At 40.3% G+C, this 224,868-nt stretch overlaps 4 protein-coding genes, 1 long non-coding RNA gene and 2 other non-coding genes across 17 annotated transcripts; 5 read left to right on the top strand and 2 right to left on the bottom strand.

Annotated features, from left to right (window-relative positions):
- Positions 1–23,113: 23,113 nt before the first annotated feature.
- SOX30 (SRY-box transcription factor 30) lies at positions 23,114–45,061 on the bottom strand. Of its 2 annotated transcripts, XM_036314696.1 has the most exons (5): positions 43,964–45,061; positions 42,152–42,391; positions 39,048–39,227; positions 35,978–36,470; positions 23,114–23,495 (listed from the first exon to the last, which is right to left on the bottom strand). In XM_036314696.1, the coding sequence occupies exons 1-5, from the start codon at positions 44,958–44,960 to the stop codon at positions 23,114–23,116; spliced, it is 2,292 nt and encodes a 763-aa protein (XP_036170589.1). In that variant the 5' UTR covers positions 44,961–45,061. The 2 variants fall into 2 exon arrangements, with proteins under 2 accessions (XP_036170589.1, XP_036170590.1); XM_036314697.1 differs by lacking the exon at positions 35,978–36,470 and having other exon boundaries at positions 23,377–23,495.
- Positions 45,062–55,378: 10,317 nt separating this feature from the next.
- THG1L (tRNA-histidine guanylyltransferase 1 like) lies at positions 55,379–63,597 on the top strand. Of its 3 annotated transcripts, XM_036314576.1 has the most exons (6): positions 55,380–55,659; positions 56,860–57,036; positions 58,114–58,283; positions 59,263–59,351; positions 60,585–60,692; positions 61,941–63,597. In XM_036314576.1, exons 1-6 carry the CDS (start codon positions 55,406–55,408, stop codon positions 62,100–62,102), a joined length of 960 nt encoding a protein of 319 aa, XP_036170469.1. In that variant the 5' UTR covers positions 55,380–55,405; the 3' UTR covers positions 62,103–63,597. The 3 variants fall into 3 exon arrangements, with proteins under 3 accessions (XP_036170470.1, XP_036170469.1, XP_036170471.1); XM_036314577.1 differs by lacking the exon at positions 60,585–60,692 and having other exon boundaries at positions 55,379–55,659; XM_036314578.1 differs by lacking the exon at positions 55,380–55,659 and having other exon boundaries at positions 56,970–57,036; positions 58,209–58,283.
- A 1,834-nt stretch (positions 63,598–65,431) lies between these two features.
- LSM11 (LSM11, U7 small nuclear RNA associated) lies at positions 65,432–93,188 on the top strand. Of its 5 annotated transcripts, XR_004968294.1 has the most exons (6): positions 65,434–65,930; positions 71,297–71,436; positions 73,316–73,399; positions 73,997–74,104; positions 90,339–90,504; positions 92,083–92,528. XR_004968294.1 is itself a non-coding variant. In XM_036313809.1 (5 exons), exons 1-5 carry the CDS (start codon positions 65,483–65,485, stop codon positions 92,932–92,934), a joined length of 789 nt encoding a protein of 262 aa, XP_036169702.1. In that variant the 5' UTR covers positions 65,434–65,482; the 3' UTR covers positions 92,935–93,188. The 5 variants fall into 5 exon arrangements, 4 of the variants coding, with proteins under 4 accessions (XP_036169700.1, XP_036169702.1, XP_036169701.1 ...); XM_036313809.1 differs by lacking the exons at positions 90,339–90,504; positions 92,083–92,528 and adding an exon at positions 92,926–93,188; XM_036313808.1 differs by lacking the exons at positions 90,339–90,504; positions 92,083–92,528 and adding an exon at positions 92,926–93,188 and having other exon boundaries at positions 65,435–65,930; positions 73,997–74,205.
- An 8,850-nt stretch (positions 93,189–102,038) lies between these two features.
- On the bottom strand, positions 102,039–156,256 carry CLINT1 (clathrin interactor 1). Of its 4 annotated transcripts, none has more exons than XM_036311919.1 (12): positions 156,064–156,256; positions 130,968–131,072; positions 130,367–130,463; positions 128,755–128,863; positions 127,624–127,788; positions 124,424–124,601; positions 120,819–121,065; positions 118,376–118,445; positions 111,673–111,747; positions 107,204–107,493; positions 104,838–105,042; positions 102,046–103,772 (listed from the first exon to the last, which is right to left on the bottom strand). In XM_036311919.1, exons 1-12 carry the CDS (start codon positions 156,102–156,104, stop codon positions 103,426–103,428), a joined length of 1,929 nt encoding a protein of 642 aa, XP_036167812.1. In that variant the 5' UTR covers positions 156,105–156,256; the 3' UTR covers positions 102,046–103,425. The 4 variants fall into 4 exon arrangements, with proteins under 4 accessions (XP_036167815.1, XP_036167812.1, XP_036167813.1 ...); XM_036311920.1 differs by having other exon boundaries at positions 104,838–104,988; XM_036311922.1 differs by lacking the exon at positions 156,064–156,256 and having other exon boundaries at positions 102,039–103,772; positions 130,367–130,483; positions 130,968–131,078.
- LOC118659443 lies at positions 120,172–120,235 on the top strand. Its single transcript, XR_004968561.1, has one exon. It is a non-coding gene; the product is annotated as a U7 small nuclear RNA (small nuclear RNA).
- On the top strand, positions 123,956–124,059 carry LOC118659409. The gene has a single exon (XR_004968540.1). It is a non-coding gene; the product is annotated as a U6 spliceosomal RNA (small nuclear RNA).
- Positions 156,257–156,261: 5 nt separating the features above from the next.
- LOC118657643 lies at positions 156,262–193,204 on the top strand. The gene is made up of 3 exons (XR_004968064.1): positions 156,262–156,399; positions 161,245–161,346; positions 191,563–193,204. It is a non-coding gene; the product is annotated as an uncharacterized LOC118657643 (long non-coding RNA).
- The last annotated feature ends 31,664 nt before the right edge of the window (positions 193,205–224,868 follow it).

The raw sequence follows: 224,868 nt of genomic DNA, 5'->3' as shown, positions 1-224,868 counted from the left end.
CTGGAAAATAGCTCAATTACTTGTAGGTCTCAGTTGCTGGTTTCAGGTTAATGGCTGCAAACTCCCTGCGAGATCGCTGAGTTCCTGTAGCTCATTGAGTAGTAAGTTGGACTAGAAACTAGACAAATAAGTCAACACCAGGTGGCCTTGCACGTATCACATCTGTGCTTGTGGTTTGGGTGGGGTGGATGGAGCCTTCTCTCCCACCCATGCACCCCCTCAGAGAGAGTCAAGGAAACATGACTTGGCCAAAGAACTCCATTCCCCTAACTGCTGTGTTTGGCTCAGGGATGAATATGTGGCCCTAAGACAGACAGATGAACATCCTCTCCAAGACTCTGACAGCCCTATCAAAAAGTTGCTTCCTTTTCTTAAGAGATGGTAAACAGTGAAAATTTGGGGCTGTGAATTGTCCTTTGGTACCATTGCAAGAAAGAACCTGTCTGAAAATGAAGTCAAATAGCGGCAAGAGATAAAAAGAGAGAGAGAGGGATCTAATACTGAGATCTGAGCCTGTCAATCCAGCCATGTCTGAAGTGAACCAATCACTTGAACTTCTCAATTACATGAGTCCCCAGTTTTTTTATTTTTAACTTTTTTGCTTAAGCTGGTCTGGATTAGGGATCTGTTTCTCGTCACTGAAAATTTCTCACTAACATAAAGGGCTTCTCCATCCTAGGCACTGTGCTAGGTGCTGGGATTACAGTAGTGGGCAAGACATATTTCACTCCTATCTTCATGGCACTTAGAGTTCAGTGCGGGGATGGCAATAAACAAGCAACTAACTCCACAAATAAATATAATAGTTAAGCATTGGGATTTGTAAATAAGAGGAGCTAAGAAAGAAAATAAGAAGAGGACTACTTTAGATGGTATGGTGGGGAAAGGCTCTCAGCTGAATGCCTTCTGAGAGTCAGCGGTATAAAGAACAGGAGGGTTCCAGGCAGAGCAAACAGAAACTGATCTTAGACTTGAAAGGGCCCGGTTCATTCAAGGAACTGAAAAAAGGTTTTCATTTATTCATCCATTCATCTATGAACCAAACGTCTATTAGGCAATGGCGTAGCCAGGCACAGGGAGACAAAGATAAATAAAAGCAGTCCTGACAAGTTGGCAAGATGTATCGAAAGCCATAAAATGTTCACAGCATTTGACTCAGCAATTCCTCTTCTAGGAATTTAGTCAAATGAAAAACAAAGAGGGATGTCTACAAAGATACAGCTACAAGGATGTTCACTGCAGCATTAATAGTATTTATATTTTCAACTTTGTATTGAAACCCAACATGCATTAACATGTAATGAGTGCATGTATCATAAGTACACAGTGCAACCATTTTCACAACCTGAATATACCAATATGACTGACACCCAGATCAAGAAAGAGAACATGACCAGCAGCCCAGAAGCTACCTTTTCCTCCTTCTGGTCATAAACCCCCCTCCCACCAAGGGTAACTCTTAGCCTGGCTTCTAACAGAATCGATTAATTTTGCCTCTTTTCGTACTTTGTATAAGTGAAATCACATACCGTATATGGTTTGTGGGGATTGGGACTGAGGGAGTTGAGATGTCTTGATTTCTTTTGCTTAATGTTATGGTTGTGAGATTTCACTATATTGTGCATGTCGTTATAGATTGATTATTCTGTAGGGTATTCTTTAAGTGGTATGTACCACAAGCTATTTATCTGTTCCGCAAATTATAGATGTTTAGATAGTTTCCAGACTATTATAAATAGTGCTGTTGTAAATATTCTTTGGGTTAACATATATCTGCATTTCTTTGGGGTATACCTAGAGATGGCATTGCTGGTCATAGACTGCTGGGTCATGGTATATGACCCACTTTAGCAGATATTGCTAAAAAATTTAACAAAATGTTTCCACCAATGACACCCCCACCAGCTTTCTAAGAGAGTTGTCTTTTCTTCACATCCTTGATAACACTTGGTATTTTCTGATTTTTAAAAATTTTAGACATCTGGTGGGTGTGTTGATAAAATTGTGCTTTAATTTTCATTTCCTTAATGATTGATGAGGTTGAAAACTTCTTTATGTGACTATTGGGCAATGGATGATCTCTTTTCTGAAGAATCTGTTCAAGTCTATTTCCCATTTTTTTTACTGATTAGTTTCTTTTGTTCTTATTGGTTTGTAGTTCTTTAAACATCCTGGCTACAGGCCCTTGGTCAGATACATGTATGCAAACATCTTCTTCCACTTTATGAAATGCTTTTTAACTCACTTTGATTAAAATAAATTCTTACTATAGTCAAATTTATCCATTTTTTAATGGTTAGTACTTTTTGAGTCCTATTCAAGAAATTGTGCCCTGCCCCAGGATCGGAAAAATGTTCTGTGTTTTTATCTAAAAGTTTTACTGTTTTCATTTTACATTTAGATGTACAAGCTGTCTGAATGGATTCTGTTTCTGATGTGAGGTGAGAAGGGCATCTGAGGAGGAGGGAGGAAGTAGTATGAATGACAGTGAAGGCAGATAGAGAGATAGAGACCAGAACGTGCACAAGTGGCTTCCATATCAGGCAAAGGTGGTTGAGCCTGTGCCCTGAGGGTAACAGGGAGGAGACCTAAAAGGATCAAAGGCCAGGACTGATGTACTAACCACCTTTGCTTCCCCTGAGAGGTACAGTCACCGAGGAGTACTCTTACGAGCAGGAATAGTAATAATATTTTCTGTCTCCTGAGCTGGATTCCACCAGCTCTCCAGTGGCTGTGAGGAGGATAGTTTAAGGAATCTTTCACAATAGCCTCCACAGTGTGTTGTCCATGTTTTTTTTTTTTACCAGGATCCTCAGTAAGAAATACCTTTTACAACGCATTTTGAGTAAATTGTGTTTTAAAACAACATGAACAACGAAACACTGTCCTTAGTCCATGATGGCAGTGACCATGACTATACAACTCATTTGATTATCACTATGGCCTCTATGTCTGACACAATGCTTGCTCCATTGTGGGCTCATAATATTACTATTATTACTAAGTATGTATTTGTGTGTGTGTGTGTTCTTTATTGATTAAGGTATTACGTATGTCCCTATCCCACCCCCCCTCCACTCATGCCCTCACCCCCTGGTGTCTGTGTCCATTGGTTAGGCTTATATGCATGCATACAAGTCCTTTGGTTGATCTCTCTCCCTTCCCTCCACCCTCCCCTACCTTCCCTCTGAGTTTTGAGGTTTGATCGATGCTTCTCTGTCTCTGAATCTGTTTTTGTATGTATTTACTGAATGCATGAATAGATGGATGGATTGACAAATGATTCAAAATGCCTTGCAAACTACGAAGAGTTACACAGATACAAACAAATGCCGTTAGCAACCAACTCAGAGCTATATTTATGCAACCATATGCTGACAGATCACCAGAGCAGGCAGCGGGAGTGGCTGCTGAGGGCAGAGTAGAGTTGGGATTTAATACCAATAGTGGATGGTGCCGGAAAACCACATTAGAATGGCTCACTGCTTCCTGGGGCAAGGTCTTTCTCCATAGCCCCACTTCCTCTTTTACAGACCATGAGTAAGTCCAGCAGTATACGGGGAGCACTAGAGACTGGAGATGACAGGGTTTTCCTTGATGGCCCAAAGATTACCCCTCAAAAAGAGTGCAACAAATGTGCAAGGTAACCTTTTTCTCTAAACAGGGACTGGGTTTGAAAAAGACACCTTTGTAGCGATCCTGATAGTGCATTTGGCCCTCCGGGAACAGGTAAGTGCATCATTTCCTCCCAGCCTCGGGTCAGTATCAATTGCAAAACCCCCTCCTACGAGTTCTAAGTAACCAAAATTCTCTAAGTGAAAAGCCAAGCCAAGGAACCAACTTTAAAAGGAGAAGTTTGCCCAAAGATTAGCAATGCTAACTAGGGCTGAGCAATAAAAACTTCCTCCTTGTGTCAATATTCCAAGGTTTAAGAATTAAGATCCCATTTGAAGAAAGGCTTTTCAGGAGAAATAATTGTGTTTTTTTTCAAAGAGCCAGAAACCTTGGTGATGGAGGAAATCGTCATGAAGGTCTTTAGTTCAGGACTGCACTAACAATCGAATAGTTTTAGGTTGACTGTGGGGAAATTTCCAATACCAATCACATGGAGCCTTTTCCATTCAGCAAGCAAGCCAAAGGTTAAGGTCAGGTCCTAGAGAAGCCTTAGGGTTCAAGATTAAGGGAATTGGGAACAGGCAGACCTGTATTGGATTCCAGTCTCCCCTCTTAGGGACTTTTTAGGTAATCACTTTGATCACGTTAAAGAACACGCCTCATCTATAAAATGTTAAAGGTGCTCTGAAGATTGAAAAAAATATATGGAAAAGAATTTAGCACTATACCTGGCATATCGTAAGTGTTGAATAAATAGTTGTGCTGGTGGTGGTGATGATGACAATCTTAGTTATTATTTTGTTCCAAATCAATATGAAGATTATGAGATCAGGTTCATACTCAGAATCCAGGTGGGAAGACAAGATAGATTCCCAAATAACCACAGTGTTAAGCAGTATTTGAAAATGACTAGCCCGTTCCTATCTCCTTGCCTCTCTGCAAAATGTTCCATCTACTGGAAAAGACCTTTCTTTTCACACCATGTTCACCTTTTCAAATTATAGCCAGACTTCATTTCAAATGTTGTTAATCTTTGAGGCTCTCCTTGATCACTCAAGTCAAGCAAACTCTCCGGTGAGGCGCAAGCCACCACCCCCACTCCACCATGTCCCCATCCTCTGTTTGTGTAAGTGCCCCTGCAGACTTTCAATAGATTGCTTTCTACCTGAGCTAATTTGAATGAGTTTCTGCTTCTTCTTTTTTTAAGTTTTTTTTTTTTTAATGTATTTTATTGATTTTTTACAGAGAGGAAGGGAGAGGGATAGAGAATTAGAAACATCGATCAGCTGCCTCCTGCACACCCCCTACTGGGGATGTGCCCACAACCAAGGTACATGCCCTTGACCAGAATCGCACCTGGAACCCTTCAGTCCACAGGCTGACACTCTATCCACTGAGCCAAACCGGTTAGGGTGAGTTCCTGCTTCTTGCAACCAAAACAGCTTTGATTCAGATATCTCCCACGAACATGCAATAAACATATCGAGTGCGAGGGTGTTGAAAACACGAGGGAAGATGGAAGCAGGCCAGACAGCGGGTAGGATGTGGGAGTCAGGGGCTGATCATCAATGCTGACCCAGAACCCATGAGGTCTCTGTGGAGGGAAAGAGAAATGAAACACTGGAAACATGACTAATTTCAAGAGAAACGTAGGTAAATTCTTGTCCCACGATCCGAAATCACACTACCATCAAGCACCTAGCATGTACGTGTGGCTGGGCACTATCTAGGTGTTGGGAGAGAATGCAAAGAAGGGTAAGACACAGCCCTGCACGCCAGGAAATTGCAGTGTTTACTGAGTACAGATGAAGTTTAAGGATGACTATCATGCTGCTCTTTCTGTCGGGGGTCTTAGAGCCTGAGATGGAATAGGATAAGATCACACCAAATAATATATTCTAAAGTATTTTGTAAATGGAAAATAGCTTTGTAAATATTATTGATGTATTCAGATCAGGAATAATAACAGTCCAGAGTTATGTAGGACCTACTGTGCTAAGCACAGTGACAAATCTTGTATATATTTATTTATTCACTGAGGAAAAAAAGTACCCTAGGAAGAAGTAGGTACTATTGTCCCATTTTACAGATAAAGAAATGAAGCCCCAGAGAGGCAAAATCTTGACCCCAGGTCATGAAGCTAGTGAGAAGTAGAACCAGAAATAAGCCCACATTTATGTTTAGCAGATTTTTGACAGAAGTGCTAATGTAATTCAATGGGAAAAAGGTGATCTTTTCAACAAGTGGCACTGGAACAACTGGATATCCACATGGAAAAAGGAATCTTGACCTTTACTTCAACTCATACGCAAAGCATTACCTGGAAATAAATCACAATAAAAGCTGAAACTATAAACTCTACTCCTAGAAGAAATCATTGGAGAAAACATTGACAACCTTGAGGTAAGCAAAGATTTCATCAACAGGACCTGAAAGCATAAACCACAGAGAGAGAAAAAACAGATGAATCAGATTTCATCAAAATAACCAAAAAAATTCTGCATTTTACAAGAAACCCAAACAGCAAGCCACATCTGGAAGGAAATCTTTGCAATGCAAATACCAGATAAGGGACTTTTAACTAGAGTATATAAGGAACTCTGAAAATTCAATAAAAAGAAGATAACTCAAATAAAATTGACCTAAGATTTGAACAAACCATTTAAAAAAGAGACATATAGCCAGGCAGGTGTGGTTCAGTGGTTGAGCATCAACCCATAAAACAGGAGGTCACAGTTCAATTCCTGGCCAGGGCACATGCATGGGTTTCAGGCTCGGTCCCCAGTGTGGAGCCTGCAGGAGGCAGTGGATCGATGATTCTCTCTCATCATTGATGCTTCTATCTCTCTCTCCCTCTACCTTCCTTTCTCTGAAATCAATAAAAACATATTTTAAAGAAAGATACATATAAATGACCAACAAGCACATGAAACGATGTTCAACATGATTAGCTGTCAGGAAAATGCAAATTAAAACCACTATGTAAAAAACAACACTATGATATACCACTTTACAGCACTAGAATGACCGAACTTAAAACGACTGACAATACCAGGTATTGGTGGGGATGGGAAAGAACTGCACTTTCAGATAATAATCTACTGTGGCCAACAGTTTGGCAGTTTCCTACTAAGTTAGACATACACTCACTATGACTCAACAATTCCACACCTAGGTATTTGCCCAAGAGAAATGAATGCATTGCCCACAAAAAGATTTTTACAGGAAAATGCACAGCAACTTGATTCATAATGATTAAAAAAAACCTGGCAAACTAAGAAAAACATAAGCTGACTAACAAGATAGGACCACAGTCAGGGAAGCATGAGACAGACTGACAGATCTCAGAGGGAAAGTGGGAAGGAAGGTGGGGAAGAGATTAACCAAAGGACTTATGAGCATATATGCATAGCCCGTGGACACAGACAATAGACAGGTGAAGGCCTGGGAGGGGGATATGGGTAGAGGCGGACAAAGGAGGGAAATGGGAAACATCTGTAATACTCTCAACAATAAAATAATTAAAAAAAAAAACACAAACTGGCAAACTCAAATGGCTAAACAGATTGTGGCACAACCATATAATAGTATATTACTCAGCAGTGAAAAAGAACTATTGAGAGATTTGACGATGGCAGCATAGGTAAACGCCTGTACTCGCTGCTTTCCACAGCCACATCAAAATTACAACTAAAATAGAGAACAATCATCATCCAGAATCACTAGAAAGCTGGCTGAATGGAAGTTCTACAACTAGAGAAGTAAAGAAGAAAGCACACTGAGACTGGTAGGAGGTACAGAGGCCCAGAATGGGCTGGTTCGGCACCCACATGTGCTGCTTTTTTAATGGGGAGGGAAAACAGGAGCAAGGGGTCCCAGTCCCACACCAGACCCCCAACCCAAGGTCCCAGAGCTGGGAAAAGAAGTAAGAACTAAAGACTGTAAAAACAAGTGTGGCTTGGGGCTCAGTGACACAGAGGCAGCTGGAGACCCAGCTGTTCCTCTTAGAAGGTCAACACCAGAAACTGAACTTACAAGGTCCCGCTTCCTCTGAGCTCTAGTGCCAGGGTGAGGCTCTGGGGAACACAGTCATATATGAGGAGGAACTGGATTGTGTAGCATCAGGGCAGGAACTCAGGGGAAACTTTCTCCCAGACGGAGGTACTCACAGGGATCATTGTTCCTATGCTGAGACCTCCCTGGTTGCAGGGCTTACTGGCAGCCATTTCTGTTTGCTCTGTCCTAATGATTCCCCAAGACCCTGCCTCATCCAATTTACAACCCCAACCAATCTGTGTGCAGCAGCTTTTGCATATAATGGCCTATCCTTGCTAAAGCTAAGATCTCAAACAATCTGCAGCTGGATCAGGGAGCCCCAAACCATCAATAAAAGGCTCAAGACCCAGCAACAGCACCAGCCTGCTTTGCTTCATAGCCGGGCCTCAGCCAGGCACTTCTAAACCTGATACAAAGAGGAGGAATCTGAAGATCTCTCTGTAGCTCCTGCTGAGTGGCCCCAGGCAGTGGCTGACTTTTCACCTCCCTGGAGAACCAAGAGCCAATGTACCCAGTGGTCAGTGTCAAACCATACCAGATTACAACTCTACATATCCATAGTGACACACTCAAGGGGCAGACTCAGTGAGCACCAAAGCCCCACTGAAGCAAGTCCTGCTCCCTAGGGGTGTCTCCTGCACAGCAGCTTTCCCACTGTAGTTGCAGCTTGTCCTCACAGCCAATTGACCTGGAGGTCAATTCCTCCCAGTAACATCAATAGCAATAAAGCCTTAACTACAACAAGACTGTGCTCACAGCCCACAAAAGGGTACACCTAGAGCTCCCAGCTCAGGTGACTGGGGAGGCTGATCCACTGGGCCCTACAGAACACCTACTACACAAGGCCACTCTACCAAGTCAAGGAGACATAGCAGCTCTACCCAGTATATAGAAACCAACACAATGAAGCAGCCAAAATGTGGAGATAAAGAAACATGACACCAATGAAAGAAATGGAAGAAAGCAAACTACTGGATATAGAGTTCAAAACCACAGTTATAAGGTTACTCAAGAATCTTCTAGAAACCTCCAAAAAAATGGAAAAGGATCAGTCAGAAATTAAGCATACACTGACTGAAATAAAGAATAATATACAGGGATTCAACAGTAGAATAGAGGATTCTGAGAATCAAATCAACGATTTGAAATATGGGGAAGCAAAAAACACCCAACCAGAAGAGCAAAAAGAAAAAAGAATAAAAAAATGTGAAGATAGTATAAGGAGCCTCTGGGACAACTTAAAGTATACCAACATTCACATTATGGGGGTGCCAGAAGAAGAGAGAGAGAGAGCAAGATTTTGAAAACCTACTTGAAATAATAATGACAGAAAATTTCCCCTACCTGGTGAAAGAAATAGACTTACAAGTCCAGGAAGCACAGAGAGTCCCAAACAAGAGGAACCCAAAGAGGGCCACACCAAGACACAACATAATTTAAATGCCAAGGGCTAAAGACAAAGAGAGAATCTTAAAAGCAGCAAGAGGAAAGCAGTTAGTTACCTACTGTAGGGAATGTCCATACAACTGTCAGCTGATTTTTCAACAGAAGCTAAGTAGTCCAGAAGGGAGTGACAAGAAATATCAAAGTGATGAATAGCAAGGACCTACAACCAAGATTACTCTACCCAGCAAAGCTATCATTTAGAATTGAAGGTCAGATAAAGAGCTTCACAGACAAGAAAGAGCTAAAGGAGTTCATCACCACCAAACCAGTATTATATGAAATGTTGTTGAAGGGTATTCTTTAAGAAGAGGAAGAAGAAGAAAAAGATAAAAAAATGAACAACAAAATGGCAACAAATACATACCTATCTACAATTGAATCTAAAAATCAAATTAAACAAATAAGAAATCTAATGAACAGAATAAACTGGTGAATAAAATGGAATCAGAGGCATGGAAATGGAAGAGACTGATGATTCTCAGAGGGAAGGGGGAATGGGGGAGGTGGGAAGAGGTTAAACAAAGATTTTATATGCATATATGCATTACCTATGGACACAGACAATAGGATGGAGAAGGCCTGGGGTGGGGCGGGAAGGGGGCTGAGCGGGCAATGGGGTGAAAAAGAGGGACATCTGTAATAATCTCAACAATAAAGATTAAAAAATATATTTTAAAAAAGAACTATTAAGCCCTAACTGGTTTGGCTCAATGGATAGAGCGTTGGCCTGTGGACTGAAAGGTCCCAGGTTCGATTCCGGTCAAGGGCATATACCTTGGTTGTGGGCACATCCCCAGTAGGAGGTGTGTAGGAGGCAGCTGATCGATGTTTCTCTCTCATCGATGGTTCTAACTCTCTATCCCTCTCACTTCTTCTCTGTAAAATATCAATAAAACATATTGTTTTAAAAAGAACTATTAATACACAACACTGATGAATCTCAAAAACATATTTGCTGAGTAAAGGAAGTCAGAAACAAAATACTACGTCCTTTATGATTCAATTTCTATGAAATTCTGGGAAAAGCAAAATTAAGCTGTGGTGACAAAAAGCAGATGGGTGGTGGCTGAGGAAGGGGGAGGGAGGGAGGAGGATTGGCCAGAAGGGGCAGGTAAGGATTTCTTGAGGTGATGAAAGTATTCTCAATCTTGAAAACACATTTGTCAGCACATTTGTATGTTCACTTAAAATGGGTGCATATTATTATGCCTCCAAAAAGTGATTTTTTACAAAAAGAGCCTTGGGACGTGGTGATTGTTCCCAGGCCCTGCGGCAGGGAGCAGCCTCCATGGGTACAATGTGGTGGAAGAATGGGGATAGGCAAGGCAAGAAACCTTCAGGGAACATATTCGTTTCTAAAATCACTCTCTGCTTTGGAGACAGGGCATGCTGGCCTGGCAGGAGCAGCGTTGCTGAAGGGAAACATGGAGAAAGCGTCCTGTTTTCTCCACTTAGCTCCTTGGAATCTAGGACAGATAAACTGGCTTATTTCTGAGTTCTTCAGAAACACCCTCACAGCGTCTCTCCTCCTTCGGTTTGCATGCCCACCTGGCTTCCTTAGGGGAATGTCTGTCTCTCTGGCTCCCACTCAGCGCCGGAGGGGGGGCCCTTCATCAGGTCCCTGGGCAGCACAGAGACTGTGATAGCCATCAACTCCCGAGCCTTCTGCCTTCCCCTTCAGGGCAGCCACAGGAAACACTGGGTAAAACCCAGTCACAGGCATCCATTCTCATAAGTGCTATTCTTTTAAAAAGCTGGAAAGTTGGGTTGAGGAGTTTGAGGCTATTATTAGCACCAAACACTATAAAAAGGAAATGCCACTGATAATCTTAGAGGGCTGTATTTTTGTATGGGATAATTCAAGCTTCCTTCTTAGAGCTCCCAGTCATAAGAAATACTTAATAAAAATACTACCTTGGGTCATACCCTCAAACCCAGCTTAACATTGCTGAAATCCATTGGGACAGTTTGAGTCAGGACTGACTGGGAGAACTCAGACTGCATTTTTAGCCCATTTTTATGGCTGCTCCCTTCTGGGTTGCTCAGGTCTGTCTTTCCTGAGGTAAACAAGCAATTATTCAAACTGTGTACAAATGTACATTTGTTGGGATGATGTGGAGGCGCCATGGCAAAGGGATGGGCATGCAGGCTCTTGTCAGACTTACCTAAGCTTGGTCCCTATGTGGCATCGGGCAAGTTGCTCAACCCTTCTGAGCTTCCCCTGCAAAAGGGTTGCTGTGAGGCTTAGGAGCTAATGCCTGATGTCTGGCACTTGGGACACTTCAGTAAGTGGTCATTCATTATTAGTTTGCTCTCCCCCTGGGGACTGCAAAAGTCTGGCTTTGCCTTTGGGAATTCTATGTTCCATTGTTATACATACAGACAAGGAAATAAAAGACAACAGAAATGATGAGATTTCAAGTTGATGAAATTGTGAAAAACCACGCACTTTAGTTTTCAGGCATGGATGGGTCCCTGCTTTGAGATTCATTGGAGAGCAATCTGTCAATATGTGTCAAAAGCCTTTAAAATGTGTTTGCCCTTAAGAAAACAATGAAACTTGTGAGCAAAGAGTTAACTTAGAGTAGTAAAAATTTGGTAACAGTCTAAATGTCTAACAGAAGTCAAATGCATACTTAGACATTATTATTGATGAACATTTACACAAAGCAGGTCACAAAACAATATGTACAATATGGGTCCATATTGAAGGTGCGACCTGAAGAATTTCTTGTGACCAGGAACTCTAAAAAGGAAGCTTGATTACTCCCTTATAAAAATACAGATACATATCAATACATATCAATATATTTATACCTATATATCTATATATCTATATCTATAGTGTATGGACCTTGGCTTAACGCAATGGTTTCATGTGTGGGTGGTGCTTTTAAGTGGATTTTTTGTTTCATTCATTTATATTTCTACGGAGATGTATTGCTTTTATATATGAAAAAAAATAGAAAAACGTTTGATCAATCTTGAAAACAGAGAGAACAAATATGTAAATAAGTAGTGACCTATTTTTTACTTGACATTTCTAAAAATTCTGGGCCCTTCCTTTCAGTTCCTACAAAGTCACTGATTCACTGCATGACTTTGATGGGTTCTTCCCCTCCCTGACCCTCAGTTTTCCATCTGTAAAATGCATGGGTTGGGCTACGTCAGGGATGCACTTTCATCTTGAGTGTCAACTCCATAGCATAGGTAGGGACTACCTGGACCACTTCTGTGATGGGAAGGAAGGTCTGAAAGAAAGCAAGAGCTCTGTGACTAGCTGTTCCCATGTGTAGACTAGATAACTCTGCGGTCGCTTAGAACTCAATGAGTCTGGGGCATCTTTAAGCAAAAATATTAACCTGAATTTGGGGAGGTATAGGAGTTGAGGGTACCTACCTCCACGTATTCATTTTGGTTAGGTTGTAGCAGATCACTAATTTTCCATCTTACTTCACAGAACTTAAGACATCACTTGGGATTTCCTGAAGGAGAAAATAGCCCTGCAGTTGTGTCTCCATTGTATTTTCACCCATCACCTCCCGTCCCAAGAACAAGGAGTAAATCTGCAGCTGTTACTCAAATTTCTTCCTTCTGAAACCATTCTAAACACCACAGCTGTTAGAGGCCTAAACCTGATTTCAGTTTTGTTCTTGGTCCATGTCTCATGTTTCATGGGAGTCTCTATAAACCACACTTCTGAGGTCAGAGTCAGAGAAAGCCACTTCTTCTAATCATCACGCTCCCAGAAAGCAGAAAGGCTGGGTGCCCATTCCCGTGGGGACTTTCCAGTATGAAGTAGAGTCCTTTCTATTCCTGATTCGATGGGACGAGGCCCCCGGAGAGGGGTGCTGACATTCCTAAAGTCATACGAGTTCAACTACCACCCAGCTTTGCCCACTGGCAAGCAGACAGGGATACTTTGGCAAACGCTTTGGCTCTAAGCAGCCTGGCTATTTGGAGGAAGGGGCAGTCTGGAGGGCTTTCCTGTATATCAAGTTCATCACCCTAATCTACCCCAGCTTCCACAGAGAACAGCAGACTGTATTCAGGGATCTCAGCAGCAGCTGTGCCTTCCAAATCAAGACGCTGTTCAGAAAGATGATCCGAATGTGGGCTGTGTGTTTCAGAGGGATTTGGTGGGACTTTCCTCCTTAAATGGCCCTTTGTGTGCCTCTAAAAGATGAGGCATTAACCTCACGCATGGCCAAAGCATGATGGATGACTTGGAGTTCTCAATTTACATTTGGCTGGTGCTCAGAACTGAACCGTCAAAAATGCCTGGGTATCTGACGGACAGTGCCCGGCTTGTTCAGACTTGTTTTTGATGGACTGGTGGAGTGGTGGCTTTAGCTCCATCCAGGGTTGATAAGCTAACCAAAGCTGGACTGTTACAAAGGCTGACTCCAGAGTTCCTCTCAGGGCAGCTGAATTGTGTCCTGAATCAGTAGCCTCTATTATCATCTTGTTTGGCATCTTTACCGACTTTCGGGTCTTCTCTGACATCTATCCATTTGTTACAAGGTGTGGCCCTGCCCAAGGCTGGGGCATCAGGAGCAGAGGTGGTGTGCTTACACTGCTTCTACCCAGCTCCATAAAGTCGCCTGCCTGTGCTGCTGCCTTCTCAGTAAGACACTGTACAAGTGCTTCTAGATTCATCAGTGCTTTGGACCATCTCCTCAGGCCAAAGGGAGTCTGTACCCCGTCTCTCACATAAAATACCAGATACAGTGGTACATAGTAGGTGCTCAATAAAGTGTAACTCCTATCTATTAGTTAATCCAACAAATATTATTAAGTATGTAACATATTACAGGCACAGTGCTAGGTGTTAAGGATAATGCATTGAGCGAGAAAGACAATGCTCTTACTCTCTGAGAGCTTCAAGCAGTGGGGGTTGGTGAGGAGAAAATAAACAAGGAAACAAACAAGATAATTACAGATGGTGATAAGTGCTTTGAAAAATAAAATTATTTCTGTGCTTATATTTATATTAGTGTAAAAAAACCTCCTATTCAAGCCCTCTTCACCCCTTTATCTATGTATTGGCAGCCACTTTCAAGTTAAAGAGAGTTTAACAGTTGAATTAAGTATGAGTTTGGAAAAGCTTTCAAATACTGGCTCTTAAAGTGATGTGGAAGAGAGAGGGAGAGGGAGAGGGAAAGAGAGAATGAGAATATGAATGTGGGGTGTTGGTGGGAAGAAAATCTTGGCCCTGTGCCATAGCTCCCAAATGCCATTTTGTGAATCATTGTCTGGTGGGCTTCATAATCACCTGGGGAGACTTAAAAGATGCAGACCCCCAGCTCCCATCCTTAAATATTTGACATCTGGAGGTCCAGAATGTTTTTGAAAGTTCCCTGGTAATTCTGATGGGCTACCAGACATGATAAGCACCGCTTGTCAGCCAGCCTCTGAATTCCACTGAGGCTGTTGATCACTGAGACTGAGACTGCAGGACTGTGCCTGTTATTCTACTGGTCGCCATATGTTTAGTTTTTTAGTTTCTAGGATATTTGCCCTAGCTGGCCCTCCAGAGACTTGGAATCTAGCAGGCGATACAAATGAAAATGATGTGGGAATATAAAGCAGGAACAACTAACTTAGTCTGAGTTTCAGAGAAAACTTTCTGGAGGGCAAGGATTCTGGATATGTTAGAATTTGATTCAGCTGCATGGAACAGAAAACACAAAATTGGTTTAAACCAGATAGAAATTAATCTTTCTCATATGAAGGCCTAACGAAACTAATCCATGCTGGTATTGTGCTCTAGATTCCTTTCTGGTTTTCTACCACCCTACCCATGGGCTTATGTGGTCCAAGGTGGTTGCTCAGATTCCGGCCATCACTCCCATATTCCTACCAGCTGGAAGGACAAAAGAGTGAAGGACACAATCTCTCCCTTAAAGGCCATTTCCTGGAAGTTGCACATGAATCTTCCCTTGACATCTTATAGTCTGGAACATAGGTTCCCTAGGCCACACCCTGCTTCAAATAAAGGACAGTTGAAAATATAGGGTTCTATCACTGAAAACAGAAAAGGAAAGCAGCCATTGGGAGACATCTGGCATAGCTCTAAGCCAGTGGTTCTCAACCTTGGCTTAGAGCTATGCCAAACAAAGAAACAGAATTTCCGGAGGTTGAGGCCCAGAAATCAGGATTTTAAGAAGATTCCCAGGTGATTCTAATGTGCAGCCAAGGTTGAGAACCACTGCTCTAAGCTGAGCTATGAAGAATGAGTAGCAATAGGGAAGGGAAGTTACAAAGCAAAGACTGTCCAGAAAGTGGGATTGGTGTCCCTTCCTGCTGAAGGGACTTTTCTTCCCACATGCTCAATTCCTCATTCTTCATATTGTGACCCAAAGTTCCATCTAGAATGGGCCTGCCTTCCTAGCCAATCAGTGCTCAGATCTAAAATGACCTCTCAAATGACATCAAAACTCATCATGTCTTGCCCTAGCTGGTTTGGCTCAGTGGATAGAGCGTCAGCCTGCAGACTGAAGGGTCCCAGGTTTGATTCTGGTCAAGGGCACATGCCTAGGTTACAGGCTTGATCCCCAGTAGGGGATGTACAGGAGGCAGCCAATCAGTGATTCTCTCTCATCATTGATGTTTCTCTCTTTCCCTCTCCCTTCCTCTCTGAAATTAAAGAAAAAAATGTTTAAAAAATTAAAAAAAAAAACAAACCTCGTCATGTCTCTCTTTCCCTGGTTTATAAAATAAAATATCACTAAAAGGTATCACTTTAATCTTTTTCTTTTAGTCACCCAAGTAAACATGAAGCTGATAAAAGCACCCTTGGTATTCACAGTTAACATATCTCCAGTTCTCATACAGCCCCATCCTGTAACATGCCCCATGCCTTTGTAATAGGCCTGACACAAATTCAGCTAAACTCTGCCTTTTTGAATGAAGCATGGCAATTTAAAACTCTACATCTGGATAGCACAACCTGTGCAAGCCAGCCCTCTGGATGACTTTACACTCATTTTATTCCTTGAATAAAGTGACTAGCTTATCTTAGTTTACCCGGGAGTTTCCCTGTTTCAGCACTGAACAGTCCCATGTCCCTGGACACCCTGCCCCTCAGTACTGGGCAAACTGGGGCAGCCTATGACTTATGTAATAACGTATAGCTTAGAAGAAAAGACATTCTCTAGAAACGGTTGTTAGCCTCCCAGACAGTGTCTCAGGGAACACAGGCAAACACTTGGCTTTTTGAAGATCTTCCTTTGAAAAAGAACATAATATAAGACGCTATTCATTATTTTTAGAAAACATTTCCCTGAAGTGGTTTCAGATAAGGGTCAGAGACACAAAGGTGTAGCAAATAAATAGCACTCTTCATCTTCCCATGTCTCCTACAAGCTTCCTCACTTAGTGAGAAGTTTACCAAGATTTGTGTGTGTTTCAACATCAGAAAGGAGACATGTAGGTTTGGACCAGGCAATTAGAAAGGAGAACGCAGAAATAAAGATTAAACCTGTCTAGAAGATATGGATTTTTTTCATCAAGTACAATTGTATAGAAAGTAACCCCCTTCTACATTTAATTTTAGTTTTGTTGTAAAGCCTTTGGAATTTTTCTAAAATCCTGAAAAGATGATTCAGAAAGCTAAAAAAGGATGTGCCTTCGCAGTCTATTCCAAAAAGTGGAACAAAATTTTGAGAATTACCCTGCCCACATTAAAATTATACTTCTTTAAAATATTGTAATTCAAATTCCCCAGAATTCCATTTCAAAATCAGTTCAATGTTCAAAAGTAGCTTATATTTTTGGCTCAGGAGTAATTGTACCAACAGCTGGTTTACACTGTGAAAAGTATGCTTGCATGGGAACTTAGCACATTTGCCCACTTGAAATCCGGGGTGCAATATCAACTTTCATGAAAAAGTCAATTTAGTAAACAATGATCATTTGCAACTATTCGTTTCAGCTCTCCATTTTTTTCATACTATCAGACGGTTAGTGCAAAAACCATTATATTTGGCCACCAGCTTCTCTTGGTAAAAGTTTTAAGAAGATCAATACACAAAACCATGTGTGAAGTTAACAGCTAAAAAGCAAAGCCACCAGATCTAATAGTAATCAGTATTTGCCAAAGTCGACTTGTGAGATGTTAGTAAACATTATGTTCAAAGTAAAAAAGGGGTCTCAAGGTAAGTAAGTTTGGGGAGTGCTGCGATATGCAGAGCTCGCCATGTTTTTCCAGCATGAGACTTTTGAGAACCTTTACAGAGATAACTGACACTATTCCAGATGGCCTGGCATGTGTTTCCTGAGCTTATTTGACCAAATATTGTCAGAATGCCTAAAAAGCTTTGGTTCCAACTAATACACTTAGAAAAACACTGCTCTCGTCTTTAAATTTGATAAGCCAGCTACTCTATGCAAAAGTTGGGACTGAATTTATTTCCAGTCTATTAGCAATGAAAACAGTTTTTATTTGCAAATAGCCAGAGCACAGATTAGTTTGACATTCTAAACATATTGACATTTAAACACACATTTAAAGGAGGCTATTCTTATTACAATCATTAGCTTCCAATTAGTAATAAGAACAAACAAGGCAGATCTTGAAGATGGTGGTGTAGGTAAACTCCTGTACTCGCCACCTCCCACAACCACATCAAAATTACAACTACAATACACAACAACCATCAACCAGACCACTAAAAAGCCGGCTGAAGGGAATTCCTACAACTAGAGAAGTAAAGAAAGCCCACTGAGACTGCTAGGAGGTGCAGAGGCGCAGAACAGGCTGGTCTGGCACCACATGTGCCGCTATTTTAATCAGATCATCATCTCTGCAGAGGTGGCCCAGAGGAGCAAAAGGTCCCAGACCCACACCAGATCCCCAGCCCAGGGTCCCAGAGCTCGGAAAAGAAGTAAGAAGTATGGGTTATAAAAACCAGTGTAGATTGGGGGCTCAGTGACACAGATGCTGCTGGAGACCCAGCTGTTCCTCTTAAAAGGCCGACACCAGGAACTGAACTTACAAGGTCCTGCTTCCTCTGAGTTCCAGCACCAGGGTGAGGCTCTAGGGGATACAGACACATACGAAGAGGAATTGCATCATTTGGCATCAGGGTAGGAACTTGGGGGCGACTTTCTCCCAGACAGAAGAGCTCACAGGGATCATTGTTCCTGTACTGAGACCTCACGGCTTACTAGCAGCCATTTCTGTTTTCTCCTCCCTGGTGATTCAGTAAGACCCTGCCTCTTCCAATTTACAACCCTAACCAAGCTGTGTGCAGAGGCTTTTGCAAATTAATGACCTGTCTTTGATCAGGCTTAAATCTCTCAAACAAGCTGCATCTGGGTCAGGGAGCTCCAAACCTATCAATAAAAGGCCCAAGACCCGGCAACAGCACCAGCCTGCTTTGCTTCATAGCTGAGCCTCATCTGGGCACTTCAAAACCTGATACAAAGAGGAGAAATCTGAAGATCTCTCTGTCACTCCTGCTGTGTGGTCCCAGGCAGTGGCTGACTTTGCACCTCCCTGAAGACCCAAGAGCCAGTGTACCCAGTGGTCAGTGTCAGACTATACCTGTTGAGTGTGTTTCCCTCCACGTTCTGCATGGTTCAGGGTTTGGGGTCTGGAAGAGGAGCCGCACACAAATGAAAGAAAAGAGACATGAGATAATTTGGAAATATTGGGGGACCAGGCAGGCAAGTCCAACTCAAGGAGAGGGACTTCCACTGGTGCTCAGGCCTCACCAAGCTTTTATTTGATCTGGGGTAGCCCTTAGGTGAGGAGGTTTCAATGACACACAGATTAGTTCATCAGCAGACAATTTCCAGTAATAAGCAGAATATCTAATCAACAAGGATTTACATGAGTATCTAAGGAATTAAGTGAATTAAGGTGGGGAGGATGCTTCAGCTACCATTATCTAGATTAACTTGGTGGAGCACAGCTCCGACCTTTGCTAGGGCTTCAAAGGTCACCAGACTTTGGGGGTCTCTACACTTCTCTGCTAGTGAAGACGATAGGTGGTCTCCGACACATACCAGATTACAACTCTACACATACATAAGTGACACACTCAAGGGGTAGACTCAGTGACCACCAAAGCCCCACTGAACCAAATCCTACTTCATAGGGGTGTCTCCTGCACAGCAGCTCTCCCACTGTAGTTGCAGCTGGTCCTCACAGCCAATTGGCCTGGAAGTCAATTCCTCCCAGTAACACCAACAGCAATCAAGCCTCAACTACAACAAGACTGTGCTCACAGCCCACAAGGGGTTTCACCTAGAGCTCCCAGCTCAGGTGACTGGGGAGGCTGAGCCACTGGGCCCTACAGAACACTACTACATAAGGCCACTCTATCAACTCAGGGAGACATAGCAGCTCTACCAATACATAGAAACAAATACAGTTTTAAGGTTATAAGATTACTCAAGAATCTTCTAGAAACCTCCAAAAAAATGGAAAAGGATCAGTCAGAAATTAAGCATACACTGACTGAAATATTAATATATAGGAATTCAACAGTAGAGGATTCTGAGAATCAAAACAATGATTTGAAATATGAGGAAGCAAAAAACACCCAACCAGAAGAGCAAAGAGAAAAAAGAATAAAAAAATATGGTAGTGTAAGGAGCCTCTGGGACAACTTCAAGTGTACCAACACTCACATTATGGGGGTGCCAGAAGAAGAGAGAGAGCAACATTTTGAAAACCTATTTGAAGAAATAATGACAAAAAACTTCCCCTACCTGGTGAAAGAAATAGACTTACAAGTCCAGGAAGCACAGAGAGTCCCAAACAAGAGGAACCCAAAGAGGGCAACACCAAGACACAACATAATTTAAATGCCAAGGGCTAAAGACAAAGAGAGAATCTTAAAAGCAGCAAGAGGAGCCCTGGCTGGTTTGGCTCAGTGGATGGAGCATCGGCCTGTGGACTGAAGGGTCCCAGGTTCGATTCTGGCCAGGGGCATGTACCTTGGTTGCGGGCACATCCCCAGTAGGAGGTGTGTAGGAGGCAGCTGATCGATGTTTCTCTCTCATTGATGTTTCTAACTCTCTATCCCTCTCTCTTCCTCTCTGTAAAAAATCAATGAAATATATATTTTTTTAAAAAAGAAAAGCAGCAAGAGGAAAGCAGTTAGTTACTTACTAGGGAATGTCCATACAACTGTCAGCTGATTTTTCAACAGAAGCGAAGTAGTCCAGAAGGGAGTGACAAGAAATATCAAAGTGATGAATAGCAAGGACCTACAACCAAGATTACTCTACCCAGCAAAGCTATCATTTAGAATTGAAGGTCAGATAAAGAGCTTCACAGATAAGAAAGAGCTAGAGTTCATCACCACCAAACCAGTATTATATGAAATGTTGTTGAAGGGTATTCTTTAAGAAGAGGAAGGAGAAGAAAAAGAAAAAGATATAAAATATAAACAAAATAGCAACAAATACATACTTATCAACAATTGAATCTAAAAATCAAAATAAACAAATAAGAAATCTAATGAATAGAATAAATTGGTGAATAAAATGGAATCAGAGGCATGGAAATAGAAGAGACATGATTCTCAGAGGGAAGGGGGTGGGGAGGTGGGAAGATGTTAAACAAAGATTTTATATGCATATATGCATTACCTATGGACACAGACAATAGGATGGCAAAGGCCTGGGGTGGGGTGGGAACTGGGTAGAGGGGGGCAATGGGGAGAAAAAAGAGGGACATCTGTAATAATCTCAGCAATTAAGATTTTTTTAAAACAATAAAAATTTAAAAAATAATTTAAAAAAAGAACAAACAAGGCAATGAAAGTGATTGTGGCCTTAAGGTTAAAGAATTTCACTTCGATGACTTGGAGAGGCAGATGAATTAGTGCTAATGAGGCAGGGCTTTGTTCCAGGGGTAGGCAAACTTTTTGACTCGAGGGCCACAATGGGTTCTTAAACTGGACCGGAGGGCAGGAACAAAAGCATGGATGGAGTGTTTGTGTGAACTAATATAAATTCAAAGTAAACATCATTACATAAAAGGGTACGGTCTTTTTTTTTTTTAGTTTTATTCATTTCAAACGGGCCGGATCCGGCCCGCAGGCCATAGTTTACCCATGGCTGGTTTAGACTGTGGACCTCTAGTCAGAGCCAACAGTGGTTTGAGGAACTATAGATGAGCAGATAGGGGCAGTTGTAGCTAGGCTTGCTGATCTGCAATGGGGTGCTTTTCAACCTAAGAGTTGCCCATATTTCCCAGCCCAAATTATACGGTGGGTCTGTAAACAATTGAAACTTCTGACTTCTGATCCCAGCACTGAGGAAGAGGAGGAGGATTAAAGAGTTGCCAAGCCATAAGAGACATTAAGAAAGCTGGGTTTGAAATTGGTGGCGCAGGGCTAGCCTGAAGACAAGTAGTTAGGAAACACTGAACCATGTTCTACAATATCATTTCTTATACAGGGATGCCCCTAACCAATTGTCTTAAGGTCTGTGATCAAAAGCCAATTTAGTCACTAAAGTGCTATTAAAATGAGATGGGGTCAAATTGTTGAATACATTTTTCCTTTATGGTGTAGACATCAAGTGTGAAGACAAACGTTGCTTTAGTTCCGATGCCAAGTTACATTTGCTCTCTATCAAAATATTCAAGTTTGCTCTTTAACCACATTGAAACAACATTGCATAAAGTAATTTAAGTATATAAGATATAAAAATAAAATTTTTTTTGAGAAGAGGAAATATTAGGTACAATTAAGTATAGGGCTGATGAAATGTATTACAATAATTTGCAAAGGAAGAAGTTAAAAGCTTAGAACAGGTTTCCATACACAATTTCCAAGCAGGTCTAAGTAACAAGATCCCAATTTGCATGTTATACAGATCATTGAGGGAAAAGCTATTGCTTTATGTTTATTTCTGGTCATCAATTCACTGTGCCATGTAGATGATCCCATCTCTGGTGATCTGATCTTCTAAAAAGGTTCTCTCCATCCATAAGTGGGCACTTACCAAGAAGTCACATTGCAAGTAGGATTTTTTTGCTCTTTGTGAGTTAAACAAATTCCAACGTGCTCCTACTTGAATGCCATGGTTTTAAAGACAGCTGCTTGAACCAAATCTGGAAGAGCCCTTCCACTTTGGGGAGTGCTTAAGTCACATCTATACGTGTATAAAGAGTTTGGAAGTGGCATTGGAATATGTGCACAGCATCTTTGTTAATAGAGTTTGGATCTCATGTGAGCTAATAGAATCTATAATTCTGGAGGCTATAAAGTAAAAGCAATTATCTATATGGTATGGGAACCATCCTCATTTGAAGAGTACTCATTTTGCTCAGTTCTATCCCCCAAACAGAAAACATCCAACAAGAACAATTTCATCTACATTTATTTAATTATAACAAAAGTAGAACAATGAATACCAAATGGAAAAAGATATCCAAAAAAGATGATGAAAATGTTTAGAAACAGAAATGACTAATTTAGCTGAAGGAATTACCCAGGTGACATTAAAACACATTTGAAAGTTATACTTGGTTATCAGTATAAATTAAATTTAGTAACAGTCCCAATTCACTAATAAAAGTTATCAAAATATTTTCAAAATGTTACATTAAAATTGACATCCATAAATATTACATAAAGACCAAACAAAGAATCATATAATAAAAATAAATAATGTATCCTGAAATAAAATACAAATCACGCTTGTCATGTCATACTCCTTTTTCCCTCACATATAATTGTGAAGATTTGGTATTTTGCACATTCCAAGATAAAGTGATGAAAATATATGTTGATGCAAATTTCTTCCATAAAAATAAACTATTTTGTATCTTAAATATTCATACGATGAAACATCAGGACTCCAGTTTCACTAATAAAAATGTTATGAAGGCATAAATTGCATTTGGTTTGACTCCTCAAATCATGGCTGAAAACTCTCAACACAGCATTCTAGGCTTTTTTCTCTCACACCAACTGACCCAGAATATATTTTAAGAAATGTTTATTTTCTGTGCATATTTGTTTTAAAATTATAAATTCCTAAGCACTTTTTCTTCTTTCTCCTCATCACTATCAGTGACATTGACTTGCTGGATGCTAGAGGGAGTTGATGTAGGAGCTGTTAAGACATTCTCCAAGACTCCAATGTCGAGCTGAGGCATGGGATTTAGGAATTCTTCCCCACTGTGACTGTGACTGTTATAGTAAGAGGTCCCATCCATGCTCTCACAACTCCGAGAATCTTCACTGTGTGTGCGTTCCTCTGGGTAGTCTCTGAAAGGATAGTCTCTATTTAAAGCTGAAAACATAGCCTCATGTTTTTGGTACCTGTCTTCATAATAACCAAGGCATTCTGGCATTGAACTTGGAAAATTTCCATAGCCAAAGGGAGGCCGACTATAGGGACACGTGCTGCGGCAGAAAGACAAAAAAGGAATTAGATCATGCCTTGCCCACATGTTGACTCGCATATAGACTAATTGATCAAGTTTAACTGCATCCTCTGGAAGGTTCCCAAGATAACTTTCTGCTACCAGGTCATGTATTCATTTGCTCTTTTACTACTGCTTAGCCCTGACAGAAAACAAATGGCAAAGTAATAAGCAGGTGACTCACTAGACCAGTGGTCGGCAAACTCATTAGTCAACAGAGCCAAATATCAACAGTACAACGATTGAAATTTCTTTTGAGAGCCAAATTTTTTAAACTTAAACTATATAGGTAGGTACATTGTTATTAACTTAATTAGGGTACTCCTAAGGCTTAGGAAGAGCCACACTCAAGGGGACAAAGAGCCGCATGTGGCTCGCAGTTTGCCTTGATAAAGAAAAATTACTTATCTGGTCCTTTCTCTCATGTTGCCTGACACCATGTAAGGTTTTGGAAATACAGGTATGTGCTGTGCTGTTTTAAAAACTGACACTTAGTAAGCAGTGCAATAATTGTTCTTATGAATATTTTTTAAAATTTATCTTTATTGTTGAAAGTATTACAGATGTCCCCTTTCTTCCCCCCCACCCGCATTGACCCTCTCCTCCCCGTTCCCATTTCCTCCCCAGGCCTTCCCCACACTATTGTCTGTCCATGGGCTACGTATATATTCATATAAGTTCTTTGGTTGATCACTTCCTGCCCCTCTCCCTTCCTTCTGAAATACATTAGTCTGTTGCAAGCTTCAATGTCTTATGAATATTTAAAACAAAGCTCAGTGGTTGAGCACCAAACTATGAACCAGAAAGTCATGATTCGATTCCCAGTCAGGGCACATGCCCGGGTTGTGGTCTCAATCCCTTGTGTGGGGCATGCAGAAGGCAGCGGATTAATGATTCTCTCTCATCATTGATGTTTCTGCCTCTCTCTCTCCCTCTCCCCTCCTCTCTGAAATCAATACAAATATATTTTTAAAAGAACAGTTAACACCAGAAATATTTAGAACTGATATTAAATTGTGGTTTTAAAGATCTTTTCAAAAAAAAAAAAATTGGAGGGCAAGAACATGAAGAATTGGAAAAAATTATTTTGATGATTTTTTAAAAGGCAAAACACTGATAATTTTTTAAAGGCAAATATAAAAATTCTACTATTCAATCCATTTGTCAAAAAAAATACTTTTTTAAAAAAGTATCTTTTCTCCCTTTCAAAGGCACAGAACAGGAATCCAGGAATTGCAGGAAGAGGTATATAGAAAAGTCCAACCAAGACTTCCCTGGGCTCATGGACTCCATCTAGTGACAGATAATGTAAACATAATGATCTCAGCAAAACCTATGACAAGGTGGGTGTTTTATTTCATGCTCCCACATTAAAAAAAAAAAAAAAACGTAAACTTTGTTTCCTTCCCTTTAAAATCATAAGTATGATCAACATACTAGACTATCATCTCAAACTCTTGAAAATATGGTTATATTCAGCAGTTTGGTGTCTCATGCCCCAAATCTCCAAGTACTAGGGACCTTGTTAAATACCACAAATATGAGGCCAAGTTTCTAAAATGCTTCAGGTTTCCATTCCTACTGCCACAATCTCATTCAGGCATTTTTAATTCAGTGCATATGTCCTGAACAATTGTGCTTCCAGCTACTATGACTTAGCTCCCGTACCCGTTCCACCTTAGGGTCACTCCATCCATGATACTTCAGGGGGTGCTCAAAGCTACCTCCTCCACCAAGCATTCACATCAATAGAAACAATTCAACCACTACTTTTTCCCTGGACTAAATATAGGCAAGATACTACGCAGGGCTTGATGGAGAATCCGTTTAAAATAGGCCTAAAATCTAGGTGTATATTAAGCATGTGCTGAAGTCTGAAATGCAAACAACACATGGCTATATTGGTATATTTTTTTTAAAAAGTTAGTGTTATATTCAAAGAATAAAAAATATTAAGACAAGGATAATTCTAGAAGGTTATATAGATGAAAATGATTAACTAGAAGCATCATGGTATAGTGAGAAAAGCATCAAACAGAATTATCAGAATAATAATAATAGTCAGCATCTAATAAGCATTTATTATGTTTCCTAAACAGTGGCTAAGGAGTATATATGTTATCTTAAATATTCCTTGGAACCACTCTATGATAGAGATACTGTAATATCTCCACTTTACAGATAAGGGAACGGAGTCTTAAAGAGATTAAGCAACTTTCTCAAAGTCATATAATTAGTAACCAGTAAAATAGAACCAGGCAGAACTTGTTATCCTAACCACCACAGCACACTACCTGGGCACTAGTTCTAGCTGTGCCACTTACATATCTAGTAATGTTAAATCTTAAGTTATCTGGGCCATAGGGTCTCCTTATATAAAATAGGGGTAATATTGCTTGTTTTGTCAATTTAAAAGGTCTATCATAAGGAACTTGGGAGCACTCAATGTATATTGAGTACTTTGGAAACCAGAAACACTTTCAATGTATGATTAGCTTTAAAAGAAGTTGTATTTAATAATGTATTGCTAAGTATACACATACATGCACATTTTGCTTTTATTTTCAAAAAGAAAGAATGTAAAGATAAAATAAAATCTAATTAAAATGGTCACCTATAGGAGGAGAGAAGAAAAAGGAAAGGAGACAAGAAGGGAAGCCAGACTTCTCAAAATGTACCTTGTATTATGGGGTTTAAAGGGCAAAAAAACCTGATTTTTTTTAAAGACAAATCTGAAAATTCTGATTTTGAAACTATGTAAATATTTTATATAATTTTAAACAATTTAGTTTAAAAAAAATAGTCCCTAAAAATTGAAAGCAAATATACAAAGTTTACATCAAGCTGTAGGTGTCTTAAATATACAGAGAAAAGATATTTCAAGATAATTTAAATCTGATATTTGCACTGTACCTTCCTGGTAAAATATAACCATGAAGAAAAAGAAACACAAATAAATCTTAAACTGCATTCAATAATTTTATTATGGTATCACTGCTTTGAAACTATTGATATTGTTTTGAAATATACTCTCTTCATGTATATATGTGTATGTATATCAGAAAAAACATGTTTGGCAGGATAAAGCAAATAAGTAATGGTTTTATTATCATTAGGAACCAAGATTTTCAGGGGGGAAAGATACTAGGCACATAAAATCAAAGAACTTCATGAGAAACTCTACAATATTACATTTATTCTGGAAATATCAATATAAACTCAAATTTTCTCACAAAAATACATATTTTTACTGAAAAGATCTAGATACCCTGTTAATTCAGTAGCAATAAGCATGCCTATTGCCCAAACTGATATTTTTAAATATCACTTTCAGTAAAAGAAACTTGGACACCTGGGTAAAATGGTTGATTCCAGGTCTGGTATAAATAAGGTACCACATAAGTCTTTGTGCCAGAGAGCAAAAAAGCTATCAAATCAAAGATCAAGGACACAGGAACAAAGCCAACTGGACAAAAAATGGGAAAATTTAAGCATCAAAAGATATAAATAAATAATGACTGCAAAGTCTTAAAACATGTCAAATATAGAAAATGTTCATAATGATATTCCCAAAACAAAACAAGCATCATTGATATGTGGCAAGAATCAAGAGTTGATCCTGCCCTTCCAAATTTCGAAGTAATCAAATAGTTGATGAGGGAAAGCTTTTCTTCATAAAAGAATTCCAGCTAATGAATGAAGGAGTATCAAATCAGAAAATCTCATGTGTCTAAGGTAACAATCGTCTTAGCTACTAAAATAATTATGCAGGTATTTCTCAACCTTAAGTGACCATTAGAATTACATAGAGAAACATTGAAAGAACACTGCTGCCCAGGTTCTTAACCCCCAAAGATTCTGATTTATTTGGTCTGAGACCTTCAAGTGATATTACTGTACAGAAGAGAATATTTGAAACACTGCTTTAGGTGGGGAAATTTATGATCAGGTTGACAGTACCCGAACCTACAGATCATTCTAGCATCACGAATAAAAACTTTATGTACCTCTTGATGTGATACAATACAAAGTACAAAGCACCACCTATGAGGTATCATTGCAAAAACAAACAAACAAACAAAAACACCAAAAAACTGAACCCAAATCTAATCCCGTTACAAGATATAACTATCATTTTATAGGAAAAATGGGTGATAGGGAAAGATGTTAAACAATACCCAAGGATGTAATAAGTCAAATTCAGAATGTGGGTAATTTCTTATTTCTTCAATAAACACATGGTATTAAAAAAAAAAGGTAAGTACTATTGTAGCATAAAAGAGGCTTAAGAGACATAATTACATCCCATGTGTATTCCTTGCTTGGATCTTGTTTTAGACAAACCAATTGTGAAAAGACAGTTCTGAGACAATGGAGGAAAATTAAATAAGAAATTATTAACTTTTTAGTTATCAAAATAGTAGGAGATCATTTTTTAAAATCCTTAACTACTAAATATACATACTGATATATTTACAGGTGAGATTATATGATGTATATAATTTGCTTTAAAATACTTAAGACACTTTCCCCAAAAGGTAGGGGGAAATAAATGAAGGAGCTAAAATGTTGGTAATTGTTGAAGTTGGATGATGGGTACATGGAGATTATTCCATCTGCTTTGCATATGAAAATTTCTATAACAAAACAGTAAATATGGCAAAAATGTTATTATTATTTATGGTTTCTCTGACTTAGTAATATGCATGTAAGGTTCCTCTATGTCTTTTCATGGCTTGACAGTTCATTTCTTTTTAGTGTTGAATAATATTCCATTGTTTAGATGCATCACAGTTTATCTACTCACCTTATGAATAAAGCTGGTATAAACATTTATATGCAAATTTTTATGTAGACATAAGTTTCCAATTCATTTGGATAAATACTAAGAAGTATGATTGCTGATCATATGGTAAAAGTATTTTTAGTTTTGTAAAAAACTGCCAAACTGTCTTCCAAAGTGGTTGTACATTTCCACCAGCAATGAATTAAGAGTTTCTTTTGCTCCATATCCTCACTAGCATTGTGTTGCCAGTGTTTGGGATTTTGGTAATGCTGATATATGTGTGTTTAAATTTGCAATTCCCTAATGATACATAATGATGTGGAGCACCTTTTCATATGCTTAAGTTTCCATCTGTATATCTTCTTTGATGAGGTGTCCACTCAGGTATTTTGTACATTTTAAATAAGATTGTTCATTTTCCTAAGAGTTCCTTGCATATTTTGGATAACAGTCCATGATCAGTTATATCTTTCACAGATATTTTCTCCCCGTCTGTAGCTTTGATACATTCTTTGATACCACATTGTTTGATACCATAGCTTTGTAGTAAATTTGAAATAAGTGCTCTAATTTTATTTTCCTTTTTCAAGGTTGTTTTAACTATTGTAGGTCACTTAAAATTCCATATGATTTAGGATCAACTTTTCCATTTCTGCAAAAAAGCCATTGGGATTTTAAGAGAGATTGTACTGATTCTGTAAATCACTTTGGGAAGTATTGTCACCTTAACAATATTAAGTCTTACAATGCATGAACACAGACATCTTTTCATTTATTTAAGTATTTTTTAATTTCTTTCAGCAATTTTTTTAAAAATATATTTTATTGGAGAACCAAGATGGCGGCATAGGTTAACGCTGGAGTTTGCTGCCTTGAACAACTACTTCAAAAGTGAAACTAAAAGACGGAAGGGACATCACCCAGAACCACAGGAACGCTGGCTGAGTGGAAGTCCTACAACTAGGAGGAAAGAGAAACGCATACGGACACTCAGAGGAGGCGCAGTGCTGAAGTCAAATTCTGAGGTGCGGAGTGCGCGGAGCGGGCTGGCAGCGGAGGGCGCGGTTGGCGTTTTCAATCGGGAGGGAGTCGCAGACTCTGAGCTCCAGATCCGGGCGAGTCTTTAGGGACCCAGACTCAAACGGGAGAAGCGGGACTGTCTGGCTTCGGTCAGAGCGAGTGCAGCTTTCTCTCCGAGCTTTGCAGCGGTCGCTGGGACTCAGAGAGGCAGAGCCCCTGGGGACAGGACTGAGAGCCGCCATAACTGCTCTCTCCGGCCCACCCTGTTGATCCTGTGCGACCCGCCCCGCCCAAGCCCTGCACACAGGCATTTGCCGGATAGCCTCAGGCAAAGGCTAGATTAGCACCTCCCTAGAGGACAGAAGTTCTCTCACTGCTGACACAGCTGATTCTCATAGCCACTTGGCCTGGAGGTCAAACCCTCCCTGGTATTAGCTACAACAAGGTTTAACTATAAGACTGCGAACAAAGACCACGAGGGGGTGCACCAAGGAAGCATAACAAAATGCGGAGAGAAAGAAACAGGACAAAATTGTCAATGGAAGATATAGAGTTCAGAACCACACTTTTAAGGTCTCTCAAGAACTGTTTAGAAGCCGCCGATAAACTTAATGAGATCTACAAGAAAACTAATGAGACCCTCGATCTTATATTGGGGAACCAACTAGAAATTGAGCATACACTGACTGAAATAAAGAATATTATACAGACTCCCGACAGCAGACCAGAGGAACGCAAGAATCAAGTCAATGATTTGAAATGCGAGGAAGCAAAAAACACCCAACCGGAAAAGCAAAATGAAAAAAGAATCCAAAAATGCGAGGATAGTGTAAGGAGCCTCTGGGACAGCTTCAAGCGTACCAACATCAGAATTATAGGGGTGCCAGAAGATGAGAGAGAGGAAGATATTGAAAACCTATTTGAAGAAATAATGACAGAAAACTTCCCCCACCTGGTGAAAGAAATGGACTTACAGGTCCAAGAAGCGCGGAGAACCCTAAACAAAAGGAATCCAAAGAGGACCACACCAAGACACATCATAATTAAAATGCCAAGAGCAAAAGATAAAGAGAGACTCTTAAAAACAGCAAGAGAAAGAAACTCAGTTACCTACAAGGGAATACCCATACGACTGTCAGCTGATTTCTCAACAGAAACTTTGCAGGCCAAAAGGGAGTGGCAAGAAATAGTCAAAGTGATGAATACCAAGAACCTACAACCAAGATTACTTTATCCAGCAAAGCTATCATTCAGAATTGAAGGTCAGATAAAGAGCTTCACAGATAAGGAAAAGCTAAAGGAGTTCATCACCACCAAACCAGGATTATATGAAATGCTGAAAGGTATCCTTTAAGAAGAGGAAGAGGAAGAAAAAGGTAAAGATACAAATTATGAACAACAAATATGCATCTATCAACAAGTGAATCTAAGAATTAAGTGAATAAATAATCTGATGAACAGAATGAACTGGTGATTATAATAGAATCAGGGACATAGAAAGGGAATGGACTGACTATTCTTGTGGGGGAAAGGGGTGTGGGAGATGCGGGAAGAGACTGGACAAAAATCGTGCACCTATGGATGAGGACAGTGGGTGGGGAGTGAGGGCGGAGGGTGGGACGGGAACTGGGAGGAGGGGAGTTATGGGGGGGAAAAAAGAGGAACAAATGTAATAATCTGAACAATAAAGATTTAATTAAAAAATAAATAAATAAATAAATAAATAATAAAAAAGATAAAAAAATAAAAATAAAAATATATTTTATTGATTATTTTACAGAGAGGAAGGGAGAGGGATAGAGAGTTAGAAACATCGATGAGAGAGAAACATTGACCAGCTGCCTCCTGCACACCCCCTACTGGGGATGTGCCCGCAACCAAGGTACATGCCCTTGACTGGAATCAAACCTGGGACCCTTCAGTCCACAAGCCGACGCTCTATCCACTGAGCCAAACCGGTTAGGGCTCAGCAATTTTTTATAGTTTTCAGTTTACAAGTCTTGCACCTCCTTGGTTAGATTTATTCCTAAGTATTTTATTCTTTTTGATGCTATTGCAAATGAAATTGTTTTCTTAATATCCTTTTTGGATTTTGCTAATTGCTCATTTCTAGCTTATAGAAACACAAGTGGGCATCCTTATCTTGTTCCCAATCATAGTCCTTCATCATTGAATATGAATTTAAGTGTGGGCTTTTGATAAATGTCCTTTATTATGTTGAGGAAGTTCCCTTATATTCCTAGTGTGCTGAATAAGTTTGAAATAAGGAACTGATTTTTGTCATAAAAAGGTGTTGGATTTTATCAAATGTTTTTTTCTGCATCAGTTGAAATGATCTGGTGGTTTTGTTCCTTCACTCTATTAATGAAGTCTGTTGTGATAAGTTATTTTCAAATGTTGAGCCACACATACATTCCTGGGGTAAGTCCCACTTGTTCCTGATTTTCAATCCTTTACTATGCTGCTAGATTCAAGGTGCTAGTATTTTTTAGTATATTTTACATCTATATTCATAGGATACATTGGTCTGTAATTTTCTTTCTTGTGAGATCTCTGGCTTTAGTAACAGAGTAATGTTGGCCTTAAAAGTGTTCCCTCTTAGACTTTTTATAAGAGTTTGAGAGCAATGATGTTAATTCCTCTTTAAATGTTTGGTAGAATTCACTAGTGAAGCAATCTAGTCCAGGGCTTTTCTTTGTTGGGAGGTTTTTGATTTCTGATTCAATATCTTGATACAGGTTTGATCAGATTTTCTGTTTCTTCTTAAGTCAGTTTTGGTAATTCATGTATTTGTCCATTTTATCTTTGTTGCCTAATTAGTTGATGTACAATTATTCACTGTATTCTTCTATAATCATTTTTATACCTGTAAGGTCAGAAGTAATGTAACCAATTTCATATCTGATTTTCATAATTTGTCTTCTTTCTTTTTAAACAATTTTTATTTATTAACTTTAAAGAGAGAGGAAGGAAGAGAGGGGAAGAGAGAGAAAGAGAGAGAGAGGGAGGAGAGAGGAGAAAGGAGAAAGAGAGAAAAATATCAATTTATTGTTCCACTTATTTATGCATTCATTGGTTGACCCCTGTATGTGCCCTGACCTGAGATCAAACCCACAATCTTGGCATAAAGGAATGACACTCTAACCAACTGAGCTACTTGGCCAGGGCTATATGTCTTCTTTCTTTATTTCTTAGTCTAGCGAAAGGTTTTGCCAATTTTATTGATCTTTTCAAAAGACCAACTTTTGTTGACTTTTATTCCTCTATTTCATGAAATTCTCTATTGTTTTTCTATCCGTTATTGCATTTATCTCAGATCATTATTATTCCCTTCCTTCTGCCAGCTTTGGGTTTTCTTTGCTCTTCTTTTTTCAGTTCCTTAAGGTGTAAAGTTAGGTTGTTGATTTGAGATCTTTTTTTAAAAAAAATATATGTTTTTATTGGTTTAAGAGAGAGAGAAAGAGAGACAGAGAGCGATAGAAACATCAATGATGAAAGAGAATCATTGATTGGCTGCCTCCTGCATGCCCTCCACCAGGGATTGAGCCCACTATCCAGGTATGTGCCCTGACTGGGAATCCAAGCGTGGCCTCCTGGTTCATAGGTGGAAGCTCAACCACTGAACTACACCGGTCAGGCGAGATCTTTCCTTTTAAATATAGGCCATTGCAGTTATAAACTTCTCTATCAGCACTGCTTTCACTATAAAATCCCTTCAGTTTTTGTATGTTGTATTTTCATTGTCATTCTTCTCAAAGTATTTTTTAAATTCCCTTCATGATGGCTTATTTGACCATTGGTTGTTTAAGAGTGTGTTGTTTAATTTCCATATACTTGTAAATTTTCCAGTTTTCTTTCTGTTATTGATTACTAGTTTTATTCCATCATAACTAAAGAAGAAACTATGTATGATTTCAATCTTTTAAAGTTTTTGAGACTTATCGTGTGATCTAGCATATGGTCTATCCTACAGAATATATCATATGCATTTGAGAAAAATATATATTTTGTTGTTGGATGAAGTATTTTATATGTATATATTTAGATGTATTGTACAGGCTTCTAGTTCCTTACTGATCTTCATCCCATTTTTGGATGTATAGTTTTCTATCCATTATTTAAAGTTAAGTATTCACAGATAACATTGAAAAGCTGAAACAAGACAAAGATACCCACTCTTGCCACTTTTTTCAACATAGTATTAGAAGTCATAGCAAGAGCAATTAGGCAAGAAAAAACCCATAAAACTATCTCTATTAGTAGATGACATTATATATAGAAACTCCTAAAGATTCCACCAAAAAAACCATTGGAACTAATCAATTAATTCAATAAATGTGCAGGATACAGAATCAATAAGCAAAAAACCAGTTGTGTTTCTATACACTAACAACAAAATCTCAGAAAATTTAAGAAAATAATCTCATCTATAAATGCATCAAAAAGGATAAAATACCTAAGAATAAATTTAACCAAGGAGGTAAAAGACCAAAACACTGAAAACTATGAGACACTAATGAAAGAGATTGAAGAAAACACAAATAAATGGGAAAATATTGCATGTTCATAGATCGGAATAAATAATATTGTTAAAATTTCCACACTATCCAACGCAATCTACAGATTCAATGTAATGACTATCAAACTTCCAATGGCATTTTTTAAAGATATAGAGCAAACAATTCCAAAATTTGTATGGAATCACAAAAGACCCTAAATAGCCAAAGCAAACTTGAGAAAGAGCAACAAATCTGGAGGCATTACATTCCCTGGTTTAAAATTATATTACAAAGCTACATAATCAAAACAGTATGCTATTGTCATTAAATAGACACATAGGTCAATGGAATAAAATAGAGAACCCAGATATAAGCCCACATATATATATGATCAGTTAACTTATGACAAAGGAGCCAAGAATATATGGGGAAAAATAATATCTTCAATAAATGGAAAACTAGATTGTCACATGCAAAAGAATGAAACTGGACCCCCTCTATTATATGATAATAATATACTATACTATAATATAGTTCTATTATATTATAACACAAAAATCAACTCAAAATGGATTAAAGACTTAAACATAAGAACATAAAACTCTAAGAAGAAAACATAGCTCCTTCACATTGGCCTTGGCGATGATATTTTGAATTTGACACCAAAAGCAAAAATAAGCACATGTCCCTACATCAAACTAAAAAACTTCCACACAGCAAAGGAAACGATAAGTTCAGCTGGGTATTAAGTTGTTAATATTTAAATTTCATATTTCTAGATAGTTACAGCAGAAGGTATTCCATGTTAGCTAAGTCTAACATATTTGTTTGAGGCCTTTAAGTTCCCTCTTCCATAAGATTTATGAAAAACATTGTATATGTCTGTAGATGTGCATTATTATGGGAAATGGTCCACAACTTCAATCAAATTCTTAAATAGGCTTATAACTCAAAGGTAAAGGATAATTTATTTTAACCTTGATATGTTGTTTTGAAATTTTACAGTTAAGATTCTATATATTCTCATAAACCTGGGAATTCTTTGGACTTACCTTCCCATACATATATATGTATGTATGTATGTGAATATGGTATATATGCATAAATATATATGATTATATTTTCTATATATTTTAAGCTAACAAATTCCCATTTGTCTTTTACATCCTTTCTATATACATACTTTCAATAAACTTTTAAATACACTTTACTCAATGGCCAATATGAAAATATCCTAGATATCTCTTTATAAAACTATAAATACTGCAAGGAGGAGAAAGAAGAGGTGAAAGGGATTAAAAAAAAGAACTCAACTAAGAAATTAATGTAGTACAGGAAGAGATTGTTTCAATAAGCACAATATGAAGATGGTTAAGATTTGAAGGGAGAGAGATGTTAGCTCTCAGAGCTAGGGATCAGTACTTCTGAGTCTATGTGTTTTATACAATAACTCCTTGGTTACACTGGCTAACCTCTTTGATTTTTACTTTAGATATATAGGTCAAAATAGACTTCTGGAAAATATTTATATTTGATATATATTAAATAGTTGATATGCATATCAAATGTCATTTCAAATATGGTATTGAAATGATTGAGTAATTCCACATATGAATGGATTAGATTAGGGGAGAATATTCTTTATAGAAGATTCTGTTATCAGTTGGGAGCAGAGACAATAAGAAAATTGAGGGGGGCTCAATTCAATTTGTTATTTAGCCAGCTGGATTTTACTGAAATATGCTATCTAAACAAGCATAAATAAGATTATCCATTTCCTTGGGGAAATTATCATCATATACATACAGGTAGAAGTTAGAAAAGCAAACAATATAATTTACAAGGCTGGTCTTCTCTTTTGGAAAACTATATGCAGTTTGTTTATAGCTGATGTACTGCTTTGACATTCTTAAATGAAATACACCAGACCTACCAACTCAGAATCTGCATTTTAACAAGATCACATGTGATTCATATATATATAACATTTGAGAAACACAGGTCTATACAGTAAGGGGGGTTGACTAAATAATCTCAAGGTCCCTTAGATTCCAAGCAGAAATGAGGAAGTCCCTTTTTCAGTAAAAAAGAGATTCCTTCAGAGGTGAAAATTCATTAGATGTATTTGTAGGTGAAAAGAAATAAAAGTTCCTTTACCTTGATGGGAAGTAGTGAGGTCCAGGCAGGAAGTAAGGATGATGAAAAGAGAATCGAGGTGGTGTCCCAAATAATGTGGCTGGATGGCCAAGGGGTGGGGTCTGGTAGACGTGTGAGTGTGGAAGAGGAGGAGCCTGGGGGATTGGAGCACCTCTGGGACAAGCGGAAACGCTTGGATACTCCTTGGGAGGTTGGATGGGCGAGGTTGCAAATCTGGCATGGGCAGTACTTGCACTAGTTGAAATCCTATTGGTGCTCTCCGGAGAGACAGGAGTAGGTCTCTTTACAGAGTGACTGGCTCCAGAATGCAGCTGATGAGTGTCCGTTTGGGAGGGCCCAGCAAAGCGCTGGGGTGAGAGTGCTGGGCGGAGGGGCAGATTTGGAGCCTGAACGGCCACCTGGGCAGTACTGGAGACGGCAGGCTGGAAAAGTGTGATGGGGCTTAGACGCTGGACTGCAGGTGTGGGCAACTGGATGGCAGGTGGGGCTTCACCTTCAAAAATAAAAAGAGCATAGGTCAAGCATTAATTGAGTCACTCCATGTTTTTCATGTTTCAGTTGAATTTAATAAACTCTTCAACCAGAAGCCTTTGTAACCACCTTACCTACTAGTAACAGAATCACCAATATCAATCCCCTCTATTGATTTCCTTCACAGCATTTTGAACAAACTGAAGTCATCTTGTTTACTTATTTTATACTAGAGGCCTGGTGCATGAATTCATGCATGGTGGGGTCCCTTGGTCTGGTCGGCTATCAGGCGCTGATCAGGGCCATCTCCCCCAGTCCTGATTGGGGCCGATCGCCGGGGGGAGGGACCACAGGAGGTTGGTCGGCTGTGGGAGGTTGGCTGTGGGAGCACACTCACCACCAGGGGGTAGCTCCTGCATTGAGTGTCTGCCCCCTGGTGGTCAGTGCGCATCATAGCTACCGTCTGGTCATCCAGTCATAACGGTCACTTAGGCTTTTATATATATATATAGATTGTTTGGTTTCTCTTTCTCACCTAGATTCTAAGTGCCATGAGAGGAGAGACCTTTTGTTTTGTTCACTGCTGTTATCTCCAGGGCTCTAAATTCTTCTTGACATTGAATAGATGCTCAACTATTTTTTTAATGAATACAATTATTGAGTGATGAAATACAAGACAAATACATGCAATATTAGTATGTATATATAAATGTTTCTAAAATAAATAATATGAAACCACTGACAGAGGTTACTTTTAAGGAGCGGATGTCTGGGAGGAGAGGCAGGGCAGTGAAGCAGAAGAAAAAGCCAGATTTTCATTTTATATTTGTCAATACTGTTTGAATTTTCTATTATCTAAACATATTAATTTATTTTTAACATTAATAGAGGTTTCCATGCAGTGGCATGCATAATTTCTATTTTATTTTGTATACTAAATTATGAATGACATTTAATTTTTTTAATTGAAAAAGCTAAAGAAACAATTAGTAAAATTATTTTACTGTATTGCATTCAGTGTGAATATAGTGGGAAATTCCCAAGTGAGAACAGGATTTGCCACAGGCCAATTTGTGGTAGATATGAAAGGAATCTTATTGCAGCAGGGCATGACAGATATGGCAGAATTTTTAAATACATGTAAAACAACTCTGTATTTAATCTTTCCTGGTAATTGTCTTTCCTCAGAATTGCATAAATATAGTCCACCCTTGTTATCCCATGAAGATTGGTTTCAGGACCCCCTCGAATACCAGAATCTGAAAATGCTCAAGTCTCCTATATAAAATAGAGTAGAACCATGAATACAGTTGGCCCTCTATAGCCATTGATCAAAAATAGTATTTATTTACTGTTGGTTGAATCACGGTTGCAGATCCGGCTGATACAGAGAGTCTACTGGATGTATTGGGGAAAATATCTGTGTATAAGTGGATGCATGCAGTTCAAACCCGTGTTGTTTAAAGGTCAACGGTATATTGTATAAAACTGTCAGCTGCCTCAAATAAGAACATTGATAAATTTGTCCCTGGGCAAATATACAGCATTTAATGGTGAGTAAAAGCAGATGGAAGGGGACGGTCTTAGAAAAAGAGATTAAGAAACAGATTGTGAAAACAGAAGCCATAAATAACGTAACAGACAAAACAAAGTAAGTTAACAAAAGCATAATTAAGCCTAGGTAGAAATACAGGCTTAAAGAGATCCTGACAATAGGAGAGGGTAAAAGTGCCTGACTGGGCTGGGAAAGAGCAAGGATATAAACTCAGTGCTTTCTGCATCTTTCTTTTCAGCCTAGACATCCTGAATGTGACTTCGTTGCTATCAACTGCTAAAATGTTATAGAAAAAAAGGTGAAAATGCATAAGATTCTAGTAAGTCAACTTTCAAGATATCTAAATCTCTCAGCACATAGAGGTGGCTTTATTACCAGAGGGTCTGAGCAGGTAGCTTTAGGTAGTGGATGTACCTAAGCTCTGCCTAATATGTGGTTAAAAGACGTTCTGGAAGAACAAACCAGTGATGGATAGCTCTATAACAAGTTTTGCTACTAGATTCTTAATTTGGGGTTCTTAAACGCAACAGACAAAAGTGTTGTAAAGAACTCATCAAAGAAGAGAAATTTAGGGAAAGACAATATAATGAGACAAATATTTGATAAAAAATAGATTACTTCCATTGCTTTTCTAGAGCAGCAAGAAAACAGTCTTAATGATTAGTCATCATTACTAAATTCCAGGACAGGGTGCCTCATACCCCATTAGTAAGGCGTTCTTTCATGCTGATCGTAAAAAGACACTCCTTTCCCACTGAGTGACCTCAGACATTTCCTGCATTACCTGCTATTCTATGGGCTCATCCTGATTTGCTTAAAAGGTCTGAGGCTTTGCACATGGTATCTTTGCCACTCTGGCAAACCAACTTCTTTGATGTCTACTGAAAATTTTCCTTCTCTGATTTAATGTTTTCACTTTCTCCATTTTCCCCCTTAATATTGTTTTTCTAAATTATTAAGCTAACAAAAGCAAAATTTCAACTTGAGGTAAAATTTGCACACAGCTATTTAAAAGATTCATAATCTACTATAAAACCAACTCACCAACTGGATGAATGATGGTGTTTTGTAGGCTGGGAATTACCACAGAGTAGGTAGGTGAGCGATAAGGATAAATTGTTGTAGGATTTGGAGAGGTGATATTCTGTGTGGTGCCAGAAAATACATTGGAAACACTTAGAGGGAAGCGTTTTCGCTTCCCTGGCCGAGGCTGATAAACCCAACCTATAGAAGAAAATAAACTATTTTTAATTTGAACATATGGACCCTATATAGCTTTTATTTTTTTAAAATGTGTATTTCTTTATTGATTTCAGAGAGAAAGGGAGAAGGAGAGAGAGAGAAACATCAATGATGAGAGAGAATCATTGATCGGCTGCCTCCTGCACACACCCCCACTGGGGATCGAGCCCACAACCCAGGCATGTGCCCTTGGCTGGAATCGAACCTGGGACCCTTCAGTCCGCAGGCTGACGCTTTATCCCTGAGCCAAGCCAGATAGGGCCCTATATAGCCTTTAAATAGTTCTTTACACATAGGCTGGGGCAAAAGTAGGTCTACAGTTATAAGTATGCAAAAGTTTATTCTTGTATTAGTATTTATTAATTATTGTATTATTTTCTATACCAAGTGAAAACCTAGACACTGATTTCTGCATTGTTAGCTAAGTTTTTAAAAAATAAGTTATTGTCTAAAGTATCTTTTCCAGCTCTATAATACTATTTCTATGCATTTTAGCATATATATCCATATAGCTTCTAAGTAGTGGCCAACATTGTGATAATTCAAAGAAAGTAAAGTCAAATGTCTGATATCCAAACACATGGAATCTTAGTAAAACAACATTAAAGGCATTAAGTCTGAATCCCAAAGCTTTTCCTCTACCTATAAAACAATGCCCCAGTAAGACAATATCTGTCTCCTTCTATTTTCTTTTTTTAAAAACATATTTATTTTTAGGGATTTCAGAGAGGAAGGGAGAGGGAGAGAGAGACATCCATGATGAGAGAGAATCATGGATCAGCTGCCTCCTGTCGCCCCCCACTGGGGATGGAGCCCGCCACCTGGGCATGTACCCTGACCGGAAATCGAACCCTGACCTCTGGTTCATAGGTCGAGGCTCAACCACTGAGCCACGCCAGCCGGGCTCCTATTTTCTTACTTTCTCTAAGATACAATTGCCTATATCTTACACTGAAATGGTCATAATGAGCAATCGCTATTGTTATGCCTCGTTTAGGAAGTCACTCACCTAGACTTGGCAGTCTCCAAGTTCAAATAACCACATTTCCTTCCAAAGTCAGAAGAGTGGCATTATGGCAGTTATAGCCACAGTATAACCAGAATTGCTGGTTCCCTATAATTGCTGCCTCTGGGATCTCTTTGCTCATACTTTAGAAAAAATACTCCCTCTGTCCCATAAAATAGTAGCAAGTGAATATTTAAACGGGAATTATTGGCAAATGCAGCTGTAAGTTATGTTGTAGCGCAAAATTGCGAAGCCTTCAATCAAAATCAATGTTTCATGACATCTGTCATTTGTTTTGACACATCTTTCAATTTTTAGGTTAATCTAATTATTACGAATTGTAACTATTTTTCTGATTTCATCCGCTGATCGAAATCAATTGTTTTATTTCAGTTGAGTATCAACCCATTGTAAAAATAAGATGAAAAAAAGAGAGTTTTCAAGCAAAGATAGAGTTGCGATTGTCCAGTTCTTGATGCATCAAAAGAAAAAGGAAAAGTTGCAGAAAGGTGCAATTACGTTAGCTGCAAAACAATTTAAGTGCAACAGAATGACCATATCAAGAATTTGGAAACGTGCTTCCGAAAATAATTGTCAAGGAGACTCTTATGCTAATGTTGATTCTTTGAAAAAACAAACTGTGGACATAAATGCAAAGATTATGGAGAAAAACTTGAAAAACTTAAGACATATTCCTCTTAGCAGAAGACGCACCATATTAGCCTTTGATAATATTTCTCCCGAAATACTGGATAATACATTTCTGTCACTTCAACAAGTTATGCTGGAAGCAATGAAGAACGACGGCTCCAATAACTTTAAGCTCACGCATACAGGGAAAGCAAAGCTTTGCAGCCAAGGGATCCTGCCTACAAGTTTAAAATGCAGTAACGAAATTATTGAAAAATCCAGAAACTATCTGAACACTCAAAATAAAAATTAGGAGTACTATTTTTAATTTATTGTTTAATTTAATCTAGTTTTTTTTTTTATAATAAATGTTGCGTTCTATATTTATTTTCTTTTGCTACTATTATTATGGGACAAATTACATTCATCAACTGCTACTATTATTATGGGACAGAGGGAGTAATTCTTTTTCTACCATGCATAGTTATGCTGGCTGCTATCCCAAGCTTAATCTATCTATCCATATATATATTATTGATTTCAGAGAGGAAGGGAGAGGAAGAGAGAGATAGAAACATCAATGATGAGAATCATTGATTGGCTGTCTCCTGCATGCCCCACACTGGGGATTGAGCCCACAACCCAGGCATGTACCCCGAGTAGGAACTGAACCATGACCTTCCTGGTTCATAGGTCGATGTTCAACCACTGAGCCATGCTGGCAGGGCCCAGACTTAATCTTAATGTCCCCACTGCTGGGGAAGAAATCAGAATTCATTTCAAATTACATCATGATGAGGATAAATCTATCAATCAAAAGGCAGGACTATGTTCTGATAATCATATAATATTAAAATAGAGCCTGGTGCAAATCCCTGTATTCTCATTGCCTTTAAGCATGCATGCTTTTTTTTTTCTATTGCTATAATTTTAAAACTTTTCTGGTATGCTTACAAAACTATAGCCTAGAATTCTGGAGCTTTTATCTTCAGAAGTTTATATCTATATATTTAATCAAAAACACAATAAAACTGTATGTCCCCTGGTTTGCATTAGTTAGCAAATAAGACTAGATAGCCCTCTAATTGGTTCTGTTTAATGAAACTTATGCACAGTATCAATCATTAGTATAATATTAGCCATTGTTCGTTATTGTATATATCAGATTAGAAAAAAGATTACACATTTTGTCTTTCAATCTCAGCCTAACCAAATCTTTACCTAAATAAATTTATTTAAAAGAAATTAGAAGCTTTGTTCATTTGATTACCAGGAAATTCCTCTCTGTGCTTTTCTTTAATCTTTTGTGCTTCATCATAATAAGGTTTCTTTTGTTCTTCACTAAGTTTGTTCCACTCTAACCCAAGCTGGACACTGATTTCTGCATTGTTAGCTGCTGGGTTAGCTTTGGCTAGTGCTGGCCGGTGGATCCTTGCCCAAACCATAAATGCATTCATGGGTCGCTTCACATGGCCATTTCTGTCCTTACTGAACGGAGTATCTGGTATTCCTACATTGACAAAAATTAAGAGACTAAATTAATGTGTTTCACACACACTCACACATACAATTTTAAAGTGAAATGCACCTCCATTTTTATTTTTTCACTATCTGGAGAAAATATACACTTGAATATAGCCAAAGAACTGCCAGTGTTCCAGAACTCATTACCCCTGAACTCAGCATTCTAAACTGTAGAATGACTCTTCTATTTCTCAAAATAATAATATTGTTTAAGTATCGTGGAATAATGTTGAAGACAATAAACCGCTGGATTATTACTTCTTTGAGCTTTATCAATACCTCTAACAATCATTACCATTTACTTCCCATTAAAAACTATTCTATTAATGGGGGACAAGAACTATGACTTAATTAATGACTATAATCCTAGCACTAGGTAGGTGCTCCCACAATGTTTCAAGGAACTCATTTACATGCCGTTGTAGTGTCCATTCAAGCAAAATATTTATAATATTATAATATTATATTAGTTATATTTCATTATGAAGGTGAAACTCCTACCATTATGGGTCAACAACGCTAGTCCCATGTCCTGGGAGAAAAATAAGAAAAGTGACTATTTAAGAATCACAGACCCAGTTGATATTACAATAAAGTAAGTTGACTAAATTCCTATCTCTTACATAATTCATCAAAAACATCTATAAACTTCTTATATTGTTTCTCTTTAGGTGACTTGACATAAAGGATGAAATAAGCATTATAAAGAAAGCTTTCTCTTTCCTTTAGAAAACGAAAACATTTAAAAAATACTGAAGTTAAAAATAAGAAGGCCAAGTGAGGAGAAAGAATCAGTAAAGAAAGTAACAAAAACAAAATATGAAAGTTAATGAAACATGAAGATTAGTATAACTTATGACATTCATTGGCATAGTGTTTTGTCTGAAACCTGAAATAAGAAATTTTCTAGCTATATATCTGGAAATAATGGATAGAATAAAATAACTACTTGTAGTTGTTACCACTATAACTACAGTCACTTCTTTGAAAACATTTTTAGCTTATTCTACAGTATTTTCATTTTCCAAATTTTTTAAGTCCTTAGCTTTTATAATTCTAAAATGTTACATTTAATCATGTACTGTTTTCTTCCAGAACAATGCCTACTGTTCCTTTTTAAAGAAGAAAAATCACCTCTAAATTATTTTATTTTAATAACCATTTTTTTTTCATTAAACACAATTTTTTTCTTCGGCTTCTTGATACATGCAAAAATATTGATCTACTATAATATTTTAAAATATTATCTGTAGCATATAAACCGAGGGCTTTGTATCATCTAGCAAAAATATTTCTATTTTTGTGTGTAAACAGTCACATCTAAATCTCAACTTCATTGGGCCTTAATTAAAAAAATGTTGGGTAATCTTGAACGTGTTAGTGTATTTTACTGGCATATGTACAAGTCAATCAGAAGTGATACCTGTGCAGACTTTGCCCTGAAAAGAATCAGTTCCATGATTTTATTTTTCTAGTTTAGGCTTCTGAACTGCTGACATGTCAGCTATGGGGCAACATAGACGAAATCTGAAAACCAGATTCCCCTGCCGTCTAATACCTGCGTCTGAGGGAAGCACGGTGAGCGGGACATCTTTGGTTTCAATTTTTACAGAAGGCTCCAGCAAGGACTGCATTTTAATAGGCACTGGTGTCAGGGGGACCTTGGTCAATCGTATCAGCTCTGAAGGTGGCGGTCCCTGAAACTGGATCTGGGCCCCAGGGGAGACCGTGTGGAGAGTCAAAGGGATCCGGAGGTCTTGCTGGTGCGGCCCGAAGGCGCTGGACGGCTGGGCCAGGATCACCTCCTTGCCGCCATGGACCAGCCCATTCGACGCGGGCTCCCTGTCGAGTCTGCAGTCCTCGTGCAGTCTCTCGGGCTCCTCGGTCTTGATGATTCTCTCTCTGATGGCCGTCAGGCTTTTGCCTTCCCCGCCTTTCTCCGCGGCCCGCATGACCTCCTCCACCTCCAACTTGCTCTTCTTCTGGTCCCCTCGGCGACTGTCCAGGGCCGGCCCGGGGCCTTCCACCTTGGCCGTCCTGGAGGCCCTGGGGCTCGCCTCGACAGCCCTCCGAGGCCCCGCGGAGGGATCCGAGCCGGGCCCCAGCTCCTGCTTCTCCGCCTTGACCTGCAGCACCCGGGGCGGCACCGGGTGCACCTCGGGCCTGCAGGGGGCGCCCTCGGGTGTGGGTGGCGGCGGCGGCGGCAGCAGCAGCAGCTCCGGCCTCAACTGCAGCAGCCGCGCCTGCGCGGGCGAGGCGGCGGCGTCTTCGTCCCTCGCCGGAGGCAGCGGTGGCCCTGGCGGCAGCAGCAACACCTGCTCCGGCTTCACCTGTAGCAGCCGCCGTACGGGGGGCTGTACGCCCGACGCCGGTACTTCCCCGCACGGCGAGGCCACGGTCGCGATGGCGGCCGCGCACGGGGCTGGGGGCGACGGAGGGCGAAAGGGGGTGCCCTCGACCGGCAGCTGGGGCGGAGCGGGGCGCAGTGGACGCGGCGGGGTCGCCCGCGGCAGTTGGCGTGGCTGAGGCAACGGCTCGGGCCTGGCTCTCTCCATGGACGTAGGGGAACGCCCCGGCCTGGTCCCAGACGGATTGTGATCTCAGCCGTTTGTTGGCGCCCTGCCCCCGCCCTCTTTCGGTTAAGACCCTTCCAAGGCCTTTGCTACCCAGAACCCTACGCGGTTCAAAAAAAAGCAGGCCTCTGTGAGGCCTCGCCCAATCACAGGCGGCCCAGGACCCCGGCGCCGCCAATCAGAGCGGCGCGCTCTCTGGCTCCGCCCGCCCTCCACTCTCGCCTTGTGCCGAGTCCTCGAATCACCCGTGATGGCGGGGGCCGCCGCACGTGCCGCCCATTTTCCCCTTTTCCCTCTGACTCGCCTTTTCTTCCCGCGTTCTCTTATGGCCGTTGTTCTTAGTTACCCCTCCCCCGCCCAGAGCGTGGACAATGGCGTTGCCCGGGAAACTGCATGGTTCTGTGCCACCGACCTCCGGGGGATAAAGTCGCAGGAGTCCCTTACACGGCCTGGAGGACCCAGCCCTGTACGCGGTTTGTTTGTGCTGCCAGGACACACCAGACCCTCGGGATCACGGGGGCCTTTGATTCTATCTATGCCGAGGAGAAAAGAGGTGGGAGGGGAGAGTTTGCAACTTCGCAATAACCCCATTAGTTGATTTCCTTGCTGGGAAGGGGGTTCAACTTGGTGCGACTGTGCTAGTTGAACTGTAATCACCAGTCCTGGAGGCCCGATCTGCACAATCCATCACGGATTCACCCACTTCTTTCGGTTCCCTTGCCTTTGCTGTGTTCCAAGGTTCTGTCTTTCACCTGGATAATGCGGTAGCCCTGTAAATAGTCTCCATGCTTTTTTTCACTCTGATCTCCTAGACTCCAGCTCCCAGGGATCTTACAAAAATACAAATCTAGCCCTAGCCGGTTTGGCTCTGGACAGAGTGTCGATCTGCGGACTAAAGGGTCCCAGGTTCGATTCCGGTCAAGGGCACATGCCCTGGTTTCGGGCTCCATCCCCAGTGGGGAGCGTGCAGAAGGCAGCCAATCAATGATTCTCTCTCATCATTGATGTTTCTATCTCTCTCTCCCTTTCCCTTCCTCTCTGAAATTAATAAAAATATATTTTTTAAAAAATACAAATCTAGTTCTGTCACATCCCCCTCTCCTACAATTTTCCATGGCTCCCCATTGGGCACCTGGTAAAGGTTTAATGTATTCGGCAAAGTCTATAAAGCCCCAAATAGTTTGGACTGTAGTGCTACTACTAGTCGCAATCGTGGCTCGGACCCTGTGGGCTTCTCATCATTCTCTCTCCTACCTCGAAGGCTTTCGGATGTGCCCCCAGCACTAGTTCTCCTTTAGCTCATCTTTCGTTTTGAGCTCAACTGGCACATCCTCAGAGAAGTATTCTCTTGATTCTGAAAATCAGGTCAGATCGCCTTCATGTAGTCATACCTTCATCACCTCTTTTAAAGCTCTTACCAAAACTCACCAAGGAAAAAGAAAAAAAATACCTTGTATTCACATTTGCTACATTTCTCAATGATGTCCTAACTAAAAGCTATACATTTATCTTGAAGCAGATTGTATTTTTAACCAAGACAGGTTACCTCTGAAAGAAGACCTGCCCCAATTCTATTTCTAACTCCTACACAAGGGCAGTGGTTCTCAAGCTTTTCTATCTCAAGAAACTTTATTCCCACAAAAAACGATTGAAGAGTACAAAGAGCTTTTATTTATGTGGCTTTATCAATATTTGCCATATAAATAAAAACTGAGGACTTTAAAAAATATTTAGTTGTCAAGTAGTTTAAGATATCAATATAAATTGTTTACATATTCACATAACATATTTTCTTTTTTTTTTTTTTTTTTTTTAAAATATATTTTATTGATTTTTTACAGAGAGGAAGGGAGAGAGATAGAGAGTTAGAAACATCGATGAGAGAGAAACATCGATCAGCTGCCTCCTGCACATCCCCCACCGGGGATGTGCCCGCAACCCAGGTACATGCCCTTGACCGGAATCGAACCCGGGACCTCTCAGTCCGCAGGCTGACGCTCTATCCACTGAGCCAAACCGGTTTCGGCTCACATAACATATTTTCATAGTAAAACTATATTTCCCCCCAAATTAGAAGAGTAGCATTGTGAATCTAATGTCTGGCCTAATTAAAAACAAACAAACAGTTGGATTCTCATGTCTGCTTCTGCTTCCAATCTATTGTGATGCACGGGTCATAAAGGCTCTAGAAAGCTTCATTGTATATTCATGAGAGATTATAGTAAAAAGGTAAATACTGTATTAGAATTATTATGAAAAGTGTATTAACCTAGCAGATTCTCTGATTCAGTCCCTGAACCACACTGTGAGAAGGGTCTAACTGGTAAAGCTAAGTATGGGCATAAACAAAGGCTGATAAAAGAGGCAGAGAAATAAATCAAGTTAGTGTTGATTTCATGCAGGACCAGTTAATCCAACCTGAATTAGTAATTCAAAGAAAGGGATATGACAGTCCTCTGTGACAGCAATGCAAACAGTATATGGAGAGTGTGTTTTCAGCAGAAAGCAATCTTTTTTATAAAAATTTTAAAAAGCTTTATTGAAATTTGATTTACATATCATAAGTATACAGTTAAATGTAAAATTCTGTGCCTTTGAATAAATTTATAAAGTTGTGTAACCATCATTATTATCCAGTTCTAGAACATTGTCTCTTTTTCTTGACAATGTTTTGAAATTACCAGTGAACAGTTCTACACTTCTTTTGTTAAATGTATTCCTAAATATTTTGTATGCTGTTGTGAATGTAATTGTTTTCTTCATCTCTAGTTGGCTGTGTATTGATTTTATATTCATCATTTTGTGCCTTATTGCACTGGATAGAAGCTCCAGTTCAATGTTGAATAGAAGTAGTGAGAGTGGACATCCTTGTTTTATACCCAATGTTAGGGGGAAAGCATTGTCTTTGATCTTTAAGTTTGATGATAGTTGTAGGTTTTATGTAGAAGTTTCCTTCTATTCCTAGTTTGTGGAGAGCTTGATCATGTATGATTTTTAGATTTTATCAAATGCTTTTTCTACATCTATTAAGATGATCATATAGCTTTCTACTTTATTCCAGGGGTCAGCAACATTTTCCAGAGGGGGTGATATTGTAAATATTTTTTGGTTTTGTGAGTTGTATGATCTCTCTTGCAACCAATCAACTCTATTGTAGCATTAAAACAATTATAGACAACTTGGGACATGATTATCCTTCAATAAAACTTACAAAACCAAAAGGCATGTCATATTTGGCCTATGGGGTATAGTTTGCTGAGCCCTGCTTTAGTCTCCTAATATGTTTATTACATCAATTTATATTCAGACTAGAGGCCCGGTGCACTACATTCATGCACGGGGGCAGGGGGGTGGGGTGTCCCTCAGCCCAGCCTGCACCCTCTCGCAATTTGCAGTCCGGGACCCCGAGGGGTCCTTAGCTCTGCTGTAGTGGTGGGAGAGGCTCTCCCCACCGCCACTGCACTCACCAGCTGTGAGCCCTGCTTGGCTGAGCGGCACTCCCACTGTGGGAGCGCACTGACTACCAGGGGGCAGCTCCTGCATTGAGCGTCTGCCCCCTGGTGGTCAGTGCACATCTTAGATACCTGTCATTCTGCTGTTCGGTCGATTTGCATATTAGGGCTTTATTAGATAGGATGTTAGCTAACCTGCATTCCTGGATAAACTCCACTTGGTTGTGATGTATAATCCTTTCTATACATTACTGGATCCAATTGCTATTCCTTTAAGAATTTTAGCATTTATAGTCATGAAGGGTATTGGTCTGTAGTTTCTTGTGCTAGCTTTGTCTACAGCTTTGGTATCAGGGTAAAATGAGTTTGAAAGTGGTCCTTTCTCTTTTTGAAAGGGTTTGTGTTTGATTAGTATTACTAATTCCTTAAATGTTGATAAATGTTGATAGAATTCACCAATAAAGAAGGTCATATGGGCATGGGCTTTCCTTTGTAGAAAGATTTTTTTAAATAGTTTTTTTTATTGATTTCAGAGAGGAAGGGAGAGGGAGAGAGAGAGATAGAAACATCAGTGATGAGAGGGAATTACTGATCGGCTGCCTCCTACATGCCCCCTACTGGGATCAAGCCCACAACCCTGGCATGTGCCCCTGACTGGAATCAAACCATGACCTCCTGGTTCATAGGTCAATGCTCAACCACTGAGCCATGCTGGCTGGGCTAGAAAGATTTTTAAATATCTAAATTAACTAAGTTAATGTCTTTATTTGATAAAGGTCAATTCAGATTTTATATTTCTCTTTGAGTCAGTTTTATCATTTATACAAATTTGCCCATTTCAACAAAGTTGTCAAATTGTTGGCATGAGGTTGTTCATAATATTTCTTTAGATTCCTTTTAATTTCAGTAGGCTTCAAATGTTTCCTCTTTCATTCTTAATTTTGGCAATTTGTATCTTTTTTTTTTTTCTTGGTCATTTTACTAAAATTTCATCAACTGTTTAGATCTTTTCAAAGAACCAACACTTCCATTTCCCAGATTTTCTTAATTGTTTTGCTGGTTTTGGTTTTAAAAAATTGACTTCTATGGTCGTTGAACTTGAGTTAGGAAATAATTCTTCCCAAGCAAATTTTTACTCAAAAATTACTAGATTTCCTTTTACCTTTAATTTCTATTGCTTAGAAATGAGTAACAATATAAGTTATATAGAAAATCAATTCGCATGCCAGATTTCACTTTTATGTGGACATGAAGGGGGAAAAAACGATTTCAAATTCCTTCTTTAATAAACCAGACCAGCCACTGGCGGAAAAAAAAAAAGGAAATATATCTGTCTATATAATTTAGCTACCAACTTATGGCCCATTCAGGGCCAAATTATTATGGGTGCTCAATATGTAGCCCTAGAAGTAACTCCTAGTTATTTGTGGTGAATGTGACTCTGTCTCTGTATCAATAATAACATCTACATTTTTTTAAAACCTCTTAATACCTTGCGCTTTCTAAAAAGGATTAAAGCGTTTTGTGATTTAGGACCTGAAAACATTTTATGGCTACCAAATTCTTTGTTTTTCTTTTTTCTTCGTCTGTCTCTTCCTTTTAATCACCACGGCATATCTGAAGTAGTGAAGTAGATTCTCAGCTGTCTAGCTGCCTCCACGTTTTCTTCGCTTTCAGTTACCCTTCACAGATTAATTTTCCATCCCTTTGTGGGTGTTCATATGTCCCTCAATATACCTTGCATATATTGCTCACATCCCTGAATTTATCCAAAATGTCAAGTTCATATCATCTATATGAATTGCTTTTTGATCCAACTCAAACCTGATACAAAAGATGTTGAGTGGGATTTTTCCTCGTGTTTTGAAATTATACCTAAGGCCCCAAACTGAGAACATAAGATGTGAAGTAGCCCACTTCTAAGTTCGAAGAGCCCCTACAAGTTTGGGTCAGCTGCCTCCTGAAAGACTTATTTAAAAAACCAGAACTGGATCTGCTATCTAAATCACCTTCCTACTCTGAGGAATAGGACTGAGGTGGAGAAAGGTGCCTGCATTGGGGGGAGCACAGTGTTCGTGACTAACATTTTGCTAACTGGGAAGTTATGGGTTCTGGCCAAGATTCTTTACTTTTTTCTTTTTTTTTTTTTATCCACATCTGAGGATATTTTTTTCCATTGATTTCCAAAGACAGTGGAAGAGAGAGGGAAAGACAGAGAAATATCGTTGTGAGAGAAACACATCGATTGGTTGCCTCCTGCACAAGCCCCAACCAGGGCCTGTGCTAGGGAGGAGCCTGCAACCAAGTACGTGCCCTTGACAGGAATCGAACCTTGGGCCCTACGGTCTGCAGGCCGATGCTCTATCCACTGAGCCAAACTGGCTAGAGCTGGCCAAGATTCTTTATGAACCTGTGGGTCGCGACCCCTTTGGGGGTCGAACGACCCTTTCACAGGGATCGCCTAAGTCTATCGGAAAACATATATAATTACATATTGTTTTTGTGATTAATCACTATGCTTTAATTATGTTCAATTTGTAACAATGAAATTGGGGGTCACCACAACATGAGGAACTGTATTAAAGGGTCGCGGCATTAGGAAGGTTGAGAACCACTGCTTTATGAGAATTGCTAACCAGCAAGAAAGGAGAACCTATGAGATAGCAGTTATGGAGAAAAATGAAGATATTATTTACTTTTACTCCAATGAATTGAGACTTCTAAAGACCCAGTTTCATAAACAAAAAAGGAATTTATTGTCAAAATCTCTCAAGTAATATTATTTGATTGCTCATTGTGCAAGGCACTGTTCTAGGCACAGGGGATACAACTTTGAAAAATATTAAGAGAGGTCCCTGCCCTCCTGGAACATTGTAGGAGTCCAGGAGTAGTGCTGGCTCCAGGCCAGTGCTCAATGTCATCAGAAATATTTTTCTGAATATCTCAGATTTTTTTCTTTGCATAGCCCAAATCTTCCCTCTTGAGGGCCAGGTGGCCACCAGTGTAGCAATTCTAACAGAAGAGAGACTGTTTTCCCAGTCTTGCAGAGTGCCAGACTATCTCATTGACCTGGCTTGGATCAGGTGCATATCTCTGAACTGGGCTGGCCAAGTCTCAGTTATTGGGAGGCCACCGTTGTTTGTGCAAGCTTCCAATGCAAAGAGGATAAAGCAGGGACTGAAATCCAATGCAGGGCATACTTACCAATTCTTTGGTGCATGACTTTGTCTGCGGGAGAGGGGGGCCTTTTTATAATTCACACTGAGACACACAGTGGTCTTGGCCATGTGCTCACCTTGGAGCAAAGGTGAGTTGAGTTTATCCCATATAAACTAAATGATCTGAGGGTGGGGAAAGGGTGGGGTGCCATTGCCAGAAGTCAGAAAAGGGATGCTGGGCAGGCAAAACTACAACTTCAAAACCATGCCAGAACTAGACAGTCCATTCCTGGAAGCAATGCTGTACATTACTTCCAGCCAGAAATTTGATTAGAGTGGTTTAGAGTGGGGAGGGAGATTTTAGAGTCAAATTATTCCCTCTTCTTATCCCTTCCACCATTAATTTCATTTACGTAATGCAGCTCTTAGTTCAAATGAAATGAGTCAGCATCAGGGCAAACTGAAATATGACTTCCATACCAAAGAAAGATACTTACTTTTCTTTCTGTCAGCCTCAGTGGGTAAGTGATCTCCTAAGTAATAGAAATTTTTAAAAACTAGAGGCCAATGTCCAGGTAGGTCATAAATATCTGTTGTATGTGGGGATCTTTTTATTTTTAATTATAAAATACATATAACATAATTTACTATCTTGACAATTTTAATTGTGCAGTTCAGTAGTGTAAAGTACATTCATATTGTTGTGCAACCAATCTCTAGAACTCTTCATCTTTTACAAAATTGAAATTCTGCAACCATTAAACAACAATTTACCCTTTCCCCACTACCCTTATCCACTAGCAACCATCATTCTACTTTATGAATTTGACTACTCTAAGCACTTCATTGAATATCCAGACTCATACACTATTTGTATTCTTGTGACAAGCATCGTTACTCCCTCCCTGGCCCCAGCACAGGCCAGGCTTATTACTAAAGGGACTTGGAGTGGGAGGCCCTGGGTCTGCTCTTTACTCTGCCTGGATTCCAACAACCTGGAATGGAGGTGGCAGACATGGTCTGGTTCTGAAGTCATCCCCTTCTTTTCAAGGCTTAATTCCTGTTCCATTGAGGGGTGGATGGGGGTGTAAGGAGGCAGTGTCCTCCTTATGTAATTGGCCTTCAACCTGGTGGTGGAACATCATCTCTCTTCCTGCTTTGGCATGGTGCATGATTGTGTTGAGGCCATTCTTAGCATCAGCTGATCCTCCTTGGATCCCTTGAAGAGGAGTAGCTCCTTTTGGCTCTTCCAGCTCTGTCTCAAAACCCTCTTCAGGAGGGGTGACTTTGTAGGCAGCTCTCGGCTTTTGCCTCTCCCTGTAACCTCTGAGCTCTTTTTTATGGGACTAATGGTGATGAGCTCTTCCAGGCCTCAAAGGCTGGGGAAAACTGCAGTGAGGTATCTCTGTCCTTTGCTCAGCACATCACATTGCTGCTCCTTCTCATCTACTGGCTTAGATTGCTCCAGAAACCTCCCAGTGTGATGTAGTCAGTGGTTTCTACCTTCACATACACCCCCACACTTGAAGGAAACAGGAGAGATGATGCCTATCAGGATCTTCCAGTGACTCTCTTTCCCTCCTACAGTGGCAGCACCAGGGAACTCTGCAGCTTCCCACCTGGCAAGTGAGGAAGCAGTCCTCCCTCCTTGCCTGCTCTAAAAGGCTCTCCCAACCTGTCATTACCTGTTCTGGGGGCAGAGTGGGTGCTGGAGGTGGTAGAAGACATATGGGAAGGGAAGGAAGTAATCCTGTTGCTTTGACATATACACTGAGTGGCCAGATTATTATGACCACCTGATGTCTGTAGGCAAATTAGCCGTACACTGCATCGTGTGGGATATGAAGCCGAAGGCCTGTTCAAACACCTTTGCTGTCTGCAGTTACCAAGATAAGACGTATCCAATTCACACAGGAACACAAGGATTGGACAGTTGAGCATTGGAAAAAAGTCATGTGGTCCAATGAATAACGTTTCCAGTTGCATCATGCAGATGGCAGAGTGAGAATTTGACAGAAACAGCATGAAAGCATGCACCCCACATGCATGAATACAACCCTTCAAGCTGGTGGGGGCAATGTTATAGTGTGGAGCATGTTTTCCTGGCATGATTTGGGCCCTTTAATTCATGTGGAACAACGTCTGAATAGCACAACATACTTAAGAATTATTGCTGATCAAGTTCATCCTATCATGTTGATAGGAGATGGCTTCTTCCAACAAGACAATGTGCCATGCCACGGTGCTCATATTGTGCAGGAGTGGTTTCAAGAACATGAGGGAGGCCATGACTCGTTTGGCTCAGTGGATAGAGCGTCGGCCTGCAGACTGAAGGTTCGCATTCCGGTCAAGGGCATGTACGTGGTTGCGGGCACATCCCCAGTAGGGGGTGTGCAGGAGGCAGCTGATTGATGTTTCTCTCTCATCGATGTTTCTAACTCCCTATCCCTCTCCCTTCCTCTCTGTAAAAAATCAATAAAATATATTTTTAATAAAATAAAAAGAACATGAGGGAGACTTTACCTTGCTTAGGTGGCCCCCACAATCACCAGATCTCAATCCAATTGAGCATTTGTGGGATGAAGTTAAAAGAGCCATCAGCTGGTTCCACAACCATCAAATCTCACAGAACTGGACAGTGCTATTCATCAGGCATGGTGTCAGATTCCTCACATCACCTTTCAACATCTTGTGGAGTCAATGCCCAGAAGAATCGCTGCAGTATTGAAGGCAAAAGGTGGCCCAACAAAGTACTGATGGGGTGGTCATAATAATCTGGCCACTCAGTGTATATACTAGAGGCCCCATGCATGAAATTCGTGCAAGGGGCTCAGTCCTTGAAGCCTCGGCTGATCCTTCAGCCCCGGCTTCATCCGTAAGGTCATCCGTAAGGACATCCAGGAGCTCATCTGGAAGGATGTCCGGAAGGTTGTTTGGCTGTCTGGTCTAATTAGCATATTATGCTTTTATTATTATAAATTTTATTTATATATAATATGTACTCATCTAGATCATCTATCTATATCTTTCCCTGGATGGATATACAAGAAACGTAAAAGTAATTGCCAAAAAGTAGGGAGTTAGGAATTAGCAAGAGACTTTTCACCATACTAGTATATCCTTTTATATTGTATGAATAATTTTCTTGAGGATAAAAACAATAATGTAAGTAATGAGTTCAAAAGAGCTATATAAATCAAAAAACAAAATACAAATAGTAGGGTTTCATTGTCATTATTTTTAAAAATATATTTTATTGATTTTTTACAGAGAGGAAGGGAGAGCGATAGTTAGAAACATCTATGAGAGAGAAACATCGACCAGCTGCCTCCTGTACACCCCCCACTGGGGTTGTGCCCGCAACCAAGGTACATGCCCTTGACTGGAATTGAACCTGGGACCCTTCAGTCCGCAGGCCGATGCTCTATCCACTGAGCCAAACCGGTCAGGGCTCATTGTCACTATTTTTAATTACAATTTTGTGTGTTCCCTGTGTAAACAAAGAGAAAATAGACTGAAAGGAAGTGCCACACTTTGACATGGGGAGGGAAGATAGAAAGTATTAATTTTCTTAATTATATTTTTCTCTATATTTTACATATTGTACAACAAATAAATGCTGTTTAGAAAGAAAAACACAAAACTTTAAACTTAGATGGAAATGTTTATAAACTTCGTCAGTGATTTGCTATAGGATGGGAGAAAAGCCCGCCACGCTGAAACCCTCCTTCCAGACCCGGAAGTGGTTTGAGGACTACAAGGAGAGGCGAGAAAGATGCCGACCTCCGCTAGGGCTAGAGCGGCCACAAAAAAAGACATGGGACTTCCGGGGCGGGGCTCTCTGGTTTTTCACCCTCCGCGTGGCGGGGTGGAGGCGGGAATGTGGGTCTCTCATAACGTGAAGGTTCGCGATTGCCTGGCTTCCACTTCCGTCACTCTGAAACGGTGCCTGAAATTGGGGGTGACCATGGCAAAGAGCAAGTTCGAGTACGTGCGGGACTTCGAGACTGACGACACCTGCCTGCCCCACTGCTGGGTGGTGGTGCGGCTGGACGGCAGGAATTTCCATCGGTGAGTGAGCTCAGCCCTGGGCCGCGGGCCCGTCGGCGCTTCCGGGTAAATCCTACGCTAGCGATCGCGGGCCCCTGCTCATTGTTACCGAGGTAACGCGGCAGCCAATGAGCTCGCGGCTTTGAGCATTGTTCTATGTGCGGGCTAAGGCGAGCTTGGAAGCAAGTTCTCAGGGTAGTTCAATGGGCCTGGGTGCTCCCGGATTAGAAGCCGGGCTGGGTTTTATGCGAGCATAGACCTGTTGGTAAGGACCTTGTGGGAAAAAAGTGACTCTCGGGCACAGTACTTTAGCTCTTCAGCCAATTGCCCAGCTATTTTGTTAAGAGTGCTGACTGTTCTGAGGCCCATTTAGGCCTTGCTGTGGGCAACTCTTACAATATGTTCTTTCACTGTCAGTAACAGGCCACATGGTCTGGGCTCAGGAGGAAATAAAGTCAGAAAAAAGGCAGAAATATAACAAGTCAATTTTTTAAATACTATTTTAGTAATGATTATTATAACTAACATTTATTGAACACTTCTAGGGAGCCAGGCATAATTACATTTGTTATCTTCCCCTAGTCATCAGGACAATTCTATTAAGTAAAGATATCCCCATCCTATATGATAAAAGCCTAATAAGTCGACCAAAGGTGGAACAACTGGTGGAACTACTGGTTGCTATGATGCGCACTGACCACCAGGGGGCAGACACACAACACAGGAGCTGCCCCCAGGCCCCAGGCTTGCCAAGGCAGGTGCCATGGATGGGTAGGTGGGGGGGGGGGGGGGGGGGGACAATCACCCTGCCAGTTGCCCCACAGAGGGAGGTGGCAGCGGCGGTGGCGGGGGCAGGGCTGGCAAGTGGGCAAGGCGGGTGCCAGTGGGGGGGGCCCCGATCACCCCAACAGTTGCCCCACGGATCGGCCCTGATCGCCAGCCAGGCCTAGGGACCCTACCCATGCTTGAATTTTGTGCACTGGGCCTCTAGTTTTATAGAAAAGGGAATTGAGGCTAGCAGTTATGTCCCCTTTTCTCCGTTGCTCGGGACAAGAAAAACCTGAAATCTAAGGGAATTAATTAGGTTGTGGCTAGTGGAATGTTTGGACTCACAGTACTATTTCAGTACCTTCCTCTTTGAACAGCCTCTTCAATCCGTAGTGTTAATGACAAGCTCTCTTACATTCATGTCCCTTTCCCTCTTCTCTTTCTTTTATGAAGGTTTTCTGAGAAGCACAGCTTTGCAAAACCTAATGACATCCGTGCTCTCCACCTAATGACCAAATGTGCCCAGACTGTAATGGAAGAACTGGAGGATATTGTGATTGCATATGGACAGAGTGATGAGTACAGCTTTGTGTTCAAGCGGAAAAGCAATTGGTTTAAAAGAAGAGCCAGGTAATTCCATAGCCCAGCTCCATCAGAACATTTCTTACCAGCATCTGGTTTCTGCTTTTCTTAAACACAGACTCGCAGACCACAATATGTCTGCAGTATTTGCAATTGCAGAATGTTTGTATATTTCTGTTTGGACTGTTGTATTTCATCTGATATCTGAGCATTCCATATCACTCTTCATCTGATTCTTTCCACTCCATTCCCCATCACTATCCTCTAGACCAGCGGTTCTCAACCTGTGGGTCAAGACCCCTTTGGGGGTCGAACAATCCTTTCACAGGGGTCGCCTAAGACCATCGGAAAACACATATATAATTACATATATATTGTAATTGTGATTAATTACTAGCTTTAATTATGTTCAATTTGTAACAATGAAAATACATCCTGCATATCAGACATTTACATTACGATTCATAACACTAGCAAAATTACAGTTATGAAGTAGCAACGAAAATAATTTTATGGTTGGGGGTCACCACAACATGAGGAACTGTATTAAAGGGTCGCGGCATTAGGAAGGTTGAGAACCACTGCTCTAGATTGAGTTGGCATTGATCATTTAAGACTAGAAAAATAGACCATGGAATATAATATTAGTGATTCATAGGCTGGCTTAGTCAGTGACAGACACTTATACAGGCATTGCAGTGTTGCTTAAACCATTAATGAAGAAGAATTTCAGTACAAAATAGACAAATCTCATATTTGAGTATTTTGATACTCTTACAGAAAACAAATCATATAATAAATTGGCATGTTTTTAAAACAATGGTTCCTCTCCTTTCAAGACTTAAAAAAACACCTCTTGAACCATAAATTCACATTACATCCTACAGAAAAAAAAAGTTGGTATTAGTAAATTACTTAAAGGACTAGGAGGAGAGGCAGGCTACATTTCAAATATGTAACTGAAATATTAAAATAGTTTTTCTTGTCCCAACATATTTTATCTCTAGGTTTGCTGGCCAGTTTGTGTAATCTCTCTGTTACACCCACAGGCCCTATCACAGTGTTGAGTTAACGACATGTCTTTTCTCTTTTCTTGCTCCACCCACCGTGCCTTACACTTGGAAGTAAGTTCATGACTCATGTGGCCTCCCAGTTCGCCTCCAGCTACGTGTTTTATTGGCGGGATTACTTTGAAGACCAGCCCCTTCTGTATCCCCCAGGCTTTGATGGAAGAGTTGTGGTGTATCCTAACAACCAGACCTTAAAGGACTACCTCAGCTGGCGACAAGCAGATTGTAAGTGAAAGGAATTAAGCAGATGTAATTAAACCACCAACTCCATACTTTAGAGGTGGCGGGCGATCTGGTACAGGTTTGGCTCACATGTATTTTGTTTGGAATGAAATATTTCAAAAAACGTTTTTTAGCATGTTTTTAATTGATTTTTTAGAGAGAGAGGAAGGTCCAGAGAGCAAGAGGGAGAGGGAGAGAAACATCAATCGGTTGCCTCCCATATGCACCCCGACCAGGGGCTGAACCCACAACCTGAGCATGTGCTCTGACAGGGAATCGAGCTGGTGACCTTTTGGTGCACAGGACAATGCTCAATCAACTGAGCCACACCAGCCAGGACTCAAAAAATTTTAAATTAGTTGAAAGTAATTGAAAAATTGGGTGATTTCATGTCAGTACCCCCAACTTCCAGCTTTTTTAAAATCAGAAGATCTGGCAGTACTAAGTCTGTATTCCCACACAGTAGTGGACAGAACCTGTGCAGGGCTGCCTTTACACACACACACACACACACACACACACACACACACCAGTGTGCCACAGTCTACCATTCCCTGTTCCCGAGGTAGGGAAGGGGTGACCTACTTAGTGGGTTTGAATTGTGACTCCTGCCTTACATGACTATGATGAGACTTTTTTTCATTTGGCGTATCTTGATTTTGTCAGAACTGGAAAAGAGGTAGGAATAATGTGAATCACATAACTTCGAAAGTATTCCTAAGCTTGGTGCACAAGTTAACAGATGTGTATAAAGCATAACTGAAATGACAGAATAAAAAACTGTTAAGAAATAAGTTTGTTTCTGGTTGCCTGCTTCCCCCCATGTTTCCCATGTATGGTTTTGGGCAGGTCACTACATATCTCTGAGATTTCTTTACGTTAAAGAGGAGAGAGGTGGGGTTCTAGTATTCTTTGAAGTTGAATACTGAATAAAGATTATGTATGTATAAATATAAACAGTGCTACTTTGTTCTCCTCACAGGTCATATCAATAATCTTTATAACACAGTTTTCTGGGCACTCGTACAGCAGTCTGGACTAACACCAGCACAAGCTCAAGAGAGATTACAGGTATAGAGATCTTACTGCATTAATGCCTAATGGGACAGTTTTCTGTAGGCTCTCCCATGATATTTTGCATTCTTCTCCAACTCTCTACAGCTCTGTTTTGAGAGCATATAAAAATCACATTAGTAGCAACTCTGCTGCTTGCTGGCTGGGGCTGTGACGCTGCTACTTCTCCCTGAGCCTTAGCGTCCTCAGCTAGAAAATGCGATCAGTGACATTGGGTCTGCATTCCCACATGGCAATGCTTGGCTGCAACTGAGTATTGGCTGCCCTCTCTCGACAGGGCATGTGCTCTTTTTCTGTCAGTCCCATCTGGCCTGTTGCCTCATTGCCATTCCCTGCTGGGCACCTGTAGTTTCTCAGGTAAAGAGTCTAGGCTTCAAGAGTCAAATAATCATACTTAGATCAGTCTTCTGTTTCATTTTATCCTCTCGGCCTAGTTTTTTACAGGTAAAATAGGGAAAGTGATAGTTCCTACCTCATAGGTTTACGTTGAGAATTCAGTGGCGTGACACATGTAAACCAGGATAACACAAAGCACATAGTAAGTACTTAATAAACACTGGCTTTTATTATTAGATGACCGTGCTACTTGTAGGATGATTAACTCTGAAATGAGATGATGTGTTATAACAACTCAATACAATGCCTAGTACTTTATAATTATTCAGTAAATGCTTGCCTTTACTAACAATGATGAAGATTTATATATAGCAGGAATAGGAATAGGAATAGGTCTCTCTACTTTGGAAGAGCCTACTTTAGGTTTTGGTTCTAAATAGATAAGAGCAAACTATAGTCTTGGGCAATTTATATAAACATTCTAAGCTTCAGAGTTCTCATCTCTAAAATGGAGATGGTTTTCAGGTCAAATAAGAATGTATACATACTAGTAAAGTATCTAGTACAGAAGAGGTGGTCTCACTATTAATTCCTGTCACCCCATCACACTCATGACTTGTGAAGTCGTTGTTTGCTGCAGAAGAGAATTCGTTTTTACATTCAATATTATTTGGTATTAGTTTCAGGGATATAGCATAGTGGTTAGCAGAAGAGAATTTTATGAATTTACACACCTAAAGATTTGAAATTGTGCAATATTTTTAGTATCATAATATGTTTGCTAAAACACTTCCACTTGATTTGTTTGTGGAAGTTTAGGTAGAGGGTGGACTGGTAAGGTTAGGGGAGAGATAAGACATACAAAGCTTTGTGTATCGGTTTTTATTTTCTCAGGGAACTCTTGCAGCAGACAAGAATGAGATTTTGTATTCTGAATTCAACATCAACTACAATAATGAGCCGCTGCTGTATAGGAAAGGGACTGTGTTGATATGGCAAAAGGTAATGCTGTTGTTTCCTAAGAAAAAATGGAGGTCAGGAAAGAAGAGAGTTTCTGCCCATCCCAAGTGTGTCTCGCCTGCTACCAGTATGCTGGTGTGACTGCAGTTGCTAACACGAGTTAGATCCTTTCCAAAACGAGATGCTATAGGTTTCTATTTCGATGCCTTTTTTTCTTTGTCAGTCCATGCTCCCTGTATCAGTTTGTCAGTGATTTTGACTCTCCCCTATAAGTAGAAACACAGAATTTTAGAGATGTTACACTTATTTTTCTGTGTCATAAGCTCTCCTGAAATAAAGTAAAACCCTGTTAAAGGGTGATAGTACAGGTATGAGGATTTTTGCATTCATAGAACATTTAAAAGAGTACGTTCTCCCAAACTGGATAAGACCATTAAATGATCCATCCATCCTGTGACAACTGCAATATGGGGCCCTAAGACAGTGGTTCTCAACCTTCTGGCCCTTTAAATACAGTTCCTCACGTTGTGACCCAACCATAAAATTATTTTCGTTGCTACTTCATAACTGTAATGTTGCTACTGTTATGAATCGTAATGTAAATATCTGATATGCAGGATGGTCTTAGGTGACCCCTGTGAAAGGGTCGTTTGACCGCCAAAGGGGTCGCGACCCACAGGTTGAGAACTGCTGCCCTAAGAGATGTTGATGTGAGGGTTCTGACACTTGTAGAATATTCATGAGATTCCCCAGACATTCATACCCCTTAATATTCTGTAATGAGTGTACACTTACCTAAGTCCTTAATTATACCAATATTTTCTCTCATACCAGCCCCTGGGCATAATGACTTCTCTAAGTTTATTTCCTTTCATCCAAAGTAGTTTTTCTGAAATGTTTTTAAGTATTAAGGGGAACCTTGAGAACGGGTCATTCCATTAGCAACTTCAGCTCTTTTATTAGTATTTTTAAAGAACATTTAAGCTTTGGCACAGACTTGGATATTTCCTAATGCAGATGGAAGAGAAAAAAATACCACTAATTCTATAGTTTTTGCTAACAAGGAACAAGAAATCTTTATTCCTAAGATGTTCTTTTAGAATATAGCAAAATGATTCTTTTTAAAAGTATTTTTAATTGTAAAGAAATTCACGTATGTTGAGCTATGTGTGTGTGGTCTGATAAATGTCTTAGTATATAAAGTAAAAAATAAACCTCCCTCACATCTCCCCCTTCTCTCCCAAATCCACTCTCAAGTTAACGATGTCAATATTTTTACTTAACCTGTAGGTGGATGAAGTTACGACAAAAGAAGTTAAACTGCCAGCAGAAATGGAAGGGAAAAAGATGGCAGTGACCCGAACCAGGACTAAGCCAGTGCCCTTGCACTGTGATATCATCGGGGATGCTTTCTGGAAGGAACACTCAGAGATCCTAGATGAAGACAGCTGACCCTTTGCTTTTGTGTCCTGCTGTGCTTAACTATGGAAGGCCCCCAAGTCTTCTGGCCTTAGGTGGCCCAAGCATTCCTACCACCCAGAACAGTGTCCCAGGGGTGACATGACTGGTTGGGAGGGGAACAGGGAAGGAAGGCATGGATGGGTGTGGTATCTTGTTCTGCTTTAAGTGGAACGCCTTTTTTGCAATGTTGGAACATGGTTCCTTTGGTAGAAGTGCATTTTAAAAAAAATTGTGATACTATTTTTATACAGTGAGATTTATTTTATGCCTTACAGAATGGATCATTTTTAGGTTGTGGCATTAAGTTTTACAAAACCTGCCAAACTCTTTTCATCTAAGATAGAAGATGAGCCCAAAGGTTATTTTTGCGCACCTATTCCTAACTAGAGAATCCAGTGACTTTAAATCTCACCTTTCCCACTCATCTACTTGCATTCATCTTTGGCAGACCTGGAGATAAATATAGCTTGATGCCTGCAGTATGATTCTGAATTGAAGAATTCCAGGGAAAGCTCAGGGCTCTGTGTCAGTCTCCAAGTTGGCAACCTTGTCTGAACAAATGAGTAGATTGGATGTTCTTCTTAAACATTTGTAGATTGATTTTGTAGAGTTAATTAGCATGATCATTCTCTTGCCAGGGGCATTATTTGCCAGACCAAGGATCTCTTTCTAAGAATCCTGTATAATAAAAGCCTGATATGCAAATGGTCCCCTCTACTGGGTGTTCAACTGGAGGTTGGACCAGAAGTTCAACCAGGGGGTGGGGCTTGCCAGCCAACCACCTGTGGCCCCTCCCCCTGAGTGGCGGCAGGCAGCTGCACGAATTTCATGCACTGGGCCTCTAGTTATGTGTATATTTGAGAGAGAGAAAATGTGTGAGAATGAGTGAACAAAGGAGAAACATTCACTCCACGTTCTTTAGATACTTAAAAGTCACCTTGTCACCAGTTGGACTATCTGAAAAAGATTATCAGGTAGCCTCTGTATAATCAGAACAATGACATTGGAGTTGGAGAGCAGAGGGGTCAACACTCTGGGGTTACAGGTGGCAGGTGTCAAAGGAATCCTAATAGCTCCACCTACTGATGGCCTGTAGAGATGGGTTGGGTGAGGTGCCCAGAGAGCTGCAGCAGTAATTTCATGTTGCCAAGCTCTTGGCCTCTGAAAAGGGGGAGGTAGTGCGGACAGGTGGTAGAAGTCACATTGCCTCTTGTCCTCATTTCATATTTTAGAGGAAAGTCATTTGGCTCTATTAAGAATTAAGAAGCAACCCACGTCTCAGTGCCTAGTCCCGCATTGCAGAATTTACAGCCAAGAAGAAAATGTATTTTTGAAAGTGACGGCTGGTCTCATCCCTCAGCAATTGATACCCCATCTGTCAACGCCATGTTTTCCCTTCCTGTTCTCCAGAGGAATAGGAGATGTTTAGTAATTGATAAAATCTTGTTGAGAAGAAAAATAAAGGTTTCAATTCTTTTGGCCTGAATTTTCATTTATTTTTCTCATACAAATGCAGTGTATGAATCCAAATTTTGTATGTGTTTGTATATCTACATAAGCCAGAATACACATACCTTTCATCATAGCAGTGGTTTACAGACTTAATGGATGCAAATATTTACTTGAAATGCTTGTTTAAAATGCCAATTCCATATTCCCTCCTTTCCCCTCCCCCCAAAAATTTGGGGTTCAGTAATCTGCTTTATAATCCCAAAAGCTTCTGGTGTCTGGTCATTGATATGCTGCATTTTGGGCCCCAGGTATACTGTGACAGGCCAAATGAAGCAGTAAGATAATGTAGCTCTTAGCTGGGAAATTTAAGTGGTAAATTTATAGCATTTCATACAAAATAAATATATAGGCATTAAAATACAAGTTTTAAAGACAAAACCATCTGAAGAAATGTGCTATGTAATACTACAAAGGCTATCACTTGATTTTGTTATAAGGTAAAGGAGACCAGCACTTGTTCCTTGAATTGCCAGCAGTTTGCAGATTTGAGATTTATTTTTTGGCACAAGGTTTCGAACAAATGAATATACTAGGTTTAAAACTCAGGCCCTAACTAAGTCTATAGTGCTATTACGTAGAAGCGCCATGCTTGATGGGTGTTGTATGCATTCCAATGTACATTGCAGTTTTATATTCGTTTTCATCTTGCTAAGAGAATAGTGTTCTCTTGGGCTTCCTTTCCAAAGCTAAAGAAACTTTAAGATATACACAAAAGCAGCTGGTACAGAGTTAATATTAACTGATAGTTTCAGGGACTAGTGGCAGATTTTTGTGGCCTGTAGGTAACTGGAATATCTTACCTCTACTGGATGAGGGAACGATTAATACCTGGGCCTTTGGTGCAGACTATCATTTTAATACCAAAAAAATGTTTTGCAGAGCTGGGGCTATAAAGTACAACCAATCTTGTAAATCCTCCATCCTGGTTTACAAGAGCTGGATCATTTCCTCCAGTTGCTTAGCAATGTTCAGAAAATCAGTGATATAATGAATTTTCTTTAATACTAAGGTTCCTGGTGTTAGTGCAAATTACTTTTTGAATAGGATGTAGGAAATGGAAGACTGGGATCTATCCACTCTAAATTATTTCACTGTGCACTTAACCAATATTAGCTAACATTCATAGAGCATTTATTATGCACTCCATATGCTCTATATCTTCATTCTTAGGACAATTCTAGGACGTAGGTACTATTTCTGTTATGTTTCAGATGAGAATGTAAAGATCCAGAAAAGCTAAGTCATTTGAGTGGTACTCAGCATGGAAAGCAAATTGGGACATTCCTTGCCCTCTACCCGCCAGCTCATGAGAGCAGAGAAACGCCTGGGGAGTGTGTTAACACGCTGGCCCGGGGAATTTGGAGTATTAACAAACATCCTAGATCAGTGGTTCTCAACCTTGGCTGCACATTAGAATCACCTGGGAATCTTTTTAAAATCCTGATTTCTGGGCCTCATCCTCCGGAAATTCTGTTTCTTTGTGATGGGGTGGGGGCCATAAAATTAGTAACAAACAGAATTTCCGGAGGATGAGGCCCAGAAATCAGGATTTTAAAAAGATTCCCAGATGATTCTAATGTGCAGCCAGGTTGAGAACCACTGCCCTAGATCATGACAGATGGGGAAACTGCATTAAAGCAGGCTAACCTGTCACCCGCCCGCTGAGGCCCCGAGGGGGCGGGGCCGGCCCTGGCGAGCCGCAGCCGCGCGCCACGCCCCCGGCGAAGCGGACCGCGGACGGGTGCGCCCTCCGGCGGCTGCGCCGGCGCAGTGCGACCCCGCCCCGCGGCTGCGCAGTGCCGCCCTCTGGCGGCCCCGCTCCTCCTTCCCATCGGCCTCCGCTTGCGGGCCTTTCAAACATGGAGGAGCGGGAGCGGAAGTGGGGGGCGAGGTCGCCCGGCGCCGGCAGCCCCCCGCGCCCGCCCAGCCCGCGCCTGGATGTCAACTCCGACCTCTTCGACCCGCTGCTGGCCCTGTACGCGCCGCGCCTGCCCCCCATCCCCTACCCCAATGCGCCCTGCTTCAACAACGTGGCCGCCTACGAGACCTTCCTCAGGACCGGCTGCCGGGGCGGGCGCGGGCGGGCGCGGGGCGCGGCCCCGGCCCCGGCCCCAGGGGCCCCGGCCGCCGCCGGACCCTCGAGCAGGACCCGCCGCCGCCGGGACGCCCCCGCCCCGGACCCCGAGCGCATCGAGCGCCTCCGCCGCCTCATGGTCAAGAAGGAAGGGGACGCGGGCGACGGGGAGAGCCGCCGCGCCCCGGGCCGGGGCCGGAGGGCGCCGCGCAACGTGCTCACGCGAATGCCCTGTGAGTCTGGCGGGCGGGGCCGAGGGGACGGCCGAGGGGGCCTTTGAGGGGTGATAGGGGCTACCTGTTAGGGGGAGGGTCTCGGGGCAGGTGTGCGGAGATGGCGACGGGGGGCGGACAGAGGGGGGGTTGTGCTGGAGTGACGTGGGAAATGGGGCGGTGGTCTGGAGGAATGGAGGGTCTGCATGAGCCGCGGGCAGTGGAAAAGGCTGTAGAGGCCCCGAGGAGCCGTGGGGAGGGTGGGCGTAGGGAACGGGTGTCGGTCTGCAGAGGCGGCTCAGTCCACGGAGGTAGCTCCGGGGAGAGGCGATGAGCCTGCCGAGAGGATCCGCAGGAGGGGCGGGGTCTGCAGGGGCGGTGGGGCCGGACCGCGTCGGGAGGGTTTGCTGGCGCGACGAGGGACCACGGACGGCGGAGGTGGTGCACAGCCAGTGCTGGGGAGGAGCGGTCGGTGGGAGGTGGGGATGGTGGGACGGCGTGTGGGGAGGTCTCTTCGGAGGGCACCTCAAGTAACGGCCCATTCTGGGCGCTCCCAGCAGGAGAAGGGTTTGCAGGGTCCGGACACTCACACGCTCGCGTTGCCAGTCGCACGTGCTGGAAGGCAGCAGGCACAGTGCCGCCGAGACACGCACCGTGTGACGGCCGCTCTGCGGGGCTGGGTGCAGGCTGTGTCTGTCAGGCGCTCTCATTACCGCGAGCGCAGGTTATTTTAAGTTCTGAAGGTGTAAGTGGCTCAGGGGAATTTCCTAATAGATCCCCAGAGGAACGCTGTAAACAGCAGAGGCTGCTCCTGTGCGAGGTAGGTCTCGTATAAGCAGAATAAAAACAGCCCAGGGTGATATATCTCTTGTCGCCTGGCAAGCCGTCCTGACATTTGCCCCGTGAATGCAGTGACCTACTTAGCCACTCGGAGCACCTGGACCCTGACAGCGAAACGGTGACATTATTAAGTCACTCGCTGCCTTTGGAACGGGGGATTGCGCTAAGCAGGGGTATATGTTGTTTTATTCCTAGAAATGTGTTTGTGAAGGGAGAGACATCCTGAAAATGGGTATGCTGTTAGGGGCGCCTTTGTCAGATGATGCACCGTGCGGAACATCCCTGCCCACGATCGGGGTTCACCCCAGCTTGCTTGTCCAGCAGCAGCACAAAGATGGAGTTTCATGTTCTTAAAATAAGGGCAGTTTGGAGACCCGATTTTGCCTCTACTTTTTGCCACATCAGACTGAGCGTGTAACATTCGTTTCCATTTTGCCAGTTAATTGCTTTGCTACCACGATTGTCAAGGAAAAGAAATATTTCTGTGTGGTGGGTGGCTTTACCTGTACCTACGGAGCACTTTGCTGTATTATTCTGACAGTGTGAAGACCAGCTTTGTCGACTTCCCACGATAAAATATATGCCTGGAGTCAAGGTCTCAGAGATTGTGCCCTAGGCACTGAAAATTTTAATCAGGCCCCTGGAAACAGTGGAGTGTACATGATAGAGGTGGGTGGGCATCACACAGGGTTGATGACCTTCAGAAAGCAAAAACAACATCAATAGAAGCAAACCACCCCCCCCTCCCCCCCAGCATGGGTGAGGATTAGATTTATTCAAGAAAGAGTTCCTATAAGAGGTAAGCTTTAGGTCTTGAAATTAAAGAGGGGCATGATTTCGGATTAACAGTAATTATTTGAAAATCAGGCTATTGAGGTATAATTTACATAGAGCAGAATACAACCTTTTAAAGTGAGTTTTGAAATCTCCACAATCATGATACAGAATAATTCCATCACCCCAAAAGTTTCCTCATGCCCCTTTGTAAGTAAGGTGATAATTTTAGTGTTGCTAATTATACTTACTGTTATTGAGCACATATGTGCTATACACTTTGCTAAGCCCTTTTGATCAGTGGCTCTCAACCTTGGCTGCACATTAGAATCATCTGGGAATCATTTTAAAATCCTGATTTCTGGGCCTCATCCTCTGGAAATTCTGTTTCTTTGTTATGGGGTGAGGCCACAAGATTAGTAACAATCTCAATTATTACCTGTTACTGCCTAGTGTCACATAACTGGTTTAGTTTGCAGCTGAGAACCCCGGGTTTGTCCAACTCCGGGTATGTGCTTACCCATTATGCTAGTCTCAGGAGAGGGAAGAGGAGAGTACGTTGTAATGCTTGCTTGTTGTTGGTGTGTGGAGGATGCTGCATATATGAGGCAGAGGATTTGTGTCCAAAGCACAGAGAATGGAATTTGGGTTCAGAGAGGGATTTGTTGCTAGAATGTGTTGAGCCAAACCAAAGATTTTTTTTTGTTCGACTTTGTGATGATAGAGAGTGGGAACCATGGTGTATTTTCTTAAGCAAAAGCACTTTTAGGGCAAATGTTTCTAGAAGTAAAGTTATTTGTGGGTAGAGTAGAACACAGTTTGATTGTCTACGTCTGAATACTGGCTCCACTTTCTAGCTGTTCTGGTTTAGGCAAGTTACTTAAACTCTTGAGGGCCTCAATTTCCTCATCTGGGAAATGAGTACAATGATAGAATCCACCTATTGTTGTGAGGTTTAAATTAGTTAACACATTTAAAGCATTTACAACAGTAATCTTCCTTAGCATATAGGGAAATTCTCAGTGAATGTTAAAAATCACTGTTAGTCATAATTAAAAGCTCTAGGTCAGGATGCATGTAACCTGACATTGAATGTTGGCTCAGCTGTTTACTAGGTAAGTAACTTTGAGCAAATTATTTAAACTTTTTTGAGCCTTGGTTTCCATATTTATAGAATGAGGGGAAATAAGAGTACCTATGTGTTAGTTGTGAGGATTAAGTAAAATAATGTACATAAAGTTAAACTTAGCACAGGGCATGGCCCTCACTGAGGGTTCAGTAAATGATGGTGACAGTGATGATAATGATGTGATTGGTTGTGGAAGGAGAAAGGTCTTAGTTACTGAGAATCTGTTGTCTGAGTTTTATGATTGCCGTGAGCAGAGAGAAGTAAGAGTGGAGTTAAAAAGGACCTGGACTTGGAAGGGTGTGGCCCAAGCATAGTGGCAATGGAAAGGGAGGAGGATTTGGAAGAAAAAAGTCCTGCAAAAATGAGGCTTTTTTTCTCTCCCTTTGGTCATATTAAGTTTTTATAAGCTTAGCTCATATCTATTTGGAATTTGTCACAGAGACTGCTGGAAAGAGATTCAGAATGTGCGTTCTGATTCAGAATGCAGAGCTCATTTTTGCCTTGACAGTTTGCTCCGATAGGTGGTGCTAGTGTTGCACCTTTGATCACAGAAAGAGAGAAATGCTTCCTGGAATTACACCTTATTAAATTTTTGAAAGAAAAAAAAATCAAGAGAATGACACAGATGTGAGTTGAAGACCCGAGCTTACCATTTGCCATTAGAATAAGAGACTGTTGTTAAGATACAAGCTTGTCTTGTTTTTTTGATTTGGGGGTGTGAGGGAAGTGGTATCCTATTTTTTTCCAAGTTAGAAAAAGAATGGTCTTCTCTTTGTGGAAACACATATGTGTATGGGGGTGGGGTGGGGGGGGCAGCGTATGTATATAGGCAAAGGGAGTCAATGCAGGCATTGTAATCACTTTCTAAGACATTGAATTATAGAGATTTATTCTGGAATCTAGAAGCTAACTAACCATCTAACTTCATTTTATAAATGAGGAAACTCAGACTTGTAGAGAGAAAGTTACTCACCAAGGTCACACAACTAGTGATGATGACCTAAATGTTGTTTACAGTGCTGGCTTTAACACAGTCTGTAACACATATCCAGATACATGTACACATACACATACCCCCTTAAATATGAAAAGTGCAAATAATTTTAGGATATTGCTAGAGGAAGGGTAGATGATGAAGGTCAGTCCAAGGTTCTCACGTTTCTTTCCAAGGCTGCTGTTTCTGTCACTCTGCTCCACCTGTGCCTTCTTGCTGAATCTTTAGACTGACATAAGCTCCTACTTCTTATCTGTTAAGTCACTTTCTTCCAAGAATATTTTCTTTTATTTATCACTGCCATCATTGATAAGCGCATCCATGAATGAAGAATAAGGAAGTCAAGAGTAACCAACCTAGCCCGGCCGGTATGGTTCAGTGGTTGAGAATTGACCTATGAACCAGGAGGTCACAGTTCGATTTCTGGTCAGGGCATATGCCTGGTTGCAGGCTTGATCTCCAGTAGGGGGCATGCAGGAGGCAGCTAATTGATGATTCTCTCTAATCATTGATGTTTTGATCTCTCTCAATCTCCCTTCCTCTCTAAAATCAATTAAAAAAATATTTTTAAATAAAGAGTGGTTAACTTAGTTATCCAAACTGAAGTGCAGGACTGTTCTATTTTATGCCACTAGAAATAAAACAGTGATTTTGTTTGTTTGTTTATTTACTATCAATGGCAATCTCCAAAGAATTTTGCCTTGCAAATTTGGGAGGGAGGGAAAAACAGAGACTCTATATGCATGAGTGTGAGAGAGTATGTGTATGTATATGATTTTTCTTTTGGAATTATATATATATAATATATATATCTCAGAATATTGTGAGGTTAACATAAAGCAATAAAAATAAAATTCATACCTGCTCCCAAGCTCCCAAGCTCTGAAAAACAGAATCCATCATAGTAAAGGCTGGCATTATAATCCCAGCATTCTTCTTATGAATTATCATGCTGCTCTTTTTAATGATGTTCATCAGCAGTCTCTCATAGGAACCAGATGCTCAGCCTTGCCTTTACCCCAGCAAGGCTTGGAATACAAGCAGGTGTCTGAGTGCCAGTGTGAAGGTGATGTCCACTGAAACACTAGTGACTCCAGAGAGCTCGTGTGTGTAGTAGCTGAGACTGGGGAGCCTAAAGGCCGTTCTCTCTTGGAGGGTTACATGTGTTTAAGGGCAGATGTGTTACACAATTTATTTTCTTTAAACATATGAGCAAGATTTTTGGTTCTTGAGGAGGCTTACGCTAGATACGTCGTTCATGAGAATTATCCTGAAAAAAAGTTGTCTTAAGACACAGAACTGAGAAGAATCTAGCTGCTATGTATATTTAATGTGGTATTTCTTTTTTGCCCAAAAAGTTTTAAATGATGATGCATCTGAGTCAATGGTTTAGGCCATGTGATATATAGAGGTGAAACTTTTAAATGATAGCCGTTCAGACGGTTTATCCACATTATGAATCTTGTCTCATTTCAGTGTGTATTGCCCATTGACAGCCATATTGCCCAGTGGGCCTTCCTGTTCCCACAGTGAGGTTGCCACTGCACCATGCTGCCTCGTATTGCTGGAGATGGATGGGTGGTCTTGGTTGTTACTTCTGGGAATGAGAGCATATGTTCATGTGATATAACTATTCTTCTCTCGTTTCAGTGCACGAAGGCAGCCCTCTGGGTGAACTCCATCGTTGTATCCGGGAGGGGGTGAAGGTGAATGTTCATATCCGCACTTTCAAGGGACTTCGGGGCGTCTGCACAGGCTTCCTCGTTGCATTTGACAAGTTCTGGAATATGGTAATTAAACCCTCCTTAGGGGGCTGGAGAACCTCTTGGGGATTAAATCTTCTATAAATCTAAAGATCCTGAGTAACCTTATTCAGTGAAACCTATAGAATAACTTCCCAGAAGAATTAGAATCTACACTTTCTTGAGAAATAACAAAAAAAAGTTTCTTTTATTGCTTCTTTTTCCTTAAGGCTGTGGCTTTCAGGAGGGGTGATTTTGCCTTTCTTTCCCTCGGGGGACATTTTTTTTATTATCACAACTGTGGGCTAGAGTGTTACGGGCATCTAGTGGGTAGAGGCCACGGATTCTGCTGCATGTCCTCCAATACATAGACACCCCCCAACAACAACAAATTATCCAGTGCAGAATGTTTTTAGCCAAGATTGAGACACCCAGCCTTAAGCAATAATTACTTATTTCATCTGTTTAGTAATTTTATATTGATTTCCTATTAAAAATATTTATGTTCCACTTTGGCTGGGCACAGTGCTAAGTACAGAAGTTTCAGAAAGAAACTTTCATGCTACTGTTTTTTGAAGATATACATGGATAGAAGGGGAACAGACATATTAATTAGCAAGATAATTTACATGGTATTTCCTTATGAAGGAGTGTACCACACACTCCTAGCCTCCTAGAGACTTACTGATTACTAGATATATGAAGAAAAGTAGGGATGTATTATAGCAATGTCAATCTCCAAAGAATTTTGCCTTGAAAATTTGGGAGGGAGGGAAAAGCAGAATTTTAACTGTGGGGCTGTTAAAATAGGAGCCATCAGGCTTTCTAGTGTTTCTTTTCCATATGGTCGTTCCTCTCCAACTTTTCCCTGTGCTTTATCTCCATCCATGCATTCCCCTGGATAATAATAATAGTTGCTAATGTGTACTAAACACTTGGTATGTGCCAGATACTATACTAAGAACTTTACATATATCATCTCAATGAATGAATTGTAGGTCTGTTCCATTTCACAAATGAAGGAATTGAGGCTACAGATTTTGGAAGATTAGTACAGATCACACTCCTAGTAAGTGGAAGTACCAGGATTTTAGTATATATCTTTCTGACATCAGAAACCCTGGTTTTAATCCTAGCTTTACCACTTGGTAACTGTGTGACTCTAGGCAAGGTAATTTCTCTGAGGCTCAGTTTTTTCACCCCTAAAATGTAAGAATTTTTTTTATTATTATACTTTTACCTTTGAAGCAAAAGGATTTAAGAGAACATATGTAGTGAAAGTGCTGGTAATAATAATACTGTCAGCTTATACTTGTATGGTGATTTACACTTTTCAAAGTAACTTCTCATACACGATCTCATTTCATCCTAACAGCTGTCCTGTGCAGTTGATCTCTCACTGGTGAGAATTCATCAGCAATTCAGTCTATAACTCTGGTCAGTCTCTGTTAATTGCTGTCACAAAACATAGAAACTGGAAAGGGAAAAGATGCAGTAGAGTGTTTCTCAAAACATGGCCTAAAGCTACCTGCACCAGAATCACCTGGGGTTTCTGGTTAAAACGGAAAGCTCCTGGGCTTCATCCCAGACCTATTGAATCTGAATCTCTAGGAGAGTAGTAGCCTAGGATTCACACTTTAATAAGCTTCCTGGATATTTATGAACAGTGACATTTAAGAACTTCTGTGCAGCCATAGAGGCCCCTTACCACAGAAGAAACTTGTCTTATGTGGTCATAGACCACTTGGAAATTTACTCAGAGGGGGCCAGGTATTACCTATTTTTTCCTGCCCAAGAGCTGCTTCACTTAAGTTTAATTCTATTGCAATTAGATGTTATTCTGTCTTAAAAAATTTTTTTCCTGAAAGCTATAAAGATAATATTTTTAACTCCACCTCATTTCCTCCCCTTTGGGCTGTTTCTCTAGGCACTTACTGATGTGGATGAGACCTACCGAAAGCCTGTTCTAGGCAAAGCATATGAGCGGGATTCTTCACTGACTCTCACGAGGGTAGGCAATTTCTCCTGACTTCTTGAGTACCCAGCATGCTTTCAGGCTTAGGAATTAAGATCACTGAGCCCACTGACCAGTGTTTCATAGTGGGAAAGCCCTGGTGCTGTCAACCAGGTATGCCTAGACCAGTGGTCGGCAAACTGCGGCCCCTTGAGTGTGGCTCTTCCACAAAATACCACATGTGGGCGTGCACATACAGTGCGATTGAAACTTCGTGGCAACACTGAAGGGGCCAAAGAGCCACAGTTTGCCGACCACTGGCCTAGACCAAGGTCTTCCTTAGTTTCTCTTCTCATGCATTCTTCTAATTTCAAATGAGTTTCTGCTTCAGACCTGCATATTATTTAAGCAACAGGTTACCTTTTATAAGGCTTAAAAGTCTTTCTGTTTTACCCAGTAGAAATAAGGTTCCTTTTCTCTTGAAACACTTACTGATTTATCTGAGTTATAGGTAGAAATAAAAAATTCATTACTAACTTTTTAAAAATTGTGAAGCAAGTTGTCCAAAGAGCATAACTTGGAATCTGTTCTTTTTCCCTTGTATATTGAAAGAGGGATGTTTAAGGCTAATATTTGTCTTTGCTTTCCTTATAGCTATTTGATCGACTAAAACTTCAAGATTCCTCCAAGAAAGAGGCAGATTCTAAGTCTGCAGTTGAAGACTCCACTCTGTCCAGATACTCCCAGACATCCACTTGGAAGGTAGCCTCAGTGTGGGGAAGAGAAGACACTGACCGGGGCTCACGCAAACATTCCCGCTCCGTCCCATCTTCCCTGCAGGCATCTACAAGGGAGGAGTCCAGGTCAGAGCTGTCAGGGAGGACTATTCGGACAGAAGGGTCTAGTGTGGGAGGTACCTTTTCCAGAGCTACTACCCTTTCTAGGGGCCAGTCCCGTAAGAAAAAGAGAAAGCCCAAAGTAGATTACCAACAGGTATTCACTAGACACATAAATCAGATTTTCATTCGAGGCGAGAATGTCCTGCTAGTTCATCTTGCACAGTGAGCAACTCTGCTTCACTTGAGCTTTAATATTTAGAAACAAAATGCATGAATTGCTGCTATGCTGTATCCTAGTATCCCAGTGAAACCCTGAGTTGGAATGATCCCCTCTGGTACTGCATGTGTTGAGGAGAGAACCAGGCTCAGGTTCTCTGGGAGATGAGCTCCCTGAAGGGGAGACAGGCCTTGGGAGGGTGGGTTGTTTGCATTAATATCAAAGCAGTAATAACAGGCTGCATATGAGTACACACATCTGATTTGGTATCATGCTCTACATCAGACACTCAGACCAAATATACGATCTTCCATTTGAATCAGGGGTTATAGTATGAATTAAATTGACTCTATGGACTCTTTAGTGTGGAGGAGAAAAACCGCAAAAAGAATGATCTCATTTTAAAGCTAGTACTCTGAATACTCACGAATTTGATTCTAAGAGTAGCAGTATAAATTGCCCTGGAACCCTACACCAACATCTTGTAACTGACTGTTGAATTTTGCTCTCCACCATTCTCTCTTAATCAAGAAATGTAATCTATTATCTTTGGGTATCTATAAGATCTAAGAAAGCTACCAATTTATGTAAGGGCAAAATTTGAAAAGTTGGTATGCTTAAAGCAGCAGCAATGAATGCCCTGTTTTTATCCCTCTCCTTATTATGGAAAGGAATGTGGGACCTCAGCAGTCTTCCCTTACCAGAGGTGACTTCTGCGAATGACATACCAGATGGAACTATAAGATGCTCGTGTGGTGGCTTCTTGTCTTTCTCTCTAACTTCTGTGGCATAGTGCTAGTGCATGTACCCTGTGTATTGCCTCTCTGTGACCTGTCCTATAAGCTTTATGACAAGAGACTGTGACCTTCAAGTCTGTCTTCAAAGAGTGCTGCATGAACTCTGTAATATACATGCACCATACAGCTGAGAATCCCTTTTCCAGGCAGGGCTGGTCTTATGTAGAATATCTTTCAGAATGGTTTTCATGAGACAGCAGCAGTAGTTTTATTCCCTGTGTCAGACCAAAGAGGTTCTTACAAACTAGAGTAGGTGTGTCTGTAAGGGACACTTTACTCACAGCCAGCTTCAGTAGCAGAAATACCATAGCACTCTCCAATACTACTTGAATCATGCTATATGCTTTCTCAGTCACCAGTGCAGAATAGGCTACAGACTGTTAGGTAACATTGAATTTTTTTGTTTTGTTTTGTTTTGTTAGTTTATGTTTTATTTTAGATAATTCATATTCAAATTACAAATAAGAAATAGCTAACTAGTTAAAATGCTTGAAAAGAAAAATTTCCCCTGCTGTATTTGTTGTGTAACTTAGATACCTGGTCCTTCTGCTAGATGGGTCACTGGCTTATCATATAATGAAAGGAGAGCCTCAGTGTTTGCCCATCAGACACCTACCTCACAGGAGCACTGAGACAAAGAATTTTAGGAAGGCATTTTAAAGTCTTTAAACATGTTTAGGAACCATGAGTCATTTTTACTAACTCTACTTCATGGTTTGGTTAGAATGCTTATGAGCAAGGCAGGTAATCTCTGTAGGTATCATAAGTATGATCTTGCTGTGATCAGAAGGCAGTGGTATCTTCAGGAACTATTTCCCATGTTCCATTCCTTTCTCCTAAAGGACAGTGGGAGTTTCAGAAGAATATCTTGAGTAAGATGAGAGTAACATTTCTTTGCTGCTCCTCTACATTCTAGCCCCTACCCTTTCTGATCATTTTTAGAAAGGATTCCCCTGAATTTCTCATCGGTTTGTATGATAATACCAAAGGGAGAATGAGCATCTAAAAATAACACATCCCTAAAAGGGAATTTGTAGAAATTGTTTTGTTTGTTTTTATTTTAAAATGCATTTTAAATATGTTTTTTAGAGCCACAGAAGATGTACTAAATATTTAGAGAGGTTCCAGATCACAAACTTGAACCATCATCTTTGGAATCTGCCAATCTAATCTCTTCTAAATAATGTATCTAAAAGTTCAGTTCCCCAATTAATAGTTGTCTTGTTTAATCATCAGGCACCCCTGCCTCTACCTCTTTACCAGTCTCCCTTGTTTGGCTGTCCTATCTGTCTGCCCTCTTGCTCCTTAGCTAGAAGCTGTAATGGATATTAGATTTTTCCAATAAAGTAGAAATTTGTAATCAAAAGGAATATAATCAATTTCTGTTTCAGTCTAGTGCCTGATTAAATCTAACCTAATTTATTTTACATAATGCTGGTTTTCATAATGTTTGTATATAATTTTTATATATTCATGTAAGGATTGATTTACTGCTTTTTTTCTACCCAACTTAATAATTCTGGCTCTGAAAATTTTAAAACTGTGATATGACTTAGATGCCCATTTATTTGTTTGGTTTGGACAGTGATCCTGGAATGAATGAACTATCTAGTATTGTGTTATTTTGTGCAAAGCATACTTTTTTAGAGAAGTCAGTTTTTAAAAATCATAGCCTTTTTCTTTATTATTGGAGAAATTTTTCATAAGGAAGAAAAAATAGGTCCTAACAATGTATATGTTGCTCAAAAAATGTGATCATCTAGGATATTATAGTAAGTTGCTATGGAAACAACTGATGTCTTCCTCAAGAGGAGAGAAAAGGAGGCAGTAACCACTAGCATGGTAGAGACCTGGGGGCCCCTCCACCTGAAGGGGGCTCTAAGCTGCTGTAGGTCAGCAAAACTGGTTTCTAGTATTCCCCAGAGATTTGGATTTGGGAAACTTGGTAGGAATAGTACTTATTTTTGAACATCCATTTTGGTTCTTCAAAGTGATCTCCAAACATGGGAATGTGTTTTCCAGACATTTCACAGGGCATACCTATCTGTGTACTTGTTGAGGTCCTCTCAGGAGTTTCCAGCTTTGTTAGATAAGAACAGGGATTGAGAAATTGAAGATATGCTATTACACCCAGAATAGTTTCGTGTGCCATTCTTTGTACAGAGAGATGATTCTACTGCTCTATCACAAGCGAACTTGCACTTTAGGTTGTTCATTTTAGTATCTGGGAAGCATTTATGCTTCCTTTCAGAGACCTCTTATGAAAGAGGTGGGCAGTTGGTGGGATGGTTAGCCAGAGTTAGCAGTGCTTAAGCAGTACCCTGCCTGCTCTCTGTGCCTGCCAAGCCAGAAAGCTTAGAAACCTTTAACACTAAAGTCTAGATAGGTGTCCTTGCTATGAGTTGTTAGTGAATCAAGAGGGGTTCATCTGTTTTCATGGTGAAATAGTCTAAAAGTACCTTTAGAGATTGTCAGGTCATGAGCCATGAGCTGCTCTTAATCCTCAGAAGCCTTATGGAAAGTAGGTGTACTGCTTCTATTCCTTGAGAAAAAATAGAATCTAACTTGATGAAGGGTAGATATTTATATTTATGTTTGCACTGTTCCTGTAGTAGCTGACATGGGTAAAATAATGAAATATAATAGGTTCTGTAAATTACTTGTTTAAATTTTGTCTAATTTTGCCTTTAGAAAAGAATTTAAATTATTCAAAGATAGCTAGCTATCCTAAAGTTTTCCAGTCCTTTGTGTATTTTTTTATGAATGAAATGATTTCTGTGGTTCAGGTCAAGGTTTATGTAAGTGTATCATGGTATAAATATAATGGTTTTCCAACTGTTTTAATTTCTCTTTTCCTGTGCCAGATACAGAATGCAGTCAACCCCTTTTCACTAACTTCTGTTCATCAGCCTGTGTTTTTCAGGGCAGCAGCTCCCAAAAGGGTTTTCTTAGTGATTATAAAGCAAGAAAATCTTATGTGGGCTTGTGTTGCAAAGGTGGGTGGTCTGTCATTGCTTTCTGACAAATTGAGTGATGGGTTTAAGATAAGCCTTTGGAGTTCCTGTCACAGTTTCCTGGGCTCCAAGGAAGGGTTGGGCCTTCTTTACTCTCAGTGTTTTTCAAATGTTTGTAAGTTCTCTTGCACTCCTCTAATAAAAATGAAAGCTCTCTGTCAAGAAATGGCTTTGGATGATTCGGAGATCGAGGGGGGCGAAAGTACACCTGAGACCTTCAGTTGGTCTTTTATTTATTTAGAATAAAGAGTAGTCTGATAAGCAGCCAGAGTTAGTGCTCCTTTAAAAATACTCTGAAAAGATGGGAACTCTCCCTCAGGAAAACTACAAAAGCTATTCCCAGTACATTGCAATTGCTTTTGATTTTTAGTCCTTTGAGCAAATGTCTGATGTTATGTTTTTGAGCTGTGGGGGAAATATATCTAAAAATTTTTAACAGATATTATTTAAACAATGATTATCTGACTGAATTCTGTGTGAGCTAGGCTCTAGGGCAGCTGCCCAGTTCTTTTTCTGTTTTCCTGGCAGTAAAACAGATAGTAAGTGATGTCTTAAAAAGTGATTTACTGACATCTAAAGACATAACCTTCTGGGCTACCCTGGGAATACCCCTCTGCAAATATTTACTGTTTTTTTAGACAAGGCTAAACCTGGATGACTCTATGAATTTATAGTTTTTCTACTCATATACCAGCTGCTAAATGAAAAACCATGATTTGTAATCTTCGTCTTGAAATTACTCCTAATTATTAAGCTCACCTAACCCCTTCCTGTTTAGGGAGGATTGCTGCTAGTAACGTCAGTTTGCAATGTTCTGCTTTAGATATGTGTCATATGGGAGTCTGGAAGCTGTAATAAATATGATTGTATTAATGTACTGGCTGCTTTGTCTGTTGATTTTGGGGGAAGGGAGAGGAGGCAGGAAAGTCTGCTACCAAGTGAAGACACTGACCTAGAAAGGTAAAATATTTCCAGCAATGTCATTGTTGTAACCTTGCGCCCTTCTATTTTCCTTCTTTTTTTAACCAAAGCACACACATCTAGATTTCTGTCCTGAGGTAGCTTTATTCTTCCAAGTTTATTTGACGTTCATGCTTAGAAAAGAAACTTGGCCCACATTGCAAATTATCTCTTCTAAGCCCCAAGCAATGGTAATTGCTCTGTGAATTCATTTCACATAATAGCTCACTGGCATTAATCCACTGTCTTCACGATCTACTGAGGTGTCACCATCGACTGCTCACCTCTGACTGTTTTGCCACATCTGATTAATCGATCCTCACTGCTTCCAGAAATGTCTGAATTTGCTACCAGCTTTTCTCTGAGCATGTACAGAAAGTTGAACTGCACAAAGATTTGCCACATTGATTACTTGATCTCCTCGGTGTGCTTCCAGAACTGAGTCAACTTGGAAAGATGGACAAACAAAAATCATCTCGATTCTTAGAGAGGGAAACTCAAGTTAACTATCAAGAACCAGTTCCCCACTTACTATGTTGGGCTCAGCTAACATATAGGAAATTTCTAACAACTGAAGATGTTAGAAATGCTCCAGTTCTGGCCTTGCTTGTTTGTTTTGTACCTCAAAGATTCCTGATTAAATAAGGATGTCCTCATTAATCAAAATAAAGGCAAGAGAATCAGCCAGCTTGACATTTAAAATATACAGTGACAGTTAAATATTGGCAGCAGAATGGAGGCCAGTGGAATGACATATATCACTCTTTCCCTATGCTTTCTAGGTAGGACTGTCAAGGAAAGAAAGTTTCTTGCCCAACTATGTTCTCTCCTTGGATGAAAGTAAAGCTTTTTTTTTTCAGTTGCTAAATTACCACTAGGTGGCAGTGGGTTAAAGAGAACGGCTTAACTAGAAACTAGAAGTCCCAGAAGGACCTGCCTTTCCAGATCTCCAATCACTGCAACAATTAATTGTTAAATGCTCACAAATCTGGACTGAGATAATCAAGGAAAACCAAGCTACAATAAACTCAAGTGACAATATAAATGTTTCTTACCAATATTGAATTTCCAAATGTGAAACTTAGGAAGCCTGACTGATGGCAGTCAGCCAGTGAATGTGCTTGGCAAAGAGTGTTTAAAAAAGAGATTGCCCAGTGTCCACTGTTTTAGGGAGTCTGTTGCTATTCTCATATCATGGGTTTCCTCATTTCATCTTGGAATACTGTCAACTCCACTCAGCCTCTTCCTATCTACTGGCCAAGGATCATCCTGTAAAGCTGTCTTGAAGTCCCTATTTCTCAGCGGCTGTTTGAATTTTGGAAACAATCCACCCAGTATGGATGCCTGAGAGCCCATTTGTGAGAAAGGTTGCAGCTCTCATGTGATCTCACAACCAGAATTGGGCCTCCAAAACTGCAAGCAAATATGCTGTCAAGTCAGAGGAAAATTTATAATAGACACAGAAAAGTCTGTAGTTTTAGGCTGGGCACCGGGGCAGAAGGAGGGGCTGGACAGTGCCAGGAAGTCTCAGCACTTCATGTCAACACCTTCAAAAGACCTTCCCCTCTCTACCTCAAGAAATAATTTCCCACCAGCCTCTGGTGAAGAGAAATACAGTATGTGAAGTAATAGATAGATACTATCTTCAAATGCATAAATTAAAAATAAGATTACAATAAAGAGCTTTGTCTCGTGCATTTTTGGACCTTGGTTGCTTGTACTACACTCAATCACGCTATGTGACAGGGAAGAGGACAGACAGAGCGTGCAATGAGAAATACTATAATTTTTTAGCATTTCAACCCTGTGCCAAACATGTTACATGCACGATTATCTTGTTTACATACAACCACTGTGAGGAAAATTTTTGTCCCTATTAATATATGGGAAGGAACTGAAACAGGTTAAATAACTTGCCAACATCTTTCTGCTAATAAGTGGTGAATTAGCAATTCTATCTAAATCTCTCTGACTCATAAGTTTGTTGTTAGTCAGTTGCACCTTAAAATACTATACTCCTTAGGTATTAACTAGCAAATTTAAGGGCACGCTCAGATATCCCCTTAGACTAATCAGATACCAGAGGGCTGAATTTAAAATATGGCTTGTTGGTTTGCTCAAGTGTCTAGTCCAGGGGTGGGCAAACTTTTTGACTCGAGGGCCACAATGGGCTCTTAAACTGGACCGGAGGGCCGGAACAAAAGCATGGATGGAGTGTTTGTGTGAACTAATATAAATTCAAAGTAAACATCATTACATAAAAGGGTACGGTCTTTTTTTTTTTTTTTAGTTTTATTCATTTCAAACGGGCCGGATTCGGCCCGTGGGCCGTAGTTTGCCCATGGCTGGTCTAGTCTCTTCTGATTTGCACTGTTCTTTGACAAGCGGTGGATGTACACTCAGGCCTTCATGGCTTCCAGAGAGGACCAGGGCAGCGGACGCTCCCAGGGCTGTGGACCAGTGGTGGCCCTGGAAAGGGTATTTTACCCACTAGTTAGTTTGGGCATTGAAGGGCTATCCATAGAATAGTCTTGTTAAAAAGACAGAGTGAGTCGTGGTTTTTTCCCAATTCTTCCCTGTGCATTTAGAAGGTCTGCCACCCCTTTCTTTCCATTGTGTTCCAGCACTTGGGCAGAATGCTTTCTCTTAGTCTTGACTATACACTTACCTGATTTACACAACTCTTCTCAAAGCTAAATTATGGATATGATAAGGCTACAGAAAAATAAAGAACCCAGAGTCTCCTGAGACCTAAAAGGGGTCAAAAGCAGAAAGGTTTGGTAAGTCTTGTAAAAGGGTTGTCTATCTTGTAAAATTCCCACCTACTTTATGATGTGTTAATTCCCAGAATATGTCAATCCTGGGAAGAGCCCACTATCCTAGGCTCTTTCACTAGTTACTTCAGAGTCTCAGTTTCTGGGTCTCTAAAACAGGGACAACACCACCTGCCTCATAGGGTTGGTGATGATACGTGCTTGGTCCAGACAGCAAAGACTGCCCTTCCTGCTGGGATGAGCTTGCTGTGTGATGTTCAGCAGCTTTCTTCACTTCCCTGTGCTTGTGTTTCATGTCCTGAGACCGGGCCTGGCAAACAAATGGACACAGCAGCACGTTGTCATCCTTTAGACTTACACACAGGTGTTTGAAAGATTGTTTCCAGGCTGCCTGAGTTCTCCTCGCTTCTTCAGTAGGCTCTCCCTGGGTTAAAACTTCAGAATATCATCAACTTCCCCACTGCTGGGAGAGCTGTGTGCTCCCCCAGGAATGACATTAGGCTCCACGGGACATTCATTAGTTGAGGTTACGAAAGGACCACAGGGCACTGGAATGGTAATTTCCTACATGGGACCCCAGTGACCCAGAGCGAGCTAGCTCAGCTGGTCTGAGCATGTGGCTAATGAGGGAAGGGTCATGGTTTCACTCCTGTGTGGGCCAATTAGTGTCACGTGGAAAAGACGCTCCTGGGCCATCAGACAGCAGCCTTACATGTGTGGCACTGCTCACCAGCACAGCTCAGTAGCTATCATCACTATCGGAAACCCAACCCAAAGCCTACATTTTCTTTCTTATTGCATAGGCTGTTGTTTCCAAAACTTGAGTCATTTTCGGAGCTCCTTCATGATTTTTTGCCTTATCACAAGTAGATCACTGCATTTTTATTCAGAATTTTTGTATAAATTCACTCACTTTTTAGCTTACACTTAAAAGTGTTGGTGCATCACTACCATCAATAGAAAATTGGGAAATTTACCCTAAATTTAAAGTATACATTAAAATAAACATACAATTATTGAAATTAAAATGTTAATCCTCATACCAACTGCAAACACCTCCTGAGCCACAAGTGATCAGTGTACTGTGTGTTAATAAATGTTGCAGGTGTATAAACTGCATGCGTTATATAATACCTTGTTCTGTAATAAAATGGTCACATCAGTAAAAACAGTATTATAAAGCAATTGCTTTAGTGGGAAGAGTTGGGAACAGTGACTGGGGAGTTTCACACTTGAAGCGATGAAATTATTGTAAGAATTTTAACACAGATGTCTTCCTAATAGCCATAAATATGTAGCTATAAAACCTAAACTGAACAAATCTAGGGTTTAATTTACATCTAGCTTTAGCTCAAAAGTTGTGGCTTTCATTTGCACTCTCTGCTGGTATTATCATTAACACTGTTTCTTACACATCCTTATCATTATCATCCATTTTATAGTAAACAAAGCACAAACATGAAAGCAGATGTGTAGTCTTCACAACACCTCGTTCCCCTCCAGTTATGAGCCAGTTTATGCTACTCTCCCCAGTTGGCCAGTTCCTTATGGAGATCAAGATACAACCAATAGTGGTGTTGGTAATAAAAATATATTCCCTAATAATTGAGCATGTTACATTCAGTCCATTTATGAAAATGTGCACTGGAGGACAAATATACATAAAAAGCAGACACACACACACACACACACACACCCCCCTCTTCAGGGTGGACAGAGGGTTCAACACATTAAAAATGAAGAAATGTCAAAGCAGTGTATATTTTATAAATTCAGGTTGAATGAGGGCAGCTTTCTATCCTCTGTGTACCTGGAGTGGGTGTTTAGCCTCATTTGGAGGTCTCGATGTGAGGTCTTTGTGAGTGTGAGGTCCAAAGGACCTCCCTCCCTGCCCCCAGGTCAGGAGATGAGCCTTGCCAGGAGCATTAACTTATATAGAGATCTGGGTTCAAATACACCATAAGGCAGAATGTGACATTTTAGCAATGTGGAAACAAAGTTGTCTGGGGTGTAGAACAGTGAGAAGATGAATAGATTTCACTTTTCTTCTTGTGTTCCCCTTACCTTGTGGATTCTTGCTGCAGTCACTCCCATTATTTCAGTGCTGCATGAGTTATCCCGCTTTAAAAAAAACACAAACTGTTTTTATTGATTTCAGAAAGAAAAGGAGAAGGAGAGAGAGAGAGAAACATCAATGATAACAGAGAATCATTGATTGGCTGCCCTCTGCAAGCCCCACATTGGGGATTGAGCCCACAACCTGGGCATGTGCCCTGACCAGGAATCGAACTGTGACCACCTGGTTCATAGTTCAATGCTCAACTGCTGAGCCACACCAGCTGGGCGAGTTATCCCACTTTTACAGCTTTCTCATCATCCTTAGAAAGTCATTAATTGGTAGCAAGAGGGCCAGACCATTTTATAAGTGCCAAAAGACTTACTTAGACCAGAAAAATCTAAATATTAACAGGCAGAAATGCAATTCTAGCTTTCTTCCATTGCATGTGTACCTGATGAGTACTTTAATGATTGGTCTCTCTCTCAGTCTCTCTCGCTCTCTTCCTCTCTTTCTCTCTCATACACAACACACACACACAGTACAGAGCAGGGAGAGGACTCTGTGCTCTTAACATCTACAGTGTCCTCATTGCACAATACTTACTGGAACAGTAAGATTATGTAATTGGTGAGTGTGATGTATGTATTTATAAAAAATAGTATACAATTTTTATTTACTTAAGAATGATCTATTAGGATTCTGTTTGTATGGCCTTGTTCTAAGACCAATATATATTTGTGATCTTTGCCTCTGAGGGCAGAAAGTGATTAGTTCATTTGATATTCTGTGTGAGAAATCTGAGGCTTGCATTACGGCCTCTTCCCTAACCTTGCCAAGTCCAATTATGCCTCAGCAAGGCTTCTCACCCCGTCCTCCCCTGTCCCCAGAGTTCATATGAGCACATCTGTTGCTCCATGAAAAGTTTTGGCAAAAGCTGCTTTCCCCTGTGCTGGGAGTCATCTGTCTTGACTGGCTTAGAACTGTTTTTACTGACTTTGTGTGTGTGTGTGTGTGTGTGTGTGTGTGGGTGGAGAGAGAGAGAGAGAGAGAGAGAGAGAGAGAGAGAGACAGATCTACTTTTACATATTAATATATAAGGTTTCCAAAAATATAGATGTACAATGTCTATAGATTCTAAGATGTATTTTAATAAACACTGCCTTTATAATTATTCAGTGTGTACACATTTTTTAGGATACCTTTTATATGGCATTTTAATAGAGATACCAACATTATGATATCAAACCAAGAGTGATACAGAGATTCCAGTTCCAAAATGGTTGGGAGAAACTGGTTTAAACCCTCATGTGCCAGAGGAAGAGGCCAGGATTCTGAATGTTTTCTTCCCACTCTGCCTTTCGGATCAGTCTTTCCCGGCTATAACCCTCAACTCTGGGCTCTCTTGTACTGAGTGGGTATTCAGAAGTTAATACCGACTCTTCATTTTGAAAGCTATTACCAATGACCTATTAGACTTACCTTTGGTCACAGAGATTTTATCAGAAGGTAACATATCTGGGAACTAACTTTGCACAGGACTGGTAAATGGTAAGACATGACATCTTGAATTATATAACTGATGCCTCAGTTCTTGGGGTAGCTGGAATCTCTGGGCCAGTCACCTCTAACTACAAGTATCAATGGCTTCCTCAGGGTCCCTTGGGGGTGGGCGAAATGGAACAAGCTAGGAAGGTGTGGCCCATGGTTATGGGAACATCAAACCTGACAAGCCTGATGACATCCAAAGTGTTTGCTCCATGTCCAGGAGCTGAGTACAGCAGCTAAGAAGTTGCTCGACATCTCAAAGCCTGGGCCCATCCTGTGCAAAGGCACAGGGTAGCTACCAAAGGAGTTTGTGTTCCAGGTGCTCCAGATGTCAGTACCGTATACGTAATTTGCAGGGCCCAGTGAAGAATGAAAATGCAGGGCCACTTGTTCAAAAACCATTTCAAGATGACAGCAGAGTATTGAACCAGGCATGGGGTCCTACTAAGTGTCCATGAAGCCAACCCTGCCCGAAGCACCAGGCCCAAGTGGAGCCAGTCGGAAGTTCAACAGGGCCGAGGATGGGGCAGGGGACTTCTTGGCAGGCACAGCGCCAAATCTGTCTTCACAACATACTGGATTCTTCCTTCTGTGACTAACATGCCCTTTCAGTGGCATCCAAGCTGGCTGTGCTTAGCCACTACTAACTATGCATGAGTAGTCTACGAATTAAAGCATTACCATTATTTTCAAATACTTTGAAGAAGTTCCGAAAGATTTGAAATCCATTCACACAATCTCAAAAAATGTCAACAGTGAAATTGTCAATGAAAGAAAAGGAAGAACTGTTACATTCTTTCAATATGACCATAATGTTGTCAAAATCAGAATGGTTTCAAAAATATGATTTTAAAAATATAATATATGTGAATAAAGCTTATAGTTAGTGATGACTATCAAGAATTTGAAAAATCTTGATTGGATTTAAAATTCTTCATTAGGAATTGTGATTTCAAGCATAAAATCTGATATTAAAAAGCTATATTCATAAAAGCAAATTTCTCATTAAAAATTAGATATTTTTTTTAGAATTTTTATACAAATTTAGTATAGTATTTAATATCTTCCCTAAATTTGAATTTTATTTCTTATAATTATATAATACTAGAGGCCCAGTGCACAAAAATTTGTGCACTCGGGGGCGGGGGGGGGGGCCCACAGCCCGGCCTGCGCCCATTCACAGTCTAGGACCCCTTGGGGGAATGTCCACCTGTTGACTTAGGCCCACTCCCCAGGGGATCAGGCCTAAGCTTGCAGTCAGACATCCTTCTGGTAGCCAGGGAGCCCTCGGGGGATGTCCGACTAAAGGCTTAGGCCCCCAAGGGATCGGGTCTAAACCGTTAGTTGGACATCCTTAGTGCTGCCATGGAGGTGGGAGAGGCTCCTGCCACCACCACTGCGCTGGCCAGCCATGAGCCAGCTTCTGGCTGAGTGGCACTCCCCATACAGAAGTGCACTGACCACCAGGGGGCAGCTCCTGCATTGAGCGTCTGCCCCCTGGTGGCCAGTGTGCATCATAGCAACCAGTCATTCTGACGTTTAGTCAGTGTGCATATTAGCCTTTTATTATTATTATATAGGATGTCCCTATTTCCCCCCTTTTGCCCCCTCTACCCAGCTCTTGCCCCCCACTTCTCTCTGGCCATCCCATACTGTTGTCAGTGTCCATGGGTTGTGCATATATTTTCTTTGGTTAATCCCTTCTTTAAATTCACTTCTTTAAATTTTTATTTTCAGATAAGTGCTTATAACTGCACTATTATATATTTTCTATTATATAATTTAGAATTAAGATATTTTTTAATTGAACCCTTGTAAATTTTAGCACAATTTAATAAATTATGCTAGAAGTAATTAGGAGATTTTTCATGTAATGCAGATACATTTCAATTAATATTTTATTAATTTTTAATTTTTTAATATTTTAATTTGAAATAATCTCATACATGTAAAAAAACTCTATAAAATACTACAGTATATTATATGTACCCTTCACCCAATTTCTTAGGTGTTAATAATTTAAACATAACCATTATACAACTAACAAAATTTGGAATATATTTTTCTTATAATCTCTTTAATGTTACTTAATCCATTTACTTTGTTTTTGTTAATCTTCACCCAAGGATACTTTTTCATTGAATTTTAGAGAGAGTGAAGGGAAAGGGAGAGACACATTGATTGGTTGCCTCCTGCACATGATTTGATAGGGATTGGGGATAAAGCCAGCAACTGAGGTATATGCCCTTGACTGGAATCGAACCTGGGACCCTTCAGTCCATGGACTAATGCTCTATCCACTGAGCAGAACAGGCTGCAGCTTAATTCATTTACTTTTAATCTATATGTGTCTTTATATTTAAAGTGGGTTTTGTTTTTGATTCACCCTCATAATCTGTCTTTTAATTGGTGCATTTATGCCACTGACTTTCAGAGTGCTTACTGATAGAGTTACTACCATCAGACGGCTTCTGGGGCTTCTGGGGCAGGGCTGCCTTGCTGCCCAGGACCCGCCGATTGGGTCCCCCGTGGCAAGGCGGGGCCGGCTCCTGGGGGCTCCTGGGGGTGGGCCTGCCCTGGATGGCGGTGCGCTGGTGGCTCACGCTGTCCCGCCCTGCCTGCAGTATACAAATTAGCCGCCATCTTTGTTGGTGGTTAATTTGCATATCATGCTGATTAGCCAATGGGAGGCATAGTGAAGGTATGGTCAATTACCATGTTTGTCTATTAGATAGGATAAAGAAAGGGTAATGAGGACTTTTTCTAAGTACCCTACAGTTTACCCCAGCGTGGATCTTAAACTATTACCATTTTTTATGTGTGTTACAAAGTGAAAAATCTTGGAAGCAGCAGGCTAGCCAGCAGCTTTCGGAAGGAATCTGAAATAACTCTTCTGCTTTTGCCCACTGGTGGTAGCAAAAACTATGTATTGAGATTTTTGACTTAGGAAATCAAGGCATGACTGAAACAGGATTCAAACGTGACAATTAATAGTACTTCATAGAGCTGTTGAAATGATTATGTGAGATACTGTATGTTAAATGCTCAGAAAAATGCCTGGAGTCTAGGAAATACTCAATGAATAGCAGTTACTATTACCTAACACCTTGGATAACCAATGAATTAACAAATTCTGTTGACTCTGTCTGCAATGCCTCTACTCTGTTCTTGACCTTACTTTTCATTCCTCCTATTCCACCCCATCATAATTTAGCATTTTATCGCTCTTCCTCTGACAGTTACATACGCCTTTTAATTTGTCTTTTCAGTGTCTATTTTCTGGTTCAATGAAGACATGTTAGGTGACAGAATATCCAACATAAATTTTATTTTTTCATACATTAAGACATTCGAAGTTTCCAGAGTTGGTTCAGCAATTCAGCAATATCAGGGCTTAGGTTCAGGGAGTGTGTGCTGTATTGTTTGTTTTGCCTTCCTCCTCTCCCCATGGTCTCAGTATGGCTGCTATAGCTACAAGTATCACCTCCACTCATGATGACATCTAAAAGCATGGTGAAAAGGTGTATTTTTTCTCTGTTTTTTCTGTTATCAGAGTAGAAAATTCTTCCAGAAAGCCTCTTAGAGTCCCTTAGAACACATCTACCTTTAACCAGTAATAGGCAAAGAGCAATGGAATCATAATAATTGGCTTAGATGTCTCAGCATTTACCCTTGGGCCTGGGCCTACATCCCCTGAGCATAGTACTAGTCCTATACCCAAACAGAATTAGGATTTTACTAGCTAGACAAGAGTGATAGCTGTTAGGTAAACAACCAACAATTTTAGCTAGTCCTTCGTACACACCACTGACAGATTCAGCAAGCATTTATCCCTTGAACAAGAATTCAGTTTACTGAGTCCCTTCACCTGGAATTAAGTGTTTAGTCCCTAATCTGACAGATGAAGTCAGATTCTGTGAGCAGAATCCTTTTGGAGCAGAATTCTATACTTTTGCTTCATAGCTCCTTATCACACTTTGTAATTATACATGAATTTAGAGAAGTACATGACTAATATCTCTACCCAACTAACTCCAGAATGTAAATTCTATTAGTATAGTGTCTGTTTCGTTCATCATTATAATCAACACCAAACACAGTAGGTATTCATAAATACTGGTTGAGCGACTGAATGTTTAAATCTATCAAAGGAAACAAGCAGAATTTCAACAGTTAGATATTTAATCTGGCAAAAGCAGGTTTCTGTGTAGCTAACAAAAAAGGTTGAAAGAATTTGGTACCTCAACATCACCAACATTTTGTTAAAGAACTAATTGCCAAGCCCTGTGTGCACATGGGACCATTAGTAATTCTGTAGCTATGCAAATTAAAACAGTGATGTATGATTTATAGCTTTAATAACATTCTGAAGGCTCTTAAATTTTAATCACTTGCAACATCCTTTTTAATATTCAATTACTTTATTAACTAATTAGGTCACTTGCTGAAAAAGCACATAAGGCTGGTGCTATTTTAATATCAGCTGAGCCTCACAAAATACCTTTGAAATGGTGCAAATGGTTTATTTATTTTAAACAGATCATTAAGATGCTATAATTAATAAACCAATTACAAAAAAAGGCCTGATAGTGATAGATGCACAAGTACAATAGCAGTGTCCGATGGATTCGTCATTTTTATACACATACATCAAGGGGCAAAACTTAAATGAAAACCCACTGTAAAAAGTGCTTTCCTCAATAATTTATTTGTGTAATGACTGATAACCCTATCACGGCAAACCTAACTTGAGGCTTGTTCATTATGCAAACCTGTAATATGTACTTTCAGTTCATCTAATGACACTCACGATGGAAAATCCACCGCACACTAAACTCAGCGCTCCTTGATGACTTACAAGAGCCTTAATTTGCAGACCGAGTTGGGCACTTCACGATGTATCAGTGCGTTAGAGTGAGCCGAGCCTCCCAGCGGAGAATCAGGAGACACATACCGGGTCAGCAGCAAGCCTTACTTATTGATTTCCCAGCGCTGTGTTCAGTTCTTCAAAGCAAACAAAGTGAACAAAGAAAGCTAAGGCCAAGTCTGTGGGGACTTTTCACCCCAAATCCTCAAAGGAGACTGTGGTTCATAGCATTAAGCCCACATTGCTAATACACAGAGATGTTGGGACTAGGGCTAAGGATGGGTAGGATGCAGTTCTTAGGCTTGGAATAGAGTTTTATTTTTAGGATCAGGGTGAGGTGAGAGGAACCAAATCATTTTGCTGGGCTGGGAAAGGACACCATCGAATCCTAGAGGCCAAGTAATTTTTCTGGCCAAAAATAATATAATAAAAACATAATAGCCCCATTTATTGAATGTTTACTACCACTAGACACTGTATCGACTGCCTGAGTTATCTTCTTGGGTAGTTCAAGGTATTTGTTTAGTTGGCATTTATTTACTGAGCACCTCTGAGACCAGGGACTATTCTAAGCACTGGAGACACTATGGGTGACAACACTAGACAGACAAGTTTCTTGCTCTCCTGGTGTTTATATTCTATTGGGGAAGACAACAAAATCATACATTGCATGGAAACAAAATAAAAGCAACAGCTGTTAGGCAATGCAAAGTGCCACGAAAAAATCCAAACAGGAGAATGGAAGACTGATGAATGATGACTAGGGCAGTTCTTTTTGATTTGTTGTCCTCAGAGAAGGCCTCTCCAAGGAAAGTAACAACATTTGCAAACGGACAGGAAGATTTTGAACAACATAGAGTTTGTTCTTCCCCCAGTGTCACCGGTTGTTTTCTGCTTTATGTCCTTTTGAAGTTAGTGGAGGTAAATGGGGAAGGTAACTAGAAAGAGGCAGAGAGGCGGGATGAGGGTGGGAGTAGTGGGTAAGGGAGAAACTGAGGGAAAATGGGAGGTGGCATCATTATGTTGCCATCTTTATTATTCTTTTGCAAGTGTGGTCACTTTTTGCAGTCAGACTCCAATACCAACTTGCGTGCATTTGGTTGTTCGTGTGTGCGGTGGTGGGTTCAGAACTGCAGGGAGCATTGCTTCTCATCCCTCCTGCTTCCTGCCACTGCCGTGTTCTGCAAGTGGTCACAGTGATGTTTTATGTATTTCCAGTCTGTTTTAGCACCTTCATGATGTGTTGATGAAACTTTAAAATATTTATAAATTTCCACATTGTCCCAGGGATGCTAAGTTTTTTGGGAAGAGCAACCTAGCACCAACAAGAAATCTGATGTGGGTGCTACTCAAATACGTGGAAAATAAATAACCTCTTGCCTAATGGAAAACATCAGAAAGGGCCCCCATTATCTCTGTCAATTGTGAAACAAACAGCGGTCCAGTGAAGTGTGTCCCTCCCAACTCCCACTCTTGGGTCCCACTATATCCCCAACTCCTAGCCCAAGCTGGATTATCTCTGAGAGTTGTGTTAACATTTTTTTCTTCAAGTGAGACAAGAAAAGGTTAAATATAAGCAGACACCTACATTAATGGATAACTACTTTGGTGGATGAAGTTCCATCAGAGCCAAGTGAATATTTGTCATTTCCCTCTTCACCAATCCAGAGTGAATCCCAGTCAAGAATGTAAGTGAAAGGAGTGCGCTAGTGGAACTCGGGCATTAAGGAAGAGAAGAGCTGTGAGTTTTGCAGTGAACTTGGACAAGAAAAAGCTAGTTCTGTGCATCTCTCACGTTCTCGAAGCGGACTAGAAGGTTTTTACAGTCTTCACAAGAGTTTCTCTTACTCATTCTTGTGGTTTTCTCTATCTAAATAAATTTCTCTAACAAAATAAATTATTCTTACTCAATTTTTGTTCCGTTTAATCACTAGCATTGTAACGGCATTGTAATCTGTAAATTGTCCTCGCACATGTCTGTTTCTGCCACACTGAGTATTAAGTAGATCTTTTCTAAGAAAATGAATTATTGTAAACCATTTTTCTAGAAAAATTAATCATGCTAAATTTTTGAATACAGTCTATTTGTGGCCTGGGTCTTCTTTCCTTTTTAAAATTTGGAACTGGAGCAAGATGGTTGGGTTTTAAGGTCTGCAAAGGACTGTAAACAACAACCGATGAACATTCACATGTAAGGGTGACCTCTGGGACACACATCTTTTATCAGGAGTGGATTCTTCAGGGATTCTGCCCTCTCTCAGGGATTGACAGGGTGAGAGAGAACAAGTATGCCCAGAGCAAATGGTCTGCAGACACACGGGTAGGGAAGTGCATGTCCTGGGACTTAATCACTCTTTTCTCACACCTGGTAGTAACCAAACCTTTTTCATTGAACATCCTATCCATAAAATGGGTGTTCAGTGTCCCACCACAAATATTTATATTTATAAAATATCTATTCCACTGTCATTCTGAATATTAATCAGTAAATTTTATTTTTCTATATTTTAGATAAAATAAATACAAATAGATATTCCATCCTTCTCATGCCGTGGCGGATCCTCTGGCATTCTTCCAGGGCCTGTGTGACGCAAACCATTGAAATCCCTGCTCAGAACAATCGAGGTAACCTGAGGTAAACTTGGTTTCTTGCAGAAACCTCTGTGTTGATGGGGAACAGATTTACTGCTAGGGGCACCTTAAGAGCATTTTGGGCGTTCCTTGTATAAGAATCTGGGTGGAAAATGCATTAAACAGAACATTCTGGCCTTTGACCTTCCGTGGAGCTTCTCTTGGGATCGCCGGTCCCAAGCTTTCACAGAGATGTGCAGTCATCTGAAACACCAGGCTTCCCCAAGTGCTGCCTTTACCATCATAATTTCTACCCTGTCAGAGGACAGTGGTATTGTTATTTAAGAAGTACTTTTCTTTAAGTTTTCTCATTTTCACTTAAATTCATGTAATTAAAAATGTTCTTTAAATCACTACCATAAATGGAATGCCAACATTACTTAATATAAATAGGAAGAAATTTTAAAAATTAAGTGCATAATTAGTAAATTAAAAGAAACACCACAGTGAGATATCACTTACACCTGTTAGAATGACTATCATCAAAAAAACGAGAGATAAGTGTTACTGAGGAAGGTATTGATAGAGAAAAGGGAGCCCCTGTGCACTGTTGGTGGGAATGTAACCTGGTGCAGCCATCTTTTCAAAAGGTTTGAAGTGCCTTTTTACCATTCATCAATGAGTTAAAAATCTTTTTCAAATATAAAATATGTAATTATGAAGCTACAACTAATAGGAATCTAAATAATGGCAACATTATTGAAGAATTTTATGAACTCAGCACTAATGACTGAATTCTGAGGATGTATCTCTTAAGAGAAGCCCATGGAAAAATCCCCAATGTGGGGCCTGGGACCCCCACCTGTACTTGCCATATAACAATAAAAATATAACATATAACCTTGACAGAGAAAAACACCATCATCTCAGAATGTACTTCCAATTCAAACTGACTGAACTTATCATCTTTCTCAGAGTTTTGTTAAGTAGTAAGGTGAAAGGGAAAAAAAGAATTGACTAACAAAAGAAAGTTGTTATAAGGGGTGAGTGAGTATTATTATTTACGTCACTTGAGTTTAAGTCACTTATTTTTGCTAGCATTTAAGATATGCAGGTGTATATACAAGATGCATAACAATTTAAGAAATTTTTCTTAAAAAAATTTTATTATACTTGTACTGGAAATGATACAAATATGATTGCATCTGCCTGATAGTGCCTGCCTGAGTATGGCATTGGAATCCCTTCAAATGTTTCCCCACACAATCAAGGTTAGAGTATGTTATTGCATATTCAAATATATGATTTCCTACTGGATTGCGGTATTCAATATTGTCATATTTACATGAACAATGCAACCTGTCCTTCCCTACAAAACCACTTCCTTTGTCACTGAGCCAACCCATCATTGGAAGTTTTTGGTTTTCATTCTGTGTTGTTAGGTGAAGTGGTAGTTGTGGTAATTTTTATATAGTTTTGGGGGAAGATGGATCTTACATCCCCACAAATAAGGTAATAATCTCTGTGTAAGAATTCAAGGTGATGTTTTATTTAATAATGGAGTCACACGAGTGAGATTACAGAGTTTTTCATATGTATTTGATGCTAAGTTTTCTTTCCAAAACAACCATAATTCTTAGCTTGTGATAGAACACCACATTTGTTTTAAAAAAATCATTTTCCTGTTGTGGGGAGTAGGTGGGACTTAGTTCCCATTAACAAACAAAACTTATTCCCATGGTGTGCATGGGAATATAACTAAAGGATAAAGTCTAAAGTCGGACACACAGACACACAGAAGTTTCTAAATATTTTCCCATTCACTGGAAATCCATCTTCTACCATTTTGATCCCGATATCTTCTGCCTTTCCCATCTACAAATGTCTCCTTTGTTTTAAAGAATCTTGGCAAACATAGGATTTAATGGAACAAAATGGAAGACATTTTGGAACACAGACATTGTAAGCCTCAAATCGGGCATCGAGAAGGAAGTTGTACATCAAAAACATGACCACCCGTTTGTAAAGAGCGTTAGCAGAAGTGTAGAGCTACAAAGACACAAGCAGATAACAGTTGATTGTTAACCACCCAAACTCGATTCAATGTGACAGTGACACTTCACAGCACATTGCATCCAATCTCATTTGAAGCTGACAAAGATTGTTTCTGCTTTACATCTATTGGTTTATTAATGGTCTACAGCCTCTTAAGCAGATGCATATTCATTAGGTAGCCAGCTGTTAGGAGGTTCCCAGATGTCGAATGTAACTCTGTCTTGGAACATTTTTTTTTTCCTTATCATGAAATGAAGTAATTGAGGCCTTATTAAAGAACCAGTTAATTACTAAAGCGGTACCTTATGGCACCCTTTTTATCATTTAAATCTCAGAACTCTTGGGACATCTAAAAATTTTGGTAAAGAGACAGTACTTAAGAGCCAATCTTTATTATGTATTTACATAGAGAGACACATAATGTTGGAGGAATTAAAAGTATGTGAAAAGTTCTTAACAACTGAAAAATTTTCAGCTACAATATACTTTCCTTGGCTTGTTATAGGAATTAGGTCTGAAGGATAACACTGATAAATCTAGTAAGTCAATTAAAAGTAAAAATACTTTAATATTTCTTTTATCTAATCTTATCACTTTCCTTTAAAAGATGGCTTGAAAAATGGTTCTTTGTGTAACTTATGCTTCAACTTCATCTTATATTTTTTCTCTATCAAAAAGATGATGGTTTAACTATGGCAGCGGTTCTCAACCTGTGAGTCGCGACCCCTTTGGCGGTCGAACGACCCTTTCATAGGGGTCGTCTAAGACCATCCTGCATATCAGATATTTACATTACAATTCATAACAGTAGCAACATTACAGTTATGAAGTAGCAATGAAAATAATTTTATGGTTGAGTCACAACATAAGGAACTGTATTTAAAGGGCAGAAGGTTGAGAACAACTGAATTATGGCAATCAAACTATGGTTTTCTAATTGCCAGGTATTTCTAAATGCCCTTTGAAATCCCATTCTAGATGTTAATTCAAACATTTCCTTGAGAATAACTTAAACCTAGAAATTTTATTTCTACTTTTGTTTGGTGGCTAGGTATCTCAAATCTATTTCTCATATGCAAGAATTACAGGATTAAATAAAAAGTTGCCAAAAGCACACAATCTTTAGAAAGCATTGCAGTGCATTTTTTAAAATGGGTTAAGCAAGCAATCCAAGGCCATCTACCTTTATGCGGCCCTTAACATGTCTGATCCCTGGAGGAGCCTTTGTGTTATACTATTCCAAATCTGCTGAAATTTTTTGCTTCTGAGATTTGGTTAGTGTCTTATTCTAAATTATATCGCCATTTCTACAAAACAAACAAAAGGTTTACTCTTCAGAAGAGATCCATTTTCATTTGCTCTGTGGCTCATCTCCTGTTGGTGACCGTTAGAAGATGCAAATAGAATTCATAAACATTCAGTGCTTACTTAAAGCATATTTAACAACCATTTACTAGCTGTCTACTATGTGTAGAGTGATACATGGCATCCGGAATGTGGTTAGAGATCAGGGATAAGTAAGAAAAAGCTGACAATTTATCTGAATGGCATGTACAATCTTTAAATAAAAGGTCTGAAATATTAACAGAGGGATAAAGATCGATGGTGGAATGAAACTGGATTCCTGTCCTAGGAGCCTTGGCTTCACTAACTACTTTGATCTTTTGGAGCCTGTTTCCTCATCTATAACAAAGGGATAGTAACTGTTCTATCTCCTTAGTTTAAGGCTATTGTGAAGATCTGGGAGGAAATGAGTGCGAATTCACTCTGTAAATGCATGTTATCACTCTTTGAAATACTCAATTTATATATGCCCCTTAGATAGAAAAATTTATATCTTTTAAATAACTATTAATGCATTTCAGTATTAATTATGACAGTTAAATAACTATTGTCATACCATTTTCCATCCAATTTTTTTAAAGTCTAAGTCAAAGGGAGTGCTGTGACAGCCATGGCAATAAAAGCAAATGGGGCCTTCGGAATGTACTCTCTCTGGTGGTCATAGTCCCCTCCGAGGAACTTTTGAGGAGAGTGAAGTAATTACTTATCTCAGTACCCTAGACACCAGTTGTTATCATCTTGTCTATGTCCTCAGTTCTACCCTTTTACATCGAGCTCCAACCACACGCACTACACTTCATAAGGTCTTTTCCATTTGGGTTCACATGGCTAGCTTTTCTTCATCCTTCTCCAGATCTCTACATAACAGCTCTCTTCTCAGAGAGGTCTTCTTGAGTCACCTGTTTAGATTAGGCCCCTCCTGTTCTTGTGTAACAGCACCTTGATTATCTCCTTCAGAACACTTACACATGCGCACATTTCCATGTGGTGGTCTTATGGGTTTCTGCTGCAGTTGCCGTGGTACATAACGAGGTAGTGCAGGCTGTAGGCACAAGTAACTATGAGTAAACACATGGAAGAAGTTTTGGATAGTGGTCCTCTGGTTTAGTGGCCCACTGCCATATGGCAGTCTCATTTCCGAGCTGGGAGGCTTTAGATTTTCTACATTTTTATCATGACTGTTTTAGTATTGTTGTCCTTGATTTAATTTTTTTGAAACATATTTTTTATTAATTTTAGATAGGAAGGGAGAAGGAGATATAGAAACATCAATGATGAGAGAGAATCACTCATCAGCTGTCTCCTACATGCCCCCCACTGGGATCGAGCTTGCAACCTGGGCATGTGCCCTTGGCTGGAATCAAACCTGAGACCCTTCAGTCTGCAGGCTGACACTCTTATCCACTGAGCCAAACCAACCAGGCTTGATTTAATTTTTGATGATTGACAAGTGAAAATATCATGAAAAAAAATCTAGAAATACCCAGTCCACAACCTAGTATTTTAGCTGGATTTTAGAAAATAGTTTAATAAAACTGGTATATAAATTACTAGACACAAAAGGTCAGATCTTCAGTGTCTCATTAATTAACAAAAGTTGATTCTGTGCCTTACATATGCACTAGTTTTTAAAACGAAGCTCTTCTAGGATGAGAGGGAATTCTGCCTAGGATTTCCTTCCTCTTTCCAAGTAAAAACTCTGTGAAACATTCTTACTTAAGGCTAACATCCGTGGTCAGTTACTGGAAATCAACAAAGTCTCTAGTTTGGGGACCCTGCACAACAATCTTTTCAAAGCCACTTTGGCTGTGTCATTTCTGACACACCTGTTCTATATCTACCAAAGGTCATTGTTCCATAGGCTCTGAGAATGAAGAGAGCAGAGGTATGGAAGGTGCCCAGCATAGCTGGCTTCTGCCTTTTCATGAAAGGATAGGAACCTTGCTGGATTCCTCCGGTCTGGGGATCAAATTTATCTAGGGTTTATAAGGAGCATTATCAATGTGGATGGACTCTTTCTATAGCCATATCCTCCGTGAAGTGTTTGCCAGAGAAAACAGTATACAGGGTTACCTGAGAGACCTTTAGGTTTGACTCATTTTACTCCCTCTTCTCAGAGGACAGAAAAGGAAGCTTACCAAGCACTCAACACCCAGTTTCTCAGTCTAAGATTTTCTAAAAAATCCAAGGTGGGTAAGACATTTACTTATTTACTAGTTTTAAATATGCACTATGTATCAGAATAATTTTAGAAACTGAGCAAAAGCTATGGTGTTACCAATTTTTAATATTCAGTATTCAGAGAGCAATTTCATGTGACAGGTCTTAGCTTGTGACTGAGGTGAAAGGGAAAACTAAGTTCTTTGTACATCAACTAGATCACTTTATAAGCAGAATAAATCAAACAAATGGATACATGGTTACTAGAAAATAATCTTACCTGTTAATTCTTGATAGTCACCATTTCCCAGGTGAGGCCTGAGGACCACTGGGGAGCCCGAAACCCATTCAGGGGACCTGCCAGGTTCCAACCATGTATCCCCAAGGCCGGACTTTGCTCATATACTAGAACTTGCACAAAACAACATAGCACAGTAGATTGAGTACAGAGGCTGATAAGAGAATCCAGGTATACTTTTTTTTTAATCCTTACCTGAAGATATTTTTCCAGAGAGAATGGAAGAGAGAGGGAAAGACAGAGAGAAACATCGATCTGAGAGAAACACATCAATTGGTTGCCTTTTGCACATGCCCTGACCAGGGCCTAGGCCAGAGAGGAGCATGCAACCGAGGTACATGCCCTTGACCAGAATTGAACCTAAGACCCTTTGGTCCGCAGGCCGACGCTCTATCCACTGAGCAAACCGGCTAGGGCCAGCAGTATTTTAAGTCAGGTAATAAAGACTCAAAAATGTAAAAGTAATGCCATGCTTTCCACAAATTTTTATTCTGGAAAATTTAATCTTTTATTAAATTGTAATTTGCTGGAAAAGAGATTATTACTGTAAAATCAATTAATATTTTTAAAGTTTCTCCATTATTTTGAATATCGACTGATATAACCCATATCGATAGATATGACCCATATAAACAAAAGCTCTTTGGGGTCCTTGATAATTTTTAAGGATGTAAAGATGGTTCTGAGCCCCCTTATCTCATTATAAAATGAAGAGTGTGCTTGGAGCCTTTAAAGAACACAGCTGCAAAATGTATGGTTAAGAAAAATCAAATGGGAAAAAGGTAGGGTTTCATAGTCCAGGACTCATTAAAAGTAAGAGTCACAAATGAAATCCGTTTGCCCATCAGGACTTTCAAATCCCTCCAGAATCCCTGGAAAGCTAAACATCTGAATTGGTTTCATGCCAATTCCCCCAAACCCCTCATAAGCAGCACAGGGTAAAGATGCTACTGATGCTGGCAGTATAAAAGAAGGAAGACACAGAATTAAAGTCATAATGATTTCAAAGTAAGCCAGAAATCCTTTCTTGGATAGATATTTTTGTCCAGTCTTTATATCTGATTGCTTATTGGGTATTAGAACAGCAAGATCTTAGTTAACAAAAGCCACTAGAAACATTGAGCTCTCTACTGCTTCTAAAAATTGAGGCCATTCTGAGGGTTATTTGGGTGGCAAATCTCACATTAGGAGCTCACTTTCATAGTTCTCTCCCTCACATCTGCACCAATGCAGTAAGTAGAAGTGAGTTCAATACATTCACAAAACAGCTCATTTACAATAATTCAGGCATATAGGAAAATCCTCAATTAGAAATCAACTTAGCAGAACAGTCTCTCAGGCTTTCTTCACTAAACACTGCTTTTAGGAATAAAACAGGAATATGAATTTGGGGTTTGCTGTGTAGATTAAATGACATGCACATGAAGTTTTTAGTTCAGTGACTGGCACACACAAAGTTTTTGATATGGAAGTGCGTTTAGATTTAAAAATGGGAGGCAGCCTTGGTCAGTTTGGCTTAGTGGATAGATCGTTGGCCTGGGGACTAAAGGGTCTCGGGTTTGATGTTGGTCAAGGGCACATGCCTGGGTTGCGGGCCCAATCCCCAGTAGGGGGTGTGCAGGAGGCAGCCAATCAATGATTCTCTCATCATTGTTTCAATCTCTCTCCCTTTCCCTTCCTCTCTGAAATCAATAAAAATATATTTAAAAAATATATAAATATAAATAAATCAATAAAAAATGAGAGGCAGAGAAACATTTAAGGCATATGTATGTCAGTGCTGGTCGATTTCACTCATCATTTAAATTAATTATACAACACTTCCAGATTCATAGAAAAAAAATGCATCAGTGCCCAAAGAAGTCAGGTAAATTGATCAGGTGTCACCAGACAGTGAGTGGTTGAAAGGGGATTAGACTGCCTGTTTCCAAGTCCCAGCTCTTTCCACACTGCAGTGCTGTCTCCCAGGAGAGCTGAAACACAAAGCCAGTTTATTTCAGAAGCCTATTTACCACAGGACAGCTTCATAAATATTTGAGAAAAAATTATTAACCCCTTCCCTCCAAATATAATTATAGGTCTCAACTTATTAGTGACTACCCTCAAACCAATAGTATTATGGGTATCCTTCAGGCAGTTTATATTAAATAATAAAGGAAACATTTAAAATACCTGAAGATTGCATCAGTGAAAAATGAATCTGGAGTGGCAGTGAGAACTCCTTATATGTAAATTGCTAGAACTGCAACTATTTCACCCTCCACCCTTCAAAATAATAGGCAGAATGAAAAATAGGTACAATAGAGAAGCTGCTGAAAAGGAAGAGGGGTATAGGATGGGCAAAAGGGAGACCAATAGATTATTAAAGAAAAGTATTTTCTTGCCAAATCCAAATGATTTGGGAGTATTAGAACTTTTCTTTGAAGTATCACTTAGTAACCCCTTCAGAGATGAATCATTAAATTGGATGGACCTTCAGTGAGGCAAGTCTTATGTTTTCTCTTTCATGGGTTCTAAAACAAAACATTCTGGTAAAATATCAAACTGTATGTTGAGGTGCAATAATAACTTGAGATGGGAGCTTACTTCTGTCCATAGACACAACATAGGAAGAAGGCATAGTACAGAAAATGCTTTACAAATAAATCTTAATTTTATTAGGAAAAAAATTTTAAACACAAAAGTTTAGAAACAAAATATTTCCTTCAAGAACCATATAAAGGTGATGCTATAACTCTCAATTTATAGAAAATTCATTTAAGATTATGAGTTTTAATTATCAGTGAAGATATTCTCCATACTGCCACCAGAGCCTGGCTTGAATGCTCTGAAGTAACACTTGAAAGCTCCTATTCTTTGAAACTAATCTAAACACACTAAATTGTTGAAAGATTAAAAACCACAGTCACCTAATTACACTCTCTCTCATCTCTTATTCAACAAATGAATCACTTTTCATTACCACTTAGCAGAAGTACATGAATTTCTGCTTAATTAGAAATGTTGTAGATGAAACATTAGCAAGAATGGAGGGGGTCAGGGTAGCTTTGCTGCTTCATTTTAAATTCCTAACAGTAGAGTTTGATAAGAAAAATAGAGAAGTCATTAAATAATTTTAAATTATTTATAAAAATTACTTTGCCCAAATTATACTTCCCCCAGTTTCAAATGTCTAACAGAATGAAAGAAAAAGCAGTTTGACATTGATTTTAATGAACATTTTAATGTTATTTATAACAGAACATTATGAATACAATGGAAACAAAGTTTTATCGATAAAAAAAATTTCAACACAAAGTGGGAGGTAATAATTTGATACCTATATTATAGTATTTATTTTTAAAAATATTCCCAAGTTTGAGGGTGAAACAATTTTGCATTCCAAACTCTGGAATCATGATTTCTCATGTGAGCTTAATGCAGAATTACAGCAGGAAAACAAAAACATTTTAATTAATTTCCTTTATTTGCCATTAAATCAATAAAATCTTTGACTGCTACAGGTCTCCTTTAATTTTATATATTTAACCTCTCTCTATTGGAACCACATTGCTAATGCCTTATTATACACACTTGAAACCAAAACAAAACAAATACTGTATAAAACCTAAAAGTTGACATTGCTGAGTTCTAACATTTATATTTAACTTAAGGTCTTAGTGGATTTTTATCTTTCCAATTTTTTGAAAAGAGACCAAAAAAATAAAAATAAATATTTTTCTCTTTTGACTGTTGCTGATAAATGGTGGCTACAGGGACAAACACGGAAGGAAGCCTTGCCAAGTTAACCACTGCAAATTGTAAATAATGACTGCTAAAACAAACAAAAATACTGGAGGTGGTTTTTTTCTTTTCTTTTCTTTTAAAGGAAACAATAGAGCAGTCCTGAAAAAAATACTTTTCCTAGTTCTGCACAGGATAATTATAGCAGAAGATATGGGAAAATTCCCATAGCTATCACCAATTACTTAAAGAAGTTTTGTTACAATAAAAATTTGGAGAGTATACTAGCAGTGTTGCTGGAACATTAGCAAAAGTATATACATTCCAGTTACCTTTGATTTAGCCATAATCACATATGTATGCCTTTTTTGGATAAAAATATATTTTTTTATAAAAAACTGATCATCCAACTTTAATGATTTAATATATGGGCTCAAGAGTGGTAGTAAAAGGAACAGATCCAATTATGATAAGGTGATTCAGGGACAGAAAAATCAAGTTCCTCAGGAAAAGAAAAGTATAAAATTAGAGATTCAAACATATTTATTCAGCCCTATTGCAGTCCTCCCGCAAATTATGATGTTAAAATGGGCTCTTCAATTTATCAAGGCTTTTTTTCAATGGTCTCACTACCCCATTGGTCAATTCTCACTGGGAAAATAGTTTGCCTCATCTGAACTGCCCTTGCCTGGCAATTTGAAATACTAGATATTTCACTATTATAAAACACCCTTTTTGGTTCTTTACATAGGTTTATTTTAATTAACTGATAAGAGGGGAATTGATTAGCATTTTCCATCCCAACATCACCTATCTGCACCACTAAAAATCCTTCATTCAATCTGCTCCTTTACAATCTCTTATTTGCTAAAGTTGGCGAAATTTGCAAAGGCATCTTGCTTGGGTTGCACAGTTCCAGAAGTCATGGCTAAGTTGGGCATGCCCATTCCCACTGTGCCCGTCAGTCCCATCCCAGCAGTTGACATCCCTATGTTCATGTTCATGCCCATCATGCTCGGGCTAATCATTGGAGTATTTCCAAGAGGGGCCATTCCCATGGTGCCAGTTATCACATTGGGCATGCTCATCGGCATGGGTCCCCCCATCAAAGGGCTAGTTTGGGGCCGGACAGGAAGCATGTTTGATGGAGAACTGAGGTTCACAGCTCCAAAACTTTGGGTCATCACATTCATAGGCTGCTGCATATCTACCAGAAGAAAAGAGACAAAAGAACTTTACCACACTGAATTCTTAGATTCATAGAGCAGAAAAATAATGCAATCTTCCTAACCATCATTATCTGTAAGCCACAATAAAATTCTTTTAGTGATTTTACAAGAGAAGTCAATTAACTTGCATTGTTTGCTCTTGAGAAATATTCAGTGGCTGTTAGCTTTGGTATCCCAAAGATGTGGAAACAGTAAGAATGGCCTGGGGGAAAACAGAAGGCACTTTAAAAATCATTTCCACAAAATCTATTGTGGAATCCAACCAAACAAGTTGTCAGGAGCTACTGTGTATCAAAAACCATAAAAAAGTTTAAATCCTGTGACTCACTGTATTTTTAGAATATTATATTAAGGAAAAAAAAATCACAAGCACAAATAATTATACAAACAAAATTATGGAGTTCTTTTAATAGCAAAAAGCTGGAAACAATAGAAATAACCAACAACAGTAACTGTACACTGATATGATAACTATAAAGATCTAAAATATAGTTTTCTTAATATTCAATACAGAAAAAAATGTTAATTATGTTGAATGAGAACTGCAAGAAACAAAATATAGACAGAATGATCTCAAGTATTAAAAATACAGGGGTGGTCAAAAGTAGGTTTACAGTTATGAGTATGCAAAACAGTTTATTCTTGTATCATTATAATCACAACCTTCATGTTTTTTCCATACAAACTGTAAACCTACTTTTGCCCAACTCTGCGATGGGCAAAAGTATGAATTGTGATTATCCATGGATTATGGACTGCAGATGATTTTTGTATCCTTGTTATATTTGCCTATACTAAAAAAATTTTCTACCACTATTTTTATTTTAGTGATAAGGCCCCCAACACTCACCACAATACAGTAAGTTTTATCATGTCAAGAGCAGAATACAAAGTAATTCAATGTGTCAGGAGGGATAACAAGTACTATTTGAAAATAATCTCAAGTGAACACACAGTCTGTTATTCATGGCTTGAAGCAATCCTGGCATCAAGGCAAAAGATTCCATGTACACAAAGAAATGGGAAGTCTTGAGGCAACTTACTCTGTTGTTGAATCATTGTATTGAGCGATGGCTGCTGGGGTTTGGAAGGCTGCATACCAGGGAGCAAGTTGTCTAGGCTGATGTTTACACTGGGGTCAGACCAAGTAGAGGGCAGGGTTTTGCTGACGGACTTCTGGACCATATCTGTATTCTGATTATAGAGAGGATTAGGCTTCTGCAGCACTGTGCTAACATTTTGCAAAGGCTGGAAAATAGAAAAATGCTCTAAAAATTAAGCATCCACTCTATAAAGATTAACAGATGGCAGTTTGATCACAGTAACTCCAAATATATACATAACTTTGTAATAAACTCTTGACACTAAAAAGAACCACAAATGTTCTATACTGTCTTCAATACCCTGAATCACTAACTTCCCCAAAAGTTAGAAGTCCAAATCATGTTTGGGGCAGAAACAAACAACATATTTACACTAATAATTATCTTCCCATTACCCAAAGTCTAAAAGCCACCATCCCAGGTTAGTATAGCTTTAAGGAAATATAATAGTACAAGTAGAATATTTATTCTTACAAAATGGAATTCAGGATATGATTTCTCATGTTATAAAAAGCAAAACAATCAAAACACCAAATTATATTTCATATATCCTGACTGATATTTCCCTGCTCCATGTCCATGTCCATTGACTAAAGTGAACAACACTAGTGGAGCTTGATATTTGTGGACCAATTCAGGAGAAAGAAGAAGTTTGGGAGAGAGAAGCAAAGTTCTCTGGTAGTTACTAAGGATAACTGTGAAAAGAACAGAAAAAGGGAAAGGAATAGCAATAGGAAGTATAATTTAAAAATGTACCATTGGAAAGAATCACAACACAGCTGCAACTAAAATTGCAAATAAGAAGATTGGCTTTATGCTTATATCATAAAAAAGAAACTCAAAAATAAACTGGCTTGGGCTTGTTCAGTGGTGCATAGTTCAATTTAATGGTATTAGTGTGGCTTTCATGTCCATTTTCTTAATGTTAGATCTAATTTCTGTTATAAAGAGCAGTCACCTTTTGCTTCTTTCTTCTCTTCCTTCATCCTAACACCCAAAAGAGGAGAATCCACACATTAAAATGAGTAATTAGCCCTGGCCAGTGTTACTCAGTGGTTAAGAGCATTGGCCCTCGGACCTAAAGGTCACAGGTTAGATTCCTGGGTTGCAGGTTCAATCCCCAGCAGGTGCGTGCAGAAGGCAACCTATCTATGTGTCCTTCTCACTTTGATGTTTCTCTCTCTACCTCTCCCCCTCCCTTCCACTTTCTTTAAAAACCAACAGAAAAAATATCCTTGGGTGAGCATTAACAACAACAACAACAACAACAAAGAGTAATTAACATCATACACAAATATTCTGAATAGGTTCAATCAAAAATAGTAAGTTCTTGGTACAACTTAAGACTATATATATATATATATATATATATATTCCAACTTTACACTTGTCCAAATTCTAAGTTAGTATTAGGTAAGTGAATTATAAAGCTCCCAATTTTAATTTTCCTTAATGAAAATGAGAGTTAAAAGAAGAGCCTATATAAACATTACATAATGTAGAGCGGGCCCAGAACATGGAACAACATTGATCCTTTTAGGGAATGATTTTCTTTATTAGCAATGGTTGTTTGCAACCAATAAGTGACACTTGAAGAACACGACCAGAGATTTTACTGAGCGAATGTTGGCCATGGGTGAAGCCAATACAGGTATACCTCTTTTTATTGCACTTTGCAGAGATCTTCTGTCAACAAAAAGATTACGACTTGTTGAATAAAGGCTCAGGCAATGGTTAGCATTTTTTAGCAATTAAGAATTTTTAAATTAAGGTGTATATATTTATGTGTATATATATATATATGTATATATATATATATATATATATATATATATATATATTTAGATATTAAGGTATTACACACTTAATAGACTACAATATAGCACAAACAGATTTTAAGTGCACTGAAAAGACAAAATTCATGTGACTTGCTTTATTGTGGTGGTATGGAACCAAGCCTGCAATATCTATGAGGTATGCTAGTCATTAATTCCTTCTCCTTAAAAACATTTTTTCAAAACTATTAAATACAATTTTTAAAATTAATTCAATAAATTTTCAGCAAGTGCCATCACTGTGCTAGGCACCATGCTTGGCTTTGCATGGACTACAGATGATCGAGAAGGCTTGCCCTCTAGAACTCAAAATGACTATACCAGGGAAAGGTGTGTGTAAGATAAATGCAATGTGCAAAAGCTATCTATACATTACTTGCTCATTTTTGTTTTATGCTAATCTACTATTAAATTAGTTAGAGCATCTCAAAGATTATGAATCACAATTTCCAAGGGAGGCAGACAACTCACCTGTGATCTTGACATGGGCAAACCCAGCCCTACAGTATTAGTGCTCATCATAGAGAAATTCATACTCTGAGAAGATGTCATGGTTGCCTGGGATGAGCCCATAAGATCAAATAGATCTGAAGAATTTGAGGCAGCTGGAGATGGACCTAAAGCTGGTTGTGAGCCACTGACAAGTTCTACAGCTGGCTGTGAGGCACTGCCAAAGAGCTCACCACTGGAAGCAACAGGGCCTGATGGGGCTTGGTTGAAGGCACTCCAATCACCAAACTCTCCATTCCCACTTGTAGTTACTGAGAAAGAGAGAACGGTAAGGGTAAGAAACTTTCTGAAGTGCACAGTACAAATATAACAATCTACAAACTGAAACAAATTAGAGATGATCTGTGTCCATCCAAATTAACATCTTCAGGTACCACCTCCATCTGGACATTATTCTTTCTCATGAATGTTCCATGAGTGTTAACAAGGTAACAAAGAAAAAGAGAAAACTCCTATGAAGTAAAATCTATCTCTTAGCAGGTCAGCAATGACACATCTATATATATAAAAGCCTAAGTGACTGTTTGACCATTCGACTGTTAGCTATGATGTGCACTGACCACTAGGGGGCAGACGTTCAATGCACAGGTATGGAAACATAGAACAGACTGGCAAATCTCAGAGGGAAGTGATTAACCAAAGATCTTATATGCATAGTAGAGGCCCGGTGCACGAATTTGTGCACGAGTGGGGTCCCTCAGCTTGGCTTGCGGGGATTGAGCTGAAACCGGGAGTCCGACATCCCCCGAGGGGTCCTGGATTGCGAGAGGGTGCAGGCAAGGCCAAGGGACCCCACCGGTGCACGGGGCCTCTAGTAGAAAGTATAGTCACAACTTCCCTTCCACCTGAGTTTGCAATATTAAATATGGTTTCAGCTAAACAAAAATGAACTAGCCTGAGGCCCCAAAAAGCAAAAAAACCCCTGCAAACTGGCTAAACTTTTTGCTGGGAGATCCAGAATCTTTATGCAAAGAGACACTCATTTCATTAATTTATTATTTTAAAAAGTTCAAAGAAAAATCAAACTACAATTTATACCATCTCATGTAAATAAAACCCAAATTCATGAGATTAAATTTATGAGACAAAAGCAAAATAGCATGGAGAGAAAAAAATAAAATTAAGAGTAGGGTTAGTAAATTTCTGTAAGAAGTTCTCACCCATTTAGCTATGCTCCATTGATAACACAAGGGCTGTAGGTAGCCATAATATATGTATCACCTCAGTACACTGCTTCAAATAGAACTGTAAAATCTATTTATTTAAATAAAATGTGGCTTATTGTCTTCAGAGGGAAACTCATGCTAATATTTTAAAAAAGAAAGGTAACTGTTACTACACTTCAAAGTATAACTACAAGTTTAAGATTTAATGCATTCAATAATATAAAACTTTGTAAGTTAAAAGACTGGTGTTTAAAAATATGGATTTTGTATCTTACTAGCTGTGAAACCCTGAGCAAGCTACTTAAACCTCTCTGTGCCTCACTTAAACAAACAAACACAACCCTAAGTTGTGAAGATTAAGAGGTTTGTTATATTTACTTTGGATTAATTGTGAAAAGACAAGGAAGAGCTAAGATATCATACTCTTTCCTTCAGGTATGCCATATAAAAGTGTAAGTCAAGACTTATAAATTCTTCATACATAATATTAACTATTTTGAACACAATGAATATAAAAACAAGCAATACTTTAAAAAGTTTTCAACCAGGTTACACAAACATCTAAGTAAATAAATCTTTCTTTAAGAAAGGGACAAATAGATAAATATGAATTAAATGGAAGTTGAAAAAGCAAAGTGAAGAAAGCTAAAAACAAAACAGAACCCAGAATCAACCAATGAATGCATCAATAAATGGAACAACAAATTTAAAAAAGTGACATATAAACTGTCATCTGAAAGCAAATAGTTTGTATTTCTAAGTTAATTAACATCATCTCTTTGTACTCCATGTTCACTTACAACTTGGAAATACACTGTTTAGGTGAAAAGGTAACCCAATCACTGCAATACTGTGTCTTATTATGCTATATATCAAGAGAACAACATTCAGTCTTTAATATTATATTATTTACTGGAGGCCCAGTACATGAAATTTGTGCACGAATAGGCTCCCTAGCCTACCCCCCATCCTCTGCACCCCTGCCCGGCTCCTCCTGCTGGCCCTTGGTCCCCTGTCTGCCAGCAGCGCTGCTCGCGCCGGCCCTGCTTGTACCCGCTGATGGCATGGAGCAATTAGAGCCAGCTCTGGCAGTGGGTGCAAGTAGGGGCTACTGCCCCGATCGCCCCTTAGGAGCAGTGGGAGGTGGAGAAGCCCTCAGGGGCAATTGGGGCCAGCAGCCGCCACTCACACCCACTGATGGAACTGAGCAATAAGGGCCAGCGCCAGCAGTGGGTGTGAGTGGGGCCGTGGTGCACGGGAGCAAAGAATCTTCAGTAACCATGAGGTTCGCCTCATGACAGCCACCGGCACCCTGCCTTGGTCTGGCGCCCCCCCTCACCTGCTCCACCATCCCGCAGCAGTCCATGCCCACCATGTTCCACACGCGCCCCCTGGTGGTCAGTGCACGTCATAGCTAATGGTTGAGCTGCTTTAGCATATCATTAGCATATTGTGCTTTAATTGGTTGTTCTGCCATTTGGTCTATTTGCATATTACCCTTTTATTATATAGGAGGAGGAGGATTATCATATTAAAAGGTAAGCACCCCAAAAGAAAGTAATTCACTTAGAAACCCTAAGCTCTACCAACAATTCAATACAAGAACTGGGCTAATATTCATTATATCAGGGTTTTACTAAAACATGTCTCTGATCTTCTTTACAAAAGAGACTGAATTAAGGGTTTACTATTAATTCTATATATTAAACAATTAAAACTAACTGAAGTAAGACTTGGATAAAGTATACTTTATGCTGATTTTCTATTTGCTTGATATATAAAACAGAAATAGAATAGAAACTGGGGCAAAATGTGTTGCCCCATCTGAAAACTTTATCTGAGATGATTAATCATGGGTGGAAGATATTTCTAGTGGGGCATATATTGTTCAGAAATGATTAATCATTGTTGCAACCATTTCAGCCCCTTGCGTAATGGTGATCAAGTTATATTAATCACATTCACATAGATGAAGAGATGTATCACTTAGTAACAGTAATATATTTGAATTATTTGCATAGTAGGCAACTTTATATATATAAGAACTTGAGAATTACACAGGCAGTCTGTAAAATTAGGGCAATGTTTATCTTCCACTTTGATTTGTCTAAAGCAAGATATGAACCCTTAGAAGGCATACCCACACTTCTAAAAGAAGCAGTTAAGTTACTCCATAATTCTGCTTTCTGGGAAATACCTGAAATTTACACAAGTAGGCTGTCAAAATAACCCCAAACCACATTAAAACTATGGCTCTTTCTTCCTAAATCCTTACAAACCTAAACCAGACATTACTAAATACAAATTTTAACCCACTTATTATAACAAAAGATAACTCTACTAGAAATGAGTAGTAAGACTAATTCAGTTAAATTACATCTTTCCTCCCTGCCTCCCCTAAGGGTTAAGATTTTTATAGCTAAAATATTTATGTCAATTATATTTCAATTTTTAAAAAGGCAAAACAAAAACAAAAAAGCCAACTCCCTAGAACATAGGCTTAAACATCAAGGATTAGGGTCTTTTTTCCCTTTTTAATTAATATTTTTATCTTTCTACCTCTGCCATATACTATGCTAACCATTTAACTTTGGGAAAGCCTTTGAGCCTCCAACTTTCTAAAATTGCAACTCATGCTTATATATCATTATATTTGTTTGAAGTATACAACATAATGATTCAATATTTGTATATACTGTGAAATGATCACCACAGTAAGTCTAGGGCATTTTTTTACTTTTGGCCTAACATGGAATAAGGAAATTTTTCCTGATATCCAATTGCTTACTATTTAAGGATTTTTCAAAATGAAGTTCAATTATCTTTCACAGAAATGCTCTTTGCTCTTAAGATATCCAGATTATAAAGAAATGAATTTTAGTAAGATAGTCTGCCCAAATCTAAGGTCCCTGAATTTCATTCATGAAAATCATAAGCTAAACATAAAGCACAATACCCTTGCTGCTAAAATGAGATTTATCCTTATTCACACTTCCTACCCCCCCCCAATAAAAAAATCATAAATTTTATTTATGAATAAAAACAATTTTATTTCAGTGTACCTGAACGGTTTGTGAGCAAATTAATTCCTTTGGCACAATTAAGACATTGGCCCAATAATATACTATTGAATAAATTCACTAGGAATTAGAAATATAACAGGGAAAGAAATGCCAAAAAGAAGCTGACGTGGGAGGGAGAGGGTTTTGTTTTCATAACCTTTTCACGGACCCTAGATTTCTGGCCAATCAAATTGGATCATACCTTGGGAAGGGAAATTGCCTGATGCAGCAGCTGAGCCAAAGTCAGCAAATCCACCAAATAAATCAGATGATGCTCCTAGAAATTTAGTATGAGGAAAGAGTTAAACTGTTAGAACCACAGAACAATTGATAGTAATTTCAGGAAGCCATTTTAGCACCACACTTAAAATATACCCACTATTAGAGGGCCTGGACCAGCCGTGGGCAAACTACGGCCCGTTTGAAATGAATAAAACTAAAAAAAAAAAAAAAAAAAAAAAAAAAAGACCGTACCCTTTTATGTAATGATGTTTACTTTGAATTTATATTAGTTCACACAAACACTCCATCCATGCTTTTGTTCCGGCCCTCCAGTCCAGTTTAAGAACCCATTGTGGCCCTCGAGTCAAAAAGTTTGCCCACCCCTGGCCCAGACCCATCATAAAAACTAGTTTGTTGATCTAGGTTTTCATGTCACCATGTTCTCTTTAAGCTACCACAGACTCTTACTTTCCTCAGTTCTGTGTCTAGTAGGATAATTGACCCTTCTCGCTTATATTTCATGAACATAATGTGGGCATGCAGTTTATCCAGCCAACTGTGGTATTTATAAGGATCTTCTATAGATGCTAAAACCTGGGTAAAATGTTGCTGGGAAATACGATAGTCACATAATCTCAAAATACCACCCCACTGATTATTTAGTAAATACCAAGGGGTGAAGAAGCTACTTTTACAATGGAGAAGTTGGATGGGTAACAACTGATGTGATCAAACTTAATAATGAGACAAAATAGTATTCATGGACTCATTACTGTAAGGAACTGAAAAGGCGATCATCACGCATGTAGAAAATTCCTGCTAAAAATATTAAATCTGAATCTAATGAGGAATGAATCAAATACAAATACAAATTGAGGACATTCTGTAAAACTACTCTTAAGACTTCAAAAAATGTCAACATCATAAAAGACAAAAAGGACTGGGACTGCGCTAAATTAAAAGAGCCTAAAGAAACATGACAAGTAAATGAAATGCATGATCCTTGATTGGACTCTGCATTTTTAAAAAAGGGCTATCCTGAAATGACATAATTGAGACACCAGAGAAATTTGAATATGGTCTGTATATTATTAGATACTAATAGTGTTTTAATGTTAAATTTCCCAAGTATGATAATTATATTGTGATTAAAAAGGAGAATTCCCTTGTTGTAAGAAGATACATGCTGAAATATTTTAGGGGCAAAAAGTCATGATGTTTGCAATTTTCCCTTGCATGGAACACAATAAAACAACAAGAGAACTAAGGAGAGAAAGAAAATATGGCAAATTTTATGTAGGTTTGAAATTTAAAAAAATAAAAGTTAGGGGAAAAAACTTTGTTCAGTTCATGAGCAAGCAAATATTTGCATTTTTATTACATGAAAAAGTAACCGCTTTTTGCTACTTCTAAACTGGTGTTTTTAAAGGGGTGAGATCCAAATCAATCTCTGTGCATAACATCACATTCTCATACAATGAGACACTACTTGTAAACACTACTTGGGTAAGAATATTTACTTTTATCTACAATTTGAACAGTAACATTAAATTAAATTTTAATATCCCATTTCTCTCCAATTATCACTTAAATAGCAACAGCCAAAGGATCTAAAACCTTAAATAGTTGTCCTTATTTTTGTTTGTCCTTAAAGATTTCACCTTTTAAGAGTCACAAACTTAGAAGTTTAGAGCGGCAGTTCAATTATGGTGCTTTTAGTGTTATGCGAACATTATACAGGTTACATCACAGCTGCTTAGCCTGCAGTGCTTAGAAACTAGCCAGGTGGGACTGGAACATCTGGGCTGCACTCAAACACCACCAGGGACAGCTTCCAACATCTGGTGCCATTTCTGAATTGTCTTATCGCTGCAAGACATTCTGCCCCATCTGCTACACTCAACTGGGTTAATTAAACTAGAACCATCTCCCCTTCTTAATAAATGGCCAGCAGTAATAAAAGGAACAAATCAATTTTGGATACACGTGTGTTTATTATTTCTTTTTAATGCACATTTATTGAAGTCAACTATCAGCAGGCATAACTAATTCTTCATTCTTTCACCTTATTACAGATGCACATATTCACACATATCCTCACTCAGCATAAACTAACTCCCATCCCACCAAGGCCAAGGTTCTCTACTTCTATCAACACTACAGCTCATACATCTACTTTTGCTTTGTCCAAAGGATATCACAGTGACTTGTTTTTCTCTTTATAGGTACATATGTCATTATAAAATGTGACAAGGGGCACAAAAGCTCAATGACCTATTATTTTTAAACTACTTAAACAGGCACATATATTAATAAAAAAAATAGCAGGGAAATGAATGTTGCAAACAGTTGCTGCTTAATATTCATAAGTTGTCTTCTGTAATGTTCCTTCATGTTCAAAATATTGATCAAAGTATACTTACTGTTAGGTAACAAAAGGATAGTTAATCATTTACTATAACATTAAGGGATTTGAAAATTGGGGATTATTTTAATTTGCTTCATCCAAGCAGTGAATAAGCATCAATATGTAATTTATTATGCCAAACAAGTGAGGAATCTTTAAATCCTATTCAGTCTGGGCTACAAAGAAAATTCATGTTGCAGATAAAAGCAGAGTACTGTAAATTACAACTTCAAATTGGGTAAGATATTTATTTTTGTCATATCCTGAATGTAATATTTTAGATAATTACCTACCTTGGTTATTCTACTGTTCTACCTTCTAACACCTAAATTAAAACTATACTATATTTATAGCATACCTCTAGCAAATATTACTCTTCTCCATCCATACTATAAAGGAATTTGTTTTCAACACGACTAATTTAAGAACACTGGGAGTGACGAATGGAAACATTCTGGGTAGCTAAACTGATTACAGAGTTGTACCAATACGCCAAGGTTGTGGGTTCAATCCCTGGTCAGGGCACATATAAAAACCAACCGATGAATGCATACATATGTGGAACAAGAAATTGATGTTTTTTCCTCTCTCCCTCCCTTCCTTTCTCTCTCTAAAATCAGTAAATAAAAAAATTTAAAAAAAGAATGGAAACATACACACTTAACTATTTTACAGACAGAAACCACCCTTCCTCGAAAAGAATTTATCTTTTATCTTCTGAAGTGCCAGAAATTATGATTCTACTTGTGTTTTTACACAATTTGATCTTCAACTCCGAAAATTACCTTAAAATTTAAAAATCTCTTTATTTTATTTAGGAAAAGTCTTCTCCTAGAAGGGACTATCCATACCTATATGCATGATGTTATTCATACCAATGCCTTAAATTCAACAGAAATTTTCTATACTTAAGCATTTCCCCAGATAACTTCTATCTAAGGGAATTTAAATCAAAGAGTCTATCAAAAAATGCTGCATGTGGAAGACTGCTAAATTTCACACCAAGAGCTATCCTTCAAGATTCCCACATGAGAGCTGTCATTATAAATGAACCATTTCCATCTGCCTTTTCAGAGTAGCAAGGAGGTTATTTACAGTCACCAGCTGGGAACATGTATTTTCTAAAGCAATACTGTGAGAACAGGAAAAATATAGCTGAACTACAAATGAAATTTCCTTCAACAAAAAAATTTAATGTAGATTGCATTAGGAAAACAAACTTCTGCATAAAGGATTCTAACACAAAATTTTTTAAAATGACAAAAAATGTAAATACAACAAATTTAAGAAATTCTTTAAAAAACCACTTAAGAATAAACACCCCAATTAAAAAAATGGACAAAAGATTTGCCACACAATAAATGCTAAGATATATTGACTGAATATATAGAAAATGTATTTTAAAAAGAGTATTCACTAAAATTAATAGTTAACTCTATGGTCAATCACTTGTTTTCCATCAAATTTCTAGCATTACTTTTATAGTGAAAAGAGAATATATTAAAATTTTTTACTTTTGTAAATTTGGCTTAAACTAGAGACAACTTCCAGGAAACTCTAATATATAAATTGATGTATTAAGGATGTAACAACGCGGTTCATATTTATGTAAATATCCTCAACAAACTTTAGAGATTATTAGATACAGGTAATAGGTTCAAATGTAAATGTAATGAACATTTGGATTTGATATACTTTAATCTTTAAAAAAAGTTAACTTAAAAAAAAAGAAATCAAAACATATGCAAATCATGTAATGTCTATCAGCTATGGTGTATTTTGTCTTCAACACCATTTATTGTACTAGAAATAACTTATTTAATAGTATGTTAACGATGACCTAAATTCCTTAATTACAAAGGGACAAAGAAGACAACATGAACTTTTAAAGTGAGATATACTTAAAAAATGAAATGGAATGGTTTTGGGTGTTCTATTTCTAATTGGCTTATTTTCTAAAAACTTTAAAATATTATTCATTTTAAAATGTTTACTTAGAAATGTCCTGTATATAAAAGCCACCAAAATATTATTTGAATACAGATTTTAAAAGAATATCACCACAGTGGGACATTTATCAAAATAGTCTCAAGTAAATCTTTAAAAAAATTTTTTTAAAAAAACATTTTTATTGATTTCAGAAAGGAAGGGAGAGGGAGATAGAAACATTAATGATGAAAGAAAAATCACTGATCGGATGCCTCCTGCATGCCCCCTACTGGGGATTGAGCCTGAAACCCAGGCATGTGCCCTGACCAGGAATTGAACCATGACTTCCTGGTTCATAGGTCGACACCTAACCACTGAGCAACACTGGCTGGGCTCAAGTAAATCTTGATGAATGGGTTTCACATGTATATTTCTAAACCTGGTAAATATCCTACAATGATTTTACCACATGGATATTTTTGAAGTTGTTAACAATAAGGATATAACATATAAAAAGAGAAAATCTAAACATTTTCTCAGAGATTTATCTGGTGAGCAGTACAGATGCCATATCTGCTTAGGTTTATAGTTTGTGTCCATTTTATGTGCATGATAGTAACATTATAAGCATAGGCACATCTGGTAAATGACACCCAATGGCATACCAAATAGCAATACTAACTAACATGGTAGATTCTTAGACTTCCTCATGTGTATGTAGGTGCTAAAGACTTAATGTCCAATTTTTTCACTGCTGAATTCAATTTCAAATATATTACTAAAATAGATATTTTGGGTAACAGAATTTATATATTGATTGGGAAAGTCTGCACAAACTGGTTAAACATACTGTTTCAAATAGGAGATGACTTCCCACACGCAATTGTGTGTGTGTTTTTAAGAGAATATTAAGCTAAACCTTCCAGATTTCATTTGTGTCAATTACTATATTAATATTAATTGCTATTTCCATTTAATTAATCAATCTACTGTTTGCACTGGAGAAGAAAAACCACACAAAGTGTTCCTGTCAAGCAAATAAGCATGTAGGTATTTAATAATTCTCTCTGTTCAAAGCAATCACGGAGGGAAAAAGTTACATCCACTCATCTGACCTTCTTAGTTATTTCTTCTCTGATTGCTCCATTAAAACTTTCCACAAATGCATGAAAGGGGCTCTTTAATATTTCATGCCATGAAGTCCAAAATAGTTGATATTCTATGACACTATGTCTTTATTATAGGACTTCATGCCAGCTGCCAGTTAATATACTTCAGTTAAAATCTTAAACATACAAAAAGCACATAAACTGTTAAGAAAACTAATGCAGTTGTTTGTAACCTTACGCATGACAGTTCAATAGAGTTTAAAGGATAATTTTAGAAACATTTTATAGTTACAGAAAAAAAGGAATGGGAATTAAAGAATTTCAGAAACTAGGTGGAACCAGACACACTATGAGTTCATTCCCAGTCCAAGACTGTTATGATAGTGGGCAAGGAGAAGAAAATCACAGGAGACTTCATATGAGTTATATGTACTGCACTATTAATGAAGTGACTTCCATCTGACTTCCACTTAGACACTAATGTCAATTTTAGTCCAGTTTTAGAAAATCATTACACACAACTAGGAACAATAAACTTATTTTTGCACATTACTTATATACCAATCTTGCCATCTACAATTTAATGTGAAATGAAATTTAAACAGGTTGGGGAAAATTGTTTTTAAAGAGAAATTTTATTAAGCTGTTTGACCTGTTGCACAGGAGTTTAAGTTTATTAGAACTCTATAATCACTGAATGCAATGTAAAATCTCAATTTTCTTTAAGCATGTTTGTAACTAAGTAACTACTTGTGACTCTTGATTAACAATTACTGCATTTCCACCACTTGACCTTCCCAAGAAGGCAAGAACTCTGTTTTACTAAGCATTATATTCCTCCAGCACCCAGACCTGTGTCTGGTTCAACAAATACTTGTTGAATAAATGAATGAACTCTAGGCATGGCTGATACTGAAAGCCAGAAGATTCAGCACAAGGTAGTAACACAAGCAGAGCAGTACATTTTGCTTATGAAGAAAGCAAAGGACCCCAAATAGTCAGTGGTAAAGACATTAAGGAAATACTAAATCATCGATAAAATATTTAAGCACCCTTCTTCCTTATTTCAGGCAACTAGACAATTCCCCCCAAGTAATGCTCAAGTCTCACTAATTTCATATTAAAAATAAATCCACAACAAAAAAATTTATTTTTCATTCCACCTTTTATTTGACATTTTAAAAAACTTCTCTTAAACCAAGGTTTCTAAAAAATAAAAAGCCAATGTGGAAGCTTACCTGTTGATTGGCTGGGGCCATCAAACAGATCAACAAGGTCACCGGATGACTTGCTACTAGGCATTGAAGTCTGAAAATACACAGACAATTAATAAGCTTAGAAAACTAATTTTTATTATATTTTCTGAATCTGCTGTACTCTAATTTCCAACTTAGACACAAATACCTGTAATTATCTTACTAGGGGTAGATTTAGTTTTCTTGAAAAAACAGATGTGACTCAGAAATCCTTATGGAGAGATCGTTTCTGTAACATCCACATTCCTCTTTTCCCTAACTCATTGTTTCTTATTACATTTCACTCTGGAACATATACTTTCTACTCAATCTTAATGCTATGTATCGGAATCATGAGAAGCATTAAGAAGTACATATGCCCAGCCTCATCTCAATATATTGAGTCATACTGCCCGGGTTGGAATCTTGGCCTGTACAGTCTTACAAAGCCCCCTTGATAATTCCAATGCTTCAGAATGTCTGAGATCCACTGGATTACAGGCCAACATTCTATCAAGCTCTAAAATTCTATGATTCTGTGAACTTTAGCAACACTTACTGTTTACATACTATGTAAGTCAGTACAATTCTATTTTATTTGATATACCTTGACATTAATTATTTCATATTTAGTTCCCAAACTAAATATTGGGGCTGGAGTGGTAATATGATTTTTCTCTTCCCCATAGTGCCAAGCACTATGAAGCATATGCTATACATTCAATACATACACACTACATGAGAACAGAATTGCTAGGCAATAGGGAAACACTGTGAGTTCCTAGGCTTGTTAATTTGAGCTTTGAAGATTAAAATATTGTATCATGGTTCAAAAAGGCCTTGAGATTGAAAGAGATCTGCAATAGTTGAGAAACTTTTCAAGAACTGACCTTCTGAACTTTTTTTGTAGTAAAAACAAAATAAAAAATATAAAATATTTATGGCAGAGTGACATATTCAGACTGTACTACAATTGATACTTAAAATCCTACAAAATATAAAAATCTTGATTTATTGTTTAGAAACTATGCAGTTGGGATAATTTTCTTCATGCAACCTTAAATGAATTCTCCACATAATAACCATCATGTATTTGGGTTTTAACTATTTACTAGATCCTGTACTGCCACCATCAGTAAAATAACTATATCCACAACAGGGGGAATCTAAGACCAGAAAGAAGTAACAGCCATATCCGCTCTTTAACTACAACTAAAGTTGAGTTGTAATTTTGAGGTTTTTATCAAAACTTGAAAAGAGCAAATGTGAGTGAAATTATATACTAGTAACTAGAAGGTATTCGGCAAAAGTTGACATAGTACTTGTTGTTCTTTTTGTTTTTTTAATACTCACCCGAGGATATTTTTTCCATTTACTTTTAGGGAGAGTGGAAGAGAGAGGGAAAGAAACATTGATGTGAGAGAAACACATTGACTGGTTGCCTACTGCATGAGCCCTGACCAGGACCCAGGCCTGGAGAGGAGCCTGCAACCAAGGTACATGCCCCTGACCAGAATAGAACCTGGGACTCTTTGGTCTGAAGGCCGAAGCTCTATCCACTAAGCCAAACCGGCTAGGGCATACATACTACTTGTTCTTGACAATAAGTAGGACAAGCTTTATTTTTAGTCATCTACTATTTGCAGGATGCATTAGAAAAATGTTTCCCCTAGTTTTTAGCTACTTCTGATGCAAAGATACAAGATGAGCAAACACTGGTAGGGGGAGTGACGAAACAATTTAGCTTTTTTGAGATAAATCTCCCTCTTTGGCACATTTCTGTCTAAAAGACTAGCTGTGAGTGCTTACAGCTCTTTTTTTAATTTGTCCAGCAGGTCTTCCGGTTTTTACCGGAAGCCCCCCCCCAAAATAAAAATAAATAAAATAAAGGACTAGCTGTGACCAGGTATCTAGTAGGTGAACATCCATTTCTGTAGTGAATAAAAAATAAATGAGGAAGGTACAAGAGTAAGAGCTACTATGGATCAGTAGTGTCCACCAAATAAATAAGCTTCCCACTTAAAGGCGCCATCTCTGTATTAAATGAGACCATTTCCCCTATACATCTACTTGGTCGTCTTTTGCCCTTTCTTACAACTTCCAAATATTCCCATGTTTTCTTTAGTGAATCTCGTTGTACTTGGTAACCAGAGGTGTAACTAGACGGAAACAGATGTACTATATTCTGATTCACAACCTTTCCCAAGTGAACCAAGAGTGTCATTTCTACTTTCATAGAAAGTGCAGACATTCATTCAGGAATTAGACAGATTTCTTTCCCCTAAGAGATTTCTTATTATTAATGAATGACTCTGAGTAATACATGCCAAATGATCTATAATTAATATGATTGTCTGGAAATGCCTAAGCCTACTAATGCAGTAATTCTAAAAGTAATTTATAAAAATAAAACTGTGTATAATGTGTAAATTTGTGCCATTCCCACCTTCACTGAAGACTGAGGCGTATGAGTTGAAGCATTCTGATCTGGACTTGCTTTGTCCCCTGTGTAATGTGCTGCCGCTCCAAGATCAATGGTTTTGGAAGGATTTGCTGTGCGCTTGTGCCTGGTTGTGGTGGTCTCTGTGGCTTGTGTGATATGGATATGCTTTGTCGTCACAGTCTCCTCTTCATCTTTGAATTCACCTTTGGGAGATCTGCCTCTTCTTGCTTTCTTTTCCTCATCACTATCGCTAAAAGATATTAAAAATAAAGCAAAATAATAAGACTAGGGATTATTTTAAAATGGAGTCCTCGGTGACTTGAGCTAGAGAATTTCAAATACAGTAACTCTAAAATTCCATACTTTGACTATTTGACAGGGATCAACAGAATATTATCTAAGCTATATGAATAATGACATGTGTGTGTTGGGGAGGGAAAGTGGGAACCCAACCAATTCCCTAGACAAGTCTAAAACACTGCTATAAAAATGTATTTACATAAATGTATACAAACAAAAAATATCTGAAATAAATGAAGTGCTTATTTATTATAGATTTAAATCTTAATTAAAAATTAACAGATTATCGTATCAGAATCAAAAGAGGAGACCCTAGGAGTTCCAACATCTGCATTTGATGACCATTTTTTTGAAATAGATTGTGTGGGACTATAGTTCCATTTATATAACTTAATTCTGTCATTGACTCTCATATACTAATGCAATACCTAAGAAAATATTTCAATTTCTATGGATATGTTTTAAATATTATCATATTTAAATTAAAATGATTAAACACTATAAATGCAGAGAAATATAAGGTAATACACTTTACAACAACTGTGCTCTTTTTTACTATAATATCAGTAGATCAAATACATTGCTTCACAGAAAACAAATCTTTAAAACAAATATTTACAATGTTTTGAAATGTTTTTTTCAGGCACATTCAAAAAGATTTTTTTAACAGTGTAGAAGAAAAAATACAAAATGAGTAAAAAAACCTAAGTTTTTCATATGCCATGAATTAAAAAATGCCAGCACTAGTCCATTTTTCAGTAATAAAGCATTGGGGTTTTTGTGGTTTTCTTTGGTGCAAGTAGAACACAGAAATTATCTAAAGTATACTCCATTACCTATATTAATTTTAGAGTAGGTGGTTTATAAATCTTAATTTTAAAATACCCTGAAATAAAATACTGAAAATTCTCTTTAAAACTATGACTATTATTACTAAATGTAATTTAACTCAGAATAATCTAACACAATTTCTACTTAAATATAAACACATTTGAATGGTTTCATTCCAAATCTGTATAAATCAAGGATCAAGAAGAATGGCTTCCTACACACAGCAAAGGGATTAAATGCATTTTTTTTTATCTATAAGCATTTTAGGGAATCTACAAATCCTGAGTAAGTGTTTAAAAGCCCTTATCACTTACTATATAATTTCTCAGCACAAATGACCTAAAGATCCCCATCATCAGTCCTGTAAGTAAAACAGAAATTTCATACCTTTCTGAGGTCCAATTTTATTTCAATACAAAGTAATTTCTTTACAATTTGATAACATACACCTGACTAGCACACAATGAAATGGAAGCCTCAGATCTGATCTATGTTCAAAAATTCCTGAATTTAATAATGAACTAAGAAGTTTAAAATTCTAGTAATAAGCCAGAGTAACATGCAACTTTGTCCAAAAATCTACTCTTTTCCTTACAAATACTCCAAGATGTAAAGTCCCTGGTGTGCCCTTTAATTACTAGGATAAAAAATACACACTGTATTTTCAATTTTAAACTTGGATACTCTATATAAGAGAGTTAGGAACTCTAGCAGATCCTGTCTTAGAGTCAACATAGAAAAAAAATCAAGGTAGAAAAAGAGAAAAAACAAGAATAAGACGACAAAAGCCCAGAAAGAAAAACTGAGAATGTGGGAATGGAAGGGCAAAGGAAAGTACTAACACCAGAATACATTGATGTCTAACCACCTTATCTACCTGATTCCCACACTTCTTCAGGAAACAGCAATATATTCTATTGTGTTTTCTAAACCAAAATAAAAATGTAAACACACAGGCCACAAGAACATTAATGAGAGAAAAATTGCACAGAATATTTGAAGTAGGCACCGTTTCCCAAAGTTTAGTATTTATTACCATATGTAACTATTTCAGTATTAAAGAGCTAGAAATGTAGTTATAAAATAGATATACATATTCAAAGCACTAAAAATAAATTCTAGCTCTTCAAAGATCATATCTAGAAACATTGTTGAAAAAGACAGGAATTCCAGGGATTTAATATATATGGAAACACTAAACAAATATTAAAAAATCCCTAGTTTCAAAATTATATTTCCTCTTTTGATGACCCCTAAATCTGAACTATTAATATGTTTTAAGGAAAAAAAGAGATAGTACTTAGTTATAAGAAGTCACTTGAAGGCTTCCATCACTAATTGTTATTTTAAGCAAGTTCCACACAGCCTTAATGGACCTCAGGTTTTACTTCTATACAGTAAAGGTAAAAACCCTTTCTTTAGCCTATCAGAAATACTATGGGGCACAAATGATTAAAAAATCTTATAAAACCTGCTTTGCAAGTGAAGTGCTCAACATACATTGCTCTTTTAACTAGAAGGAAAACTAGATTATAGCTATATTGGTAAGTAGAAAAAAAATTAATGCTATTCCAAGTATTGCTCTATATAAATCTAAATAAAAATGCCCTACCATTAGAAAATGTAGTTTGTGAAAATATAGGTCTATACTCAAAAACATTTAGTCCAAAAATCCATTTGGAATTTTTTTTTTCTGGTACACACTGGCACAGAATCATAATGAAATGTCACAGGAGGAGTCAAATTTCAAGCCCTAGTTTTAAATTTAATATAATAAACTTTGTTTTCCCTCAGCAATATCTTAGATTTCTGGATAATCTGATGCCCAAATGAAAAATAAGCTCTGAAAGTTCTTATTGGCAAAAAAGTAATTCCAATAAATAGCCTCAATAAAAACATATAGGAAATATGATAACTTTAGAAATAAATGGACACAGACAATATGGAAAGCGTGTTAATACAAATTTCAAATAATGTTTGACCTTGAATTTTAAAAACAGCTGCACAGCCAGTCATCAGCAACAAACATACTAGTATTGGAATAATACAGAGAAGGTTAGCATGATCCATGTGCAAGGATGACATGCAAATTCATAAATCATTCCATATTTTTGCAAGGGGCATTTTTAGGTCAGGGTAACTATTCTATATGGTTCTATAATGGTGGATATTATACATTTGTCAACCGTACAACACAGTGAACCTAATGCAAACAACAGAGTTAACAATTTATCAATATTGGTTATCAATTGTTAATAAATGAACCATATTAATATGAGATGTTAATGACAGTAGAAATTTTATGTGTGTTAATATGGCAACTTTGTACTTTATGCACAATTTTTCTGGGTACCTAAAACTTAAATATATTAGGGGGGAAAAGCTGAACCTCAAATAATAACACCCAAAACAAAACAAAAACAGCTGCATAACTTTAGCACCCTCTCCAAGTGACCCAGAATACAAAGTGTTAATACCTGCATCTTTCTGGAGAGTCTTCTCTATCTTTCCTCCGGAACTTGCTGATGGTGTCATCAATTGTGCTTCCAATTTTATCACTCAGTTCACCTAATTTATCACTGAATGGAAAAGCACTTTTGTTTTTATCCCACTCCTCATCCCATTTTGATTTGGGTTCAGGATCATATCTTTCACCTATATAAGCATTAAAAAGAGAAGCAACTCTAAGGATATTAAATTCAGAAGGTATCTACTGTTCTTATTTCTGAAGCTTTTCCTCATAATAAAATAGTTTTCAAAGGAAAACAGAAAGCTCCCACAGTGCTGAATCAACACAATTACAGCAAGGCACAGCATGTACTGCCAGTCATTAGGTGGCAGGAATGCAGATTCAAAAGCTTTTATTTATGAAAACTTGCATGACCTTAATGCATAGCACAGCATTGTCAGGAAGTTCTTAAAGGTTGCTGGAAGGAGTAGAGGGAAACACAAGAACCACAACAGGCTATATAAGCAAAGGAGAAATGGAAATCTTTCTGTTTTCACAAAAGTCACTTAATGAATTATATTTCATTCCTGTCTCTCAAGAATTTTTCAATTATTAGCAAAGTACTGGATGGCAAAGTCTCCTAAAGCACAAGATATAGGATGCTACATATCCCAATGTGCTGAAAAGACTCATAAATGTCATTCCTTAGTATCTAACTAGACATATAACTCAATGGACTTCATGACATGAGAAAGCATCTTTTAATTACAGTAACAAGAAAAAAATATTCTAACTACCAAAAGCTACACAGACTGGAATCATGAAGTATGCTCAAGCAGTTCAGAACAAACATATGCTGGGACTAGCAAAACCTATGGAGCCTCAGTGAATTTGAGCATGAAGGGAATAGATCATGGCAGTGAACAAAAACCCCCAAAATGTCAAGATCTGTTTTCATCCTTGACCTTGAGGTCCAAAGGAGAGAAAGGAATTATGAACATTAAAGGGAACTTTTCCATTTCCCTGTCCATATCCAAACTCAAACTTGAGGCAAGAATAGAAGGTACAGAGAAGCCATGAGGTTAAAGAGAAGAAAACATTGAAAATTAAGACAGGTTGGAGAAAAAGGGGAAGAGCAATGAGAAATAAAATAATACAAATGTGGCTAAGAGATCTTTTGTTTTGAACTTTGGTTAACAAGTTCTGATGGCATATATGTCCTTTGGAGATTGAATAAAACCATTTACTGAGTTGTCTGCTAAAACAACAAAGTCAAAATTTTCTGTAAGAGCTTGAGGATTTTAAAATATGTCTACTAATCTGAAAGTGACCACCAACTTGAACAAAACATGAATAAAGCTTATTAAATTTAAACCAGGATGGTTTTATTAAAATGGTGGTTTTTCTAATAACGTACATTTCAATGACAATGTGATAAACCAGACTGAAATTTTTTTTTTTACCAGAAAAATCAAAGTAGATGAAAACTAAACTGGTTATTGTGGTAGATGTCATACTAAATGTGTGCCAAAGATACTGGATATTGGCAGGATATTACCTGATGTCAAAATAAAAAACAAACAAACACACATATAAAATAGTTAAAGTTGATTAGTTAGGTCTCTGAAAATAATTTATAAAAGAATGTGATGCAATAGATAGGATGTACAACTCATCTCCACTGCAAATACTGTATATTAGTTCACTGTGACTGACTCTGAAAACTTATTCAATTTTCTAAATTTTTCTAATTCTACATTGTGCTGGTAAAAAGGAGGATTCTAAGCAAGTAGAATGAAGAAATAAGTTGCAAAGAGCAATTTCTACTAAAAAACACATTAAATTGCTATAGCTAGTTTGAAAAAGTTAAAGAACAAAAATTACTTAGGCAAATAATCTAAAAATGTCTTATTCCCCTAAACAAATAAAAACTCCAAAACATATTTATGTGATTTATTTAATATAAATATTTTTTCCCGATTCACAAATTCCCTTTTGATGCTGATACATAAAGAAATTTTTTTGCTGTTAGAAACATCCTCTAACAGCTAGTTAAGTGCAGTATTTTTTCTTGTGGGCAAGAAAGCAGAGTTGCAAAGGAGTGAAAATATTCTTTTATCCTAGTTGGTAATCATAAGACAAGAAATAGAAAGTTTTCACACAGTTCCAATGATGAGTTACAACTTGTCAGTATAATCCAAATATAAACAATTCAGATATGGGTGGGGAGAGTTGGAGAGCCCCAATATGCAGTTAAGTATACAGAGCACTGTGTCCACAAAATGACCAGGGGTGACCAGAGCTCCAGTAGAGCCGAGACCAAAGAGACATACTCTGATACTTTCTGTATGTTTCAAGCATCTAGTGATCTATTTTAGACAAACTATATGATTACATTAAAAATAAACACGGGAGCTCTGCTAGGTAGCTCAGTTGGTTGGAGTGTTGTCCCGTACACCAAAAGGTTGCGGGTTTGATTCCTGGTCAGGAAATATTCCCAGGTTGGTGGTTCAAACCTCAGTCAAGATGCATACAGGAGGCAACAGGGTGATGTTTCTCTCACATCAATGTTTCTCTTTCCCTCTCCTCCTCCCTCCCTCTTTCTCTAAAATCAATAAACATATCCCCGGTGAGGATAAAAATAATAATAATGATAATAATAAATAAAATAAACATAGGAGATGAATGTTCTAGCTGCTCTGAAATGTGTTAGGAACAATACAATGATAGGCCTGATGAAAACTGATGGTACTGCCAGTCACCTTTTTCTATGGCAAATTAATGCACTGCCTAATGAAGGGAAAAAACTGAGGCTGAACTAACTTATAGGAATATTAGTATCTATTTTTGGCCCAAAACAGCTAAATTGGTTTCAAATTAGAAAGATCATCTCTTGATCAAAATTCATATTTTTATGCGCTAAATGGTGAATTAGAGAAATCCTTTTTTTAAAGAATGATAATCCCAAGAGAGCAGGATATATAGTTTTATTGCAGTCATTTAACAATTAATGGTTAAAATCATATTCTTGAATCCACCAAAGTAAAAAATAAAGAGAAAGATTCCTAAAATTCATGTAACAGGAGCTGAAATGACTATTATGTATATTTCAGTATTCTATGTATTCCTAAAAAAATAGCATTTTGGTCTTTCCTATTTCAATGATTCTTAAAATATATCCCAGAAGCTAAATTGATATTTAGGTGCCAGTCTGTTTTTGATACTCACTGTATCTGAATCCTCCAACACTGTCTGAGGAAACCCCAACATATTTGTCTTTGTTCTTCTTTGCTTTCTTTCGCTCTTCACGAAGCCTGTCGTCATCCTGGGCAAATTCAACCAATTCTTTAACCTTCTGGCGAATATTTATACCTTGATCCTTGCCATGCTCATCTGTGAGGATGGTAAGGGAGAAACAAAACCTTAAGAATTTAGTTAATCTGTATCGAATTCTTTAACACAAAAAACAGGCATGAAAATTTCAACATAAAAAACTAACTTCAATATTTTAATAGAGGCAAAATGTGTTGTTAAAATTTGTCATTTCCTCATCAGCAAATTCTAAGGTTTGAGATGCAAATTTGGTTTGTTAAAAGCCTGTAAAGGTTAACTATAAAGGACCAGAGATAATAATGCTATGCAAGATCAATTAAAGATCCACTAAGAAGGATTACTAATAATGACCATATGAAATGGACTTATATCCATGAATGTTATTTTCTTTTTCGATAATATTTTAACAAAACAAAAAGCAAAACTCATTTCAGTCATTAAAATTCACAATTAATGACTGAAAAGTACCCACCCCCAATTCCTTGGTTTTCCCAATACAAGTTTAAAAACACTAATTACCAGAATTTAGTATAGCTGAAAAACTGAATTTTAAAGTGCTTTCAACTGGGGTACACTACAAAATGAAATGTGGTTCATTCTGTATCCTCTTTCACATTCAAAACACACTCTGGCCTTGCTGCCTTTGCACAGTAAATATTATTTGGTGGAGGAAAAGAATCCCCAGCTTCAAACAGATGTGTGTGTTTTGGAGCTCTAACCTTTTCTTCCCATCTGATTAAAGCTATTCCTTTATGGACACCACAGGGGACCAGTCTCCAGTGCATATTTTAATATAAACCCGAACACTCATGTTGTGTTGGTTCTGTTGTTATTAGCCAGTCTTTTCTGCAAGTTCTTGTCTTCACTAATTAATACTCTAGGGCCCCACGTCTTGGATTCTGCACTCGTCACACAACCAGCAACAGTCACATTCTAATTAGAGAGGAGAAGCTTCTAAGCTGGTTCAGGTGACTGACAACTCCAACTACTGTTTTAATTTGCTTATAAGGTTTTTCTATTGCTCACCTACAAAGTGGTAATTTTCCAGGGATCGCAAATCATAAATGTGTTCTCTGGCACTTGTAACAACACGCTCTGATCCATTCCTTATGAGGTAAGCTAGGAGCAGCAATGACTGTAAAAATAAAACGCACCAAATGATTTAACAAAATAAATACTGGTAAAGCTTTGGTAAATGGTTAAAAAAATAATCCCGGCATTAGCAAATAAATAATCTTCATGAGGGGAGAGGAAACTCTTTGCGTGTATTAAACTTTATACAGTCTAAAACTTATCAATTTGAAGTTCCCCTTATACCAAGCACTATCCACTGAATACCATGTGTCAGAAGATTAAAAATAAAATTCAGATGTTAAGAAATATTTGAATGTATGATATAAATGAATACTAAACTTTCAGAAAGCTGGCTCAGTTTTTACTTTTCATCTGGGCATTATGGAAGTGTGATTAGTTAGAACGTTAGTTTAAAGAGAACAACTATATAGTAATTATAAGATCCCACAGCATTTTCCACAGATAAAATTTAATTTTGGGGGTTAATAATATGGCTTTTGTTTCAAACACTTGCTGCCAACAAATAAAGAGGGGGAAAAAACGTTTATGAGGTTTCTTTTTGAGGTGATGAAAATGTTCTGGTATTAGATAGCGGTGAATACTGCACAGTTACATTAAAAGAACTATATTGTGCATTTTTTATCTTAACTTTGCTTGAAACAAACCTCACATAAAGGTAAGATGTATAAAAATTTAGCTAAGTTGGCAAAATTGAGTGGTAAAAGCCCTCCCTCTACCAGGAACTATTCTTGATTTATTTTTTTATTTTGTGTTTTTATTTATTTTTTCTTTATTGTTGAGAGTATTACAGATGTGTCCCCTAAAAAGTAGCTTACACAAGATTATTTTTAACTCTAATTTAAAAAATTTAATTTACAGAAATTTTAACTATTTTATCACAACTACTGTACAAGTTGAGGAAATGACAGTGAATGTTTTCAGAAACAAACAGCATACAAAACATGTAACTAAAACATTGTTTTCCAATCCTGAAAGCCAGAAATATTGTTTTCAAAATTTCAAAAATAAATATTATACACCATTTTCGAAAGCATATTAGAACTTATTCCAAGAAGCAAGAAAATTATGGTGGGAAAGGAAGAAGAGTTGACTATCTTGTCTTAATATTCTGGATTATATTAGGAGATCAAAACAGGTTCTCTAACTTTATTTTAAACTAACATTTTTGGTGCAGAATATAATAATACTGTTATAAGGCAAAATTTTATGTAGAGATGACAAACCATATTAAACTAAGGTTTTCATCTTAATTGCTCATACACTAAATATGCATACTACTATAGATTCATTACTTCTGAAATGCATAAATGTTTTTAGTTGGAAAAATTTTAACCTATAAAATAAAAAAATTCAACATTTAGAAGTAGTATTAATATTATTTTAAAACATTTTAAGAATAGTTGTTCATGGTAACTAGAAAACAGAACACAAATACCTGTTTTAGGATATTCTAGGATTTATTGTCACTTATGAATATACACCTTAAAATTTCAAGCATTCTTTTTAAACATGTTAAGTAATAAAAACAGACTAATGCCCATACCTTATAAACTCTTCTCCAATTTTTTTTGTTGTCTTTTAACATTCGTGACCAAAGCATATTCATAAGTTCTGGAAATTGTTCATACATAAATGTAGCCCTGAAAAGAGAATAATTTTCCTTGCAATATGTTAATTTTGACCGTAGATGGCAGGCTTGTTCTAAGTTACTATGTTTTCCTAAAGAGCCTTAAAAAAGGTAAGTTTAATTAAAAAAATTTAATGATATGCTTCCTTGAAAGTGTTTTTCCTATATTTTGTATAATATCTAGTACATTTATAAACCCCAATAATAAATATTATATTTTACAAGTCTTCAAATGTTCATAAGTTTATTTCAAGTTATTTTATACACATGTCAAACTTTTACATGGTAAGTTACAGTAAGTCTTTAAACTTCATTGACAAAATTTTTGCTTTACTTTTTTGAGCTAATTTTTAAAGAGAATGGATCCGGTGTAAAAAAACTTCCTCCATTAATATTTGAATGATTATGCAAAATTTCTATCTGGCAGCTAAACGACTTAAAACTGAAAGCAAATTTCACATTTCTATGTAAAGATACTTGCATTCTTTCTGCACTGCTGAGTCAAATTATAACTTACTTGGCAATCTCTCCCATGAGTTGCCCAGAAGGTCCCCAAGGATCATCATTCGTTGCTTCTCGAACCTTAGACTCGATCTCTGAATAATTCATAACCACATTGGTGCTGCAAAGGAAAAAAAATGCACGCACATACGCACAAAGATTAGCATCAAAATGTGAGAAACACATGAAAACTTAATAATGACACTACTGGGTGTCCTACAGGGTGGAAAAGAAAATACCTTCTATGCACCAGCTACCCTGAGGACACTATATAGCACATTTAAGTTATCTTTAAGAAGATTTTACTATTCCATTACTCTTCAAGGATACTGATAATAGATTATATTAGAACTGGCATAAGTCTAGTAAAAAATGGTTTGGGGTCAAATTAAAAAGAAAATTGAACATGATAGAGTTTATTATAAACTGAAGTTGTCAGTTTCCTGACTAGAACTGGTTTACATGCAGTCTGAAATTTCTGGCTTACAGAAGTTCTGGAAATTAATTGACAAAATTATATAACAGCTGAACATTATTTATATTTTTTTAAAAAAGCAATAACAAATAAAACACTCCAAAAAAATGTTTAGAACCACTTTGAACATTTAACTGTAAACACTTAATCTTTTTAACTTATATACATTTTGAACCTCACTATATAGTCACTGTAACCCACACTTTTAATGGCTATAGGATATTCCATCAGGAGATTGTATGATAATCATTTAACTTTCACTTAGACTTCATCAGTGGTCAAGAACATGGCTTCTAGGAGTCAGAAAAATCTCATTCCAATCACTTTGTAACCTTTGACAAAACTATTTTGATTCTTTCTAACTCAGCTTCTTCAAATGCAAAATTAGAATAAGATTACTAATTCAAAGGGAGCATGTCAAATGGTACTTAATTATTAGCACAGTGTCTGACATATAGGAAGTCCTTAATATGTTAGCTATTATGCTTTTATTCTTAAAGATAATAATCACCTATTAGAATTTTAAAATATTAAATATTTTTATAAAAAAATGATTAAAGAGTACCTTAAATTTAAAACATCAGATGGCAAAACTGCTTGATATTTAAAGCAATTTCACATACTTATACGGATTTAAGAATTCAAAGATATGCTGAGGAGTAAAGAAATACTCTGAAAATGTGACACACTATACCACCATTAATTTGACATCTAAAGTTCCAATTGTTACTAAACAATTGTTACAATAGATGACAATGAATATGGTAATTCAAATCTCCCACTTAAAATTAATTCTTAGAAATAATGAGAAATCAGAATTTGGTAACTATTACTTAAATAGATCCAACTTTTGCTATATAGTTTTTTAGCCATCAAACAATTTTACTTTTAAAATAAGAAAGGTTTGATTAAAATTGGCAACTGAATCTTTCTCGAACACAAAAAAAGATAAATTTCAGATTTACTGAAAACACTTCAATTTATTTTGAAGAAACAGACTAGTTATAAACAGTTTTGGGTCAAATTTTAAAAGAACCATTATGCATATAATTATGACTTGCCAAATCACAGAATAAACCCGACTTCTAGATTTACATCCAAAATACTATTCTACTAAGGAAGAAAAGCAAAACACTAATATTTTCTTTTAAATCTTGGAAAATATTAATTAGTATGATAAAATAAATACAAGTTATTTCCCTGGGGTTAAAATAAAACACAATCTCCACTGCCTCCTTTAAAATTTAATACTATTAATGAGTGAATTTACATAAAAATCCACTAATAATTCTATTGACAATAATTTTATGTATAAAGAGAATAATCATATTTTTTCCTAATTTTGTCAACAATGGAACCAAAATAAAATCAAGGCAGCCAAAATCAAGGCAGCCAATGACAGATTTGCAATTTAAGATGCCACAAAATGATTGATTTCAGAATGCTTTTGTTTGTCCTACTGGCTGAAGAATGTGTGGCGTAGGCAGTTAAAAGTGTCAAAATGCAGCTGTGGGAATGAACAATAGCAATTAGGATTATAGTTCATCCAAGCATTTCATTATCAAGAATGCACTTGCAATCTGTTTGCATTGTTTAATTTGAGAATAAGATGAAAGAAGTTAATCTCTCAGTCCATACTCTGAAATATTTCACGAGAGCCTTAAATGCTGTTGCTTTCAGAACACTGCTCTCCTTGTTCAAGCCACAAAAGCCCATGGGTCAAATGAGAAAGGTCCTGTTTCCGTAACCCTTCACAAAATTCTTAGCTGAAGGCCTGTGGGTTGGAATATTGTGTGTTTAGAAGGAGAGGTGGCAGAGAGCCAAGAATTTAAGAATCTCCTTATTTCCTTGGTTCCAAAAACAATGGGAACTATGCAAAATGACAACTTGCCATTAAAACAGACGTACAATATCGTTATAAGGTATATCCACAGAAAGATATGGCAACAATAACAACAAAAAAATAACAAAATGAGAACACTTCCATGAAGAGAAGCAGGCTCTATTTTAAAGTCATTTTCCAATAAAACTTGCTTCAGAAACTGGAAAGAATTCTCTTAAGATGAGATCTAATCACAAAGAATTTCAAAACAAAGTATTTTTAAGACTCATTCAATGCAGAAACAAATGTAAACTAAAACAAAACAACACTGTATAGTCTGGCCTTTTTCCAGGTCATTCAAAAATAACTATTTCTAAAAAGGTAGAGATGGCATTTTGATCTTTCCTTTCCCATGTTTTCTATTGCCCTCAATCCACACCCTACCCATAATTCCGGTGACCTTTTAAAAAAAGGAAAAACCCTCCCTCCCTCCAAAAAGAAAAGTTAAAAAAAATTATGTCCAGATGTGAAAGGGAAAAGCAGCTAATTTATTCCCTAAACTTCCCATGATTGACACAAATGTTTAAAAATGGATATTTCAGACACTAGAGGGGGCTCTCTCATCAGTTTTTTAAAACATAAAATTCAGACAAAGGTTTCTGATCTATTCTGCAAACAAAATTATAAGAAACTAGTGACCTGGTGCACTGATTCGTGCCCATTGAAAGGAAATTAATTAGAAGGTGGGTGAGATGGGCCGGACACGCCCTGGAGCCAACCTCCTGCAGTCCCTCCCCAGCATCTGTGAGTGAGCAGGGTCCCTCCAGCAGGTGGGGTCCCTCGGCCTGGCCGAAACTGGCTCTCCGACATCACCCAAGGAGTCCTAGAGTACGAGAGGGCATTCTGCAAAGTTGCTGTTGCACAGGTTGTGGAATGCAAACGCAAGTGTGCAGTAAACCAGATTCGGGGTCAACAGTGCCCCAGCAACAACATAACCCATGGCCGAAGGTGGAATCATGTGACCCTGTGAAGAATCAGGCTCCCTCCTCTCTGGTTTCAGGGTGTGTCACCCCAGAACCACAGCTGCCAAGTCACTGCAGCTCGGCAGCTCCTGCGTTGAGTGTCTGTCCCCTGGTGATCAGTGTGCATCATAGCAACTGGTCAGACGATAGGAGAGACACTTAGCATATTAGCCTTTTATATATATATATATATATATATATATATAAATATATATATATATTACCAAAGAATATAAGCTGATCATGTCCTGAAGATTTTACCTTTAAGCAATACTGAACAATTGTTTTTTCCAAGGATAAAATCCACAATTAAAATCATTATTTCTTATATTTGTAAAACTGCTAATTGCTTCCACAGTTCTTTTACAGTTTACTTTTGTTCCTCACAAACCCTAGTAAATACGTAGGACAAAATTAAGAGTCCCCAGTGAGTATACTTAACTCCAGACAACCCAGCACCTCTCACTCACTGGATCTTTAATGCCGACTGCTAAAACTTACTATCTGCAAGCTCTATACACATGCTTCATGGCTGCGTGAACATAGACAAAGTTCAATTAGTTGAGGGTTGATTCCTCAATCTGTAAATTATTAATGTTCACTTTAGCCTTCCTCTTTATTCCCCATTTTCTGCTTATTTCACCACTCACTAATGATAAAATATCAAGTTACTTTACTTGACAACAGTTTGAGTCCAGGTTTTAGAAGCAAAAATTGGTTGTAAGTAAAAGCTAAAATGGGCTTTTACTTACAAATGGTCAATGCTTCTAATCTACATTAAGAAAAATCAATAAAATGGTAAGAAAAATATTTGTATATCATTTATAGTTTTTCTGTCAAAAGTTCAAAAATAGGCTTTATTAAAACAAAACTATACACTACAGGAAAAGCAAAGTGTAATCCAGTACTAACTACTAACAAAGGAATAAGGAAATTAAAACGGAATGATGTAAGAAATATTTTTTCCAGCTTGCCTTTTGAATTTTACTTTTTTTAAAAATGGATTCAAATGTGTCTACATTTCTAATATAGTTTTTTCTTTTTATTTTAAACTTATTATAAATACTTCATTCACTCCAAGGTCAGGAAAATATTTAGCAGTATTTTCTTTTGGATCTTTAAACTTCTATTTTATCGTACACATGCATACTCCCATCCACACTTAAGACACAGAGGGTCAGAGAAACAGAAAACAGGCAGCAAAAGACAAAGACAGCTCAAAATAATGGTTTTAAATAATAGTATGTTTTTCTTACAACTTTGCTGAATTTTCCAAAATTACCCCATGAACATATTGTAATCAAAGGAAATTATTAAATATCATTAAAAATATAAATCAAATAATATATCATTAGCTACACTTTAACTCTGTAAAGGGAAATAAGCATCATGATAGACCACATGAGGGGAAGTATTATTTATACTTCTAATGTTTACTTTTACTAACTAAAATATATGTATATGTACTAAAATATATATACAAATCAAGTTCTATGTATGTAAAACTACAGGAAATAATTTAAGTACCTACTATTGGTATTAAAAATTATTTTTAAAAACTATATATTAGGGAAGAATGATTCCTGAAAATAAAGCCTTTATTTAAAAGTTACTTTTAAGCCCTGGTGGGTTTGGTTCAGTGGATGGAGCGTCGGCCTTCGGACTGGGGGGTCCCAGGTTTGGTTCCCGTCAAGGGCATGCACCTTGGTTGATGACACATCCCCAGTGGGGGGTGTGCGTGAGGCAGCTGATCGATGTTTCTCTCTCATCGATGTTTCTAACTCTCTATTCCTCTCCCTTCCTCTCTGTAAAAAATCAATAAAATATATTTTTTAAAAAAAGTTACTTTTAATCTCAATGCCACAGAGTCAGATGATACTTTTATGATTTAGGTAAAATTATTATGCTCCTTGTAAAGTATCAATCTTTAAAAAAAACCTTTTAAAAATAATAAAACATCTATAAAATGAATAATGAAGAAAGTTTTCTGAGTTAACAAATCATTCAAGCCAGGAAAATTTGTTATATAGGGTATCTCCCCAAAATGTATACACACTTTGAATAATTATAAAGGCAGTGTTTATTAAAATACATTTCATTTTCAAAATTGAGCCACTAGCTCTTAAAGTGTGTATGCATTTTGGGGGTAAACCCTTTATTTTTAAAATAATCTTTCTAGCAAAAACATTAGGGAAGTAGTTTTAAGAATACCCGCTCTAAAGGCTTGATAATGGACCCTGTGATATTCATTTTTCATCAGGAAAGGATTTTCACCATGTTATCCTTATTTGCAAGCTGAACATTTTATAGACTCAATACTCACATTTTAAAACCAAGTTATATGTTGTTATAGTTCTGTAAAGAACATCAAATTTATGGTCAATAATAAGAACTCCAGTACTCCCAAACTGAACAAACATAGTTTTTGTTGTTAGCAGAAAATGTGAGGCTGTACAGAAATGCTGTGAGGGAGGTAGAAAAGCTGATTCAACCTCTTGGCTGGATATTTGCTACCCATCAAAAAAAAAAAAAAAAGTATTTTCTTGATCTGAAAATGCAACACAAAACAATGGAAACTGTCTTAACACAAGCAGTGGTTCAATAGAAGAATCAATGCTACTGAAGCAAATGTTATCATATTTGATTATATAGTAGCTTAGTTATAAAACTGCCACCATGCTAAGACAAGAATAAAACTACAGCCCCTTCTTCTTAAAAAAAAAAAAAAAAATGAATGAGGAGAGAGGGAAAATATTATATTTATAACAACTCCTTAGTAAAGAAGTTAAGAAACTCACTCAGGATCACATGTTGGTAAGTGGCAATAGATGTTCAAACTTTGTTAGGTTTTCTAATTCCAAAGCCCATTTTCTATTGTGCCATTATGCCTTAAAATCAGAGAATTACTAATATAAGCCGACCTACATGAAAAGCCTACTAATTAATATATAAGATAATATCACAAACTGTGATACTAAAAGAACTAAATGCTGATTTAATATTTCAAAAGACCTAAAAAATACATTCTAAGTTATGGAAATTATATTTTCTTTGGCTTTAGTAAATATTAAATACAAACTATTCAACTGAAAAGGAGGAAACCAATGTACCCTCTTCCTCTTAAAAGTAGGGCAAAGAAAATGGGGAAAACTGAAATTAAAGATATCTAAAGTATGAGGCTGCCTTATCCATTCTCCTGCAGTAACACGACTTCAGAAAAGAGTAATCTGATAAGTTAAAAATCACATATCTTTTATGTGGGAAGCTCACGTGCATATTATTTATGACTTCACCTATTTACATAAAGGATTCTGCACCTTCTGTTTTCCTCTTCGCTTTTCAAAAGAGAACATTAAAATGCCAAATGCTGAAACATGAATTTGCACTGAAATATTATACCTCATCCTTTGGCTATCAGTCAAAAAACAAAACTAAATTAAATACAAATAAACACTGTAGAGCAGTTTACTTACTGACAGGTTTTGTTGAGGGAGGAGGGGAGTCCCATAGTCCTTTTTAAGGATCAAGAATAAGTCTAGATACTCAAAGAGCAAGTTAGACACAATGACTAGATACATAAAACATTTTAAAAACATGGTACAAACAGAAAAACTGCCTAAGTCAAACTTAAGCTGCCTGCCTACTAGTATATGACATTAAAACCACAGAAGATGTTGTGAAGATGTTGTATTAATGTTCAAAACACCATGTCAATTGTTCCCTCCCATAATGATATAAGACAACAGAAAACTACCCCTAGTTAATGTTAACTATTTTTGAAATACCCAATTGACTTAAGCTGTAAGAAAATGGAGGACTGCATACTCTTTTCTAAGCCAAAAGCCATTCTCACATTAAGTCTACTACCGAATTCTTTGATCCATTCAGACCAATGATAGGCTTCCACTTCAGTAATAATTCAGTCCAGTATTACCATGGGGGTGGAGAAGTAAACTACAGAATTTTAATCATTCTTGATGTTTTCCTATTACTGAACATTGTTGACTGTTACGGGACTCTCAGAAGTTTCAGATGTGTCTAGTTAGTTTGAGCCTGTGCAAACTGTTATTGAATTAGTACTGGAAGTTTTCCTGGAATGTTAGATGAACTCTTCTGTAAGCAAGGGTTATTCCTATAATCTTAACTCAAAATTTTAGACTGCACTTGTGTTACTTACAGATAAAGTAGAAAGATACATTCTATAAAACTCTTGTCTATAAAAGTACTTATTTTTCAGGGCTTTGGGGATGGGTGGGGAGCAAATTAAACACCAACACTACTCTGCAGGTAGAAAAAAAACTATAAAAATAAGCCCTAACATTCTTTTTTTTTTTTTTTTAAATATATTTTATTGATTTTTTACAGAGAGGAAAGGAGAGAGATAGAGAGTTAGAAACATCGATGAGAGAGAAACATCGATCAGCTGCCTCCTGCACATCTCCTACTAGGGATATGCCTGCAACCCAGGTACATGCCCTTGACCGGAATCGAACCTGGGACCTTTCAGTCCGCAGGCCGACGCTCTATCCACTGAGCCAAACCGGTTTCGGCAAGCCCTAACATTCTTGAAAGACTACCTTAACACCTTTGTGTATCTTCAAAGTTATGAAAATGAAAATGTTTGTACAGACTCCAATCTCCCAGATTCGAACAAGAGTTAAAGTATTCTGTGCGTACTAGACTTATTCAGCACAGGGAAACTAATATTTAAATTCACCAAGTTTTATTTTTCAGGTAAGAACTTTTGCATGGAGAGCACTTTTCATAAACTTTTTATTGAGTTTGTTTAGATTTGACTGTGTCATTAACCCAAGGTACCACCAAACCTGGTGCTCCTCTCTAAGTATATGCAAAGCTTCTATTTTCTATCTGTGAATCATCATTTTCTTAGGCTCTGCCAGGTTCACTACTAGTACTGGAGGTTGGCTTTCTTTGTTTTTCACAAAGAAGTTAAATTCTCATCACAGTCCTAGAACTGGAGCACAACAAAGCTGTGAGGTAGATGCCTATGACTAGCTTAGCTAGGTGGCCTGTTTCCACACATGCAAGTCAAATCTGGATCAAAACAAAGTTATATATTATTTTCTTTTATGAATTTTCTAGATGTTTTAAAAAGTTAAAACTTTGAACAGAAAAATCTATCAAGAATCTACTGTATTTTAGAAAGGTGAACAGTTTCATAGGAAATGTAACATGAAAAATTTAATCTAAAAACTTTTACAGTAACTAACATTAACCTACTAGTATTTATAACATACTTTCTCTTCTAATCTCTAAAAATAGTCACTGTAGATTATCTGTATTCCCAAATGATATCTTTATCTAAATATTTCAAGCTTAAAAACCAACATTCCAAATCCACACAATTTCAAATTGTGCATTAAAGAAATAAGTACTCAGTCCCTTGCTTACAGAAGAGTTCATCTAACATTCCAGGAAAACTTCCAGTACTAATTCATTATCAGTTTGCATGGGCCCAAACTAACTATACACATCTGAAACTTCTGAGAGTCACAAAAACTGATTATGTTCATCACTTAAGTACAAAATTGTTCTAAAATGTTAACAGAATAAATCCTATGAATTTACTAGAGGCCTGGTGCACGGATTCAGGCACAGGTGGGGTCCGGCCAGCCCACCCCATGGGGACCAATCAGGGCTGGGCTGGCTGAGGGGAGGGGCTGCGGGTGGTTGCCCAGCCGGCCACACCCCAATCAGGGATGGGGAGGCCAATCAGGGGCCAGGCTGGCCAGGGTAGGGGCCATAGGAGGTTGGGGGGCCGATCGGGGCCCCCATCAGGCAGTTGGCCACCGCAGTGTGCCTCATAGTGACCAGTCATTCCAGTCATTCCGCCGTTCCGGTTACTTGGTTTTTATATATATAGAGAGATTTCCCAAGAAAACACAGAAAATCATTATTTTATGGTTTATGTAGAATTCAAGGTCAAGAAGGATTACAGCCTGTTCAGCGTGGCTCAGTGATTGAACCAGGAGGTCACGGTTTGATTCCCAGTCACGGCACATGCCCGGGTTGCGGGCTCGATCCCCAGTTCAAGGCTTACAGGAGGCAGCCGATCGATAATTCCCTCTCCTCATTGATGTTTCTATCTCTCTCTCTCCCTCTCCCTTCCTCTCTGAAATCAATAAAAATATTTTTTTAAATAGTTATTAAGAAGTCAACAACCCAAATTTAGTTTCAAATGGCAAACTATGTACCACAGTAGAATGTATATGTAAATTGACCACTGAAAAGATAAAAACATATAGAAGCAGTAACTAAAATACCTCGTTTTACATAAAAGGTCATTAAATGTGTATAGTCTAACACGAAGTCTTTTGGGAAACACTAGGAACCACATATAATTATTTCAATGACTCAAAAAATATAAGAATTGATCTAAAACAAAACAAAACAAAAATTTAAACCAGGATGGTAGTTGGATTTCTGCCCCTCAAAGTCTGTCATTTAATTCTTTTTCCCAAAAGATACCGACCTCTTGATCACTATTAAGTGTGACTTAAACTGGCAACTTTTCAAGGAAATAAGTTTTATAGTTTATATAACAGATGTGCAAGGAAAACGATATGAATGAAATAAGCCAAGAAAAACATGCTGATGTACACAACTAAATCATGACCTGTGGGAAGAAGAAACGTTACAACTACCCCCCTTTCCTTACTACTTCAGTGGTTAGCAATACCAAGTAAAAGAACCCATTTTCAGAAATTAAAATGGGCCTTGACTCTAGGAACTGTTCTAAAATCCAAAGCCACGCCAGAGGAAAATATTGCACATTTATGTATTTGCATAATGGGCTTTATCTTTTATGGCTAATTTTCTGTAAAAGCAAGTTAATACTGATCAACAATTTATGAGGAAATTAATAGGACCCAGATATTGTCTCTGATCCCTGGACAAATCACCCACTCTGTGTCTCAGTTTCTTCTTCTGAAACGTAGTTCCTATGTATTTAGAGATGAAATGAAATGATATGTGTAAAACATTTAACACACATGGTTATTTTTCTGCCAGTAGGTTTTATTTTTAATTTGAAGATATTCTTTATATGACCCCTTAGACTGGCATAACACCCACATCTCATTCATTGTTGCAGAACTTTACAGTATTAGCAACCTATCTGACCCACAGAGTAGAAACTGAAATGAAGATTTTGAAGACATAAATATACAGAAAGGCAGAAATAACTTTATGACTAAGAAATGGCCATAGAGCTAGCAATGAGTTATCACTAAGAGACAGGACAAAGCATCTATTAATACAAGCCTCAGCACAGAACTGCTATTTTATGCTTAAAAGAGTTTGTATTTTAAACTTCACGCTCCTTAATCTTAGCATACCATAGACTGTGAGCTAGGTTTTTATTTTACATTAAGTAGCAATTTCTATTTTAGTGGTAATCTGATATCATCTGATAAAATGTATCTAACTTTTTTGGATTCACTAAACTAACTCACTGATATCAACCACCGGGGTCGTACATACCAAAGCAAATTATGCCAAAAACAAACACTGAAACTATTCTAATCAGAAGGGAAATTATCTAGCATGAATTTTGTATTTACAATTTAGGAATATCCAAAGGAGAATTCTGAACTTTCAAAATGCCAAAAATAAGGTCTATGTAACTCACTCCAGGCAGTCTCTAGCTAAACAAAAGGGTTTTGGAAGGGCCATGATACCCAATTTCTGTACTGTTTCATCTGCAAGAACACAAGTCATTATCCTAGGAAATGTCTGGATGTCCAAGGCCATGATGGTTTATGTGGAAGTCCTTCCACTCTCCTCTAGCACAGGTCCTGCTGCTATCATGACCTGGGCAGCAGATAACAGGCTCACAAGAAGCTATCCCAACATAAGCTAGTCCCATGATGCTAAGGAGTTATTTTTCAGAGGCACTTTGGTGGCAGGCAGTAAGATTGGGAGAGGGGACAAAGTGTTGTATGCCTGGCAAAAGAGAAGACCTGTATGGTTCAGGGAAGCAGGATGAAAGCTGCTTCCAAAATGAGGCAGGAATGGTGCTTGGAACATTGCAGCAAGTGAACAGGCAGAGGCAGCCATGACTAGGAAATGCTTTTCCTTTCATGGTCATATAAAAAGAGCTTTCACAACACAAAATTGTATGAATACTAACCACTATCAACCATCTAAAAACATATGTGTATATGGATGAAGCCTAAAAGGAATAAAAACCATAAAAACATTTATACAATGAAAAATTTTTTCCTTAAAAAAAAAAAAAAGGTAAGAAAAACAGCACTTGTGTATAAAACTCTTGACTTGCTAAGGAAATATCCTGTGGCTGGGCTGATTTAATTCTGCTGAGGATCAGCTTCTACTCCCTGGCTCAGCAGCCTGCGTGTTATATCAGTGCCCTGTCTGCACAGATAAAAGCTTTCTGAAAAGACAACTTTGGAGGGAGGGCCAGAAGGTAGAGTCAAATTGCTCTCTGCCCCTCGGCTAGCAGCAGAACAGGGCTGCCAGAACAGAAGACTATTCCCCAGGAATGCGAGTCCCAAGCCAAAACTGTTTTCTATTTCCAACTGATTTATTTCTATTTTCTGTCATGTATCTTGATAACTTTTAAGATTTTCATTTTTATTTTCTTCTAAAACAGTACTCTGTCCTTTTGTGAAAAATACTCTGGGAGATATTAACAGGTGTCATGTGAGAAAAGGAGTGTATGGTGAGTTTTGGGAAAGGTTACAGAAAAACAAAGGCAACTTTATTTCTGCAACAATTCTCAGAGACTTTACTATTCTAACGTGCATTGTGAGTCTCTAAAACTTTGGAGACAACACTTCTTTTCCCTGGAGCTTTTTGTAAGTGTCCCAGAAATCTGTTTCTATAGATGTACTATTTTTTGTCTTTTCAAACTTTGAAAAAGGTTAGTTTATACCTTTCATCTCAACATTTTATTTTTTAGTATACAGTACAGGAATGGGCAAAAGTAGGTCCACAGTTGCAATACAAATAAATAATACAAAAGTTAATAAATAGCAATCCTATATAATAAAAGCCTAATATGCAAAATGTCCCCTCGGGCAGTTGTTCGGCGGGAGACTATGACGTGCGCTGACCACCAGGGGACAGCGCAGAACATGGCAGGCAGTCAGCAATGCACTGCAACTTCTCACCGGCTACCTGGGGGCGGGAGTGATGGGGACAGAGGTGTGGTCAGAATGCCAAGTGTTCCCCGAGCTCACTCCCCCTGCTACCTTCCCTTGGGACACCAGGGCTCGTGTGTTGGGAAAGCCCCCACGCTCAGGTGCTGGGCACCCTTGAGGAGCCTGCCCCACACCCACGCGGCCTCTTCTGGGTGAGCTGGGCCACAGCTGCCGGGACCACAGGGGCCAGTCGGGCTCCCCATGGGTTTGCACAGGAGCCGGTCCGTGTGGTGCCGCTGGGCGGCCCAGAGGCCCACTCTGTGCCCTGGCCCACAGCATTCAGCCACGCTCACTGCATCTCTGCGTGGAGCCTCGAGCACCGTGACTCAGGCGGAGGGGGGCACGCAGGGGCCCAGATGCTGCCCAGGGCCCAGATGTCAGCTGGGACCTGCCCTTTCATACCAGATGCTCGTGCTTCGATCGCCAGCCAGGCCTAGGGACCACACCTGTGCACGAATTTCGTACACCAGGCCTCTAGTACAAGGATATAACTGTTTTGGGTATTCACAACTGTAAACCTACTTTTGCCTACCCCTGTACGTTTTTTCTTTTTTTATCTAATAGCTTTTCCTTTAATCTTTTATTTTTCTGTTGGCTGGCTTTCCGCTTTTTATTTTCCTTTACATCTCATTTATTTTTATCATATTTTTAAAAAATCTCTTTGATTGATCTTAACTGTTGATCTTCATTTTCTATCTTAAGTCTCATAGACTGTTTTACGTTTTGTACCCTTTCTCCCCTGGGGTTTAAAAAACTTTTAAACTTCATTCCATATTTGCGAATTTGCTTGCTCACTAAAATGTATTTGTAACTCCCAAATTAATATTCACAGTGCTTTCATGGTCACTGTAAACATGTATAGAGCAGCGAAAAATTTGAGTCGTCCCTCATACACATTCCCAGCTGAGGTGGGATCACAAAGGTGATGCTCTGCCTTCTTTCTGTTCTCATATTGTAAACAAGTGTCCCTTCCCTGGTCTATTCAGTGCTATGTTGTGCACTGTGCTTTTTCTTGGTGATTTCACTGTTTAATTATGGCCCCAACCCTAGTGCTGAAGTGCTGTCTAGTGTTTCTAAGCATAAGAAGGCTGTGCTGTGCCTTACCGAGAAAGTACCTGTTAGATAAACGTTGTTTAGACATGGGGAATCACCATCTGTACCTATTACAGTGAAAATCAGCTCAAGCAAGAAACAATAGATGTTTCTGGGGTTTGATTAGGAGAGGTCTCAGAATATCTCCCCACAGATTGCTTATCAGTTGCAATGAGAAAAACTGTAAGTGGAGGGACCATATAATAACTTGACTGAATATTCAAAATTGAAATGACTAAGAAGGGACATATAGACATTGTTTTCCTACAGAAAAGGGCACAAGATTACTTAATGTAATGTTCCAGCTCAGGATACACAAACTGAGAAACATCAGTTAAACCTAAATTGAGGAATATTCTATATAATAACTGGCCTGTGATCTTCAAAAATACCAGTGTTATGTAAGATTTTTTAAAAAAGTTAAGGAACGCTTCATTAAAGGAGACTAAATAATTATGACAATTAAATAGAATACATAACCCTGGAAAAAATCCTGTACTGTACAAGAGTGGAATAAATGACAAAATAAGAATATGGACTACAGAGATAAAATCATTGTTTCAATGTTAACTCTTCTAAATCTGATACTGTGGCTATGTTAAGGGAATAATCCTTGTTCTTAGTAAGTGCGCACAGAAGTCTTTGAGGCAAAGAAAGGAGTCTTGTAACCACAATTTTCAAATGGATCAGAAAAGTGTGTGTGGGTGTGAAGAGAGATAAAAAATAGAGAAGGAAAAGAGAGAATGACAAATATGGCAAAATCTTAAAAATTGGTGAATCTAGATATAGGGTATACAGGTGTTCTCTTTATTATTTTTAAAACTTTAATTTCAAATAAAAAGTTATTCAAAAATCTCACTGCAAAGTGAGACTCAATGCCACTCTATTCAATACTTTAAAATGATTAATTTTATGTTACATGACTCTTACCTAAATAAAAAAATTTTTTTATCTGCTTAAGAAATACATATAACTTGGAGCAAAGTTAATCTTCATAAAAAGGACTGATTAGTTTATTTTGTTTTCATTTTGAACTGTCATTTTCTTGACGTTACAATTTGGAGAACATTTATTTTAGTGTCAAATTAGGCAACAACTAGTTTTTTCAAGTGCAATCATTCCTCCATTAAAGCATCGAAGAGTTTAGATGCAGAGTGAACACTATGCTTTTACATACAGAATGCATACGTTTTGATTCAAAGTTTACCAAAGTTAAACAATTATGAAATTTAGGTTTACCTGATTTTTATAATTAATGTCATTTTATTTTACATTTAAGATATTATTAAAGAAACAATTAGTAATAAAGCAGTCCTCCTTATTCACAGCTTTGCTTTCTGCATTTTCAGTTACCTGTGGTCAACCATGGTCCAAAAATATTAAACGGAAAACTCCATAAACATTTCATAAGTTTTAAAGCGCACACTGTTCTGAGTAGCATGATGAAATCTTGCGCTGTCCAGCTCTGTCCAGCCTGGGATGTGAATCATCCTTTTGTCCAGCATCTCCACACTGTATACACCTCCCATCCATTAGTCATTTAGTAGCCATTTCAGTTATCCTGCGGTATTCAAGTAACCCTTATAGTAGCCTAATCCTACTTCACAATACCTACGTCATTCAGCTCACACCAACCATCTCATCACACAGGCATTGTATCATCAAAAGAAAAAGAAAACTGAGTACAGAAGAAAGTACTTTGTACTGTAGTTTGGACATAGTATATAAAAGTTGGGAACTATCCACGGTTTTAGGCATCCATTGAGGGTCTTGAAACATATACCCCACAGATAGGGGGGAACTACTGGATAAAAAATGCAAATCTTACTGTTTTGGGACACTAACCATCACCTCCCCCAAACTATGTTCACATGTCAAGCAGTCCTAAGTATTTATGAGTAAAAAAAATCATAAAAGTTAAACATTTTAGTCAATAGGCCAAAAACATCCTCAATGAAGCTCTTAGTATTATTCTATTATCAAGTTCTTATGTAACAAAGTAACATATTACCATATTTAATGACAAGTGAATAAAAGCTAGCAAAATGTTACATCCTATATAATAAAACCCCAATATGCAAATTGGCTGAATGGCAGAATGACTGGCAGCTATGATGTGCACTGAGTACCAGGGGGCAGATGCTCAACGCAGGAGCTGCCCCCTGGTGGTCAGGGCACTCCCACAGGGGGGAGCGCGGCTCAGCCAGAAGCTGGGCTCATGGCTGGTGAGCGCAGTGGTGGTGGCAGGAGCCTCTCCCACCTCCGTGGCAGCACTAAAGAGCAGCGAGCCGAGCAGTAAAGAGCAGCGAGCCGAGCAGTAAAGAGCAGCGAGCAGGCAGGCGGTACAGAGAGGGGTCCTGGACTGTGAGAGGGATGTCTGCCTGCCGGCTTAGGCCCGATCCCCAGCAGGCAGATATGCCCCGAGGGGTCCCAGACTGAGAGAGGGTGCAGGCCGGGCTGAGGGACCCCCTCCCAGTGCACCAATTTTGTGCACAAGGCCTCTAGTTTGGATATAATAGTAACAGCATACTTATTACTCTGCATAACTAGGACACCAATTGCCACTTGCTAGAAAAACTTTTAGCCAAATATTTAGCATAAAATATTTATTTAAAAGTTATTTTGCGCCTGGCCAATATGGCTCAGTGGTTGAGCCGACCCATGAACCAAACCAGGAGGTCACAGTTCAATTTTTGGTCAGGGAACATGCCCAGGACTGCTTGTGGGCTCAATCCCCAGAAGCAGGTGTGCAGGAGGCAGCCCATCAGTGATTCTCTCTCATCACTGATAATTCTATCCCTCTCTCCCTCTCCCTTCCTCTCTCCGAAATCAATTAAAAAAAAAAATTTTTAAAGTTGTTTTGAAAATTCCATTTACTACAAATTCAACTGTATATCATTATCAATTGAAGTGCAAGTTCCTCAAATACAATTTCTAATAAAATTTAAAAGCCTAAGCTCCCAAGGTCTATTTTTTTTTTTAAATGGGAACATTACTTCTATTCAACAACCCAAAACACTCTTACTCTGTACTTAAAGCAGCTTCAGACTCACATTGCTTTATATGTAAGTTTAATTGTGAAACAACCTTTCCTATTGCTGACAGTTGCGTAAGGCCACTTGCACAGGTTATTTACTTTTTTTAGTAAATCCATTTTTTTTAAAGAAAGGACAGTGTGATTTTTTTCTTGTCAAGAGGTATCCTATGTCAAACTGGCTCCACAAGCAGATTAAATAGCCAAGGGACAAGCAGATCAAATATCCAAGGTATTAAAAAGTGAGTATAGCATAAGTTTAATCTGCATCATAGATCCATCCCAATTCTAGTTTTTAAAGATATGATAAAATAGCTACTAAAATTAGAACTAATCTAAGGAATAACAGTCTTTGTTCAGCCACTGAGCCACACCGTCCAGACTGAGTGAAACGTTTTAAAAGCATGCATACACATTTACCACATAATGTTTTTGTATGGAAGTCATAAAAAACATGTTAGAATTAAAGACTCTAAGAATTTAGAAACAAAATTCATATACAAAAAGGAGACATTCTAAAATAATTGGCTAACTAGACTTTTCTTAATTATAAAACATGCCTATCTATTGATCTACAGTGACAAAATCATTCATATTTAATAACTTATTAGCTAAATCTATCCATAACTCATAAATAGCTATAAATTGGTTCCAACATGCCATGTTCTTTTACCTGTATTGAATTTTCAGGCTAAAGAGCTCTAGTAAGCCAAAAGAATTTCTTGCTGGTTAGAGAGATTGGGTTGAATAATTGGAAAGCCCTTTCTGCAAGGTGCTTTCTTTGCATATACTGCTCACCTATTGCCAGAGATCATGAATTTGATATATTTTAAAGGGTTCTTTTCTTGATATTGTTCAGTCTTTTTAAGGATAAATTGTCAACTTCAATTTCCCTTCAAAACCTAAATCTTTTTACATTTTAAAGATGCTTACATTAGCAGTATCTTTAAAATCTTGAGGAAATACAAAACAAACTGAACAAAAATGAACAGATGGAGCAATACGTCTTTCCAAAGACTTTATTCCTCAATATGTCTTTCAAAGGAGTAATTTCTGTAATATGCTTTACAGTGTTAAAGTAAAAGCATTTACAATTTGGTAAACACAAGCATAGGGCACACATAATAGAGATATTTAATGAGTTTTCCTATATGTAGGTTAAGTTGTCTACTCAAGTGAAGAGTACCCCCTGAAAATAATGATCTATGGATTAGGACATAGTTCTTACATACTTCTAGTAGTGTGCCATGTGTTTTACATGCATTTAATCCTCACAGAAACTCTGTAAAATAAATATCTCCTTTTTATAAATAAAGAAATTGAGAGATACTGTTCCAGTGCTGTTTCTTAGTGGACCTACTACTACTGGATGTGATACAATTTCAATCCAGTTCTGATCTCTGAATTACAAACCATTTCCCAGATCCATTAAATACACCTGGAGGTGCCTATGTATAGTAGGAGAGTATGTATGGCTAGGAAATTACCATAAAAATACGTAGATGGACAAACACATAATTAGGCTAAACAAGGAAAGCTCATATGAAGTAAAAAACAAGAAGTTTAAACAGTTAAATATGTTGTTGCAAATGTTAAGTAATGTCAGCTGAGGCTGAAAAAAGTTAACATTATATATAAGACTCATTACAAGTACTAAAAATATACTTTGAATCTATGAGGTAGTTTTGTTCTCCAAAAATTGGAACTTGAATTTGATCAAAATAACTAGAGACAATTACCAATTTATAGGAAATACCTAGGTTAGAGAAACATTTAAATAACCCCATGGAGGTCCCATTGGCAAAATGCAGACCAAGGGAAATGCAAATAACCACGTTTCTTCAACAAATAAACTTCGAGAGGGAAGAAAAGTAGAGGCTGAACCTACAGATCAAGAGAATCAAGAGATATATCCATTAGCTAGAAACATCACAAAAGGAATTATAAGGCAATTAAAAAATGAACACTGACTGAACATTTGATATCAAGTAATCATCATTTTCTAAAGATTTTATAATGGTACTAGACGCCCGGTGCACAAAAATTTGTGCACTGGGGGGGCGGTCCCTCAGCCTGGCCTGTGCCCTCTCGCAGTCGAACCCCTCAGGGGATGACCACCTGCTGGCTTAGGCCTGCTCCCTGGGGGATTGGGCCTAAGATGGCAATCAGACATCCCTCTGGCAGCCCGGCAGCCCTCCAGGGATGTCCACTTGCCAGCGGAGAGCAGACCTAAGCTGCAGTCGGACATCCTAGTGCTGCTGAGGCAGGAGAGGCTCCCACCACCACCGCTGTACTGGCAGCCGTCAGCCTGGCTTGTGGCTGAGCAGAGCTCCTCCATGTAGGAGCTCACTGACCACCAGAGGGCAGCTCCTGCATTGAGCGTCTGCCCTCTGGTGGTCAGTGTGTGTCATAGTGACCAGTCATTCCCAGTCTTTCTGCTGTTAGGGTCAGTTTGCATATTACCCTTTTACTATATAGGATAGAGGCCTGGTGCACGGGTGGGGGCCGGATAGTTTGCCCTGAAGAGTGTCCCGGATGAGGGTGGGTGTCCCGCTTGGGTGCCTGGCCAGCCTGGGTGAGGGGCTGATGGCTGTTTGCAGCTGGTCACACCCCCTTCAGGGTGGGGGTCCCCACTGGGCTGCCTGGTCAGTTTGGGTGAGGGGCTGAGAGCCGTTTTCAGGCTGGCGGGCGACTGAAGCTCCCAGCCTCTCCTTTTTTTCTTTTTCTTTTTATTCTGGGATTTATTTACCTTCTATAGCTGTCACTGGAGCTGAGAGCCAGCTCCAGCTCTGAGGCCGGGGCTAGCTGAAAGCAGGTAACTGGGGTTTGTTTGGCTTCTATAATTGAAACATTGCTGCTTTTGAAGCTGTTACTTCAGGAGCTCAGAGCCCGGCTGCCGCAGGCAGGGAACCTTGGCTTCCTCCATCACTGGAGCAAGCAAACCTCCTGCTCGCTTCAGCTGCGTGGCTGCTGGCCGCCATCTTGGTTGGCAGTTAATTTGCATATCGCCCTGATTAGCCAATGGGAAATGTAGCGGAGGTACGGTTAATTACCCTATTTGTCTATTATTAGATAGGATTGTGGTTATGATTTTTTTAAAAAGATGGCTCCTTACCTTTTAGAGAGTGATAAGTTTATAGATGAAATGATAGGTGTCTGGGATTTGCTTCAGAATAATATTGAGTGGGGGTGTTAGGTAGAAGTACAGATGAAGCATGATTGCCCAAACTTTTGAAGCTATTCATGTATACACAGATAGTCCCTCCATTTTCTGATATATTTGAAATTTTGCATAATAAAAGCTAATAAACACATAAATTCCAACTGGATAGGAAGTCTAGATCTAAATATAAAAGATGAAACAACAAAATTTCTTCAAGATTAAAAAATGTTATTTAAGCTGCCTATATTTTTCTTAAAGGAAATTAAACATTGAAATAAGAAAATAACACAAGAGCATAGAAAAAGTTTTAACTGAAAGTTATACTGTAAAAACTAGGAGTCCTAGTAAGAAGCACTTAAGAAGGCCAAGTACTTTTAGTGGATATATTAGTAAACATGAAAAACTACTTGTAAACTAACATTAAAGGGGGTTCAGGAAAACACGAGGCAGTTAAGTCCTTTTTAAAAGCATCTTGACATAGTACTAAATAGATTAATTTAAACTACAGAAATGCTGGCAGAAGATAAATTAAACTAATCTTTCTTTGGAATTAAATTCTTATCTACTTCTGTCCAGTTACTAGAAAAGAGGAAGGACAATTAAATTATTGTTTCAGCAATAACAATTATTTACAACTGGTTCAAAGAAAAGTTGATATGGGAAGACAGAAAGCTGACAATCATCTTTGCTTTCAAGTTCTAAGAAGCAAACTGAACAGATGATTTAGTGTAAGATGGGGAAAAAAGGAAAACTGAAAGAAAAGCAAAACAATTGATAAGGTGTAGCATATTTGTAGTTTCAAGCTTCTTGTTAATCCTCACTGAAGGATATTTTTCCCATTGATTTTTAGAGAAGAATGAGAGGGGGAGAGAAAGAGAGAGAGAAACATTGATGTGAAAGAGACGTATCGAGTGGTCACCTCCTGCATGCACCCAGACCCCCGACCTGGGCATCCATGCCCTTGACCAGAATCGAATCCTCGACCCTTCAGTCCTCGGGCTGACGGTCTAACCACTGAATTAACCAGCTAGGGCTGTAGTGGCAAGTTTCTTTAAGGCAGATATTTTACTTTGCAAGTTCACAAAATATAGTACTAATCCAATAAATAGTAAATGTACTATCTGTTGAAATAATTGAATGAACTATTTTCTATAAAAGCAAAAGGTTCTCCCTCTGGGGTCAGCCTGATGAGAACAGTAGTTTCTACAGCTGTATTACATTATTTAACACTTAGGAACTGAAAACCTGCACATAACACCAAGAAAAATCAACTTACTGGCAGAAAATGCAAACTATGCTTAAAAGAATAACTTAAAATGGACTATCTGTAGCAGTTGCCTTAGGACCTTGGGCAGCACTGTTGAAAGCAATATCATAACAAGAATTTGAAATAGATTTACCATCTATAGTAATAAAATAGTAACATGCTAATCAAATGACCTTCCGGATGAAGCCGGGGCTGCGAAGGCTGAGGCAAGCCATAGCCGCAGCTGCAAGGGCCAAGCCCCTTGCACGAGTTTCGTGCATCGGGCTTCTAGTCCTATATAATAAAAGCCTAATATGCAAATTGTTTGACTGGGAGTTCGACTGCTCGCTATGATGTGCGCTGACCACCAGGGGGCGGCACGGAACACGGCGGGCAACAGTGGAGGCGCTGCTGACCCCGATGGGCCCCCAACGAGAGCAGGACCGTGGCAGTATGGTAGAGGAGGTGAGCGGGCAGAGCCGGGCCTAGGCGGTGCGAGCAGGGGGCGATCGTCCCATTGATTGCCCCGCAAATGGTGACCAGTGGTGGCGGCAGGGGGCAGGGCCGCTGCCCAGCTCCCAACCGATCATCCTGCAGACGGCAACTAGTGGTGGAGGCAGGGTCGGGACTGCCGCCCCGCTCCCAGGCACTGAGGGAGCTGGGCAGGGGGCCTGGCCTCCATCGATCGCTCCGCAGGTGGGATGTGGAGCAGGTGAGGGGGCAGTGCCAGGCCATGGTGGGGTGCCAGGCTGGGCTGTGGGGCTACAAGGCTGGGGGTATGAGCTGGGGCCCCATCCCCGCAGGCCACCCCAAGGGACCCCATCCATGCAGAAATTCGTGCACCAGGCCTCTAGTTAATCAATATTACCCCTGAGATGAAACAGGAGGATTAGCCAGGCTTGAACAAAAAGTAGCAGTTTTGATCTACCACTATACCATGTCACCCTGTTTCTAAAATTGGGGGGGGGGGGGGGGAACAAAAAACAGAACTGCAGCAACTTTCCATTCATATCGTGTATAGCGTGACAAAATATACAAGTATCCAATTTTATTACAACCTCGAATAAAGGCAGGCAGGCCATGGACAGCAATGGTCAAGCTGATCCTAGCTGGTGGGAGTGGTGCCACTTATCCTTTCCTGCCACAGCTGCCTTTTGTGCAACTTGAGTACAAGTGGGAGGAAACTGGCACTCCAAGCTCTGCTGACTTACAGCTTTATCTGCTTTTCCTCAGTTCTACAATGTTCTGCAAAACAGAACTATTTAATACCACCAGGAGGTGCCACTCGTGGAAACTATCTCCACACCTTCTGTAAGTCTTAAAGGTCTCAAAAGCCTATTTTTGAAATATATCATCATACTTAAGAACTGCCACCATACTGGATCAAACAGTAGCTCCAGGAAACACATTTTCAAAGAGTTTATTTTTCTCCCTGAAGTAAACCTCATTGGGTAAGGATATACACTAAATAAAAGTCCTAGTTTTCCTGAGTCATAGGTTGCACTTATTTACTGCATAAAGCATTTAAATAGAACATTTATTGATTACCACTCTTTTTATGAAATGTCCTTTTTTAGCCAAAACTGTCTCAGGAGGATAATGACTTTCCAAAATTTATCTGCTATTATGAAATACTAGTTCCAGTTTTTTCATGTGGTGGACATTCATGTCTCCAAATAGCCAGCAAAGTTGAAAAAAGTCCTACTCTAAGCCAATCCCTCATTTTTCAGGTAAGGAAAACAAGGTTTGGAGATTCATGTGATTCTGCCTCAAATCATACATATGACTAATCTAAGAGCCAGTGACAGAATCTGAACCGAGTGCCCCAAGCCCCAAACCCCAAACCAATGTCCTTTCTATTATAAGCCCTCATTCTATGAATCTAAGTTCTCAGAGCAGTCCTTAATCACTTCATTGTTTCCTCATTTGCAAGTCTCCTGATCACCTTATCTCCTTGCTAATCAGAGCAGCCATTCTATGGATCCACTTCACCTCCATTAGTAGCATTTTAAGGTGAACAGTACCCTAACTGGACACAGTGCCACAGGTATTGGTTCTGTAAGATGCTTACATTTCTGGGGAAGAATTTCGTCTCTCCTGCCAGGGAAAGATGAAAATTAAATCCCCAGTATTCATCAATAAAATAACCTCATGCTGTAATCTTAATATCATGTGTCAGACACCCACAAAAGCTTTCAAAAGCCCCTGGTGGCAACATTCTTACAAGTTATTGAATAACTTGGTTCAAGTGTCCATTCTAAATTGGGTCTTACAAAGGTAGAAGTTATTTTTCAACAACAGCTCTTCTATTAGATCACTTGGTAACTGCTTATGTGGCAAATTTAACCTAAAGCACTGGACGATTAGTAAGGCAGGTGATGAAGACATACAATGAAATGAACACCAGCAGCAGGAATATTGTCTTGATTTCTATCTCCTGAAAAATGTACAGCCTCTTCAAATTTTTTGAGTACCATAAATTTAATCCTCTAAGATACCAAGATGTTTTTTAGTGGGGCTTTTCCCCTATCCTCCTGCTTAGAAACTTCTGGACTTTTAAAAACTGTCTAAACTAGTACCCAAGTCTTTACACCACATATGAAAAAACAACCAATGGACCTGGATCTGGAAAAGAAATAGTATTTTACCTTTGGAAAGCAAAATCAGAGTACATACACAGCACAATAAGCCCATTTAATAGTCAAATGAATAGTTGATAAATGAAAACTATTAAAGCAAATCACTTTTCAAACATAGGGTTTATCTCTTAATGAAGTTTATCTCACTCTCAATGCAGAAAAGTTGCTATAGTTATCAAAAGTATACTGATCTAAACATATTGTGTTATCTAAGCTCTTATACCTTAATTCCAGCATTCTAAGGTAAGAATCTATCCTTATTTTCATACCATACCTGACAACACTGGGGCACTTGAGGTGAATTAACTTGTCAGGGTTACAGTGTTGAACCAACTCTTAAAAACTACGCTCCTTAGCATAGAAAATTTGAAAATATGGTCAAACTCTAAGTTCTATGTGATGTATTATCACAGCCAACGTGAATTATTTTTTCTGGAGTCAGGAAAGCCTAACAGTTTGCCACCTACACATCCTAATTTTAGTTGGGATGGGTGACACAAATGAACTGTTTCTGTCACCACACTTATGCATACCCAAAAGGGAGAGACTGGTTCAATTCTTTAACTTTACTTCCTGCCTAGAAGGCCTGACTTAAGCCCTGTTATAACGGATATAATCGATCTAAGTGTTCAAGTTGTCTTAGTGTAGGAAGATACTAAAGTTATCATTTAAGTCTTACTGGAAATCAACCAAGCATTAGTCATTTTACCTGTCAGGGAAGTTAAAGCAGATCAACAAGATATAAACTGGGTTGTTTTCTTTTTTTTAGGGGAAATCCCTTAATGACTCGTTAATTAAACCTAATGAAACAAGGGGCCCTCCAAAACTAGTGTGGAAACAGGAAAAGAATCACAAGAAGTCATGCGGTGACCTGCTTTCACTGTTAGAAAGGGAAGAGTCTCCTCTTGATTTTACCTGCAGCCTGACCACGATGGCCACTTGTTACACCTACCACCCCCTCCAAGTGCAGGTTCCCGAGGAAGCAAAGGAAACCTGCAGGGTAAAGGCTCTATCCCGGCCAGGCGCCAGGACTGCACCACGCCCGCGGACACAGGGCCCTGCCTGCGTCCCCCACCCTCCAGCCTCCCCTGCTGCCCAGGAGGCAGCGCACAGCCTGCGGCCGAGGCAGTCCTCCGCCGGGCAGTGACCCCGCTCCGCCAGCCCCGCCCCCTTCCCTGACCAAAGGGTCGGTGCCTGGGGGGCGGGGGTAGGGACCGGGAAGAAGGCCTGGACAGGAGCGGAGGGGCCAGGAGGAAGAGTCCCTTCCCAGCCTCGCCGATCGGGACGAGGACTGGGCCCCCGGGCGAGCGGGCCGCCGCCATGATGGCCGGGCCGGGCGGGGGGGCGTGACGCGGGCCGCCGTGCACAGGGCCAGCTCCCCGTACCCTTCCCCTCCCCCGCGTGGGCCTGGCCACAACTGCCCCCGATACTCACGCTTTGTCCACCAGCTCCCGCACCTTCCACATGTTCAACATCGTGCCGCGCGCGGGCCGGGCCGCGCCGCCCTCTCCTGCTCCCCACGGACCCCGGGACACTTCGGCGCCGGGGCAGATCCAGGCCGGTCGCACCGCTGCCGCCGCCTAGAACTCCCCAGTCGGCTCCAGCTCCAGCCCCAGCCGCGGCGCTGCCGGTGACACGTCGAGACGCGGGGCAGCGGCGCTGCGTGGGGCGGAAGTGCCCGACGTTCCGCCCACTCTTGCGGGGCACGCCGGGATCAGTAGTTCTCTGCGCGCCACGCGGAGCCTTTAAATTGAGAGGAGGCGTGTTAAGGTTGGTACAACTGATCGTAAACTTTCCGGGTTCCCGCGCCCCTCCGACTCTACGGAACCAGAAGCTCCGGGGGTGGGGCCCAGCAATCAGTGCGTTAACACATCCTCCACGCTCAAGTTGCAGAACCACTGGTTCAACCGTGAAGTATTGCTGTGCTATTAATAATGATTATACGGAAGTGGGAGTGGTGTGTGTGTTCCTCACTGACAAGCAGCGCTGTTTTTGGTTCCAAGTGTCCAAACATGCTTCCTTCTCTGGGCCTTAGTTTCCATGCCTGTAAATTGAAGAAGTTGTAGTCTAAAACGATTCCACTCTAATTCTATGATACGCTGGTTTACTATTTAGACAGCTACCTGATACACTTGTTAGATACTTTTTATAAAGCTCAGAAACTCACTTCACACTCCATGGCAAACGGTAGAAAACCAGTACCATGACGCACCCAAGAACTTGGCAGCACAAGTAGACACACACACTGTATTCAGTATTTTATTGCAATGGTTGTTGTCACTTCATTTTTCACGTACATATTTTTGACAATGTTCATCTTAAAGCTGTAAATAACCTTAAAGTTCGTTTAGTCCAACTGCTTAAATTTTATAGTTCTTTTTATTCTATACATATTTATTGAGGATCTTCTATGTGCCAGGAGTGGGGAATATAGATGGGGACAAGACAGACAAGCACCAGCTCCCTTGGGTCTTAAAGATCTTTGGAGGAAAAAAAATAATCAAGGAAACATTAAGACAATTGCAGATAGCCCTGGCCAGTGTGGTTGGGTGTTGTCCTGTGTACTGAAAGGTTGCTGGTTCGATTCCTGGTCAGGGCACATGCCTGGGTTGCAGGCTCCATCCCCAGTAGGGGGCATACAGGAGACAACTGATCATGTTTTTCTCTCTCTCTCTCTCTCTCTCTCTCTCTCCCCCCCTTCTTCTCTCTCTAAAAATCAATTAAAAATATTTTTTAAAAAGACAATTGCAGATAGAAAGTGCTTGAAGAAGACAGATGATAATGCTACAGAGAATGATGTTAGAGGAAAATGACACTAGGAAATATTTAAGGCCTATTTGAGGACATTATATTTAAGCTGAAACTTGAATGATATAAAGGAGCTGACCATAAAAGAAAGATCTGCAATAAAACAATTCCTGGTGAAGGTAACAGACAAAGACTGATTCACAAAGGAGAAGTGAAGTGCTGCTAGTCAGAAAGCTAGGTAACAAGGATCCCAAATCAAGAACTCAAAACTTCTGACCCCTCGTTCCTCAGGTCAAGTCGCCTCTTCTTGTTGTGTCCACTTAATTACTGGAAGCAGCTTTGAAGAGTGTTTCAATAAGGCTTTGGGATTAAGGCCTGAGAGAAGCCAGTTGAAAGCATTGCCAGGCAGAAAAGCACAAAAAGCAGAAATCAGGACAAAGCTATCTCAGAGCTTTGTTGAGATAGGAGGAGTACTTGGGCAGACATGAAGTGAGTTGGAGAGATGGGTGGAAGGGGCAGGTAAAGATGAGCAGAGATAGGTAGAGAAACTGGACTTTCAAATGAGAAGTGTTTCCTCTTGAAAGGACTATCCAGCCCAAGATTCAAAGGATAGAATGTGGCAAGAGGAGATAAGGGAAACTACTTGCATAAATAAGATCTCAGCAAGTTAACCTTCAAACAATCGGGTGAGGGTACACCAGCAGAATGGGCAGGGCATAAAAATAACCACCTTCCCAGCCTGGGCCAGTTTGCAATCAGCTTCACCAGATTTAACCAGAGACTACAATGTCATCGTCTACTTTGCTTGTTCCAACACCAAGTTTGGAAGTGCCTAGACTTATTCCAGGATTGTCATTTGTGGTGTTCTCTCGGTTGTCCAGGGCTACCTAGCATGTAACACCAAAAAGGTTGCCTGTCCACCTTAGATTCAAAAGAGCCCCTAATGGACTCAGAATAACCAGACAAAGAGAGTTTGTTAAAAAGTGGTCACAAAATTAATCATTTGTATGTCAACAAAGTATTCCATTTTTACCTTTTATCTTGCAAGTTTGGGAGCAGTTTCCATAGTAACTTCTTTGTAGCAATTTAAATGTGGCCATGGTAGAAAAATAAATGGGAAAATGCCTCACCCATCCCTCTTCAGGAAAACATATTTTTCACTCAATGAGCTGACACTTTTAGTAAGGCCAAACCAATGCAAGGTTTGAAAGCAAATGTACTGGGCTGTGTTACTTATACATGAGGGGCAGTTACAGACACTGACGGCTGATCTCCCGCGGTTGGCTCCTCGGTGTTTCCTTCAGGGGAGTTTAATTCACAGCACACAGGTGTGGCAGTCCTGGGAAAGCACCGCCCAGATCACTTTTCAAGAGAATCAGTGTGAGGAGTGTGGATGGCCAACAGCTCCTGGCAGCCACTTCTTGGGAATCAGCCACAGCATTTATACCAAGTCCGTTCTCTCACTGGGCCCCAACCAGGCAATGACTAAGCAAGGTGTCCTGGAGCTGGGCCATTTCTGCCCAAGGCCGGACCCCTCTATTAAGCAAGCATTGTCCTGGACTCGCCATCAGCTTGGCCCACATTTCCTCAGAGCTTCGTCCTACCCGGGCTTCCTGCCTTCCCTTTCTCCCTTGACAGGTGTCAGAACTTCCTGTGGTCTGAGGTTCTCCCCACCCCCTCTTGTTCCCTTTTCCCTTAATCCTTCATAGGTGTTTCCCTCAATAAATCTCTTATACTTACTTCCACCTTGGCTTCTGCTTTCTGCAATACCCAGACTGACACAACGGGCAAGCACTTGTAACTTGGCTTCAGTATTTGGCTCAATGAGTCTTGTTGTTGGTCACACCTGACTGCTCCTCTTGCTAACCTAAAAATAAAAAGGACATTCAAAAGGAAAAGCCAGCAAGTGTTTATTTGAGATCAAAGAATAACTAGCTGGGAATCATTCATTCAGGCAGAAGTCCAAATAATGTTCTGATTAGTAGACAAAGGCAATGGACATGTATAAGAAGGGAAAAGGGAACAATTACATCAATCGAAGGAAGGAATTTCTATTGGTGCACATAAGATAACATAGTGATGTTAATTCTAAACAATGTTTTTTAATTTTCAGTCCAGTAGTCACAATAACTGCTTTCTTGTTAGCTTTGCAAATAGTACTTTGGGAAACAAGGTTGCTTAGGCCACTCTAAAGGTGATTTTTGCCCTGTTTTTAACATTCCAAGGTTTGAGGTATTACATGTGCAAGGCAGTTCCTCTGGCATGGCAGCTCTGGCTCCATTTTAAAGTAGCTCCATTTATATTATTGTTTATATTCTCTAAAAGTCAGGGCACTCAGTTTTTACTCATAATAAGAGGATTGCCATGAGATACATGCAGATATTATATTGCATAACCCTAGGAGAACCATTCATGTGGACTACCATGAACTGCCCGCCAATCAATCCCAGAGAGGAAGTAGTAGGTAGTGGTTAAGGAGTATAGATCCTTGACTCAGACCAACCTAGGCCCAAATTCTGCATCAGTAGCTTGGTCACCCTGGAGACGTTAAACCAACAAAGCATAGTGGTTATGAACTAGAACTCTGCAGCAGATTCTGGGTTTGAATTTTAATGTTGCTACTTAATAGTTGTGCGACATTGGGAAAATTATTTGACTTCTCTGGGTTCAGGTTTCTCATCATAATGGGGGATACTAGAAACCTATCTGAAAGGCTTTTTTCAGACAATTCAGTAAGGTAATGTATAAAAAGAACTTAGAACGGTACCTAACACAAAATAAACACTCAGTAAATGCTAGCGATACTGCTCCTATTACTCTTACACCTCCTAATCATCATCATCATCATCATCATCATCATCATCATTGTATCAATCTTTTACATTTATTCAATATTCAACAAGTATTTAGTAAGCTCTTACTATGTTCCAGGTTCTTTACTGGGTGGTGGATATACAATTTATAGATGAAATTTACAATATAGATGAAATAGGTATAGTAAACATAGTAAACAAAGCGATATGCTGAGGATCAAATGAAGTAATACATATAACTCACTTTACATTGGGTCTTGCATATAGTAAATGCTCACTAAACTCTACCTCATTATTAATATCAAATCTCTTCTCTTATGTGGATCTTAGCTTTTGTCTTTATAAACTGAGAGGTTTAGTCTTTCAGAGTATCCTAAACCCTGACAAACATCAGAAATTCCTGGACACCCTTAAAAATTTCAGATGGTTTTGTCCTAACCTTCAGTTCCTGATTCAATAGGTGCATTGTCCCTTATACTTTTGGTCACAAGTGACAGAAATAAAAACCAGCTTTAAGCAGAGCAGAGGAGTTTATTGACAAAGGGGAATGGGGAGAGTTCAGAGATAGAATTTGCCTCAGGAGCTCTCCACTTCTCATTTTTCCTTGTTGCAGACAGGATTCTCCTACTTGGCAGGTAATAGGTACACCACCTTGTGGGGAATAGGTACCATTTTTCCAGTTAGGCAACCATGTGAGAAAAGATACTTTGCTTTCATCCACTGAGTCAACTATCACAGAGAAAGACTCTGATTGGCCCAGTTTTGATCATGTGCCTACCTACGGGCCAATCACCTGTAGGGAGGCGTGTGTTACAGATTTGGCAGCTGTACCTGGAGTGGGGAAAGATGGGTTCTCTGAAAAAATTACAAAGAAAAGCCAGACCCTGGCAGACAAAAGCAACAGCTGTTTACTTCTGCATGTCTAAGGTGGGGGCTAGGAATCTGTTTTGCTTTGTTTTTAAACCTCTCCAGTGATTTTGCCAGGGCTGGGCATGCTCTGGATAGGATGATCCAAGGTCTTTTTTGCTGTAACACTATACTTTTTATTTTTAAGGTCCAAATTCCACAAAAATTGGGTTGAAAAGAGCAAAAGAAAAACATAACAGAAAATAGAAGGATAACAGAAAATAAAAGGAAGCAACAAAGAAGGGAAGAGGTGAGTGGTGTTGTAGCAGGGAAGCTGGTTGGAAGGGCTTGCCCTCACTAACTGTTCTGCTGACAGTCGGGCTCTTCTTGGCTGAACTTCAGGCTCCTTTCAGGGCTGTCAGCAGGGCTCAGGTGGGCCTATTCAGAAAGCCTGGTGGGCACTCTAAAGGGCTAACGCATTTGCAGTCCTTCTGCAAGAATGTGCAGGTGCTGGCAGGAGGTGAGATGGAGGCAGAAGTGCTCTTGGAATCATTTCTCTGCCTCCTGGATGTTCTCTCCTTCTGTTTCCTGGCCACAGACGAGCTCATAGTGGACTTGCTGTTCCTACTGTCAAGTTCTCTGAAACTCTATTCACAGGAAGCCAAGGTGCCACCAGTGAAGCAACTAGGCAGCGTGTGACCGTGGGCACTGACCCTGCATTGTCAAGGCATATTCAGGAGTGGATGGGGTGGATGTCAGAGAACATGGGCCGGCTGGTTCCTGAAGCAGGGTCTTTCTGGATAAGGTTAAGTGTCCTGGGAAAGCTCCCAGGTGTCCAGAGTTCACATGGAGGTTCTGCTGGTCTTTGGAGTCTATCAGATCATTAAAAGAATTATGCTCAGAGGCAAAGCTCGCTTCAGTGGGCATCAGAAGTCTGAGGGACAGACCTTTGCTCTTTATTAAATACAATGAATGTGGCTAAAGAGTTGTTGGGGGGAGAGGGGCGGGGTGTCAGTCAGCACAAGGCATGCTTTCCTGGTGGGAAGGAGTCAACATTCAGTGTGAAGTGGAGTGAAATAGATGACTAAAATCTATTTGTTAGCCAAGAAGCTTACAGTCTACTATGGAAGATAGACATAAATAGACAGACAAAAACCGCAGGGAGATATTTAAGGAGCCAGTGTAGTCTTGGGTAGAGGTCAGAGCACTGGCTGTGTTATCATCAGGACCTCGGTTCACACCGTATAGCTGTGGGGCCTTGACTAAGTTACTTCACCTCTCAGGCCTTTGCACCTTTTTTGAGAAAATGAGGCTGATAAGAGTCCTTGACTCAAAGGGCTGTTGTGAGGCGTGAATGAGACGACATACATTAAATGTCTAGTACAGTGCTTGACATGTAACAAGGACTGATTAAGTCAGTTCTATTTCCATTGCTAAACTGTTCATAACCAGAGAGCATGGGCAATGTGGGAGAGGCTGCTAGAACAGGTGCATCAGATCTTGCAATAAATATGTATTTGATCACTTACCCCATGGTCAAGAAGCATACTGTGAAAAGCAGACACAATTCCTGTTCTCATGTAGTTTATTTTTTTTATTCTTTATTGTGGAAAGTTTTACATATGTTTCTCATGAAGTTGTCAGTCTGAGGGAGGAGATGGATTTTAAACTAATAACACCTTGATAATTCTATCTCTGCAAATATGATGAATGCAGTAGAAGAAAAGAAGGGGTGCTGTGAGAGAATCTAACAGTGGTGTTTCATTCAGGTTAGGTAGGAGCAAGGGCCAGGCAGGACCTGTGGGAAAGTGACATTTAAGGTGAAGATGGAAAGATAATTTTGAGTTAATGAGGTAGAGAGGGAAAGAGCATTCCAGATAGAGAGACCAGCCTGTGCCAAGGCCTGAGATAGGATGTAGCTCAGCATGTTCCAGGATCTCAGAGGAGGCCCAGTGAGCCCGGAGGGAGGGGGGAGAATAATCAGAGATGAACCTTGCTCTGTTTCCTCCTGACCTCCCTGGACTCCATTACCTGCATTCTCATGGCCTCTCACTTCCTGTGGGCTCAGTCAGTGTTGGGCGGTGGGATCAGAGGCAGAGGAGAGACAAGTCGTGATATTTCTTTCCCCTGTCTCCCTGCTTCAGGAACATGGTTTTGGCAGGAGCCGAGTCCCTCTGTGGCCACTGCTGGTGTCAGGGGGTCCTCCTTCCATAGCTGAGCTCTCTTCACCCCGATGCTAACCCCTGGGTGGTTCCCCAAATGTAGTTAGCTTCCTCACCCCGCCTGCACTGCTAAAACTTGCCCCTTTGTCTTGCTCCCTCCCATCAGCCAAACTCTGAGTGTGCCAGTGTTTGCTGCTGGGACCCTGACTGATAGAGGAGTCCTGCAACATGGAGGGCCTGTGTCATAAGTTTTGTTTGCAAGTGGTTTCTGTCTGTGGAAGCTACTTTTCCTGTGTGTTAGCAGTTCTCTTGAACTAGTACTTGAATCTACAGCTTCTGGTGGGTCAGATCTAAATCTAGTTCCTCTTTGGAGGCATAACTTTAGAATTTCCCCATCTTTGATAATTCACATTGAAAAGTGATGGGTCACTGGCTTGGCCTAGGAAGCCTAAGATCTGACAGACCCAAATACCTACTGAGAGGAGGGACTGGAGAAAAATAAAGTATTATCTTCTTAAATACAGATTCATTCTCTTTCTTCAAAATTTTTTCTTTGAAATGTTTTTGTTACTTTTTTTATTTTATTGATTTTTTACAGAGAGGGATAGAGAGTTAGAAACATCTATGAGAGAGAAACATCGATCAGCTGCCTCCTGCACACCCGCTACTGGGGATGTGCCCGCAACCAAGGTACATGGCCGTCACCAGAATCGAACCTGGGACCCTTGACTCTGCAGGCTGATGCTCTATCCAGTGAGCCAAACCAGTTAGGGATGTTTTTGTTACTTTTTATTACAAAAGTAAAATATGTACACAAATATTTCACATATCTATCCTTTGACCCATAAATTCAGTTGGAAATCTGTGTCAAAATTCTTAGGCAAGAATGTTCATAGCACTTTTATTCACCATAGCCAAAAATCTAGAAACAACCAAAATGCCCATCAACAGGATGTGGTCAAACAAATTGTGGTACCTTGTTTGAATGAAATATGTTTCAGCAATAAAGAGAAATGAAGTAGTAATATATGCAACAACCTGGATGTATCCCCTAAACATAATAGCGAACAAAAGAAGCCAGACACAGAAGTTCTATCTCCATGTATATAAAATTCTAGAACAGGCAAAATTAACTTAAGGTGAAATAAATTAGAACCGTTGTTGTCTGAGGTGGAAGGCGGGGGTGGGAACAGGAGAAATACATTCATTTCAACAAGTAAACAATCTAAAAATGCATAAAGAAAAGTTAATCCTTTTTTATTTTCACTTCACTATGGTAATCCTGTTAAACTCAGTATGTAATTTTTCACACTCCATGCTCATCCTATATAATAAAAGTGTAATATGCAAATCAACCAAACCACAGAATGACCAGTTGGTGGGGGGCGGGGCTGGTGAGCAGGCAGCACCAGGCCAGCCAAGGCATGTGGCAGCAGGCAGAGAGAGGGGACGGCGATGGGAGGGGGGCTTCGACCAGCAGTGGCGGAGGAGCGATTGCTGGGGCGGGGCTGTCTGCTTGCCGGCCTGCACAGTCCCCTGATTGACCCACCGGTTGCCTTCTGCAGAGGGCTCCCAAACTGTGAGAGGGCGCAGGCTGGGCTGAGGGACTCCCCCCCACACAAGTGCATGAATTTTTGTGCAGCAGGCCTCTAGCCCTATCTAATAAAGACGGAATATGCAAATTGATTGTCACTTGGCGACAAAGATGGTGGCGCCCACAGCCAATAAGGACGGAGTATGCAAATTGACATGACAAAGATGGCGGTGGCTGGGCTGGGACGCTTGTGTCATCACCATGGTGACGACACAGGTGTTCTGCCCCTCCCCGGCTGCTCTGGGCCTCTGGGCAGCGTGCGTGCACAGGCACGGAGTGGCTAGGGCAGGGTGGGACGCTTGCTATGAGGTGGGGGTGGGGGGTGGAGGGAGCTACAGGAGGGCAGCAGGGCTGGAGCAAAGGCAGAAGGTGGCAGCCAGAGCGAAGGCCTGGGTCCCAGGTGCTGGAGGGAAGCTAGTACTGGCATCCAGAGGAAGGAAGGTCTTTTTTTGCACGAATCTTTGTGCATCAGGCCTCTAGTCTATATATAAAAAGCCAATCGGCTGGAATGACTGGAACAACCGGAACAACAGGTCGCTATGATGCGCACTGCAGCCAGCCAACCAGCCCAATCCCCTCCCCCAGGCTGGCCCCGCCCCTGATCACCCTCCCCACCCTGATCAGGGACAGAGCTGGCCAGCCAACCTCCTGCATCCCCTCCCCTTCGCTGGCCCAGCCCCAATCGGCCCCTATCAGGGCAGGCCAACCGGACCCAGCCCGTGCACGAATTCGTGCATAGGGCCTCTAGTACAAATATAAACAAATACATGTGCACTTTTGTAGTTTTTGCTTTAGGATTATGCTGTACATGATGCTTGCTTTTTAAAATATCTGCTTAATATATATTATGAATAGCCCTCTAATTCAATAACTATAGATCTGACTCATTCTTTTTGGTATTGGTGTAATTCCTTACTGTAAATGCACCATAATTTATTGAATCATTTTCTATCGATGGGCAGCCAGGCTGTTTCTACTATTCGTGTTTGCTACTGCAAACAGTATTACAATAAAACCAATATTTATACACCTATCTTTACATATGGTGTTTAGATTCCCAAAAGTGGGAACAGAGCCCTAGTTGGTTTGGCTCAGTGGATAGAGCATTGGCCTGTGGATTGAAGGGTCCCAGGTTTGATTCTGGTTGGGGGCACATGCCTGGGTTGCAGGCTTGATCCCCAGTGTGGGGTGTGCAGGAGGCAGCCGATCATTGATGTTTCTATCTCTCTCTCCCTTTCCTTTCCTGTCTGAAGTCAATAAAAATATATTGAAAAATAAATGGGAACAGGGAAGGATATGTGTGTGTGTGTTTTTTTAATTGGATATAGGCAGAGTGTATCCCAAATAGATTATAGCATTTCTTACTCTCATCAAGCCACACATTGAAAAGCCATTTTGTCACATCCTCCTCAGTGCTGGAAGCTATTGCTCTTTGAGTTTTTGCCAATTGAATTGATAGAACTATGTTTCCTTAATTTCCAAGTACTTCTGAGGTAAACCTGTGCTTTCATGCTTCCTATCCCAGGCTCTTCTAACATCTCTCCCATCTTTCGGTCCTGTTTCTTCTTGATCAGTATGGCTCATACCCCTCAAAATTGCACTTTCAAGTATGCTGGGAGATGTAAGGCAGGCATGGCAGGGAGAGAGCTATTCCCATTGTTTGTTTTTCCTTGACTTCAAATACTCAGCCCAATAGGAAGAATTCCCTATTCTGTCATTCCCTCTCATAGCAGCCTGTTCATTTTCATCGTGATACCAACAAGAATCTGCGCTTGTCTTATTTATTTACTTGTTGTATTAAGTAGAACTCAAAACAGAAAACAGCACTCAAAAGGGTTTAAATGAAGAGAATGAAGTGAACTGGCCACTTATGGTGGCAAGGTCAGGGTTAAAGATATTAATAGGGCAACTGCACTAGCAGTGATGAGGAGCCATTCAGTTTCAGTTATTTATTGCTGTGGAACAAGCTACCCCAAAACTTAGTGACTTAGAAAAGCACCCTCGTTTATTTGTTCAAAATTCTTCACTTTGGTCAGGGCTTGGTGGAAATGGGTTATCTCCACTCTGTACTTAATGGAGTTGACTGTGGCAACTCAGCAGGAGCTGGATGAAGATCCAAAATGGGTTCACTCTCACATCTGGTGCCTCTGCTTGGGTGGCCAGGATGGCGAGGGGCGGGGTAGGATTCTCTCTCTTCCTCTCCATGTGGTCTCTCATTATTTAGTTTGAACACTTCACAGGTGGATAGACCCCAAGAAAGCCAAAGTGAAAGCTGCTGGACCTTTTAAGGACTTGTCACAGCACTGACAGAGCATCACTATTGCTATAGCCCGCTGGTCAGAGCAAGGCTCACGGCAAGTCCAGCTTCAATATAGAGTTGACATGAATCATTTGTACCCATCTTGGCAGATAATCTGCCACACGTGCCTCAGTATGAAAAGACAGTGGGAGAAAAGAATTTCCAATGAGATCTGGCGCTATGGAGGAATGTCTGGCCTACGGGAGATGTAGTATTTGAAATTCACTGCCAGAACTGTGGGGCTGAGGCAGGGAGAGATCCGCAGAATAAATACCCTGATCGCTCTCTTCCTGCTGCTTAATTTCCTGCCATTACAAGGGAGGCTAGTTGATGCAGTTCACAGAGGCCAACCCTACCTCTCCAGAATGCAAAGCAGGTAGAAAAAAGTCCATAGAATGGATTGGGGGTGGGTTGGCCATTGAGGAAGAACCAGCATATTTTTTATTATCCATTTGTCATGTTAGATTATAAATTTCATCTAGGGAAGGGAGTGTCCACCCTGATCCCAGCTGCGTCCCTGGGTCTAGCAAGTGCCTGGCATATCCCAGGTGCTCAGTACAATGTGTTGAATTGAATTGAGTTTAATTCTATGAGAACCAATTATAAGCTTGACTTTCTTTCTGATACCACAGAGGAAGCACCTGAAAGATGGCAAGATGGAGGTTAATGAGAATGAGACCGGCTTGGTCCTAAGGCCGCTTTCACTTTGGGTCTCTTCATGGTATAAAGCGTGAATGCAGATTCTGTGGAGACTTCCATGTGCTACTAGAATACTTTAGAGTCATAGAAACCAATCTGAGCTCTCTGATGATTTTTTTTTTAAATATATTTTTTTATTGATATTTTACAGAAAGGAAGGGAGAGGGATAGAGAGTTAGAAACATCGATGAGAGAGAAACATTGATCAGCTGCCTCCTACACACCCCCTACTGGGGATGTGCCCGCAACTAAGGTACATGCCCTTGACCGGAATCGAACCTGGGACCCTTGAGTCCACAGGCCGACGCTCTATCCGTTGAGCCAAACCGGTTAGGGCTCTGATGATTTTCTAAGCATTGTTCCTTTCTCACTTGGCTCCCTGATTATGTGCTTAGGGGCACTGAGGTAGATGACTTATTTGTTTCCCTTAATGCAGCACCTGTGAGAAGCTGGGGGTTATTCTTTTAAAAAAGAGAGAGAGATAATACATACCATAATATTCACTCTTTTATAGTGTGAATGTAATGATTGTTAGTATGTTCACAAGGTATGCAACCATCCCACCAATTCCAGGACGTTATCATCATCTCCCACACAACCTGAATTCATTAGCAGTTACTTTCTTTTCCCATCTCCTCCCATCCCCTGGCAACCACTAATGTACTTTCTGTCTCTATGGATCTTCCTATTGTGGACATTTCATATAAATGGAATCATAAAATATGTGGCCTTTTGTGTCTGGCTTCTTACAGTAAGCATGATGTTTCAAGGTTTATCTACGTGTAGCACATATCAGTAATTCATTTCTCTTTTATGACTGAGTATTATTCCATTGTATGGATTTACAATATTTTACTTTTCCATGCATCAGTTGATATACATTTCAATGATGTACATTCCTTCTATGTTTTGGTGACTTTGGATAATGCTGCGATAAACATTTGTGTACAAACTTTTGTGTAGACAATTGTTTTCAGTTCTCTTGAGTATATACCTACAAATGGGATTAATGTGTCACATGGTAATTCTATGGTTAACTTTTAGAGGAACTACCAAAGTGTTTTCCACCATTTCACATCTCCACCTTCATGCGAAGTTTCCAATTTCTCCACATTTTTATTTGCACTTGATCATAGCCATCTGTGTAGGTATGAAGTGATACCTCATTGTGGTTTTGATTTCTCTGATAATGATGTTGAACATCTTTTTATATGCTTACAGTTATTTGCCATGTGTATGTGTGTGTGGTGTTTTGTTTTGTTTTTTTTTTTAGAATTGTCTTTTCAAGTCCTTTAAATTGAATTATTTGTGTCTTTATTGTTGAGTTGTAAAAATTCTTGATATATTCTGGATAAAAGTCCTTTATCAGTTATATGATTTGCACGTATTTTCTACCATTCTGTGGGTTGTCTTTTAACTTTCTTAATGGTATTCTTTGAAGAACAATTTTTAAAAATTTAAATGAAGTTTATGTATTTTTTTGTTGTTGTTGTTACTTGTACTATTGGTGTTTTATCTAAGAAACTATTGCCTAATCCAGGGGTTGGTCTGGCCCTACCAAGGCTTTAGGGGTGAGTTAATTAAATGTTTGACCAAACATAGCAGGCTAATTTTTAAGTTGATAAACATAGCAGGCCTGTGAATGATGCTATAAAAATCCAAATGGTCCTTAGCAGAAAAAAGGTTCCCCACCCGTGGCCTAATCCAAGGTCACGAAGATTTACCTCTATACTGTATTTTCTTCTAATAGTTTTATAGTTTCAGCTCTTACATTCAGGTCTTTGATCCACTTTGAATTAATTTTTGTATATGGTGTGAGGTAGCAACCCAACTTTATTCTTTGCATGTGGTTATTCAGTTGTCCCAATCCATTTGTTGAAAAGATTATTCTTTCCCCAATGAATTAATGACTTTGGTACCTTGTTGAATTCCATTGATGATAACTCTCAGAAGCTATTCCTAATGTCATTAATAATGATTAGAATTATTGCTGGCACCCAGTTTACGGGAAGAGCCTTTGTCTCCTGCCATTTAAGCACTTTTGTTTCAGAGATCATTCCAGGACCTCAACTTTGTTTTCTTAACACAACACTGAGCCCACCAAGGGAAGTGGCATAGGGATGGTGGAAGTACCAGTCCAAGTCCAAAAGGCTGGAGATCCCAGGTACTGATGTCTGAGGACAGAAGATGGCTGTCTCAGCTCATTTTGTTCTATTTAGGCCCTCAACTGATTGGATGGTGCCCACCCATATTGGGGGGGGGGGGGAATCTGCTTTATCCAGTTCATCAATTCAAATGATAGTCTCTGGAAACACCCTCATAGACACACCCAGAAACAGTCACTTAGCCCAGTCTTGTGGACTCATAAAATTAACCGTCACCGGGATTAAACTATAGAGTTACACATTAGGGGGAATAACTGAACTGCTTTACAGATATAAGGAAGTCAAACTTCAAATCTTTGGCAAGAGTTGGACTAAGATGTCAAAAAGCAAGCTTTACTCTGTGATTTATTAGCTAACTGCGTGACCTTGACCAATCACTTAAACTCTCAATTTCCTTGTCTATTGAGTGTAGGTAATAATGCCAAGTCTACTGACCTTTCTGTGTTATTGTGATATTGAAACAATGTGGTAAATGTAAAAGTGCTTTGGAAAACTTAACTTGTTATTCTGGGCATTACAAGCAATTCATGGAACTTACATTCTAAAAACTGCCTTTGAATTGTTTATAGTACCAGTCTGTCCCTCTGCTTGAGGCTGGCCCCAAGCAATGTTTACCATAAAACATTAACATAAGAGTTCCCATCACATAGCTGGGTAAGGGCCAAGCCCTGGTACTTGACTCAAAGAAAATAGTTAAATAGTGTTTAATAACAACAGGCCCTCAGGAAACTCTCAATAAATACTTTTGGTGTGGGGATGAGATGTGACCAAAGAATATCAACTACAGTCCTTTACTGATCACTTAGAAAGTAGAGGAAGGTGTTTTCAAAAATTGTCTCTGACGACCTTATTTACACTGTTGGAAGCTAGAAGACCTAAGCCTTCAGACCCTCACCTGCCCACGTCCCATTCTTCCCAGGCAGTTATGGGGAGGATGGTGGTTGGCCCAAAGGAATCCAATTTTAGAGCAGGGAGACAGTGGACCAAGTAAACAAACCATAGTAATTCAAAGTACTAACTCCATTGTTGAGAAAGATACATTTGCAAATTATGAACTATTTAGGGATGATTCTCGACATCCCTGTGAGTTGGTTTAGACTTAACTTCCTCTGACAGTTAACGTTAATCTTTGGAAGATACAAGTAGATCCAACAGTTAATGACAGGCTGAGATAGAATAAAGATCTTTAACTTTCACCTACCATGTCAGAGAGACACCAAAGAGGACCAGACACCTGGATCACCAACAATCTCCTCCTCTACTATCCAGCATCTCCCCAAAGTTTCTGAGTGTTTTTCTAGACTAACTCAGACTTGGAGATTTTTCACCTATAGTGAACGCATGACCTGGTTGGGGAAGAGGTACGCCTGGAGCAAGAACAGCCCTCGGAAGGCTGGAATTTTCCAGAGAGCAGTAGAGAGGAAGGCAGTACTCTCATATGAGAATATGAGGATCCAGAGACAAGGTTAGGATCTGTAAGGCATCATCATCAGGGCTCCTCAATCAAGGTTATGAGGGATTTAACCTTTAGGTGCTTTTACCTTTCATCACAAAGTTTTCAAATAGATTTTTTTTTTGGTGTGAGTGTTTTTAATCCTCACCCAAGGATATTCCCTCCATTGATCCTTAGAGAGAGTGAAAAGGAAGGAGGAAGGGGATGGAGAGAGAGAGAGAGAGAGAGAGAGAGAGAGAGAGAAAGAGAAAGAAAGAAATACATCCATGTGAGTGAGACACATCAATTGGTTGCCTCTCGTACTTGCCCCAGACTGGTCTAGGGATCAAACCTACAACCGAGGTACCTGCCATTGACCAGGAATCGAACCTGAGACCCTTTAGCCCACAGGCCAACATCTAACCACTAAGCCAATCCGGCAAGGGCGATACATTTTTACAGCTGCACAGTATTCCATTGTGTAAATGTACCACAGTTTTTTATCCACTCATTTACTGATGGGCACTTGGGCTGTTTCTGAATCCTAGCTATTGTAAAAATGCTGCTATAAACATAGGGGTACATATATTCTTTCTGATTGGTGTTTCAGGCTTCTTAGGATATATTCCTAGAAGTGGGGTCACTGAGTCAAATGTCAGTTCCATTTTAAATTTTCTGAAGAAACTCCATACTGTTTTCCATAATGGCTACACCAGTCTGCATTCCCACCAGCAGTGCAGGAGGGTTCCCTTTTCTCCACATCCTCGCCAGCACTTGTCGTTGATTTATTGATGGTAGCCATTCTGGCAGGTATCAGGCGGTACCTCATTGTCATTTTAATTTGCATCTCTCTGATGATTAGTGACTTGAGTATTTTTTCATATGTTTCTTGACCATTTGTATGTCCTCTTTGGAGAAGTGTCTATTCGGGTCTTCTGCCCATTTTTTTTTTATTGGATTGTTTGTCTTCCTTTTGTTGAGTTGTATGAGTATTTTATATATTTTGGAAATGAACCCCTTATCACATGTATCATTGGCAGATATCTTCTCTCATACAGTGGGTTCCCTTTTCATTTTGATGGTGGTTTCTTTTGCTGTGCAGAAGCTTTTTATTTTGATGTAGTCCCATTTGTTTATTTTTTCCTTTGTTTCTGTTGCCCTACATGGTGTATCAGTGAAAATTCTATTCTGTGAGCTGTCTGATATTTTTCTGCCTATGTTTTCTTCTAGGATTTGTATGGTTTCACGACTTACATTTAAGCTTTTATCCATTTTGAGTTATTCTTGGGTATGGTGTAAGTTGGTGGTCAAGTTTCAGTTTTTTGCATGAACCTATCCAATTATCCCAGCACCATTTATTAAAGAGACTGTCTTTTTTTTTTAATATATTTTATTGATTTTTTACAGAGAGGAAGGGAGAGAGATAGAGAGTTAGAAACATCGATGAGAGAGAAACATCGATCAGCTGCCTCCTGCACATCTCCTACTGGGGATGTGCCCGCAACCCAGGTACATGCCCTTGACCGGAATCGAACCCGGGACCCTTCAGTCCACAGGCCGACACTCTATCCACTGAGCCAAACCGGCTTCGGCTAAAGAGACTGTCTTTACTCCATTGTATGCTCTTGCCTTGGGTCGAATTCTGAGTTCTCTGTTCTGTTTCATTAATCCATATGCCTGTCTTGTGCCAGTACCAGGGTGATTTGATTACAGTGGCTTTGTAGTATAAATTGATATCTCAGAAATGAAAGAGGTGAAATAGTTTATATTATTTCCCTCACACTCTAATTCTCTTTTGCTTCTTCCAACCCGTCAGTAAAGTTTGATACACAGCTACTTATCAGCTGTGCCTCAATTTCCTTACCTGTAAAATACCTACCTCATTGGTGAATATTAAATGAATTAGCATATATTAATTAATGTGCTAATCAATGTGAATTAAATTAGAACACTTGGCAGTGTCTAGCATAAAAAAGTGCTCAGTGTATGTTAACTGTTGCTGTGACTCTTATTACCATACCTTCTCCTCTTCCTCTTCTCAATGCCTCTCAGACAGCCAAGAGGCCAGGGCCACGTCCATTTTTTGAGGCTACCAGTATATTAAAAAAATGAAATTACAAAATATGATTGCAAAGGATTGTGGTATGATTTAAACATTTATATGTAACAATTTGATGCTTTACAACACACACAGAAACACAAGCAATAAATGTGTGCTCTTCACAGTGTAAATACACAGCACACAACTTGCATACTACAGACACTAGCTCAGGGATAGGAGACAAGCCTGAGCTGCAAGGCAGACATCAATATCTTCCAGTCCTGTCAGCCGTCTTTCTATCTTTCTACATAAACTCATTTGCAAATCACTTTAAAGACAAATTTTAGTCCTTTCAGGAATGAGAGGCCAGACCAAAGGCCCTTTTGCACCCCTCTCCCCAGAATTCTTTGAGCCTGAGGCGGATTCATAAAGTCCCCTCTCCCCAGCTCCCTCCTTCCACCCTGGCAGAGAAGGACGCGGCCAGAGAACAGCAGCTTGAAGGAGCAATGTCAGAGGTTGATCCTCGAGGCCCAAATCATTAGCGTCCACCTCCACCTCAGCTCTTTCCCTCATAGTCACGAGGGAGGCGAAAATCTGGTCAGACAGAGAAGTGGACATTCCGGTAGCTTGAGCAATGCCTGTAGCATCACAGGCCAGCCAGCTCCGGCTCTGTGGGCTGAAACTTTCACTTTTACCTGTTCTGATGGAAATCTCTCTAAAATGGAGTCTGCTTCCCCACATTGTTAAAAGAGCATAGTGAAAATAAAAACAAAACAAAACACAACACACAGCCCAAACATCCTCTCCAAATGAAAGAGACGGGTGCCCTTTAATTAGAGATACTTTGTTCGTGGGAATCGCACCGAGGAGCTTCATTTCACTGCGGAAGATTACCTAGAAATTCAAGCAGAGGGTAAAGAATGCACGCACATTTCTCGCACCATCTCTGTTTCTTTCATATTTTCATGTCAGTGTCAGACCTCAACCTGTGACATCATGGGGATAAAGGGAAGGTTCGGTATCCTTTACTGTAAAAGTGAACCTGCAGAAGAAATGCAACTGCAAGCACTTCTGTTGGATAAGGGCCATTTCAAGTGGGTGTGTGTGTGTGTTTTAAATAAAGAACATTATAGAGGACAAAGCAAAGTAAATTCCTAAAACAAGTTCCTTTAAGAACAAAGAAAGAAAACTGAAGGCTTATTTCCACATTGAGGTCACTCTTCCTTGACTCAAGTTTCGGCCTTAATTTCTTTCCCTTTTGACTTCAGAGTCAGAGTGAGCTCCTGGAAAGGGCACACAAGTGTAGACCCAAGTCCCGGGTCCTGGTTTGTCTCAGGTCCTTAGCAGCTTGCAGTGTCAGGCAGCTCTGAGTCTTGGATTCCCTTTTTGTACAATGACTCAATTTCCCCAAGACTCCGGGAATGTTAAGAAGATGAAAAGCAGTAGAGATTTGTGACTATATATACAGATGGATAATGTTGCCTGGTGCCTGTCCTGGAATCTAGCTGGCGCCCTGCAGGAGGCAGGTACAATTATTTGTCAGCCAAATTTTATTTCCTATTATACCCCTTAGTACATTAGTCTTCCCTGTTTTCATCTCAGTAGTTTTGCTGTTGCCCAGTGGGATGCATGGCATGATCCCCCCCCTCCACATTCATTCATTCATTTACATATGTATAAGTTGTTTTTTTTATTATAGCAAACTTCAAACATATCCCAAAAGTAGAGAGGGTGGTATAATAAAGCCCAATGTACTCATCAGCCAGATACGATCATTAACTCATTGCCACCCTTGTTTCATCTATACTCTCTCTGCCTACATCCCCACAGGATTATTTTAAAATAAGTCCCTGATGTCATACACCCATCTGTAAATATTTCAATATGCATCTCTAAAGGACAGGACTGCTTTAGAAGCATAACCACAACATTCTTTAATACTGTAACAAAATGCAGAATTAGTCCATGTTTAGATTTCTCAACATCTCATAAATAGGTCTCCAGAACTCTGAGAAAATGAATTTCTGCTGTTTCAGCCATCAGCCTGGGTGCTTTGTTTTGGCATCCCCAGGAAACTACCACAGGTGGTATTGGAGATTCCCAGCAGGAGGCATGTAGTGTGGGGTGGTCTCTATGGTAATATTAGCTACCATTGATGATCACTGCCTAGATTTAGTCTTTCATTTGGGATTTGCAAAAAGGACCTTGTTCTAATCCTATATAATAAAAGGCTAATATGCAAATTGACCGAACAGCAGAATGACCAGTTGCTATGACACACATTGACCACCAGGGGGCAGATGTTCAGTGCAGGAGCTGTCCCCTGATGGCCAGTGTGTTCCCACAGGGGGAGTGCCACTCAGCCAGAAGCCAGGCTCATGGCTGGCTAGTGCAGCAGCAGTTATGGGAGCCTTTCCCGCCTCTGCGGCAGTGCTAAGCATGTCTGACTAATGGCTTAGGCCAGTGGTCGGCAAACTGCAGCTCGCGAGCCACATGCGGCTCTTTGGCCCCTTGAGTGTGGCTCTTCCACAAAATACCGACTTCTGCGCATGGGCCACGAAGTTTCAATCACACTGTACGTGCATACCCGCCCGTGTAATTTTGTGGAAGAGCCAAACTCAAGGGGCCAAAGAGCTGCATGTGGCTCGTGAGCCGCAGTTTGCCGACCACTGGCTTAGGCCATCAGTCAGACATCCCCTGAGGGCTCCCAGACTGCGAGAGGGGGTGCAGTCTGGGCTGAGGGATCCCACCTCCGAGTGCACGAATTTCATGCACTGGGCCTCTAGTCTACACTAATAAAAGAGAAACATGGTAATTGGCGTACGACCGCTACCCTTTTCATTGGCTAATCAGCGAGATATGCAAATTAACTGTCAGCCAAGATGGCGGCCGGCAGCCAGGCAGCTTGAAACTAACATGAGGCTTGGTTGCCTCAGTGACGGAGGATGTTGGAGGAAACCAACGTTCCCTGCCTGCGGCTGCAGGCCTCTGAGCGGGCAGTTTAAGAAACATTGTAACAAATACCGCCGACTTCAGCCAGCAGATTCGCAACATTGTAAGCAAAGGCCAGAAACCTACTTTCAGCAGAGGAGGCCTAAGAGCTGGAGCCAAGCCTCAAGGTAAAGCTGGCCCAGAATAAAAAAAAAAAAAGAAAGAAAAAAAGGAGTGGTTGGGAACTTCAGTCACTCCCAGCCTGAAAACAGCCCTCAGCCCCTCACCCAGACTGGCCAGGCACCCCAGTGGGGACCCCCACCCTGATCCAGGACACCCTTCAGGGCAAACCAGCCGGCCCCACCCATGCACCAGGCCTCTACCCTATATAGTAAAAGGGTAATATGCCTCCCAGCACGGGGATCAGCATGACAGGGGGCAGCGCCCAAACCCCCTGATCGCCCTGCGGCTCTGTGTGTGACAGGGGGCGGGGCCCCAACCCCCTGAGCAGCTCTGCTCTGTGCCTGATAGGGGGGAGCTCCCCAACCCCCCCCCCCCCACGGGCCCTGCTCTGTGTGTGATGGGGTAGAGCCATAACCTCCCCATCGGCCCTGCCCTGAGTGTGAGAGTGGCGGCGCCCCAACCCCCTGATCGGCCCTGCTCTGTGGGTGATAGAGGGCGGTGCCCCAACCCCCTGATCCGCCCTGCTCTGTGTGTGACAGGGGGCAGCGCCCCAACCCCCTGATTGGCCCTGCTCTGTGCGTGACAGGGGGTGGCGCCGCAACCTCCCCATCGACCCTGCCTTGAGTGTGACAGGGGACAGTGCCCCAACCCCCCAATTGGCCCTATCCTGAGCGTGACTGAGGGTGGCATCGCAACCTCCTGATCCACCCTGCTCTGTGCATGACAGGGGGCGGCGCCCCAACTCCCCAATCAGCCCTGCTCTGAGCCCGACCAGGGGCTGCACCTAGGGATTGGGCCTGCCCTCTGCCACCCGGGAGCAGGCCTAAGCCAGCAGGTCGTTATCTCCCGAGGGGTCCCAGACTGCGAGAGGGCACAGGCCGGGCTGAGGGACCCCCCCTCCCCACCGAGTGCACAAATTTTTGTGCACCGGACCTCTAGTTTTATTATAATTTCTTCATTCAACTGAGTATGTGCCCTAACCAGGAATACAACCTGCAACCTTTTGGTGTTTGGGATGATGTTCCAACCAACTGAGCCACAACAGCCTGGTTGTATTTTTTGTAATGAACTCATGGAGTTTAATACATTTGACTTGTTTGACTCAATTGCAGTTGTCATTCTTATTAATGTTCAAATTATCCCAGCTTTGGTCAGGGAGAGGTTTCTCATTATGGCTCCTTTTGACACAACACCCGAATTCTTTAATTGCTTCCTTGCTTCTTATTATGACAAGAGATCCAGGCTATCTTTTACATTTTCAGCCTCAACCTAGAGTCAGCCATTTCTCCGAGGAAATGGTATTTGGAGGCCAAGATCTGAAGATTAGCAGTGTTTATTACTATTGGGTTTATTATTGTTTCTAGGACTTTTCAGTGGACAGAGCTTGGAGAGCCTTTTTAAAAAATTTTTTATAAATGAAAAGACATTATGAGTTTATAATAATTCAAAATTTATTATAGCATATTAAATTCTTTGATTTTAATATTTTTATTTCTTTTCTCTTATTCTGAAAATCTTGGTTCTTAACAACATTAATACTTATTTGCTTTGAGTGTAATAGTTTCAGAATATAGCAATATTACTAATAATATGATTACTAAAAATAGCTTAGGATGGCCCAGCAGCTCAGTTTGTTAGAGTGCAGTCCTGATACACCAAGGTTGTGGGTTCAATCCCTGGTCAGGGCACATACAAGAAGCAACCCATGAATGCATAAATGAGTGGAACAACAAATAAATGTTTTTCTCTCTCTCTCTAATCAATAAATAGAAATTTTAAGAAATAAAAATAATTTAGGATAGTTTTTGCTGCTCTTTTTCTCCACTGGGCATATACAAAGTACTATGTTTTAATGTCATGTGAAAGAATTCCTTTCAATATAGTGTTATTTTATTTTTTTCCATAGGGAGTGTTTTTATTTTTGTTAGTTAATCATTTAAACATTTGTATGGTTGAAAGTCAAATCTACAAATCAAATTATATTCAGATGTCTGGTTTCTCACCTATCCCCTCTACCCTGTTCCCTCTTTTCCCAGTAGGTAGCATTCTGTTTTAAATATATATAAGCACTATACACACACACACACACACACACACACACACACACACACACACAAACACACAATGTATATGTTAGCATATATGTTTTAAATAAGAACCTACTAAAATAACTTCTCTGGCCTGGCTGGCATGTCTCAGTGATTGTGTGTCAACCGATGAACCAGGAGATCATGGTTTGATTCCTGGTCAGGGCACATGCCCGGGTTGCAGGCTCGATCTCCAGTTGAGGCATGTAGGAGGCAGCCAATCAATGATTCTCTCTCATCCATAAAAGATCAGGGTGTTTAAGATATTTGATGGACCTGGAATGTAATGTATAGCACTACATACGTCTGGTGAGGTAGGTAGGGGCTAGATCATAGGGCCTTAGTAAGCCACTCTTGGACATACTTGGGATGTGGTAGAAAGAAGTTCAAAGCTTGGGCTTTCAAGTCAGATGAAGTGTTCTTGACTTCAGTTCTTATACCTATTAGCTGGTGATTGGTGCAATTTAATGTTTCTAAGCTTTAATTTTTACAGCTGGAAAATGGGAACAGTAATGCCTACTTCTATGCATTGTTCTGAGGATAAAATGAGGTAATGCATGTACAGCTCTTAATATAGTGCTTATTACAAAACAAGCTCCCAATTAATGGTAATATAGGATAATGATGATGATAATTATTGTTAGAAGAGATCACCATAAATAACTGCCTTGTGTGCATCATATTGTAATTATATTGAAAAGTAAGCATTTGGTGATGACTCCATGGGAATTCACTGTCTTAGAGACCAGCTTATCTTGGACAAAGAAAGCATGAACAAGTTGCGTAAGTGACTTTGCATCGCAAAAAAGTGGGAGGACAGAGAAATGGCCATGGTTCAGAACCAGGCAGATTGTTAATAGTTTTTCAGCTCTTGCTTTGATGTGTTTATTGTGGTAGATTCAGAGCTAAAGAGTGAGTAGGTAATTTTCCATTCATATCCAAAGAAGGGCAGGCAAGCTTGAGTTTTGGGTTCTTTCCCCTATTGCACTGCTGTGATGACAACCTTCTTTAAAACAAGGCAGAGAGAGGACACTACTCAAATGATGCATGCTAATCTCACTGACCTCATTGCTTGGGCCTGGAAGCTGGGTTTTATGTGGTTTAGAAACCTAAAAACATGTGACACTGCTCAAATCTGGAGTATTGAGTCACAGTTTCTACTCATTAAAATAACTTTCGAACAGACTTCAATTCATTGCAAGTATTGGCAAGCATCGACTCATATGGCATAAGAATAACCTTCCCCACCCTACTGCCCCAGCTAAAACACCTAATTGCGGGGATGTTGACTTCTCCCTTCCTTCTCTACTCAGTCCCCAGTACCCACAGAACCCTATATCCTGGCACAGTCTCGGGAAATAGAAGAGCACGTGTCAGTCTTGGAAGGGTGCCTTAGAAAGAAGGTGACCCTGATTTATTGTCTTTCCTGATGGTGGTCAGGATGTTTTAGCAGGCACCCTATCTTTTTCTATTAATGGCCATCCAGATTTTGGACTGTTGTCCCCTCTGCTGCTGCTGCTGCTGTAGTCACACACAGAGTCTTGGCAAGAGAAGGTCACACCGCCCTCTCTATGCCCCCATTCAACTGCCACACCTCTTTCTCCTTGTAAACCTCAAAAGGACTCCAAGGAAGGAGCAAGTTGCCACCTGCTGCGCTGCCCTCCACCAGTTGAACTGGTTTTTCCTGCCCCAGCAGCCCAATCTCTCTGCTTCTGAGGCCTGGTGACCCGCAAAGACCTACGTGGTTAGCAGCCGTAGGACAAAAACCTCTGCGTTGGCAGGCAGACAGTAAAATCGGTCTTTTCAAGTGATTCCGAGCACCTGAAGAGTGGCTTTGTTGTAAAACCTGTGATTTTCCTTTCCGCTCTCCAATGGGTTGGATTTTTGAACTATACTTAGTATTCGGAACTCAAAGTACTCTGCGTGCTCATTGCCTGAGAACAGATTACAAAGCGAACCCTTTCTCTCAGTAAGGGGCACCGGGTTTTTGAAGAGCCCTGCGGCTGTCCTCCAGATGATAATCATATTTGAGACACTTCAACTGTCCACCATCACACCAGGCTCTCAGCACATTTCTGATCGAGGAAGAGGGGAAAACTGTTCTGCTGTTCTTAACAAGAAATGGGCAAAAATCACTCATTTAATTCAAGTCTTACCTCGTTAGAAACTGATTACCATAGAAAGCGAGGCAGAAAACTAACGTCCACTGTAACACCTACTGTGTGCTAGGGACTCAGTACACATACTCTTGTTTAATCGCCCAGCAGGCTAGTGGGGCAGGCTGTCAGTCATTAACAAGGCAGCAGGTCCAGGAGAGCCACCCCAGAAGCTGCAAGGCCTACGGAGTTGCCTAGGGTCACTTATGCCAAATTCTGTTGGTTCAAGCAGAATTTGATGAGGCCAAACCAGAACTCGAGGTGAGGAAACAGATTATACCTCTTTTTGGGAGTTGCTGCAAAAGCCTGTGCAATGCTAGGAATAGGTGGAATTAAGGAGAACATATTTGTAGATTGACTACCTCCCTGGACACCCCCCCCCCCCCCCCCCCCCGCAAAAAGGAGTAATGACAGATGACTCGTACCTAGTTCCAAAGGTGTAATATTAAATGAAGCAACAGTCACAAAATGTGTTGAGCTCCTTGGTAGAAAGGGTCAGTGTACAAAATCTAGGGGCAAGCGTCTACTATAAATAAACAGAAGTCATTTCTGTTCATCACCATGAACTGCAAAATAAATGAGGTAGATGTTATCAGATTTGGAGGGAGTGTTTGCATTGATTAGACAAAATATAGGCAATATTTATTTGGCATACATGGGATTCGCTTGTGAGGAGCTCTGGAGAAGTCATTCGCTAGAGCAGAGGCCTGCAGACTGCTGGCTGGGAGAGACCTGCCAAAGGATTAAGGTGCTGTGGGCAGAAAAAAAAAACGGTTTCAAATATGAGTCCTACCTTGAAAGTCAAAAGGGTGGATGCTGCTAATGGCAGGTGTTGATTTGCAACTGAGCTGCTTCTCACATAAGTAATTCTGAAAAGCATGCTCCTGGATAAGCAATAGCCGCGATTTCTTTATCTAACAATGGTTAATGATTCTCCAAGCCACACCAGGCAGACATGCTAGTTATTAGGGTCTATAGTTATTTCTCTGTCTCTAAAGGCTTTCTATCGCTGAAGGTTAGCTGTGATAAGCAGGGCTTCAGATCACAATGAGATTTTTTTCTTGGAATGGCCTTGGTGTTCCTGTTTCCTGGTGATGGACTCAGAAAGTAGCTGAGGAAACACTGGAACTTAGTAGGGGAGGGGTGAGAAGTCCTGACCTTAAAATACTGTACTCCGGAGGTAGAGGAGTGGTGATAACATCAGATTGGGGTGTCAAAGACCCGGCCTCAGTCTTAGCTCTGCTAACCAACAGCGATGCAACCTTAGACGCTTCCCTGTTTTTCACCGCAATAGGTAGTACCTGCAGTTATCTCTTGCTCAGTCTCTCTCTCCTGCCCTGATCCAAGCCTTTATCAAATCTTTTGGGTTAAAGCAACATCTTTCTAGAGTTCATATCTGACTGTGTCACTCTTTTTTGGCTCTCCATTGACTCTCCAAACACTGGTTTGGAAAACTCGGCTTTGTTTTCCAACCTGGACCTTTCCATCTTTGCAGGTTTACTTCCTGCCACTGTTCTCCTTTGGTGGCAGGTTAATTTTTAAAAAAAAGTCTAAATTCTTCTTTCCTGTATCCACATGCTTCGCAGAAGGACTGTGTAGCTTCTCCCATCAAGAGGAGGAGTCTGTTTCCTCACTTCTTGACTCTGGGCTGTCCTTGTGACTTGCTCTGGCTGACGGGATGCGCTGAAAGTGGCGCTGTGTCAGTTCTGAGGCCCAGAGTGCTCCTGCTCTCTCTGTTGGAACGCTGCCACTGCCATGTGGACAAGGCCAGGCCCGCCTGCTGGAGGATGAGAGGCTATTTGGAGGAAAGCCCAGCTGTCACAGCCAGGGCATCCTGAACCAGTCTACAGCTAGCGAACCCCAGACATGCAAGCGAGAGCTACCTGCCCAGCTCTCAGCTAACTGTCGAAACGTGAGTGAGCCTAGCAGAGACTAGAACTGCTCGGCTGACCCACAGACTCATGAGCAATGATCATGCTGTTATTGTTTTAAGCCACTGAGTTTTGGAGTGTTTTGTTACACAGCAATAGCTAATTGATACACTCTTAGTTCTGTCTTTCTGCACTGTGGGCTCCAGACAGACTAAATTTCTTTCTTTCTTTTTTTTTTCAGACTAAATTTCTTACTGTTTTCTGTATGTCATCCTCATTTTTACCTTTTGGTCTTTGCATAGGCTGGTTCCTCTGCCTGAAATGTTCTTATCATCTAGCTTCCCTCTCTGCTTTGCTAAAGTCTATTCATTTTTCATGACTAGCATAGATGGTTCTTCATCCAACAAGATTTGCCTAACTCTTATCAAGAATAGGTTAGCTGTCCATGCCATGTTCTTCCATAGCATCCTGCCCCTACCTCTTTCTTAGCACTTGTCACACTGTATCATAACCGCCCCCCTTCTCATCTGACTTCCCACTCTCCATTAAGTTCCTGAAGGCAGAATCTTATTGGAAGTAGACTTGTCTGAGCGTAACATAATGTCTAGAATACAGTAGGGATAAAAATATAACTTTGTCAATGAAGGCATGAAGTTATTCTACTTCCCTAACTTTCAGTTTCCTTGTCTCTAAGATGTAAGGAGGGGGGGGAAAATCAGGGATGAAAGTAGGTTTGGTTTTGTATGTTGGCTCTGATCCATTGGTCCTAATTGTCTGTAGTTCTGTACTGGGAAGGATTGTGAGGCTGTGATTGGATTTATTAGGAAGAATGTCATGATTAATTAGCTATGCCTGCTATGGTCAGGAAATAACAAGTGACAGCAAACCTGCTACGGAAGTGCTATCCAGGGAAAGATGATGTGTCTGATTCATGTGAATTGGAGCTCAACCCCACAGCCATACCTGCGTTATATACAGGGTGGGCAAAAGTACGCTTAGAGTTGAGAGTATGTGGAACACAGGTTTACTCCTGTAATATTATTTATTATTGTATTATCTTCCATTTGAATGAAGGGAAAAACCAAATGTGTAACTGACTACATGCTAAAATTAATGTCACTTGCTATGGTAGGAACTAGATGCTTGCCAATCCATTTTCTCTTCAGCACCCACTGGACTATGTTTCTCTGGCTCCTGGCATTGTCTGGGTCACGTGACTAATTCAAGTCAATGGAATGTGACTTGACATAATATGAGTCATTTCTGGGCTGAGCTGATTAAGCCCAGGAAAGCCTTTTTTGTGCTCCCCCCTTCTCCCATGTTGACCAAAGAGAGAATCCACTGGAAGGACATTGATGCCTGAGTGACTATGTTCCACATTGGACTGTGATGGGAATCCTTTCCAATGCACCAATCTAATCAACTGTGTGAACTGAAGACTTACTGGGCACCTAGTAAGGAAATGGTGTTCCTTCACCTCTCGTGTAATAAAGGAACCTGCCTGTAGTCGCCCAAGTGGGGACGATGTTGCCTAACCGGAAATGTCACTCTGGACGTCTGAGGCCATGAGGATAAAAGGAAGGCGCTGCGGGAGGTTCTCGGACAAGCCTGGCTTCCTGGCACTCCTACGACCACCTTTGAAGGCAGCTGTGTGACCTGCCAATGCCCAGGGCTGGTCCATGGTGTACACTGTGAGGGCCGAGGAGACTGGAACGGCAGAGATAGCAGGTGTTTTGATGTAATGGGCAGCGGGATTTTAATGTGTGCCAGGGTACATGTGGGAGTGCTGAGTAAAGGCCAGTGGGGTAGTGCAGGATTCTGGCAAATACAGGGTAGGATCAGGGAGGTTTTAGAATGCAGCAGAGGGCAAACCAGAGAAAGAGGCAACCCAGAGTTTGTATTTTTTTCATGATGTTTCTTTTTTTTCCTGTCTGTACTTTTTTGGGTGGTACAGAGTGGGCCTGAAGGTTTGACTCTGCCCATGACCTTGATTGACAGGGGAAGCCCATACTATCCCCACCACCATCATACAAGGTCATACTAATGGAGCCCTTACCTTGTGCCAACGGTTTGTGGTCTCAGTATCCTTATCTCATGTTTACAGATGAGGAAACTGCAGTTAAAAAATAACTTGTGTAAGGTTACAAATCTAGTAAAGTGGCACAGACTTGCACCCTGTTCTTCACCTCCACACTTATTGTTACCAGCACCCCAGAGAGGTAAAGGGGGGAAGGGGCAGAAACCTTTGCAGGGCCCGGGCCTCCTGTGATGAGCCCTGCCCTTTCCATGAACCATCAGTGGAAAGCCACAGGGTGAGGAAGCCAGAGCTGAGCTGTTCAGCTGGGAGTCTGTCCTGCCAACAAGGATTCCTCCACCAGCATCTTTGGCCACATGCTCCCTGAGCGAGTCTCTGGGACCAGCGTCCTTTGGCTGATTTGAGAAAGCAGGCTGCCAGCTTGCGTAACACAAAGCCCGCATTCAGTGCCAGAGGAAGGGAAACGTCGAGGGGAAAGCCCAGGAGGGGCTGGGGTTGTCGGATACCTCGTCAGCCAGGCAGGGGCTCCCAGGGGAAGACTCCCCAACCATTACACAGCCCTGAAGGAAGTCTATGGGCTGCCCTCAGAGTCTGGGCAGCGACAAAAGACATGCAGACTAACTGTACATCTGTGAGCAGAAAATCCGTTGTGACAACAGGGTGCATTAGAATCACCAAGTGGAGGCGACCACCCGGTTGGATAGTGACCTCCACAGCACGTCCAGAGGGGGCAGCCTTGGCTCCAGCCCTGGCCTGCAGGCGAGGGAAGAGGTTCCGTAATCAGATCTTTCAAAATCAATTCAGCTCATGCTCCAAAGTCCTTGCTGTAATTGACAGCAACTTCCTCCCTGGTTTCCTTAACTATCAGATAAAAGTGTTGAACTCTTTTAAAACCTTTTTGAGGCCAGGACTCACCTCCAAGGGGAATTTTAAGAGGCACCTGCATAGAGATTTGACTTAGTTCCAGATCTTTCCTTCCTGCTAGGATGAATAATTAGCAGAGCAATCCCAACCTTCGTACTGGACTTTATGTATAGTGATCCAACGTGGGAAATATTAAAGAAGCCCGTGCCTCCAGTTGGTGGAGTGAAAAGGTTTCTACCCACCTTCTGTGTTCTATGAAATGGGGAGAACAGTAATGAACTCTGCCGGGTGGGTGCAGGCCAATTAGCCCAAGTTTATGAAGCTCGGAGTCTTATTACAGCTTTACTGCTGTGGAGAGCGGGCAGGACCTTCCAGTGACTTTGCGTGGGGAGCTAATTGCCCTGGAAGTGTGGGGAATTTGATTTTCCATCAAATCCTCCAGCCCTTCAGATCTCTTGACAGTCTCTGGCTATTTGCATCTCAAGGTTAAAGGAGGTTGTTGCTTTCTGGGTGCTAATCAGTTGCAAAAACTTTTGATCTCCTCTTGAAAACTAAAACCGGCTGCACTCACCCTCTCTGAGCCTGGTGAGCTCCGAGCTGGAGTGATGCAGACAGGCTGGCTTTATTGGAATGAGCAATGTGTTTGGCAGTTGTGAGTTTTAATTCTATTTTCCTTGGGGGCTCTGTGAGATTGCAGAAAAATCACTTAAAACTTCTGAGTATTTTTTTTCCTCCAAATGTGATTTGAATTTTGTCATATCTCCCCAGGGAGAAATTACCATTAAAAAACGTAGATTTAAAGGAAAGAAACGTTGCAAACCAATTTTCTGGGGGGAAATCTACAGGCTTACACATAGACATGTGCACTATTTTGGTTCTGTGCGATTTTAGCCATACTAGGTACTTTTTAGAGATAAAAGTTAATCTTCTACAGCAGGGCTTCTCAGCAGTGGAGTGGTTAACATTAGGGCCAGGTCATTCTTTGCTGTGGGAGGACAGTCCTGAGTTCTGTAGAATTAGTAGCATCACTGGCCTCTACCTACTGGATGCCAGCAGCACCCTGTTAAATTAATTCAAGACGGAGGCCAGTAGACTAAGATGGTTTCAATGCCTTAGCAACCGACATAAGTAAACCAAAACCTAAGCCTGTAGATGCCTCAAGGTTAAGAAATCAAAACCAAAGGACAACCAAGTACAAACAACCAATCAGGCTTTTCCAAATAAGGCAACCGCTTGTGCTCTAGACAATCAAATGATTTCCTTGCATTGCTTCTGCATCTTTTCTATTAAGGTCTTGCCCCTAGCTCTGGTGGGAGGAGTGCCCCTAAACACTTCCTATTTGGCGCTACCCAATTTGAATCGGTTTTTGTTCAGATAACCTCTTAAATTTTTTTTAACATGCCTCAGTTTACCTTTACATAACCCCCAAGTGGTGACAATCAAAGATGCCTCCAGCCCTGGCTGGTGTGGCTCAGTTTGTTGAATGTCGTCCTATGCACCGAAAGGTTGCAAGTTTGATTCCCAGTCAGGGCGCATACCTGGGTTATGGGCCCAATTCCTGTTGGGGTATGTACAGAAAGCAGCTGATCGATGTTTCTCTCTCACATTAATGTTTTTCTCTCTCTCTCCCTCTCCTCTCCTCTCTAAAAATCAATCGAGACTTTTTTTTTAAATGCCTCCACACATTGCCACATGTCCCCTGGGATAGGACTGCCACATGTAGCAGATAAAAATACTAGATGCCTACTTAAGTTAGAATTTCAGAGAAACGATGAATAAATTTTAGAATGTGTAAATTTAACTGGGTGTACTATATTTAATGTGGCAACCTAGTTGGGGGGACAGGATCCCACTCTAGTTAACAACCATTCTTTTAGATAGAGATTTGCTTTTATCAGTGAATTCACATTATCGACCATATCTTCCACCTTCTCTTACTCCTGCCCCTCTTTTCTTCCCTTCCCCTAAATCCAGCCTTCATGTTAGAGGATGAGATAAACCACAGTGTGGGCATCACCGCAGGTTGTTGCCAGTCTTAGCCATGAGAGCTAATGGAAACAAATTGCTACTATGACAAAAGGAGAGTCAGTCAAAAAAACAAAAACACTAGGCAATTCAAAATCACGCCTCTCCGAGCAGAATCCTCCCACGGATGGCACAGTACCCATCAGATAGCCTTTAAAGAAAAGAAACTCTGCTTCCCACATCTCCACAGACCCTCTGAAAGTCAATCCCAGAAGTTACGGTGAGTTTTTCTTTTTGCTATTTAATCAACGGATATTTTTTTTTTTTTTTTTGACTAATGACAGTGTCAGCCAGGCGCTGCATGGCACACAAATAAGGAAAAGGCACAATTTGTGCTTGGTGGAGAACAAGCAGGTTGTCCTTCCATAGAGAGATACTTGCTGATAACAGATGGCATATGGCCAGGCCCAGTCAAGATGCAGAATATAATGAGCAAGAGGAGAAGCAGGTAACTGTGGGCAGGTAGGAGACATAGAAGCCTTTGTAGAGTAGGTACAATGGAGGATGGGTAGAGCCCCAGGTGGGGATAAACAAAGCTACTTGGAGACATGATTGCATCCTGAGGATCAGAGATTTGGTGCTCCAAGCAGACAGTAATCTGGTGATCCTTTACATTGATGATCCTTTTCTAAAATATGTTTTTACTGACTTCAGAGAGGAAGGGAGAGGAAGAGTTAGAAACATCAATGATGAGAGAGAATCATTAATCGGCTGCCTCCTGCATGCCCCCCTACTGGGCATGGAGCCAGCAACCTGGGTATGTGCCCTGACCGGGAATCAACCATGACCTCCTGGTTCATAGGTCAGCGTGCAACCACTTGTGCAGTGTTAGTTTGGAGGAGCATGCGCGGGGGCAGGACAGAGAAGGAGGCTAGCTTTTGTTAGCCTTTAGTCTTTCCTTTATTGTCCCCAAGGATTGGTTGTTGCTCAACCCTGCAAAACAAACAAAGCTTAATCAGACCACCAGCGGAGAGCCCCTCTGTTGGTACTGAGCCTGCTCCTTGCGGGCACCCTTGTTCCCCACTCCCGCCACACACAATGCATTTGATATTTCATCCCATTCCATAGAAGCTCTTGGTGAGATAAGTTCTCCACTTTCCTACTTCTGTCATAGTGTTTCAGTGCGCCTTATACATAGATGTTGGTTGCCCAGCTAGTCAGCTTCTGAACCCAGCTCTAAGCCTTAAAGATATTATAGACACAGATGCTGGGTTCACACCTTACACTTATATTTCCCTCTATGGAAGGATCTTCACCAAATGCTCCAGGAGCGGCTTTCCCGGTGGCGGGGGGAAAGGCAGGACACAGTGGTGCCGTGGAAGGAGCATTGGATTGGGACGCAGGAGGCTAGTTCTGAGCTCTGATTTTGCAACTAACTTGCTGCATGTTCTTGTGTAAGTCGCACTCCCGCCCTGAGCCCTCATACCTTTCTTTAAAAATGGAAGTTTGGACTAGAAGCACGCTGGCAACAGGTTTTATCTTATATACAAATTCTGATGGATTGGTAGCATTTCACTGGAATGTGGCATAGAGAAAGCTTTTTAGACCACATCGGGGCTCTGGAGGAAAGTGATCAATTAGTAATGTCTGCCATGGGTGAAAAGGGGACAGTGGTGGCGATAATAGCGTATGTGCCCCGTTTTTTGTACCCCTTGGTTGAATAGGTGCTAAGAAATTCAGAGTTCTGAGACAATGTGAATATTGGCTAAACATTCAAAGAGAATTTGCGTATTCAGAATTAGGCTTCTGTGTATTTTCCAGTGCAATGATAGTTGGTTTTTTTAAAGCAGAATAGCTATCATTCTTTGTTTCATTTAGGACAGCTTTGCTTCTGACCTGCCATCAATAGGATCTACACATCCGTGGTTTTTCTAGATGTGGGGAATTCTTACACTGATAGTCACACTGTTGCTAGGTCCACCAGCAGACGTTGAGATTTTTGTGTTTGTTAATGCTCACTTGAGGATATTTTTCCATTGATTTTTAGAGAGATTGGAGGGGGGTGGGGGGAGAGACAGAGTGAGAGAAACATCGATGTGAGAGAGACACATCAATGGGTTGCCTCCCGCATGTGCCCCGACCAGGGTCAGGGATGGAGCCTGCAACTGAGGTATGTGCCCTTGACTGGAATCAAACCTGGGACCCTTCAGTCCATGGGCCAGTGCTCTAACCACTGAGCAACCGAATAGGGCTAAAATATTTTCTTATAAAATAAGTTGATATGACCCTAACCAAAACAAAATAGAGCAAAAGCCAAACACTGCAAACCTAATTAAAAGGTAAACTATAGGCTGAGTGAAAATATTTGGAAATATTTACAAAGATTCTGTAAACAGGCAACTCAAAGAAGAACTATAACCCCCTTACAGGTATAAAAGATGGGAAAGATCCAATCATTTAAATAGCAAAGATAGGCAAAATAAAGCAGGATACAATTTTCCTTTATCATATTGGTATAAGATATTCAGTGTTAATAAGGAAACCCGACAGAAAAGGGTGTCAATTGGCACAACCATTGGAGGATAATTTGTATCCTCTATAAACACTTGAAATGTGCATATCCTTTGACCTCGCAATTTCACTTCTAAGAATTTATCTAAAAAAATTACTGGTGCATTTACTGAGCCACTCTGGCCAGGCAATGTTTGCCTTTCAAATGTCTCTATTATTTAACTTTGTTCTAATGAGCAAATATAAAGTTATATTTGAGAAAAAAATACTTCAAAAGTAATACATATCACAATTCTGGAAATACAAATAGGGCAAAGGAAAATGTATATTATCTGTACTCTTTTAGTAAAATATAGTGAAAAAAATAAAAAATGTTTTCAATTACAGTTGACATTCAATACTATATTAGTTTGCCACTTAGTGATTAGACATTTATGTAACTTAGGAAGTGATTCCCCTCCATAAAGTCCAGTACCCAGCTGGCACTGTACGTAGTTATTACCACATTATTGACTATATTCCCTATGCTGTACTTCACATTCGAGTGACTATTTTTATAACTGGCAATTTGTACTTTTTTATCCCCTCATTCTTTTCACCCAGCCTCACAATTTCCTTCCCTTCTGGCAGCCATCAGTTTGTTCTCTGTATCTATGAGTTTGTTTCTGCTTTGTTTGTTTGTTTTTTTAGATTCCACATATAAGTTAAGTCAGATGGTATTTCTCTTTCTCTGTTTTACTTCTTTCACTTAGCAAAATACCCACCAGGTCCACCCGTGTTGTTGCAAATGGTAAGATTTCATTCCTTTTTGTGGCCGAAGAATATTGCATTGTACATGTGTACCGTTACCCATTTTTCTGTCAGTGGACATTTAGGTTGCTTCTCTAAGTGTAAATAATGCTGCAATGAGTGGAATCTGAAAGAGATTTTCTAGGAGAAACGCAGGGACAACAGTCTCAAATGTTGCAGCACAGCTGGAATGAATGAGAAAAGGTTTTGTTGAGAAAAGGGTTTTGGACTGGAGATTTGGAAATCACCGGTGACTTCATAGTATTCAGATTACAAACTCTTATCACCTCACACTGAGATTATAGGAACCTATAAAATACAGATGATAAACATTAATTCCTTGGATTCATGTGAGGATTCAATGATATAACCTGTAAACAGTGGGTAAGTCCTTAACCCAGCCCCTCATCCATTCATTAAATTAATATTTAGCTACTGTTTATTACGGGCCAGGTGTGGTTGTAAGATCTGTGCACAGCACGGTGAATAAGACAGATAGGGTGAGTGCTTTCACAGACCTTATAGTCAACCTGGGGTAGGGACAGGTAATAACAAACAAAAACATCTGAGAGTGACGGATGCTGTACAGAAATTACAGGATGATGCCCTGAGAGAGAGTAATGGGATGGCTACGTTAGGTGGGCTGGTCAGGGCCTCCCTGAGCAAGTGATACAAGCTATGAGTTGAATGACAAGAAAAGCCAATATTATTATTACTTCCTTTTCTCTCTTTTTCTTTTCAGTTCTCCCTCTTCCCACTTCAACTGTTCACCTGCCTTACATACCACCCCATCTCATCCTGCTTGAAACCGGTCCGTGCTTCCCTGAGTGACTTTGCGAGTTGTTATCTGGACTCAGAAAGCAGAGGAAAGGGCTGCTCCTGTTACAAGCTGGCGGCTCCACGTGGTGCTGCGGAAAAGGCATCCTTGCCGGAGGCAAAGGCATTTACACCTTCCAGGGAGACACATGATTAGAGACGGCAGGGGAGGTGCAGACACAGACAGGGAGGAGGGGGTGGATAGGCAGCTAACTGAAACTTAATCTATTAGAAGAGGAAAGGCCTTTGAAAAGTGAATTAACGATATTTATGGCTGCATCAGGTAAGTAGCTGGCGAGAGCTCTCGGATAATGAGGCCAAGGTTGAATTCCCATATGGACCAGAGAGAAGCGATGGCGGAGGTCCTGTGGGGAAGTGATGCTGTTCCTGCCCGGGCTCTGAGACTTAGGCAAACACACACCTCTCTGAGCCTCAGTTCCCCAGTCTAAAACGGGTATTCACAGTCCACCTGCCTGTCCCATATGTCATAAGGAATAAACAAAAATGGAGAGTAAAGTGCTTTTAAAAATCATACGTTTTAAAAATGGTCTATTATTGTTACTGCTTACATTATTATTTTCATGGCCTAGGCACCCCCTCCCCCACTCCTTTAAAATTTTTTAAATTTAAGTTTTCAATTACAGTTTACATTCAATATTATTTTGTGTTAGTTTCAGGTGTACAGCATAGTGGGTTAGACAATCATAAACTTTACAGACTGTACCCCCTGATACATCCAATACCCACCCTGCACCATACGCAGTTATTACAAATTATTGGCTGTATTTCTTGTTCTGCCCTTTCCATCTCTGTGACTGTGGTGTAACTACCCATCTATACTTCTTAATCCTTCCCTTTCCCCACTTCTTTGCTGTGTATCAGCTGGCTGTAGCTCACAGTGGAGATTCAGTCACACGCTTATAAACGAATCAATACTCCTTCAATAGGCCCGTTATGTTGGCCCTGAGTCAAGAAGATTATTTTCATAGAATGAATACAAAATATGTCCTCAAGTGTTGGTGCTTGGCCTGTCCTACCCACTTCCGGTTAAATCTTTTTCTTACTTATTTTAACATTTGTTCCACTTGGTTGCAGGGCTTCTAACCACTAACCAGTGTGGATTTCCTGTCTCCTCCATCTCTGTGTTTTGTCCTTTTGTCTGATCTCCAGAGAACTAGAAATTAGTTCATTTGGCATCCACTCCCCACTGATGACAACTATAGAGCACATGTGCCTCCCTCCAATGCCCTGCTCATTGTGGACGCTGCTCACTGATGGCACTTTCTCCCACCCACTGCTTAACACCTCTGCCCAACCTGGGGAACCGCTGGTCACATGTGGCCACCGATCATCTGAAATGTGGCTAGCAGGAACCTCACAAAAGAAAAAAATGTAAAAGCTCTCTCTCTCTTTTTGGTATTGTGGACGAAAGAGGCCACATGCTGGCCTGACAAGCTCAGGAGAGGCCTGCATGGCATTCTTGCAAACTCAGAGACCTAAAGTAACCACAAAGGATGGTCTGAAATGAAACTTTAACTAAAAGCAGTTATAGTGGGCAGTTACGTCCTAGGCCAGTATCTTCACTGACAAGGTCAACCTTTACCTTACCTGAGCCTATCTGTCTTTTTGCATCTATGATAACATACCCTTGAAATGTCTGGGTAACTTCTGACTTCCCTGTATCTGGAGCCCCTGGGGCACAACCAAATGTGCTGGGCCCCAGGACAGATACCACAAATTCCTTCATCATCATGTTAATTGTTCCTGCACCCACCTAAGTATGTGTCTGTCATTTTACTTTTTATCCAATCCCAGGGGTTTCCCTGCTTTGCTTATCCCTCCTCCTTAATCTGTCACCAATGAATCTCATGTAACCCACCTATGTTCCTCCTTTGATTGCAATGTATAAATACGGATGTAACCCCGCCATTCTCCGGAGCACTATCTCAATTCGTTGAGGTTCTGCCTCCCGGCATATGTTGACAGTCTGGCTCAAATAAACTCACAAAAATTCTTTACAGGTTTCAATGGTTTTTTTTACGTTAACATTAATGATTACAAGTTGAAATGATTATACTTTGCATATATTGGGTTAAATTAAATATGCTATTAAAATTCAATTTTACCTGCTTCTTTTAGCTTTTTTTAAAAAATATATATTTTACTGATTTTTTACAGAGAGGAAGGGAGAGGGATAGAGAGTTAGAAACATCTATCAGCTGCCTCCTACACATCCCCCACTGGGGATGTGCCTGCAACCAAGGTACATGCCCTTGACCGGAATCAAACCTGGGACCTTTCAGTCCGCAGGCCGATGCTCTATCCACTGAGCCAAACCGGTTAGGGCTCTTGTAGCTTTTTTTAAGTGGCTGCTAAAAAATGTAAAAATCTCTATGGGCCTCACATTTGTGGCTCATGTTCTATTTTCACTCTACAGCGTTGCCTTCAAATCGTCCTTAGGACAGTTCTCTAGGCAGTCAACGATCAAACCAGAAATAAAAGCAGTAGAGGTCGACGCATTGTGGGTTTTCAATCTTACAAGGAAAAAGAAGGACCTTCCATTTCATGTAGTTCAATGGCTCCCAAACATGTCTGTGCATTCGGAAGCCCTGGGACCTTAAATTGTAAAACTATAGATTTCCAGGTCCCACCCCTGGAGATACTGATTCAATAGGTTTGGGATGCACCCCCCTCCCCTCCCCGGCCCCCACCCGATTGTGTATTTTACAAGCAACCGGAGGGATTCTGATGGTCTGCAGGTTTGAGAACCCTGAGCTACTAATAAGACTTTTGCACATTTCGACGACAGGACTTCCCTGGGGTGACAAGTTGTTACTGGCAGAGCTAGGACCAGAGCACATGTTCCTCACGGATTCTATTTTGTTCTGTCCTCAAAGCACTTTATATCGCTGCGACCTAATTGCGGAACTCCAGATGGAATGAGGAACTCCAGCTGCATCTCCGCAGGCGGGCACCCTTCTCTTCCTTATATGGAGAAAGCCTGGTTTGGCCCAGCAGCCCCCTCTGCTGTCAGAAATCCCTAGCGCAGCCCGGCCCCGCTGGCTTTGAGGAAGGGAACTCTGCAGGCTGTAGTAGCACACAAAGGGAAGACAGTACTGAGGGGAACCTATTTGCCTTCTGGCAGCGGTCAGAGGGAGGTGTTGCAGTCTGAGACCCTTCGAGCCAGAAGGGCTGCCGAGGTCCTTCACCTGACTGCCCCTGGTTGGAGGAGGGAATTTGGGCAAATCATTTTACTTCTCTGGGCCTCAGCTTCCTCATCTGAACAAGGGGAATAATGACATGCTCTCTGCCCCTCCCTCATTGGAGACTATTCTGATAGTCTAATAGAATAATGGTAACGTTGTGGCCGATGTCTTGGTCCAAAGACACACCAGCTCGCTAGAGAACCAGACTTTGAACTCTGGTCTCCCAGTTGAGGTACATCATATAATCTCAGCTAATAAAGGAGAGATGTGTTCAGCTGCTTCCAGAGGGACAGGGACAGGAAAAACTTACAAGGGAGGTTGAGGCTGGCTTCATGCTTAGGCGTACTGATGCCAGGTAACTACCCTCTTATTGATAACGTTCATTCATGACTCATTACTCAGCTTATGTTTATTGAACACCTCTTACGGGCCTGGCACTGTGCAAGGCGTGGTGACACTAAGTCAAATTAGGCATGGTCCTTGCCATGTCTGTGGTTCTTGCTATGAGTATTTCTTTTGCCAGAAATATCCTCAACTAGCTGTCAGAGTGCACAAGTCACATGCCTGGGAGCTCATGCCAGGCACAGTGCGAGGCACTTGCTGTGTACTGCCTCTGAGCACCGAAGAAGAAACAGATCTGGAGAGATTGAGTACATTTCTCAAGGTAACCGGTAGTAGGCGGTGGAGTTGGACTCGTGCTCACTCTGTATTTATTTTACTTTTTATTGGTTTGAGGGAGGAGGAGAGCGGGAGAGAAGGGTGTTCAAGTGCTGAAACCAGCAAGAGAACAGATACCAGCTCTTCAGGAAGCCTTAACCCTTCTCTTCAACTCTTCACTTTTTTAAAATCCTCATCTGAGGATATTTTTCCCATTGATTTTCAGACAGAGTGGAAGGGAGGGGATTGGTGAGGAGGGGGAAAGAAACATGACATGAGAGAGACACATCGACATGAGTTGGTTGCCTCCCTCATGCGGCCCGACTGGAGTTGGGAATCAAACCCTCGATTGAAGGGTAGAAACTCTAACCACTGGGCAAAACCAGCCAGGACTCAACTCTTTACATTTCACAAGCTCAAGCCATTAGCACGGAATTCATGTTGTTGACTAGCTTAGTTACATTTGACTCTGATTCTTCTCAAGCTCAGCATCAGCTTCCCTGGGAAGTACACACTGTCCACCCAGGGATTTTCTGTGCGTTAATTTCACCCATGAGCTGTGTCCTCCATTGTTCTGGGCTGCAGGCTAGAGACTTACTGTGTGACAACTGCGGGGTTTTCTGTCACTTTCAAAGGAGAACAAAGATTCTCCCACACTCATTGCCCCATTGGTTTCTTTCAACATTGTTTACCACTGTTTGCTGGCATTGGCTTGCTTCTCTGCTTAACTTCAGGGAAAAAGATTTCTTTTTACAAAGCTAAAAATGAAGAGTTTACTAGTAGAATCTTTCCTTTCAAACCTTTAGTGTTTTTCAGCTGTAGAAGGATTTCAGCAATCTCTTGGGTGGTTTGACTGACTGAGAAAAAGAAAAGAAAAAAATCAAGATCCGGTTTGAATCGTCTCTTGCTTCCTGACTAGAATCTCTAGAAAAAGTCTTCTCTCCCTGCACCCCACACCCCTCTCTGATTCTGCAAGGGGGTGCTCCTGAGTCAGCACTCTGCCCTGGAGATCTCGAGACAGGAAATAACATTAAGCCTGGAAGGCTGTTTTCACAGGAGGATTTTTACTCCAGCCTCATTCAAAACATAATGAACCTCTTGTGAGCAAATCTCTGGAGAAATATCTAGCCTAATTTTCTAAGATGTTTTTGGATGGTGGTTAAAGGAGTGAGAGTGGCGCTATGATGGCCAAATCTGGATCCATCTTTTCTTATTTATCTTTTAGGATTAGGGTTAGCTTTATGCTGGAAGGAACAGTTTTTACCAAGCTCCTTCAATCCAGGGCATATAACACACAGAAGAGCCCTAGCCGGTTTTGCTAAGTGGATATAGCGTTAGCCTGCGGACTGAAGGGTCCTGGGTTTGATTACTGTCTAGGGCACATACCTGGGTTGTTCCTTCCTGGCCCTGTCCCTGGTCAGGGAGCGTGCAGGACGCAATCGATGTGAGATGTCTTTCCCTCTCTCTTCCACTCTCTCTAAAAATCAATAGAAAAATATCCTCGGGTGAGGATTAAAAAAAAGCAAACACAGAAGAAATGTTGATGCATTGTTGTGCTTTCCAACACAAATGTATTTCATAGAGTCTTGGCTGCTATAAAGAAATTCTTTGAAAGCAACATGTAAGAGAGCATTGTTTGTAGAAAAGTCCTTTCTTCCCTTGGCTAAGGGCTCCTTATTCTTTTGCTGTCTTCACTCCCTCCCTGGCCTGCTCTGTGTATAGGACAAAATCAATATTGTACTCCACTTACTGACATTCACCAAGGTAGGGAAGATGGAGACATGCCCCAGAGGGAATGTGGTGGAATAGAAAGACCAGGAACCCAGTCTGGTGTCATAAATTCAGGCTTGGGTTTTGCTAATGGCTTCTCAGACCGCAGCATTGCTGATCAGATCTAAGGAAAAGATTTTCCATGTCAATAATGCATGTAAGACATTTAACACAGGCCCAGCCACCGAGCAAGCACCCTGTAAATCCCAGCCGCATAGCTGGCATGAACATTTGTCCATGTAATGCTTTCTTCCTTCATAGGTGTGTGTGGTGGGGACTAGACTCCACTCAGAGCCCGAGAGATGGCTGCTTGGAAAGGGGCCAGAGTATTGGAAGATCGGCACAGTATTTGCTGAAGACTCAGTGTGTGATGCGGCAGAAATGTGGTCGACTGGGAGTAAGACAGATTTGGGCTCCAGGTTCTATTGTGTTGATTTTCGCTGTGTAACGCCGTGTAAGTTACTTCACAATAGCTCTCTGACAGGTTTAGTAGAATGACTCCAGTTTTCTGTGCTCTTCTGCGCCTTCCACACCTGATGCTGAGAGAACAAGACTGGAGCACTGGAAAGGACTCCATTCTCTGTGTGAAACGAGCCCTGAAGAAGCAATTAAAGCAGCTGAAGGTGTTGGCAGAAGCCTAGTAAACCTTCAGGGTGTGTTATGCGGGGTTGCTAGCCTTCCTCACAATTGGACTCTTCTCTTCACAGATTAGCACCAGTAATAAGCCCAATTGAAGAGAATGGCCCTAATTGGTTCCTAGCTGTTACTTTTGGGATACAAGTGGACCATCTATTCTGAGAATGGTCTCTTTAAAGCTACGTGTACAGTTTTCCCAAGTGAACTGATAAATAAGTGAAAAGTTCATTCTACAACCTGATTGCTGAGTCTGTGGAAAGCCGGTTCAAGCAATCTGGCTGGTTTTCATCTACGAACTCATAGAGTGTTTTGACACCATGTGGATAGTGACTTCGTGTCCAGGTGTGTGCCTTTGTGAATGTGTGTGTGTATCAATTTGTTTGTATGTGTGTTAGAAAGAGTGAGAGTGTGTGTGAGTTTAAAACCATGATGCAGACAAATGAGAATAGGAACTTAGAAAAACAAGGCAACCAAAGGCCCCAAAAGAAATCTGCTTGCTTGCTTGATCTCTCCAGTATTAGCGTGACTTAAAAAGCATAATGAACACAGTTTGGCTTAATGAACACGACCGATGATAAATTCCTTTGTTGTAGGAGGAAAACAAAAAATGAGAAGAACATTCAGCCCCAGGACCAAGGATATACCAAACCTTTCTTTTCAGGGAATTATTACAAGAAGGATATCTGTTTAAGTTAGATGTTATTGTTTTGGTCAAGGGCCATTATATATATTTTTCTTGACTTACAGACTCTTTCAATTAGTTCTTCCTATTCTTTTATTGTGGTTAAATATACATAACATAACATTTACCATTTTTAAATGCACAGTTCATTGACATTAAGTACATTCATACTGTTGTGCAAACATCACCACCATCCATCTCCTGAACTTTTCATCTTTCCAAACTGAAACTTGGTACCCATTCAATCCTTCATTTTCAGAAGACTGCTAATTGCTGAGGACTGAACGCAGGAAGTAGCCCACCTTTTATATTTGCTTATTCATCTACTCAGTTATTCAACAGGCGTTGACTGAGTACTGAAGATGAGCCAGGGACTGTGCTGGGGATGGTGTTGAACAAACCAGACAGAACCTTGTCCTCAGATCTTACAACCTGTTCTCTTCTTGTTGGGCAGAATAATGCAAGATGTCCATGTTCTAATCCCTGGAACCTGTGACTGTTACTTCACATGGCAGAATGATTCTTTGAGATGGGACTAAGTTTAAGGATTTTGAACTGGGGAGATTACCCTGGGTGGGCCCAATATAATTACAAGGGCAAGAGGGAGGCAGGAGAGTCAAAAGAGGAGATGAGATAACACAGCGGAGGAATAGGAAGTGGGGTATGAGCCAAAGAATATGGATAGCCGCTAGATTCACAGGGGTGGGGAACCTTTTTACTGCCAAGGGCCACTGGATATTTATAGCATATTTGAGGGCCATACAAAATTATTCACTTAAAAATTAGCCTGCTATATTTGGTCAAACATTTAATTAACTCATCCCTAATGCCTTGGCAGGGCCAGACCAAATGATTTCTCAGACCTTATATGGCCCATGGGCCAGCCATTCCCCACCCCTGCAAGCTAGAAAAGGCCATGAATGGATTCTTCCCTGGAAGGAATGCAGTCTTCTTGACACCTTGACTTTAGCTGGGAAGACTCATTTTGGACTTATGATCTCTAGAGCTATCTACATATATAAAAGCCTAAGTGACTGAACGACCAGTCGACCAGTCGCTATGACATGCACTGACCACCAGGGGACAGACCCTCAATGCACAGGATCAGGCTCCCTCCTGTCTGGATCGGGCCTGCAGGGATCAGGCCGAAACCGGCTATCTGACATCCCCCGAGGGGTCCCAGATTGCGAGAGGGTGCAGGCCTCTAGTAAGATAATAAATGTGCATAGTTTTAAGCCACTATGTTTGTGGTAATTTGTTATAGTAGCAACAGGAAACTACAATATACTTGTCTTTTCGTTAAGGGTTTCTTTATTGTGAGTTTTGCCTGGGTGGTTCAGTGGTGTGTGAAGTTTTCCCAGAACACAGAATTGTATTTACTCCTGAAGCCCTGCCTGCCGCAGGTCATCAGGCCTGTGCCTGGACTTCCAATGGACTGTAACTTACATTTAATTCATCTGTTTTCTCACCCGCTAGCACCACGCTGGGTTTACCACACATCTAGTATTCAATCTCGGAGACATCCAATCGTTGGTCCAGCCATTTCTGCTCATGGGGCCACGCTCAGAAGTGGTAATTATATTAGTTACTAAACTTATAGCTGTGTAACCACTTTGTCTACACCAAAACTGGTCGCTATCGAGTAATGGCAGTGTATTAATATGTGCTGTATACTGAAATATAAGAAACGGTGTGTTTTGTTTTGTTTTTCTGAGACCCAGAAAAGTCTCCACAGAAAGGAGTCTTTCTTACGTTCAAACGAAAATCTTTGCCATTTCTAAACTCTCAATGTTTACCTACTCTTGTGCTTGTCAGGAACAGTAATTCTCATCCTTTTTGCTGGAAAATTTTCTTTTGAGAATGGAGGCTAATATTTTCTCAGCTTTCAGACTTTAATCTGTGGCCTCCCTCTCTAATCTGCTGGGCACAGAGAGGTCAGGGCTGAGCAGGTAAAGGGTAGGCAGCTTCTGATTGGTCTTTGGAAGACAAAAACATGAGCATGAGAATGGGAACTCCATATTCTCTTTCTTCCTGACCTAAGACCAGAGAAGAACTGATTCTCTTATTTATCTGATATTTAGAGATCCTCATACAAGTGAATCTCTCTTTTTTTTTTCTTCCCAATTTTCAGGGGCTAGCTGAACGTGTCTGTTTTGTGGTAGAAATGAAATCTAAGGAATAGAAACTTGAACCTCTTTAAAGTGGCTTATAATCATAGAGAGGATAAATGGTGATGGAAAAAATAATAAAATATTTAAAACATGGCTTACAAGGCTCTCTCCATGACCAGGCAGAAGCTTTTCCTTACCTGTCTGGCCTCTTCTCTCACCATTTGATCTCCCAATCTTCCAACCATTCTGAATTTTTTTGGTTTTGTTCTAACATTCTGAGTCTCTACTATTTCTTAGCTTACACCTGACTCACCCTTGTGCCCCTGTCTTTGCTGACTCCTTCCTACACAGCCATCAGCTTGGGAGTTGCTGTCTCAGGTTAGCTTCCCCGGACCCCATATCACTCCCAGAAGCTCCCCCACAACACAGCTCTTCCACACTGCATTACTGACGACCACTTACTTGTCTTTCTCCTCTGCTAGACCATAAGCTCCTAGTGCAGTGGTTCTCAGCCTTCTGGCCCTTTAAATACAGTTCCTCATGTTGTGACCCCCAACATAAAATTATTTTTGTTGCTACTTCATAACTGTAATGTTGCTACTGTTATGAATCGTAATGTAAATATCTGATATGCAGGATGGTCTTAGGCGACCCCTGTGAAAGGGCTGTTTGACCCCCAAAGGGGTCGCGACCCACAGGTTGAGAACCGCTGTCCTAGTGCCTATGCTGCTTGGGGGCCTGTGTGCTTTCTGTTGATTCTTTCCCCCACTCTGCCTTCTAACAGACTGATACTTTGCCCGCAGGCCAAACCTACCTCAGTCAGCCTTTTATGTGCCACCATTTGTTTTCACTGTGCAGTTGTACATGGCTGAGCAAACGTCAGATGGAGCACCTGTAATCAAACTGTCTGGAGATTTTAGGCTCCGTTCATTCCTGGAGCAGTCACCGAGCCTTGGCAATAGGCAATTTAAATTCCGGACAACGAGTTCTTAAGCCGCTTCAGTGGCTACATTTTGAGAATAGTGGAAAAACCCTGACCCTTGGCTAATTAGACTGAATCAGTTTTCATAATTCGACTTCATTCAACAGAATGGTTAGCAAACTTCATTATCAGCAGCCTGACGAGAAAGCTGTTAGCTTCTAATATAGATCTTTTGAGTAATTTCGATTCGCAACTAAACCCTGGCACTCTGCAGAGCAGTGTTTCTTGGACAAGATGGTCTCCTAGTTTCATCATTATAAATAATTCCAAAGTGGGCACAGGGAAAGCATACAAGTAGCACCTTGTCCATGTATGTGTACTCTGCAGAAAGGACAGCTGACAGCCACAGCTGAAAGCAGCCACATGAAACCCATGTAACCCAGGAAGCCTGCATTGGCTGAACTTGTAAATGGATATCTCCCCCTCCCCTCTGTATATTTGGAACATTGCCGGAATCTAAAAGACTCTTACCAATTAAGGGGGATGTATCTTTAGAAATTTCCAGAAAAGATATGCGATTTACCAGGTGACAGACATCCCTGGGCTTTCCCTTTTGGGACACTCACCACAGTGGCCGGGAAGCCCCATGAAGACAGAGGCCATTTCTGTCTTGGCCACCGAATCCCCAGCCTGCAAAGCAGACACATCGTAAGCAGTGGTTGGACGGCTAGATGGATGACATGGTGACTACACCTCCACGTGATGCAATATTGGTATATACACGTTTCTATCTATGGCAGCCCAGCCTAACTGCCTGTTCTCAGGGCTCTATAGCTTATTTGGGCAATTGCTTTGCAGCCTGTTTCAGCGAGATGGCTACATACTACATCACCCCAAACCTTGCGAGTTATCCGTCAATAACATTTATTTTGCTCACAAGTCTGTCCTTTGAACAGGGCTGGGTGGAGACAGCTCATTTCTGCTCCGTGGTGAGGGCCGGGCGGCTGGGAGCTGCAGAGTGAGAGCACCTGCGAGCTGCTCCCAGCCGGGCCAGGGGTGCCAGCAGCCGGGCTGCCTCCGGCCCTACAATCGCCTCTTTCTAGCGCTGCCGGAGGCACCTCTCCCCGCTCCAGGGGCTCATCTTCTAAGGAGAGAGAAAAGGCCACGTCAGGGCAACTGACCGTGGTCCGGAAATACTAAAGGGAAAATTCCAGAAATAAACAATTCATAAGTTTTAAATGGCGCACTGTTCTGAGTGGCGTGATGAAGTCGCGTGCAATCTCGGCGAATCGCCCCTCCTCCCGCGTCCTCACGCTGTAGACGCCGCCCGCCCCTTAGTCACTCGGTAGCCATCTTCGTCCTCAGGTGGCTGCTGCACCTGCTGCTTGTGTTCCAGTCTCCCTCATAGCCCCCCAACACAACGTCACGGTACTACGTCATTCACCCCAGTCCACTTCGTCACGTCGGCGTTTTATCGTCTCACACCAGCAGCAGAAGGGTGAGTACAGCACACGATATTTTGAGAGAGAGACCACATTCATATACCTTTTATTGCAGTCGATTGTTATAATTGTTCCCTTTTATTGTTAGTTATTGCTGTTAATCTCTTACTGTGCCTAGTTTGTAAATTAAACTGTATCACAGATCTGTATGTCTAGGAAAGAGCATGGCCCGGTACTATTCTTGGTTTCAAGCATCTACTGGGCCCAGTGGGGTGGGGTGGGGTGGGGGGAGTGTGGGAGGGTGGTCTTTGAACATATTCGCTATGAATAAGGGGGGACTACTCAGTTGACCCTTGAGCAACATGGGGAGTTAGGGGCAATCTGTGTTTGGTGCTTACGAAGTATTTAAAGAACTCAAAGGAATTTCCCCTACTACAGGGAGGCAAGGGGATGAAGGAGCTGCTGCGTGTACACCACAGGTGTGTGATTCTCTGACTCTTGTTCTTAAAATACCTGATAAGGCGGAGTTCCGATTAAGTGACTGGACCCCACTCCGCTATAACTGAATGTTCTCCAAATGTGGGGGTTGTGTTTAAGAACGCAGGTGTTAGAGAACGTTTTCCTCCCAGCTCTTCCCTTTGTTTTATTTATTTTTTAAAAAAATATTTTTATTGATTTCAGAGAGGAAGGGAGAGAGAGAGAGAAACATCAATGATGAGAGAGAATCATAGACCGGCTGCCTCCTGCACGGCCCCTACTGGGAATCAAGCCCGCAACCTGAGCATATGCCCTTGGCCGGAATCAAACCCGGGACCTTTCAGTCCACAGGCTGACGCTCTATCCACTGAGCCAAACCGGCTCTTCCCTTTAAGTGTGAACCTTGTGCCAGGACACACTGTCCTTAAGCCTCAGGTTCCTTGTCCTTAAAACAGAAGTAGCACCAGCATCCACTTGGTAAGATCAAGGTAGTGTGGAGTGGTGGCCAGGAACCTGGATGCAGTGGCTAGGAACCAGGTCCAGGGCTGGCTCCATCGTCTATGAACTCTCTGTGAGTTTGGGCAAGTTCTTCACTTCTCTGGGCACCGGTTTCTCCATAGAGAGAATGGAGCTAACGATAGGGTTGCTATACGAATTTACAAATTAAGGGAGGTAAGGGACTTAGGCCAGTGCTGCTGTTATTAGAAGCAGGAGTGCAGCTGGGGGAGCCATTGTCAACAATGTGGCGCTGGTCTGACCCCTATCATCGTGGGGAAGCCCTCCAAGTGTATTTGGTTCGTCCCTCCCTCCTTTCCTCTGTTTTAAAAACCTCCATCCCTTCTGTTCAACAAAATGCCTGTGTGTTTTTTTTTAATGCCTGTGTTGAAGTCACCTTTTGGGCTGTCAGTTTAGCTCACTGTGATTCTCCCTTCTCTTTTGCCCCCTTTTGGTGTCCCCACTAATTGTGTTTAAACCACATAGCCCTCTGTACATCTTAAACTAATATAATATTGAATATCAACTGTACTTGAAAAATTAAAAATATTAAAAATAAATTACTGCCCCCTCCTCTAAATCTCATAGCCCTGACCATCTGAACTTAGCAAATTGGATAACTGTGGACACCTGACTCAAGCAGGGCAATCGGTTCCTTCCCTGGAATTTGGAATTAGGACCAAAGAGGAGACAACAAGGGATTTTTTTTGCATGGCTGACTGTTAGGCACATTCTTCTGCTCCATTGTGCTCTGCTGGGGGCTCTGGCCACTCCGGGCGATTTTCCTGTTGTTCTCATTATAGGTCTCATGGTTAACAGCCTTTGGCTTCCAGTAACCCGCCTCACCCAGTTTCCAGTGGACCGCCTACACCTGGCCCCCACCTGCACCTGGTCCCACCCATTACTGACTGACCCTTACAAGAGACATAAATATCCTGCTCCCTGTACTCTGCCCTGCTGATGCTGTTTTGGCCTCAGTCCTTCTGCTAGCAGATGCAACAATGCATTTATAATTCTTTGGCCTTGTGCGTTTCTCCTTTGGCCACCCTAACATTTGGTGCCGAAACCCAGGAGGGTTCCACGGGGCAGGGGAGCCATCGCCCTGGCTTTGGTCACCCTGAGTTTGCTACTCGGAGAGCAGTAGGCAGTGGCAGCTCGACCTGGGCTTACCTCTGAATCCTACTCAGGTGATATGATTGGCAGCCTCGATTAGGCCTCCCTTCCTTAGGGCCCCCAGAACCAGCAAGGAGGACGCTGGATCGGGGACCTCTCCTTCCCATTGCTGAGCCTATACTCAACATCGGCTCATTTCCTCTCCTATAAGTGACAATTGGATCACCCCTCCGATTGGATTTCTGTTTTGCCTTCTCAGACAAAGACCTAGCACTAGGCCAGAAATCCTCTCCAGTCCAGCCTCGGCCCCGGGAACAGGTCCCATAGTCTTCCTTGTGGCAGGTGAGCCTGCCACGTGGATTAGACTGCCCTCCTCCCTCCGGAGCCTGAGTAGACAGTGGGGACGCCCTCCCTCCAGTCTAGCTTCCTGGTCTCCCTTTGTTGCTGACCTCCTCTTTCTAATTTACACCATAGGGAATTCTTTTCTGTCTCCCCCTCCCCCCCGTACCCCCCCCCCCCCCCCATTCACTCTGTCCTTTCCACGGAGGTCTGGCAAAAATGCCTTATCCACAATATAAATTAGACAATGATTCACACTGGCCTGAGAATAGGACTTTTGATTTTAATATTCTCCGGGACTTACACAATTTCTGTCACCGCAATGGGAAATGGTCAGAGATGCCCTACATTCAGGCCTTCCTCCTTCTCCACAGTCACCCATCTCTCTGCCAGGACTGCACCACTTACCAAATTCTTCTTCTTCTAAATAGTCCCTTCCTGATGAACCTCTCTGATGGAGCTGATCATTCGGTCCCAAACCTATTGCTCCTCTCTTAACCATGGCACCGTTCTCTCCTATAATTTCCTCTCTTCTCTTTCAAATAGAAAACCACACAATTTGTCTCTTAAATAATTAGAAAAAATGTAATCCTCAAACTTTATTTATTTCTTTAAATTTAAATTCTATATTGTCTAATGTATTACCTATGTCTCCCTTCCTCACCATTGACTTCTCCCCGGCTGCTCCCACCCCCCAGCGCATGCCCTCACCCCCCTACTGTCTTTGTCCATTGGTTATACTCATATGCATGCATACAAGTCCTTTAGTTGATCTCCTTCCCCCTTTCCCCCCGCCCCCTCCCCCCTGCTTTCCTTCTGAGGTTTGATGGTTTGTTTGATACTTCTATGTCTCTGGATCTATTTTTGTTCTCAGTTTATGTTGTTCATTATATTGCACAAACGAGTGAGATCACGTGATACCTATCTTTCTCCAATTGGCTTATTTTGCTAAGCATAATGCTCTCCCGAGGGCTATTCACAGGATATTATAAACTTACCATGCTGTTGAGAATGGTAAGAGGTCTTTCTTTTTTACATCAGCATAGTATTTCATTGTGTAGATGTGCCACAGTTTTCTAATCCACTCATCTGCTCATGAGCACTTAGGCTATTTCCAAATCTTAACTATTGTAAATTGTGCTGCTATGAATATAGGGGTGCATATATTCTTTCTGAAAAGTGTCTTTGTAGGTCTTTTGCCCATTTTTTGATTAGATTGTTTATCTTCCTTTTGTAGTTGTATGAGTTCCCTATAAATTTTGGAGATTAAACCCTCATCAGTGATAACATTGGCACATATGTTCTCCCATGCAGTGGGCTTTCTTGTTGTTTTGTTGATGGTTTCTTTTGCTGTGCAGAAGCTTTTTATTTTGATGTAGTCCCATTTGTTTATTTTCTCCTTAGTTTCCATTGTCCTAGGAGCTGTATTGATAAAGATAGTGCTTCGACATTATGTCTGATATTTTGCTGCCTATGGATTCCTCTAAAAATTTTCTGACCCTCAAACTTTAAAAAGAGAGATTGATTTTCTTTCCCAATATCAACTCTGGGACAGGGAAGTCGGGCCTGTAAATAAATCTCTAAATTGTAGCACAGTTCTCCAATTATATTTGTTTTGCTAATACTTATAGCACTTTTACTAAGATAGGGCTTTAAGGAAAACTTTCCTCACAGCCCTGGCAAACTGCCTGCTTTCCTCTATAACTCCTCCTCCTCCCCACCCCTCACCTGTTTGCCAGGGAGCAACATCTGTTTAATCCTTTTTTTGCTACAGGACTGCAGACACTTGCCTAACAGTCCTGCCACTACCAGGAGCGGAGCTCACTATCACCCAAACCTTAGCATGTTATCTCTAAGGAAAGTAATACATAAAAAACACGTTAAAGAAGTTATTTGGGTCTGTTAAGGGCCGAAAATTTTTGAAATACATTTTATCCAGTAGACAGCCTCAGGCATTAGAAAAAATTACCAAAACCAGCCTTAGAACCCCAGACTCCCACTGAGCAACTAAAAGATGGAACTTTCAGTATTTTTTAACACTTAAGACAGGGCAGAGGAAAAGCAAGAAAAACAAACGGCTCACTTTTAAGCCATCTGCCACCTCAAGGGCTGTGCCCTCTCTGCCACAAATTTATCCCCTGGAAGAGGGACTGTCCCCGGGAGCAGAAGTTCCCCAGGACCAGAACCTACCCACACAATGGCCTTAAGCTGATGGAGCCCAGCACTTCAGTCAGCCCCACTAAGAGCATCACCATTCAAGGGATGGAGCCCAGGGTGGCCCTCGATGTGACGGGTAACCAATTTTTCTTAAATGCCTGGGCTGCTTACTCTCACCAAGGCCTCTTTCTTCCAAAACCTGTTTAACCGCTGGGGTGACTAGGCATCCCCAGCACTACTCTTTCACCCCACCCCTTCCACTGCAGCCTGGAGAATCTTACTTTTAGCCCTGCCTTTCAGAAACCACAGGGAGGAATACAGCCCCTCCCCTTGTAAGGAAAGAATGCGGCACTTTTGAATCTCAGTGGCTGGCAAGGGTGCAGGGCCCCCCCCCCCCCCCCCCCCCCCCCCCCCCCGCCTGTCTTCATTCTAAACAAAAAGGCTGCCCATAAATAAGGTGGTTGACTATGACACACTTAACAAAATCACTCATGGCCCTGAGGAAAACCCAGCTCTCTCCCTCTCCTGCCCATGCCTTACGGAGGCCTTACAGAAATTTACCACCTTAGACCCCACCTCCCCAGAGGGCACCCTTCTTCTGAGCACCCATTTTATATCCCAATCAGCTGCCGACATTCTCCACAAACTTCAAAAAATAGACAGAGGTCCACAAACCCCTCAAAAAGACCTCATTAACCTGGTCTTTAATAGTAGAGATGAGGAGACCCAGATCCAAAAAGTCAAGGATTTCTTCTGCCATGCTAAAAATAACAAGTCATATTTTTTAAAGAGAAATGAAGATAATCTAAAAGCATAATCTGGAAACAATTGGTCTGGAATGTCTCCTCATTACAGATTCATTTGCTATGCACTGTAATAGAGCTGGCCCTTGAAAATGCATTTAGAATTCCAAAGACTCTCCCATATATCTTCTATAAGGCTTGGCCTCTGTTTTAGAGGAAGCTATTGGAAAGCATCCATAATCTCTCATTCTGGTTATAATATTTCTCTGGCATAGGAAAGGCATTAAAAAAGAAGACTTTCACACATCACGTTTGACTAGGGCAGATGTTAATTAGAAATAAAGCAATTTATGTTTAATTTAATGGCAGCGAGAGATCCATTATACTGTTCCTTGGTCAGACACAGTGCAATGAAGGTAGGTTTCTATGTTATTTCTTTCTTTCTCTCTATCCCCTTTGTCTTTCACAGTCACAGTTTAATATATTTCCTGGGGATTCTGACTCTCTTTCCATTTTCTCTCCCATTTGATATTTTCCTATATTGTCACTGTTACATTTGAAATTTAATTCTCTCCTGCTTCTAAGCTTTTGGTTATTTGTTTTTGCATCCTGTAACTACACATCTTTAATTTTATTTATGGTGGGCAGAGTCAGCGTGGATTATTCAGGGGTTGGCAACCTGATCACTAGGTCACGTGGACTGTTAGCTTCACTTTCCTCTTCCTCTTGTGGATATTAGAACCTTTCCCTGTTCACTACATACTCATTGATAATTACTTAGGGATGAAGGAGGGAAAAGAACTCAAACAATTAAAATGAGGTGATTTTTGAGCAAATTTGATGAAAGGTTGGTTGGGAAGTATTTGGAACTCCTGGCTATAAACAGGAGTTTGATTATCAGCAAAGCTGCTTTCCCCGGAAATAGTGACTTTCCTGGATTAGACTAATAGGCTATAGAGGGAAAGGCTCACAGTCTTCTGAGGACAAACCTGGTGTTTGGTAATACCTGTTTGTTTTTTTTCCCTTCCTTTTTTTTGAAGTAATTAAAAGAGTTCAAGGCCCTGTTTATTTATTTATTTTATTTGTTTGTTTTTCTGAAGTCTCAAAAACCTATAAGAAAAGGTTTTCTTTGAGCCCTGGATGGGTGGCTCAGTTGGTTGGAATGTCATTCCACACACCAAAAGGTGGTGGGTTCGATTCCCTAGGGCACATACCTAGGGTTTGGGTTCAGTCCCCAGTTGGGTTGCATAAGGAAGGCAACTGATCAATGTTTCTCTCTCACATTGATGTTTCTCTCTCCCTCTCTCTCTCAAAATCATTAAGAAAGCATGTCCTCGGGTGAGGATTAAAATAAAATTTTAAAAATTTCCTTTCAGGAAGATGGGTCTAACGGAGACCTCTAGACGGCTTCATGGGATCACTGCTGCTCATTTGAGAAGGCAGAACAGTCAGAACCCCCGCTCTCTTTGCTGAAAGACGGAGGTGGGTAGTATGGCTGTCAGGCCCATGGATGTGCGTCCTGGTCCAGTCCATGTTTTGCTATTCACTAGCTATGCGATGGCAGAAGCAACACAAAGAAGGAAACTATATGGACAGTTTATTGTGCGGTTGTTATATGCCAGACATTTCATTTATACTTGGTTCTTACAGAAACCTTTTAAAATAGGAAAGTTACTTAATATGTAGGGAAACTTAGAGAGAGAGATTATGTGACTTGGTCAAGGTTACTACATACTGGTTGGTGACTGGCAGGAGTCCAGTTCTGGAGCCTTTGTTCTTAACCACGTGCCATGCTTTCTCCGGACTCTCAATTGCCTGGTCTCTCTGGGCCTGCTTGTTCTTACGAAAGGGAAGCTCCTATTGGCGAGGATCAAACGAGAGTGTGAAAGGGAAAATGTTTTGAAGACTATAAAGTAGCAGAAAAATACAAACAATTACTAAGATGGACATGCTGAAGGAAAGAGGGAAGGAAGTCTCCCTGGAGCGAGAATGAGAGTTTGACCTTCAGCAAAAGGGCTTCTGTCACACACCTTGACAGCCCTGGCGGCTGGGAACCTGGGTCCCGTCCTCCACAGCTGTCAGAATGGTGGGGGCAGGGGACAGACGCCAGGCCGGGGCATCCAGGCGTGAGTGGCAAGGCTGCCTCCAGCAGAGACTCTGGGAAGATTCAGTCGGAGCTTGACCTTTTGGATGTAAAACACTTGTCAGGTTGCCAGGTGCCAAGCAGCCAGGATTAGACTGAGCCAGGAGAAGGATATTCCTGTGGCTGCTTCAGGGATGCTTTCTCTCTCTCTCTCTCTCTCTCTCTCTCTCTCTCTCTCTCTCTCTCTCTCTCTCTCTCTTCCTGGACCCTGTGACCACGGGGTCTCTTTGGAAGAGAACTGGCTTCCGCCAAGCTCAGGGTATACCTGAAACTGGAATTTTCCCAGTGGTATTTGTTTGCTGTTGCTCAAGTTTTAAAAACCGTGTCTCTATTTTATAAGTGTGATGTGTTCTGTAATTTGTGCTATAAAAATAGTAATCTATTTTGCATTTTTCTAATTATAAAATTGTATGGTTTATTTGAATGTTTTTCCATGTCTGGTAAGTTTCTCTGGGTGGGGTTCTGGGGAGGGAATGCTTGTTGTTTTTTTGAAGCATTGATATAAATAGTACGTTTATAGAAATGTCTCAGTTGACTCATTTGGACAAGAGATTTGCACAAGAGAGCTCTGTGAAAAGCAAAATCGTCAACTCTTCTATAAACTTGTTATTGGTGGAAAAGCTTTCTTTTAAGAATCAAACCACAGAGGGCTAACATGAGAAGTTAGTTATTTAAGTCATATATTTACAGTCACTGACTACCTAGAAAGTGAATTCACATCATTGTTGTTTAAATACTTACAGTTAGATAGATTGTACGTGGCTGCAAATTCCTCCCATCCCCGAGTGCACTCCCCTTTGCCACATGACTTTGCTCATCCTTCCATCAAGAGATGGAGTCCAGTGTGGCCCAGTGGTTGAGTGTTGACATATGAACCAGGAGGTCACAGTTCAATTCTAGGAGGTCACCTTAGAGCACATGCCTGGGTTGCAGGCTCCATCTCCAGTAGGGGGTGTGCAGGAGGCAGCTGATCGGTATCGGTGATTCTCATCTTTGATGCTTCTCTCTCTCTCTCCTCTCTCTCTCTCTCCTCTGTGTCTCTTCTTCCCTCCCTCCCTTTCTGAAAGAGAGAGAGAGAGAGAGAGAGAGAGAGAGAGAGAGAGAGAGAGATATGGAGTCTATTTCTCTACCTTTTGAATCTGGGCTCGGCCATATGACCCACTTTGGTCAAAAGAACATTAAGAAATGTTATGCAAGCAGAGGTTTGAAAACTGTGCATTGGGCTTGCTCTCGCTTGCTGCCAGATCAGCCTCCTAGAAGATGAGAAAACACAGGAGTAAAGAAAAAAGCCCAGGGGAGGCCCCTTACACCAACTGTTCTGCCAACCACCAGCAATGTGAGTGAAGCCACCTCTTAGTCCATTCAGGATTGGACCCCTACCCTACACATGCATAGACTTAGCCACATCCCCCTCACAGTGATTCATCTGTTACAACAGATGAACGTCCATTGACACATCACCCAGGTCCATAGTTTACACTAGGATTCACTCTCGGTGTTGTACAGTCTAGGGGTCTGGACAAGTGTAGGATGCTTGTGTTCATTATAGTATCTATTGAGCAGTTTCCCTGCCCTAAAAACCTGGCAGCCTTTCAAAGCTTGAGGCCTTTGGTTATTTAGAGGCAATGCTTTTGAGGGCCATGGAGGTGCTGGGTATGTATTTAAATGAACCTTGTTGGGAGTTTGCAAAGCTCTGCCTTCCGCGGCAGGAGGCCGTCTTGGCCCACGTGCTCTGCCTGCACAGCGGCACCGTTTCTCGTTCAGCTTGTACTGACAGCTGTTTGTGTCGAGCACTCTGCCGGCTTTCTGTGTCATTCGGTTGGGCTCTATGAGCTTGTGATCTTCACACTCCATGTGAAGTGCAGGGAGACCTCCTGACAGGAAGGAGCCAATATGCAACGATCCAGGGAAAGGACTTTCCAGGCAGAGGGTCCCACCAGTGCAAAGGCTCTGAGGTCGGAAGGGGCTTGGCATGATGGAGTTGCAGAAATATAGTTGGTGTGGCGGGCTCTTTTTTTTTTTAAATTATATATATTTTTGATATCTGAGAGGGAGGGGGAGGGAGGGAGGGAGGGAGAGAGAGAGAGAGAGAAAGAGAGAGAGAGAGAGAGAGAGAGAGAGAGAGAGAGAGAGAGAGAGAGTGAGGAGAGAGAGAGGGAAAGAGAAACATCATGAGAGAGAATCATGGATTGGCTGTCTCCCCTACTTGGGATCGAGCCTGCAACCCAGGCATATTTCCTGGCCGAGAATCAAATGGTGACCTCCTGGTTCATAGGTCGACACTCAGCTATTGAGCTAGGCCCGCAAGGGTGTGTGGTGGACTCTTGGTGAGCAGGCAGGAGGGTGGTGGAAGGTGAGGAGGAGGCAGAGATGAGAATTCTGTTTCTGGTCGTTCGCACTGGTACATTTTCTATCTCACTTTGCTTGATTCTGGGGCCCTGGTAGCTGTGTTTTTCAGCGGAACATGTGCAGCTGCAGAATACAGTGTTTAGAACTCACTTCCCTCACTCTGTGTACACCTGCTCCGAAGTCTAGCTTGGCCCTTTGTTCCCCGGGACTGCTGGTGTGCATTGCTGATTGGAGCAGGGTTGAAGAGCCGGCTCTTGGACCATTCCAGCGTTGTGCTCTGCCCTGACCTCTGGTGGGCTCGGCTTGTTAAGACATAGACCCAGCTAGAATCTGGAAGCCTTGGCTCCTGTCCCCACCTGCTCGCACTTGGTTCGGTGTCTGCACTGTACTGTGAAGGCCTTCAGCACCTGCGGAGAGGCAGAATTTCAGACACTGCCACGGAGTTACCTTTTACATGGTGCAAGAATCATTCTTTAGAGTTTGGGTGGCATCAATCCTTCCCATCCCCAGGCACAATGGGTGGGCATGGGACCCAGCCCGACCATTGGGAGCACTCCGTTTTTTTGGCCTCAAGGATTGGTTCAGAAAGAGCACCTGACCCAACATGGTCAAATCTGATCTTCTCTAAGAGTTGGGAGAGGGCCTCTTCTTTCTGCAGGACATAGAATGGTATAGGTCAGGGGTGGGCAACCATTTTGTGAGTGCGTGCCAAAACCAGCAAAATCTCTGACTCACAATTCTTCTGCGTGCCAACCCTAATTTTTTGAGAACATGTTACGTCTACTTGGTATCTCTTAAGATGTACGTATGTGAAGAACCTTGAAGAAATAATAAAATTCATTCGAGCGACAAAAACACAGTATATGGTGATGAAAAATACATTTATTTTTTAATGTATACATGTACACTGATAGTCCGACAGAAAACTTTATGACCCCGTTTGATATTATCAGTGGGACTTTTGCTGCTGCATCACTGATGACAGATTTTACATCAAGTTTATATTCGTGACCTTCAGAGATATGCACGAGCTACTACTTTCATCCGTCAGGCTACTTACTCCTATTACGAGACTTAACAAAATTCATCTCTGAGAACAAAGATTCACAAGCGTATGTGGATGAAACCAAAACACTGGTCGGATCCAGGAAGTCAGGGAGAGTTAAGGCAGAGGCATAGAAATTGCTCTTCCCCTCTCTCGTCAATCCATGTCTATGGTCTTTAAGATAACTTGTTATGTAAAATTATTTATTTATCTAAGATGCACCTACACTGAATTTATCTGAAAAATGAAAAAGTCGATATTAAGAAAAAAATTTTAAATGGAAGATTATAAGAGAGGGTTTTGCGTGCCAGCAAAAGTTACTGGCGTGCCATGTTTGGCACGCGTGCCAGGGGTTGCCCACCCCTGGTATAGGTCCTCATATACCTGGCTGGTCAGTGCCATCCTTCGGGCCACATGGAGACAGGCTCCCTGAGGATGAAATCAACACTGAAGAGGGAGGTGGGGTCTGGAGGTTCAAAGGCACCCATCATGTAAGCCAAGCATGTCAAACTGGCAGCCAGTGGGCCACATGCCTCGCCTGCTGGCTGTGAGTTTGACATGCTTGAATTTTAAGCTCCTGCTTCTGTTGCGCCTAGAGTGAGCCAATACATTCCTGTTGTCCCTTAACCTAGTGTCAGTTGGGTTTGTGTCCCTTGAGACTGGAAACCTAATTGATACAACGATCAGTACTAACATTGTTGTTGACAGTAGCAGGCAGTCATAGTAAGTTTGAAGTAAATACACTGTGGCCCTTTCCTTAGTGACACTCAGCACATTTGTAAATATGCGCAGTCATCAGTGGACTGTGTGAAAATGGTCGTCTCCCACATCATGAGCCAGGGTCATAGTTATTAGAGCATTGCTTTAGCTCTCTGATTGGTTGATAGTAAGTCCTCAATAAATATTTGTGTGATGAATAAATAGTTGCGTGGCAATGTTTATTGGTGTGGCATAGAATGTAATTGCCATTATCTTATACTATTTTAGTTATTTGGGAGAAAGTACTTTTTTTTTTTTTAAATGAAAACAGTTCAACAGCATTTAGTCATCTGGTAATAACACAGGGTAATGACAGCAATATGAATAAATGTTTAAGAACTAGACTCCCAACAAAGGACACCTAAAACACACAAACTGTATTGCTTCTCAACCATTTCTCACTCCATGAGCCATTTCTAGTTGGAGACACTTTGGCGCAGAGTAAATTTATTTCAGCGTAACCTGACCTAGTTGTTTTCTTGACTTGTTTCAGAATGCATCTCTTCTGTGTCATCGTGCCCAAGTGTTTAGGGGCAAAGTAGGGTGATGCCTGCAACTTCATCGGTTCAGCAAAAAAGAAAATAAAAAAGCCTATCTGTGTGTGTTATAGAGAGAAAGCAAACATGCTAATTATTATCAAAATAAAGTGGCAGCAACAGAGGGATTCATACTATTTTTTAAAACTTTTGTATGTTAAAAAAATTAAAGTTAGGAAAAGAAAAAAGATTACTGTTATCTAGATGGGCATGCGTGTTTGTCCTGCTTTGAAGAAACCTCCAGTCCCCACGTTACAGGACAAACACTCCGGAGACAGACCGTTTGTATTACAAAATAATTTCTTATTTTCTAGGAAAAAAATCGTCTCGAGTCTTCTTCAATAATAGCAACTCAAATAATCCAATAAAGGCACAGAATTCAGATGTAGAGGAAACTGGAATTAGCCCTAGAAAGCAAGTCTTCCCCTCCATCCTTCCCTCCCTCCCTTTCTCTTTCCATTCCTCATTGTTTATTTTGCTGAAATAAAAAAGCCTCCCCCCCATCAGATTATAAAGTTAACTAAAAACCTTTTGGTCAATGAGGAAAAATGGAAAGGAGAGAGTAGAAATTGCCCATGATGTCACTAAAAATAAAAACAGTGCAAAGCAGTGTTCTAAGAACTTTACAAATATTACTATATTTAAGCTTCATTAATAACCTTAGGAGTTAGTTCCTCCCATCATTCCCATTTTATAGATGGGGAAGTTGAGGAACATAGGGGTTAAGTAAGTTTCCCAAGATCAAATTCTCGTTTCACCTAAGAGGGGGAAGAGTTTGGATTTGAAACTCAGGTAGCCTGACTAAAGCCTATACTCTCCATCACTCTTCTATATGGCCTGAGGCAAAGAGGCACTCTGGACCCTTTGGTACATACCCTTTCATACATACATGTGCATACTTGTTTGCACATATGCATGCATACATGTGTACATACATTATAATCATACATGCACAGAGATATGCATAGACATGCTGCAGTCACACTGGTGAGTGCACACATATTACAAAACTAACTTTGAAAAAAATATGTTTTTATTGATTTTAGAGATGAAAGGAGAGCGAGGGGGAGAGAGAGAGAGGGGGAAACATGGATGAAAGAGAAACGATCTCTTGGTGTATGGGTCAATGCTCAACCACTGAGCAACACTAGCCAGGCAAAACTAACATTTTAGACTTGGTACTTTATGACTTGCTTTTAAAATATATACACAAGTAGGCAGAAGAGTATAATGAATCCCCGTGACTCATCCCCCAGATTCAACAGTGATCAACTCATGGCCAGTCTTGTGTCATGTCTGCTCCTATTTCCCCTCCCTATAGATTTAAAAAAAGCATTTCCTTAGAAATCATTTCAGACTTAGAGGAAAGTGGCTAGTATAGGTAACACTAACGTGGGACACCTTGGTTTCAGACACCTGCTTTCAGAGCTGTGGGGAGTACGTTTCTGTTGTTTTAAGCCCTTTAGCTTGTGTCTCTGCCACCAGATTGGAAGCTCATTTGATGGCATAGACACTTCCCATTTGTTCATTCCCTTTGATGTTTTTAAGCTTCAGAATATAAACAAAAGTATGTATGTATGTATGTATGTATGTATTCTGCAGGCGGGTTAGAGTTTTTTGGTGGATAATTTTGACTGTTTACAATTTCTTCTTACTGCGTTAGTCTTTGCTTTCCCCGACCTGTGCAAAATCCTTTCAGTTTTTCTTGGAGTATTTTCCTAGACCCCTTGCCAACTAGTATGTTCTCCTTTGACTACATTACAGTGGTTCAGTGTCTCTCTTAAAACGTGGTATTCAGTACAACGATTACAGTGGAACTGTTACCTTCCTTTCTTTAGACATGGGCACTCTATCAATGAAATCTAACTTTTTAAAAAAATTAAAATATATCTTTATTGATTTCAGAGAGGAAGGGAGCAGGAGAGAGAGATAGAAACATCGATGATGAGAGAGAATAATTGTTTGGCTGCCTCCTGCACCCCCCCATACAGGATCAAGCCTGCAACCCGGGCGTGTGTCCTGACTGGGAATTGAAACATGACCTCCTGGTCCATAGTTCGTTGCTCAAACACTGAGCCACGCTGGCCGGGCTTAACTTTTTTTTTTTTTTTTTTAAGCAGCCACAAAGCAGTTATCTAATTTAAACCCTGCATATTTTTAAAAAAATGTATACCTCCTAACCCAGATTTACCCCATTCTATACCTTTTATAAACCACTTAAATATAAAGTGTTACATGGCTCCCAGTAAATTTTATTGTGTGTAGCTAGTAGATAAAGAAGTCCTGGAGATCTAATACACAATCCAGTGGTTATAGACCACAACACTCTTATAAAATTAAACTTGCTAAGAAAGTAGGTCTTAATTGTTCCCAGCACTAGAAGAAATGATAAAGATGTGATGCCGTGAAAGTGTTCACTAATGCTGTCGTGTCGATCATATTGCAAAATTAATGTATCAAATCAAAATGTTCCACACCTTAAAGTTACAAAATGTTGTATGTAAATATGTCTCAGTATGAAAAATTACTTTGTTTTCTCTCAACCTCTCTCTTTCTTTTTTCTCCTGCAACTTGTTGAGCTGGGCTTGGTGCCGGGGGAGCAATTTCCCCATCGTGGGCATCACCTCCAGATTTAATAAATAAGTTTGCCTTTTGAAAATACTCATTGGTACTGACTTTCTTCCTTTAGGTTTGTGCCATGTTTTTGCATTCGGGTTTGGCTGGGTGGTCCCACTCCCAACTCTTTGTGTGGCCCTGTGGGAGCTGTGTGTGTTGTTAAATATATTGCTCTCTTAAGACGCTGCCTTTTCTTCTTGTGGAGAATCTGTGGTTTATTTTTTTTTAGTCAGAATGTTATTAAGTCAGATTGAATGCCTTTGGATTGTACCAATCATTTAAGAATAACAATGTAATAATGATATTATATTTATGTGGAGGAGGCTGGTAACAAAATTTACTAATAATTATTGGGTTTCTTCCTATGTATTAGGCATTGTCATTTAAGAGAAATAACTTATTGAGGTGAAAGTCAACTATCATAAAAGTAACCTTTTTAAAGCAAACAATTCAGTGGCATTAAGTACATTTATAATGTTGTGCAACTGCCATCTCTGTCTCGTTCCAAAGCTTTTTCATCACCCCATAGTAAAAGGCTTTACCCATTAAGGATGTTTGCCTCCCTCTCTCCCTTCCCTCAGCCCCTGGCAACCGCCAATCTGCATTCTGTCTCTATGGCTTTTCCTGTTGTGAATATTTCATTTGCATGAAATCATACAACAGGTGACTTTTTGTGTCTGGCTTCTTTCACTTAGCATGGTTTTGGAAATTTGTCCACATTGTAGCATCAGTCAGCACTTTATTCCCCTCCTAGAGGCTGACGGATTTGTGCACTGGTGGGGGGCGTGGCCTGTGGGGATCAGCCTGCTGTGGGAGCACCGCTTATCCCGGTCAGCCGAGCGGCTGCTCCCACTCTGGGAGCGCACTGACCATCAGGGCGCAGCTCCTGCGTTGAGCATCTGCCCCCTGGTGGTCAGTGCGTGTCATAGCAACTGGTTGACCGGTTGTTCTGGTTGTTCTGCCATTTGGTCACTGGGCTTTTATATATATACTCGAGGCCTGGTGCACGAAATTCGTTCACTTAGGGGGCGTTCTCTCAGCCCAGCCTGTGCCCTCTCACAGTCTGGGAGCCCTTGGGGAATGTCTGGCTGACAGCTTAGGCCCGCTCCCCTAAGCCATCAGTCAGACATCCTTAGTGCTGCCACAGAGGCAGGAGAGGCTCCCGCCACCACCACTGTGCTTGCGGTGCTCCCCCTGTGGGAGCACACTGACCACCAAGGGGCAGCTCCTGCATTGAGCGTCTGCCTCCTGGTGGTCAGTGTGCGTCATAGCGACTGGTCAACTGGTTGTTCCGCCATCTGGTCAATTTGCATATTAGTCTTTTATTGTACAGGATAGACTAGAGGCCTGGTGCACAAAATTTGTGCACTGGTAGGGTCCCTAGCGGCTGCCGACCAGGGCCTCCCTCCCTTTCCCCGGTTGCCTGACGCTGCCAGCCGAGGCCTCCCTCCCTTCCCCTGGCTGCCTGCTACTGCTGCTGCCAGTGGGGCCTCCTACCATGCCACCACTGGCCAGGGCCTCCCTCCCTTCCCCTAGCTGGCCCCACCCCCTGAACAACTCTCAGTTAAGGGGACAATCTGCGTACTACGCTTTTATTATGTAGGATGGTTGGATATTTATTGTGTTGAATATTTGTCCATTTATCTGTTGATGGTCATTTGTGCTGTTTTCTCTTCTTGACTGTTGTGAAATGCTATGAACATGCCTGCATATGTATGTGTTTTAGAATTATCTCTTAAATCATGCCTTGGATTTGGAACACATGACCACCATTTTTCTAGAAAACCCTTATTTGTGTGGCTGTATAATTCAGAAATGAAATGATCCCTATATAGAAGGTTGCTGCATTTTGCGGATTTTGCTTTGCCCTGGATTATCTTCCCATTTCTGGGACAGTTTTCAAGATGAGTGAGTACATCACCATCGTCATCCTCCTCCTGATGTTGGTGATAGTAGCTGTCATTTGAGAGCCTAATATATACAATAAATACTATTATTATCCCCATTTCACAGATGGAGCAATTGAGGCTTATAAAATTTAAGCATCCTTCCCAAGTTAGACACTAGTGATAGATCTGGGACTAAAACCCAGGTCTTCGTGATTCTGAAACTTGAGGTATGTGACAATTATGTGCCCGCATTTCCAGTCTTTCATGAAGGTGATTTTTTTTTTCTAATTTCAGTGGATAGCTACTGACCATTTGTAATGATAAGCCATGAACCAGTGAGTCCTGAAATGAATTTAGTGGGTCACAAACCTCATTAAAAACTGTAATGGAATGGAATAGGGTAGAAACTATTACATTTTAATGGTGTTATTCTATGAAATCTTCATTTCAGTTATGTGTCTGCATGTATATGTGAGTCTGCACTGGTCATGATGTAAACATGTTTCTCATGTTGTGGGTCACAGTCAAAAAGACTTAAAAAAACACTGCTGTAGGCTACTCACAGGTATCATTTTTCTCTCCTTATGTTTGAACTTTTCTGTGCCAAGCAATTCTTGCTAGTTTCTGTTTTGTAAAATGTGGAGAAGTTCCTCTCATCTTCCAGGTTCACAAATGACCAATTTTCTGAAGTTCATTCAACCTTTTTTGCCCCCTCACAGCCATCATTGACGTGCTTTGCACAAACTCTGGTGGGCGAGAGGCATAGTTAGTGCTGGGTGCTGTTGAAGTTCTGTTCACAATCTGCAAGGACGTGGTTCCCCTGATTATTAAATCCACCCTCCCCTGCACCCCCCCAAAAAAGGGGAAAAAAGTGCACATTTCATACGCACTTTACCAGGTGATAGCCCATGTCAATCCCATTCAATGCAAACAGACCGTGTGCTCCCTTGTCATTTACTGGCACCCACATCAGCTGGCAGGCCGGCCTCTGGAGGAGACGGAAGAAGGCTTTTTCCCTGCTGTTGGTCACAGAGAGAGTGCAGTGCGGGCGCTGGTCCCCAGGCAGCCTCTGGGAAGGGTCCCCGTGGGGGTGCAGAGATAATATCACGTGGTAAATGTTGGGTTTTCCTCACGTCAGTAGCTATCCACAGCAGTTCTCTGGAGACCCTTTAAAAAGCCAGTTTGAAAATTTGTTCCTTTATACACAGATTTTTATTCATAATGAGAACATATTAAAGACTCCAAGTTGCTGGTGGGAAAGCCCCAAAACAGCCTTTTAATAAACTGGAGTGAATTATAACTTAAATCTACAAAATAGAATTAGGGTTTTAAACGTATATGTGTGTGTATATGTGTGTGTGTGTGTGTGTGTGTGTATATATATATATATATATATATATATATATATATATATATTTTCAGAACTTAAAAATTTAACTTTTACCCTTGCCAGTTTGGCTCAGTGGATAGAGCATCGGCCTGTGGACCGAAGGGTCCTGGGTTCAGTTTTGGTCAAGGGCACGTACCTTGGTTGAAGGCTCCTCCCCGGCCCAGGTCCTGGTCAGGGCACGTGTAGGAGGCAAATAAATGATGTGTTTCTCTCACATTGATGTTTTTTTCTGTCTTTCCCTTTCTCTTCCACTCTCCCTAAAAATCAATGGAAAAATATCCTCTGTGAGGATTAAAACAAAACAGAACTCTTTATTGGTATTATTTTGTGGCATTACTAGATCATCATATACATTTATATCTACTGGTTCTTTTTGATTAATTAAAATTACTCAATTTTAATAATAAATTACTATTTGGAAGGTTTAGAATTCAATTCAATTCAGACAAGTTTATATATTTAAACTAAAGAATTCAGGCTCTCATTGAAACATTAGAAAGCAGAAGTCATACTGAAAGTTCAAGGGTTCTTGATCAGGTAGGATGGTTGTGGTTATCGAGTAAATGTTGTTGAAGCACCCATTGTGTGTAAAACACTGGGCCAAGTGTTGAGGAGAAAAAAGGAAGAAGTATAATATGGCAAATTGCTTTAGGAAAACTGTGTGTGTGTAGGATGCATTTAAAGGCAGTTAATCAAAATCTCATATGTATATAACTAATGGTAGCAAATTAGAATCTTAATGTTTGTCAAAAAGGGAGAAGTTAAATACATTATGGTACAATTATATAATGTTGACAGCAGAAAACCATTTAAAAGAAAGACATAGATCTTCAAGAAGTAAAGAACACTTTATAGTGAACAAAGCATACTTCAGAAGAATCTCTTCTGTTCACTGTTTTATTTCTAGCTCCTAGCATAGAGTAAGTGTTTGGTAAATATTTACTGAATGAATGAATGAGTGATAATATGTTTCAATAAAAATAAATGGGGTGTCCACATACAGATATATAAATATCAAATTGTGAAGAATGATTATCCTTCCTGGGCACAAGGTAGGATTATACTTTTTTAAAAAATATGTATTTATTGATTTTAGAGAGAGAGGAAGGTAGAAGGAGAGAGTAGAAACATCGATTGGCTGCCTCCTATAGTGGGGATCAAGGCCGCAATGCAACCTGGGCATGTGACCCTGACTGGAATCAATGGGTGACTGACCCCTCAGGGCACAGGACAACACTCAACCAACTGAGCCACATCAGCCAGGACGGATTATTCTTTTGTTCCCCTTATAGTTGGATGGGTCATATGAGTATTTCTGTGGATATGACATGTGTAACTTCTAGACTAAGCATGTCACTGGTGTGACACCTTTGAGAAGTGTTCTGTCTGCACAGCAAGTGACAGTATTCAAGAAGGCTGCTACTTGTCGCCTGGGGTCCCTCAGGGACTACAGTGAGCAGAACTCTACTGTCTACCTGTGATGAACGTATAACATGAGCATGGAATATACTTTTGTTTTTTTCAGCCACTGAGATTTGGAGGGTGGGTGGTATTTGTTATTGCAGCACAACTTAGCCTATCCCGACTAACACAGTATTTATATGGTATATCACTATGATGTCCACTTATTCTTGTTGCAAGTCCTCTTCAGATTTGCTGCATCCTTTTATCTCTCCTAATTTTTATGTCCCACAAGAAAATTAATCTGTCCTCCCACACCTTCCCTGTAGCTACCTATAGTCCTTTGCTCTAATGCCCTGGTATATGCAGAATACTGCAAAACTATAGTCTTCCAGGATTCCAGGCATAGGTGTTTTCTGTTTCCAAATTTCTGGACTTATCTGGTGTGTGTGTGTGTGTGTGTGTGTGTGTGTGTGTGTGTGTGTGTGTGTAAGTATGTGTATGTCTATTATTCCCTCATTTTTGGACTACACTGGGAGGGGCCAAATGCAGGGCTCCTTCCCAGAGATAAGGAAACTGAGGCTTACAAAACATAATGCCTTCCCCAAATCATGCACCAAGAAGTGATAGAACTGGGAGAAAAACCTCTTCAAAAGCATCTCTTGCATCCCTTATAACTCTTCTCCATGCCAAGTGTCCAGAGAAGTTTTCTTACTCTCTCATTGTGTCAATAAAAAAGTAGCTAAGCACTCCCCTGCCCCCTGCCCCCTAAAACACTTGTTTAAGTTAGGACTCTTTTGGAAACTTAAAGGTGACGTTTATCTGTCTTTGTGTTTCTTCTGTGTCCACTTTCCCCAAGAGAATGAAGACCAAGGTCTTGTTTAAACAGAAGAAGGGTCATGAAAGGGAAAACATCACATTCTGACAAAGAGAAACAAATATAAAACAAAACATTTCACTGATGAAGTCCTCAAAATTTTATCTTGCTGTAGAAGAACAAATAGAATGACTTGTCCTCCTTGGTCAGATCTCGGTTCTCGTGCCTCACTGGTTGCTCTTTGGTTTCTTGGTGGTTCTGCCTCTTCTCCCCAACCTCTACTGGGGTGCCTCCTGCTCAGGTTTTGATCTCCTTATCAGTCTCTATTTCTCCTCATGCCCCAGCTCATGGCTTTAAGCACCTTCAAATACTATTGATGCCCAAGTTTATTTCTCTCACTCGGTACCCCATCTTTGACCTCCTGTATCTGGAATCTTTAACTCACTGTTTAAGAAACATCTCAATATGCTCAAAATGAACTCTTGGTCTTCCTCCCACAAACTTGCTCCACTCACATCTTCCCCAATCTTCCAGTTGCTTTGGTATCATCCTTAATTTCTTTGGTGTTTTTTTTTTGAACCTGACACCCCACATTCAGAGCATGAGCAAATGGCACTACTTTCAAAATGTATCCAGAATCTGACCGCTTCTCATCACTCCTGCTGCTACCTTTCATCCGGGCTCCTAGCACCTCTGATTTGCATTATTGCAGAAGCCTACCAGCTGGTCTCCATGCTTCCATTGTTGCTTACTCTCATAGTCTATTTTAATTTTTTTTCCATATTTTAATATTTCATTCTTTTATTTTTAACATTTTAATTGAATTTATTGGGGTGACATTCCTTTGCAAGGACATACAAGTATACAACTCAGTAAATCATCATCTTCACACCGCATCAAGAACTTATGTAACACCAGAAAGACAAACAAAGCAATTACAAAATGGGGAAAGGACCTGAGTAGACACTTTTCCAAAGAGGACATACAGATGGCCAATGGATTTTAAAAAAATGCTCAAAGTCACTAATCATCAGAATGATGCAAGTTAAAACCACAATGAGATATCACTTCACACCTGCGAGAATGGCTGCTATCAATAAATCAGGTGAGGATGTGGAGAAAACGGAACCCTCGTGCACTGTTGGTGGGAATGCAGACTGGTACAGCCATTGTGGAAAGCACTGTGGAGTTACCTCAAAAATTGAATGCACCGATAGAACCACATGTTGACTGTCTCAAAATCTGTGAACAAAAGGTGCTGTAACATATTGAGAAAATTAAAACCTTACTCCCTTCCTTAGCCTTTTCTGCAGGTTTATTCTAGCCAAACTGTAAGGACTGGCCCTCAATCCTTAGGAGGTTTTTGCTTCCTCATACCCCAGGCAGCTAGACTGGGCTTCTCCGACTGTAGTGTGCATGCGTGTCCCCTGCCTGTGTGTTATGCAGAGCCTGAGTTAGCAGGTCCAGGTAAAACCTGCGATTCTGCATTGCTCTTAAGCTCTCAGGTGACACCAGGCTGCCTGCTGCTCTGTGGAAC

This window comes from Myotis myotis, unplaced genomic scaffold (assembly GCF_014108235.1).
Source record: "Myotis myotis isolate mMyoMyo1 unplaced genomic scaffold, mMyoMyo1.p scaffold_m19_p_6, whole genome shotgun sequence".
Classification (NCBI taxonomy): domain Eukaryota; kingdom Metazoa; phylum Chordata; class Mammalia; order Chiroptera; family Vespertilionidae; genus Myotis; species Myotis myotis.
The sequence above is the reverse complement of the archived record's forward strand: the minus strand, read 5'-3'. Positions and strand labels throughout refer to the sequence as shown.

Coding starts and splice junctions, on each gene's coding strand:
- SOX30 (XM_036314696.1), bottom strand. CDS start 44,960: ATGGAGAGAGCCAGGCCCGAGCCGTTGCCTCAGCCACGCCAACTGCCG. Junction 39,228..42,151: donor GCACAGAGAGGAATTTCCTG/GTAATCAAATGA, acceptor TTTCTTCTATAG/GTTGGGTTTATCAGCCTCGG. Junction 36,471..39,047: donor CACCATCATTCATCCAGTTG/GTGAGTTGGTTT, acceptor TTATTTTTGAAG/GTGAAGCCCCACCTGCCATC.
- THG1L (XM_036314576.1), top strand. CDS start 55,406: ATGGGACTTCCGGGGCGGGGCTCTCTGGTTTTTCACCCTCCGCGTGGC. Junction 59,352..60,584: donor AAGCTCAAGAGAGATTACAG/GTATAGAGATCT, acceptor TTATTTTCTCAG/GGAACTCTTGCAGCAGACAA. Junction 60,693..61,940: donor CTGTGTTGATATGGCAAAAG/GTAATGCTGTTG, acceptor CTTAACCTGTAG/GTGGATGAAGTTACGACAAA.
- LSM11 (XM_036313805.1), top strand. CDS start 65,483: ATGGAGGAGCGGGAGCGGAAGTGGGGGGCGAGGTCGCCCGGCGCCGGC. Junction 65,931..71,296: donor CGTGCTCACGCGAATGCCCT/GTGAGTCTGGCG, acceptor CTCTCGTTTCAG/TGCACGAAGGCAGCCCTCTG. Junction 73,400..73,996: donor CTTCACTGACTCTCACGAGG/GTAGGCAATTTC, acceptor CTTTCCTTATAG/CTATTTGATCGACTAAAACT.
- CLINT1 (XM_036311919.1), bottom strand. CDS start 156,104: ATGTTGAACATGTGGAAGGTGCGGGAGCTGGTGGACAAAGC. Junction 131,073..156,063: donor CGGGAGCTGGTGGACAAAGC/GTGAGTATCGGG, acceptor TTTCCTTTGCAG/CACCAATGTGGTTATGAATT. Junction 127,789..128,754: donor GGAAAATTACCACTTTGTAG/GTGAGCAATAGA, acceptor CCATCCTCACAG/ATGAGCATGGCAAGGATCAA.